At 33.2% G+C, this 258,967-nt stretch overlaps 4 protein-coding genes and 1 pseudogene across 13 annotated transcripts; 3 read left to right on the plus strand and 2 right to left on the minus strand.

The window, feature by feature from the left end:
* Positions 1-14,340: 14,340 nt before the first annotated feature.
* Exo84 (exocyst complex component Exo84) lies at positions 14,341-70,858 on the minus strand. Of its 3 annotated transcripts, XM_076499250.1 has the most exons (16): positions 70,607-70,839; positions 59,838-59,993; positions 57,277-57,372; positions 56,250-56,338; positions 49,608-49,750; positions 48,538-48,617; positions 44,777-44,850; positions 42,136-42,259; positions 38,507-38,650; positions 35,140-35,191; positions 33,726-33,870; positions 31,614-31,794; positions 28,139-28,269; positions 21,322-21,547; positions 20,458-20,648; positions 14,341-16,219 (listed from the first exon to the last, which is right to left on the minus strand). In XM_076499250.1, the coding sequence occupies exons 1-16, from the start codon at positions 70,668-70,670 to the stop codon at positions 16,013-16,015; spliced, it is 2,103 nt and encodes a 700-aa protein (XP_076355365.1). In that variant the 5' UTR covers positions 70,671-70,839; the 3' UTR covers positions 14,341-16,012. The 3 variants fall into 3 exon arrangements, with proteins under 3 accessions (XP_076355365.1, XP_076355367.1, XP_076355366.1); XM_076499252.1 differs by lacking the exon at positions 59,838-59,993 and having other exon boundaries at positions 57,277-57,398; positions 70,607-70,858; XM_076499251.1 differs by lacking the exon at positions 59,838-59,993 and having other exon boundaries at positions 70,607-70,816.
* A 14,189-nt stretch (positions 70,859-85,047) lies between these two features.
* On the minus strand, positions 85,048-91,635 carry LOC143249424 (immunoglobulin domain-containing protein oig-4-like). Of its 3 annotated transcripts, none has more exons than XM_076499253.1 (4): positions 91,501-91,635; positions 90,361-90,540; positions 87,903-88,052; positions 85,048-86,739 (listed from the first exon to the last, which is right to left on the minus strand). In XM_076499253.1, exons 2-4 carry the CDS (start codon positions 90,529-90,531, stop codon positions 86,596-86,598), a joined length of 465 nt encoding a protein of 154 aa, XP_076355368.1. In that variant the 5' UTR covers positions 90,532-90,540; positions 91,501-91,635; the 3' UTR covers positions 85,048-86,595. The 3 variants fall into 3 exon arrangements, with proteins under 3 accessions (XP_076355368.1, XP_076355370.1, XP_076355369.1); XM_076499255.1 differs by having other exon boundaries at positions 91,407-91,527; XM_076499254.1 differs by lacking the exon at positions 91,501-91,635 and adding an exon at positions 91,363-91,484.
* Positions 91,636-99,292: 7,657 nt separating this feature from the next.
* Positions 99,293-120,887, plus strand: LOC143249425 (retinal rod rhodopsin-sensitive cGMP 3',5'-cyclic phosphodiesterase subunit delta-like). 5 transcript variants are annotated; one of them, XM_076499258.1, is made up of 6 exons: positions 99,293-99,655; positions 102,054-102,116; positions 107,518-107,543; positions 108,204-108,329; positions 110,025-110,172; positions 118,582-120,887. In XM_076499258.1, the coding sequence occupies exons 1-5, from the start codon at positions 99,615-99,617 to the stop codon at positions 110,150-110,152; spliced, it is 384 nt and encodes a 127-aa protein (XP_076355373.1). In that variant the 5' UTR covers positions 99,293-99,614; the 3' UTR covers positions 110,153-110,172; positions 118,582-120,887. The 5 variants fall into 5 exon arrangements, with proteins under 5 accessions (XP_076355373.1, XP_076355371.1, XP_076355372.1 ...); XM_076499256.1 differs by having other exon boundaries at positions 110,025-110,130; XM_076499257.1 differs by having other exon boundaries at positions 99,293-99,520; positions 110,025-110,130.
* A 7,620-nt stretch (positions 120,888-128,507) lies between these two features.
* Positions 128,508-172,706, plus strand: LOC143249427 (sperm-associated antigen 7 homolog). Its single transcript, XM_076499262.1, has 7 exons — positions 128,508-128,871; positions 135,710-135,777; positions 138,458-138,546; positions 147,150-147,234; positions 150,942-151,031; positions 159,792-159,945; positions 168,936-172,706. The coding sequence occupies exons 1-7, from the start codon at positions 128,790-128,792 to the stop codon at positions 169,061-169,063; spliced, it is 696 nt and encodes a 231-aa protein (XP_076355377.1). The 5' UTR covers positions 128,508-128,789; the 3' UTR covers positions 169,064-172,706.
* Positions 172,707-184,500: 11,794 nt separating this feature from the next.
* LOC143249428 (alpha-mannosidase 2-like) lies at positions 184,501-212,772 on the plus strand (annotated as a pseudogene). Its single transcript, XR_013027778.1, has 3 exons — positions 184,501-185,606; positions 191,741-191,913; positions 200,566-212,772. The product of XR_013027778.1 is annotated as an alpha-mannosidase 2-like (transcript).
* The last annotated feature ends 46,195 nt before the right edge of the window (positions 212,773-258,967 follow it).

A 258,967-nucleotide genomic window follows, 5' to 3' on the forward strand; every position in this document is an offset into this window, starting at 1 on the left:
TACTGTGATTCTATCACAGTGTAGGGAAGTGTGGGTTGTTGGTTAACCATCGACTGGGATTGATCTTGGCATGTTAAAGATGCCTGAGTTAGATGGCCTGTCTGACGTATAGCCATTGCAGCTGCTGCTTCAGGGTTTTCCTCTTTTGTGACTAGTTTAAAGTTATCATTTTGTATCTCAGTATTACAAATACTTCCTTATTTAGAGTATGAAATTTTCTAACACCCAGGAAAAGCGAATCTCTACCACAAACTTTTGAATGAGGATATCCTCATAATTCAATGAATTAATTACAGAATGAGTTTTACTTTGCAAATGTAATGGATCATTTGTGTATGTGGTCAAATCCTGTGTGGTACCCTTTGCTTCAGTACAACACAGTAATAGCTATTTTGCAGTTACAATGTTGTGCCTTGCTCAAACGCTTGATGGAATGAAGGTACAGGTCATAGAGATTCAAAATCAAGCACTGTGGAACCTGCACTAGGAGAAGTTATTCCAAAAAAATTCGTAAAACATTCAGAGTCTTCCTTCCATATACTAAATTTTGGATTCAAGATATTTTTCATCATGAAATATTGGCTGTCACCTATCTGAAATATAATTGACATCTACTGTACAATGTGATAGGCATGCATAGGGACTTTGACCTTCCTGTGAATAGTTTATCCTTAGTTCAAGACTAAAGATCAATAAGAAATTAGTCTGTTGTTTCTGCACGACCCCAGGCTCCTACGAGGTCCATGTTTTTCCTGCCACTGTACAGCCCAGATCTGAGAGGATGACCATTTCCTCATGATTCGCCATTTGATGCTTGCCATTTCACCTAACAGTCAGAACACTCCTATTGGAAGATGTTCTTGAGTGGCTTTTACGAGAACTTAGATTGAGATCTGTGCCTGGCAAAAGTCTGGTAATTCCTTGTAAACCATCCCACTCCGTCTCAGACACACTAATTGACATACCACTATGATGATTTTCAGTAACTTGTGCTTCCCTGACATTGAAGTTGACCTTCCATATAAGAACCTTGTGGATACACGAGAAATTGGTGGTTTTCTTTCCTGAGTCATTGTCTGCTACAAAGTGAAACTCGTGAACATTTTCAACATGGGCAAAAGTTTGATAATTCGTTCAAACAATTACGTTTAATCAGAGACCAACTCTTTATCTTGCTTTACATCCATTGTGTTGCAAATAATACCTTTTTATTACTCTGAAGTTTTATTAAACTTAAACACAACAATATAAATAAAGAACAATACATATGTCAGCAGAAAATAGAAAATTCCATAGTAAGATATCCTGTGATCATATCACTAAAGCTTTCTACATTGTACAAGATATTCATGTATAATAGAGTAATTATCATTTTCTCTGTAACTGACTGCATTTGCAGAAATAAAGAAACTGGACAAAATCTAAGACACAAAATAATCATCATTATTTGTAATTAACGCACTTTGTGTGTTTATTTTGAATGTTTGATAATTGATTTTACTGGGTTGAAGCTTTCCTTTTTCCAAACTACACTTAATGATAATTTCTATTAGAATGACTCATCTGAAATGTGCACTCGGCTAAATGAGACCAAAATTTTTTAAATAATTCAAAATAACATCAGGCTTACCCAGGTCAACTTGTGTTACCCCCTCCCATTTGAGAGATTTTTAACTTCTAGGTATCACCTAATTTACCATGGAAAGATACTGCTACCTACATTCATGAACAAGGTACAGCTCACAACTGTACTAGTTACTGTCTCAGGAGAATGACAAATAACTAGGAAAAACAAAATGAAAAATGTTTAAGAATTTGTCACTACATGTTGTTTCAAAACTGCATACACAATATAACTGACAAATTATTAAGAAATAAGAAGGCAGAAAATGAAGAATGTGGTATATAACACACTTGTATGGCATCAGACCCATCTTTGAAAGTATGAAATATGCTTGATGACGAGAAACCCACTTGAAATAAAAATGTATCTCAGAACGACTGGTATTGGTATTAACACTTTTATTGATAAGGAGAGAACAACGTTCCAACCTTCCTAGATCATCTTCAGTTACTAACTCTTTCTTTGTTAACCTGAAGATGATCTAGGAAGGTCGAAACGTTGTTCTCTGCTTTAATAGTAAAAGTGTTAATACCAATACCAGCCTTTCTGAGATACAATATGAAATATGAATACATCCAGCTGGAGCTCAGTAACTTTCATCTCATTGGCATATACCAAACTCACAATATTTCCACGCTGGAAATGATGTTATTTGACTGTTTCTTGATAACATCAGTTTTGCCATACAGTGATCTTTCCAAATTGTTGTTGTGCAAATACATGCCTGGCTAGAACCTTTTACTAACGTTAATGAATATGAAATATAAATATCAGTATTAATTATTTCACGCTAAATTTATTCATACGCACCAAAATGGATTGTTCAATGCTCTTCCAACACATTAGCTCCAGAATGTATTAAAGTATCGAGCATGGAAAAGCCTCAGCCAACTTAGAGCCAAGCATGATCAAGACCTACTCTCTGTAGAGGGCATCCAACAATTCTGTGTTAGACTCTAACCTGTCTAGGCCAGTGTTGCCACTAAGCAACACACAGCACACTTGTATAGATCTGATATCCTTCCTATTTCAGTCCTTTAAGCATCAGTTCTATTAATTTCCCGAAAGTGGTATGAACATTACAAAGGCTGAATGATATGATTGAACTTATAAAAACTATCTTGAGTAACGATTACTTTTTGATTTTTATTTCATTATCCTGGTCGACATGTCAATAACCAGAGCTAGGCCTAAAGTGTTAAACTATTGAACAATTTCAAAACATATCAAAATATTTGCCTGTTCATAACAAAAAAAAATAATGCATTATGGCATTTACCTTTTGGAAATCAACATAGAACCTTGATGGTCAACTCTCTGAAGACCGTATGATTGCATTTTTAAATATCCATTGTACCTTAGTGCTGGTTATATCCGTAGGGCTCCAGAAGAACCTGTGTGGTGACTTTTTAACTGATCGTGTCTCAACTATATCCACATAATGGTGAGTGAGTTCTGTCATTTAGGGTCCGACAGGACCAGATTGTTAGGACAGTTGACTCCCAGTCTAAAGGTCACAGGACAAAATCCTTATCCCACCAAACATGCTCGTCCTTTCAGCCGTGGATACATTAAATGACACCAATACACTCAAATTCGTCCTTGGTAAACCATGAGGTACAACATGTGTACATGGAATACTGTGACTCGTTCTGTGACATAGTCATGCTGTCCGCTATTCTTAGTTGGTCCATTCTGACTAGCAGTGAATGATTTTCTTCCAGGCACACGGGCAAGACTGACCACCAACAACTTCCATGGTACATTCATTCCGAGATTTTCTATGCCAGAACGTAGGTCGATGATGGCTACCTTTAACCTCTGTCCTGTTATTCACATGACCTATTATCAGAGAAGAAGTGCTTCTTCATATCTAACCTATCGTTATTTGCCAACCAAATCAGTGTTGATCGAGTGAAGTGGTGGCTTCACTTAGAGTGCCTGATATACTCTAGTGTCTACCAGCATTCTGACCTCTCGTGTATCAAGCACGACATCCATTGCTTATCAGCGCAAATAGCCCTTGAGTAGCTTTGCGCGAAATTCCAAATAAACAAACAAACCGTTGCTTATCTTTATGCCACTCTTATTAGAGATTGGCTGAACACCACACCATTTGGCGCAAATTGGCAGCCAACCTTCACCATTAGCTTCCTGTGAACTACCATCATATATATATAGTCAAACATCGATATAAGGCGCTAGTTGGGGTCCAAAAAATTCGACCGCGTTGTATCTGATTGCGCCTTATACCGATTTGATTATATATTTTTTTGACCCTCGGGGTGAGCGATAATGCAAAATTTACGCGTTTTGTAGTGAAATAAAGAAAAACAAACAAAACTACTTACACCAATGATATAGCATTTTTTTTTTTTTTATTTATTAAACTCAATTTTAAGATAAAAGCAGAATTCTAAAGAAATTTATCGAATTCATTACTTTGATGGGGGCTGATATTCTAAAAGTAGTTCCGTCAGAGCAATCATGTGATCGTTTTGGGGCCTAAGACCCCATCGCGCCCAACTGATTATCGCGCTTTATCGATGCGTTTTATATCGATGTTTACCTGTATATATATACAGCTCGTTTCCATATGTCTTGTGTCTACTGTGTTGTTGGTCCAGTTTGATTCCTTTGTCTAGCTAGCTGTATGGAAAAATGTTGGCATGTTATTACGTATCAAGTAATCAAGATGTTTGTATTTGAGTATTTTTAAGAAATAAGGTCAGCTGCTTTTTAATACATAAACTGAAGTCACCAGACAACTGCTAAAAATATATCGGATTCATACAAACTTCTAATAAATTACAGATAAAAACAACAGTTGCAACGTCATAACTCCTTCATGTGAAAGCTAGTCTGAGACAAATCAAGCTTTCGAAAAGACTCTACAGATGCACTTGTGAATATTAAAGAATCAGCGGTAAAATAACTCGTGGATTCTAGTTGCATACGTTTATACAGATAAAGAGTATAGGTTTCCTTATGAAAATGAATACATACCCTTTTAGTTGTGTTTCATAGTGATTGAACTGGAAATATAAAGTAGTTATTTAGTTTTTGTAGGTCTGGAAACAAAACTTTTTTCAGCAACTATTAAAGCAGATATAAAATAACAACATTCATTTTATTACATTTTTCTCGATCATTGGTGATTCATTTCAATCAATGGAACTTTTTGAAACAAAATGGCTTTGTTTTATTTTCATATATCTAGTTTGTTTGGGCTTTGAAACTTCCCAGGCTTGCAGTTATCCATTCACAATCTGAGAGCCCAGCATGGCCAGGTGGTTAAGGCGTGCGACTCGTAATCTGAGGGTCACGAGTTCGCATCCCGGTCGCACCAAACATGCTCGCCCTTTCAGCCGTAGGGGCATTATAATATGACGGTCAGTACCACCATTCGTTGGTAAAAGAGCAGCCCAAGCGTTGGCGGTGGATGGTGATGACTAGCTGCCTTCCTTCTAGTCTTACATTACAAAATTAGGGACGACTAGCACAGATAGACCTCGTGTAGCTTTGCGCGAAATTCAAAAACAAATAAACAATCACAATCTGAGAGTCGCAGGCTCACATTTCCACCATCGAATATGCTCGCCCTTTCTGCCATGAAGAAGTTAAAATTCAGGGGTGGCCAAACCACGGGTCTCGAGCCACATGCAGCTCTTTGACATATAATTTGCGGCTCGCGGAAATATGTTGGCTGAGCTCCTTTTTTATCACAATTAATATAAAAGGTAAATAGAAACTTTCAAGCTTTATAATTATTTACAGGGTATAAACTGAGAGTCCACTGGTTTAAAACGTAAATTTTATGTTCATGGTGAGTAAATATATTTAAGAATTTAAATCCTAATTTTAATGTTAGATTTCAGTCAGGGATTAAAGAAATTTCGGATCAGCAAGGATTACAGAGGAATTGTGCTGGGGAATCAGTGATCCTACAAGCTTATGCTTACATTATTAGTTTTAGTGGGCGTGGCTTGCGATCGCGTTATTGTGGCGTGTGTGACTGTGTTATGGACAGTGAATTAGCGAAGTTTTAGTGTGATACTATGCGCTGTAAAGTTTGGTTGCGTTGCACATGTTGGAGCTTGTTGTTTCTTTTCACTTTAATTTTTTAGAAGTGCCTGTAAAAATTTTGTGAGGGAAGATGGCGTCATCAAATTGTAAGAAGCGAAAGTATGAAGACGAAAACAAAAATTTTAAGCCAGAGTTAAAGGAGGTAAACCTTTGTGTCTTATCTGCAATGTGTTACTCAGTCATTACAAAGCCAGTAGCTTGAAACGCCTATATGAAACAAATCACAAAAACCTTTCGTCTGATTATCCACCTAAATCAAAATTACAGAAAAACAAGTTAACTGTGCTAAAATCATCACTAAATAGCCAGCAGATATTGTTGACAACGTTCAGTAAGAAAGCTGATACAACGACTGAAGCTAGTTTTCTTATATCATGGAATATTATTCATGCTAAACGCCCATATTCTGATCGTAAATTTGTTAAGAAGATCATAGCTGAATTTGTTGCAGTGTCAGATCCAAGTAACACAAAACTTCAGCGAATAATAACACAAACACCAGCTTCACGCCGTACTACAGAGAAACGTATCTCCCAGATCAATACTTATGTTGCAGACAAAATTCAAAATGATTTAAAGAATTATCTTGCATTCAGCTTAGCCCTTGAAAAATCTACAGACATACAAAACACACAACTGGCGGTATTTGTTCGTTATGTTTCCTCTGATGTAGCTGTGAAAGAAGAGATGTTGAACTTAGTGGCACTAAAAGAAACAACTCGTGGTGTTGACACTAAAAATGCGCTTGACAGAGTCTTAACAAATGCTGATATCCTACTGGATAAACTCGTCAGTGTTGCAAAGGTGGAGAAAATGCAAGATCAATTGTACTTATGAAAGTGATCCCAGCTTTCCAGAGTTTCTCCCTGTCCATTGCATTATTCATCGTGAACACCTGGCAGCCAGACACTTCAAGTATGAAGATGTTATGAAATTTGTTCTTGAAATTATCAGTTTCATACGTTTAACTGAGAAGACTCACCAACAGTTCAAAAATGTTATTGAAGAACTGGAGCTTGAAGATAAACCCAGTGATGTCTCTTTCTACTGCATTGTGAGCTAGTTGCCAACCAGAAATGCCTTAAATAGGTTTGTGAATCTGTTGGAGCCTCTTATTACTTTTCTTGAAGAAAAGAAAAGATACTATCCTCAACTGGGAAATGATGAATGGATGCAAGATCTAATGTTCTTTACTGATATCATTAGTCATCTGCGAACTCTCAACTTGACACTCTAGGAGAAGGATAAGATTGTTTCTTATCTTACTCAGAAAATGTTCAGTTTTCAGAATAAAATATTCCCAGAGAGACATATTGTCAAGAAACTTCAGTTACTTTCCCAGTCTCAAAAGGAGAGTAAATACATTCCCTGATATTAAAATAGAATACCACAAACTGGAAGAATACAAAGATAAATTACAAGGACTGCTTGATAATTTCCTGGACATGTTTGAGGACTTGCAGAAGCTAAAGCCTTGCTTCACCTTTCTTGTAAATCCATTCATGGTTGATGTGATCAATGATGGTTATCCAATTCTCGACCCTCTGGTTACAGAATCATCTGCTGTGGAAATGGAACTAATAGAACTACAGGAGGACGTGGGTCTAAATATGATCCATAAATCCCATTTTACAATTGAGTACTGGAAGCAAGTTCTAGAAATAAAATATCTTTTCACTGAGGAGTAATGAAGTTAAATTTTCAACAGAAATATGTTTAACTGTACGATTCAACTCACTCAGCTTGATAACAGATTTTTGACCAACGCAGTACATAGCATATATTTACCGCTAACTTACACTTTTTAAGCTTTCGTGAGGCTTTGTTCACACAGCATTGTGACAAAACAAAAAACCGTGTTAAAACGTAACGATGGTTGCACTTGACTTGCAATGTTTCCAAAACGTGCTTCTAAATAATCAAGAAGTCAATATCTGCAAGTAAAAATGTGGGTGGGGGATAAAATTACACTATCTTCGTAACAATGTTTGACATAGTTGACAAAATACGTTACCTAAAACTTAATGATTCGTTATTATTTTTGAGCCCCCTATAACTTTACCACGTTTAAAAATTTCTTTTACTCTATAGTTTGTTAAATGACCGAGGTCTAAATTAAGACTATCAGAATAAGGTAGATCGATATATTTAGTTCCTGAATCAGATGCATGGGCTTCTAACTGCAATATACTGTATGAAGCAGTGTAAAGAAAAGTTTATTCTAAATCTGTTAATAAATACCAAAAACTAAGTTTTCAAGAAAAACAATTAAAACGTAGCCGAGCCATCGACAACTAAACGTTAATTATTCGTTAATAACGTAACACAATAGTGCAGTTTTTATAGTTACAGTAGTCACCCGTTAATAACGTAACACAATAGTGCAGTTTTTATAATTATAGTAGTCACCCGTTTATAACGTAAAATAACAATACAATATCCTCCAAGAATTTATACTCTTCAGACATTCTCGTCTCCGTGTTCACACTGTCATTTATCGACCTCACTACAATATAAACCAAATGATACCCACTCTTACCTCCGCTACAATTCTTCCCATCCGCGTCAATAATCCAGTTTCTTCCAAATTCCAAAACTGCACAAACTCGGCAGTGAACAAACTGATTAAGAATCGTGATCTGAAGATGTGAAAGATTTCTTTATTAGTCACTTCTACCTTAAGTTTTAATAGCAAAGCCGCCTAATCTGTAACCCAATAATATACCTTAAAGCCTCAACTTAAGCCTACAAACTCCCGAATACCATTTATCTTTATTTACCATCCTACATCTTTAAAGTCGTTCAACTTCAGTATCTTCACTGTCGATCCCATAACTTACAATTTTTAAAAAGCACCAACTTGCCAGTTACAGACACTATAAAAACATTTGTAAAAAATATTTTATTAATCCACAAAATCATCGATAAACTTATCCCCAGACAGAAATGAGTCACCTGTCAATATGTTAACCCCACAACATCCATATATGGTTCCAATGGAAAATTTAAAATACACTTGTTTTTCATTTATTTGCCTCTCAATACGCCTGATATACTGTTTGTGGTAAAACGTGCAACATGATACACGTTGGTAAACGAGTAGTCACTCATGTAATCGTTCTCGAAAACATCTCTCTTATGTAAGAAATAATGATGCTAAAAAACCCACAAGTAGACAGTTTAATGACCCTTCACACTGCATGTAGTGCAAAGAGAACCCCTGAAAAAAGTTTGATTTTTAGATTAGGCACCGTTAATCACTTTGGAATGAACGAAGCTCTCTTTCCTTTCCATTTTACCTCCCTACACTTTATTTCACTGAAAATATGTCTACAAGTTTTTGTCCAAAGTGCGCGCACTTTTTTCTCTCAAGGTCATTCCCTTTAGTCACACACGTTTGATACTTACCTGTTATTTTCTTTAACTGAGCAGTCGTTGTCCACACTGTCATTTATCGACCTCACAACAATATAAACCAACTGATACCCATTCTTACCTCCGCTACAATTCTTCCCATCCGCGTCAATAATCCAGTTTCTTCCAAATTCATATATCAACTAGAGAGCAGCACAGAACAGAAAAGTTTAATGAGGCCTATTTTACTTGTTTTGATGTTAAGCACCAAACTACACAATGGGCTATCTGTGTTCTGCCCACCACGGGTATCGAATTCTGGTTTCTAGAGCTGTAAGTCCGAAAATACAACGCTGTGCCACTGGGTGGAGGGGAAGCTGTTTGCAAAAGTGTTCGTACCTCATTCGTCTTCGACCTCGCAAGTCGAAATCGTAAATTTAGTAATGTTTTCAAAATATGTCACTTGACGAAATGATTTGGTTTGAATTTCGAGTGCCTTAACCACATGGCTCTGCTGGGCCCTAGAGAAACGGAGCATAAACCCACAACTATTGAATTTTATATATAAAAAAAAAATCTGGATACCCTTTTCCTTTCTACCTTTAAGTCTTTGTTAGCTATTACTACTGAATTATCTGTTTCTTTTTTGTCATGAAATTAAAATCGAGAATATTTGTTTGAAAACAAATGAAATCAGTAAATGTTAGTTTTATTGTCTCTGCAGAGAAACAGTTTTTCTTTTTCAATTTACCGGCATTCTTTCAATTCTCAACGGATTGATTTTAAACTTGATAGGGTTAAACCTTTTGTCCAATACGTGATATTTATTCAAACGCATTTGTTAACAGTAGATACTTGTTTGTTTGTTTTGGAATTTCGCACAAAGCTACTCGAGGGCTATCTGTGCTAGCCATCCCTAATTTAGCAGTGTAAGACTAGAGGGAAGGCAGCTAGTCATCACCACCCACCGCCAACTCTTGGGCTACTCTTTTACCAACGAAAAGTGGGATTGACCGTCACATTATAACGCCCCCACGGCTGGGAGGGCGAGCATGTTTGGCGCGACGCGGGCGCGAACCTGCGACCCTCGGATTACGAGTCGCACGCCTTACGCGCTTGGCCATGCTGGGCCGACAGTGGATACAAGAAGGCCCTAACAGTAAAATGTACCTGAATATTTTTTGTTTGTTTATTATTGAGAAAAAAGTATTTTGTCCTCTTTACACTATTCAAAAAGGCTTGGAATGTTTCGCTGCATTTAAAGCGTCCACCATTTAAGGCTTTTATTGCACTTTCCAAGTGCGATTTTATTGTTTGCACAAGACTTTCTATCACTGTTTGGCGATAGCTTTGGCTTTTGTACAATATTTCTACCTGGAAGATAAGAACTATTGTAAAAGATGAATAGGGCTTCAAAACCTGTGCAAAGCAATTCTATGAAAACTTTAAAATAATATTTATGTAATTTATAAGTAACGAAAATGTTTTAAAATTGAATAATTCTTTGGAATTAAAAACAAATCCACACAATCGGGGTCCGGCATGGCTAAGCGTGTTAAGGCGTGCGACTCGTAATCTGAGAGTCGCGGGTTCGCATCCAGGGCGCGCCAAATATGCTCGTCCTCTCAGCCGTGGGGGCGTTATAATGTGATCCCACTATTCGTTGGTAAAAGGAGTAGCCTAAGAGTTGGCGGTGGGTGGTGATGACTAGCTGCCTTCCCTCTAGTCTTACACTGCTAAATTAGGAACGGCTAGCACAGATAGCCCTCGAGTAGCTTTGTGCGAAATTCAAAAATCAAACAAACCACACAATCGGCTATCTGTGCTCTACCCACCATGGATTTAAAAATCTGGTTACTAAGAGTGCAAGTCCTCAGACATGCAGCTTGTGCCACTAGAGAAGGTGGTGAGGGGAACTCAAAGTAATTAACAGAAAGAAAAAAAAAACAGCTCCCTAACGCATGCTATATTTGATTGAATTCTATTAAAATATATTACTTTTCACTCTTTAAAAACAATTATCTGAAATTCCAGAACAGTTTATTTTTCCCTAAACCCCCTGTAATGACTTTCATAAAATCCGAGAAATATTTTGAAAGCATACCCTAAACCATTATATGTCATCTCGATCTCAATTTAAAAATTGAACAAGGTCCAAATGTTCATAATAATATCCATCCAGTAAAATGAGTTTTAATAGTAAACAAATACGTCAAACATGTAAGCAAATGAAATAAGTAAAGAAAAAATAAATCATTATGAACTAATGTTCAACGTAAATTCCTTGGCTTATTAATTTGCTTAACATACATTTTAATTTATCTGGAAAGTTTTCTTTTTTTTTATTATATTTGGATGTAAGCCAGAAAAATTGTATATACTACATTACTTTTTATGTAATACTAAAATCTCGCAAACCAGATCTAAAAAAAATTATCTCCAGAAAAAATGCATTTAAAACCATGAAATATTAGCTTATTTCTCAATATTATTAAATGCTTGCAAAAAATTAAAAAAATGATTAAATATTTATTAACACAAAGTTTTAGTTACGTCTGTCACATTACATTAATTTACAGAAATTTGCAGTGTATCAGCAGACCATTTTAACAACCCTCTTCATAATTAGTTTTATAGCAGGTGGAATAAAACTTTCTACATTTTTTAATATACATTATGTATTATCATGCAGTAATTGAATTCTACTTTCTAAAACTATAAGATAGAACTGTGAACCGAAACTTTATTACATATAAATTAACGTATTTTTAGCACTGTTCCCTGAACATCAATCTACATTTTCAATAAAAGAGAATCTTAACATGCAATGATGATTTCTGTTAATACCATTAAGGCTGTTTTTGAAGAAAACCTGCAATATAGCAAATCACACGTAATGTGAAAATTACTACATCTATTCTAGATATCCTGAAAATTTAATGGAAAACGTTACCTAACACACTGAAGAGAAACATGAATAGTAACAATTTTTAATTATGATATTAACCTTTCATACCAAGTGACATTTCTATGCCTTCTTTGAACAAACTCAGATATATGTTTGTCTTCACACTTTAAATATTATCACTCAAAAATATAGGAATGATCATTTAAAAAATGAGAGTTCTAATTTGGCTCGACCTCTTATGTTTGAGGTATGCCTTGAATACTGATATGAATCTTCCTTGCTACGAATGTGCCTACGATATAATTTTTAAGTACATTTTTCCGAGTCCAGCTGGGTTACAACTGAACAATACAGGATGGCCCGTAAGGCCCTATCCATCCATATGTTATTTTTTTATATTCAATTACGCATATATTATAAATTTCTTCTTTTTTTTTTCAGAGAAATATGGCCGATGTAAGCCCATTTACACTTGAAGAGCGTATTGTGCATAATATTATGCAGCGAGAATGAGGGACAGCACACATATACACTGGATACATAAGATATATGGATGGGTATGGACTTACGGGCCACCCTGTACGTGCATACGACAATCTCATATGGAATACGCACACGACTCTTTATATAGAAATCTACACTGTATTTGGATCAACTTGTTAAAAGTTTCATGTAAGATACTTGGGCATATATCTGTTGTGTACATTCAAATGTTTCTGCATTTGAAAAGGCTATAAATTATGATGAATAATTTATCTTATAATATCAGTCGCATAACTTAGAATTTCTCATTAGGCCTAACTAATTTATTTTCAGATTGTGGCTGAGACAGTCTGGGCATATTATTTTTTCAAATAAAATGTTGCAGTATAATTCTAATAATATCCAAAACTATTAAACTGTGTGTGTACAAATTAAAATGCTTTTCTGTGTATTATGCTGTTGAAATTTGAATTAAATGCTGAAGTACTAAAAGCTAATAATACTTTTACTTCGTACAACCTCCTACTAGCTTTTAGTATTGAAATGCGACATTAGAAATAACTATTTACATCAGTACTATAACTTTGATGTAGTCAATTACATTAGTTTTAAAACTAAACTAATAGTTTAGGCTACGAAATGTTCTAATGATATTTACTTATTGTCTCTTCTTTTAACAGAAATATTTTAGCTTATAAGTATGAATTTTGTTTAAAACTGCAACACAATTTCTGAAAAATTATACAATTAATTTTAATCTGTGGGACGAAAACTAACAACTTGAACAACAAAACTTTTTAACTGCAAGCATCCACTTAATAACTGGAAAGCAATCCCATTAAAGATGGTAAAATATTTTAAATGTTTAATAACAAACTAAGTCAATAATGTCAAATTTGGGGAGTGTCAGGAAACATGCAGTCTGAAGCAGCAACTACAATTCAAGCATTTATGACCCTTCTTTGTTTTACAGAAATAAGGATATATTGGGTAGTACTTTCATTGTATTGAATGTTATATTCTGGCTATACAATTTTCTCAATATGTGATAATGCTGGAATAAACTGAAACATACTTGAGAAATTATTGAGCAACCAACTTAAAGATAATGTCATTGTTGTAGTGGAGAGTAAAATTTTATCCCGTAGAATTCGGGTCATTTTGTGAAACCAGCAAGTGGCTAAACAAAAGATTAACTAGCCAGACTGTTGTTTTGTACCATCCCTGTCTGAAAGTAATATTTACAAAGCAAATGTTCTACAGTTGAAAAGTATTGCTTAAGAAAAAAAAAAGAGGGGAACATTTATCTATAAAGTTAGTTAATATTCTGTCAAGAAAAATTACTTTGTCTATCACATTTGTAATGACAAAAATCCATTATACATCAATGCAAGTGGAATGATTTAGAGGTTTCAGGACACAGGCAGTGTTATTAATGTATATATGTTAAATAGTTGACAGGATTATCAAGTTAACTTCTTTTAAATCACTGAAACATAAAACAAACATAAACATCTCTGGCTGAAGGTGTGTTAACTTGCGTTCTTTTTTGAACATTTCAAACAGACCATTTGGAAATGCAGACAAATTTGTGAAGGAAATTACAAAGTTTCTGTATACCAAATGATGGTGTTTAAGAAAAAGTTAAAGATAGTAAGTTTTATTAATATAAACTTCAAGATCTCAGATTTTATTTCTTATTTCAATAGTACTTTAGAAGACAGATCATATCTGAACATAAGTAGTAACAACAAAGATGTACTACAACAGTTTTAGTTTGTATTTCTGGATATGTTGTTTGAGGAAACAAAATTGGAATATGGTCAAATGATGGAGGTTATATGTAATGTTGATGATATAATTCAATATCTGAAACTTATAGAGGTAGTTTTAACATGACTAACCAAGTTTATTATTGATATATAAAGTATGACATTAAAAGTTTTCAAACATTTATTTTCAATGTCTGTAAAGACCTATTTTTGGCCTCAAAAATCAAGAATATTTATTCAGGTGGTAGTAAAAACAGAGAAACCTGTTGATAATATCGATCACTATGGTGGTGTGACTTCTCAGAAAAAAAGTGTTAAATTTAGGGCAAACATTCTATTAAAAACTACTCTAAAATTATGAACAATTATTTATGATAGAAAAAAAAAAAAAACTTATCACTGCTTCAGATACATAAGGTTTAGCTACATTCAAAAATCATGAATTTCCTATGTATTCTAATATACTTAACATAATTTTATACCCAGAAGATGTACATCACAATGTATCTGAATATACTTAGAATAATTTTATACCTAGAAGATGTACATCACAGAGTAAAAGTGATGAATTTAAAGAATAATAACATTTTATTTTAATGATGTTTGGAGTCTAAATCAAACTAAAGCTTGCCGTACTCTTCACATCTTACAAATTACCATAACTCAGTAAATTCCACCTGTTCTTGATTTTTTTTATATTTTTATCATTGTGTACATGGTAACTAAATAAATTGCACTAAGTTTTTATCTTTAACACTAAGTACTATTAAAAAAAGCAGACATCATATATAACAGTTTCTTGCTCTAAATATTCACAAAATATTTTTAAATACTGATAAACAAATAGTAACTGCACTTTCGATTGTACTGTACTGAACAGATAAATGCTGTGTTTAGTTGTGTTACAGATGTAATGTATGAAATATATATAGGGCAGTTTGCAATCTTAGTGGCCCCCAATATTTTAAATTATAACCTATTACAAGTTAGCTCCATCTGTTATTTCTTAACCTTTTGCTGTTCAGCATAAAGCTAAACTATTTTCTGTAATACATTCATTAGCAAAACTTCAATCATTGCACAATATCTTAAAATAACTTATAACTAATCCAGGCAAGTAAATTTAAAGTGAAGAAAATGTTAAAAATTACCAAATCTAAATTAACTTCAACTTCCCATCCACCATTATACTGTAAACATTCTGTACCTTTTAAAGTTTATCACATCTCACTGGCACTTCTCAAGTAACTAAATTAACCTTTAGGCTATGAGCTATGAATAAATACAAGTATCTTATATATTTTCAAACAAGTTATTTATTGAATGCATTTTTGCAGTTGTTCTTCTGTATGTATTCATGATATTTGTGCTAACAATTACTTTATCCTTTGTGAACATCTAGCTAACTGGTTAAAACAACACTCCACAACCACATAATCATATTATGGCATTTTGTAATGATAATGTATGAAGAACAACACTGCTCTTATATTGTAAATAAATCATGCTTTTTCTTTAAGATAAAAAATGACCCTTAGTACTTGAACTGCTTGGTATTAAAAGGTGTTTGGTAATTCAGCTTTCAATAATTATAAAACTGAAATTAGATGGTTAGATATAGTTTTAACAATTAAGCTTGTATTCATGTTATATTAAATAAATGAAAAATGCATGTATGAATTCCAATGATATAATGACTTCTGGACTTTATCAGAAGTGTTTCTTTTCTAGTAAATATAATATGGTATTTACACTATAACAGTTTAACAAAAACAGAGAACAAAGTTACAGATATGCTACAGATGAATATTTGGTTACAGAAGACTTTCCCAATGAACTGCTCTCAGAGGCCCCACCAATTAGCCGAGGAAGTTCAACATGAAGTTCTGAAAGTTGACGGGAACCAAATCCAAGTTTCTCTTCAAAACGGTGTTCTGCTAATGTCAATAGTGTTTCAAGTAGAAAAGTGGCATTCTTCTGAATAAACTTTACCTAAAAATATAATAATGACACAGATTATGAACGGTATTTGTAATTATGACAGCAAGCCAAAAATCTTGAAGATAATTTCCTGATGATTTTAGCCATGACACTATTTAGCCAGAAAGCCACTAGTGACATCAGTAAAGGAACAGTCTTTTCTCTTGTATGGCAGCTAAACTCTAGTGTTTTAAAAAATAGCAGTTGATCTCAAAGTCTGTGTGTAGTAAAAAAATTGCTTTTTGGTTTTGGTTAGGAAAATAATTCCTCATTATATTAAAGTGTCAATTTATCAAAAATTCCTACATGACTTCCCCCCCTCCATTTTCTCTCACACTTGTGTGTTTTCTGCTGTGCTGTAAATTTTTCACGTCAGTGTCATCATATACTTTGTAAACGTTTTACTAAATCCTGCAGATACAAAAACCTGTCTGCATTAATCACTCTGTGTTTTCCTTGTGCAATATTATCAGTTTATTCTAGCATCATCTCTTTATTTCTATGATTTTATAATTATTCATTAATTTCCAATAGGTACAAGTCTTTAAAAGTTCATATAATTTTGAAATTTCTCCCATAAAATACAATAAATGGATATGTGCTTACAATGTAAACTCTGTTCGATGCATCTTTAATAAAACGAACTATATATTTAAATTAGACTATCAAGAGCATACAAATGATATAATAATTAAGAATTTAAATAAGTGTTGCAGTATTGATATCAAATTTAATGAAATGTTTTAATAAGTATGTAATTTATTTTTCTAGCACATTCAACATTCTGCTGAATACCCATATGAATAACTCAACATTGAGTTAGACAATAATGGAAAATGTATTTAATAACTTTTATTGTTATATTTGCTAATCATCATTGGCTTCATAGCCTGGAACTCAACTTTAGAATGATGTATCTGCAGCTCATGAATCAAGGTTTTAAAGGCAAGGCAAAGCTACAAATAATCACATAATTATATATTAACTGTAAAAGTAATATTTAATTATCCAAATTAGTCAAAATTGGCATTGCACAGGAAATTCTCATCAACTCATGTAATTAATACAGAGGGACAATAATCAATCAATTACCTATAAGTATTGATTAATGTTATGTAAAATGATTAATGAATCAAAATTATGATTCAGTTGTTTAATACTACAAAAATAATTTAGTTTGATCAATAAGTGCCACAAGACTCATGAAAATAATCAATTAATTGAACTACTGCCTTCATGTTTGTTTATCAAACCCAGAACTACACGATGGACAATCTTTGCTCTGCCCACAACAGATACTGAAATCCAATTTTTACCATTATTAGACATCTCATTAAAATAATGGATTAGTTTTTTGTCATCTTTTGAGAATGATCTATTAATGAGATAGATAATTTATGAGTAAGCAAATTACACTAATCAGCTAGCTCTACCAACTGATAAAGTTGATTGTCATGTCACTTTAAGCTTCAACAAAAGTTATGGTTTCAGTAGTGTTAACTGTTTAGACATTAGTAAATTAAAAAATATAAAATAATTCTTAATGGAAAATGGTACAGCAGAAATCAAGTGGGAAGGATATAAGACTAAGAAAGATCTGTAAATATCATAGCTCTAATTTTGTTATATTTTGGTTTTCTCTCGTAGATCAGCAGTGGGCTTAAAATATGGGTTTTGATTTCTGCATTGGGTAAAACCCATTGCTTAAGCTTTGCATTCAAACAAATACACTAAATTAATAAAACAGTCACAGTCCAAGCTGGAAATGATCCAAATTTCAAATAAAACATTCAGTATTTTGAGTTTTATTTAAAAGCATGAAATTTTGCAGAATTATTTTGACTAAAGTATACAAGTGCAGTTTCCATTTCAGCTACATATTTACAAGGTAATTTATGCTAACCTGATCTTTATTAGATGATGGTGTGAGAAGTGCAGAAGTATTATGCTATGTGTATTTTACACCAGGTTCAGTAAAGCTACTTAAACACGTGGATGTATACTTCAAAACCCCTGTGTTAATTACCTTAAAATTATCATGCTTGTGTTATATCTGGACTTTGAAAAGTGTATTTTTGAGTTTCATTATACTAAGGTTTTCAAAGAAGGCTTTAAGTTCTCATAAGTTCTAGTAATTTAATATAAATATCTTATTGTGCCACTTCAGTAAGCTACAATGAGTATTTGTCCTTGGCTATTCCAGTTGAAAAGTATCCTATGAAAGTTAGCATAATAACATGTGTTTGCCATTGCTTGATATCTTTAATAAACTACATAATGTTAAACTATTCCCAAACATTCATAAATCATGGCTCAACCTGTTTCTTTAGTTAATTATTTGTTTGTTGTTTTTTTATTAAACTCACCTCAAAATGTAAATAAAGTAGAACAGTAAAATATATTTCTGTCAAACAAAGCTAATGTATATTTTCTTTACAATATGTTATAAGTGCATATTAGTAAAGAATGAATGAAATCATAATAGCAATAACTGATCAAATAATTAAGTTGGTAGAATCTTTTAATGTATAGTGTGTGTGTAAAACATTTTAATAAAATGTAAACAAATAGTCTTACATTCCAACAATGTTATAATTACTTACAACATGATTTCATAATTATATACTTTGAACAGCACTTTTATGTAAAGATATTACACTTTTGTTAAAAACATATGAAAAATTTTATACGAAAAATAACTTAAACTTGTCATTTGGAAAATAAATTCCCTAGACATTTTTGAGCCCTAGGAATCAGCAGGGAAATAAATTCTCTTCAACAAAAAGATCATTAGTTAGGGGGCACGATTAAAAAAAAAAGTGACAAAAAGTGAAAAGGGTGGATCTTCATGAAACATACTGAACAGTTCAAAAGAATAAATACACTTCACTTTAACAAGGGTTAAATAACTCCCAAGGATATAATTACAATGAAATGAAAATTTAAATGCAAGATTGCATATCCAGAAAAATATGTCAATTAGCTCTCTTCTAGGATTGAAAGGTTAACAATGATGCCAATATTATGTTTTTCTAGGAAAAAAGACAAAAAACATTGAGCCCTTAAAGATAGCTTGTATTTTTAAAAAATAACTACTGACAAGAACAATAATATTTTATTGCAGTGAGCCTGTTTGGTTTGGAAAAAACAGATAAGAGTGACAAGGGGTCAGAAGTAGAAATAGTGAATTGCTGAAAATACTAGAACAGTAACCAACTGTCTGATTTAAACACATTAGTGACTGAAGTCTTAAAGTTTGTAACAAGAAATATGCAAACAAAACACCTCGTAGCACCATTATCTGAAGAGTATTCATTAAGGTTAATATAAGTAGGTGTTTAATCTTTCAAATTACACACCGTTTTTTGTATGCCACTCAAACATCAGAGTGAATAACATTATGTTCGTGCTCTTTAAAACACTCAATGGCAGAAACTGACCAAATGAACTGGGTGAAATTACTCATTCTCAATGTAAAATACATAAAAAAAATGTCAGCATTAATTAGTGTGATAAAGCATGACACTAACGGTATTGTTTGTCTACACTTTTATGTGGCCTATTAGAGTTAATTAGAAAAATATGTTTAAAGAGCTAATAGAATCCCATCGGTTCAAGAAGACTTTAGTTACTGCAAAGAAAAGGACCTCAAAATCTTCTCAATTATTCAAGGTCAAAAGTTAATGAAATAAGTTACAAGTTGATGAAAGATAACAGTGTTTCAGTTAGTAGCTTGTAGTCAAACCAAGAATAACTGAAATGTATTTAAACCTATTTTCCAAAGAACATTTAGAAGCCTTTTAAAATAAATATTTTCTCACTATTTTCATCTCACTTACATAGTAATAGTTTGGAAAACTATGCACCTATAATGATTATAACTGATAAGAATCTTTGGTGTTTCTACAACACAGTTAACAAGTATCAATTTAGCAGAACCAATTTTCGGTGACAAACTACCAAAATGCATGACACTTCACCAATGCTCAAGGTTGTTTTCAGAAAAGTTTGATTTTTTAAAGTTCTTCTACTTTTAGACTTTGCAATGCAAAACAAATATCTTGAATACAAATTCAGTCAGAAGCAGTTATTAGCCACTATAACTGTTTTCACAATTTACAGGATGTCTTACTGCTTAGGCATACCAATTTAGTGAACAATGATAGTTAAAAGAAAATGTGAGTTACAGTAACGTTTGGAAAAAAAACACAGTAATAACTAAACAACAAATTAGGGAAAAAGTTACTTACTTCAGATTTAAAAATTTCACTGTTAAGTGAAGCTTCCACATGCCGTAGTTGTGCCCTGAAAGTGACCACTAAGGAATCCACAATCAGTTTATTTGAAGTAAGGGTATGTAACTTCAACAAATCATCAAGAAAATTTAAGTAGGATTTACTGAACATTGTTGTGTTGCTTGTCAATGCCACCCAGCATTCATCTAAACAAAAGTAATGAAATTTGTACCTCAATTGCCTATGTGAAATTTTCTCTGAATTACTGCCATGCCAGTTGATAACACAACAATCATCAACATAAATGCTTGATAATGTAAAAAAATGAACTTAATACTGATTCTATAGCTCCTTTCATTGGCAATACTAAATTTCACACTGATATTGTATAGTACAAAAAGTCTGAAGTCCTCAGTATAGAAACAGAAATGTCTGACTTGTCCATTAATATCAAAATTGTCTTTTTAATCAACTTGTGCCTTCACATAATTCTTTCCAGTTCACTGGGTAGTTTTAGGTTAATTTATAACACAAGATGTTAATTTACAATGTGACTGAAAAGTTCTAATTAAATCTAATTATTCTTCTAAATTCTAGAATCTAAACCTTGTATTTAATTTTAAAAGCACTTATTGATAATACCATATGGTAAAATAAGTTAATATTTTGTTTCTCAATTACTAAAGTGTGTTTAACACAGTTTGATAACAAATAAATTAGAAGTAAAAAAGTTTGTCTACTATAGCTATTAGTATACAACATTTATATGTAAAGTAGTAGCTGCTGGGGTCTTCACCAATTTGTGAAAGATCAAAAAGTGTCCTCTTAAGGAATTAATATATGTCAGTTATTTTATGGAAAAGAAAAAGTAAAAATTACCATAAACATATCTATGAATGCTTGCAATACCAATTTCTGTCATATCTTCAACAAACTTGGAAATTCCTGCCTTGTTTTGATGATTCTGTGGTCGCCACTTATCTTCTGCTGCTCTCAGCTTGATTGCTTCCAACATTTTATCCCGACTTTCTGTAATTACTCTTTCAACATCAGCCTGCAGAAGGTTGCTCAAAACAAATAGAATGTCCAGCCCAATCTCAACAAGCTAAAAGTTTAACATACATTAAAATAAAGAAAAAAAATAACTTCAGAGCCTAAAAGAAAACTTACTTTGGGAAATATCCACAAACACTGACAACACAAAAGAAAATACTGTTAGATATATATATATATTTATTTTAAAGACTTCAATGTACTTTATGACTCTTCTGACACAAACCACTAACAGCAGGACTTACAATTATGAAGTATTTGGTTTTACAGATTAATCCAAAATATATCACCATGTTAATGTTTGGGGTCTTATTTCTGTAATTTTTAAAATTTAAATTCAAGGATAAGTAGTAACATTACAATAAAGATACAAAAATCATGCATCATTTTTAATTTATGAAGATCAGTATTCAAAATCATGAACTGTTATAAGTTCCAGCTTTGTTAAAAAAATATATACATTGGGCATCAATATTACAAACAGTATAGTAGTTTAAAACATTTGTTTCATACATTTTTGAGAAATAAACACAAAGCTTTTCTTAGTCTCAATCCAATACAAACAAAAATTAATTTAAAATCACATAATAACAGCTTAATTTAAATTAAAACACATTCGATATGAACAAGTACACTAATATAAAATAATCCCTCTTCATTTCTACTTTATGAGACTAACTTTCACTCACTATGTGCATGATATTATTTACAAATAACTAATGTGATAAATTAGCTAAACATAATGTGTAAGAATTCACATGGTGATTATAAATGAAATCCCATTTTTAAAATGGTTATCTTAAAAACTACTTATCTTGGTTGATTTGGTGTTTTATGGCACAAAGCAGCTAGGCTATCTGCGCCAAAACATTCGGTAAAAAGTTAAAATTAAATTTAGTAAAATTCATAAAAGGAAATTAAGGTAAAACAAAATAAAGTTTAAAAAAAACATAAACAGTATAAAACCAATGTTTACATCTAGTGTACAACATTAATACAAGTTGTAAAGGGCTTTCTGTAGCATAACTGTAATTATCATAACTCGCCAAGAAGACTAACAGGTAAGTACAAAAACCACCATCAGTCACCTGAAGTTGGCCTTTCCAGTCCTGGTTCTGAGTTATTTGACATTATGATCAATTTCAAAAGTTATGAAACTTTTAAAAGACTTCTTGCAAAATTTTAATAATAACTCGCCAAGATGACTAGCAGGTAGTTCAAACAGCAGTGTTAGTCACCTAAGTTTGCCATTCCAGTCCTGGTTTTGAGTTATTTAACATTACGACCATTTTCTAATTTGAAACTGAACTAGATGGACTTAGATTCTTAAAAGGGAATCACATAAAAAAAGACAATGTATAAATTAAAAAACTTAAATTGCATCAAAAAGATTAATGGCCTTATAAAATTAAAACATTACCAAGGTGGACAGTGTCACCATCACCAATAACACTGTCTACCGTTAGGACAAACCTTGGGACAGAACATGTTTAAAATGGTGCCATTGTGAGTCATAACGATGGCAGGAAAGCAAAATGTGGCTTATTGTGACCTGAGTGTTACATAGACTATACACTGGTGCATCAGTTCCAGATAAAAGAAAACGATGAGTTAAGAAACTGTGACCAATGTGTAGTCCAGTTAGAACAAGTTCATCTTTCCGATTCTTACAGAAACAAGACGGCCAAAGTCCAATATAGGGTTTTATTTGAAAAACTTATTTTCACATTGCTCACTTCAAGTCGACTGCCAACTGGCATGGAGCTGAGCGTTGAATACAGGACCATAGTCCATGTATGGAACAGGCACAGCATTGATAGTGCCAGAGCAGACAGATTTAGCTGCGATGTCAGTGAGCTTGTTCCCGTGAATACCAACATGGGCTGGTATCCAGAAAAGCTGGATAGAAGTAGATGTTAAAGAGAAATGGGCCAGTCAGTTTTGAATATCAGCAAGAACAGGATGTAAACTAATGTGAAGCAATTCCAGGGGCAGTAGAAAACTAAGCAGGTCAGTATAAATAGTGCAGTTTGAGTATTGCTTAGCTTCTATGTGATCCAGGACAAGAGAAATGGTGTACAGGTCAACAATGAACATAGAAGCTGTAGAGGGGATTCTGCCCTCAACCACCAAACCACAACAAACCATGGTAGAGCCCACACAGTCACCTGATTTCAAATCATCTGTATAAATAGGAATGAAAAGATGGTTTGAAAGATGTTCAGCAAATAGCAAACAGTATTTCCTGTCAGAAGTGTCTGCTTTTTTCAGATGATTTAAGGATAGGTCACATTTGAGGACTGTAAGAAGCCATGGCAGGATCAGCTGACCAGTGGATACAGCAACATTATCCAAGGACAGACCCAATTCATCCAGCTGTGCCTGGATACAAAGGCCACAAGGAGAAATGGCACATCGTCTGTTCTTAAAATGCATTGCCCAATGACAAAGGAAAACACAACCCCAGGTGGGATGCTTTGGTAAGGAACAAAGTGTGGAAGCATATAGTAAAGACAGCTGCAAACAGCAGAAGTGCAAAGAAAGTTCATGAGACTCTATGAACTGGGGAAGTGCAGAAAGTCCCAGTGCAGAGCTGAAGTCCTTGATGATGAATGGAATTCAGCATCTTTAAGGCTGAGGATCTGGCAGAGCCATAGACCAGTGATCCATAGTCGAGTTTCGATCAAATAAAAGCACAATATATCTCTAGCATAGAACATAGATCTGCTCCCCAATTGGTGAAAGAGAGGACATAGAGGCTGTTCAGTGCTCTTGCACACTTGACTCGTAGCTGCTTGATGTGTGGTATGAAGGTCAGCTTACAGTCAAAGATAAGCCCCAAGAACTTTGTCTCAGGGACCACAGGCAGCACAAGTCACCAATACGGAGTTCAGGATCAGGATGAATACCTCCCTGGCAGCAAAAGTGTATGTGAACAGTTTTAGAGAGAGAGAAGTTAAAGCCATTTGCTGTGGTCCATTTCAGTAAACGATTGAGGGCAGTCTGTAGCTGCTACTCAATATACCTCATGTTTGACGACTGACATGAAATGTGAAAGTCATCGACATAAAGCCTGTTTGCAATAGCAAGAGGGAGTTGTTCAGTGATGACATTAATCTTTATACTGAAAAGTTCCTGTAGAAAAGAATGGGAAAATGTTGAGCCCACATGAACTTGGAATCTCCTGTCCATTAAAAAAAATTTTAAAAAATGGGCAAATGGACGTAACCCATATATATATATATATATATATATATATATATATGGAGCTCTTGCAAAATGCCATACCTCCATGTTGTATCATAAGCCTTCTCAATGTCAAAAAATATTGATCCAAGATGTTGTTTGAGAAAGGCTTCTTTGACTGACATTTCAAGTCAAATCAGGTGGTCCACGGTGGAGAGCTCTTGTCGGAAACCCCATTGGGAGGAGGTTGTTTGATTCGAGAAACCAAATGACAAGCATTAACCATCCTACCTAAGGTCTTACAGGGACAGCTCATCATAGCAATTGGACAGTAGCTTGAAGGAATCTTTGGATCCTTCCTAAGCCTTGCACCAGGCATCAGGAAAAACACTCTCCTGCCAGATCCTGTTAAAAACAATCAGAAGAATATCAAGAGAAGCAGGAGATAGATGGTACAGCATTTCATAGTGTACATCATTAGGTACTGCCAGACCAATGAAGGGCCAGTTTTTGTTCCACCAGTGTAAAGGGACAATTATAGTCATAGAGACAATCAGCTCAAAAGTAAAGAGATGATCGCTCTGCCTGAGTCTTGATGGCCAAGAAGGTAAAGGAAGAAGCAGAAGTGCTAGATACCTGGCAAAAGTTTTCACCTAGAGTATTGGTGATGCTCTGGGTATCAGCTACTTCCTGGCTATCAGAGAACAAGAATGAGAGGGGGACAGAAGTATACTGCCCACTGACTTTTCGAATCTTGTCCCACATTACTTTGGAATTGGTGGTAAATATGCTGGTTGTAAATTTAATCCAAGATTCCTTCTGGCTTTGACATCTTACCCACTGAGCATGTGCATGGACCTGCTGGAAAGCAATGCAGTTCGAGAGTGTGGGATATCTATGGAAAGTATTTCAGGTCTGTTTTTGAGCCTTCTGTGCTATGTGGCAGGCAGAAATCCACCACGGACAAGGATATAGTGAAAAACGTGTCGAGGTTTTAGGAATAAACTGAGAAGCTGATGTATAATACAGTCAGATACTGCTGCCACACAGCTGTCTATTGATGGCTTACAGACTGTGGCAGGATCAACTTCTGCAAGAGCAGTGAAAGAGTGCCAGTTTGCTTGATCCAGCATCCACGGGGGCACAAGGGTCGGGTGGCATTGACCATGCCCAGTCTCTTTCGAAATTACAGGAAAATAATCACTGCCTCATGGATTATTGTCAACCCTTCATGAAAAATGGGAGAATAATAAAGGGGAGCAAATTGAGAGATCAATAGCAGTAAAGAACTGACTAGGTACATGGAAATAAGTAGAAGAACCAGTATTAGAAAGAGAGAGCATATGCTCTACAGAGCAACCCCTCCTATCAATAACAGCACCTCCCCAGAGGGAATGATGTCCATTAAAGTCCCCCAGGATTAAAAAGGGGAGATGGCAACTGTTCAATGAAAGCATCAAGGCCTGATTGATTATATGTCTCTCCAGGTAACAGATAGAGAGAACAAACAGTGATGGTACAACCCAAGGAAACACAAATGGCTATGGCCTCCAAGGGTGTGTCGAGTAACAAAGGCAGGGTGGGCACGTGCTGATCAACCAACAGTGCTACCCCTCCATGCACTTGTCCATCACACAGCCTGTCACTTCTGTACAAAGAAAGCCGACGAAAGGTAACTGTATCGGCACATTTCAGAAATGTTTCCTGTAAGGAAAGACATACAGAATGGTAGGAAGCAATCAGTATTTTGATGTCATCCAGATTAGAAAGTAAACCTCGACAGTTCCATTGTATCAAGGTGGCCATTTTTATTTATGTTGCAGGCAAATTGGGTGGAAAACCCTTCTGTTTACAACCACGTCTTTTTCCTTACTGTCCTTATTTGAGAGACATCTATCAACCTCCATGGATCCTGCCCTGGGTCGATTGGGCAGATCATTGCTGTTGGAAGGGGATTCCAGTGACTGAGAGCGTGAACAAATGATTGTTTTGCACCTTGGGAGAAGATATATCCAAAGAAATGCCTGTACCTGGAACCAAAGGAAGTGGATCTTGGTATTTATTGGAATATATGCAAGGGACAGAGATGGGTGTTGAAGTTGATTCATCAACTTTTTTAACCATGGAGGTCAAAAGACTTTTCATTTGTTTTGAGAATGATTCTTTTGGAGGAACAGAGAGATCTGTCTGCACTCCCACTGTAGTTGTGGAATAAAGTGCAGCAGCATACATCTGAGATGAAGTGGTGGACAGCAACTGTCGAGCCTCAGGATAAACAATGTTATGAATCATTTTCAAATGCTGCACCTCTTTTTCTTCCAACTATTTAGGGCAAAAGAAAAGCAGAACAAGTGAGAACCATCGCAACTGATACAAATGAGGGTCCATTTCACACTTGTAGGCATCATGGTTCTTGCCACCACAACAAGCACAAGTTAAGGAACCATGACATGACATCTTTGAGTGACCAAACCGCTGACACTGGAAACATCGGAGAGGGTTTGGAATGTATGGCCGTACCCTGCAATTAAGATAACCTGCCTTGATGGTCACAGGTGGACATGGTGATCTAAATGTCAGAACAAGGATATTAGTCAGCATTATAATTCCATCTTTGCAAGTGGAGATAGGCCTCACTGCAGAAACTTCATGAATGGAGAAACCAGTGAGAATCTCTGACTCAGATATGTTCTTCAAATCCTTCTCAACAATAATTCCTCACAATGAATTCAAAGTAGCATGAGGTGTAACCTCAACAGGTTTATCTCCAATCGCCTTTGAATGCAAGAGGAGTTCACTGTATTGAGATGTGGATGTTTCCACTTATATGTCACCAGATCGAAGCTTCTTTACTGACTTTGGAGAACCAACAAGTCTCTCTAGTCCCTTCTGAATGAAAAAGGGAAACATTTACCCTAAAGGTTTGTCTGAAAGAGAATGTAGGATAAGAAAATGAGGTACAATGGGTGTTAATGATTTACTTAAAATAATTTATATAAACTTTTATTGGTGTGATATAAAGGTTGATGTTTACTCCACAATATCTACAATTTTTGCAATCTGCTTTTATAGTAATAAAATTATTTTCTAATTTACATATAACTCATCTTATATTTTTGCTCAACATATCTTATTTATTATCAAAAATAGGTTTGCTCTATTTTGTGTAACAGTTTGTACAATATTACCATTTCATTGGAAAACTGCAAATATTACACTGTTAGACATTAATTCCATGTAAAAGTGTCATCTATATATAGATGAATGTAAACAGAAATATTTACAGCCATGCTTGAGTTTCCACATTACTGTAAACCTTTTACTAAAGTGTAATTTGAAAAAAAGAAGTTCTCTCCATGGAGGAAGTAATTTATATTTAAATTAAAATATTGGTTCCTTTGAACATTTTTCTGACAATATTAATGACATACTACAAAAGTAAGTTACTGACATATACCTGGTCACAGTGTCCTTTCACTAATGCAACACATTCAGCAGCAGTTCGGAGGGAGACTTGAGTAGTGAACACATGTCGAGAAAATGTTTGTACAAATTGTTGAAGCTGTTTTCTTGACCACACTACATATGCTGTGGATAGACACGTATTTATATGTCATGAGTTTCTTTTACAGTTAGCTATCTTGCATTAGAAAAATACTTTCATCATGATAACTTGCAAATATACTGACTTCTAAACATAAGAAAAGCAAAACATTTCTGAATGTGTACATGAAGGATATCTATAAAAACAAATTACACCACATTTGACTATAAAAATTTAGCTTCACTTTTTTACAATTATTTTCTTGTAAATATCTAATTAGAAATTGTAAAAACCTTAAGAATAATATCCAAGGTGCTCAACTGGTATTCAAAATTATATTGCATTACTACGTTTAATAAGAAGTTTTTTTTTTCTACTTAGAAAAAAGAAAGAAAAAAATTGTAGGATTTCAATTTAAATTTGATTATCTTCACAAACATTTTTAAATTAATTGAAATATTTAAAACAAATTATTTTCATTTTATATTGTAGTTTCTTGGTAGAAGCTGATCAAATTTAAATGGAAATATTACAAAAAATTCTTTGAATGAAATAAAATCTTTATTTCAACCTTTTTATAACAATGCATTGTAAAAAGTCACATTATATTGCCTAGTGTACATTTTGTATTCACAGATGGCCAAACACTTGCCCATGGAGCTGAGGTTTTGTAATTTGTGCCTGTTACCAAATATATATACACACACACATCTGCCAACTCTCTCTGTTAATCTAAAGATGACCTAAGAAGATGAAAATGTTGTTCTGTACGTTATTTTAATTGAAGTTTAACACTCATATAAGCCATTTTTATTTCAAATGGGTTTCTTGTTATCATGAATTTTTTATATGTATAACTCTTGCTGTGGAATGGGCTATAAAAAATGCTGGTCATATTCCATTAGTCAGTTTAGCATTAGTAGCCCAAGAGTTGGCATTGAGTGGTGCTGATTAGCCACCTTTTCTTAAACGTTACCAATTTATAATTGGAGATAGCTCGTGTAGAAAGCTTTCACATTCCTTTGCACAAAATCCAGCAAGCAAACTAACATGCATTGGTATTTTTGTAAAATAAAATACTTGGATTTAATTTATACGCATGTTAGAAACAATGTGTTTTAAAGTAATACCTTTTAGACCCATTTACTGAGATGTTGTAAAGTTATTAACTTGTTTATGGTAACTCCAAGTTTATAAGCCTGGATCTCTAACAGTGTCAAAACCTATTTCAGTATAAGCTTCTTGTTCCAATTTTCGTGGATGTAAACTTTATTTTATTTAATACTACTCTACATGGTATTGTGTATTTACTTGATATCAAATTTTCTTTGTAAATTGAAATGTATTTAAGTGATTAAAGTGCTAACTATTGAGAAATATGAATTTCATGACATCAGAAAAGATAAACAAAATATCTAAACATGAAGTAATAACAATTTTGATGCTGAAAGCAGCAACAATAGCAAAAGTCATTAGAATATTAAGAAAGTAAAGATAATGGGGACAAAACACCAATTCTGCCATATGTTCAAGTCAATTGGGAAAAAAGAAAATAAAAAAAGATGAATGATGGGAAAGTAGAGGCTGAAACTGAAATTATCATCATCAACAATTTAGGGACCTAATGTTTGTTCTTTCATGTTCTCAACTTTTTGGGTCAATGAAGTAACTGGTTTGTTTTGAATTTTGCACAAAGCTACACAAGGGTTATCTATGCTAGCCATCCCTAATTTAGAAGTGTAAGACCAAAGGGGGAAGGCAGCTAGTCATCATCACTCACTGCCAACTCTTGGGCTACTCGTTTACCAACAAATGGTGCAATTTACCATCACTTTATAATACCCTCACAGCTGAAAGGGCAAGCATGTTTGATACAATGGGGATCCAAATCCATGATCCTCAGTTATGAGTCAAATGCTCTTATTACCTGGCCATACCAGGCCAAAGTATCTAGTATTGAAAATATATAAGGATAAAGATAGGCATCACCTGAGTAAAATTTTGTTACAATTTGAATTATTATAGTCAATATATGTAGAATGTAAAGTGATTATTTATTAACCTTATTTTTAAGAGCACATGAAAGTATAAAACAGTGATACCAATAACATATATTTGGTATATAAAAAAAATAAATACCCTATGCTAATGACAGAGCAACCACTAACTTCCTGCTTCTTTCAATACATGCAGCTATTTTGCATGTGCTTTCAAAATACCCATTTGCAGTCATGCAGTCTTTACACAAAACTTTATCAAGTTTTTAGCAAAAGTTATTTGTGTCTATATATTATTTTATGAAATAATTTAAAATAAAAAATAAAGACTGCATTTGAAGATATTATTTCCAAATTAACTTTTCCATTTTCATGTCCTTTTGAAAATATTATCAAATTCCTAATATCTTCTGGTTTAGGAATAGTATAAAGAACTAACAATATGGCTTGGTGTAGATGTTCATCGATAAACAACAGAGTCATTGACCATAATTTAAATTAGAATTTTTACAATAAGTATATAAAACAGCACAGTAGTTTCCACAGTTAATGATAGGTCAATGACTATCTGCTCAGTCAGTTAAAACATTTGGGGAAACATAAGATGTCACTTAAATGACATTATCTTACTGAATTGTTGTTGTACTACCTTTAAACATGTTTATATTGCCTACATGCCAACAAAAAATTGGAGAAAACTTATCAAATGAGACTCTTTGAAGCACTTTTGTCAATTAACATGCTTTATGGTTGGGGTGTAATGTTTATTATGCTTGTGTTTTAAAATTGTTGTTAATTTTTAAGTAGTAACTTACAATAACATGGGAGGTTCTCTTCAAGCAAAAATTGCTGAGCTTCATATCCTAATACTTTTTTCAACTGAGTGAATTATGTTTTTAAACTTTTTCTATGCCTCCCTACAAACAACGGCAAGTATGTTTGCCACAAGAAAGAACAACTTGAAATGACACTGAGCTTACTTGTTAAAAGCTGTATCCCATAATTCTAAGAACTTTTAACTGGTTGACTGTAAGTAATTACCAGGTAAAACTACAATCTTTTTCAACATTACATTTTATCATTATGACAAATTCTTCCACACTTTTTTATGGTGTATTTTTATTGCAGTAAATACTTTCATGATACAAGATATAAGAACAACAAAAACAGGACACAAAATGGCTGGATAAAGATTAATTTGTATTTATTTTATTCATAATGAAATATTAATTTATTTATTTCCCTCCTTAGTTAAGAACATTTTGATGTTGCTGCAATTTGTTTCTACAGCTTAGAATAAAACCTTAAGTGATGACAAATTAAAACAGTTTGACAAAAACACAAAACAATGTCATCATAGCCTGTTCTCTTTACTTAAATTTCACACATACCTGATGCACATCTGTTGCTGTTTGAAAAAGCTCTATTAAATTCTCGACCTGTTTCCATCATGTTGTTGAAAAAGACTGAGCTAAGCCTCTTAATAAAAGGAACAGTAGCACCTTCCATTTTTTTCTGTTTCACTGAATGTTTTAAGATAGCACTACGATGTTTCAAAAACAAGTTACAAGCCTGAAAAAAGGGTTATATCAATATGAATAAAAATATACCTGTAGTGAATTTTACTTCTGAATGTTTGTGTGAAATCATTCCAAAATATATTTCTTTCTGTAAATGAATATAAAGGGTGTCCCAGAGGTCTGGGTCTATATGGAAATCTACAGAATGTATTCTTCATTTATTTATTATTCAAACTGCATGTTATTAACAGACATATACATATCAATTCTTGGTATACTTTGTCATCAGGGTATTTTATTTCATGAAATATGTACAACCAACATTAGAAATGTGTTTAATTTTAAGAATAAAATGACTGTTTTTCCCTATGGATCCAGAATTCTGGGACATTCTGTATTGTAGAAGTTTACCATAGCTTTATTTTTTAACAAATTACTGGTGGTATTTACAATGATAAGAAAGGAGCCTTCAGATATTAAATTTAGCACTTCAGTGACAGTTATATACTTTTGATGAATTTCAGCAGGCATTTCTGATGTAAATACCTCAACATAAGGCATTACAATGATAAATATACAACTGTGGACATAGAAAGGTATGTTGGTAAAATAGTTTAATACTCTGATTAGCTACTTAAAAGATTACTAAGTAAACATAACAATAATGAACATATTACACCTCTTGTTGGGATCTACAGAAACTATATAAAAAAACAATAAAACCACAAATAAAAGTTTAAAAAACTATAATCAAACTATTTCTTGATACACTATGTAAGTGAACAGTTGAAACACAAATTTATAATATTTTGCCAGAACTTTATTATTTTCACAGTTTGGTTGTTAGTCTTCAGCATTAATATGGTTTGTTCAACTTGATTTTTTTACAATGCCACGCCAAAAATCATTATATTTTTATCATTTGTATACTTAATGACTGAATAGTCTCATCACAGCACAACACTAGAAATAATTGTAGCTACTTTAGGGCTAGGGTTATAAACTGATTTATTTAGTTCAAAGATATCCATTGCTTTTTTAAGTTTTTATTACATAGTAAGTTTCCTTATTATTTCCTTCAAATTCACTAGAGCAAAAAGTGGAGATTTTTATACATTATTATCATAAGTATATTTCGCTATCCATTCTGATATATCATGTTATAAGATAAAATGTTAATAGGTGTTAAAATGCTTGGCAGAGTTTTAATTATTCCTATTTATGTTTAAAAGCAATAATGATTACTCTAATAGGTATTAAAACTGTTTGGCAAAGTCTTCACTGCTCATTTGTTTAATGCATCAGTAAGTAGTTTAAAGATACAAAACAAAAACATTCTTCAATGAGAAACAAACAATTCCTTTGCTTTCTCAAATTAATCTCAAAGAGAATTTTGTTACTGCTTCTGTAATTCAGACAGTGGTAATAAAAAATACATGAACATCTTCCAGGAATGTCAGTTTTTTTGTACCAACTGTCCATACAACCTATTTAAAGAATATCTTCCCTTTGAACTTGAAATGTTTGTAACTTATTATTTTTTTTAATTGAACATAAGAAATGCATAATAAAAAGTGGATACCCCAAATAAGCTGAACAGGAAAACAAAGCAGCTAAAACTGATATGGTTAAAATCTTGTGTTTTTGCTCATTTAATATTTTTTTTAACAAACTACCATATCACATCTATGCTATCGTTTTAACAAGCTAGATTACCATTACTTCAATTACATGATTACCAAACACAAAAAACAGTGCTTCAAAATAACATTCTCCCAGAAAGAATAATTAACTTTATAAAGAAGTTTTTTACAATACACCAAAAGCTGCAAGATGAATTCTGATTTCTTTGGCATACATAATATAGTACAGTATTTGTAATCTGAAAGAATAAATGTAATGCATAACTTACTTGTCTCACATCTACATACTCATCTTAAAAAAACACAGATGAACCACAAAACTAGAAAACATATCAAATACCTGTGATGACTTTCCTAGTTTGATAAGTAAGCCAACAGCTCTTCTGGCAGCTCTAGGTCCACCCTGAAGAGACCTGTCTGGGCTCACCCGAAGTTCGTTCATAAGCACATCCACAAGGTTCTTTATCCTCCTGTCTATTCTTGTTCTGTTACAAAATTAAATGCTAATAAAAGTGGCTACATCATGCTATAATGGAACTTATATAATACTGGCAAAACTTTTTATTATGCAATTTGCAACTCCTAACTTCCTGAAATTTTAATCCAATGTACATGTAGGTTTGCAATAGGGGTCATGATTTTCCCATTTCTCTTGTGTTTCCCATCAAAAAGAAGTTTATTTTTCTCCATTCTCAGGGTGCAGGTATGATGTTATGAATACATCACATGTGGATCTAATGCACAAGTGTTATCTATATAAATATAATAGTACTGTCTCTTGTATGTTGGTATAAATACTTTGCAGGGTATGAATCAATTTTCATCAAAATTGGCATGGAATTTCATTAGGTCTATGAAGAAATGCATATTTGTATTTTTGCATCTTGTAGTTTTTATTAGTGATTTTGTGGATTTTTTTTACCACTACTTTACCGATATTGATGGATCTTCACCAAATTTGGCATGAAAATTTGTTGGGTCCATGAGGAGATACATGCAAATTTACAGTTTCATATTTTGTGTTTTGCTGTTTTTATGAGTGTTTTGAGGTTTTTTAAAATTATATATAAAGGAAATGACTTTTCATGTCCTAAAATAACCTTTCATTAACCACGAATTTACATAACTTCCATCCAGGGTACAGATACATCAGTTGGTATAATTTTTGTTGAAGAAAACAAAAAATACCTTAACAGTTCTGTAAGTCATATACAAAGATATTCAGAAAAAAAATAACAGATACAGCTTGAAAAGTATAAGTGTTTTACACCAATTAACTAAAACTATAAGCCAATTAAATAAAGTATAGTTACCTATATAAATATCAGGCACCTGGCTTAAGTAAAAAAACAGAAAAGTGTGGTTGGCACTTTGATAGTGTGTGTGTTTTCTTAAAGCAAAGCCACATCAGGCTATCTGCTGAGCCCATCGAGGGGAATCGAACCCCTGATTTTAGTGCTGTAAATCTGGAAACATACTGCTGTACTAGCAGGGGATGATACCCGATAGAAATTATTAATGTAACCAGTAGCAGAGAACTTGTTAAACAGAAATCTGTACTCAGAACGTTCTGACATCAATTTTTATTTCAAGTGGGTTTCTCGTCATCAAGGGTAAACAGAAATCTCTTCCTCTTTAGTAGCAATCTTTTATCATTGTCATCATCACACATAAATATAAAAATTGCATGTAAATATTAATATGATTATCATTAATATTTTATCGTGATTCACACAAGATTAATTTTTATTTACCTGATTTCTTTCACAACTGCATGTTTAGTTAGTTCCAAGAAATGTTCATTTCCTAAAAATAAAAAAGTTTAAATGAATAAGGAAAAATTGTCTTTTTTTTCTAGTACCCAGTTTGTAATCTCTTACTTCTTTTTCTGTTATGCTTTCATATTAAGATAGTCTTCTACATCAGTGAAAACAGAGCTTTGTTATTTTATTGTACTAAATATCAACATACGCTTTTTTTCATGATATTCATTGTTAAGTATCAACAGTATTTAGTAAATCAAAATTAAATTTTGAATATAACTCTGTACAAGGTTGTGACATGTGCACTCTGACTTACTAAAACCAAAAGGTTAAATACACCAAGGACAGGAGTAAAGCCATTGGGAATTAGTAAAAGACTCATATCATATGAGACAACTAGTTTATTACATTCTAATTTTTTCCAATGTTTACTAATCAAATTCTAAGAAATATTCCTGAACAGTCACTAGATAAAAACAAGGTTTAAAAATACGATGACATTAACTCTGAGCTTATTAAGAACCATTTGGAAAGTTTAAAGAATGATAAAGCTCCTGAGTTACATATATTTCCTCAAAGGTTTTGTAGGAAGATAAGAATTGGATATGTGAGCCACTTACTACATTTTTTGTTAGTCCTTGAATAGTGGTAGGAGCCAAATAATTTTATGTTGACTTAATTTTACTCTTTTTTCAAGGAAGATTATAGAATTGTTATGGTAATTACAGGCCTATTAATCTTACATCACTGTTGAGAAAAGTTTTTGAAAGTATGATAAAAGATGTGTTGCAAAATCATTCAACAAAATTTAACATTTCAAAGTTACTTCATTAGGGGAAAATATTGTTGTATTAATTTTCTGAAGAGGTTACAACTTATCTAGGTAAGATTTGATGTATTGAGATTTTGAGAAAGCATCTGACAAGGGAGCACACATAAGGCTTGTTAAAAAAAAAAGTCTCAAGTTTGAGGGATGTGGAGGCTCACGAAACAGAAAAGTGGCTGGCTGGAAAAAAAAGATTGTTATAGATGGAGTTCAGTGAAACTGGATTAATGTCATATATGGGGTGCATCAAGGCTCAGTGTTAGAACCTTTGCTCTTTTTGATTAACATCAATAACACAGATGAAAGGTTGAACAATAAATTACATAAATTTGCTGATGATATTAAGGTCATGGGTGTTGCTGGCTGTGAGGGGTATGTTTATTTACAAATGGATGTATTGGGTTGAGGAATAATTTGTGAGCATTTTTTCAAATTAACAAAATATATTCATAAATGAAATGCTTTTGCAAAATATTTCATGTCATTTGGTAGATAATTTTCTGCTCTAATAGATGGTGTGTTTGATTTTCATATGTCTTTAATTTTTGCTTTCATTTTCAGCTCATTAAATGGAATGTCAAGTGGACAAAATCGAGCATTTTCGACACCATCTGCTTTTCGCATTTAATTTCTTGCAATTTCGTTTAAAACAATGCATACTATATACCTAGGTATTACATGAAATAAAGTATCATAATAAATGTTTTGGGTGTAATGTGTTCATGCATTGAAGTATTGTATAGTCTTGCATATAATGCTTGAATGAAATTATTTAAAAATGCTCACGAATTATTCCTCAACCTAATAGATCATTTTGTGAAAGTTGGGCAAATAAATAGCAGATGGCTTTTAATTATAATAAATGAAAAGTAATGCTTGTCATGTGGGACTATCATAATGTGATTTATAAGCATAATTTTGATGGGAATATTCTACATAGTGTTACAGAAAGAAAGGATCCTAGTGTTCTGTGGATCATGTCTCTTAAGCCTGTCCAAATAATGTGCTATTGCTTTGAGGATGAATATACAGAAATGTTGAAAACAAGTATAAATATGTTATAATTTCATTATATAGGTCACTGATTAGGCTACATTTCAAAAAGTGTATTCAATTTTGGACTCCTTACCTTAGGAACATTGAACTGTTGGAAATGGTTTCCTTGTTGTCCTTAAATTTACTAAATGTTGACCTACATACTTTACTTCTACTTTACCAAGAGGGCTTTATTTTTCAAAATAAATAAATATGACAAAAGGTTAAGACTTCTAAAACTGTTTTATCTTGAGTTAGAGGAGATCTGATTGAACTGTTTAATATTGTTACGATAACTGATAGTGCTGATACATATTTTTTTTTTTTACTTAATTGTGAGAATGGTAGTACTTGAGGGGTGCAAATATAAATTTTGACAGGGCAGTAGTAATATTCAGTTTAAACAAATTTTTTTCTTCTAAGAATGTGGTTGGCCTTGGAATAAACTGCCCTCAGATGCAATAAGTTTAAGAGAAGAATTGATGAACTATTTTTTTTTAAAATTTAGTTTAGTGGATAGGATGGGCTTAGATGATCCAACAGTTTTCTTGTTGTCTGTAAATTTTTAGTTAAGTAAATGTTAACCTGTAAACTTTACTTGTTCTCTACTAAAAGAAGAATCATTTTGCAGAATAAATTAACATTAATCCAATGTTACTTGTTAATTTTTCTTTTTAAATGTTATTACTGTAATGACATAGTAATGGCCTTTTACTGAATCCACTTCCTCATCAGTTGTATTAAATGAGATTTTACTTTTTAACATGCAAGTTTATTTGCCCCAAGAAAAATCTTGCTAGAAAGGAAATAATCAAAAATCAAGATTAATTTACCTAACATTAGACTTATCATTATAGGAATTTGCAAGATAATTTCTTGCATTATTATTCCATTAATGTTGTTTGTTTGTTGGTAAGAACAAAGCTACACAATAAGCTCTCCATTTTCTGACCACCAAAAGTATCAAAATCTGAATTTTTATTGTTTTAATATCTTCAACTTTCTACTGAGCTAGCTGAGAAAGAGGAGGACAGTAAATATTCTTATAAACATAAAAAAAAAAATTTGTTGGTGTGTTTCTACGGTACTTTACAAAAAATATTTGGCAGATTTTGACCACATTTGACTGAAAAGTATGTAATGTTTTACTGGAAAAGGTAAAGATATGTTACTCTTTAAAAGTCTGTTATCAATAATTCTTCAACTTCCAAGATAATTTATGCTTTTTACACAATATTCCACTCATTGGAGCTTTAACTAGTTATCTATGTTGAAACTTCATGAGACATACTATAGTGTATTTTTTCTGTGTTAAGAAACTTTACAATACCTAAATTTTAATTTCCTAATCATCCAATGTAAATTATGAAAAACTAACTGGTATCAAAAGAGCTGCACAATAAAAGTTACTTCTAACAGCAGTATGTTGTCTTTTTGAATATATCAATGATATTCTTTTCTTGCTTTTTTTTGGATAAGACACTTTGACAATATTACCTTTCTTGACAAGATTAACAGCTTCTTCAAAGTCCCGCTGAGCAATACACACATCCAAATTTTCTGGAAGTTCAACTAACCAATCTGGAATTAAATCTTCCCTTTCTACCTGGTAACCTTCTTCAGACTGTTCATCTTCAAATGCTACACAAGAATAAAAAGCAATAAATACTTTAAGCTACATTTATCTCTTCTTTCTGGGTTGTTCATTTCTCAGTTTCAAAACATAAGACATCATCCAATGAAAGCTTTATATTACTAGAGGAAGAACTTTTCAGGTGTTCTCCAACACTGAATTGACAATGATGAGTTTCCACATTTTCCATAGTATGGTCAATCAGTAAGTTACTATGCCAAGATATCTTACAGGAAAATAAGCATTTTTAAAATAAATATGCATTAAGATACACTAGTGATTTATGGTTTTAAGTGTAAGTTACAAACAGTTGTTATAATACTGTAATTCATTAACTTCTATATGGAAATATTTTATCTATATTTAAAAACTTGACCTTAGCTTCACTCTCTCAATATGAGCTTGGTTAATTTTACTGAACACATTCATTCAAAGTCTTTATAAATTTGATACAACTAACTATTAATATAGTTTGTATATCTTAAGAAATTTGACAGTTTTTCATGTCAAAAATCTTATTTTTTAGTGAAGCATTTTTAATAAACTAAATGAATATTTGTTCAAGAATATATTGAGTATTTGTTTTGTATAGTCCATGTGTAAAGTAATTTTTATGTTAAGATTAAAAATACTTTTGTTCAACTCGAGAACCAAAAATCCAATTGATGTAATCTCTTTGTATCTTATCTATTATTTTCTCTACCCTAACCCTATAAAATATGGCCAATTTGCTGACCTGATAACCACCAAACAAACTCGAAAATACCATTTTTTTCTTTCTAGAATGGTCTCATACTGTAACATGAAACTACATTTCACTATCTTAAGTAGCTTTAAAATTGTAACAGTATATATATGTATTTATGAGTAAAATTTGTTGTTTTATTGCCCTTAGAACCATGTCTAACCACTACTTTTACAATTATAAGTTGTAAATCACTTGGAGAATGTGCAGCTTATATTACACCATCAACTTACATTACCCACAAGTTACTCTGAGCTGCTTCTGTGTACGCCTTGTAAAATATTATTATTATCTTACCTGATCTAGCCCTATTAACCTGAAGAGATCCTTATTTTTACATTTCAGTTACATTTATAATTATAAATAAAGTATAAACATGAAAAATAAGCAATAAAGTACTTTCCTGTGTCTTTTTCTTCTTGTTGTAAACTATCAATGACACTTAATCCTACTTTCTTATTCTAATGGTAGTAATGAGCAAAATATTTTTTATTTAATAAAATAATGCACCAAAGGACATTAAATGATAAACATGCAAATTACAGACAATCTCCTCTAACTATCATAATTTTTCTGGTTTTATAATTATGTAACAAAAGCCATTACAAATTCACCCAAACTAGTCATTATCTTTTCAGTGGGAACAAACTTTGTACTAAAAGAGAAACTGACAGTTCTCTGTTCAGAACACAATGCAATATACTTTGTCTGTTGATTATCTATAACAAATAGATTAGCTTTCTATTAGTTATAGATAATATAGAATTAAACATAACAGAGAACTACTAACAAATCCTGAAAGAAGGGATGTGATGGGTAATTGTGGCAAGAGGGATCTAATTTTCTATTTGATAAATCTGTAACTAAACAAAACTGACACCTGTAGAAATTATGGTTTGTCTGAGCAGTGATGATTTTTATAGTGAGTAATTTATGTTAAATTCCATACTTACTAGAGGGGTGGTGAAGATAGGATGTCTACAGAAAAAGTATCATCTTTCTCACACTAAGGAATATTCAGGATTTTTTCAAATATTTATTGTCTTATAAAATTAAGAACTTTAAACTTATGTATTATACTTTTAAAATAAGGATTATTAGCTACAATTTTATGCTGTACTAACTGGTAATACATAAGCAAAAAGTAGTTTAATAAAATGTTGAATGTAAGCCACTAAAACCTCATGGCATGCACAGTAAATGGTTAAATAACTCCCTAAATGCACTTGAAACCTGGCCTTGAGCTGAAGTTTCACTGGATAGTTACCAAAAAGTAAACCTGTACAACATTCCTATCACTATAATATTAATTACGTGCATTTTGGTAACTGGTGTGAAAATAAAGCTAGACATGAGCTCCAAGTTTTCTGTAAATTTAAACTGGGATCCAAAACTTGTAGGAAATATATATTTTCTATTATAACTCTTCTTTATGTAGTAGGTATAATCAGTGTGTTCTGGATCAGTGGATATTTGGTCCTGTGGAACATGTGAGTAGCCTGTGTTATTTTTAATGAGAGAGACAAGAGAATTCAGTACATCCTAAGAAGGCTTTCAGTAATACTGAGTGTACTGTTATATGTAAAACATCTTTCATTCACTTCTGGCAACACAAATCAATATTAAAAGCTTCATGATATAAATGTTTAATGAAAAACAATGTTTTCAGAACTAAAAATTCATCATTAACTTATATATAAAAACATAATTTAACGATACTTTAGAATTTCCTTAAAATAATAGCTTTTCTATTAATTAAGCTGTAATTTTTTTAAAATCATAAGCCAAATGAAGTAACTGAAAAACTTCAGCAGACTTCCTTTCAAGTTCAACTGACATATTCTTGTGTGATTCCCATAATCCAGAAGAATATGAAAAAGTAAAAGAACATTACAACTAATTTACATAAACATGGATCAACTTGCCCTCCAAATAACATCTCAAGATATTTGTTAGAAATATGTGTATGTAAAATATTTTCTGCATACCTATTTGTAAAACTTGTACTAGTTTCCATCTTAGCCACACACCTAAAAATTCTACTGCCAAAACATTTGTTATTTTGGCCATTTTACTAAATACCAAAGACAGTTTTCAAGAACATTTCAATGCCAACACAACCAAAGTATGTGCTACAGTGTCATATATTTTTGGTAGTTATAATGATATGAAAAAGAACTAAAAATATTCAAAATAATTTGAAAACACAGATTGAGAAATGTGTAAAATTTGATTAATTGGACAGATCATGCCATGATTCTGGTAATTCCTTTCAAATTTAACAAGACTTATTCAGAAATACTCCTCCCAATTAGGATAACAGCAGTTTTGATATTATATGGATACACCAGCTATGGATACTTACTGTCCAAATATTAAAAAGAAAGTTTTGATCTGATAACATTTAATTTCTTTCCAAATGCATCTACTCTAACAAATGTAAAAACATGTTGTAAAGAGCCTGCCAACTACTCAGATTAATATTACTTCCACTGTTTTCTGCACTGACACAAAACTAAACTATCACTTTTATAACATTTACATGTTATGCTCAGATATTACAATATTTAAAAAAGAAGAAAGTTAGAAATGCTTGATCTACAGGCTGAATAAATATAAAAACACCATTACCATTTTGGGTTACGAACAGACTTCTACTTATTTAAACTTCTTACTTGCTTTTGCTAACAATCTTTGTAACTACCCAATGAACAGTCTTTAGTAATTTGAAACAAACAAGAAACATACGGTTGTAGGATGACCTTTCATCAGAGTAAAATGGCAGTTTAGTTTCATTTATAATGGAATCTCTCTTGCAACTTGATGACATCTTTTGTTTTTTGGTTTCTTCTATTACTTCTAACCATTCCTTCTACATTGACAAGAAAAAAAAAAGACTATTAGATATAATTAAATACAATCATAGTTTGAAAATACAAGAGAAACAAACTTGAATTACAATCAACAGATATGAGAAAAATATTTTTTTCTGTTATATTGATTTTCATTCACACACCATTCAAAAGGCTTACCATGCCAGGAAATAAAACACATTCTATCTACTCAAACAGTCAAAATCATATGGTATATAGAACAATCTTCATTAAATGTACTAGTCCTACTATGTAAAACAACTGTTCTTAAATATGAACAAAAATACATTTATTTTTTTAACAGTAGCTCCTTGAAGAGCAGCTACTTACACTAAAAAGTCATAAAATTGAAAAACAAAATGTAAGTGCATGAACGATCTATATGTTCTGTATCAAAGTTGCATAATCCCAATGTTTCTTATGTTCTACAACACATTTTATGGTCTTTTTTTCGCTCTTTTCAACCAATGTTTTCTTAGTTCTGTGTAGCTCAGTTTCATACATTTTCATATTTATAAGCACATTTCAAAGACCCAAATTATTTTGCTAAACAAACTGCTTATTAACCCTTACACTATAGTCATGGGTCAAAGGACATGTCATTGTGTTTACTGACTTGATTTCAAAATTTTATTGAACTTCTATTTTATAAACTTATGTCAATAAGTTTGGAGTCAAATTGTATATTATAATCCAAATTTTAATACTATATATGAGTTAATTTTTAATTTAAAAGTAAATATTAAAAGAATGCATATATATATAGATTTTAGTGTCACATCATATGTTAAATGCAGCATTGTTTAAAATCAGATATATGTGATGTCAAAATACTAAGTCTATAGTTATGTACAAATTAGGAATTACAATTACTAATATTATCAAACTAGAATATAAAATAATAACCTCATATCTTTTTTTTTTCCAAAATATGAATTACATGCTGAACCAAACACAGTGGTCCCGCATTCACCTCTTTCCATTTTGAAAACAGTCCCTCATGTACACTTACTTCAATATATGGCATATGAATAACCAACCTACAGCTTAGCATGTCCCCAGACTGGTTTTCTCAGCCATTTTAATCTTTGAAAGGGCTACCACATTCTTTCAATCCACAATTTAAAGGAAGTAGATTGTGTTTTAGTCTGCTTGAAGTTTCATGTTTTACAATCTAAGTACATCTTTGCCATTAAGTTTAATAAATTATAGTAGAATTCTATGGTATCAGTATAGTTATTTATGATTTTTTTGGTTATTCAACTAGTTATACAAAACCTAAAAAAAGTGTTGTTTGATATCTTCCACATGCAAAATTTTAAAATGCAGCAACAAAGTATAAAGGACATAACAAGAAAAGATAACTGTTTGCTTTACTTCTTAATTTATTGTTCTATATTTTAAGAAAAACAAGTTTAACAATTTATTTCTAAATAGCAATAACTTGTATACATAAATATATAAAGTATAATAACTGAAATGTGACCATATATTATGAAATACTAGTCCATTAAAACACAACCAAGACAGAGAAGACTAAATGTCAGTTTTATATTACTGGATACATAACAAATGTACATGCACTGCATCAATGCAAGTTATGTATTGTTAGCTAGGCATGACTGGAAGGTAAATATAAAAAATATACATATAAATACATAGGGTTATGAGACATAAGCTACTTAGACTAAACATTTTTATTTTTGTGTTATAATATGTCGTCATTGTAGCTCAAAAAAATGCATAATTTAAATTTATTTCCTTTTTTTTTATAATGATTGTGATGTTGGTCAAGTGACAGACCCAACATAGTTAAAGAGTATAGAAAATAACAAAATATAAGGTCTTACTGAAAACAAACATTTGAAATGTATTTAGGAGGTTCTAGAAATTATTCAAATATTTGAGATTTTTGGGAAAAAGAATAGTTTTTTGATCATAACATGAAATCACTTTGCACTTAGATTAGTAAAGAGAAGACTATTTTGACAAGCAATTCTTTAGTAAAAATATTTCATTAAAAACCTGATTTGTTGTATACAAAATACTTGTAATCTTTACTAAAAGCCTATCAAATTTGTGAAGATACACTGTGTCAAAAATTATAGTCAAATGCTTAATGTGTGCAAATGTGTAGATTAACTCATGTATATTATACCAAGCCCATAGCAAAAGGGTTAATTGAAATTTGACATTAGGTACAACTATCAGAGTGCAGTTTAAATATTAATGTAAGCACAAGTCACACAATGGGAACATACAGGATTAATGAGACATTTGTTAGTATCAGATAAATTAGAGTGCATAATGGTACATTACGAAGGTACAAGTTATGGGTACAGGTAACAAGTGGTCAGTTAGTGAAAAGATCTATTGTAATTGGATTATTCTATATAATGAGAAACAATAATCATACAAGTGATGTTTGTTTGTAACAATTAATAAATAAATCCTTCATTTTCAATACCTGTTTTCTTTATCACTTTTTTTTCAGAGTTAAAAGACTGAACCCTTACCTTAGCTACAGCAGTGTCACATTGAAACAACCTTGTGTCTGGAAACATCAGTATCTTGAAGACATTCTTCAACACTATTAGAATTGATTTATAAGAACAACTGTATTGTAAATGAAGTTACACTTTAACATGAATATCTTGAAGAAACTTTTAAATATTATAAAGTAATAAGACAACAAAGTATACTACTACTATCAAACAACATACCTTTTAGATTTTTTTAAGCTTGGTTCAAATGCAAAAAGTGATAAATCAAAATTAGGATGCTGCAGTTTTAGAAGTTCAATATTTCTTCTATTCAAATTGTTGCTGTTGGTTGCAGTTAACATGTTAATTGCACTTTTCCTCTAGTTCCTTCATAATAGATAGCAAAGACAAAACCTGAACTTTCAATGTTTTTACTTGTATAAAATTATTTAACCAATACAAAACAGTTTTAGTGTCCATTTATATTAAACGTATGATATTACTATATTGATCTAATTATATGTGATGTTTATTTATTAACCCTTAAACAATAGTCATCATCAGTTGATGCTGCTACCTTCAATGTTCCAGCTGTTCAAGGGTTAATAATTAGGCTGTTAAATAAATAGTCACCCTATACTCACAGCCAACTACAGGCCTATTTCCCCTACTCTTGCCTGTCACACTCATGAATGTTCAGATACCACCTGTCTACATGAATGTGTGCCAGATGATCACTCAAGATCATCAGTAATTCTTACAACTAATCCATCCATGAGTGTTCAGTTACAGTATTGACTTTACTAGTGTGTTATTGCTTAGACTGTAGTAATTTTAAATATTATAATGATTGTTATCTGTTTATATTTTTCTACTTAAATTTCATCATTTTACCTCTCTTTGAACCATGCCTAATTACTAATTCCACCATATAAGTTACAACTCACATGACAAACATTTAGCTAATGTTACCCTACTGAATTACATAACACGTAAGCTACTCACAAGCATAACAAGAAAAATTTCTATTATTATTATTATTAATATTTTTATCTTATCTCATTTAACAATATTCTAATTTTTACATTTTAATTACTTTTATAATAATAAATAAAGTAAACAGAAGAAAAAAAAGAAACTAGAACTTACCTGAATCTTCTTTTGTTGTTGTTATCAGATACTGACTACACTTAGTCCTTTTTTAAGAATAATTATAATATTAAACTAAATGTTTTATTTAATTAAATAATACAGTTAAGTACAGTTAATTCTGTACTTCCTAGAGAAGTGGAGAATATGGTAGACCCAGACAGCAAATGTCACAATTCTCATACTAAGAGAGATAAATCAGTTTTTTTACATTTCTTTATAATAATTAAATTTAAAACTCATTTATTAACTACTTTTTGATGCCATGTGTATTTGTATATCTGATAATAAAGTAGCTTAATTAAAATCTGGATGTAACTCTTAAAACGAATGACATGCAAAACTTTGACCTGTCTGTAGCAAGAGGACTAAAGGTAACATTAACATCAGGCATGCTAATGACATTTATGAAAAAAAGAGGAAAAGGTATATAGCCTGGCACCAGAGGCGCCACAAGGCGGCGTAGCCGCACCTGACTGGGGGGTTCCAGGGGCATGCCCCCGGGAAATTTAAAAAAAAATGGATGCTATTTGGTGTGATTTGGTGCAATCTGGGACATAATTTCTTTGTTTTTTGACATTGCAATGTTGGAAAAGTACACAATATATATCATATAAAATAACAAAAGGAAATTAAAAGACTAAATCAAACTAATAAAAACTATAACTTTCATTTACAGTTTTTAGCAGATTGATTTATTCTTTTGATTTGCATTCAATTTTTAGAAGATATATCAAAATATCTAAAATTAACAAATAAAATAAAAAGTAAATAAATGAAATTTAGGATTGTTTATTTGCTATTTATTCAGTTTAATTTTTTTTCTAAATCAAAATATATTAGTAATATGAGTTAATAAAGCCAAAATAACTTGGTAAATATTTCAAATACAAATCATTTCATTATTATCCTCATCAACTACTGGTATGCTGCCAATTAAATGTTTTACAGTCATTGCCAATAACTACTTCTCTGCTGCATATATCCCATACAATTTTCAAATCACATAAAATTACTCTTTTGACTAATCATGACTACCTACAGTTCAAATTGTTCATCTATGCAATCTTGTCATTATACTACTGGTACCTTAATGTCAGTGAATTTTCCATTCTTTCACAAATTGACAATACAAACTAAAACAGCATATGAAGGAAAGCTATGACATTGCTTAAAAATTCAACTACTGATATGGTTCAATATTAAACTACTGATATCAGTGATATGCCTCAGAAATTAAATTTTGTACAGTCACTGACATCAACAACTACTGCTCTGCTGCATGTATTCCATTAAATTTTCAAATTACTTAAAATTACTCTACATGACTACCTGCAGTAAAACTTGTTCATCTATACAATCTTGTCAGTAAATTACTGGTACCTCAATATCAGTATATTTTTCATTCTTTCACAATACAAACTGAAACAGCAAATCAAGGAAAGCTTTGACATTGCTTCAAAATAAAATTAATGATATGCTTTAAAATAAACCACTGGTACTGTATGCTGCAGATAATAATAAAATGTTTTTCAGTCACTGATATCAACTTCTGCTCTGCTACATAAATTACAGTCAAATTTCAAATCACTTAATTTCCTTTAATCAATCTTGGCTAATTTCCTCTTTTTCGAGACAAGGGTTTCCAGTGCTCTCTTCCGAGCTTTTTTTCTCTCCTTCTCTGAATGGGCAGCTCTCTGTGCCTCTGCAGCTTTCTGGACTTTTTCTTTAGCCAAGGTGGCTGGGCCAGATTTCACAGAACCATAGGCCTCAAGCCTTTCTGCCCTTTTCTTCTGATTCTCCCTCAGCTTTGAGGTATACTTTGAAGCTGCTGATCTAATGTCCTTACACATTCTCTTGTCTACAGGATCAAAATGAACATCTTTCCTTTTAAACATTTCAATCGCTGTTGTTTCTTTGGAGCGTAGAGAATATTTTATCGTCTGGTATGCACACAATACCAGACCACGAGACCTGCGAGAGAAATGAGACTGCCTCCAAGATAGCGGTCAGATTTTGTTTTCTGCAATAAACATTGAAAAAATACGATTTCTCCTCAAAAACCACCTACCCGGCCCCCAAATCGCTCAAATTTTTTCCTCAAATTTACACGAATCTCATGGGTGATCGTTGGCCGTTTGAAAACCGAGGAAATCCGCGTTTCAGCGGAAAAATGGCACGCATGTAACATGTAAGCTAACTTAAAATGTGTGCATCACAACATGGATAATAAATAAAGTTCACTATCATATAGTTTTTATATTCCTATTCAACATGGTTTTCTTTCCGGTACAAACATTTTCATACAGTTCACATGAATCTAATATCATAGGCATGTGGAATAAGAGTCAGTATGATTTGGAAGTTGCTGACAAACTTGATAATTAGGTTAGTATTTTCTTAAAAACAAATATGATTTAATTTTATTGAATTAATTTATACTAAAATAGATCTAGTTCTCTCTTGATATACAATGGATATAAATATATGGCACTGATGTTTGAAGATTATTCACAATTGAAGATATTAGACAAATTCAGTACCAATAAATCTAATGGTTCCCATAAATGCAAAAAATATTTTAAACATTCATACAAAATTTGGCTAGATTTTAATACATACAGAAGAGATGTACATATACTCACTTGGATCTTCCTTCACATTAACTATGGCTAGATTGTCCAGTTCATAAAATACTTGAAACCTATATTGTGCTGGGCCTCTTCTGAAAAAAAAAAAACATTTTAAAATACATATAATATGAAGTCAAACATATGCAAAAGGATATTTTGGGGAATGCTAGGCTTCAAACCCACACCTCAAGCCAATTCAAAACAATATTCTCAACCTCAAAGGATATAGTTAAAATGTTCAGCCCTGTGACAATAGAAGACATTGCAATGAATATGTGCATACATTGCAGCACCAGTAACATGATAATAAAGCCTTGTATTGTCATTAATGGTTTATATTTTAGTAGAACATTCCCAAATATGCCATAAGGTGAGATATTGAACATCGAACTAAAGAAAAATAACAAATTTACTGTTATTTGTGGGATGTAAAAAATTATGTTTATATAATTATAACACAGGTGTTATTTAACATTTTCTACATAGTCAACAATCTTCTGATTAAGCATTAGCATTTGTTGGCTTGAAATAGCTGTAAACACATAATTGTTTAATAATATAATCTAACAGTTAATAACTACATGTTGATAGAATACTTTACTATGATAAAACATACATATTTATGCTAATTTAAACACAACTCCCCATGCATTGTTACAACAGAATGATAATTTGTTAATCTTTTATAGGATCTTTGTGGATTTTAAGTGAACAGCCATGCTGATGACAGGAAAGTTCCTAGAAACCTTGTTATCATTTACTGATCTGATTCAAACAAGATTTTTATATTTCAAATATTTAGAAAACTTTGAGAACACAAGAGTAAAAACTACAATTTAAGTTACAAGTTAAATCTTAAAACAGAAATCCATTTGCCAGACATTTCTTAAAATGATATTAGAGAAAGATAGAATTGGTTACACTTAATTAATATGTTTGTTTATGCTGTATATTAATGTGTGCATTACTAATAAGTTAACAATCTCGAACCTTTGATCTTTTTAATATATTTCCAAAGTCATTGTCACTTCAACATATCAACGTCTAAGTGTATTTCTAATTGCAAACACTGTGGTACAAACCTATTGGAAATCCATGTTGCTAGCATAAGACCATCATTCAGCAACACTGCATGAACACGTTGAACAACCTTATAATGTACATTGTCTAGTTCCATCAGATCTCCACTGTGAACCACATAGCGCCCTCTTACTTCTAGGAGATTCTAAAAGATTAAAATAAGTTTTTTGTTTGTAGCAAGTATTAGATCAGCAGCACAGATAGTTTTCAAAAATGAAACAGTTAAAACAAGTTAAATAACAGATGAAATTACTTAATGTTAGCATGTTTAGGCAGGTTCACCTGTGAATACCAACAACATTTGCTCTGTCTTTTCTTAATACATTTTCAATGTTAGTTGTTGTCAAAAATCCACAAACACTTTGTGGATAATAATAATACTTTCCCAAAACACCTTACAAGAGACCTTTATGCTACATTCAACCAACTTCATCATTTGGCCATGGCATCAACATCCTGGTTGTAGTACTCCTTTACAGAATATTCCTGAAGGCCAGCATGTTGCTTAATTCTAATGTGTCCTTAAAAACTTACTTACATTGTATTACCTTTTTCCAGAGCTCTATTATGCATGAGAATTATTTGGAGATATGATATAATAGAATTATTTGATTATATAAACAAATAAACATGATCTCCTTACACCATAAGATTGTATTTGAATGTATTTGTCCTATTAGGGCTCTTGCATGTTACATGCATCTTTTTTGCTACTGTCCAAAAAAAATCCATCCTCAGTGACAGTGCTCCATGAGAAGTTGCTGCTCTTTAAAAGTGGAAAGATGATGTCATATGGTGATTGAAGATGTCTCACTGAGTATCTTTTCCATCTCCTCAGGTATATCTTTGGGTAGCATTCAAGGCACAAAAAACAAGATGACCATTCTCCATATGTTGCCTCATAGCTCTAACCAGAATGGAAGAGCTGCTGTTGTTGTTTTGAATTAAGCACAAAGCTACACAATGGGCTATCTGTGCTCTGCCTGCCATGGGTATCGAAACCCAGATTTTAGCATTGTAAGTTCACAGACATACGGGTGAGCGACTGGGAGGCAAATAGGAGAGCACCTTACTCCTTTATTCTTATCTTCCTTAATAAATTTGATTTTGCAATATTCTTCAGTTGCAGAGCTCATCTTTTAGTCTGTCTGAGTTTTTAATATCCTCCTGTTTGAATAGGTCAGTTTCATGACTTGGCTGGCATTCTTCAACATTGATGTACAAGACTTAGTCTTAAGAGCACATCCAGTCATTAATAAATTCCTATGAGAATTTTCCACTACAATTATAGGATAATGCATTGCACTCTGACCTTGACTACCTTTTATGCCATCATCTGTGACTGCACCTGAGAATATGATAACTTCACAAAAACATACATATATTGACTAAAGCATGCTTAGAGCAATGAAGTAGCATACTGAAAAGGATGAATTTTTCAATGTCCTCATTTGGTCCAGTCTCTTACAAGGCTATTCTGTTCCACTCATTTTTCCAATGAATACATTTCGATTGACTTTACTCTGGTTCTTAATTTTACTCAAGCTCTGCTTGATCATGTCTTTGATTTGTTGCAATTAACATTGTAACCTTCCTGCCCAGCTTTTGATGATCCAATGGTCCTGTGCCTCTCTTTAGTTCCCTCTTCCACTTCAATGTTGGTATATTGTGAGGAATAACTTAGAAAATTGCACAGAATAATAGCTGGTTGTAAGAAAGTAAAGTGTAGTTACAAATGGAGTTCAGTCAAACTAGACTAATGTCACAAATGGGGGGGCTTAGTCTCAGAACTGTTGCTTCTTTTGATTTGTCCCAAAATCGTATGATATTTTGGCTTTTCATATTTCAGAGGAACATCCATCTGTTTTCAAACTAAAAATAGCCTAACATATCTCTGAAATACATTCCTACCAACCTCCTTACAACCAAGAAATATGTAGTTTTCTATTATGCTTCCAACTTACAAAATCTAGATCACAACATGATAGCCAACATTACATAATCCTCTTTACATGAGCGAAATAAGTCATGTTGCAGGTGAGAACATAAAGAATTCTGGCTACGTTGATGCATGTTTTGTATGGTATCAAGGACATTCAGAATTTCAGATATCTAGTTGTTGACAGCATGGCATCAACTCAGCAAGGAAAGACTTTGCATTTTACAGATTTGAAATATATTTTAATTTTGAAAATAAATAATATTTTCTTGTTTTTTCTATAAAGTATGGACAAAGATTATCATACCACATGCTATAATTCTATACTTCTAATATACCATGTAAACCTCCTAGTGCTAAACATGCAATAACAATTAATACTTGAGAACACCATGATAAAATAAACTGACAAAACAAAATCATCTATATGTAAGAAACTGGAATTTTCAATGTAAATAGCATCTTATCAGCATCAGTGTTGGTATTAAAAAAGTATCTTACTGAAATACATTGAAATCAGAAAAAATTGAATTTTATGACACAACTTTCAAATCAATGGGGTTAACAAAAACAAAATATGTGTTTGATTTTTCACAGGTTGAGCATATGCAAATATGGTTATAAAAAGTCATTTATTACATATAACCATCACACTAACCATATGGTAATTTTATGTAATTTTTTTATTGAATTATTTATGCAAAATACATATATTACTGGAAAAAATACCACCACCATAAACCATTATACAATTATAAAAAATAAAATACAACCATAAAATATCCCTAATTTATCTATTAAATCATATTCACGGTACCATATCATTAGCTTCATTATGCTCACCAAACTTTCTTCAATAATGACTCCTGTATTTCAACTTCTCCTTAAATATATAGATATTTGAATATCTGAAATATGTTCTTCTGCAGTAGATTTTTTCCAAAATAATAATAAAAAAAATGATATACTTGAACGTAATCACAATCTACATGAAATTTTCTTAGAATTAGTGATCAAAGATGGTAAAATAGTTTTCAATAATTATTTTTGCATATGGAAATTTTTTTTATATACACAACAGCAACTTCCCTGAACAAAATGTGATGATCTGCCATTTTGTTTCTGGTAACTCTGCTGACTTTAAAAGCTTCATTTTCCTTATGTATTTCAATGAAATACAACTTGAACACTAACTATGATAGTATTGGGCAATAACAAGAAATACTTTTCCATGCTACTGGACAAATTGTTTCTGAGTAATTATACAATGTCAATTCTAAACATTGTGGTGAAAATTACCGATCATCTCTAGTCTGAGTTACGATAGATTTATACAAAATATTATCATATATTGTGAAAATAACTTTTTCTTTAATAACTTTCTTCCTTGAAAATTGTATTTCAGAATGTTCAAAACAATATGCAATACAAATACAAGTTTAAAAATACAATGAATATAATCAGATCATATACTGCAAATACATTCAGGCTATATTCAAAACATTCATCATGGTATCATTTCTTTTCTACAAAATATCTGCTTAACATGTTGCACCTTTTGTGCATCTTCTCAGTTTCATGCTGTAAGAACAAACAATAATCTTTTATCATAACATGATTCCATCATTTTTATATTATTGTTCCATTGTAGAAATATCTTGGTGAAAGTGCTCATCATGCCCATCACTCACTGCACTTTGATTATTTGTAAAGGAGTCTAAGTGAGAGTGTATAAATTGTATGCTTTGTGACATCCTAGATCCCATTTTCCTGTAGTTCTTAAGCATATCATCATTCATACAACATAGTTTTAATCTCTGCAATCTTCAAAGAAACTTTTGGACAACCACTTTGAATTATTTCCAGGCGACAAGTTCTTTCTGACTGTGTAGTATTTCAAAATCACTACCCATCAGCATTTTCTGAAACTGTGGCCCAAAAACAGATATTTATTTCATTTTTGCTTCCCTGTTTTTTGGAAACTTGTCAGACAGATATCTGAAACCATTTCACCCTTTGCTTATTCTTTTTACAAAATTTTTGAGAGTTTCAGTTTAATATGAAATGGAGGCAAAAAAATATTCTAAGGATTCACTAGAGGTTGATACTTGATATTCTGTGTTCCTGGTATGTTGTTCTCTCTCAGTAGTCATGCATTCTTTCTGAAATTTTTATCATCTCAGCTATCCCAGAGACATAAAAGCAACAATGTTTGGTATACCCATTCTGCAGGCCTAGCAAGAGTGCAATAACTTTTAGATAATCACACATGTTCCACTTACGATGATCACATTTGATGGTCTCAGTAATAATCTGCATGTTATAAGTTTCTTTCATGATTACAGAATGGGAACACTAAGCCATCAGTTCCTGTTGTTCTAGACAAGTCAACAGATAGTCTCCATTATTGACAATGAGGTTCAATATCTCATTCTACCATCAGTGCAGCAACATTTGTACGAAAACACAACGTGTCTTACAGTTTAAACTGGAGTAATTTTTAAACCTCACTGCTATATGCAGTTTAGAGTTTTAACTTTGAACTACATGAAAAACCTAGTAAGCATGTTTTCAATGGTTTTGTTCAGATTTTTCATCAATAAGAATCTAACTAATTTGTAACTGTCATTTGTTGTGTGAATAAACTGTTTTTGTATTTTAAGTAAATGCTTTAGGCTTACTTAAAGGTTAATAAACATTATGCATTCTTATTTTCTTTTTTCTTGAGCTATAATTATCCATAATGCTTTCCTGAAATCACCATTTGTCACAACATAAGAAACAAAAACATAGAGGGACAGGTTAAACATTGTCATTGATGTTTTAATTTGATCAAAAACTTCTCTTTAAATTTAGCTGTGTGATATATTTCTGAATTCCTGATTTGTTGAATGGATCATCAGTATTCTTTACATAAAGACGTATGTAAAGTGTTTACATGAAGACATTAGTTTTCTTTCACTACTAATGAAAGAATGTCATCAACAAACTTAAGCAGTAAAGTGGTAGGTAAGGCCAGAAAGGACAATGTAGAGAAATGCAAAGTCTCTTGCATGCCATAGTGAGAAACAAAACTTTGATGGTAATTTTGGTAAACTGACTCTTGATACTGGAACTAATAAATTCTCTTGCTGTAAACAAGAGCCAAGAAGTTCTTCATGTTGCTTTGATAGAGACAAGTCACAAATCAGATCGTTTAGCTCTTCTCGTGTGATCAGATGAAGCAGTTTATGTTAAGGTGCCACAGGAATAGAATTACTAGAAGAAGTTGATTCATTATCTTCTTTGTAGGATAACTCTTCTGTTCCCCAATTGACTGGTGGATGTAGTACTGGAAGACCATCTCCATGAGGTATTGTTTTCATTGCAGATGCAATATCTGGATATTTAATATTATTTTTTTAGTTTTGCCTCACAATCCATAAACATCAGATATGTAAAAATAACAATCAATTACATAATCTTTTGGTTCATGCCATATTATGGGAACTGCAAATGGCTTACTTCTTCTCCTTTTATTCAGCCACTGTGTCAAGCAAAACATGTAAAATACACAAATAAACAAACAAAGTTATCTTCACCTTATGCGTAATGTGTTTCTTTTGTGAAATTGTAATACATTTTCCAGAAATGTAGCAGAAACTGTTTGGGTGATTTTTATGCTTTTGGACTTTATTTGAACTTGAGGCAGCCAGCATTTCAAATGATTTTTTAAAAAAATATAAAATAAATCACATCTATAGAACTTGAGCTTAAAAGATTTTAAAAAACAAAGTTTTGCAGAATCTAATTACATTATGTGTATGATGCCAGGAAGAAGACTAGACTTTGTTTTGACTTTGCAGAGAACAAAGCAATGTCACCATGTAAGAAGTAAATGAGACAGAAGAATCTAACTCTGCCCCTTTTATATTCAATTGAGGAACTTCTCGAATACTTTAGCAAACTGATTCCTTGGCAGAGCAGATAAGCTTTAGAATGAAGCAATTATGCCAAGAAGAAATAGCATACATGAGCAAAATCTTTGGAATTTTAGACCATTAGAGTGTTTGAAATTATCAAAAACATGTCTTTTACCTATTACACTAAGTTGTTTGCATGATATTTCACACAGTGCTGATAAAATATTGCAATATCACAATAATTCAAAAATTATGACAACATATTTTAAATCAGCACCATCAAATAATCTCAAATCACTTTAGGTTTCTCCAACATCAAATTAGTTTTTGTTTTATGGTGTAAGTACTTTTTGATCACTGATGTTTCCAGTTTTCATTTTAAATATAGTTTAAAATAATTATACATTTATTTATTTATTAATTATTCCATTAAAAATCTATTTTAATACCTTTTTTTAAATTTTGAAATGAACTCAATATTTAAAAGTAATACTTTTTCAATTACACCAAACAGCTTCAATAAACATAACAATTTACTATGATTACTTAGAAATTCTAGTGTCAAAGTTATTGTTTCAGGCATTGTTTAGATGAATAGTTGGTAGAAGTGCAGTGGGCAAGTATGTGGAAATCCCAGAACTCATTATAATACTTATAAAACTATCAAAAAATATTTATGTCCAAAATAAAACTATGATCACAAAGTTAAAAACCAAAACCTAAATATAAAAGTACTAATCAAACACTGAAGGCAAATACCAGTGATGATCAGATTGAACTAACTTAGACAAAATCCAACTTACAGCACAGCCTTCCACTTTTTCTAGAAGTGAAGACAAATTCTTTCTGCTTTCTTCCTCCTTCTTGTCTGACTGAACTTCAGATTTACTCCCTACTTAACCAAAATTTTAGTATGTATTAATTTTAAATAAAGGTTGCTCAAACCTTATCATTTAGGTGTGTTTATGAATTATTAAAGCTCACTACAATTTTTATCTACATCTAAAATAACAACAAAAAATCAAATTTAATACAGGATGGAAAAAAATGAAAAAATGACTATAAAGTTTAGGAAAACTATTCATGTAAGGCAATGTAAGTAATTGTAAGTAATGCCCCAAGATGCTATCTTACTATTTCATATACAGATTTAGACTACAGTACTTAATGTTACTCTATTTACTTCTATTTACAAATAGTTAAATAATTTGTGTGTGTGTGTGTGTGTGTGTGTGTGTGTGTGTGTGTGTGTGTGTGTGTGTGTGTGTGTGTGTGTGTGTGTGTGTAAGCATAAATATTTTGCTTCTCAGTTGAAATAAGTCTCTCATTATTTATACTGGTCATTCACTTCCAGCTAATAACCCACTTAATTAGCTAGGCACTTTTCTGAGACCCATGCTAAATTGGGGGAAGATGGGTTACTGTTCTAATGTGCTTCAATCAAATACAGTAGTGAACATACATTGTGGATTTTATTATTCATCAAATACAGTAGTGAACATACATTATGGATTTTACTATTCATCAAATACAGTAGTGAGCATACATTATAAATTTTACTATTCATCAAATACAGTAGTGAGCATACATTATGGATTTTACTATTGTTGTTCACATTTTATGACCATCGTCTTAAAAATATGTTTATGTGTTACTCCTTAGTTTTCTATACCACATACTTCAATACTTCTTGTGACCAATAGTTTAAAAGCAGCTGATCTATACAAATGAAATTGTTACCATTTTTTCATATTAGATATATAAATATACTTGCACACAGTACTACTTATGGAAATGTTTTAGAAGTAAGCTTTACTACAGTGACTTTACCTTTTTCTCCAGTGATGGAGATATCCATAAGAGTACTGAGAATTGCCTGCTGTTCTGTAAGCATATGACTCAGCTGGTACATCTCACTTTCAAGATCTGAACAACACATCAAAAATAAAACTCTGGAAGAATTATACTCAGATGATTAAATGTAACTTTTTTGACACCTAAAGAAATATTCAGATGACCCTAACTTTCCAATTATCTATTAATATTCAAAATCTTCAACAAAATAAGGTTTCATTTATAAAATTGATTGTATACCAGTCACCATATAATATCAAATCAACATGTGCATTTTCTTTTATATTAACATTTTTAGGCATACTTTATTTGCACTTATTCATTAGTAACATGAATATTAATTATTCCAAATGATACCAAGGAAACAAAATCTTGCTCATTACTTTCAGAACTTTCTCAATTAATATGATTTATTCTCTAAATTTTCTATTAATAATTTTCCATTTATTGATACTTAAAACATTTTACACTTACTGGAAGCTACAAGTACGTTCATACCAACAACATTCAACACAAAGTTTAATACCATAGATGCTAATATTTTCAGATTCCAGTGAGAAATAACTGGGGACGAGAACTGAAAGTTAAACTGAATATATAAGGGTTTTTTTTTTATCAAACAAAATGTTATTTAATGCTGCTATGTTTACTTTTAATTAAAAATGGTCAAATACAATTTACTCTCATTCAGAAGAAAAATATATTTATATATAAAATTACTGAATTTTTATAACAACGCCAGACACTCTACTACAGCTGTTCTCCATTTCCATCTTTTTCCTTTTACAGATCTATTTCAGATGTCTTGTTTATCATTATGTGTGCCATGGTTAACAATGAAATTACACTGACATGTCACTTCTGACATTCATCAATGCTAGCCTTTAAAAAAATAAAAATAACATAAATTATTTGGTATTCCCTTCTAAGCTTTTAGAAATTCCTAACATTTTGTACTTCTGATTTTAACACAGTGGAGCCTTTCGTAATCATTAAACTATAATGAACTATTTTAATATCACATTTCTGCACTTAATTTACTTACTGATAAATATGCACTTGCATAAGAGGTCATTTACTGATTTTTACCTAGAGTTGCTTTTAAGTGCAATTCTAACTGCAAGCTAGTGCTTGAAACAAAGCATTATCTTTATACCCTTGTAATGCTCATACAAAAAAAGCAAAGATTTGCTCACTTACTATAGATCACACCTATAGTAGAATTTTCAAGTATATAAGTAACATTCATGCTCCTTTCAATTAACATGAGCTGGTCTAACAATAGCTACATGTAGTTATGGGAATTACTTTTTGTGGGGATGTTTTCATAGTGTGTTTAGTGCAGCTGATGAGCAGTAAAGTATATTGCATTAGTTCTATTAATGGGTAACTCTTTTTTGCCATCAATTCTTGCATTTATTATCCCTTTCAGTTTTTTTCATGCACAAACAAACAATAGCATCTAACATGTTAATTCATGCACTACACTAAGAGTACTGCTATGGGCAGAACTGTTTTAAGGTGTGATATAACTACTAGTGCTTCAAGGTCCTCAGTTTGTTAATTGTTTTGGCTCATTACTGTAACTAGTATTTCGTGATCACAACATATGAAATAGTCCATTTCATTAGGCAAAATTCAATTAAAGATTTATCAGAGAGATTCTTCAGATAACAGAGTTGCTCAAGATACTGATTTCAAAGTGGTACTAAATCTTTTACTAAACCAGCATTAAAATGAAACAATGAGACTAGACAGAGAGTGTACAATGAAATGAATAACTTTATTCAACAGTAAACACAAATAGAGTACATGTACTTACTGCTACTTTTACAGGATAATAACCTTTTCTGTACCATAGGACTAACTACTGACAAAACATTCTAGGTAATGTTATTTAACTGACATTAAAAGAAACCTCAAATTTACCCAGAGTGACTGGTCATTTACATTACAATATAGTTGGGGCCATATCCTTTAGAAATTACCTGACCAACCACTGAAAAGTACTGTTTTCAACACCCTTATACAAAATACTGTATTAAGCAATACCCTCTCTGGACAGCAACACGTACTATTCATTTATGAGAACAACAAAGGAGTAAATGGAGCTTTAGAATGAAATCAGCTTAACTTGTTTGACCATGTTTTGTGAAATCTGCACATACATAGAACAAATATTTAAGTTAGAATAAATTCTATAATATTACAAGAGGATAGTAATATACACTACATTTAAATACCACAAATATAGATATTGGTCTGTAGTGCCATCATATGAAAAAATCCAACTGATTAAAAATCACCAAACTGAATGAAGTTGATTTTGATAAAATATTAACAACAGGCACCGCATTTTCCTTCCTTTTAGTATTACATTAACTTATAAGGAACATACAAATTTATTCTGACTTTTCTATGAACCTGCAATTTAGTCTAATAAAATTAGTAATAGAAAAATGTCTAAAATCGTAAATCAACTACACAAACTGCAGGACATTCATATATATAGTATAATCATATATGAAAAAGGATACAAGAGATTTCCTTTGCTGTTTCAATAAATTGTGTATAATTTTTATACACATTTTTCTTCAGTAAACCATTAGTTTCTTCAGCCAGGGATTGAACCAATTGTCTTTTAACTAATAAACCATCCACACCAAGGCTATTTAAAGTCAACTCTTGAACATCTGTAGTTAAGCCATCAAAAACCAAATGTTAATATACTCTTAAGCACACAATTTAGTCTGTATATAAACAAGCTAATTAATGTTTTTTGAACTAAATATTCATATGAAAATGAAATTCATGCAGTCTTCCAAAAATTAATTTAACAATAATAGAAATTGACATAATAATTTAGATGAGAAATAAACAAAAAGTGAAGTTATAAACACCAAGCTAAAGGCACAATATTAGTTCTACAGCATTTGCATACAAGTATTCATCTCTTACCTAGTTAGTCTCAGTACATTAATGTTGTAATATCACATCACATGTAAACCATCAAACAAAAATATGAAAGAAAAAAAAACTACACTCAAGGCAATTCTTTATACCCCTGGAGAAATCTTTGATGTATATGTGTTTTCAACTAAACTGTAAGCCATTCACAATAAAAAAAACAATGATCTAGGCCTTCTGAATAAAGAAATTAGCATTTGGATCTTTAAAAAAGAAGACAAGTAGGAATAGCAACAGGTATACTTGAAACATAAATAAAAATGGAATGAAACATTTGAAAGGTCTGTAAGTTATAATTAATTTCTCTCACACTTAAAATATCTTGAAAGCTGAGATATAAAGATGGTATGCATGTTATTTCATAAACAAAAACAACCAACAACAGATACCTAAAGTTCTAAATACTTAAAAAGTAAAACATATATGCTTCTTAGAGAAGAAATTAGGCTAAGACACAGAATAGAAATATTTCTTCAAATAAAAAATTTCAGAGTTACTAGTGGATAAAGCACTTTATAGTTAAAATAGCAAGATATCCCTGGATGATTAAAGAAAAGAAGTTAGAACCAATAAGATAATAATTAGGTATGGTTAAAGGTATCAACATTCTTGATGATGAGAAACCCACTTGAAATAAAAATGTATCTCAGAACAGCTGGTATGGGTATTAAGAGAACCTAGGAAGGTTGAAACGTTGTTCTCTCCTTATCAATAAAAGTGTTAATATCCATACCAGTCATTTTGAGATGCGTATCAACATTCTGTTTTAACATCAGTTCTCTGAACATTCCTGTATGTGTTTATGCTGAGAAATACTCAGAACAGATACTTGAACAAGAAATGTACTGTATGATTTATTACTAGTGTCTTACAAAAGAATCATAAAGATATATGTGTACATGCATGTTTGTGTTAGGGTAAGAAACAGATAAGCAAATTTCATTTAAAACAAGACTCTGGACACTTAAGTAACCCCAAAATATTCTATGAAGCAAAGAATTAAATTCTAATCCTTTCTACAAATGTAACAAGCCAATTTTCAGTTATTACAAGAAACAGATCAGAATGATTGAAAGACTGCATAAGTGAGATAATACAACTATAGCTGATTTAAATTAATTCAGGATGTAAAAAGAGGCTTACAGTTTGAACTAGTTTTGTCTTGGTTTGGTCTGTTTTAAATTTTGAGCAAAACTACACGAGGGCTATCTGCACTAGCCGTTCCTAATTTAGCAGTGTAAGACCAGACTGAAGACAGCTAATTATCACCAACCACCACCAGCTCTTGTGCTACTCTTTTACCAACAAACAGTGGTATTGACCATCACATTATAACACCCCCACAGCAGAAGAGACGAGCATGTATGGTATGAAGGGATTCAAACCCACAACTCTCAAATTACAAGATAAATGCTTTAACCACCTGGCCATGCTGGGCCCTTTTGTCTGGGACATAAGAGATACGAGCAACTTAACTTTCAATTTCAAATTTATTTGGGATTAAAATATCCTTTACACAGCTGACATATTATGTTTTGAGTGGTGAAATAAAAAGAATGGCCCAAGAATTTGAACCAAAGGGATGAGTTATACACATACATATTTTAAAAGAATACTTCAAGACACAGATTAAAGTATGACAACATTATTATTTTTTTTATTATTTATACAACTGTGAAATGTTTCTTCCAATGATATAGTTGTCAAATATTTTAATGCTTTGTTAAATATAGATGTGACTAGTGCAATGTATTTTCAATTTCATACTTTAGATGTTTTATTTGAAGAATAGATCAAATATGCTTTAGTCATCTTATTTAACTTAATAATAATATTACAAATTCTAAAACATAAAACTCCAGTTTGACAATCAGACCTCATTAATAAAAAAAATGTAAATATAACCTTCTTCCATCAGTCTTGGCTAAATGAAGATTTTAACAATGAAAAAAAGAGGTATAAACAATTTAAAAACTAATAACTGTCACCACATTGTCTTTTAACAGCTATAAATTTTATGCAAGTAAATCAACCTATCACTATTATTATTAATATTATTACATACAAGTAGAATACTGTTCAGAAAATTAGAAATAAATGCACAGGAAACCCCTTATCCCTTCAAGATTTACCCACTTTTTATTTTAGTAGAAATCACTTATTACTCTCTTATACTTTTTCTGAGGTTTTAGCAACTACTCTTGCCAATGGCTGTTCATTCTATAAAATAGTCACCCTTTTAGAAAAATAAAATTACCTCAAGGTAATTTGTCAAATATTTGCAAAATGCAAACTTATTCAGTCATACTTCAAAATTGTATGGATATATTCGCACACATCTGAAATGGATTTTTTTTTCAAGTGAACAGCGTGTGGTCAGAGGATGCTTTAAAAAATTATAACTCAAAAAGTAGGTTGAGCACCATTCTGATTTTTTTGTAGATCATATTCAGATATGTAAGAATATATGGTAAAAATCTGAAAAGGCTAAATAACTGGTGAGATGGTCAAACTGTGGCCTGAAGTAGGGCTATTTTAGCTAAATCATAAAAAGTTGCATGCAACTAAATTTTTTTACAGATCTACTAGACTCTTAATTACAACAATTGCTGATTTATCAACCGATATGTCATAGGAAATTTGAAAACAAAATTCAGTTTTGTATCATGTTAAGTCTTAGAGCTATGGCTTATTAAATAAACCAATGTTTTTTACAATTTTGGGTTTTCAGGTGATTTTACAGCCTCACTATGAAAATCTTAAGAGAGATAAACTTGGTTTGAGACCATTTTTGAATTTTGTGAGATTAATTCAGTCAATGTAGTAAATTTCAGCCTTCTACCACCATTACTCTTGCAGCTTTAAGCAGCCAAAGTTGCCCGAAAATGAATTTGCCAAAAATAACAAAAAAATTAATTAAATTTTACAGGGCTGTAAATCAGAAACTATTAGAGATATTGATCTAATCTTTGGCAATTGTTCATTATATGGGTAGATAAGCACATGAATTTTTTCAAGGCATTCTGAGGGGGTCACCTGGAAAATTTTCAAAAATCTGGATGATTTGACATGGAATGACCCATAAAAACATACACACCCTGAAATAGGGCAAAGTTGTTGGGTTTTTGTTTTGTAGATTTTTCACCTTAAACTTAAAAAGACATGAGTTCTTGCTCAGTTAAACAGGTCAATTATTACCGTGTACAAAGCAAAGTATTCAGTCAGCATTTAATGAGATCTTAGAGTCTTAAAAACAAAAGAAAGGAGAGAAGGGAAACATCATCTAATATTTTTCTTTATACATTTTTTACTTTCTTTATGGATACCCTCAGTTAGTATCAGAAAAGATGTGTTTAGTAACTTTTTTGTGTGCGATACCCCCTCCTCCTAGAATACAGTCCATGCCATCCCTGAAAGTACACCACCAATGAAGGATACTGATCCAAATGAAAAGTAAAACACTTAAAGTTAACAGATTAGTGAAGCAAGACTTTCCTTTGGTAAATTCATGTTAGCTTTTTCTTTTTATATCATATTTTACTAAATCATTTTGTAATTTTTTTATCAGATTCTATACAAATTTTCTCAATACAGAGGTAAGACTTAAACTGACCTATAATTTCCTGTATAACTATTATCAACCCCTTTATAAACAAGGAATAACATTAGTAACTATACAAATGTCAGATATCTGCCTCAATATCTACTGACCAGCCAAGGATAAGATAGAGACTTGTATATATTATTTTTGAATTTTAGAATCTTGGGAAAACTTTGTGTGGTCTCTGATTCTGTACCTATATCAAGTATATCAATATTTTTTACGATCAAAGAATAAACATTAATAAGATCCAGATCAATTCCAACATCTCCCATAGAATACTTTAGATTAAGAATAATGCTATCTTCTTTCATAAAACAGGAAAGCACATTTAAAACCTTAACCATTCTCATACACTTCAGTAAAATCTTTTTCATCAGCATTTTGATAACCTTTAATATGCTTACAAAACCCTTGATGTTAATTTGAACATCATTAGTCAAATGTTTCTCTTAAGCCTCTATTCTTTTTAATTAAATACATATTTTTCCTATAATTCTGTATATCGTCCCCATCTTGTGAGATGGCATTAAGTCATTTTTTGTAAATTATTGCATTAACATTTTATATCCCTTCTATTCTCTTATTCAGTTACAATATCTCTAAATTTTAAGCTGATACCAACTCACACCAATACATTTAGTTGTAACAATGTTCTCATGGTGACACAAAATAATTTAAACTGACTGATGCTGAGGCCTTTATCGTGGTAGATAATACAAAAAAGTGATTGCTATACACAGATGTGTTGTTCTGAATACAAGTAAACCAATTTATCAGTGTATATATATATATATATACATACATAAGTTTATTAGATGTTTTGTTAACAGCCAGTAATAATCTTGCACTAAGTTGTAATCTCATCTAACAGTAAGTAAAAATGTGTACAGAAGAAGAAAAGAACTGAAGAATGCACAGCTAGAATGTGGACACTTAGACTTACACTTTGGCTTAATATTACAAAATTTGTGAATTACAATTAACCAGTTTTTTCATATTATTAAGCAGATTTTGTGATTAATTATAAAGTTTTCCTTCTTGGTTCTTTTTTCTAACTTTTGTGTCTAGATTATGTTGCTGAATAAGAATTTTGGCATTCAGTTATGTTGTTCACAAAAGTTAGGGCTGAGCATTTCAAAATTACGAGTTTAATTCTGTTCAATGCATAAATGTTCTTATACTCCTTATATTAAAAGTTTTGTTTAAATTATTCTAGTGTAGAATAAAATATTTGTTACAATCTGCCACCTTAAACTTCTAAACACTCAGGGCACTTATCTCTGATTTTCTCCTTCGTGTGTTCAGGATGTATATTTATGCTTCATAGCTAATTATATTACTAAAACAAGCTCCTTACATACCAAGAAATCTAAATTATTACTGTGGAACAGCAATGTATCTTGATTCATCACACCTCACAATAGTTTAGTATTCATAAATTTACATCTAGTCATACCTCAAAATAGTTTAGTATTCATAAATTTACATCTAGTGTTTTTAGTAATAAATTAGAAAAACTCAGTACATTAGACCAACAGCCCTCACACATACTTTCAATAAAACATGAAATGTTGACACCAATGTTTCCACATGCATAATAAATTTATTCACACAATGTTTTTGTGAATAACATAATCTACCACCTTCACTAGACAAAAAAAAAAAAAAAAGAACAAGGTTTATGTACATCCATGATGATGAGAAAAATATATATATCAAAACAGCTGAAATTGGTAGAGAAAACTCTACGTAGAGGAGCGAACAACATTTCGACCTTCTTCGGACATCGTCAGGTTCACAAAGAAAGAAAGAGGTAACTAACCAATAGCTGACCACATGTTTGAAGGCTATTGTGTAATTGAGTGTAGGAATGTAGAGTGTGTGCTAAGATGTTGTGTGTGCTTCTTTAATTTTTCGTTTGTTTGTTTGTTTAAGGTTTATGTGTACAAGGAAATGTATGTACAGTTCACACACTATACAGTGACACCTAGACCTAAATCTTCATTCAAACTCATTTTGTTTTCTATCGAATTCTAAAGATTCTCTTACATTTAATTTGCTTTTAACTTTATCCATTTAAGTAATTTCACACTGTCCCAACCAATGACATGCAAAGAGTTTACCATGTTCTGCCATGGCCAGTCACTCATTTTTAATCTGTCAACTACATTTTTATGTTCTCTTATCCTAAATTTGAAATTTCTATTCATCTGCTTAATATAAACCAGAAGTACACAAGATATTAAATATTCCGTGTTTATCCTTAAGTTCAATTTTATAATATAACAATGTTCAGGACCTACAAGACTATCACATCCATTAAACTAAACTATTATAAAAATAAAAATAAAATAAAACCAGCCCTTATAATTTATATAGTTATCAAGCTTTCTCTTAAATATATTTAAAGTTACTACCCCTACAACAGCCAAAGGTAACCCACTCCAAAAGCCAAACACCCTGTTGAAAAAATAAAACTGTCTCAGCTGAAGATTACTCCTATTAATTCACTTTAAAATCTCATACTCCTCAATCAAATTCCATCTAACTCTTTGTTTTTCAAGAGAAAATAACTTCAGAGATCTTAATTTCTCCTCATGTGACATCCCCCCCACTTCAGGCACCATTCCTGTAGCCTTTCTCTGAGCCCTTTCCAAATATTCAATGTCCATTCTAAGATAAGGAACCCCATACTTTTGTACATACAACCTAAAATCCTATATGACTTACCACTACAAATGGCACACTGCTTGGATGGCTTAAGAAACTGAAAAACCATTATACCAAATGTACCTTTCTTTCATGACACTGATAAGGTTATTCCCATTCAAATTACTCACTCATACTTCAAATTATGATAATACTCATGGATTGTCTTGCATTTATTATAAATAAAATTCAACTGGCATTTATTTGCCCAACTCACTAAATAATCAAAATCCTTTTGTAAAGCAGCAGCATTCCCTTCACAGCTAGCAAAGCCAAAGATCTTAATATTATCAGCAAATTTAGGTAATTTATTGACCATTCCTTCATCTTTATCATTAATTAAAACTTCAAAGATCCTAGCACTGAGCCCTCAGATGCCCTACTCGTGACATTAATCCAGTTTTCCACTTATAATAACCCTCTGTTATCTTGAACCTAACCAATTTTCTAACCAATGAGCCAACAGATCCCCTACACCTATAGAGGAAATTTTTTCAACAAGCTTCTTATGTGGCACCTCCTCAAATAATGTCTGAAAATCAAAATACACCACATCCATACATGTACCCTCATTTACTTAAGCTGTAACCTCTTCAGAGAAAATCAAAATATTAGTTAGACAAGATTTCCCCTGATGAAGGTATACTGATTATCCAACAAAACTTTTAACTTGATACTTTCCCACACTGTTAAAGGACTTAGAAAAAATAATAACAAGTGACATTCATATCCAATCTTGAACCTCTTTCAAAACCCTTTGCTAAATATTACCTGACCCAGTGTTTTAGCAATCATTAACATTACTAATACTTTTTTAACAATCTGAAAATAAAAGCTGAAGAAAAAGTTGAATAACCCAACCATCATTAGTCATGAGCTTTCTACTGTCATCCCTTAAAGGCTTTACTCTCAACCTAACATTATGCTTGTCCTAATGTATTTGAAGAAATCCTTACTGTGTGTTTATATTTTCAGCCAACTACTTTTACAGTTCTTTTATATTTTATTTTCTAATTTCCCATTTGTACAGCCATCTTGATCTCCAATGGTCCTCTAAGTCTCCCATTATTGCAGAGAACTTAAACTTATAACACTTTCCTTTAATTTTGTCCATTATATTACTTATGAAACAGCCTCTTTTTTCTTTTTAATTGCACTCATCATTCTTGTCTGTGAGGAACATGCTTATTTTGAATACTTGGTATTTTTAGTTTTTTACCACTTCTAATTGGTATCTTTATTTAGTTCAGTTGCCTTATCCACAGCACATAATTCTTATCTCTTCTTACTTTTCTTTTTTAATTTGGAACCAAACCTCTCTGTATATGCAGAAAAACATCAAATCTATTCTATCCCTGCTACTGGTTGCATACATTTAGGCAAATACAATTTTCTATTTATTATTAGCAAACTGAATCATTTTAAAAACAACTGCCTCAATATTAATTAAATTAAATTTGAGATTTTTCTTATTAATATTCTATTTCTATTGACAGTTCAATATTATACAAAACCATGATGCACCTACTTTAACAAATAACTTGAAATTTGACAGTTTTGTTGATTCTGTAAGAGTTCATACAACCTTTTCCCTCTCTGTCTTTCACAGTGTAAATGAATGATGTGCATATTTAAATCCCTTTAATAAAATTATCATTTCACCATTCAAAGGTATACTGAGATATCATACTTGGTTTATAATAATTTTCTTTGCTATAATTTTTACAAATTTTTCAAACTGCATTCTACTATATATCATTATATTAATGTTACATTACTATAATGCTTACAAATAACTTACCAGATCATACCATATCTTCTCACACACTCATCAAAACTGTTTAAGGTTAAATTTCAATGGTTAGTTAACTGTAACTTAAGCACATCACAATTTAATTGTTAGACTAATCCATTATCTACAATTTAGGTAATGAAATTTCAAGCAGAAATTATCATTATAAACATATATTCACTCTTTGTGAAATGGGCACCAGAAACAAAAGTTTGTGCAAAAAGACTGGATGAAATCTCTTGCAGAAAATACTTTTGTTTATAAATTTACAGTATTTACAAAAAGCTATTAGATTTTAAAGGGGTAAAAAGTAGCTTATTTGACCATCAAGGATGCCCCTTACCACCTCCAAACTATAAGCATCTCTTAATACTTGTACATCTACCCAATCTTTTCATGAACTCGGTTAAATTTTCTGCCTCTACCACCCTTGAAGGAAGCTAATTCCAAAAGACAACTACCATGTTTGAAAAGTAATACTGCATAAACTGCACATAACTTTTACACTGCCAAAATATGGATATATAACCCCTTATTGTTTTTACTACAAACCACAAAAATATTTAATGGATCTATATTATCAATACCCTTTAAAATTTTAATTGCTTCAATCAAATCCCCTCTGATCCTTCTCCTCTTCACAGAAAACACATTTAAACATTTTACTCTCTCCTCCTAGGACAATCCCACTATCATCTAATGGCTTTTCTCTGAACCTTCTCTAACAATTTTATGTCCTTCTTGAGGAAGACAGCCCAAAACTGTACACAGTACTCTAAATAAGGCTTTACAAGTGACATATACAGTGAAACAATAATATCCCTTTTCTTGTATTCAATATCTACAAATATTACCCCAAATCCTATTAGCCTTATTGCTAACTACAATAAACTGTTTGGATGACTTGAATGGTTTTCACTAACAACACCAAGATCTTTTTCTTCAACCACAGTATTTAATGTATTCCCATTTAAATTATAAAAATAACAAACTTCAAAATTCTGTAGGTCATTCCAGCATCTGTTTATTTTGAATTTTGTACAAAGCTACATGAGAGCTATTTGCACTGGCCATCCCTAATTTAGCAGTGTAAGACTGGAGGGAAGGCAGCTAGTCATCACCACCCACTGCCAACTCCTTGGCTACTCTTTTACCAATAAATAATGGGATTAACCATTACATGACTGAAAGGGTGAGCATGTTTGGTGTGATGGGGAAATCAAACCCATTGCTTGATTATGAGTCAAGCACCCAAACCACCTGGTCATGCCAGATATTCCAGTGTCAATAACATTAATATAAATCACAAATAGTAGAGAATTCAGCAAAGAGGCATGCTGCTTGTCTATAATCCAGTCAGATCTACTGCCATTTAATACTACACTCTGCTTTCTACTCTCCAACCAATTTTCTATCAAATTTAAAAACTTTTTATACCCACCCACAAGTTTCATTTTTGTAATACATTTTTTGTGCAGCACTTATAAAAGTTCTTGCAGTACATCTGTAACACATCTGAAGCATATTGTGGTTAGTATAAAGAAGCATTTATATGCATAGTATCATACATGACTGCAATAAGCAGACAGAAAACTGAGCAAGCAATAAAGAGCAGATTCTACAAACTTGAAAAGATACATGTTATTCAGTACTAGTGTGCAGGAGGCACTAGTGCACTATTGTGCACACCAGATATTATAGTTTGGATAAACACATGGTAAGTGAAAAAATCTGTTACATTTACTACTTATTTATCCAAGATTAAATGTATTTATCAAATTTACTATTCATACTTATAGTTATGCATATTTATATTTGTAAAACAAATTTAGAAACTATTGCTTTATATCTCTAGAATAATTTAAATCAGAGTTGTGAAAGTTGAAATAAGAATATCAAATCACTTATCATTGGCATCAGTAACATTACAAATGCAATATAAAATATTATATTTATCTCCTTGGGTGTAAAGTACAAATACTTAAGGCAGGAATAACCAGTAACACACTGACAGCATAATAGAGATGTTTTATTTTGGTGTCATTTTCTGTAAAGTTTGAGAATTATTACTAATTTAATAAATATCGTTACTAGACTTCGAAAATATGCTACTGTCTTAGTTGTAATACATATATACTTATATTACAGTTGTCCTTAAACGTTATTTAAAATTAAGCATAAATTTCAAATTAAACTTCGTGACATAATTTAAGTCGATAACTGATTGGACTTACAGTTCTTAGAGTTGAAGTTTTGTTCATTTAGCTTTTTAATCAAAGTTTCATTTTCATAATCCATGACAAGACTTTATAGCATACATGTACAGTATTTCATACAGGTAAAATATATAATAACTTCAACACTTCTCTAGCACGGACTTACTGCTTTTGTGTTTCTAAAAACACATTACACCTACAAAACAATCTAATAACAGATAACACGGGGTGTATGATCTGTCCTATGCGTTCTGTTTATTATACATCAGTAATTCTGTTTCTGAAATCATAATACGTAAAATACAATATTATGAAACAGAGCAATCCCTTTAAAAATTATTTAAGATCTTTCTTTAGCTATAAAAATATTTTACAACTCTACAAGAAAAAATAAAATATTTTTTAGAAAAATTAAATAAATAATAATTTTATATCCCGCAAAATAAGTAAAACCTATTAATATTAAATTATATTTTGTTTTACAAATACTAAGATTGTTTGTTCATCAATCTTAGTTACGGTATGAATACACTTTGGAAACGTAATTTTCTTTCTAAAGTTATTTGCATAGTTCATGCATTGTGAGGAGTACAGAAAAAAATAGGATACATTGTTTCTAGTATGAAGATTGACTCAGTTATAGTGAAAACACAATAATTTTAGAGTGATTGTTGATTTATACTCCTGTTGATCTTCCTCAGACTTCAACTTTTTTCATATTGGCAGTTATCTTGGATCGTTTGAATTCATCAACACTGTTCCTTCCTCAGCATTGATCATTTAACCTCTGAATGAAAGCTCAATCTTCTATCCACCGTGTTGTTTAATACTGACAATAGCTCTTCTGCCTTATCTGGGCAAGAAATATATTCTAAAATGTTTCCTTTGATGATATTGTTGGCTAGGGTATAACTGAAGTAGTGATCTAATAGCAAGGTTAGACAACGTCTATTGTAGCCTTGCCAAAAGCGAAGAATTGTGCTTCCTTTACTTGCCAAAGAAATGTTGCAAATTTTCTACTCTTTCTTCTTCTACTTATTTATTGGCGTGGTTGGATGAGCATACAACTAACCGTCTTAATACTATTTCGCATGGTGGTATTGTGATTGAGTCTGGTACTACCGTGTACAAATTTTATAACGATAGAAAATGACCAGATAGTAGGTTGAATATGCCAGTAAAGGTGCACAATTTACCTAAGTTGTCCATATAAGCCCCGACTTAGTGGCGGCAATTGGTAGTTTTGATCTGTAAATATTTAGTTTTTGCCCCAAAGATAAATTCTACAATATATTCATTAAGTAAACTGCTAGTTGTAATGATCTAATTGTTGTTGTATCATCGCGATTCAAAAAACATTTGTGAATTAGCGTAATACCATATGTAGCGGTGTCATATAATTCGAATGGTAGCATAATTAACGAAAACTCACAGTTCATGGTACATAAACTATCAAATGTCTTAATATTATAAAAACTGGTTTTGATACTTGCATGTGTTCTTTTCAGTCTTAGATTATCATTTGGCAGGAAAACTGGTTAACAATGTCTAAGTGATTGAGGAACCTGAAATTCACTTAAGAACAAAGCAGCTGTTGAGGGTATTGAAAATAGGCAACATTTTCACTAATTAACTTGTGGGGGTGTATAATGTTAGGTCAATCCCACTATTCGTTGGTAAAAGAGTAGCCCAAGAGTTGGCGGTGGGTAGTGATGACTAGCTGCCTTCCCTCTAGTCTCACACTGCTAAATTGGGGACGGCTAGCACAGATAGCCCTCGAATAGCTTTGTGCGAAATTCCAAAACAAAATCAAACAAACTAATTAACTTTCGACAATACTTTTTGATAAGTTTTGTATAAAATTATCGTTCATTTCTTATTGATTTGATGGTCAAAATTTTCATTGGAAGCAAAAATGAATCATTTGTATTTCCATATTCAATGTCTTTTTTCCTGTATTCAGAAATTCTTGTATCAACACTTCTTCGTATTTCACCTTACATAATCTGTTTCATGGAATTGGTACGGTGTAATACAAAAGCCTTTTTTTATTTTCTCGTGTTTTTACATGTTAAGTTAGATGTTCGAATAATTGTCAATGTAAGACAGTGTAAGACTAGAAGGAAGGCAGTTAGTCACATTATAACGCCCCCACGGCTGAAAAGGCGAGCATATTTGGTGCGACAGAGATGCAAACCCGCGACCCTCAGATTACGAGTCGCGCGCCTTAACCCACCTGGCCATGCCGGGTCATTTGTGAACGTAATATTAAAGTTTGGTCTGTTTTAAATTTCGTGCAAAGCTAGATGAGAGTTACCTGCGCTAGCCGTCCCTAATTTAGAAGTAAAAGACTTTGGGAAAGGCAGGTAGTCATCACCACCCACCACAAACAACCCTTGGAATACTCTTTTACTAACAAACAGTGAGAGTGATCGTCACATGGAATGAGCCTGAGATCATCCTCAGATTGAATCAAGCACCCTAATCACTTGGTCATACCAGCACATAATATGAAAGGCTAACTTTTTTCCATTTGGATATGCTAATTCCATGTTTACGATAAAAATAATAAGGTATATTTTGAGTTATAAGTATATTAACCTATTTTAATTTATACATGCCTTGTTAATTTGTGTTATAGATGAAAAAATTAAAAGAACAATTCATTCTCTCCCACGTTATTAATAAGTTTGCATCTATGGTCGTCAGAGGATCCTTCGATAGGACTATAGATTCATTGGAATGATCCATAATTACAGATGTGTCATTATTCATATACTTTCTTTCATTTAACGTTAGGAAATCTTCCATTTCAAGAGAAAAACACAAATCAGTCTGAAACCCGGTGTAAAATCATGACATTTTACAATAAGTGACTTACGAAAAGTTAGTATTGAAAATTCCAAGTTTACTCAATCTTCATTAGGTCAGAACTTTGATTTTGTTAAATGTAAAAATAGATGCAAGGGTCAATTATATCATGGCCCAACTTTTTGTTGGAACTGTCGTCATTCTGGATGTAGCATACATGCTGCTCTTCGTAAAAGGGAAGTTGAATGCACTTACCACATTACTGCAATAATACATTGCCATAAGTAGCTCTGAATGTTTAACTCATAAGGCACTGCAGATCAACTTCTTTAGTCAGACTATCTTAACTGCTACATATCTACAACAACTATCTTACCAGTTGTGGGTTTCTTCCACAATTATTTGGTGTTTGAGGTAAATCTCTGAAACTAATGACTAGGAAAATTAAAACTGCAAATTTTTTCTCTAAATAATTTACCGATATTAAGTTAACTACTTTTCAAACAATGACAATATAATTATCATTTTTCTTAAAGGTTTCATAACTTTTTTCCACAACAACATCAAAATATTTTCTGATTCAACTTAAACGTAATTCAAATAAAGTCACGTTGATTTCTAAAATACCTCTGGAGTAATAACCATAAAGCTAATATAAAGTTAACTTCGAATTATAGATACATGTTGAATTCTGTGCAAAGCTCCACAAAGACTCTCTGCGTTGGCTCTCTTTAATTTAGCAGTGTAAGACCAGGGAGAAGGTAGCTAGTCGTCACCACACACTGCTCACTCTTAGGATACTATTTCACCAACAAATAGTGGAGTTTACCGTCACATTATAACGCCCCCCTGACTAAAAGAGGTGAATATGGTTGGTATGACAGTGATTCGAACCCACAACCCTCGATTACGAGTCGAACGCCCTAACCACCTGACCATGCTTGACCAATTGGAGAGAGAAAAAGACAAATTATTGAAACCAATGAACAACTTAGTCCATAGAGCTTCTGGAATACCTAATTATAATACTCCAGAGTATATTTTATTTTTGGGGATTAAATAAGTAAAATCTTGCAAAAATAATGATGCCAGTCTTGATAAACCTACCTTTCCTAATTTACAGTGCACTGATAGATTTATTTAAAAAACTATTTATGAATTACATAAAAAATATATTATTGTTGAAAAAAATTATACCATTTAATTTAATAAACTAATATATTAATTTGATCAGAACATGTAAGTATGCGTATGTTTTCTTACAGCAAAGTCACATTAAACTATCTGCTGAGTCCACCGAGGGAAATGAAACCCCTGATTTTAGCGTTGTAAATCTGTAGACTTACCGCTGTACCAGCCAAGGGACATTGATCAGAGCAAGCTACACACCTAGGATAAAATTATAATTAATCTACAAACAGCATAGCTAATTTAATACACCCTTCTAACATTTATACATAAAGATTACAATCCATTGTTTTGCTAGGTGTTCACCTACACTGTTAATGATACTTCCAGCTGTAATCTTAAAAATATCTTGCGAGGTTCGGTCAGCTTAGGTAATTTATATTAGAACTAAATAAATATATTAACACTCCTACGAAAAGTGGGGCCTAATAGGCCCCAGAGCAACTTGAAAGGTTATTAATATTAGGCTAATAATTTTGTATTTAAATGAAATTGCCATTTAAATCCATTAATGAATGGATTAACGAGATTCCCACTGTCCCTATCTACTATCTAGCGAAACCACAGCCAGGGGAACGGGCTTGGAGAAATCAGGACTAGAAACGTCTTTTCGTAGGAGTGTTAAGCTAACAATGCAAAACAATTTTCATAATAAAATTATACTAATGACAATAGATAAAATAAAAACTAATGATATTCTATATACTAAACTATATAACCAAATATTTTAATGATGGTGATAATAAATAAATAATATAATATAACTTATCTAGGGAACACAGAAATATTACCTTTTAGCTTGAACAGTTGTTGTAGAAGTTTGTTTGTTTGTTTGTTTTTGAATTTCGCGCAAAGCTACTCGAGGGCTATCTGCGCTAGCCGTCCCTAATTTAGCAATCTAAGACTAGAGGGAAGGCAGCTAGTCATCACCACCCACTGTCCCATTATAACGCCCCCACGGCTGAAAGGGCGAGCATGTTTGATGCCACCGGGATTGGAACCCGCAACCCTCAGATTACTAGTCTAACGCCTTAACCCACCGGGTCATGTCGGGCCTGTTGTAGAAGTAAATTTCTTTTAAAGCATAACATTAATACAACATACCTGTTATTTCTTCTGTTCTGTATAACACGTCTTCTAAGTGAAGAAAATTCATTAAGTCATTCCACCTGTTTAACGTTAGAGGCAAGTAAAATGTGTGACAAAATATCTAAATCCATAATTTGTAGCAAGAACGTACTTTACTTTCCCACAGAATTGATTAGTGTTTGTGTTTAAAATAAAGAATCAGAAAACTGGATTATGAAAAATAAGCGTGAATTTATGAGCTCTGTTCACAAACTCTTGTAATTATGAAAAGTTATATTTCACCTAATGAGCATACAGTAATAAATGTCGTAACATAACTTATTTGGAATGTGGCAATATAAAGTTCAAAATAAATGTGTTACTAAAAACTCGAAACATGAAAGTTTGATTACGATGCCGATATATTAATACAAATACTTTGCTCTAATTTTAGAGGAAGAGCTTTTTTCTAGAGCGAGATTCAGTGGATGAACTTGTTCGACTGCTTCTATAAAATGTTGTGATACTTCAGATCACAAAATGTATGTATAACAACTAACTGTCACAATTGACAGCTTATAGGATTGACTAACTGTATTTATTAATTAGTAACTTTTTAATTACATATACAGTAATTGCTTGTTAGTTCTGTTTTGTCTGCTAATCTGTTGCCATTTTCAGGAAAGTCACGAGAATGATGATTTCTCGCCAGGATTTGGTTGTATGTTTTCTTCATACAAAGTATGTTGCATTTTTCACTCAACTGAGGTTTCCCTTCCTCTTTTGAAATTCAATCAACTAACTACTTGAACGTTTTCAAGAGGGATATTCATACTCGAGTGACTTCTATGTTAGATTGACCGAATGTGTTCTTAGGTGAGTGTAGAAGTTTTTTTTTTATTTTTTTTTCTCGTGCTTGGTTCATATTATGTTATTTTCAAATTATTACATTTCTTTGTATCCTTTAGCATGATAGAATATTGCAAACTGATTGGTATTATTAATTCTTAGATATCTATTTTACTTTTATGTTGGGTTTTTTCTTCATTTTACTGAAATCCATCTTCACAGGGACTGTTTTAGATGGTGTTTACTGGTTCTTTAAGTGGTTTGCTGAGAGTTATGTGTGATAGTATCGTGTTGTGATACTGAAAACAAGCCTGTTTATCACACCTCCCTTTACAATGTTGGCTCGATATATTTAATTATACCCGTAGAGTTTTTCTTAACTCTTATAGTATTTAAGTTATTGGTCTTGACAATTCTCATATCAAAGAATGAGAGTCTGTTACACGTTTTCTAACATGCTAACTTCTATGCCATGCACAGCAAAAGACCACAAAAGAAAGAAAGGTAAAGCTTATATCAAACATTTTAATTACGTGAATATTTCAGAATTTTATGAAGTGTAATGTTTCAATATTACAACCAGATGAACAAGTAATATAAAAGAGGTCATCATGTATGATTAAGGTGTAAAATTCAACATATTTCGAATTAATCTAAAGCTAAACTTCAGAATATCCGTTCACCAAATTTATGCAGAGAGTGAAACTTAACATGTCCCAGTTACCAAGCAGATTTGCTCTTTCAAAGGGAAATTTTAATAACGTAAGGATTAAGTCGTTTGACAAATACATTCAGAAATCTTATATTATATGATGGAAATTATTCGTCTTATACTTAATAGCAATAATCTAACATTCATTATATGTAAAGGTTAAATTAAAAGCATTTATGTTTGTATATTTTATTTTGCCGTTATGATTTTTAACAGTTGTGTCTATGTGTGGTGTTTGTTATTAATAGTAATGTTACTATTTTCATACATCGTTAATTAATATGTGAATAGCAGGGTATGTCGTTTATGTTACAGTTACCAACACACTTTTTCTTGAAATGTAATGTTATGATTCATTTTAAGTCTAGGGCACTCCTTAGTTTGCTAAAAGATAACTTTTATCGCTAGAATAAGAAATATTTGCTGCACTTGACAGTGATGGTTTTCACTGAAACCTCTCATCAAATCAAAAATGCTAGTTATAATGTATTATCATGTTAATTCCAAGAAATGTAGTCCTTTAGAACAGAGATGCTTGAATAAGTCAAATACAGCTCAAGAGTGATTATTAACCCTACAATCTGAGCAACATACAAAATATTAATTATAATATTTGTAATGAAAATAAAATAATAGCAACTAACTTTTTTATTTAATGATCGACAAATATTTATGAGACAGCAGAAGTTGTTCATAAAAAATTATAAAATAAAATGTATTTGAAACGACTGAAATCTCTAATGTTTACCGTAGAATCGAATTTTTTTCTGGTTGTTTCAATATCGTGGAAATCTATCTGAATTACGCCTAATTGTTGTGATTTTAAGTCACGGTGATTACTTTTTATAATTTAACGCAAGACTTAAAATTTATAACACTAGCATAAAATATCTATTGCGCTTCTAAATTTTGGTATTGTAGTATGGATCAAAATTTTGAGAATAAACAGATTGTTAGATGAAATGCCATGATGGATGTTGAAATGCTTGATGAAATTTAGTTTAAATGATATGATTAGAACAATATTTTAAACAAATTTTTGAACCTATTATTTCATCTTACAACCACATAAAGAAATGTATCAACTTTGTCATTGTGATTTAAAAGGCAAGTGTTAAATGGTAAGTGTCACGCATACGAGATATTCTAATTAAAAACAATGAATTCGCATGTAACTAAAATCCATAGAAAAACAGGTAGGCCAAAGAATTTAGTTGGCAACAATAAGTTGAAAGGTACAAGAGCTTAATGAAGTACAATGCAAGCATTAAGTTGTTATCGTGTACATAACACAAATCTTAACCTGACGTGACCTAGGAAGGTCGAAACATTGTTCTCTCCTTATCAATAAAAGTGTTAATACCCATATCAGCTGTTCTGAGATACATTCTCATTTCAAGTGGGTTTCTTGTCATCAAGAAATGAAAATGCCGTTTCAATAATAATGGAAGATTTAAATTAAAATGAACTAAATAGATTTCAAATTCAAACAAAAGTGTTTGTTTTTTAATTTCGCGCAAAGCTACTCGAGGGCTATTTGCGCTAGCCGCCCCTAATTTAGCAGTGTAAGACTAGAGGGAAAGCAGCTAGTCATTACCACCCACCGCCAACTCTTGGGCTACTCTTTTACCAACAAATAGTGAGATTGACCGTCACATTATAACGCCCCAACGGCTGAAAGGGCACGCATGTTTGGTGTGACGTGGATTCGAATCCACGACCCTCAGATTACGAATCGAACGTCTAACACACTTGGACATTAAACGCCTTTATCGATTGAGAATTCAAACAATACTTCGTAAAATAAGGAAAATGTCAGTTGTCAAAGTTACATCTTTCGATAGTGTAACTGATAAAGCTTGAAAGATTTGATTATTTCCCTAAACACCTGTAGCAAGTGTATAGGAAGTATCTCATAAACAAAAGTGAACTGTCTCATAAAACTGTTTGAAAAGATGGCTAAGATAATAATAATCACTGATGTTATTAAAACATTTTGCATCTACAAAAAAACAAGCAGAGGTAGAATTAAGGGTTTATCCATATAAAGATATAAAAAAAGAGCCAAAATTATATGAAAGGGCAAAAATCAATAAAGATTTAACGTAAAACTTGGTTTGTTATACAAGAAAAATTTGAGGAATATTTGCCCTCCCCTCCTCTTCATTTAGCAACTGGCACAAGCAGCAACACGAAAACAAATTGCTATCGACTGTCTTACGATGGCCCGGTGGTTAAAGCGTTCGACTCGCAATATGAAGGTCGCTGTTTCGATTCCCTGTCACACCAAACGTACTCGTCCATTTAGCCAACTGGCCCGGCATGGCCAAGCGTGTTAAGGCGTGCGACTCGTAATCTGAGGGACGCGGGTTCGCATCCCCGTCGCGCCAAACATGCTCGCCCTTTCAGCCGTGGAGGCGTAATAAGTTACGGTCAATCCCACTATTCGTTGGTAAAAGAGTAGCCCAAGAGTTGGCGGTGGGTGGTGATGACTAGCTGCCTTCCCTCTAGTCTTACACTGCTAAATTAGGGATGGCTATCGCATATAGCCCTCAAATTCAAAACAACCCAAACCGAACCTTATTAGTGTTACTCTTCACTTTTCATGTTAAAGTTTTTTTTGCAAGCAAGTTATTCAGGTTCTCCCTTACTATGGACTTTATACTCACCTGTTGATTAAAGTTTCACCCGAGAATAACACAGAGCTTTCTCAGAAGTAACATTTTAAACAGTTTTATATGGAAATGAAATAACTGAATTCAACTAGAAAAATGTCAAACTGTATTGATCTTATTGATACTGATATGCTATCAATGCTCCAGTACCTCCCTCATATAAAAAATAACAACAGTTAAAAATTAAATAAGAGCAACGTATTCCTTAAAGAAAGCTAAACAACACCAAAGCTAAGAATCAAAACAATAAGTCTAACAACACAGACACTAAAAACTATGGACTCAGCAGAGAGCCAATGTGGCTTTGCTATAAGAAAGACACACATATTATAAACTAAACAAAAAAGCTTAAAACTATTAAAATACCCCCACTATTCGTTGGTAAAAAGAGTAGCCCAAGAGTTGATGGTGGGTGGTGATGACTATCTGCCTTCCCTCTAGTCTTACACTGCTAAATTAGGGACGGCTAGCACAGATAGCCCTCGAGTAGCTTTGTGCGAAATTCAAAAAAACAAACAAGCAATATATTGCGAGTAGATAGGTGTTTCTACAGTTCATAACTCATTTACTGCTTTCAGTGAAGAGTCAGTTTAAGCGGATGCAAATAAATATGATACTTTTTTTCGATTCCTTTCTTTTCTATCTTGAATTTTAGAAAAGGATGGGATGCAACGTATCGTCACTTTCTATGACGCTAAATAATAATTGCTGGGTTAGTTTCAAGATGTGTCACTTTCACTTTCTGAAGGTTATAGCACGATTATAATTTTGTAATCATAATTTACAGCCGTTTGTTTTTATCGTCACGAATTATTCTTTGCTTGTGAAACATAAGACTTTAATTATTACTTTATGGTTTGTTTTTGAAGTTAAGCACAAAGCTACACAATGGACTACCTGTGCTCTGTCCAGTACGGGTATCGAAATCAGGTTTCTAACGTTGTAGATCTACAGACATACTGCTGTGCCACTGGGTTTTCTTAAACAAGAGCACAGGTAGGAAACTAGAGGGGAGACACTTTTCATTCTGTCTTAGAGAAGATACATCAAAATCTGGAAAATTATTCTCAGAACAAACAGGAGAATGCATAAACTTTAACCCAGATTCCAAAAGCTTTCAGGACTCTAATAAGATGATTCCTGAGTTCTGGTCGTAATGCGTACGTTTGTGGCGCCCATTCCTTTACTTCTCTCAGTAGACCCCCACTTTTTTCTTGCCTTCCTGCACCTCTGTTCTCCCACCTTTAATAACTTGAACTCAGGTAAAAATATATTATTCTCAAATAATATAAAAGTAGGTCTAAAATAATAATAATTCCGAACTTTAGACACATATAGAGTACTGAACTTGTATATGACGTGCGTCATTACTATTCCAATTTAAACTGTTCAAAACCTACGCTATGGAAAAAGGAGGTTCTACATCACTAAAAAGGGTGCTCATGCTTGCATAATAGAACAAAATATTTTTTTTACATAAGTATCGTTACAATAATGTGTTATCGATTTTACTTAGTGAATGATATTTCTAACCAGTATATATGCGATCTGGAACAAATAAAACCAGGTCAAAGTCCAAACATAGCGATCCCCCCCACACACATCCTCTTATGCAGCTTTTTCCACGCCCATGGGTAATGTGTCTCAGTAAATCCGCAAAATTTTGTCGTTGTGACCTCGTTTATAAAACCTAGAAACAGGATCGAACTATAATGGAGTGAAGACAAATGGGTATAACTTCTTCGTACCCCAATTCGAAGAGAGTCCACAACTAGGAAGAAATTAAAACTGGATGTCTTATTTATTCCATATAAACCAATTATTTTGCTTTTTTGTCATTAACGTCTATTACTTATTATGATTTATTTCTGACGAGTCTTCGATTTATTATGTTACGTACCTTGCGTATTAATAATTCTAATAACCGGAAATTTTAATTTTAATTTAGAAGTTAATTAAATGTTAATATGTATCAAATTTATGATATTTCTCAACAAGACTGATTCACACAATTTTCTTTCTTAACACAAATATATTTTAATATACTAGCCACAACACAATTTATAATAATGGATATTACAAATAATGAATTATATAAAATTTTACAAACTTACCGACAATTATGTGTCTTATTTCCGGTCTAGAACTGAATATTTTATCAATGATCCAGAACCGCGAAGAACAAATTAATTCCAAATTGATTTTCTCACACCTCGCTTGAAGTAGATAGCTTGGTTGGCCTCACACCCTTGTAAGTTTGTTTTTTATCGGCAAGATATTTAATGTCTTCGTAGAAATGCAAACGCCCGAAGTTAATTCATTGAAGATAAACGGTTTGTAATGTTTGAAATCTATAACGTTCCTGGTTACATTCTGTAGTTTTCCAATTGTAACTTCCGAGGTTTATAGTCTACTGACTGTAGCTGACCAATAATATTCTAATACTGTCTCTCGGTTAGATTATTTTATATAAATCACGTGAGATTCTGGAACGTTCAACATTCTTCGAACACGCTAGCGTTTTCGTAAAACAAATATTGTTGATTCTTACTCTCAAGAATCTTCTACAAATTTAATATACATCCAACAGTATGCGTCACACGCATCAAACCGAAACAAAAGTAGGTATTAAGATAAACGTGCAAGAGTAAATCCATTACACATGTTCTTACAGCTAATGGTTAAATTATGGTTTTGAAAAAGGTGGAACTCACTTTCGTAGATCACGGAGTATACAAAAAGCACATTTTCTTCCAGTCAGAAGCAGTATGAATCATGGAGTGTACAACAGAGCACTTTTTCTTCCAGTCAGAAGCAGCATGAATCATGGAGTGTACAACAGAGCACTTTTTCTTCCAATAAGAAGTGGTATGAACCATAGAGTGTGCAACATAAAACGTTTTCTTCCAAAGAGAAGACCAGAAATCATGAGTGTCCGCAGACATTTTTCCAGAGCGGGGCAAAGTTTTCTGGCGGGAGGGTGGAAAGTAGTATGAAATTGTGAATTGAATAAAAATTTCACATACATATGTTGAATGAATAAAGAACAAATTACGTATCTCATTTCCAGGTAGAAGATAAGTGTCCTGTCTCCCCGCGGATACCATCGCCAGGAACGTTAACATATTGAATTTTGAAGAAGTAGAATCTTACCGAAACACGATTTCTTGCGTTGTTTGCGTTTGTGTGTGTTTTTTTATAGCAAAGCCACATCAGACTACCTGCTGAGTCCACCGAGGGGAATCGTACCCCTAACTTTAGCGTTGTAAAACCGTAGACTTATCGCTATACCAGCGGGGACTTCTAGTGTTGTGAGTCCGTAGACATGCCGCTAAGCCACTAGTGGACCAGTATCAAGATACTGGATGATACTCAAAATATGTGAACCAAAATATTAACGTAACTTGTTTTATGTTTTTTTTTAAATGTTTTCCTGTATAAAATTATTCAAGAAGTCTTTTTAGTATAGAAATATCCAGTTATAATATGAACATGCAATACGTGATTTTATTAGAATTTGATGATAAAATAATATTCCTTTTTTTAATTACAAGAATGTAACGGTTACACTGAACTTTGTTTCTCGTTTTGTTTTGCAGTTTTAGTAAATGATCAAAGTTAAAACATTCTGTAGGAATTTAACCGAATCCCGTACTCTGTCTTCATGAAAATCTTTCAAGAATTCCCTATGTTTTTTTTCGTACACATAACGTTTCACGGGGCATGTTGCATTGAAGATGAACGTGAAGTGCATTTCGTAGTTTTCTTAATAATTTTGTGGACAGTTTTGAGTGCGGTACCGTGATAGATGCAAATTTATTTCACAGCTTTTTTACGACAAAATAATTTCATATGAATGTATTGTATAACTTTATTGAAGTCGAGTTATCCCATAACAATCAGTGATGTCGAGAAACCCACTTGTGGAGAAATTTATATGCAAAAACGGCTCGTTTGGGTTGAGAAAATATTTTACATAGAAGAGCGAACAACGTTTCGACCTTCTTCGGTCATCGTCAGGTTCACAAAGAAGGTCGAAACGTTGTTCGCTCTTCTATGTAAAATATTTTCTCAACCCAAACGAGCCGTTTTTGCATATAAAAATTATCCCATAACACTTTCTTAAACTACTATATTTCACTATTAACTCTAGCGGTATTCTTCACGTTACTAAATGAAGGTCAACTCTAATCAAAGCTGTTGTGCAATTACTATTCGGCACTATATATATTTTGATAGTGAGTGTAACTTTTTGCTGTTGTTTTTTTTTTAAATTTAGCACAAAGCTACTCAGGGCTATCTGTGCTAGCCGTCCCTAATTTAGCAGTGTAAGACTAGAGGGAAAGCAGTTAGTCATCGCCACCCACCGCCAACTCTTGGGCTACTCTTTTACCAACGAATAGTGAGATTGATCGAAACTTTATAATGCCCCCACAGCTGAAAGGGCAAGCATGTTTGGTGCGACGGGGATTCGAACTCGTGACCTTCAGATTACGAATCGATCGTTTCAACCACCTGGCCATGCCGGGCACAGACCGCAATCTAGTGAGAAAGTTAACTACACAGGTCTGCGAATTTAAATTTCGTGAAAGTTCTTTTGATTTTGATATCGGAGTTTCTATAATTCAGCTTCGCAGATTTCGAAAATAATAAGGTAAGGATTTTTCCCAAATCGGAAAGAAAAAAGGAACTCTTACTTAGATCAAATTATTATTCCGTTTATCATAATGAATTTTTCTTTTTTTTTTTTTGATTCTAGAACGTCGATAAGGCTCACGTCGCGATTGGTCCAGAGAAATCTATAATCTGCGGTTGACAACATTTTAAGCATAACGAAATGTGACCCGATTTTAATGAAAATAATTCACTTATGTAAAAGTACATATGACGTTTTGTGACAAATATGTATATGGTAGAGAAAAATGAATACAATTATTTTATTCAGTGTATAGAAATTGCTATAGAACATTAACCTTTTTTCAAGACAATAAAACCATCGCAGACCTGTGTTATCACAGGGACACCAGCACGAGAGTGAAAGATACAGTTATGTTTGTTACCCCAGTACATACATCTGTACTTGTTATACGCTGTTTAATTACTTACGTTATTTTTATAATATTTAGAATCGCTTTGGAAGTAAGCAAATCGTAACATCTATAATTTTCTTTATTATCTTACCAGACAAGGAAGTACACATAAATTTGGAAACATAATAACTTACGACATTCAAAACGGCAATAGAGAAACTAACAACTTAGTGTTTCTTAAGATTTTATAGAAGAAGAAAATCTAGAAATGATTGCAGCCAACGTTGGAGAAAATTTACCAGAACCTGACAGTTTAACAGACAAAACTTTCAAGGTTGAAGAATGACAACACTCACAATACACCAGCAGATGAATACAGAGTTTCACTACATACTCAATAATATATGTGAAAAGTTTTCATGCTAACTTTAAACAACAACTACGATCAATAGTAACTTGGTTAGGTTTTCGAAGATAACTGTTACTGTTTTATGTTAAAATCAATTATAATGCGCTTTCGTTGAGATATAGGCCCCCACTGTGTTATAATAATATGGAGTACAATAAGCATGTATTGTTACGGTTGAAAAGCTTACAGTAATATAGAATGTAAAAGTGAAAAGGAACATTAACAACTGCATTGTCAAGGCTAAAAGAGACAAATAGAAAATGAGACATTTTAAATAAATTCAGTCATACTATTTGAATAAACAAATATTGATGAATACGTGAGAAACATTTACATTGCAATTAATAAAATTATTTAAATGTACTTGCTACCATTCTAACAATGAAATATTTACAATACAGTTATTAATACACTTTGACAATATTGAAATACTCTTGAACAAGGCCAGTAGTTTCACTTTTTCGGTCTCAAATACAAGTTAATAAAAAGGTGCACATTGGTAAAACAGACCATTGACTGAACTTCAACTGCGTTTTGTCAGCTAAAATGTTTATTCTTTTGTTTTTAATTTCCATATATATATATAGGATATTAGCGTTTTATTATTAAATCATTATTTCTTATTAATCATAACAATTGAAAAATATACAATTTATTATTGCGAAATCAAACTTCGATTAGAAGATGGAATTAACAGTCGATTGATACACAGCTTGAAAATATCATGTAACATAAATTTTATATGGATACATATGTGTATGTGTCATAAGTATAGGACATGCCAAGCCAAAGAGGCACGTTATAATAAAATAAATCCATAATTTTACAGTTGATAAGCAATTTATCAGATAGTGCATTATCGAAACACGTCTCTTAACCAACTACCACCACTAAAGCATAGTGCTAATAGGTAAGACGTCTTTCATCATTTGACAAATACAACTGAACAGGACCAGCTCTAAACTAACTGATATTATTCAAATCTTTCAGAGATGTTTTCTTGCTGACAGTTTTACATTAAATCAATATATTTATATAAATCATATATTTGTTAAGTTTTAAATCAAATGCTTTGGCTGTCTGTGATAGTTTAACTTTAACTGTTTGGTTTCGGTTATTGTCATTGTAAACGAAACAAACATTGTAAAATAAACAATATTAATTTCTATTGACTCACTCATTTTTCTTTGCGACTGTTTGTATACTGATAGTACATAAAAATCCAAGTAGGATTTGAACAAGGTTACTCAAATTATCTGCATTAATTAAAAGTCAGCCTTGAATGCTCGCCTGTCCACAGCATATTTATTGTTAGCTTGACATTCGTATGTTCCAGAATCCATCTGCGTCGCCGGTGTAATCTCCAATTTACTTTTCAGCTTATTTTTGCCGTGTAGCCTTTCAGTGATCTGTACAAAGAGATTAAATTTATCAATAGCATAAACCAATGTTAGTCAATTGTATATATCAGCGCTAAATACGTGATACAACAAAGAATACACAAAAATATTACCTGTAATGACAAATAAAACACGCACTCAAACGTAAAGTTGAGCATTTGTTTGTTTTGAATTTCGCGCAAAGCTACACAAGGACTATCTGCGCTGGTCGTCCATAATTTAGCAGTGTAATACTAGAAGAAAGGCAGCCAATCATTACTACTCACCGCCAATTCTTGGGCTGCTCTTTTATCAACGAATAGTGGGATTGACCATACATTATGACGCCCCCACAGCTGAAAGGGCGAGCATGTTTGGTGTGACGGGGATTCGAACCTGCGACTCTCAGATTACGACTCGAGTTCTTTAACCACCTGGCCATGACTGGCCTAAGCTTGAGCGAGGCTAATAGAGGAAAAAAGGATAGAATCCTGTATAACAGCAATGTAACAACTATACAACCATTAGGCTTATTAACAACACTTGAGATAAACAAGTTAAACATTCAAAGTTTTAAAAGTTCAAACGTATGAAATAAAATACTTTAAATATGACATGCTGAAAAATTTATTTTCATAAAATATATTCATAACAAGCACAACCAAAACTTCAAGTAGCTCTGGCTTGACCAGGTGGTTAGGACGCTCCACTCGTAATCTGAGGTTCGCGGGATTGCATTGCCGTCCCACCAGCACATTCGCCCTTTTAGCCACCGAGGTATTATCATGTGACGGCCAGCCCCATTATTTGTTGGTGAAAGAGTATCCCAAGAATTGGCGGTAGATGGTGATGACTAGTTGCCTTCCCTCTAGTCTTACGCTGCTAAATTAGGGACGATTAGTGCAGATAGCCCTCGTGAAGTTTTATCCGAAATTCATAACAAACATACTTCAAGTATTATTTTTTCAAATTATTGCTATTTTTATTAAATAAAAATTCATACTATTAAATCTACTATTGCGAGTTAATTTAGAGGTATTAGTTGATGTATTTTCAGTTGTTGTAACTAACGGGCAAGCTACAGAAGCTACATCAGCATTCAGTATAATTCTAGGTTATTTTCGTAATATCTGAAACGATTAGCAGTTTTATTATATTTATATGAGAATGTAGATTACTGATGAAAGCTTTACCTGAAAGTAGGGATGATAGAATAACTCCACTCCATTCTTAAACCAGGTAATTCGAGGTCGTGGATCTCCTATAGCGACACATAAGAAAACGATCTTGTGTCCCAGGTAAAATTCGTAGTCAAAATGAGAAGATTTCAATATCCGAGCACCCTGTATAAACATTAGAAAAAGAGCCTAAAATCTGTCGATTTAGTTGTTATACTTGTTTAAATTACGATCGTTTATGAATTTACATAATTACGTATTCGGCAGTCATCTTCCGTAGAATAAATGCTCTTGCTTTCCCTCTGTTTTCTACAACTCTCATTAATGAAACATCTGAACTAAAGTTTTCAACGATGTCAATTTTGATATTTCAACGAATTCTCAGTTTGTTATCTCCCCCTCTTCCTGTAATGGCATACCTGCATACTTACTGTAAGAAGGCTGTTCCTTTGTGACAATGTATCTTAATAAATTATTCTTTCATTTTCTTTATTGTTACGTGTTGTTGAACGAATCACGCTGGAGTTCAGTACTAAATCACTTATGAGTAAAATTATACATATAGTGGTTCGTTCTTCACCTCATTTGCTAAATTAAGCACAAAAATGTTCCCAACACTTTATGCTTACCCAATATGGATCGATCCACAGCTGTATTAATGTTACCTTTCTATTTCAACAGCGATTTTTTTTTTTTTTAGTTTAAGGTTTAAAACTTGTTCGTTTGAAGAGTGTAAGGCTGAATTCTGCAGTGTAAAATATGCATACTGGACTCAGGTTGAAATTAGGCTTGGGCCAATTATCAGTCGCAAATTCTCTCAGTATGAAAGTAGGCTTACTAGTTAGCAGTAGTCGTAGAGAAATAAAACGTTAATACATAAAAGAAACTTTGTGTTATATTTATCACATCTGCGTTAATAAGAAGCACAATTGTGTTAAGGTATTGATGTTAATATAAAAGATAGAGCATCAGTTTACAGTAATTAAATTACACTGAAGTTAATGTGTTTTTATGTAAGATACCGTTGTATCTCACTGCTATATCTCTGTGCTTATTTAAGCATTCCGTCATGGTAGTTCAGTTTACTACGCCATAAGTTTACATTTTCAATAGAATATTGAATTTTTTACATATACTTAGCAGGCATTTTAATACTGTCAGAGTTCATCGTGAAAGATGCAAGATATTTTCTGAAACACCTAAAAATGATGTATTGTGCCAGAGGCGTAAGAAGCAACTAATTATCGAAGGGGTTCTACTATGAAAGAAATTTTTTCAAACGTTTATTAAAAGTTGATAAATTCTAATAAAGCAAAATTACTTGGTTATTTCTCATCCCCAGTTTTAATAAATTTATTTACCAAACTCGCAATGTTAAGAGCATAATCCCTTCAACTGTTAAATTATATAGTGCTTCTAAAGTCTGCTGTATTTAGATAAACTGTTACTCAAAAGTGGCAGTAGTTACAGGAGAAGTAAGGCATAATGTATTAGTGTTACAGACGTGTGGAGCACCTTCTGCACAAATACTGGGTTTTTAAACTAAAGATTATGTCATTTAACAAGTTCTGTTTTGTTTATAATTTTACTCCAGATCACGCAGTATATTCCTCTCTCCAAGTATTTTATGGGAGGGCCCTGTTGTACATGATGCATTGATAATGATGAGCGGAAACTGAACGTAGATTTACAACAGTGTAAAATATATAACAAAAACAAAATGAAAACCTAAATTTGAGATAAAGTCACGTTAACTATGGATTTTCCCCAGATTTTTCTTAGTTTGTCCATTGCGGATTCAAAATAAAAAATGTACAAACATAACATTTAAGATGGGTTGGTTAACGAAAAATACTGAAATGCTATTTATATATACAGTATGATATTTCAAAAGTTAGGGTTTAAAAGCCTCCAGCTTTTGACATTTCAAACGTAATTTATGGTAGAGCGTTTAGGACGAACGACCTTCTTAAACTAAATATCTTACTATAAGAAGTCTCGTTGCATGTAATAATGTGCTTAAGTAAATTATTTTTTTATTTTCATCATTCTTGCATTTCGTTGAATGAACCACGCTTTAAAAATACCAAGAGATATGTAGAATAACATCCATACCTAACTGTTATGCAGTTGCCAATCTACTATTTGTAAATTAATTAGTTTTTTTTGTTGACAAATAATAACCCCACCCCCAGCGGGATATCAACAAGTTTAAGGATTTGCAAAACTAAAATCAGGGTTCGACTTCACGTAGCAGATAGAGCGTAAATAGCACATTGTGTAACTTTATACTAAAATAAGCAAACAAGCAGGTGAAATAATAAAATAAATGTTACAAATCGGCATTGTTATTAATAAAAATATGAAATATTTTGTACATCTAATGTTTATGACCCGTGAATCACTGGAAACCCACTCAGCAATAATTTTGTATTGTTTTTTGCAGAAAAAACTAGGGATATTTTATTCTCACATTAGGGTTGTCGTAGTATTCGCGGCGACTGGGTGAAGTGTAAAAAATGAATCTCGGGGAACCAACTCGACCTCTCCTTCTTCCACCCCGTCTTCGCCCTCCTCTCATCCTTGCGGAGTCAGCCGTTAGTAACAGCAGTAAGATCAGGAAACACATCAACCTAATATTCATTTTGATATGCTGTAGAGAAAAAGTACAAATTGTCTATACAAGGGAAAGGAAGTGTTTTCGGTGGCCAATTGTAATGACCCATCACTTACTTTTAACTCCTCACGTGAATAAACTTGAATTCCCTTAAATCTCTTAAACATTACATCAGTTCTAGAGCTAAGATAGGATGTAGATGATTTAACAGTTTTATAGTATTTAACTTTATTTACGTGAGAAGTACGTCCAAAGTAAAATATTTTCTTAAAGCTAAATCGTTCGTATGAAATGGCTATCTATATAACAAACACGATACTGGTCATAAATATATCAACCCATAAATAATTTAACCCATCATTTTCATTCAGTGACCTTAACTATTGTTGCTCTTACTCTTTTTTGGCCTCTGAATAGAATAGACAACTTTCAATAATGTTTTCAACGTAAAGTATTAACTATTCTACCGTTTTAAATATATTTTGAACATACAATAAGGCTTGCGTGGTCAAACACCAATGAAGTAAACGCAGCGATGAAGAAAACCTTTTTCACTTTCTGTGTTAAAGATAAAGAAACTGTAGACAATGTTCAGACAAAATAGTATTGATCGTCAAAATTGCTTCAGTGGTCCTAACAAAAGTGTTTTTCTCAAAGTATTCGAAAACTCCAAAGAAAGAGAAAAAAACATTACTTCTTCAATCTACGTGTTTAAATCACGATTTTCCTATAAGTTTATTAAACAGGTTTCTATAACAAAAAGTACGTCTATCTATGTTGTAGAAGTGAAAATAAAACCAATGTAGTGGTCCGACAACCTGGTGACGATTTAATCCAGCTCTGATGTACTCTACTCACCGGTTTATAAACTGTCTAAACAAATGAAAGTTGAAAACATTTACCAAACGTCTTCACGAGCGCTATGGTGGAAAAGGACACATACGTCAACATAAACACAAACACTTTCCAATGTCAGAAACTGAAGCGTGCACATACCTAGTTCCTTTGAATATTTAGTTCGAGCACCTACGTAACGTTATATTGATCCTTCAACCTTGTAGCATGCGCGCTTACATAAGTATATATCGAGTTTAGTAGATTAACATATTTTCTGTTTCGTCATCATCGTTCTTATGTCAAGCAGTAGCGTATGCAGATCTATAAGATGATAAAAGGAAAAAATAAAATAGAAATTGATCGAGTCTCTACCTGGGCTAAGATTATACAGATTAAACAATCTAATGTTATTCTGTTTCGTTTAAATAATTAAGGCTAGTGATAATGTTTTTCTTGTGTGTTTTTTTGGTATTCTAGGTTTTCAATTTTGAATTTACTGAAAAAAGGCTTAGGTAATGAATTCAACTTTCATAGTCGCATATGCTTCATATTGACAGGGAGAAAACCCGCAAATGTTTATAACTATAAAAGTTTCTGAATTAAATAAAACGTTTCCCTACAATTTTTATGACGTGAAACCCACTTGAAATAAAAATGTATCTCAGAACGGTTAGTATGGGTATTAACAATTTCACTGGTAAGCAGAGAACAATGTTTCGACCTTCCCACGTAATCTCCAGGTTAGGTGGAAACGTTGTTTTCCGCTCATAAATAAAAGTGTTAGTACCCATACCAGCCGTTCTGAGACACATTTCCCCACAATCGATCACTTTCCAACAGCAACTCTGAGAACACGTGTGTTTTCGATATTCATACAGTATCAATGAATCGTCTAGGTCCAAGGTATTAACACAGCTTTCATTATATGTCATCGATTAAAAATATTATTTTGATAAGAAATATGTTTTATAACAGAATAAAATGAATAATTCGTATTAGAATAGGTTCTTTTCTAGCCTTGATTATATCACGACGTCGATTAGCAATAACTGCTGCCATATTTGTAAGACTGTAATCTTCTATTTTTGTTGTATTTACTTCCAGAACACTGGTAGGCGAACTGACTTTTTATTTGCAAAACTATTATAATTGTTTAATTAGTTTTAAGAGCTTATGTTGACCATTTCATAACTTTTATATCACTTGCGCTTTCCATTTCATCCAAGCACTTTGTATTAATTGAGGCAATGTCTTTTGGGTCATTATTTCGCAGAAATTTAAATCCAAAATGGATTCAACGTCATTCACTGATACTACATGACAGGCAACTAAGTTGCGATGCTGTCCCTTCTTTATAATACAGCCAATTTTGGCAAAATTTCTATAACAAAAAAACATCTCTACACTGTTCTTACATGTTTGAACTTGGTGGCGTAAGTATGCCTTCACAACTGCGGGGAGCCCGAGCTAAAAAGACTCCCGAATCTACTTACAATTATGGATGGAATGTTGATACAGGGTCCCAATTACTTTTTATGCTGGAGGGATGGGGGAAATGTTTTGTATGTAAACCACTATTTGCACTATTACTTAATCTTCTGATGGTCACACCACACCTCAGAAGTCTCTCAAAAGTATAAAATTATACTAGAACAAAAACAAGAAAATAATTGAACTAGTTTCATTGATCACGTTAAAACTAAAATGAAACTTTAACCGAACCTTAAGTTTTATATTAACACAGTTACTTCGAACATTAGTTGTCGAGAAATTCTTTTAATGTAAACTTAATTTGACAGTTCAAATGTTAAAGTTCCAGATGTAATTTAGTTTGAGTAGTCCATCCCATCTACATGTAAGCACAAGTTCCAAGTTTCACATCAGTATGCACTGTCTATACCTGGTGGTTAAGACGCTCGACTCGCAATCTGAAGGTCGCAGGTTCGAATCCCCATCACCATTCACGTTCACCCCTTCATCCGTGGAAGCGTTATACTGTGATGGTAAATCCCATTATTTGTTGGTAAAAGAGTAGCCCTAGAGTTGACGGTGGGTGGTTTCGACTAGCTGCCTTCCCTCTAATCTATCACTGCTGAATTAAAGACACTTTGAATGAGTGGATAAGCTTAGAAATAAGTCTCCAAGTTGTATAGCTAGACTAGTCTATCTGCAACTCCAGTACAAACGACTATGCATCAGTGTGTGTGTAACACATTTAAACAGAGACCCAGCTTTAGTGAAACTCACTATTATTTTTTATTAGATTTTGATACATTTCCCATTAAATAGTGGGCCTATCTCATTGATTGTTCAGATAAATTGGTTTTAACTGAAAATGCTGCAAAGTAGATAGGAAGGAGAAAAGTTTTGGTACTATGACCACAGGATATTATTGCAGTTCTTTTTCTGTTAAAATGAATATCCCCTTGCTTGAACTCTTGTGATATCCTTTGTGTTTCTTACTCTAAAAATGGGATATTATGCTAGTAGATGTACCCTGACTAAGCGGTAGAGCTAGTTGCTGAAGAAAAATGTTGTATGGGAGAAGTTCTCTTCCAGATTTCGGACTTTTGCAATGTTGTGAAGATCCACAAGGTTGATCTACTTGCAGCCACAAACTCATGAAGGTTAGTTTGTATCTGGATCATCTAGAAAATAGAGTGAGTGTTACTCTGATGAACTGAACTCGGTAACATAGACAATTGAAGACCATCAAGAAGAAATGATATCTGGTGAATCTAAGACCATATGAAGAGATATGTAAAAGACTTCTAGGCTGTCACTGGTCAGAGTAACACAAAACAATATCCGATTAATCCTATCTAATACTGGCTAAGAAGGACTGGGGGCATTGCAGTTTTTAACGTAATAAGTATTGGGCATATCCCAAAATGGGCCCTCTTTCCTGCCCCACAACTGAAGGGAAAATTTGCCTTTTTGTCCCAGTAATCTAGGACCTTTTGAGCCATTAACACAAAATTCAAAACAACTCTGTTCCATTATAAGTTGTAAGAACGATGCTGTTTTATATAACTAGTGTATATTTACATACTAATATTTTCTTTGCAAATTATCTTTATTTGGGTTGGTAGATTTAAACGATGACTTTCGAAAAAATGGGCCCTTTTTGCCCCGCCACTGAAAATTCCTTTAAAATGCTCTGACTGCAAGTGATGCTGGTGGATAAAATCTGCCAGCCAAAGCTCTTTCCTTGGTAATTAAGAAGCAGACGCCAATTAGTGATACAAACCATGGGGCAGTAGAAAGCCTATTTGAGATTGGAGATATCCTGTCAAACAGCTTGAAATCGTGCAGAGCTGACTAACAAGCTGTTGGGAGCAACTCGCTGATCTATGATCTGCCTCCTTGGGTCAGAGAATGACTATTCATCTCAATATCAGGATCCTAGAGAACGTCTAATACACAGTACCCATGATGTTGGCAACACTCCAGCAAGGTGCTGAAATGAAAGCTTTGACTTATATTATAGGTCTCTGTAAGTAAAACAAAACATATTTTGTTCAAAGGTGTAGTAAAAGAAGATTTAGAATGTTTACTCTAATTCCTTCGACCATTGATTTCAAGTCCAATGTCTGATACTTAGCTTCAATGATCCAGACCTGGATCCTATCTAGCACCAAAGTAAGCCACAACTGAAAGACTGAAATACAACCGTGTCCGAGCTGCAGTAATCGTTCAGTCTGGTGGAAAATTGTCTGATCTTTTAGATTGAATTTGAGGTTTAAAAAAGAGTCACCACCAATCATTTTACGAATTACATGGTTAGATTGTGCCTTTTGCACAGTAAAGTTTACATTTTGTTAGTTTCTGCAAATTACGAAGATATCTTCTTGGATAATTTTATTGAGGGATTTACAAGCAAAAAAGTAATAACTTCAACTGTACAAAAAAGTTTCCATCACGATAATCTATGAACTAATAACTTAGAGCCCATCACAGGAAAGAGAAAAAGGCTTAAACTGACAGCTGCTGTAGTTATACCTTGGACGTTTTGTCCTACCCAGGTATTTCAGCCACATCAAGCTCATGTCATGCTGGGGGTTAACTAAACAAACACACTACCCAGTGCTTCAATGTACCTACATGGTTGCACAGTTATCCTGATCATTCCATGGGTTTCATACCACATCTTATGCTAATGACGCCATGCCTGAGCATGGAGAGAAAGAGGGAGAAGAGCATGAAGAGGGAGAGAAAGTTCATGCTTCACATATGGTATGTTGGATCACTTTTGAAAGAGCTTTCCATACTTTGACAAGCAGCAAGGTAAGAAAAGATGCTGATTTTTGAGTGAGGGTGCAGCAGAAGCAAGAGAACCAATAGTGCTAATGCTATACTGAACAACGTGGTAGCCAAGGCTACTGATTTTGAGCAATAGCTCAGGACGCTCAGGAGATCGAAGAGCGAGTGACCCAAACCCTTCCACTGCAGTTACAGAAATATAACGTGGTTCATCTTGAGGCTGGACACTTACTTAGAAGAGCATGATAAATACCTTGAGCCAGAAGATTTGGCAGTCAGCCCAGCTCTTTCGGGGATGGTGAAGTTTATTACATACGTATAAGTGTACAAGAGCAAATTAATGAGTTCCTGGCTGATACAAGAGTGGCCAGAACACTGGTAGATCTTATGGTATATCAGACCAATCAAGGAAGATCATCACCCTGACAGTTTTCTAGCTGTGTCTTGGTGATGCTACAGAGGGAGCAAAGGTAATGAACTCTGACTTTGTTTCTAACATTGGAATTCTCAGGATGGATCTACTGTGGAAATAACTAATTAGTTTTTGCTTGTAGAACCAGTAAACTGACGTTCCACTGGAAAGTTATCAAGTAAGATAAACAGAACCCAGGAACAGATTCCAGCAAAAATTTATATAATGGAGAAAATAACAGCACCTCCATATACAAGTGTTTTTCTGTAGTTTACTATGGACGAGGTCTTGTATGTCAATGTTAAGTGGTGGAAATATAAAGTCCGTGCATGAAATAATCTGTTTTCTCTTCAGACTGCAAACAAAGTTAGCTCAGGCCGCTACCTGTCCAAGAAGGTATATAATGCTGGTGTTGTTTGGAATTATGGATATTTTTCTATCCAGCTTCATACAAGAATAATCATTAGTATACTAATCTCAGTGAACATAATCAAAACTAGGGCTGCATTCATCGCATTGCATGCAAAAGTGAGTACATAGTAAGCAATACATCTAAAATCATTGGTTAAGAGTTATGTAAACAATCCAGAGTGGATACAGTAACTTGTAAATTGAATATGACAATATATTTCGGAAACCATAAGGTCATTGTGGTTTAACAACAGTAACTCACTATCATATGTGTGTGTATATATATATATATCCTGGCAATGCATCTTCAAACTAGCAATCATAGTACTCACTTTTTAGAAGTACTAGAGTCATAACTAGGACTGAGATGCAGTAGATGTTATAGTACGAGGTTAGACAATCTATAATTAATAATTGTTTGTTTCCGAGAATGATGGTCACATTGTTCTGTGTTAATTTTAGATGGGTAAACAAAATAACTTGCATTGACATCTTTCCCTTGTTGAACATGTATAAATTTGTGGACAGGTTAGAAGGTTTCAACTTGTTCAAAACTTTATATCTGGCATTCAGATGTTGGCAAGTCAATCTGTATGACGAGAGCAAACTAAAGAGGATTTTAGCATAAATGATGATTTGCATAGATTTTGCATCATACCATTTGGACTCTGTAATGCCATCACCACTTTTGAAAGACTAATAAATTATAACCTGAAGGGGCGTCGATGAGAAAAATTCCTGTCTTATGTCAATGATGTTATGATGTATGGTTGTGCATTTGATTCAGTGGCTGAGAACCTGAGAATTTTATTTCATCAGATAAAGAAACTGAAACTAGGAAATTATACTCTCATGTGAAAGAAAGTGAACTTTCTTGGTAATATTTTAGGTAAAAATGGAATATCTATGGGATCTGTTAAAATAATAATGAAAAGAGAGTGACCTTAACCTATGACCAAGTAAAAAGTCTGGTTTAGCACCATATTAATGACATTTTGTGGTCAACCTCTCCAAGACAGTAGTATCTTTAATTTTTCTCATTAAAATTGAATTGCACTTTGGGTGGAGCTTACTGGCATATCCAGGACAAGACAGTAAATTCCCGTTGAACACTGATACCAATGATAATGGAACTGAAGCAGTGTTGTTGCAATTGCAGGGCAAAATAGAATATGTAATCATGTATGCTAAATGTACACAAATGGTTCCCAAATGTTGATATTGTGCAGCAAAAAAGAAACTGCCTGTAATTGCAATCTTCATAAAAACACTCACGAATCTGCTTGTATACTAGAAAGTTAATGGTTTTGGTGGACCATGATTTGCTGAAATTATTAATAGGCTTTAAGACATTGAAAGAAATGATAGCATATTGGATAACATAGAAATATGAATCTTTTGTCCCACCATATAGTGAAATTCTGTCCAATCTTTGAATGTCCTGGTCCTGAACACAGTGTGGGAACTGAAACTATTTATTATATAGCAACATCAAACCATACAGTAGGATATTCCATGATTAATACTTTGGAAGTTCCAAGAAAAGCAACTGAAAGAATCAGAGTTAATATGTGCTCTTTTTATCATAAAGTAAAGTAAATCTCAGCCAATAAAAATATAGAAACATATCTTGGATGCACTTACTCTATGGTACTTGTATGTTGAGTTATGAAAACTAAAATTTAGTGTGCTTCAAAACTTTAAAGCAAGAGATTCTCCAGACTTTATCTAACACAACGATAAGAGGACACCAAGAAGATACTTGCACTTGTGCTAATATTAAATAGTGGTTCTACTGGTCACATGTGAATCAAATTGTTCAGTAATGTCATGAAAGCTGTACGTAGAATACGTTAGTCGAGACAGTGTAAACTTAACTAGTGAAATGTTGAACTTTCTCTAAAGAAGATAGTCCTAGATATTGTTGGTCTATTCCTGGAGACAGGATGTAATCACTGGCACACGATTATTGCCATTGCCTACTTCATGAATTGGGCGAAGGTTTAACCATTGGTTTATATTTCAGTACAATCTACAGTGTGCGGTAAGGGTGTGGGTTTGATGGTGTTCATGCTACCCAAATATGTCTTAATCTCTTCTGCAACTCCTGCGCCCAACAGATAATACTTACCCTTAAATACTGTTAAAGCTGATTCACATACTAAATATTACAATATATTTGCCTGCATATGTTGAGTGCAACTCCTCAAATTTTTATGTAGCTCACTTCATCTCCCTTACTAGGAAAAAGCCGGTACTGCTCCGATTCTCAACACAGTTGTTGCAAATAGAAGGCATATGAATGGCTAATTAGTCTGTCACTGTGATAATGTATGAACATAGATATTTATCAAACTGGTAAAAAATGCTAGGGCCAAAACTTGAAATACTCAAATTAGTGGACTCATTGAGGGTGCTGTTCATTTAGCGCAAACCTATACAACGGTACCCGCAACAGGCACCAATCCTCACATCCTTCCGCTGGGATGGCCTGGCATGACCAGGTGGTTATGGCGCTCGACTCATAATTCGAGGGTCGCGGGTTTGAATTCCCCTCATACCAAATATGCTCGCCCTTTCAGCCTTGAGGGTGTTATAATGTTTTGCGCAATCCCACTATTCGTTGGTAAAAGAGCAGCCTAAGAGCTGGCGGTGGGTGGTGATGACTAGATGCCTTCCCTCTAGTCTTATACTACTAAATTAGGACGGTTAGCGTAAATAGCCTTCATGTAACTTTGCGCGAAATTAAAAAAACAAACAAACCTTTCGCTGTGTGATCCTGGAGTTAAATGAGTGGGCAATTTATCTTGATGAGTTATAAATGTTTGTAGAGGGCGTTACCACATTTTATGACGTTTTCATATTTGGCACGATTACTGTGTGTGAGTAATCTTGTCGAACCGGTGAAAAGTAAACAAATCCCGATTGTTGTTTAACTTTGATTGCACTTAGCAGGTGCTTTAAAAATAAATAAAAGGAAAATAGTTTAACGTAACGTTTGGTTGTATAATCTTTAAAGGTATAAGTATAGTGAAATATTAAAGTAGATTTTGAGACTGCACAGTCACTGATTTCATTGATTGAAAAGAAAAAGTAGGTCGTGCTTTAGTTTGTTTCCTTTAGGCTTTACTGGGTATAAGTGTAGCGTAGAAGTTGAGAACAATTTATATTGCATATCAACATCATAATGCCAGGCAATGCCGAAAATATTCTTGATGGTTTCAAACTGTATCCTTTTGATTTTCCTTATTTTTATTACTTATATCACTACTATAGCAAAAGTTGTCTGCTGTAGTGTATATTTTCAATTTTACAGAATCATGCTGATTTAGTTTTAACTTTAAGTTTTACATCACTAAATACATTCAGTGATATATGGACAATATAAATAATGTTATTAAATGATTGAAAATATTTTGCTCATTAAGTCTTTTCACATATGTGCTAATGTACCATAGTAATCATAGATTGATGATGTAAATCACTAAATGCAAGAAACATGGCATTAATTTTATTCTACCTTGCAGTCTAATGAATTCTTCGAAGTGTACTATTCATCAGAATGTTTATTTCACCATTACTTATTATTGATAATGTTGTTACACTTATCTGGTATATAATGATAGAATTTATTAACATTCATTGCAATAATTATTCCAAGTTTTGTATATTTTCAGCATCTGACATAAAATAAATTAGTTATTTCTATTTGACATGAAATTGGTAATAGCAACATTATGGATGGACATGCCCATGCTTTTCTGTTGGAAATTAACATGGTTACAGAAATATAAATTGTAAGGGATTATTTAGATTGAGTTATAGTCATACATCCATGTAAGACTTCCACGGTGCAGTCTTCAAACTATGTGGACACCAATTATCATTAGATGTCTGAAGGAAAAAATCCTGGATTTGTTTTTTCATAAGTCATGTGGTACTTCTTTATACTTTCATTAATGTCTGCTTTAACTTTGAACCTTGTCTCTGGAATAAATGTTTTATCTAAAACTTACTATGTAGAGAATCTTAGTCTAATGAGTAGATGCAAAATCTTATCCTTTAGTAAGTTTAACAGAGGAAAAAGTAACTCAAATCTGATAACTCACCATAGTAAGAAACAATGAAATAAATATCCATAAATGTGTTCATAATGGGTATTTGGATGGCATAATGAGAAAGATGCTCCTTACATTGCACAAAGTTAGCAACGTGTTGAATCTTACCTTTCAAGGAGCAATTTGTTAAATGGAATAACTTGGCTGGAACGTGTTCAGATATTAAAAGTAGAAAAGTTTGGTTTAATATGTAGACAAATTGATATGGAAAAAAGAAGTATAGCTGTTTTCTCCAAATATCTGAGTTAATTTCTCTGTACAAAATTGGAAGACCCAAACACATTTTCCACAAATCTCTGTAAGCTACACTACTAGCCATTACATTTTGCCAGCCATAGTTCATAATATTTTGATCAGTATTCTTTTTGATTTTCATAATGCACATTGGATAAAGTCAAAATTTTTTCAAGTTGAAAGTTTATCATATAGAGAATGTGATATTTGGTAATTTTCTTAAGTGAGGAAAAGATTTATTGTTTAGCAAAACAGAAAGACCTTTATCATATATAACTGTTTTGTTTCAGAAAGTTCAAAAGAAAACAAAGTTTGTAGTGAAAGGATTAGAATTGAGTACTGATGCACTGGATTTTTTAGTTGTTTTCAACATAGCTTATGACAAAAGAAAGTTTATTTTGTGATTACAACTGGTCTGTATCTTACTTAATATGTACTTTACTAAAGCATATCATGATAATACACTTTACTGTAAATTCTGTGGACTAGCACTTTTAAAATATTGTATATAAATTTCAGCAACTCTGAAAATATTTATAATTTCAAATACTCAGCAGTAAATAAAATGGTATTTTGTAATACATTATTATATTACATGAAACATTGTTTATAAATCAGAATCATGCAAAATGCAGTTATATATAAAAATAAAGATTTTATAAGGAATGCCCACACACACCTCCCTAGCTGTGTTAAAGCCCTCTGAGGCTTTCTCAAGCACTTATCGATGCTATATATATTAATAAATTGCTTGACATCTGTTGTGGTGTAAATTGGATTAAATTGTAAAAATGAAGGTTTCCTCTTTAAGGTATTGATATGTATAAAAATATTTAATATTACTGTTCTACGTTTAATGATTTAATGTTATTAAAAGGCATACCACATTTTCACACCCTGGCAATAATAAACTGTTCCTGTAAATATAAAATAATATATTAGAGAGGTAGGTACAAAATGATCTAACTATTAGACTAAATAATATTTTACTCTGTGCTGAAGATATTAGACATTTTCAAGCCAGAAATTAATTTATAAAAGCTAATGGAGTTACTTAGCTATTTTCAAATCTTATAATTTTCTATAAGATTATGCTAATTTCAAATAAACTAATACTCAAGGATATATATTATCAACTCTTTCAGGGTTATGGTCATTTTAACTTTGCAAATGTTTTACATGACTTGCAGCTTTAGCATGGCAGAATAACAATTGAACTTTTTTAAAGATGATTTTTGTCAAGATAAAAGTTTTAATTTAACTGTTGACTTCAGAAACTGGATGAACCTTAGAGATGCAGATACTGGAAAAATTTTGTGGCAAGGAACAGAAGACTTGTGAGTTCTTAATATTCATATTAATTTATGTGCATGTATTCTTTTTACATAAAACAATAAAAGCATGTAATAAGATCATTTGTCCTTGAAAGATTCAATAAAATTAGTGTTAAGTATTACTATGATATGGAAATAAAAATAGGTGATATGTGGTTTACCTTTAGAAAGCAAAGATGTACCAGTACTGTATATAATTGTACAATTTAAAGTTTGTGTGCCATCTTCATGTTGCATAAATTTACATTTTTAAAATTAGTTTGTTGTACCAAATGTGAAATGAATAATACATGCATTGTAGGATGTTAGATCTGTTATAGAAGTATTTTAAATACCACAAAACTTCATAATTATTATTTCTTTCATGTTTTCTGTGAAAACTTAAAACTACCACTTTCCCTCTGTGTACTCTTTCCAATAGACCTGAAGATCATGTAGAGGAAGTGTGTAATGTAAAGTCAGTTGCCTTTGTATGTAATTATAAAATAAATTGTGCATCTTTATAGATATATTTAATATTTTGTTACAGTTTTTAAGCTGAAGAATTAAACTGTTTTATAACATGTAGTGATATGCAGACTACAAAATCTTTTGTTTTAACACACAAAATGATAGAGTAGGATGTATATATATGTATGTGTAGTTGTAAGTTATATCTTCATATATTTTAATTTGGCTGTTTGTTTGATAGAGAGTATATTATTCAGTATCTAGAAGTTTCATAGAAATTAAGACCTATTTAGGATATAGAAATTTCATGTAAATATGCAGAAGGAGCAAATGCTGTGTGGAACTGTTTAGATCTCGGAATTCTTCTGCTGTTAAAGGATAGAATAAAGGCCTTCTGTGCTGACTTTCTGGTAAACAAATAAAAACCTCCTAATGACCTTATATTTTTATTTATAAGTTCATGCAATATTTCTAAAATCCAGATCTTATAAACTTGTACATGTTTATTGTCTGATCTCCTGTTCTTTATGCCACAGGAAATATACTTTTAACAAATTATTTCATGAACTCTAAATTGTCTACTCTAACCTGCTATGAGGATGATTCATTGTATTATTGTACATCTTACTGATCATAGTTTTGACTGAAGAATTTCATTTCTTCTTAACTCAATAAACTTGTTGTTGCTTTTTTTTGTGCATTAATTATTAAAGTATTTTATTATTGTTCATGTTGAGTACTGTTTGTTTGAATGTTTTTTATTGAATTTGTGTCTTATATTTTTACTTTATGGATATAAAAATAGTCTGTGACAAGTTCCATAAACTCATTACTTCTATTGTTGCAATTCCTCAAAACTCAGCCTTCTGATTCAAATTTTATAGTGTGTGAAAACCATTTGAAGGTATATCATCACAGTTTCATGTATCCTTCTTTGTTAGAGTTTTAATTGCTTAGTTAATAAAGTAATAAAGTTCTTTTTTCATTATGTCTTGCCATAATCCTTACTTCTAAATTGCAGCCACACATAACATGCTCTTTTATACCTGTCTTCTCTCAGTAGTTTAGCATGTTCCTGTACATTAAAATATGAAGCCATCTAGTGGTTTATCCTATATATACCGAGCATCACAACTGGGACATGTAAAGTCATAAATAACATTATATTTTTTGTCTTGAATTATTATCTTCAAATTTAATGCACAGTCATAAAAGCCAGGAGGGATCTTTGTTGTTAATGAAAAATTGCTAATCTATTGCAACTTTTTTTTGCTATAACCTTTTAATAATTATCATTTACTGAAATGCAGTCATTTGACCTTTCTTTTACCTATTTGACAATTCAGTTGATGGCCAGCTCAAAAAAAATGCACCATTCAAGGAATGACTGGTCTCTGCTGGCGCTATCTTATCATGTGTCCAAACATCAAACGAAGATTCTATTTCAGAACAACCAAAGCAAGCTTCATTCTCACTACTGAGACATCTATTCCTACTCCAACTTAATTTGTCATCAGTCTAGTATTTTTTTTATTACTCAGCTGACTTCTATTTTGCTCTATGCTATAGAACAGGAAGCCTAACTCTTACTTCCTTTTTCTTCTCCCATGGCATGGATCATTTTTTTTTCTTTTTCAGGAATGTGGGCATCACTCAAATCCTTCATACTTTTGGGTCAAATGCACATGAGATCCTTTCAGTGTGCTTTATGCAACCAAGGGATCATTACCATCAATTCATTGGATACTCCAGTTTCCTTATTCAGGATCTTTTTTCAGTCTGAAGGAGTGGTTAAGTCATGAAGACACTGAGATATGAGTTCCTCTGTCACAGTATAATTCAGAAAGGAAGTGCATATCTTGTCAGTCAGGAATTTCATGGTCTATGCAGGAACAATTAGATTTACACAATGTTTTAGTCTTTCTTGTTTTTTACCAGTGATGCATTATGATCTGGGCTTATGAAAGAACATCTTCAGGCTTCAATCTAACAATTCTAAGCTAGTATCTTGCTTTTTTTATCAAAGGGCATGTGCATGTGGTTCAGGACTTCTTGTTTTTAAACCTGGTATTTCCTTTATCAGGACCACTCCTTCCATATCATCCTGTTAGCTTGTCATGTTCCACAGATGATGACAATACTACCAAATCAATTGTCTCAATCCACTCACATTCTCCCAACAAAATAGATGCAACATTTTAAAGTTTTTCTGTTTGATTGGCTTTTCTGTTGAAACACTGATGATTGGTGGGTGTATCATTCACTGGAACACCCAGCTACTGGCATTTTGGTCTTCAATACCTCACCCTCTGGCTTTAGCAATGATGCATTCTGTCAAGATGAGATGGGATTATCACTGTGGGAATTCTTTCCAATATGTTATCCAAGTTATTCCCTAAGATATGCTTCAATCCATTGTTGTATCCTTTTGATAGCATAGGATTGGCAGCTACACCCTAGATTCCCCTTCTGCAATACCTTAAGGAATGCCTCCCTTTTCCACTCCATCTTTGGCCATCTCTGTGGAGGCAGCCATGATCTGACATGGTACTCCCAACTATTCAGAAGCTCATGCTTTAGGCATGGAGGGTCTGCAAGCCTTTGTATGGCATTGGGGTTTAATATCAGGGGTTGCCAGGTATTTATTTTGAGCTTTGCTTTTATTCCATGATGGATACTTTTTTAAATGGAAATGACACACATTTCATTTGTGGTATATTGCATGGAGGTTGCACTTCCTTTGTTCATACAGGCCAACCAAATTTCATTGTTTGACATGGCTCTTTGGCAAGGATTTTGCATCTTCCACAGTTATCTTATATATGGTAGCCTTAGTGATTACCACATTTTGCTTGAAATAAAGCTTCTTTGGTTCCACAGTACTGTCCAGCTTTCTCAAGTCATTTTGAGTCTTTTGTCACAAATTACCATTCCAGTTAACTAACTGGTATAATAAAGTTACTGTACACAACCTTTTTCAACATTTATTTGTGACCATAACATCATATGTCATGCATCACCTTTACTTGAAGGTTTATTTTTATGGGCTGCTAACCTGTGAACATCGCTGGTCAGAATGGTTTGTGCTGGTTGTCCAAAGGATGTTTTGTCATTGTACCTCCTTCCTCAGACTGGTTCTCCTTCTCAGTGACACTGTCATCCATAGTATGGGATAAATCCTTTTCACCACTTCATCTGATCACTATTTCTCACTTCCATGACTAGTCAGGTTTCAGTCATTTGTTCTGTCCAGTGAGAGTCTTGAAGGTTTGCTGTCCACACTAATATAATGCTTTTAGAGTAGCTAGACAATGAAATTTTTTTCATTGGGATTATTTATTATTTCCCAGGATTTTTTCCCTCTTACATTGTCAAGGTGGGTCTAACATTATTCCATATTGTTTATCCTAGTCAAAAACATAGGATATAGGGAGTACAACCCTTTAATTCCAATTCTGAGTAGTTGAATCTCAATTATCTGGTTGGGGCTGGCTTATAGTGATAACCACTTATGTGCAGCTTTACCCATGATACTGGAACTAAGTTCAGGGTAAAGAGCATACCTGTTTTGGTTGTAATTTAATTTCACCACAAGGGTACCAATCTTTATTGCATACCCATGATCTATGCAGATGTTTTCTGTATGGGTATGCTCTCACAGGCTTCTCCATCTTCTCAATGTGGAATTTTTGCTATAAGTGTCAGTGGTGGCTTTGTTATAAGGAAAACATGAACAGTATCCTATAAATAAGGAAGTCATTTTTTAAGAAAGAGAATTTTCTGTATCCCACTTTTTTATGAAAATATTTATGAGTACTTGTGATTTTATAAGAAAATGGACTCATTAAAATTCAGTAAAAATAACAACACTCATCCATGTACTTTTGGACAATTCATCATTTATTGGTTCTTATGGTAGCCCAAAAGTAGGTTGTTAGCCAGAAGGAAACTCACTACAACTCTATTAGTTATATAGATATTGCCATCAAAATGCAGGGTGTTCAGAAAGTCACTGTGCAGTTTTGTAATCATATGTGTATTCAGTCCATTTCAAGCCAGCAACTGATAGCAATGTTTAGAAACAAAATAAGAAGGATCCAAGCCTGGATTGATGTCAACGGGGGTCACTTTTAACATTGTTTAAAATTGTCATTCATATTTACCTCCTGTATTCTATATTGAAACATGTCTGTTAATAAATATATAAGTGCACAGTGATTTTACGAACACCCTGTAGTTACTGATAAACTGTCTTCAAAAAACTCATCTTGTCATTTCCATTTTCATAAATCAAATATGTTGCTAATGCAATGTCTTTCTTGATGGAATATTTCTTTAAAGTTACTCAATGTCCATATTATCACAGTATGCATTTCTTTTGAATCTTGTGTCCTGCACTACATTGGAAAACATAAAACTGTTTTTTGTAGCTATATTCATTATGAGAAAACTGCTACGAACATTTCACTAAAAACCTTCCATTTCTTTATTATTAGCATCTCTATTTGGCATTATTGGTTTGGTCTAACAACCTTCATTATGAATCTTTAGATCACAGTATGCTACAGTGATATTTACTGATGCAAGATGAATGTCTTAAAAACCTTCTGTACGTCATCCTATGTGCTGTGTAGAAGTAAGATGATTGGTTCAGGATTATGGTAAAATGTAACAAAAGAAAAGATCTGTACAGCAAGAGGCCTTGTTGTTATTTAAATGACTCCAACACCAACTTAATGATGTAGGAACTTCCATGAAATGAAACATGTTTTGTTACTTGTCTTGAGCATTCTATTACAATTAAAGCCAACAATCAAAATATGTTCAAATTTGTACTATTATTGTGTTATGTAAGTAAACGAAGTATTTCTAAGTATGAGCCCAAAGTATGTACTGTATTAGTCGTTTAATGTTCTTTTGATATTGAGATCAATATTGTACCAATTTTTTTCAGGTCAAAACCAGATCATGAACATGAAGGTGAGCCAACAGTTAGTTACAGATAGTATGTTAATGCACATCTATATTTATCATAAAAAATTTTTGCTTTTCTCCAATTGACTTGGCCTGTACTTTAAAGGTTATTATCATGAGACCAGTGTATAATACATTTGTCTAAATTTGATACAAAAAAGGAATCTATGAATATTTAGAAAACAATTTTTGTTGCAAAAATATTTTGAATTTGTTGATAAAATGAGGATATTGAATTAAAAAAAGATTGAAAATATGAATCATTCCAATTTAAAGTAGAAAACAGATATGGCCATATTGTGTAAAATATCTGTGTGTTACCCACAAGTCTGTGTTTATTTGTAAACACTAGAACAAGTATCTTCATTATTTTTCTGCTTATTCTCAAGTTAGTTCACATTCATGTTGGTGTTTTATGATCTAACCATCATTACAATTATTAGGATACATTTATGACACTATAATACTTGTATATTAAATATTCACATTATATTGTAGATAATTTTGGAACTGAAAGTATAACAGCATATACCTGTAAGGTAAGGTGGTAAGTTGACTAATACCAATTGTAAATAGTGAGATTTAAAATTACTTTGATTTGTGGCTCATAAGCAAGTTGAGGTTTGGAAGAGTTGCTGTTGTTTTTATTATGTTTTCTTTTATTAGCACGGGTACCAAAGAAAATTTTAAAATGTCGAGCTGTGTCACGAGAAATAAATTTTTCATCCATTGAACCAATAGAGAAATTTCGTCTAGAGCAGAGAATCCTTTTTAAAGGTCGTTGTCTTGAAGGTAAGATTTTCTTTTTCTAATACTTTGCAGCTCGCAAGACAGAAATTTATTGTAACTACAGACATTAAATATGTTGTATTAATTTTAAGAGAAACGTTATCATAAGATTCCATCTTAGAAACTGGAGTAATGCATAAATTATAAAATGAATGAATTCATTTTTACCTACACCACCTAAGGTGAATGAAAGTTATGTTTTTGTCCATGTTTGTGTGTTTATCAGCAAAATTTCTTTAAAAATTCTCAATGGATTTAGATGAGAGTTGGTATACATTTGGCCTATGATGGAACTTAGAGGTAGTTAGTTTTTGAAGGATCACAGCAAGGTCACAAATATTTAAATAAAAAAATCCTTTTACATGCAGACCAACTTTTCACACTGTTTTTGTTCAAAATGAATGAATTTGGATGAAACTTGGTGGACTTATTCCTCATTTTTCTGCCAAAAATGGCCCATGTCCGTTGATAATGATTAAAATATAGACACATTTTCGTACTTTTTAAGAGCTGAAATTATTCAGTGCTGCATGGCATAGGTAGCATGCACCCTACTGAATGACCCTATAGTTTTTAATTGAGTTGGTATTTTTATTATTTATCACTGGTATGTATAAACTAAGGATTTAAAAGATAGAGAGCAGTCTTACTATTTTTTCTCAGTTTTCACAATATTTTGTAGAAATATGACAACTGTATAATCTGTATTTCTTGTCAAAGAATAATTGTTTAAGAGTTTGTAGTTTAACTTTATCTGGTTTAGTTGGCAGTTCTTAATTCACTAATTAAGCATTACATATTCGTATGAAACTATAAAAACTTTCTTTGACAAAATAGTTGCTTAGTTGTGTTTCATGAGGTTTTTTCAATTTAATGATACTATACTAGTCCAACCATATGAAATGACAGAATATTTTCCAGTATTGTAAGTTCCGCTTGATGTTATTACTTCTGTTTGTTTTAGCTACTCATAATTGGTTTTAAAGTAGTAAGCCTAACATAAGTATCTTTCCATATCTAAACAGATTTATTCTAGCTTTTATGCTTTCAAAATCATACATAGGGTATTCCTATTCAACATTTATATTCGAATGTAGTTCTAGCTTGATTATGTTGCATATTGTTGCCTGAGGCACATAGATGGCTTTAACTATTCACTTTTGTGCACCTGTATTTCACCTTCACATGATGCTATATTTATGTACCATTATGTGGTACAACTTATTATGAGTCTCTTTCTGGATGGTTCCCAATGTCATTAAGTACAAGAGATATCCTCATATTTGAAATTTTTGAGTTGAATATATATATAATCTGAGTGTATGAATATTTTGCTTAATAATGGCTGTTACATACCCTTTGAAAAAGTAATCCCATTTTCAGTGGTATCACACTATCTGCAAAATGTTAAACAATGCCAAATTATTGTTCTGATAATTCTGTTCAACCTTGACTTTACATCAACATTGGTTATCACGTGACTTGCTGGTTTGTGTATTTAAAACTGTTATTTGTAATGTACTTAACCTTGTACTATTATCATACATTTTTTAAATTTTAGATGAAGGTATCTAGTGGTGTAAAGATTTATGTGAAACATAACTTTATTTTGCACAAAAGAAAAATTGCATTTGATTTTATTTGTCATGACTAGGTGCACATCCACACAAATCAATTATTCTTGTTTTTCTTCATTAGAATGGTTTTTTGAGTTTGGTTTTGTGATTCCTAACTCCACAAACACCTGGCAGTCATTGATTGAAGCAGCTCCAGAGTCCCAGATGATGCCAGCTAGTGTGTTGAAGTATGTAGATAGTTTATACTGAAGGAATTTAACCAAATTCAAGTACATATATTTTCATTCACTGAGTAAATGAGTAGAAAAATGAAGTGATAAATTTAAGAAATAAGACTTTTAGAGTAAAATCACCTTTAAATACTATGGTTGTAATTTATTTACTTGGCAGCATTTTGAGCAAATGCTCTTTTTTAAATCTAGAAACAAGCCTTTTGGTTCATGATAATTACAGGAACATTTTAAAATGGAGCAATACATGATAACAGAATATAACAAGAAATAGAATCATTGTAATTAAACAATATAATAAATCTGGTGATTAGAATATAGTATTGGAAATTATGGGAAATTTATTAACTACTTTACATAACAAAGAAAGAAATAACACTCCTACGAAAAGTGGGGCCTAATAGGCCCCAGAGCAACTTGAAAGGTTATTAATATCAGGCTAATAAATTTGTATTTAAATGAAATTGCCATTTAGGTCTATTAGGCCCCACTTTTCGTAGGAGTGTTAAACATTTTAAGATAATAAAAGAAAGGTATTTAAAAAATTATAAAAAGCTGAACCATTCATTAACATGCAAAGGACTTAAACAGCCCAACTTAAAAATTATTTCTTTTTTGATTGTGGTTCTTTTATTAGTGATAGGAAGGCATTATGTAAGGCAAGTACTTTAACCCTATTTTGAAGGGTCACAGGTCAAAGGCCTTTTCATCTTGTTTCTTGACATGCATTCAAAATGTTATTGAAATACTATTTTATGAATTTCTGCTAATAAGTTTGGTATTAAATTGTAAATTATAATTCAAATTTTAGTGTTATACATTAGTTACATTCTTAATTTAGAAGTAAATATCAAAAGAACACATCTAAAAATCGATTTTCATTTGTCATGGTATGTTGAATGCAGCACTACTTGAAATTAGATGTTTGTGATCTTAAAGTATCAAGTTTATAGTTTTGTACAAATTAGGAACTCAAATTACCAGTATTGGCAAGCTAGAATATAAAATAAGAACCTCATATCTTTCCATTTTGCTGAGATATATATATGGCTTATGTACTGAATCAAAGACAGTGACCCTACTAACTTCCTTTTATTTTGGGAAACTTTCCTTTATTCACACTTACTTTAGTGTATGACTTGTGAATAACCAATCAAAAGCTTAGCAGACCTAGTGGTTTTCTCAGCCATTTTAATCTGTTAGAAGACCTTGTTCTTTTGAACAAAGATTTCAAGGAGGTAGGGTAGGTTGTGTCTTTAGTCTGCTTGAAATTTTGTATCGTTTTAGACCTAAATAGAGCTTATTTAGTATGCTTCATAAATTATAGTGTAATTCTAAAGTGTTGATATAGTTTATAGTAATTTATAATGTTTTGGTTATTCAACTGTATATATAAAAAAAATGTGAAAAAAATTTGTTTTATATACTCCACATGTGAAATTTTAAGACTTATTAATCAACATCCAGCAGCAACTGAGTTAAAAAATCATAGCCAGAAGAGGTAATTGTTGGCTTAACTTCTTTATTTACTCTTCTATATTTTAAGAAAAATAAGTGTAACAACTTATTTCTAAACAATAATAATCTATATAATGTGTAATAATAAAAATGTGACTGTATATTACAAAATACTAGTCTACTAAAACAGCCAAGAGAGAGTCACTTTGTAGAGACTAAACATTAGTTTTATATTATTGAATACAGTAACATGAGTACACATGCATTGCATCAGTGCAAGCTTTGTTATGTTAGCCAGACACAACTGGAAGGTCAGTATAAGAAAAATAATAAATATATATAATGTTATGAGACTTATGCTATTTAAACTAAACATCTGTATTTTATGTTATAATCTGTAGTCATTCTAGAACAAAAAATATAATTTATATTCCTAATTTTTTATGATGGTTACAATGTCTGTCAAATTGACACAGTTAGGTAGAGGAAATAACAGAAAAAATATGAAGTCTTACTGAAAACAAACAATTAAAATGTACTTAGGTTTTTGAGATTACACAAATAATATTTGAGATTTTGGGGATAAAAAATAGTTTTAATCGTAACATGAATTTCACTCCACACTTGTAACAAAAGAAACTCAATATTTTAAAAATAAATCTTTAGTAAAATTATTTCATTAAAAACTCTAATTTTTTTGTATAAAATACGTACAGTCTTTACTAAAAGTCTTCCAACGTTTTTGAAGATACACACACTGTATCACAAGTTATAGTATGAATACTTAAAATGTACATATGTGTATATTAATTAACATATTTTATACCAATCTCATTACAAAATGGCTAAAGTGTCAAGAAAATGATCAGCTGTGTTCAATTCCCAAGCTATAGGTTTATCTTTACTAAAGATTAAGATACTATGTAAGCATTTTCAGGTACATTCAGCTGCTGTCTCCTACATAGATTTAGTCACAGTTTGTACAAATAATGCAATAAACTAAACAGTTAAAAGACAGTTGAAATGGCTAATTACAAGTTGTTGGTTTGTTGCCTCCAACAGATTTTCTATGATCAATGTAAGGGCAAGTGTTACCTGCTCCAACATGACTGATCATAATGCTACATTGTTTTCATGTATTTCTTCATTTCAAAATGTTCCTGTAATTGTCATTAATTAACAGGCTTGTTTCTGGCTTGCAAAAGAACTAATGCTTGAAAAGTCACTAAGTAAATAAATTATTACTGCATTTTTAAAGGTGATTTTTCTCTTAGTCTAATTTGCAAATTTTGTATAGTATATTTTCATGTAATTTTAATATAGTAATGGTTTAGAGTATTGTGGTAAATTTGCTGTAGAATATTAGTTTTATTCTTAACTAGTTTTATTGTACAACATTTAAGTTGTTGTAAATTTTATGTCAAATACACATAGGAAGAATAATCAAAGCTGTTTCTGTGTGATAACAAATTTTATGATTCATTCCATGTCATTAAATTTCCTCTTTTTTCCTTTAATGCTCCCTAAGCCTTTGCATCATTTATTGACTCATTATTGTGAGATTCAGATTTTTTATTTAATACAGTTTATCTTACAGAATTTGCTCATTTCAGCTATTCAGTAAAATGTTCTTGATATTGAGAAAGTTTTCCTTTTTAGCAAAATCTTGCAGGAAACCAGTTCTCAGATACCAATTATTGCAGTAATATTTTGTTTCTTAGTTTGCTTATTACATCAAATGTTAACCTTCACTAAAGCCAAATAATGTCCCATTTGAAACATTAATATACATTGGTTTATACTCATAATCATACTATTAAAAATGTTATTCATATTTATCCTTGGGTATGGTAACAGCACTGTCATACAATATTAAGGTTTTACCATTCAAAACTTAGATTTGTTTAGAATATTATCCATAAATTTCGTTATCTAAAAATATCTTAATAAGTAATGAGAACTTAGAATTTAAAATATCTAAGTCAATCAAGTAATCATTTATCAATATTTTTTGAATATGTGGTTTAATAATACAGTTTTTGTATTAGTGCTTTAGACAGGAGGTATACCTTGCATAAGTACCCCCATACCATGTTATTATTGATTTTAGTAGGGGAGATAGTGTAGAATCAGAATGATACCCAACTACCAGCTTTGAGCATTTCAAGATATTTAAGATGGACAATTTATACATCTTTAGCATGATTTTCTTTTGAAATATCCTTTTTTCCAATGTTTTATAGCTATAAAATCTGTCTAGAGGGATAATATTACAATCCAGCTACATATTACAACTTAAGACCAATATAGCATTCAGCATGATATTATTGAAATAAAAATATGCTTACATTACACATGACACTGTACAGAAACTGTTTTTGTACATCATGCTTTATTTTACTAACCAGTCTAATCATAAAATCGTATCACATTATCTAAATTAATTAAACTTTGTTTAAGTTTGGAATGTTAACAGGTGTAACACAAAAGAACACAACTGTTATTGTCATTATCTATCACTGTTCAGAGAATGGTTTGATTTCCTATTCATTAATATTCCTGTCTTTGTTTTCCTCATTGTTGCTGTGGTATGCATATTAATTAGGTTCTCACAGTGTGCTGTACTAGTGATGTAGTACTTGCAAAATATGATGCATGCCATGCCAGATAAATGACATGATCACCTCTGACTTGGACAAGCACTGCATGAGCAACTCATTAGCTTCAAGACTGTAGCCAGTACAGGCAGGATATTAGCAGACAATCCAGGAGGGATGAGGGTTTTAGTAGAATTATCTGCCTTTCACCCATACTGTGTTGGACTTAGCTGAGGTGGCTCTGACACTAATGTTGATCTCCATAAATGTGCTTGGTAATGTAAGCTTCTCATGCAGCTCAGAGGCTTCTGACTTAGGTGGAAGCTATGGTAGTTTGAAGGACTTTGGTTGTGTCCTGTCTTATATTGCATGATATTGAATCTTGCATCAGAAATGGTTCCACTACATTTTCTTCTACAGCAGGCTGTGATGAACTTAGTAGCTCCTTTTATCATAATCTCCATATTTATCTGGTTATTCCAATTGGTGGTGACACAACATCTTTCAGCAGTAATTCACTGCTCTTACATTATCAACACCATAAATTGAGCTCACAGCATCACAGCTTCTTTACTGTGGCACCAATATTATTCACATTTCTCCTATAACTTGTTGGTACCATAATTATTTCAGTGACAGTGTTTATTGTGTGGTAGAAATGCAACAAAAGTATAAAGACATGTGTCATTATATACAACATGATGTTGTTGCCCTCTCAAGCTGCAGATATCACCTGACTGACAGTAATGATATTTGTATCCTTATGCTTAATAGCCATGCCACTTCTTTTGATATATACTCCCATGTGCAATTTGTCATGAATGATGTCAAGATCATAAATGACAAGTCAGTTGTTACAGGGTAACTCCTGAAACTGTATTGGTAATCTGATACAGATGATATCAATAATTTGAACACTGGTGTCAGTGATTGTAAGAGAGATGGATTGTGGTGAGAGAGCAGATTGTACAGTAAGATAACAGCAGTTGCCAGTGATGGATGCTCTTTGTCCATAAGTGCATTTTTTGGGTTGTAAACAAAGTATCTGTTGAAGACAAGATACACATCTCTGTTTTTTTAGTCCAGTAGATACATATGTTGCTACCATATTTACCATATCAAGAAGTGTGTCTGATATTAAACAGTGGATAGCTCAAAGTATTACAGAACCACCAAGTCAGGTCTTTTCCAAGTTCAAATATCTGCTGAACTTCAAGAAAGTTCTTGAGTTTTGAGTTCAAAGAGTCTGGTTGCATGTTGCCATCATGTCAAAACAAATGTATGAACTGGCAGTAGCTTATGTAATAAAAAATCATACAGGTCAGAATCCCCTCATTCTATTATCCCAACTGTTCTGTTGATTATGTCTTCTGTGTTCAACATTGTGGTCACTCCCAGTGTAACTTGCTTCCTGTTTGTAGTCATGGTTACCACAGGACTGCTTATTTTATTATGGAATCTCCAGGGTAATCTGCTCTCATAGGCTTCTCTACAGACCATGCCAATTTACACAGCATTCTGGACATTCACAAATACATCAGCCAATTTTTCAAGTACAATATTGAATAAAGTTGAGGTATGAACTGCTGAATCTAATGGATTGATGCACTGCTCTAGCTTTTCTTGTAACTTCTTTCTGTCAGAAAACTTTGATACATGCACTTGATTCCTCTTTGTGATGGGTTGAGTGCTCAGTTATATCATCTTGCATATGTGATACATCATGGATGACTTGGCTGCAGACATACAGACTCAGAGCCCATTGCTTCCTAGCATTATAATACCAATCAAGCCACCTAGACTATTTCCATAGCTCGTGAATGTTGCTTCTGTAAACATACCGGACCACGTGAAATTGAATATACCAGAAGCAAGTCTCATTGTGTACTCACCCTTCAGAAAAGAGGACTGCACTTCTACTGGGACTGATGTCATTTACCTTAAGTAGTACAGACTATAATATGCATAATTTACATGAGCTGGAGCAAAAAAATAGTATTGCAACATTTGACTCACAGCCATTAAATGAAGTGGCCAGTCAGATTCTCATTCTGCATAAATGAAGGACATCTTTATGAGAGTAGGACATACAAAGTAGTATGTACTCATAACTAGGCTGTGTCACTTCTGTTGAACACATCTGTCAGCATCATTTCCATCTCCTCATAAGTATTAACTTAAGCAATATATTTGTGGAGTAATTCTTCAGTGAGCAGCCTAAATGCTCTCACATTCTATGAATAATTCTTCCCAGTTAAAATCTTCTATGAACCACCAAAGGCATATTTAAGGATTTCACTGAGGCCACTGTCCATCACAAGTTTATCAACACATCTCCAGAAGCTCATTATAGTATGTGTACCTCTTAAATGTGTGTAAGTGTTGATGTTATCAACTTTGATTTTATAAGTCTGCTGATCTGCTGTTGTAACTACAAACTGCTGTCTGCAATTTGAACTTAGCTGCTGAGCACCAACTAGCATGGTTTTTCACTTTTGGTGAATTAGAGGACTCTAAATCTCATGGCAGTAGCTGGTCTTACTCTAATTTTGACCATGGGATGCCATCATGAGATAATCACCATATTCACATGCATTATTATTCCTCAAAACTGATGTGAAAAACTCCACATCCAACTCACTAGCTCTGCACAGGCTTACAGTCTGATGCCTGAACGTGTTACCATTTTCATTTACTTCTACATGGAGGAATTTAGGCATATCAGAATACTAAGCACCATTATATATTGTTGAATGGGTATTGATTCATCAATCAGCTAGCTTATTTTTTTGCTAATGTGAATTAGACGGTTAACCTAAGATATAGGGATTTTGAAACTAGTAGTAGCCTGGCATACTAGCATGGCCAATGCATGCATGGATTTTAAGTCATACACTGATGAAATATTGGCATCTTAATTGTCAATTACAATCTTAATCAATCCATTATTAGCAACAAAAAAGTCTGTGCCTAGAACTGTCTTTTATCAACATGTCAAACGGAGGACAATTTAAATCTCCATGCTTCATCATATGAACACATCACCAGGGAGTCATAAAGGATGTGGATGAGATATTTCTCTCTGAAAGTTACTCCTAATGCAGTTAATAGAGTGGTTGTTTTGTGTGTAATTACATTGGTAATCATGTTTTCAGTTGGATATGCAGGCAGAGTATCATCCAGCTTTGGACTAATGTGTGACAGTGAGTTTAAAAGTGTCTTATTGCACTGACCACAAACAATAACTTCATCACTTTTGATGCTGTAATTTGATGTATTCTACTTAACAGCATTAATTTATGGACTACCTGCTTGACTACTGTCTTTAATTGTACAATCAACTTCAGTTTCCTCCTTTAAACTGAAGAATTGGGCTGCCTGGTATCTGAACACCAGCATATTAGCTAAATCTTGACATGACAAAACTAAGATACAACTACCAAAAAAAATTGATAGTTTCTCAACTAGTGCATGTCTCTGTAAATTTACACCATTTTACCCTGTGTAGAACTTGTGTAGTTCTATTGAAGACCATAAACAGTCTTTGTTTCTGTCGTGCCAGTGATTTTATTAAATAGTATATCATTATTTTCTGGTTTTTTGTAAGTTGGTAAACTTTCAACTGCTTTTGTTATGATAAATGCCAGCTAGCAATCCTTGTAGTAATAGGCATTGGAAGCATTTGGTGGCCTCTCACTTAATAGAACAAGATTCAATAGCAGAGGCTCACTGGCTGATTGTTCTTTTAATTTAATGAATTGCTTGATTTTATATTTGGAACAGAATATTATTACACAGTCCCTATGACAGGAGATTTTATAATGTTCACCAGCAGCATGTGTGGTTTCAAAACTAGTTGACAGCTAATCACCATGCTTATGACGAGCCCTTATTACAGAGTTGATGGAGTTTGCCCTAGTAAATGACAGTTTATCATCAGCTGTCTTGGTGCACTTGTTAAAAAGCTTAAAATAACAGCCATTTTAATAACTTATTAGGTTACTTGGAATAGAAACACATCTAAAAAAAAGATGCTGTAAGTACATTTGCACTTAATGGACAACTACAGTATAAATTATCATAGCTCAAGGGTGCCACAACCTCCCCTACCAAAATCAATAATAACCTGGTCCTATGGAGGAGAGTTATATTATTTGCAAGGTTAAGCAAAATATATTCACTTGACTGCTGTACTTGTGTCTTCTGTGGATTTTATTTTAAGTTTTGTTTTCATTTGTAGTTCATGTCAGTTTGCTCTGATGTTTTATATATACCCTTATCATCAAATAAGCTAGCTATTATTATTATGTATTTGTGACGTTTTTATCTCAGAATTAGTTTTTATGTTCTGACTTGCTAGTCCTTGAACAAAGTATTTTTCTTTTAATTTCAGTGGCAATGTTGTAATAGAAACTAAGTTTTTTGATGATGACCTCCTTGTAAGCACCTCAAATGTAAGATTATTCTATGTATAACAGAAGGAATTCTCAAACTTTTTAACACCTTATGACAAATATTTAAGCAGAAGCTACTCCATCAAGTACTATGTTTCACACGTTATTGCTGTCAGTTTGTTATAATGGGCACATTTTTAGCTTATGGTATTTCACATATACAGGCTAGAACAAAAGTTGGCTTCTCCTAAGTGTTAGTAACAAATTACAGTATGTTTTATAATTTGAATAATTAAATTGCATTATATGTATTTTTTGTAGTACATATTGTTTTTTGTGCTAGAAGAATAACAGAAACAAGGAGACTTATTATTATAACAGTTTTATTGTTTGTTTTGTGTTCCCTTTAGCATGGTTTATTTAATAGATCTTAAACATTTGACAAGAAATTTACAATATACCTTTACAGAAAAGATTGTTTTTGTTTAAGAAAATTTGGAACATTCATAAAGTACATTTTGCTATTGCTGCTCATTTTCATTATCATATTTTATAGAACATGTCATAATATTACTTTTAGAAACTGAATTGTTTGTTTGATTGTCATAAATTTGTTTTACTTACACGTGACATATCGGGTACATTTTGTTAATAGTAATGCTGTTATATTTCATTTAATATACTGAATGCATAGTTTTAAGTTTAGATAGAATTATATAAAAAAATGTCATGTTTCTTTAAATTTACTTATACTGTTATCATACTTCAGAATTAACATTAAAACATTTTTACTTTCAATTCACAGTGTAAAACAGCTTAGGTATAAAGGAAAAGGTGTTATTAATATCAATACCATTCATATTGTATTGTACTTGTATTAAGGCAATACAGTACTTGTAGGTAATAGTGAATATTGTATGTACTTGTAATGATAGTGTTTTGCCTGTAAGAAGAAAAAAAATTGATTGGTTGTGGTTTAAAAATTATTAATTCCAAATTATGTACATTGTAAGTAAAAGTATAGTTGAGGAAAAAGCTCAATGTATTAATGTCAACAAAACATTTTTTTCTGTAAAAGCTGACATTTTATTTAGTTAAAAAATTAAATAATATATTGAAATAGAATACTTGTGAAATCTTAGCTTTAATGTACCGTAATATTACAGCATATAATTGTTATATTATCTATTCTGTAGTAGCAGCACACCACAATTTAATAGTGCAAATGTGTGAAGCAAGTTACTCTTACATTAGTATCTTAATTGTGATCAAACACCTATTTAGTTACAAATGAATTTGTAACTGTGCAATTAGATATCTTCAGTAATTTCTGGTGCATATTAACTGTCAGTAACATAAGTACTAAAGTGTAAACTACATTTAACTAAGTGTAATGATATGCAGAAGTAAAAACAATCATTTAATGAATAAATCGAGTTTAATGATTGAAGTTAAAATATATTTACTTGAGGAACTTATTTTATTTTACTAGTTTTACTAAATTAAATTTCAACTTGTCTGTATACAGGAATAAATTTGTTATAGTAAGTACAATTAACGAGTCCATTATTTGATTGTTTTATATGAGAAAATAAGCATCTGTGACAAATATTTTCATAAAAAAATCAGGATTTTGACAGAATTATTTTAATAATCACAGGTATAAATTATGAAATATCAAATATGTTCAAGTTTATATTGCTTATCCAATGCAGTGTTGGTTTTTATTCCTCAGGTAGAGATTTGTCAATTTTTTTTCATTACTATTTTGTGTCAGTTATTCTTGTGTGCAAAATTATTATTATGCAACTTATTATTTTGATGTACCAAAGAATCATGTAAAAGTGATATTTTTACAGTTCTTTTTATAATGTATTTTATTGTATTGTCGACCATAATGATATTTTTTAAACTTTACAAGAAAGATGGTGTGATTATTTAAAAGTAGTTGGAAATGATAAAAACTGATAGCTTTCATCACTCAAAATATTTTATAGTGTGATATTTGAATCTTAGACCATTTTGCACATAGATATCACCTTGCATTTATGCTCACTAGAATACTCTCAAGTAGATAAATTTACGTTTTCAAATCTTATGATTGCTTAATCATTTTTATGAACTGGTTAATTTATATCAGAACGTAAGGTTGATTTTCATGTTGATTTTTTTACAAAGATTTTTCAAAGAATTTCATGATTTATTGATTCAATGAGTTTGGAAAGCAATATAATTTTATTGTAGATGCTGATGTAATATGAAGTTCTGTAGAATTCTGTGATTTGAAATAAATATTATAAATATAGAGAAGACTAATTATTTTACTTAAGGAAGAGAAATCTCAAAAATTCCAACATAAAAAAAAACTGACTTCATGAATCTGTATAGATCTCTCACAGCTGTGTATGAAACATTAATAAAAATGTTCATGCAAATACATATAAATAATAACAAAAAAGATTTGAGAATTTACATTAAATAAGCAACTGTATTTATTTATTTCTTGTTTGTTTTGGAATTTCACACAAAGCTACCCTAGGACTATCTGCACTAGCCATCCCTAATTTAGCAGTGTAAGATTAGAGACTAAAGCAGTTAGTCATCACCACCCACTGCCAACTCTTGGGCTACTCTTTTACCAATGAATAGTGGGATTGACTGTAACATTAGAATGCCCTCATGGCTGAAAGGTCAAGCATGTTTGGTCCAACAGGGATTTGACCCCGCAACCCTCAGATTACAAGTTGAATGCCTTAACCCACCTGGCCATGCTGGGCTGCATTTATTTCATAATAAAAATCTACAATATAGTATTTTATATAAAAATATGTACTTTAAAAAATCTTGCAAATTTATAAACTTGATATAAGAACTTCATTATATAATTTTTTATGAATACTTTATTTCACATATTTTTCAAGTATTTAAGTAACCTCTGAATTATTTATATTTCAGTTAGCCTAAAAATTACAATAATCTGACAGTGGAATATCTTCCAGCATATAACCCAATACTGTTTAACATGTACAAAAGGTATAATTTAAGCTCTCTTATACAAAAGATAGAATAGAATTGCATTTAAAAAAGCTAGCACACGTCACAGAATCAGGACAAGGTGCCTTCAAATGAGCAAAACTACTGACTCTGGAAACACCTGAGAGGGTTAAGAATATATGGCTGTACCTTAAAATTCAGATAACCTGTCTTGAATGTGGCAGGTGGGTGTGGCAATGGAAGTATCAAAATAAGAACATTGGTAGGCATCATAATTCCTCCTTTACAAGTGGAGACACATTGCACTGCAGAAACTCCTTGGTTGGAGAAAACAGTGAGGTGTTCAAACTCACAGATATTCTCCAAATTCTTCTCAACAGTAACTCCTAATGAGGAATTCAAAGTAACATAGAGAGTAACCACAATAGTTTTTGAATTCAAGGAGAGTTCACTGTATTTTGGGGTAGATGTTTCCACTAAGATGCCACTAGAACATAACTTCTTGGCTGACTTTGGAGAGCCAGCAGGCCCCTCTAATCCCTTCTAAATTAAAAAAGGAAACATTTGCCCTAAAAGTTTATCTGACAAAGAATTCAGAATGAAAAAATTAGATAAAGGTGGTAGAGACTGCTATTCAGAGTCTTCAAAACATAGTTGTTTACCAATTGGCTGTTTTTTATGGTTTTATTTTTTAGAAAATTTGGGGTGCTCATAACGGAAAATAGAAGTTTCAGTGCCTGCAGACCCCACCCACTATGTAGTCCTGTGAGGTGTACAGTACAAGGATACTGCAGTAATGCCCAACACCAGCATCAGATATAATATTCACAACACCCTTTGTGAACGTTCAACATCGTACTCAGTAGACCCTAACCCAACACGACTAGTTGATTGACCCGGGAAAGAGGCACCCTTCTACAGGATTTCAAGGCTAAAGTGGTGGGTTGGAATAGGACTCCTTAACCACCAAGATCCTCTCCTCCCCTTCACGTGTCATCACACATGGTTAACATATGGGGGGACATCCAGATCTCAGAGGTAAACTGCAAAAAGGAACCTTCTCTTGGTAGCACCCTCACCACGTACAAATACACAATAGTAAAGCTCGACCTTTCAGCCGTGGAGGTGTGTTATAATGTGACTGTTAATTCCACTATTAATTGATAAAAGAGTAACCCAAGAGTAGGTGTTAATGACTAGCTACTTTCCCTCTAGTCTTACACTGCTAAATTAGGAATTGCTAGCGCAGATAGCCCTCGTGTAGCTTTGTGCTTAATTACAAATAAACTAAACAGCAATGTTACCCAAATAATGAAACAATGTACTTTAAATTTGTCCTCTCCCTAGTAACTCAACGGAAAATCTGACGGTTTACAATGCAAAAATGGGTTTCAATACTCTTGGTGATCAAAGCACAAATAACTTATTTTGTAGCTCTGTGCTTTACAATAAATGAACATATATGTTAATTTTTTTTAAGTAGTAAATTATCAATATTAAAGGCCAAGTACATTTTTAGCTTCTTTTCAGTGCGTAGTTTACTGCAATCAGAAGTTAATGTTATTAATTAAGCAAGACGTGTTTAATAGACTGCTCTTAACTAGTTAAATCTAGGTATTTTTGCATATTTATCAAATTACTTCTTATTTTATGACGACTTTAATAATGGAGGGAAATCCAGAAATGGTAAGTACTTGCGAAGATGTGGTGACTTTTATAGGGTTAGTGGGAGCGATAGCTTTGGAATCTTGACTTCTGGGCATCAGCTCTTCTAACGAAATGTCATTGAGAATACGCTACTTCAAAAATGCGTATGCCCTTTGTTCATAACTCTGGTTTGGTATGGTTTAATTTTATTTAAGCAATGACGTATCCACCATAAAGTTTGGCGAGCGCCCCCTCAGAGATTTAGAAAAATAAATAATGGCTAATTTCTGGCGAATGATCTTCTCTGTTTTACTGATAGAGTATATTCTGGCACGATGATGTAGATCTATGGGCTGAAATATTAAGGCATGGTGATCCGAATCTCTGTTTAGATTCATAATGCCAATATTATATGGTATCCAACTTTATCCACGGTGTAGCACAATAATATGGGGAGTCTCTAACTTGATTGTAAAATCCTGAATACGCTCCTGATTAAGCACAATGAACTGTCTATACTCTGCTCACCACGAGTATCAAAACCCAAATTTTAATATCGTAATCTTGTAGAATTATCGCTGAACTATTGTGAGGGGTGAACTCTGTAAAAAGTTAGAAAAATCTATTTCGAAGCTACAAGTACAAGGTCGCGTAGATGTGTTCATGAGGAACAATCTTGACCTAAAAAGTAAACAGAAATGAGGTCAAAAGAGTTTATTTTCAACAAAGGTGATGACGCAAGTAAATGTCCGAGCCGAAGAACAATCTCCACATACTGTCTATTATCAAAGAACTTTCAGGGGAGCTACCTAATAAGGAAAAGAGAAATTGAGGAAATATGACAACTGAGAAGCAGTGAACAATGTTGGTGACGATTTGATGTGGTTGAACTGATGACCGTCACTTAAAGTTACTCATTCTTTACAATATGTAACTCTCCCTTCGCACAGCCTTCAACATTTCAAACTCAGCAAAATTCTCGACAAATCACGCCCTACCTATTCCTGTAATTTTCTAATGCTTTTCCAGAATAGGTTGGGACTTTAACCCCTAGCAAACTGCTGTCATTTTTTCATGTTATGTCAAAAAGCACTTATAAAATATCTATTAATTCAGAACACTGGCTCTGTTTTTCTCAGCAAAACTTCTCATGCACAGAACAAAAGATGCAATTTCCATGACAACCTCACAAATGAAATGCTTTTTAAAATCAAACTAAAAAAATAGTTTAACGTGCAGTTGTTCACGGATTGAGAAACGGGAGATAATGTTATTATGAATTATTTTGTTATGGGCTAAGAAAGTTTATCATCTGATTGCTAGATTTCTAAAGTTGTTAGTCCGCTGAGCCGCTGGGGGGCTTTCCAAACGCGACAAGAGGTGCAGCTTTTGAAACAAACATCAGAGCTCAAACTGTAAAGTCATATTGAGACAGTGTCTGAATTCCCCCACGAAGCTGTACCTACAAACAAATCATCAGTGGTACAGGTATAAGTAAGGAAAAACTGTCATTATGGGAGATTACATAAAACTTTGTATTTATAAAATATTTTAAAATGTAAATCTTGCCTTAACATACCAAACCAAACTGAAACATAAGTAATTGATGCATGAGAAATTCAGTGATATTCAAGATACTGCTCACAAGCCTAACATTTTCCGCTGCGTGATGAAGCTTTGTATTTACATATTCCTTTACAGTGAGTTTTATAAGTGAAAGAATACAGTTTCCTTATGGCATTTCATCAAATCCTTGTTTATAAATCTTCTTTACTAAATTTCAAGGTGTCTTTTTTAGCACCCGGTACACAATCAAATATGCAACATTTCTTTTATTGAAAAGGTTCCCAGAATATTTAAGGCACTGTAATTTTGATTAAATTAAATTAAGTAGGCAAATAACAACTGTCGCATCCTTGATAAGCCCACCAGTTGAAAACTCAGAGTATGATTTCATAATTTGTCTTACACGTGAACCACAAAGCCTACTATGTAAGGAACAACATCTTCCGCACATAAAGATTCTCAAAATATAATGGCTTGCAGTAGTCGTGGTCAATATAGGTTTGTGTGTTTGTTTTTGAATTTCGCACAAAGCTACTCGAGGGCTATCTGTGCTAGCCGTCCCTAATTCAGTAGTGTAAGACTAGAGGGAAGGCAGCTAATCAGCACCACCCACTGCCACCTCTTGGGCTACTCTTTTACCAACGAATAGCGGGATTGACCGTAACATTATAACGCCCCCACGGCTGAAAGGGCGAGCATGTTTGGCGCGACGGGGATGCGAACCTGCGACCCTCAGATTACGAGTCGCACACCTTAACTCACCTGGCCATGCCAGGCCCATCAAAATAGGTTATGTCATCAGTAGTTCTTTCCTTATATTGCATTATCATTTTTGGTGTAACTTGGCTGGTATTAGATGCATAGAAGACAGAAGTCCGAGTTTTCTTCACACTGTTAGTATTGACTAGACCTCTCTTTTTTATTTCTTAGAAGCAGAAATTTACAAGTACTTCCAAAATGCTTATCAATGGGGTTGTTATTAAGTGCACAACGACTACTTAAAGAATTGAAGAACACTTCCACGTGGTCTCAACTTAACTTCTATATCAGAAGGTATTTAAGGAAAGGTGACACACCATCATAAAAACTTTCATATATATGACGAAATGTTTTCAGCGTCAATAAAAATCCACATAATCAAATGTTATCCTATGTTGAATCATCAGTTGTTCTCTTGTAAATTCTCAAAGAAAAGCTAAATAATTCTTGGCTTCTAAAATGTTACAAAACACAGCTTACTTATCAGTGGAGTTAATGCTTCCGTTAAGTTTTGTTGCTAACACATTTCGGCTGCTGGAATATCAAATGTATCACAGCGCATTCTGTACCCTGGAAGCCTATAAATGTTTCCCAATGTTCAGGATATTGTCTGAAAAATGACAAATGTTTTGTGATACTTCAACTCAATGCTTGGGTTGTCAAGTTAACTATCATTTTATTTCCTTCCTACTCTGTCACCCAATGGTACATCGTTACGTCTACGGATTTACAATGCTAAAATTAAGAGTTCGACTTACCTCGGTAGACACAAGAGATAGCCCGATGTGGCTTTGATAAAATAAAAACACACACCTTCCTACTCAATGTGGTATCGTATTCATTTATTAGAAGCGTGGAATCTAATCATATTGAAACTGAGATAGGAACTTGGTATGTTCCCAACTAATAAAATGAATCTCACTGTCGAAAATGGTTCAACGACTCGCAAATACATTTCAAATAAACTTTAGCGCATGGATAGGGTCGAAGAGGACGTGTACAAGCTATTGAGTAACAGAATGCTCAAACCACGTTTTAACAATGTCACAATGTGATGGTTATTCAGGAATAATGGATAATAAAATGTTTGAAACAAACCATGCCTCATCCAAGATAATATTTCTTTCCGGAAGATGAGAAACTAATGCTTAGAAATTATTGGCTTTACTCTGAAAGATGTAGACTTTTTTTTTCTGTCTCAAATTTCTAATTATTTAGGTTTTTATCCATAATGACAAAATAAGCATTCTGAAAGCAATTCACAGCATTCTGAGATGATATCGTGCCATGTGTTTCTAAGTCATCAAAATAAAGTTTCCGTTTTTGAAGTGGAAGGTTCATCATTTGAAGTATTCTCACAGGCAACAGGTTCTGCATAATGCTCCGAAGATACTGCTTCAGCCTGCTTAGATCTGTATATTAGAACGAAATCAAGTAGAATGATATGATTGTAATTTTACCACATTATCGCAGCTAAATCAAAAACTTTATATTATAGAGATGGTTAACTTTTACATTCTACAAAAGTTTTCGACCTCAACTCTTTATCTTGCTCTTCATCACCTGACTGCAGGAGAGAGTTCAGGATTTGCAAAAGGAGGGAATCCAAACGAATGGATATTGAAGAGTCTAAGAATGTGTTATTTCCTTCAGAGAATCTGAAAGTTTTTTAAACTTGGAATCTAAATCAAATTTCCTGACACTTTCTATTGATTTTTTTCAACTGGTAAATTTGCAGTAAAAATCAAAACGGCAAATTTTTTCTACTATCATTGAAAACACCTTTCTTCGCAGAACTGATTGTTAGGATTCTGAAGTGTTTTACAATTTCTTCACTTTTATTTTTTTCGCATCGGAAAGGACAGAATTTTCAATGTTGTTTAAAACGTAAAGTTTATCACATCATAATGGAATTTGTTCTATAAAATCATCACTATATATTCTAAATCATATATTGTGCCGTTCCTTACTCAATGTTACCGCTCACAATTTCTTAGCCAGTTGTTGAAATTATTGGTTGCCTTTTCTTGGGGGACATTCTTGACTTCACAACTTTTTGAAGATGAGCAAAGCAATCAGACATTCTTAACACAACAACCCTTTTAGCTATTGGAACTTGCGACATTTGAGTGCCTCCTAGAGGTCACGGTTGAAATTAGAGGTAAAATTCTAAAAACAAATATAGAGGTGAAATTTACCTGATTTCAAAAAAGAGAAAAACATGTTAACATAAAAAATGACAAGGCACCTTAAATAAGCTCCTGTAGTATAACCTTCAAAATAAGTTTCGATATTTAATGTCATTGAGTACCGTCGGGACTTCATTCCTGGTTGAAATGCTTCGTACAGAACTTGGTATATTTGCTTGGTGTGTAATTCTCTCGTTCAGTGCCTCAATCTACTTGCCATGCAATTCGATATAGTCTGCAAATCTAAATTTATACACGCGTTTTGAACAAAATCCTTATCTATGCATAAATCTCAGGTTGACATTCAATATGAATTGGGATGAATTGATTTAATGACAGTGACATTATCAACCGAAAATTCACTGTTTTTGTGCAGTTGTACGCTGTATCGCTATTCGCCATTTCAAAGAATTTCTTCATCGTATGTCAGCCATGTACTGGTCTTTAAACATTGAAAACAGAGCCTTATTTTTTAACAACTGCACATACCTACCCCATTGTCACATACTGGCTCGCCCGTATTTATAAAATCAAACAAACCATGGCAGATATTTAGTTTTGAGGAAAGGTATTTCTCTTTCTCAGCTTGGGTGTACAGGGATAGTAGTATCCCTCTTCATCTGTATTTATAGTTCAGTCCTTGTTCTAGATATTTTGCAAAATATCTTATTTATTGATATTCTAAAATATTCGTGGATAACTTGATTTTAACGTAGTTCGCCCTCTAGCTAACATACAAATTACCAGAATTTACAATAATAAAAAAATATGTATATGTGTGTGTGTTTAGCTTGTAATAGTATAAACGCTTGGACTTCTGTTGAGTTTGGAGTGTATCGTCTAGTATTGGAAGATTAATAAAAAAATTAGTAATTGGAAAAAAGTCCTTGAAACATTATAAAGATCTAAATCTTCAGAATAAATATTTATTTCAAATGGAATTGTATTTTTCATTATATCATGAAAACGTTCTACTGATAATATCATAATATTAGCGTTCATAAACTTAGCTACAACCTACTTAGTTGGAGGTTGGGAAGTTTTAAAAAAAAATGGCTGACCTTTTAGGTTCGATTTTAAGTTCCATGGATAAACCACCGCCAGTAAATGATACACAAAAGAAGCTTATTAAAAGTAAGTACTATATATTTATAGTATTATGTGGTGTTCAGTGTAACTTATTGAGGAAAATATAAATCCTTACCCACACTGTTCAGTACTAAATCAGTAAAGGCCTTTTTGTCGGCTCAGGTTACGTTACCTTAAGCCTTGACTTAGTTTATTGTATAGTGTATACATAAAAGTAAAACTAAAACTAGTTTAAAAGTGTCCAAAAGGACACAGTGCCTTTTGTTTCTTCTGCATATTATACCTCCTTTACCTATGCTCTAATAAAATGAAAAGTTTCGTCAGTATTTAATTGAGTAGCATCATGAAATAGCTATTTATCATAAGCCTTTCAAGGTTTCCCCATTTCCATTTTAATCACGTCTCTAGCCTTTTGCAGTCCTAAAAGTATTCCAACTTGTATGCCAGTTTAAACTTACTGCTTATGCCAGTTATGGTGTGATAAATATATCCTTGATTTGAGCTTTTGTTTTCTGTTCCTTTTTTTAGGAATATGTGTATCTTGTATTAAAGCCATTTTATTTTTTAAAAAAATCTCACCTGTCCTACATCAAGTTTTAAGTCATTGTCCTAATCTAGTAATGATGAATATCTTTCCATGAGCCCAAAATTAGCTTACCTGAAGGTGAGAAATAATATCCTATTTCTTTTAATCTCAACGTGTAGCAAGACATTGAACCTAATAATGTGAGTGCATCCTCTCAAATGTTCCAGTGCATTAACTCTTGTAATCTCATTCTTATTTGTCATTAGCAGTAACTATAAAACTGGACTTTCAAGAGTTTGTTTTCTGATCATTTGGTATAATCCAACTTCAATTATTTCAAGAAGTTTGCCTCCCATGTTATTTTGACTTCAAGCAATCCCAGTAAATGTGTTTAAAGCATACTGTTATTAGTAGTATCTCCAAAATTAGTAGAAAATATTTCAGTTACCCCTTCTGTTTGATCAGGCATGAGAAATGATGGATCCAAGACAATGTCCAATCTCTATGATTACTGACTCTTGCTTTGAAACAAACTAACTTTTGATGTTTTATTCCTATTCATAAATACATAATTTTGCAAAAATTTGGCATTATTCTGATAAAGCATGAGATGCATACTTGTGTGTTTATTTTGAATTTCGCGTAAAGCTATTTGAGTGCTATCTGCACTAGCCGTCCCTAATTTAGGGGTGTAAGACTAGAGGGAAGGCAGCTAGTCATCACCACACACTGCCAACTCTTGGGCTACTTCTTTACCAACGAATAGTGGGATCGACTGTTTCATTATAATGCCCCCGCAGCTAAAATAGTGAGCATGTTTGATGCGACCGAGATTTGAACCCACGACCCTCGGATGACGAATCGATCTCCTTAACACACTTGGCCATGCTGGGCCAGATGCATACTTTGTGAAAGTATGACTTCAATTGAATTTTGTAATAATGAAATTGACCATCAAAATTTCGTAATTTGTATAAATATTCAAGAAATTTTTTTTGAACCATGTTTCAATTGTGGGCAATTAATTTAAGTTCTTTGTGTGAATTGAATAGTCATATGTTTTTGTGTTCAGACAAAATTTCTTTTCTTTTGAAAAAGTATATTTTTTGTATTTTACAATCATTTTTTGAAAATGTTTAGTCTCTTGTATTTGACTCAAAAGTGTATTTCACAATTATTTTATTGAAATAGAAGTATTTCTTTCTAAAAAGAAACTAATTTTATGCAATAAAGTACCATATTTTTGCAACAATATGTAACTTCTCATCTTGAAAAATACAAGCTATAATTACCAAATTACCTTCCTTATTAGATTCTCACTTTGAAATAAACAAACCTGAAATTGCAAACAAACAAACTTTCAGGATGTCTTTTAAAAAAAGTAGAAAACAAATAAAAAGATATACTATATAAAAAATAAATAGAGGAGCCATTGTCCTTTTTTTCCAAAATCTCATAAGACTTCTGTATACCAAGAAATGCCAGTTAAAGACTGACTTTATTATAATCTATACAGTTTCAACATATTGACTATAATATTTTTTATTCCTTCAGTCCTAATAGGCTGCAGATTCTTTATACAAGGAAAAATTTTGTTTCCCTGTTAGAGTCTCACTGTGAAATAACTAATTATGAATATTCTTCAAATCTCTCCATGTTTTAGTAACTCGCAGTACACTATTGTCTTCCATTTCAATCAGAGCCCTGATTTTTTCTATTTCATTCTTAATACTCTTTAACATTAGTTTAAGAGCAAGTAAGTTTATTCTTGATTCTACTATTTTTCTTTTTAAAGTTAACAATCTTCTTAAAAATGAATTATGTAACTTTTTATAACCTGAAGCTTGTTTTCCAAATTCATTATTATTCCACAAGTTACCCTGTCAGTTTCTTTATTTTTTTAAGCCCCCCTCCAAACACATGTTAGTTCAGTTTAAACTATTTTAATGAATATACTTATAGATTGTCACACATCCTCCTACATAACATGTTTAAATGATGTTATTGTCCCCTCTCTATCTCAGACATGTGTTGCTGCACTGTGTTCTACTGCAACAGTGGGAGTGCAGATTAATCTTTTCCATGCCTCTGACAGAGTTGTTCCCTAACCATGTGAAGAGTCTTTTGCCCTCCATGGTTAAAAGAGTTGAGGAGTAAATGTCTGCTCCTATCTTTATTCCTGCCATTCCTTCCAGTGGGTCATTGGATCCACTTTCCGTGGTTCTGGGTTCTGGCATCTGCTCAGGTCCATCTTCATTGTACCCAAGATGCAGAACAATTATTTGTTTCACACTCTTAGTCCATCAACAGAAACCTGTTCATATGACCCAGAACAGGATCCATGGAGGTCAATAGACCTTCTTCTACTAAAAAAAAATGGCGTGATCAGAAACAGAAGGATTCTCTGCCCAGGTCTCTTCCACCTAAGTAAAAATGGACATTTTGATACAGTGTAACTGTAAAGATTTTTAATTCTTATGTGGATAAAATAAGGCTTTGATTGATTCTTATCATTCTTACAGGAAACATTCCCATAACCTGTTGAAACAGTCACCTTTTCACAGTTTTCTTTGTACTGGAATGGCAGGTTGTGTGATGGACAAGTGCACAGAGGAGTGGCACTGCTGGTCGACCAGTACATGCTAGCCCTGTCTTTGTCACTTGATACACCCTTGGAGGGATTAGCCATCCGTATTTCCTTGGGTCATACCATTGTTATTTGTTCTTTCCTCCTGTATCTTAAATAGACCTATGATCATTCAGACCTTGATGCTCTCATTGAACAGTTGTCATTTCCTTTTTTAATGGACATAATCCTTTCTTGAATGGTGCTGATATTGATGGGAGGGATTATTCTGTAGAATGTTTGCTTTCAGATCACAACCTTTCTATCTTTGATACTGGTTCTTACACTTATTTTCATTCACCAAGTTAGTCTTTTACTTCTACTGATCTCTCCAGCTGCTTCACTTTACTTTTCTCTCACTTTTCTTTGAGGGTTGACAGTGACTCGTGGGGCACTGATAATTTTCCCATCATTTTGAGGGAAACTGGCCATGGCTGATGCCACCTGATCCACATGCCTCAGTGGAAGTTGGACCAGGCCAACTGTCCATTTGTTATTGGTGTCATCGAACTTGATCTTGCTGTCATTTGTATGCTATTAATAGATGACAGCACTGTAGTAATGACTGACAATATTGTTCAGGTATTTGCACAGTCTGTTCCTAAAACCTTGACACATTTTTCACAGTATCCTTGTCTGTGGTGGAATCTTGTCTGAAATGCACAGAAGGCTTAAAAATGGGCGTGAGATACCTTTTGGTAGGTATCACATGCTTTCAAACTGCATTGCTTTTTAGTGGACCCATGCCCATGCTCAGTAGGTAAGATGTCAAAGCAAGAAGGAATCTTGTATTAAGTTCATAATTAGTCTCTTCTACCACCAGTTCCAAAAAAATTGTATGAAACAAAATTAAGGTCATTGAGCAGTATATTTTCCATCCCCTTTCAATCTTGCTCTTTGATGGTCAAGAATTTGCTGATACCTGGAGCATCATCAGTACTCTTGGCAAGAGTTTTTCTTGTGCATCTAGCGCTTCTGTTTCTCCCTCTGCCTTCTTGGGTAGAGTGACTTCCTCCTTTCTTTTGTGCTTGTTACCCCTATGACTATAATCCCCTATTTACACTGATAGAATTTGTACTTACTCTTTATGAGTATGGCAGGACATCAGTCAGACCTGATGATCTTCACTGTGAGATATTGCACCATCTCTCTTATACCTCTCTTCCTATTCTTCTGGTTGTTTTTAACCAGATTTGGCAAGATAGTATTTTTTCCTGATGCTTGGCACTGGGCTATTCTCCTCCCTTTCTTTAAGCATGGGAAAGAATCCTTCTAACTATCATCCAATTGCTTTTCTGAGCTGTCTCTGTAAAGTCATAGAGAGAATGATTAATGCTTGTCTTGTGTGATTCCTCAAATAAAACAACCTTCTTTTGCCAATCCAGTGTGGGTTTCAATGACAGCACGCCATTGTGGACTATCTGCTTTCACTTAAAACATCAACCAGGGAAGCCTCTGTAAAGTAACAATATTTTGTTTTGATGTTCTTTGACCTTGAGAAGGCTTATGATACTACATCAAAGTATAGAATTTTGTGAGACCTCTACTCATATGGCTGTTTACCTACTTTTTTTTTCTCCCATTCTGCCACCTATTCTCTTAGCCTTCTTGTTTTAGCACAACTGTCTGAATTGTGTCTGTTATTGAATGATGTTGCTGTCTCTATTGGTCAATCCATCCTATCATGGCATATTACTATCCCCACCAGTGACTTTTTTTTTTAACCATCTGACAAAGTGGTTACTCCTGATTTAAAGTATCATCTTTTATTTGCCAAACATCTTTCAAACCATTCTTCTGTTCCTGTTTATGTGGATGGTTCTAAATCAAGTGACTGTTGGGTCTACCAGGGTTTATTGTGACTCAGTAGTTGATCACAGGATCCCCTCTACAGTTTCTGTGTTCACTGCTGAGCTGTATGCAATTTCTCTTGCCCTGGATCATGTAGATACTATGCAGTACACAATTTGTGCTATTTATACCATCTCTTTGCTCTGGTGCTATCTTTGCCATGCCTGTCCCATATATGGAGTAAGGTCCTGGGATGTATTGAAGGCTCAGCTCTGCATCAGTTGACAATAAATTTTGAGTGAACAATGTGATCACAAGCTTTTCCAGATCAAACCTTCTGTTGCTCTTTAGCCATCTTTGTTTTGTAAGAAGAAAATTGTCGTGGCTGGGCCATGCATTACTCACAGTTTTTACCTTTTTTTTTTTATTCTGGGACTGATTCATAGCTCACAGTTTACTATCATGTTGTTTTTATGACTTTGAACAATGGCACCATTTTAAACATGTTTTTTTCCACAAATTCACCCGTGTCATTGGCGATAGTGATATTATTCAATTTACTTCTCTTTTTAACTTTTAAAAGGCCATTGGTCATTTTACTTCTATTTAAGTTTTTACCTTCTTTTTGAACTTTATTTGTTTTTTTTACCTCAATTCATGTTTACATTTTATAATGATTTTACTTTTATGCTTTTTTTTAACTGGTTATTTGGTACAGATAGCCTAGTTGCTTTGCATCAAAAAATGCCAATCAACCAACCAAAGCGTTAAGGTTTGACAACATGTCTTATCTTGTCCCCAGAGCCTTTATGCTAGACTAATAAATACATGATCCAGTAGGGGAGAATTTACTATTGATGTGCATACATCAGTAACGTAGTAAATGCAAGCCTGCTCATTGTATCTATCTCCAAAAAATATTGCAGTTTTCAGGATTTGGATAAAAACGAATAATTTGTGATTGGAAACTTATCAATGCCAAGAGAAGTAATTATAGATTTACTTGGCAGATGACATGAACTGAGAGAACAAACTGTAAAATTGTTGGCAACAGTTGGTTCAACTTCATTAATTGAGGTTGATACTAATTAGCAAGTGTGTGTTGGAAAAGATTTCATATTCTCTTAATTCTCTTCATAGAATACATTTTGGTGATAACTGTATTCATTGTTTACTACATTGTGTTTCAGGTAATAATGGAACCAGTAGTATTTCCAAAATATTATTTGCAAACCAATTTGAAAAAAAAATCATCTTCCTACATACTCACCCTTATTTTAAGTTAGTTGAGGATTATAGCAAAGAAAAATATTTTTAAGCTGGGCTTAAACATCTGTCCACGATATTAAGATAAAATTCACTTATCAGTTGTAATTATAATCAGAATGTTTACTACCAAGTCATTATAGATCTTGTGCATTTCAAGTCTTACAACAGATATGACGTATAATCAATGTAGTTGAGGTAAAGGTGTCAACATTGTATATTTAGTTTGTGAAAGGATGTGCATTTAATTCTGAAGCTATATTGGTCAGATTTTCAAAGCTTCTTTGTGTGATTAGGGAAATAGTATTGGATGCAAAATGTTGTTACCATATTTATATTTACTTTTTTAAGTTTATTGGTTTGTTGAATGACAGTGTAAACTGTGGATGTTTGTAACTTATTTTGGAAGTTTTTTTGAAATTTTTAAAAATAGTACTTAAACAGTTTGGATTCTTGAGTATTGAAACAGAAATAAAATATTTTTTAATTTTTTTGAAAAATAAAAAACTGGAAAAATTGTTACTGTTTTATGAAAGTATACACTTGCATTGTTTTACATTAAAGTATTTTTAGGGTACTGAAAATGATTGGAATGTTAGTTGTATTTAGGAATTTAGTGGCAAAAATAAGAAAACTGATAAGAAATAAGTTTAATGGATGTTGATATATTTCAGAACAAAAAGAACAGTATGAAAAGCATCAAGCAGCAGAAAAAGCAAAGTTGGCAAAATTCAGAAAAGATGTAAGTGTGACAGACTGTATTTATAATCTCAGTCTTTCATTGTACGAATGTTGTGTAATGAAGAGGGCAACAGATCATTTTTTGCTCAAGGGAATGATAGTGGCCAACATCTGCTTCAAAAGACTTGAAGACTTGTTTTAAGTTGTATGAAAATCTCAACTTGCAGGTCTATTCATCTGTACATGTCACTGCTGGTAACATGGTTATGTAGGGCATAGGCCCATTTTGTAGATGATTATAATATCTGTATGAAAAATAATTAATCAATCAAGGATTGGGCTACATTGATTCACTAAATTTATTACTGAATATCTGATTCCAAAAAAGGATTCTAACTTCACATGTATAAACATGTCTAACTTCTGTGAAATTTACCTGGAATGATGGTGAGATTTCTAACACTATCATTCAGTCACCCTCCATGCAGTGTAGTATTGTTTAAATACACTTATGTCTCCTTTTATAATGTATATAGTACTCTTATTGTCATTTTCTACAACCAAAGTCTCTACCTTTTCATATGGGAGTAACTGAGACTTTAAACTATTAGATATGTCTGCACATATTTTATTGATTTGAGCAAATTGTAATTTGTCCTGAATGAATTAGCATGTTTTCACTGTTCTGCTAAAAATTGTTATCTGCAAAGTTCTGTTGCAACATCATGCAAGCATGAAGATCACTTTGACAGCTAGGAAGTAGTCTGTGGATCTGTTCACAGGTTTATGAAGGAAGTATTGATAATGTGTCACACCATGTGATGTACTCTTGACAAATCACAGTGAAGAACTCATGCTAAGATTAGAATAATGTTTATTAAAACAATATTTATTTTTTCAGGAAATGTTTTCTTGGTATGGATATAAGAAAAGCTCTGTGATGATTTTTAATTATTTGTATATTTTCTTAGACAAAAATACTTCTGTTTATGAGTGATTTATTGATTAAGAAAAAAATGATCCTTCATTTGTATTATTCTATTGGGTTGAGGAATAATTCGTGAGCGTTTTTTCAAGTTAAAAAATATATTCATAAATGAAACGCTTTCGCAAAATATTTCATGTCATTTGGTAAATAATTTTTTGCTCTAATAGATGGTGTGTTTGATTTTCATATGTCTTTAATTTTTGCTTTCATTTTCAGCTCATTAAATGGAATGTCAAGTGGACAAAATTGAGCATTTTCGACACCATCTGCTTTTCGCATTTAATTTCTTGCAATTTCATTTAAAACAATGCATACTATATACCTAAGTATTACATGAAATAAAGTATCATAATAAATGTTTTGGGTGTAATGTGTCCATGCATTGAAGTATTGTATAGTCTTGCATGTAATGCTTGAATTAAATTATTTAAAAACGCTCACGAATTATTCCTCAACCTAATATATAGGTTTGGTCCACTTACTGCAGGAAGGTTATATATGTATTGGATAGAAAAATGGTTTGAAACCAGTTATACATAGGATGGCACTGCATTGGTCCATAGAAACACTTTGTAAAAAAATAAAAAAACAACTTGTAGGTGTTTTTCCTTCATAATTCATGGTAAAATAGATAAGCCTCATAATTTTCACTTCAAAGCTTCTTAAATAAACTACATTTGGAAACAACACTACTGGCTTAGTCTACTTTTTACAAAGGTTTTGCCAGTCTGTAAAGATATTGAAAAGCATTGAGTTGGATATATGAGTACAAAGAGCTACATTCAGCATGGTTTAGATATTTTTGTAGTTGAATTGTGAACTTGATGAGTGAAAATGTTTTGCTACTTTTTATTTTCTTGTGCTTTGAAGTATGGAATTAATGATTATCTATCATTTTGTGACACTTTATGTACATGTTTTATGTAAAATGTGTTTTTCAGCAATATAATTTCCATTGATACTTTTATTTACTTTCTGAGGTTATGAACTCTTTTCAGGCCAGTCATTCTAATTATAACTTAGAGAAAATTTGAAATATCAAGTTTGAAAACTTATTTGATATATCCCTACAAATTTCCTCCAAAACGAAATTATAACTAAAACGTTAAGGTTTAAAACCTTCTTTTTTAAAGATTTGTTTGGGATAAAGAAATTGAAATTGTAGCCCCACTCACTGATTTTTGTTATCATGTTGAAATTTTTATTAAGATGTTGGAAATCATTAAGTTTCTCATTTGTGCAGAGAACTTGTCAGTAGAAAAAATGAAGTCCAAAATGTGTAAATTAGAAAAAAGTTTGAAGCTTAATTTCTAGCCAAAATAGTTTGAAAACAGTGAATGTTTGAAACTGATGATATTCTTTTATCATCAAACTTGTAATGTTATTGTATATAATTATTCTAAATAATGGTTTTGTATTATATTGTAAATCATAAGTTTTTGTTTAAAAAGGTGTAAAAAATTTTATTACATCATATCATGTATTTGAAATCTGTGTTTAAAATTTAACATCTAGGAGTTATAAATCTTATGAAATACTAAAGACCTACAATAGAGAGTTAAGGAAGGATTACACCATATGTTTTCTAAGGAAGTTTACATTGGGTTTAACTCTCAACAAAAGCATATAGCTTAATTTTTAATAATGTAATGTATAAGTTTGTTATTTATAATATAAAATTTAACATACAGAGTTTGTTTATAACTTCACTTTGTATTTAACTTTTATCATATTTTTTGAAATATTTTAACAGATTGAAGAAAAAATCAACAAGTTCCTCCAAGATCCTAGTCAACATAAACACAAATTTTCATCTATGAGTAAAGTTCATCGAAGTGTTATGTAAGTTGTTATAAAAAATCTGAAATTATGTGTTTATGAAATTCAATATTTTTATCTACATCAACAAATCATTAAATAAAACCTGATCAAATTAAAATGTGTAGTAAGTAATTGAGATGAGGAACAAATGAAAGAAATTACTTATTCTTTATTTTATTGTTAGAACTGATTTCTTTTAAGTACATTGAAACTATACAGTTTTAATTAAAGAAGGAAGACTGTAACAATACTTTATCCCATATACGTAGTAATCAATATTAGATTAGCATTGAAGATCATGTAACTGGCTTTTAATTAGGAAAATATCCTTTATTATACAAAAAGTAAAAACTCATTCTATTCTCAGCATTTAACCAATGAGTATCCTTCCCCTTTTCCTCCCAAAGTTATGCTTTGGGTTAGATGTTATGTTATAAGATTGCATTTTCAACTTATAATATTCTAGTGTTAATTTGCATTATTTTAAGGTTAATACTCGATAAATTTCAGTTTATCCAGTAAATGGTTTGATTTCAGTCTATTTAACATTGCAGTACTGTTTCATATGGAGTTTTGAATGTGTTAGTATTCACCCAGTATCTTTTGTTTCTTCAAATTTATCAGTAGAATACTAAAAGCAAATACATTGATTTTTATAAATTTTTAATCAAGGAAATGGTTTGGATAAATCATTATTTTCAAATCATGTAGACTTACCCTTTAATAGCTTATCTTGTGGAGTTACTCCTGTGCTGTAAACAGATAATTAATATAGTGTAGAACATGCATCATTTTATTCAGAATTCTCCACTTTCCCACCTGCCACATGTGTTATTCCATATTTCAGGATGTAAATGAGCTCTGCAGTTAAAAAGGGTGACTTCTCCAGACAGCCATGAATCTCTTTTTGGGAGAATGAAACATACAAATAATTAGATGTAACTCATATTACCAAGTGATAGTAAAAAATCTGGTGAATTAACCCTTTCATCACAGGTATCCTCTACTGTGCATGACATAAAAGTTTTAGTGTCTTATATTCACAATTTTGTTGAATTACTTTTTGTTTATGTTATACCAGTTAATGTAGTATAAAATCTTATTTAATAATCCATATTTTAATAGTATATAAGTTTTAAGTTATTAATTTTATAAGGCAGTATAAAAAAAATACTGAATTTCCCTCTGGTGTGACACGTGACACATTTTCTCTGATCATATTCTTTTCTCTATTTTATCTGCCTACCCTTGAAAAAGTACAAAATTAAATGTAAGTTATTCATTATACAATCGTCATGGCTCAGACAAACCATAATTTGTATAACCTTAGATTTTGTTTGGTTACAGAGCTATAAATAGAAAATCAGACCCTTCCTGTTACGCTTATGTCACATCCTCTCTTTCAGGTATTATTAATGGTTCTCTTTTATATTTAATTATATATTATCTATAACCAATATAAATTGAAGGTTTCTATCTATTAAATGACATATTGTGTGATGTTGTGTTCTGAACAGAGTACAAGCTTCATTACCATGGGAAAGATTGAGACTAGTTTGGATGAATTTGTAACAGCTCTTGTTGCATAGTTAGAAAGCCAGAAACATTTTGAGAGTTAGGGGAAGATGTCTGCTTCTTGTGTGTTATTAGTCTATATGTTTTGGTACATTATTTAATTAAATAAATGTTGTTAAACCCTTTCAGCATGGACTCGGTCCCTGGAACTTGCCTCATAACCATTTTGTGCTTGTTATAGTTTTCATGCTATTACTTTTAAATCAGTAAGGATATGTTCATGAAATTTGGCATATTATTAATAAACATAATACTGCTTTAATAGGCAAAATATCAGATTTTTTTTTAAATTAGGTTTCAAGGTTTGTTAAGCAATGTTTTTCTCATGCTTTTTTATTTTTGTATATTTTCCTGTCCAACATGCAAAGTAATTTTCATTTTAAGATTGAAAATACTTTTATGCATCAGAAAATTTTCAAATTTCAGATGCAAAATCCTTACGTTCAGCTAGTTCTATCAACAGTTTCTTACATAAGAAAAAAAAATCTTATTATGGGTTCAGTCAGTTTGACTGACCTTATAACCACCATATGAAATTAGGAAATGAATATAAGTTATACCTTTTTCATTCTAGAATGACTACAAATTATAAAACATAAATGTTTAGACTAAATAGCTTTAATCTCATAACATATACATTAATATAGATTTATTATATTTACCTTTCAGCCATGCTTCACTAACAATAGAGAAGTTACAATGACAGGGTGCACTTGCACTCCATTATCGTATCCAGTAATATAAAAGTGACCTATCTTGTGTTTTAGGGACTAGTATATGGTAATATACAGTCACATTTCAATTATTATAAATTGTATTTGTACATAGACTATTACTATTTACAAACAAGTTCTTAAACTTATTTGTCTTTAAACAGAACAGTATACAAAGCAAACAATTGTCTCTTTTAGTTATGGCCTTTGTCCATGTTGCTGCAAGTCATATTTGCTATGTCTTAAGAAATTTCACACACATACACACACGCATTTGAATAACCAGAAACTCGTAAATTACTTCATTGATACCATAGAATTCCATAATAATTTATCAAGTTTTATGACTAAGCTGTATTTGTATCTAAAAAAAATATACAAAATTTCAAACAGACAAAAGGCTCAACTTACCAGTACAAAGGTTTGTCTCAAAAGAAAGAAAGAATGCTGTTATATTTGAAAATGGCTGAGGAAATCACTGAAGGGATATTCTGAGTGTATATATAAGGAAAGAGAAGAGTGAGGGACAACTGTGTTTGATTCACTAAATATAGTGAATAGAAAAGATGAAAGGTTTTCATTGTATATTCTAGCTTGTCAATATTGGTAATTTGAATTTCCAATTCATATGAAACTATCGACTTTGTAATTTGACAAACATCTAATTTGAACCAATGCTGCATTCAACGTACTAAATAACTCACAAAAAATGATGTTTACGTGTGTTTGTTTAATATTTGCTTTTAAATTAAATGATGTATAATACAAAATTCTGAATTATAATTTATAGTTTGATACCAAACTCAAGGAGATAAATTCATAAAATAGTAGTTCAATAAAATTGTGAATGCAAGTCAAAAAATGTGATGACATGGCCTTTGACCTGGGAGCTGTTATGATAGGGTTAATGCATCACTACCGTTAGTATAAGATTTATAGGCTTATGTATAATTGACAGTAAGAAAAAGAAGATTGGGTAAGTAAGTTATTTCTTGTTTATTCATTATTTATTATCATAAAAATAACTACAATGTAAAAAAGGGATATTTTTAGGTTAGATTAGATAAAATAAATATTAATAAAAATGATTCATGGGGCACACATAAGAGCAGCACATAGGCAATGCATTTCAATAGTGTAAGGTGAGCTGAACATGCCCTAAATGATTGACAACTTCATACGGCACAGACAGTAGTTAGACACAGTTCAAAGGGCAATATGTTTTAATTATAAGATTATACTGTTACGAGCTAAAAGCTACATAGGATAAAAAAATGTAGTTTCATATTACAATTTGAAGTCATTCTAGAAAGAAAAAACAACGGATAATTTAGATCTATTTTGATTTTTTTTCTTTTTTGTAGTTATGCATTAATCAAATTGAGGGATCCTGTTTGGAGTGAGGGTAGAAGAAATAACAAATGAAATATAAAGTGTTTTTTTTTTGAGATGATGAAAATATTTTAATTTTCAACATGAAAATTAATTTGCATATAGACTATTCAAAACAGATACTCAATATATTTGTCAACAAATATTTTTTTCTAGTTTATTAAAAATATTTCATTAAAAGACTTAGGTTTTTACATGTGAAAGACTTATAATGCTAACTGAAAGACTGACAAATTTTGTGAAGATATACACACTATTATTAAAAGCTAGAAGCATTAGATCTATAAAGACTTTAAATGAGAACAAAGAAGTCAAATGGTCAGTTAAACTGATCAAGCCAAACTTGCATTGAAAGAGTTTAACCATTTGGCAACATGGCATTTCTATAATGCCCAACACCCCTAATAACAGATATTGGAATCTGAGGTTAGCAAGTTTTTGCTTGATAAGAAGCTTAGGAAATTCTACATTTATATAGAGTAGTACTGCTAAGACATTTGCAGCTTGTTGCTTGTTTCTGATTTTTTATTTTTCACATATCAATAACACAGACCTGCAAATTTAAACTTTGTAAGATTTGTTTTGGTTTTAATAATGGATTTCCCATGATTCAGCTGTGCATATTTCAAAAATAATGTTGATTTTTTATGTCACATAAGGATTTTTTACAAATAAAGAAAACTGGCATAGATCAAATTATTTCATTTACCACATTGAACATTTTTTATTATAATGTTTATTAACAAAAATACAGACAAACTGAAGAAAACAAAGAATACTGATGTCAAATGAACATTTATCCCAATTTTTGTGTGTGTGTCTCAAAACTACATATTGTGGTCTCTTTTTATGTATTGCATCTGGAGTATCTCATTTCAATGACCAGTGGTAATCAGCCATCATCTTGATGTTCCACCTTCCCTGATACCTCCTCTTAATGTCCCTGATGTCTTGATGAAATCTTTCCACTTGTTCTTTTCTGACATTTTCAAGAATTTCAGGGAAATAGTCAATATGAGAGTGCAATAAATTAACTTTCAAGCTCATATTATAACCCAACACTTTGAATTTATAAAGGATGTTATTGATAATATTCTCATAATTTGGATCCTTATTGTGCCCTAAAATTTGTCAATAACATCTTCAAAGGAAATCCATGCTTCTTTTTCAATTTTCCTTATTTTCCTTTTGAACCATTCATCCAAAGTCAGTTTGCTAATCTGAAACCCAATAAAAATTCAATCTTTTATGTTTAACTTGTGAAAGAACTGGGAATTGTCCACATGGATACCTGAAATAGTTGCCATCTTTATCTAAGGCCTTTACAAAATGCTTCATCAAGCCCAGTTTTATGTTAAGTGGAAGTAATAGGATTTTCTTTATATTAACCAAACTCTCATGTTCAGTGTTTTTTTTACCCTGGTATCACACTGACTCTGTGTAGCCATTGCTTCTTTATTCAGTGCTGATTTTCATGCTCTGCTGTTCCAGTTATGCAAAAAACATGGAACTTCATACAACCAGATTGTTGACCCAACAACATACCAAGGACTTTTAAGTGTCCTCAGAGTAACCAACCATGTTCTTTGTATTTGACCTTATTCAGAAGTTCAAGGTTTCAATACATTTCCTTCAAGTGAACTGAATAAGCAGTAGTAACAAATGCATATATGTTATCATTGTGAAGGAGAACACTTGAAAGAATCAATGAACTATTGCCACTCACTTGTTTCATAGACTGCAGTATTGTAACAATAAGTTAGTGAACCTTCTTGTGTATGGTATAAATTCTTTTTCAAGATTTCTTCACTGGTAAAATGATTTCTTTGGAGAAAATAAGTTCTTAGCCCAAAGCCTGGACTTCAAAACCTATGAAGAAGCTTTTGAAAGGTCCAAATCTCTCACCATATGACCATCTTGAAAGGCAATCCATGCGTTTCTTTCAACTTTTTCATTACCCTTTCGAACTGTTCATTCAAAGACAACTTGCTAATACGAGTCCTAATTTTCCACACATATAACAGCATATGTTTGGGTCATTAACTAACCTCTTGTTGCCATAGCAACAACTAAATAATACAAAAACAATGTAAAAGTGTATGTATAAACAAACATTATCCAGAAATTACATATCATGTGACCTGTTAACTGTTTATATACTGGCGTTGTGTTTCTCATGAATTCTAGGATGATTGATAAGACTCACATCATGATTGGTCTAAAGAAATTTATAATCAGTAGTTGTCAGTACTTTAAGCATCACGAAATGTGGCCTAATTTCAATGAAAGTGATTCACTTATGTAAAGATACATGTGATCTTTTGTGAAAAATCTGTATGTGATGGAGAAAAAACAGATACCAATGATGTAGATGAAAGTTGCTAAGTCTTAGTAATATACTCACTTAGTTTTTGACTGATCTATTGTTCTTAGAACTATTCTTTACAGGTACAAAACATAGTTTCCTCATACCTCTTTATGCTACTGTTTGTGTTCTCACCGCTTTGGCTCCACAGATGAATACCCTAACTAACTAACTTTTTTGTATGAGCCAATGGACATCAAGAGTGAAGAGGCATTTTATTGAAGAGAATGTGTTTCTTCTTAGTGTTCTTAGGTCCAGGTTTTATATAAGACTGTTCTGCTTTACTCATTATTTCTTAATTGCAGTTATTTGCATATTTCTGGTTCCGGATTGTATTCAGATTCTGCTTGGCTACATCTTTGGTGTGATCCAGGTTAATACATTCCTGTTTTATAACCTACAATTTTGATTTAATATTAACTCTCTCCAGTTCTTGTCTCCTTTTCAGTTTGGGTATTCTGGTTATCAGATATTAGGAGGTGACTCTACCTTATTTGAATATTTCATTTTTGAAAGTAAAATGAATTTTGTATGGGTACTTATCTCTGAAATACATGCCTTCCCACAACAAGCAGAAATATGGTTTGCTGTCAGGCCTGCAGTTATGAAGTCTAGAATTAATACTGAAAAATAAAATGTAAGTAAGTTTTGATGTATGTCGAAAGACAAGTAGAGGATTAATTCTGTGTAAGTTGATGAATGTTCTGCATTGTTTTAAGGATATTAAGAACTTTAGTTACTTGATTACTGAAAGCAAAAGAACAAATCAACATGGAAAGCTGTGTTTCAGAGTAAGTACCTGTTTGAAATTATTTTAACCCTTTCAAAATAGGTTCAGTATAATATACCCAAAATAAGTATATATCCTGTAACTTTTGATGCAGTATGTGTACCTTCACAAAATTTGGTAGACATTTGGTAAAGATTGCAAGTTTTCCATGCGGAAAACAGTTTTTAATGGGGTATTTTTACTAAAGAATTTAGTTAAGTAAATAACAAGTCCATTTAATTACTAGTCTGAGTGTGATGTGATTTTCATTTTATGATTAAAAACTATTATTTGTTCCAAAAATCTCAAATATTATTTGAGTAATCTTTAAAACTTTCTGAAAACATTTCAAATGCTCATTTTTTGTGAAACTTTATACTTTGTCCATTATTTTCTCTACCATAACTGTATGAGATTTGTCAATTTTACTGACCATGTTAACCTACATACAGAAATAAGAAAAAATATAAATTATACTTTTTTTATTTTAGAATGACTATAGATTATAGCAAGAAAAGACAGGTGTTTAGTATAAATAGCTTAAATCTAATAACATTAAACATACATATATATATAATTTTATTATATTGGCCTTCTGATTATGCCTGGCTAACATTACACAACTTGCATTGATGTGGTGCATGTGCACTAATGTTACCATATCTACTAATACTATAAAACTGACCTCTAGTGACTTGTCTTGACTGTGCTTTAGTGGACCAGTATTTGGTAAAATACAATCCATTTTGAGTATTGTACATTATATACATATATAGATTGACTATTTACAAATAAGTTATTAAACTTATTTTGCTTAAAACCAAGAACAGTAAATAAGTATAGCAAACAGTTATTTTCTAGTTACAACAGTTGCTGTACTCATTCATTGCTTGCTGTAGGTTTGCTAAGCCTTTTGAAATTTCATGTGGAGGATGTGAAATTAAATAATTTTTTTAGGTTTTTATATGTACATTTGAATGCCCAAAAATCATAAAAAAACTATATTGATACAATAGGATCCCACTAATTTATCAAGCTTGGTAACTAAACTGTATTTTATATAAAAATGTATATAATTTTGAGCAGTCTAAAGATATAACCTATATGCTTGAAATCTTGGTTTGAAATCTTCCAAGCATTTCAAAATTGCTGAGAAAGCAACTAGAGGTGATGTTCTGAGCTTGTAACTGGTTATTCACATTTCATATATTGATGTAAGTGTGTATAAGGTACCATTTCCAGAAGTGGAAAAAGGTGAGAGGGGCCACTGTGTTGATTCAGTATATAAGTCATATCTCAACAAATAGAAAAGATGCAAGGTTATTATTTCATATTGTAGCTTGTTAATATCAGTAATTTGACTTTCTAATTTGTATTTTCACATCACAGACATCTAATTTAAACTAATGCTGCATTCAACATACCATGTGATAAAGAAAAATCAACATGTGGGTGTGTTTTGTTAATATTTACTTTTAAATTAAGAAATTAACCAATATGTATAACTAAAATTTGAATTATAACCTACAGTTTGATTCCAAACTTACAGACATAAATTCATAAAATAGTAGTCCAATAAAATATTCAATGCAAATCAACAGATGTTATGACATAACCTTTGACAAGTGAACCAGTCGTGATAGGGTTAATCCAACAAATGTAAAATATTACTCACTTTTTTTTCATTTCAAGCTTTGTTGTCTGATAACTGCATAAATTGTGAAATTTCTGGTTTTAGTTTTAACTTTTTTTTCTTGATTTATTAATTTTGTCTTTATAGTGCTTATGTATTTTTCATCATATTTTACAGTCATGATGTTGCTGACATTGCTGGACTTACTGCATTTTCCTTTGGAGAAGAGGAGGTTGACAGATATGTTATGTTGTTCAAAAAGGTATACTTAAGTTTATATATTTACTATTGTATAACCCATTGAGAAGGATGGAGCAAATACTACCACCCCTACTCTGTAATAAACTCTAAACTCACGTTTCATAACAAACTAAAATAAATACATTTTGAAGAATTAAGTTTAACAAACAAAGAGAAGTAAAGTGTAGTTAAGGCATCAAACATTGGTAAATTTCCTTCTGAACTAATCAAAATTAAGATTATTCATTAAACTGGTTTTTGACATATTCATAGAATAATTAATTATTGGTAAAAATCAGTTAGATTAACAATTTATAATATATATGAAAGCCAGTACATTTTGGTAACACTGCTCTCCAGTAATGGCTTTTATGTCCTGTTGCTTAGCAACAAAAATGTAACCTATTATTGGTGTTAGTCTGTGTACTGAAAATATAAAATGAAATGTATAGACAAAAAACCTGGAAAAATATTTGTTGATTTTTTAATTTAAAGTCTCCTCTGATTAAAAAGTCTTCTATTAACAGTGTTAGTGATATGATAGAAAATAATTCAGAAATGATACAAGCATAAACTTGAATCAGTATTTTTGCTTTCATTTTCAATTTTATGCACTTGACTCTAGGCTAGGTAATCTCACACTGTCTTTATTTTAGGCATATTATATCAACACTCACTACACCCATCATGGCACCCATCAGTAAACTTATAATGGGCAATCATTAGTCAAACTATTGTATCTGAATAAATGCATTTTGGTTTTTATTTACTCCTATTTACACACACACACACACACACACACACGTATGCATGTGCAATATATATACTAATTTACAAATGCCAGGATTATTGTGTGCTATCCAGAACAAGTAATAGTATTCAGTGATGTCGAGAAACCCACTTGTTGAGAAATTTATATGCAAAAATGGCTCGTTTGGGTTGAGAAAATATTTTACATAGAAGAGCGAACATAGTGAACCTGACGATGACCGAAGAAGGTCGAAACGTTGTTCGCTCTTCTATGTAAAATATTTTCTCAACCCAAACGAGCCGTTTTTGCATATAAAGTAATAGTATCACATGTAGTCATATGAAAGATGTCTTGAAAAGCATGATGACTATTAAGCAAGTGAATCAACATGATTATTTATAGGTATCAGATCAAACCACTTAGCTTTCAGTCCCATTTTGAGGGACAAAAAAAACAGAACTCTATTCATAAATACATTTTCACACTTGTACTAAAAAATTTAGTGGTGTAAACCTCCAGTTTTATTTTTGTCATTAGGAGGTCAGAGTGCACGTGGTTGGGTTAAAAGCACTATTTTAGTTTATTTACTGTGTTTGGTTCCCATTAGCTTGCAAAGTAGTTAGCTCTGAGGGTTGAACTTTGAAATAATAAATAAGTAGGCTAACCACAAATACTGTAATTTTCAAATCAATGGACCCACAAATTATAATTTAATAAAAACATAAACTGTGGTTTTTCTAAAGCATCTGAATTTTTCAGTATTTTAGACTTGCATAACTCAGTTAATATTAAAACTACTGGGCACCTGGAAACTGCATTGTAAATGCTCTACATGGAAGATATTTGGTATCTACGACTTTTCTGATGACTGAAAGAGGCATCACTGAAAACTGTCTCAGAAGTCAGGTGGATTACATTTTTATTAGCTTTCAGGGATGTCTCTATGTAAGTAAATGGAGTTTGAGTCATAAATATTCATACCTTGTACTTTAATTCAGTTAATTCACCAGACTTTTTACTATCATTTGGTAAGATGAGTTACAACAACTAATTTAATAAGGTAATCTGGAGACATATAATTGTTTTAATATTTCATTTTCCCAATAAGGGGTTGATGGTTGCTTGGAGGAGTCACCTTTTTAACTGCTCACAATATTATACAGTAGTGTATTGTCTGTCTATCAGTCATTCAGTAGACACTAGAATGACATCATGTTAGGGACTTTTAAAATTGCAATTTGTACTGTTGTAACATCAGTAAAACTTGTGCATCCATGAATCATGAGAAGATATGTGCACTCTGTAGGCTACTACACAGCATAAGACAAAAGCTTCAGGAATATAAAATAAAAATATTTATTCTTAATTTTGATTTTATTTACCATTGAAAAACAACAATTTTGAAATTAAATATTTTCTCTCAATATAACTGTTTATTAAAATATTTCTGTGAACAAATAAGTAACAAAAAATTGAAATTACTTTTTTCTTTATTTTTTCTCAGCATCAGGTGTAAGTGGTAATTGGTGAAAGGTTAACAAAAGCAGTAACTCTTTGGATTTTTAATGCTAAGTCAGAAGTTTAATTCCTCTAGGTGGATGTAACAGATAGCCAAATGTAACCTTGCTTGTAGAAAACACGCATGCACAATTTTTTAAAACGTGATCTTTTGTGTGCAGAAAATTGGATATTTTAGTTAAGTATTTCTACTAAAGATTTGTCTGTGAATTTATGAAGTCAAAGTATATTATGGTTGTGATTATATCTCATAATTCAATTTATGTAATTAATGCCAATGAGCTCTGTAAATAATGTTATAATTATTAATGAATTGCTGATATTACAGACAGCCAATAGAGTTATGTATTCCCTTATTTTTTTAACAAACAAATGTAGATAGTAGAACTTGCTGATATCATGAGACAGTTTTTAGTGGTGTCCTTTTCAGTTTTCAGAAAAGTGTTTAGGTATCAAATATCTTCCACACAGTTGTCAGTATATTTACTATTTAAGTTAAAGATTTAATCACTGATTGATTATCAGGTTTGTATAATTTACTGATACTTCTTAGTTTGAAATATTAAATTAGTTACTATTTTTTGTAAATACTTAGAAACAAATTATACATTTTTACTAGCTTAATTTAGGATGTTTTAAAAATTATGAAAATTTCCAAATTGGGCAAAATTTTTGAATTTTGATAAACATTACAAGCAGAATACACTACTGAAGTATATAAAAAATTCTAGATCTTTATGTACTATCAGGTTATAAACATGGTGGGAAATCTGTGTTTCATTTTCTTTTATTGGCAATTTGGAACCAGTGTACATGATTCTATAAGGTATATGTTAGCTTAAGTACTGAAATAATAGCATGTGTGTATTTATTTATTTCAATAAAAATCTTTTGTTGTCATTTATTTATTATAGTAAAAATGTATTTTATTACTTCTGGGATAGAATTAAATAAGGGTAGTTGTTAAACTTTCATAATGTATTGGGTGGCTGCTTAAGGATCTAGCTCAAGAATTTGAGTTGAATAGTGCTTTGTTAACATTTTGTTAAGAAGGATTTAAAGTTCTCAATTCTCAAAAAAACATGAAAGTTATTTTCTATGTAAAGATCCATGATATCTCATTAATGTTCATTTTGTATTAAATTCATGTACTGTCATCTTATGAGTTTTAATAGAATTATTCAAAATCTAACAAGTATTGTTAGAGGTAACTTTTAATTAAAATCCTGAGGTTGTTACTTTCAAATATTTTTCTATTTCACAGATCATCTTTATGTATAAATAAAATCTTTCATATGTTCAGGTTTGTTTGGTATAAAGTATTTATTGAAAGATCATGTAGAATGATATTTGATTTTTGTACTAAGTCTGTAGCAATATGGTGCAAAACTAATGCCATAAATAAAACCACGATTTATATAAGAAATCTAATTTTAATGGTAATGAATCCATGTTTATAGGAGTTTGCTCCTTCAGAAGATGAGCTTCAAGCATATCGTAGAGGTGAAGATTGGAATCCAGAGAAAGCTAAAGAAGTAGCAAGACAAAAAGTTAGTTTTATTATATCTTTTTATATCTGTTATTAAATCTTGGAAATATAAGTACAGTACATTCATTGTGGGGTTCAGAAAGTGAAGTTCCAGTTTTCTCTGTTTTAACTGGAACATGTCAGTAAATTGTATATGTGTAATAAGTATAATTACCTATCCACTGCATATGTATGTACATATCTGTTGAATTTAAATACTGGTTAACCTCTATTTTTGCAAAACTCCAACCAGGGTTTGGACAGGCCCTGAAAAGTTCTGGATAATTTTTAATTGAATTTTTAGGCCTGGACAGCCCTGGAAAAAGGATAATACATAAGAGACCTGTAAACCTAGAATGCCTTTATCATAATGTTCTTACCTTGAAATTCTTATATGTCTGTAAGGAAAAACCTTTCTTCTTTAGCCATGTATTTTAAGTTCTGTATTTCACATTTATCAACTTCTCTTGCCATAGTTACATATTGAAACATCAGCTTTATAATGATTTACAGGATTTCATGAATCAAAATATTTAATTTGCCTTAAACATTTTGATTCTTCAGGTAAAATGTAGATATAGATAATTAGGTGTTTAAATGATTGGATGTGGGAAGCAATATTGTTGTATTCTTCATATGAGTCAAACTAAAGTTTCATCATGAATACTTTGCCTAAACAACCTATCAAAGATTTTTCAGGTTAATAACTTGTGCATTTAGATCTTGATGTTACTTTGAGCATTCACAAGTGTAACAGAATTGTTGCCATGCCTTAATGTTTCAGCAACAGATTCTTAGTTTAACCATTACTGTTGTTCAGATACCATTGAAGTAATACTAGTCAACAGAAGTTAAAAAGAAAAAGTAGATTATCACATATTTTAATGTATAAAATATTTAAATAGTTAGTCAGTGTCACTGCAGAAGCCAAGAAAGTTCTTTATTCCAAATTACAACAATCAGTGAGCTTCATGTATTTTAGTATTGTGAAATTGGGAGTTGTATATGTAATATTTTTCATTGTACCTTTTGTTCTTTTTATCAAATGTATTATTACACAAGGGTTTTGAAGGATGTAAAGTATTGGATATGAGAGCCAGTTCCTGCTATTTTTTTTGTAAGTCCTTGAATGGTGGAAAGGTGCCAAAGGATTGAAAGTTAACCAATGTCACTCCTCTTTTCAGGGAAGGGAATAAAAATTGTTCCCCATTAATTACAGGTGTCTTAATTGTACACCAGTTGTAGGAAATGTTTTGGAAAGTCTGATAAAAAGTAGTTTGCAAAATCATTTAACAAAATTTAGAATTCTGTTGGATAATCAATATGGTTTCACTAAGGGAAAATCTTGCCTTGCAGATCTTTTGATATTTTTTGAAAACACTACTTCTTATGTAGATAACGGTAAGGGTGTAGATTTGGTGTATCTAGATTTGCAGAAAGCATTTGACAAGGTGCCACACAAAAGGCTTGTAAAGAATTGTGTATTTGTGGGCGATAAGTTAGCTGGTTGGATAGAAGAGTAACTGGGTGGAAAAAGCAGAGAGTTGTTTTGAACAGAGTTCAGTCAAACTGGATTAATGTTACAAGTGTGGTATCACAGGATTCAGTCTTTGCTAATTTTGGTTCAGATTAATAATATAGATGAAAGGATGGTCAATAAGTTTTTAAATTTGCTAATAATATTTAAGTTTTTGTGGTTGCTAGATATGAAGAGAATACAATTTATTTGCAATAGTATTCAGATCATTTAGTGAGTTAGGTAAATAAATGGAAAGATGAATGCAAAATAATTGCTGTTGGTTACCATAATTTGAATTATGTGCATTATTTGGATGGGAATAACCTCTACAGTGTCATGAAAGAAAAGCATCTTGGTGTAATGGTTGATCAGCTATCCAAATGGTGTGCTTGTTGCTAGTGGTAGAACAAAATGTAAAGAGGTTATAACTTCATTGTATAGGTCACTGGTGAGACCACACCTGGAGTATTGTGTGTTCAGTTTTAAGCTGCTTGCCTTAGGAAAGATGTTGAGTTGTTGGAAAGGGTTTAGAGAAGATCTACTAAAATAGTGCTTGGGATGAATGGGTTATCATATGAGGAGAAATTAAGAACTCCAAAATTTTTTATTGAAAAACAAAAGTTAGAGGGTATCTGATTAAAATGTTTAAACTTGTAAAGGAAATTGATAGTGTTAATTTGTCATCTTTTTTCACACTTAACAACAAGAGCAGTAGAATTAGGGGAACACACAAAAAAATTTTGTCAAGGTGAGAGCCCTCTTCAGCTAAGACAGTTTTATTTTTCTAACAAATGGTTGACCTTTGGAATAGATTGCCTTCAACTGTTGTGGAGGCAGTAGGTTTAAGTGGGTAAAGAGAAGGTTTGATAACTATATGAATGACAAATGCTAGATTTAAGATTTCCTTTCTTATTTATTTAACTCATTCAATCCAGCAGGCTTAAATCATAATTTAAGTGCAGTTTAAAACAAAAAGTAATATTCATTTTTTTTCTTCATACCATGTAAGAGAGTGTGTTTTTGTGATTCTAAAAATATACATCAGCACCTTCTGAAATGCTTTTCAGGTTACAAATACTGGATTGTTTTATTGCCAGACGTATGACCAACTCAATCTGCTTAAACAGTAGATACATACCCTTCATTGCTTTTTACCTTATTATTTATCATTTGTATGTTTATTGTATAAGGACACCCTTATATTTATACAATGAAATCTAGAATTTAACATTTCGTGCACAAGAAATCTAATATTTACTCAAAACAAATGTATTTTCTGTAATCTTACCTTTTGCAGTTGACATACACAGTTTCTTTTTGTTTACAATAATTTTATCATTGCTATGTCTTGTATTTGGGAGAATGTGTTACAATTACTAATTCATCTTCATAATTTCTTAAAATATTTGTAAAAAATAATAACTAAGGTGTTCATATATATTTATGTATTGTATGTACAGTATTTTGTGTAATCTCATTCTTCTCATGCAACAGGTAAACATTTTATTTTCAAGGAAACATTTGGTAATTGAAAGACATTGTTTTAATTACTCATTATATCCAAAATTTGAACCTGTAAGAAATTAGATACTTGTACATTATGTACATCTGGTAATCATACTCTCCTTGATGCAGTATTCACAGAATATATTTTACTATGTATCATGTTTGATGTATGAAAGATTAATAATTCTTCATTTTTTATAATGTCAGAATCTGTTTTCAAGAAATTGGTTGTTACTGCACATTTTCATGAAACTAACTTGTTCAGTAAACTCTCAAGAGTGTGATACTTCTTAAAACATGGGACTAAAAACAAAGGCACATCATCTCAACATCTATAAGGAGTCCTTTGTTCATTTCTGTGTCTTCTTGTAGTATGAGAGCAAACATGACACCACTGATGGACTTTGGGACACCTTCCTTTGCTGGAATTAGGTCCATGATATGTTTTTCAACTAATATAGATTCTTGCTGACATTCAACATGTCTCAGATGTAGTATTGGTCGTGTAATATCTGGTAGTCATTTGATGTAGAGTTGCCATATTAAACTCGAGCAAAGCTGGTTCATTACCAGTTTTTACTGAGTATATGTTGAATGAATTCAGTACTGACATGTTTAGGATATAACAAAAATGTTTGATGTCCCACTTTGAAATTTTTTTAACCACACAGTAAGCAAGTCACACTTATCAAAAATTCTCCTTATTGTCATTGTATTCTAACATGTGAGCAGGCTTCTTAACTTTTTAACCAGATTGGATTGACCTCTCACTTTCAATCATATTATCTTAGTGAATGGTAGAAACCATATGCATAGCTCTGTTGTCATGCTGTTTCATACATGAAATGCTATTACAGTTCCAAGACACTACTTTATCATTTTATGTTCAGTAGTCCTGACCCTGACATGAAGTTACAGTTTGTTTGCACTGTTCCTCATGCACCTGTATTTTGTTCTTGGATATAATGAAACAATTTTCAGGCTACTTTACCAATTATTACAGTATGTGTCCTTTACTAAGACAACCCTAAAACATTGTCTTTACTATGGAACCATAGGTGGCTAGTTCTTCATCTCACTATATTTTAGTGTGTTTTCCAGTATAAATACTAAAACTAAGAATATACTCACTTTCTACATAATACAGAACAAAGATTTACATATTAAAACAAGGTCAATCAAAAGGAATATATATTGCTTGAAATATTTCTTTCCTTTCCATGCCATCAGGCTCTCATCAATACATGAATTTTGGAATCCTTTAGAAGTTCCTACAAATATCATCAAACATGGCCTTACTTTCTGCAATTTATCATTGCCTGAAGGTTGGGTATTGTTGGAAAAATTTATGTCTAGACAAGTTCAATTCAAGCATTTCACTTGTGGTCCAGCAATCATTTATTCTATGTTTCTTACTGTGAGACATTATTATAATAATAATGTATAAAAATTCTCTACATTTCATATTTTGTAATATCATGGAATTGTCCTATCTGACTCTTGGGAGAAGTTCCTAGTTTTGTCTTCAAATAATAATGATAGCAATTTGTTTTATTTGTAATCATATTCACCAATTCATTATCAAGGAATGGAAATAATCCAGTTCCTTGTGATCTATCACTTGTCAAACCAGTTTGTTCTATCAAATGAAAAGTTTGTTGGCTTGACATTGCTGGCAAGCTACTCCCACATCTCTGACTGAGATAAGCCATGTCATTGCTGTATACCCCTTCATATGCTGGGTCTGGGCTCATCACTTTGACTACCATCACTAGATGGAAAGCTATCATCCTCTTCTGTGATTGCCTTTTCATCACCACACACTTGAATATCACTTGATTCACTGTTGCTCTCTGACTCCAGTGCATCAAGCATATTTATATATTAATTATTGTTACTTACTCACTGTTTTAGCAGTGCAGACATGTTCGTCATGTAGTTATTGTACATTGAACTTAAGCATCTTGTTGGTTACTGAAGGGCTGAGTGGAAAACATTGAAGAAAACCAAATCTCAACATCAAGTGGGATGCCAATAAATACTTTCCAACTCATTTTACTTCCATATACAGCATACATGGCAATTTTGAATGATAATGGGAAACATTTCCTCCAATCATAGTGTGGGAAGGCTGGAGCACTGGGAGATATATGTTTCTACTGCACTGCTTTTTGTAGATCAGGTGTCTTTATGTTCTGGAAATTGGATAATTTCATTCTAGAAAGTCCTTCAAAAGTCCTGGAATTTTGCTGTTATTCAAGTGTATCAATACTATTCTAACATAACTGTTCAATCAGTTAATGTACTTCAATACATTTAAACAAATTCTGTAATAGGATTTAATAAATCCATCTGTATTTTTGGCAAAAGAAAAGGTTTTTATTGTGAAATACTTCACATTCTGTTCACTCAGTTATACATATTTTTAGGTGTATAGAATATATTTATTAAGAAAAAAAAAAGTTAAGGTACGATCTTGAGGAACTAACAACTTGTTGGTTGTACAGTTCTGATATTTGTATGTGTATGGTTTTTATTAACATGGATGTTTAATTTTATTTGACTTCACAAATATAAACAGTCAATTTATTATAAATCTCTTTGGGTGAAGACCACAAAAGATTATTTTGCACTCTATTCATTTTCCTGTCTCATCTGTTATACTCTAGGTGAAAGTTTTTGCCAGGTATCTATCACTTCTGCTGCTTCTTCCACCTTCTTAGCCATCAAAACTCAAGCAGAGTCACCTCTATCCTTTCGAGCTGATTGTCTCTATGACTATAATCATCCCTTTACATTGGTGGAACTCAAACTGGCCCTTCGTCTGTCTGGCAGTACGTTGGTTGGACCTGATGATATACACTATGAGATGCTTTGCCATCTATCTCCTGCCTTTCTTGCTATCCTTCTGATTGTTTTTAACTGGATCTGGCAGGGGTATGTTTTTCCTGATGCCTGGTGCCAGGCTATTGTCCTACCTTTCTCCAAGCCTGGGAAAGATCCCAAGATTCCTTCAAACTATCGTCTAATTGCTTTGAGCTGTCTCTGTAAGACCTTAAAGAGGATGGTCAATGCTCATCTTGTTTGGTTCCTCAAATCAAACAACCTCCTCTTGCCCACCCAGTGTGGGTTCCAAAGACAGCACTTTACCATGGACCACCAGATTCGACTTGAAATGTCAATCAGAGAAGCCTTTCTCAAATGACAACATCATTTATCAATATTCTTTGACATTGAGAAGGCTTATGATACAACATGGAGGTATGGCATTTAGTGAGACCTTCATATATATGGGTTACGTGGCCATTTGCCCATTTTTATTAAAAATTTTTTAATGGACAGGAGATTCTGAGTTTGTGTGGGTTCAACACATTCCTGTTCTTTTCTACAGGAACTTGGAGTCCCTCAGGGCTGTGTTCTGAATGTCACACTTTTTTGTATAAAAATTAATGCCATCACTGAACAACTCCCTCTCACTGTTGCAAATGGGCTATATATCGATGACTTTCACATCTCATGTCAGTCATCGAACATGAAGTATATTGAGTGGCAGCTTCAGACTGCCGTCAGTTGTTTACTGAAGTGAATCACATCAAATGGCTTTACCTTCTCTCCCACTAAAACTGTTTGTATGCACTTTTGCTGCCAACGGGGTATTCACCCTGATCCTGAACTCCATATCAGTGAAGTTGTGCCACCTGTGGTCTCTGAGACTAAGTTCTTGGGGCTTATTTTTGACTGTAAGCTGACCTTTATACCACACATTAAGCAGCTACAGGTCAAATGTACAAGAGCACTGAACATCCTCTGTGTCCTCTCTTCCACCACTTGGGGAGCAGATTGACATTCTATGCTAAAGATATATTGTGCTCTTATTCAATTGAACTTGACTATGGATCACTGGTCTATGGCTCTGCCAGACCCTCAGGCCTTAAATATGCTTGACCCTATTCATCATCAAGGACTTTGGCTCTGAACTGGGGCTTTCCGCACTTCCCCTGTTCAGAGCTTATACATAGAGTCTCATGAACCTTTGCACCTCTGGCGTTTGCAACTGTCTTTACTATATGCTTCGAAACTTCATTCCTTACCAAAGCATCCCACCTGAGGTTGTGTTTTCATTCCTTGATGGGCCATGCTTTTACAGACCAGACGGTCTGCCATTGCTCCTTTTGGCCTTTGTATCCAACCAAAGTTGAATGAATTGAGTCTGTCCTTGGATAGCTTTGCTGTATCCACTGGTCAGTCCATCCCACCATGGCTTCTTACAGTCCTCAGTTGTGACCTGTCTTTAAGTTATCTGAGAAAAGTAGACTCTGCTATTTGCTGAACATCTTTCAAAGCATCCTTCCATTTCTATTTATACAGATGGTTCGAAATCAGGTGACTGTGTGGGCTCTGCCATGGTTTGTTGTGGTTCGGTGGTTGTGTGCAGAATCCCCTCTACAGCTTCTGTGTTCACTGCTGAACTGTATGCTAATTCTCTTGCCCTGGATCACATGGAAGCTTATCAGTACTCAAACTGCACGATCTATACTGACTCGCTTAGTTCTCTGCTGGCCCTGGAATCGCTTCACGTTGGTTCACACCCTGTTCTCACTGATATTCAAAACCGACTGGCCCATTTCTCTTTAACATCTACTTCTATCCAGTTTTTCTGGATACCAGGCCATGTTGGTATTCCCGGGAATGAGTTTGCTTACACTGCTGCTAAGTGTATCTGCTCTGGCACTGTCACTGCTGTGCCTGTCCCATACATGGACTATGGTCCTGTATTCAAAGCTCGGCTCCGTGCCAGTTGGCAGTCGACTTGGAGTGAGCAAGGTGAAAACAAGCTTTTCCAAATAAAACCCTGTATTAGACTTTGGCTGTCTTGCTTCCATAAGGATCAGAAAGAGGAAGTTGTTCTAACTAGATTATGCATTGGTCACAATTTTTTAAGTCATCGTTTTCTTTTATCTGGAACTGATGCACCAGTGTGTAGTTTGTGTAACACTTATCACAATGAGCCATTTTGCTTTCTTGTCATTGTTACGATTCACAATGACGGCACCATTTTAAGCATGTTCTGTCCCAAAGTTTGTCCATAACGTTAGAAAGTATTATTGGTGATGGTGACATTGTCCACTTTGGTAATGTTTTTAGTTTTTTTAAAGGCCATTAATATTTTTAATGCTATTTGAGTTTTTTAACTTATACATTACACCTTTTTAATGTGGCTCCCTTTTAAAAATCACAGTTCATCTAGTTCAATTTGAAATTAGAAACTGACAGTAACATTAAGTAACTCAAAACCAGAACTGGAAAGGCTAACTTCAGGTGGCTGATGGTGGTTTTTGTACTTATCTGTTAGTTTTCCTGGCTAGTTATGATTATTACAGTTACGCTACAGAAAGTCCTTTACAATTTGAATTACTGTAGTTTTTCTCTTGACGTTGTAGACTAGATGTAAACATTGGTTTTGTGCTATTTATTTATTTTTTAACTGTTTTGTTTTACCTTAATTTCCTTTTATGAATTTTACTAAATTTACTTTTAACTTTTTACCAGAAATTTGGTGCAGATAGCCTAGCTGCTTTGTGCCATAAAACATTAAATCAACCAAAACCAACCAACCAACTTGTCATCAACTGAAATATACTAGTAGTTTATATGAGAAACTGGAATGGAACGTGAAGTGTCAGCTTGGTGTTTTATGAGGAATTAATGTTCCATGTTTTATTTTTAACTGATTGTGGGTGCTTCTATGTTTTTTAGGAACTTGCAAAAAAAGAAGCAGAAGAAAATGAAAAACGTTCCAAGGAACAAGCTGTGTGTTCAAGGTATCAAAAGAGAAATGAAAAACGACTAGGTAAAGAAGCTGCCAAAGATGCTGAAAAAATTATTTTTACAAATAGGCAGTTTGGTTTTGGTAAGTTAATTTTTTTCAGTTTATTCTTAAAACTGTATTACTTCTTGAAAGAGGTCAAATTTAATTCAAGAACCTAAAAATAACATTTGAGATAAATAATAAGCATTACAATATTTCTTGTTATTTAGAGGTTTTTAATTTTTTGCTTGTTATTCAGTCAGGTGTTATTCCTGTTTTATCTTGTTACTTCCCAAAAACCTTGGTTTAAAAATTGTTTAATGTGTATCCTATATTGTGACACAAAGTTAGTGTCTTACGTTCAAAATTTTATTGAACTACTTTTTGTTTACATTATACCAATTAGTATAGCATAAACTTTTAGCTAATAATCCATATTTTAATGGTATATAGGTTTAAAGTTCTTAATTCTATAAGGAAATATGAAAAAAAGTTCTGTTTTACCCTAGTGTGACATGTGACACGTTTGCTTTAGGCACCTTGTCTTTTGTTTTTTTTCACCACTGTTTTGAAAGAGTAAGAACTTAAATGTAAATTACACAATGTAGAATTATTATTGCTCAGACAAATCATAATTTTTGTAGCCTTCAGTTTGGTTACAGAGCTATCAATAGAAAATCATACCCTTCCTGGTAACATCCTTTCTTTCAGGTTGTGTTAATAGTTTTTTTTCTACATTCAGTTATATATTACTTATAACTGATGTATTGTATAACATTGTGTTTTGAATAGGTAATAGTCAATTTCACTCACCATCCAAGCAATCTTCTAGTGAGAAATCTAATAACTGGTTGGGAGCACTGCTGGTTGCCTGTGCCACTCACTGACTGGGAGATTAGCCATGGTCAGTGCCACCCAACCCAAGTGCCCTGGTGTAAATTGGACCAACCATCTGGCTCTGTTTCACCCCTTTTTTGAAACTCTATCTTACTGTCCTTAGTTCACTATTTTTTAATTACTGCATGGAAGCAGTAACTGCTTGCATTGTTCAAGCAGCTGTTCATTCTACACCTAGAACCTTGACATATTTCCCTTGACATATTTCCCATAATATCCTCATTTATTGTGGTCTCCAACCTGCTAGCAGGATCACTAGGCTCAAAAATGGGCCTAGGATAAATTTAGTAGGTATCCCCCTTTTTCAAACTTTATTTCTTTCCAGCAAGCTCATGCTCATGCATGGCAAGTTGGATGGCAGAGCCAAAAGGAATCTTGGATTAAGTTTACAATTAGCATATATTCTACCACCAGTTCCAAAGTCATATGAAACAAGATTTGGAAGGTCAGTGCAAAGTATTCTTCCCATCCCCTGTCCATCTTGATCGTCAATGGCCAGGAAGTTGTTGATGTATAGGGCATTGCTGATACTCTTGGCAAGAACTTTTATTTTTCCAGCAGTTCTGTCCCTTTCTTGCTTTCTTTGCCATCAAGTTTCTGGCACAGTGATTGCCTCTTTTCTTTGCAGCAGATTGTCTCTGTGACTATAATTGCTCCTTTATACTGGTAAAACTCAAGCTCACTCTTCTTCAATTTAGCAGTAAATTGGTTAGACCTGATGTTGTTTACTATGAGAGGCTCCACCATCTCTGACCTACCTCTTTTACTATCCTTTTGGTTGTTTTAAACCAGATCTGGCAGGAGAATGTTTTTCCTGATGTTTGGTGCCAGGATATTGTTCTCCCTTTCTCTAACCCTGGGAATTTCCCAAGAGTTCTTCTAATTGTTGTCCAATTGCATTGATTAGCTGTCTCTGTATGGCTTTTGAGAGGATGGTTAATGCTGATCTGCTTTGGTTCCTTGAACCAAACAACATCCTCTTTCTCACCTAATGTGAGTTCCATTGTGGTCCACCTGAATATATTCAGCCTTAATCGGGGAAGTCTTTCTCAAGAGTGACTATCTTGTTTGTTACTTTGTTCTTTGACTTTGAGATGGCTTATGACACTATATGAAGGCATTTTGTGGGATCTCCACTCATGGGTTGCATGGCTTTTTACCCATTTTTATTTAGAACTGTTTACTGGGCAAGCAATTCTAAGCCTATATGAGTTTTACCCTTTTGCATACTTTTACACAGGAACATGGAGTCCCTCAGGGCCATATCTTGAGTGCAGAACATTTTAGCATTATGATTAATGCTTGAGATTGCCCTTAATCACTTGTTGAAGTGGACAAACAGCAAACAGTTTTACCTTTTTTTTCTCCCAAGCTGTTTGCATGCAATTTTGCAACCAATGGGGTATACACCTGATCTCAAGCTCCATCTTGGTTGTTGATGTTCTTCGCATAGTCCATGAGGTAATGTTCTTGAGACTTCTCTTTGACTGTAAGCTGACTTTCATTCCTCACATCAAGCAGCTGTGTGTCAAGTTTATGATGGCCCTAAACATTCTGTGTATCCTCTATTACACCTTTTGGGGAGCAGATTGATATTCTGTGCTCAGGTTCTATTGAACCTTCATTTGCTCCAAACTTGTCTATGAGTCTCTGGTCTGTGGTTCTGCAAAAACCTTGATCTTGAAGATGCTGAGCCCATTCACCATTTGGAGCTTTGGCTGTGACAGGAGCTTTCCATGTTTCTGCAACATAGTCTCTGTACATTGAGCCTCATTAAGCACCTTTTCACATATGCCATTTGCAACTTTCTTCGCAGTATTCCATTAAACTTCAGTTATTACCACAGCATTCTGACTGAGATTGTCTTTCTTCCTCAGTTGGCTATGCTCTTTCAAAATTGACAGTCTGTCATTCTTCATTTTAGCCTTTGTATACAGGTATAGCTGGCTGAATTAGGTGTGTCATTAGATGATGATAATGTTTCCATTGATCAGCCCATCCTCCCATGTCTCATTACCATCCCCATCTGTGATTTTTCTTTGAGTCATCTGAGGAAGGCAGATACTCCCAATTGGACATACTGTCTTCTCTTTCCCAAACATTTTTTTGATCTGTTCTTCCATTCCCATTTTTACAGATGGTTTGAAATTGGGTGACTCTGTGTAACCTGCTATGATTTGTTGTAGCTCAGTAGTTGCTCACCAGGTCCCCTCTACAGTTTGTGTTCACTGCTGAGTTGTGTGCCATTTCTCTTGCCCTAGATCATGTAGAAGCTATGCAATACACATATTTTACTATTTACACTGACTGTCTCAGCTCTTGACTGGCCCTGGAATCTCTTAGTGTTAGTTCTAACCCTGTTCTTACCTATATTCAACAATGGCTGGCCCATTTTTCTCTGTTTTCTATTCATATCCAGTTTTCTGGACAACTAGCAAAGTCAGTATTTGTGAGAACAAGCTTGCCAACACTGTGACTAAGTCCTTCTGCTCTGGTGCTGTCACAGCTGTACCTATCCCTTATATAGACTATGGTCTAATATTGAAAGCTTGCCTTCACACCAATTGGTAGTCAATTTGAAGTGAGCAACATCATAAAACAAATTATTTCAGATCAAGCCTTTCATTGTGCTTTGACTCTCTTGTTTTCATAAGGATTGGAAGGAGGAAGTTATGCTAACTAGGCTATGCATTGGTCACAGTTTTTTTAACTCATTCTTTTTCTTTTATCTGGGACTGATCCATCAGCGTATGGCTTTTGTAACAGTCAAGTCATAATAGCTCATATTTGACTTTCATGCTGTTGCTATAACCATAAGCAAAAGTACCTTATTAGAAATGTCTTTTCTACTTGTTTACAGTGTCATTGGTGATGAGGACACTGTTCAACTTCCTTGTGTTTTTAACTTTTTACAAGCCATTGGCCTTTTTAATTCTATTTAAATATTTTATCCAGTTTTGAACATTGTTTCATTTCAACTCAATTTATTTTAACATTTTATAATAATTTTTCTTTAATATTTTTACCAGTTTTTTGGTGCAGATAGCCCAGTTGCTTTGTGCCAATAAATGCCAACCAACCAACAAAAGTGGTAGCCTTACCAATCTTATTACACAGCAAGATATGAGCAGTTCTTTTTAAAGTGGTCCAATTGCCTACACTCAAAGTAGATTTTCTCTTCCTCCATTAGAGAGCAATGTTTAGGTAGTGACATTATCAGCACTGACTGTAGGATAAACATCATAGGAGGTCAGAGAAGCTCTGGCTATTCACTGGAAACTAGTGGATTTTATTTTTGCACCTGCCAGTTTGCCTTTGTTAAAGCTTAAGCTTGGCAGTCACTTCAGGATGGTGATCTCTCTGAGATATAGTCATTGTATCTGCTGTTGGTCTCTACTTTCTTTTATAATTTAATTGAAGCTATAGCTGTGAACCTTGTTGCTGCAGAAACTGCTTTTGAGGGTGAGAATGTCTCTGACAATTAAATGATGTCTCACTTCCTTAACAGATAGCCTCTCAATAAACTTGCAAAGTATGCACTCTTTGTAAATGGTGTAGATTATATGTGTAAGCAACTAAGTTCTTAACAGGACCCTTCTTTCAAGTTTTACATGTAGACATAGCTTTGTTCTTGTCCCAAAGTTGCTTCTTGCTTATAGGCAAAAGGGCCATTCAAACTCAAAGTTATGCACTACACTACCAATTCCTTAGTTCTGCCATTCCAAATGGTGACCTGTTTGAAATGTTTCATGAATTGGTCTAGTTCCAATTTGGCTGCATTCATAAACAATGTGGAAGAGATTTGTTAAGCTTTACTAACAGTGACATGAGGTGGTGGCATTCATGAACTCTTGATTAACAACAGGCAGAGATGTTATTAATGTCATGGGGGAGAAATAATTTATTTATTAGGTACAATAGACAGAGTGCATAGGGCCTGTGAAAACTGTGAAAATTTTCCTTAAAAATTAATCTTAGAGGGCCAAAAAATAAGCATAAAAACATGAAATACACATTTTACTGTAAAAACTTCATTATATCTTTAAGTTATACAATATATTTTTGTATATATACATTAGTTTGTGTATTCACATTGACATAAATATATTTCATTAAAAAAGGGTTTTGTATTCCATAATTTTTTTCATACTAAAACATTTGTAATATAATTCAATGTATGACAGGGTATTAGTTTTTTATTGATAAAGATATATTAATTCATACAGCATTTGCACAGCTATAGCAATGTATACTTAAAAATCTATAATTTATCTAACTTTTGGTTTAATTTGTATGGCTGCTAGGACATTAGAACAGAAGGTGCTTAGGCCCTACGATCATCTTGAGTTTGCACTACAGGGGGGTACAGCACAATGAGTACATAAGGACCCATATCATCTTATGAGCATTAGATCAATGCTTTTGGTAGGAAGAGTGGTGAGTTACTATTAGTAACTTGTTCATTGACTCTTTGTGATTCCTGGTATCTTTGTGGCTCATGGCTGACCTAGCAGTATACTTGCCCTTACAGGGAAGCAAGCCCATTTTCACAGAACACCAATGTTACTGGTCAGTACTCACTGTGATGGACATTGCTTCCAGCAGCACCTCCAGTCTGTATAAGCTAGTATCAGTTGGCCTTGACTGTAGGTTGGAATATTCCAGTAAGAAAAGCTTGGGAATCCTAAAGAACCACCTAATTTAGCCTCAGACTTAGCAGACCACATTATAACCCTCAGTTGTTCCTGTCTTTGCAAACTGAGATAAATCCTCTTTGTGGTTCTTCCTCAGACTGTAGTTGCAAGAATAAAGAAATTTGCCTCCACAGCAAAAATGTGGTATTTGGCAAGTTCTTTTCCTAGACCAAAATACTTTCTCAGACAACCTTTTTGGATGAATAACTCATCCTCTGGTTACAAGTATTCCAGCTCATTGAAAATGTCATTTCCTCAGGAATGAATCCTTTCTAAACGTAATAGCCTATGAATTACATTTGTCAGGAGAAAAAAATAAAACCCTACAAAAGGAAATCCTGTGGTCACAATCCCAACTTTTCTTCTCTCCTACTCTGCAGTATTCTCAGATTTAAGAGAAGGAGGATAGGATCCTCATAATAAGAGGTTTGACAAAAACTGTTTCGTGGAATAAACGTGAATTTTGTTTTCAAAGAATCTCTGAGAATGGACAATATATGAAACAAAGTGTGGGTATTTTTATTCACAAAGCAAAACATAATCAAAGTTTAATAAGTACTTATTTGTGCACTGTAGAAGACACTTTATTGTAGATCTGCAGTATTGATGTACCTGTTGAAGAACTGTCACAGACTGAGTAAATATAGCATTACATACACAAAAAAATAATGCCATTGATTTCAGAGCCCATGTATTACTTATACTACTGTTAATCATTCCCATTGCAGAGTAAGATAAGTTCCATCTTCAAGATACCACATTGCCCACCAGTGGAAAAAAATTACTATGTACTTGTACATAGTATGTTCAACTTGACTGAAATGCTTCCCTTGAGAAATTACATTTGACACCACAAGTGAATAACTTAAAACAATTGGTAGCTGGGGTGAGAAGAACTACTTTCTTGATCAATACTCTATTGTAAAAATTACTCACACTTGTATGATGAAAATATTTTACATTAAACAACAGGGTAAAAACAAGTATTTCTTATTGGATACATTAAGATGAAAAATAAACTGCTAGTAATAGCTGACCTCAGATGGACACTTTTCATTAAAAAGCATTATACTCAGTGTTAATCTTGCCCCCTCTCTAATTTGTAGTTAACTAGAAACAAAACAAGTGTTGGTGGCTGAGAGCAACCTCAAATTAATCATTTCTGCCATCTTTTGGTAGAAATTTAACTTATCAACAGATTAAAAAAATGTTTAGATTACAGGTGAACCTTAACATTAAGGGCATCCTTCTAAGTTGGTCCAAATGGCCCTCTACAGCAAATTGCTGTTAATATCAAAAATGAGCCATGATTATAAAATCCTATTTCTCTTTCAGCAAACTTATTCATTAACAAATAAATATTCTTTATTCCCATATGCTTACATTTTAGTTATTTTTATTAAAACGTCAAAAAATAAATAAAAGAAATTACTTTTTGGAAAACAAAGATTTTAAGTATTTGCAACTTTCTAAACAGTTGTGATGTGTCTTTTAATTTGTGCACAGTGAAAGGGTTGACTGTCAATTTTATCGAGTGCTTGCATAGAGAATGAAAATAAAGATGCTGCTCTTAACCTGGAATATCAAGGTGCCTTTTATTGAAAGATTTATTCCAGTTGCAAATCATAGAAGAAGGAAAAAAAAGAAGAATGGAAAAGTCTGTCTTTAATGGTGTGATGCCCATTAACCGTTTTGCTACTGGTCATGGCACAAAACCCATGTCATCACATTTGTTAACTAGCATTCAAAATTTCATTGAACTTCTATTTTATTAATTTATATCAATAAGTTTGGGATCAAATTGTAGATTATAATTCAAACTTTAATATTATGTGTGAGTTTATTTCTTAATTTAAAAATAAATATTAAAATAACATGCCTAAATATAGATTTCATTGAGTCACGTGGTATGTTGAATGTAGCAATGTTTAAAATAGATAGATGTTTGTGATGTTAGAATACTAAGTTTATAGTATAGCACAAATTAGGAGCTCAAATTACCAATATTAACAAGCTAGAATATAAAATAAGAACCTCATATCTTTTTTTGCTGAGATGAGGCTTATGTACTGAATAAAACATGGTGGCTCTGTTCACCTCTTTCCATTTTTTTAAAATTGTCCCTCATATACACTAACTTTAACATATGGCATGTGAATAACGAATCAACAGTTTAGAATGCCCTCAGAGTGGTTTTTCTCAGCCATTTGAACCTGTGAAAATGCTACCACGTTCTCAAGGATGTAGGTTGTGTCTTTAGTCTGCTAAAAGTTTCATATTTTTTAAAATCTAAATACATCTTGTTGCTAAGCTTAATAAATTATAGTGTAATTCTGTGATATCAGTATAGTTATGTATAAATTTTTGGTTTTCCAACTGTATATATAAAACCTAAAAAAAGATTTGATATACTCCATGTGCAAATCTTTAAAAAGCTTAGCAACCAATGTCTATCAGTAACTGACTTCAGAGGTTGCAAATTGAAGAGATAATTGTTTGCTTTACTTCTTTAGGTATTGTTCTATATTTTAAGAAAAAAAAGTTTAATAATTTATTTCTAAATAGTAGTAACCTATATCAAAATGTAAAGAAAAAGAATTTAATGTGACTATATTACAAAATACTAGTCCACTAAAACACAACCCCAAAAGGAAAAAGTAATGGTCAGTTTCATATTATTGGAATTTTAACATGAGTACATTTGCACCACATCAATGTATGTTATGTAATGTCAGCTAAGCATGACAGGAAGATCAATACATACTTTATAGCATTATGAGATTTGAGCTATTGAGACTAAACATTTGTATTTTCATGTTATAATATGTAGTCATTGTAGCACAACAAAGTATAATTTATATTTATTTCCTAACTTTTTTTATGATGGTTAGTCAAGTGACAGACCCCACATAGTATAGAAAATAAAATATAAAGTCTCACTGAAAACAAATATTTGAAATGTATTTAGGAGGTTTTAGAGATTACACAAATAATATTTGATAATTTTAGCAAGAAGAATAGTTCTTTTTAATCATAACATGAAATCACTTTGCACTCAGACTAGTAACAAAATAGACTCAATATTTTCACAAACAAATTTTTAGTAAAAATATTTCATTAAAAGTGATTTTGTTGTGTACAAAAAACTTTTAATCTTTACTAAAGGTCTACCAAATTTTGTAAAGGTCATATGCTGTATTAAACATTGTGCAAATACTAAATGTGAGCATATCTGTAGATGAACTTGTGTATATTATACTGAACCCATTACAAAAGGGCTAACTGAGGTTCTACCATGTTAGTTTTATTGTGATGTTCACTATATATTTTGCTTTTTGAATATGGTATTTAAACAAATTCTTAATGACATTGTAATAATAATATAAAGTCCTTATTTACTACATTTATTTAAGAAAGTTTGTTTTCACATAAATCAAATGAAATGAAAGATACTTGTAACTGATGTTCTTAATTATTCTACTTCTCATTTCTGTTCTTCAGTGCCAAGTGAAAATAAAAGAGACCAGCGTTCAATTGAACAGACTTTGGCTGATCTTAAAGCAAGGAAAAAACAGAAGGTTGAACATAATGGCCAGTCTGACTCCTCTTCAACTGAAATTGGAAATTAATGAACTTGAAATGTTAGTGACACATCTTTATAATGTCCATCCAGATAGAACCTGTGTTTGTCTTAATTTTTTTTTTAATAAGTTGGTTAGTGTTGGAAATTTAACAGTGTATAGATGAATTAATGATGTAATACACATTGGTTCATGTATGTATTTATGTAAATCTTGTGGATTGTTCCAATACCCAGAATAGATTTACAGAAAATTATTTTGTGATATAAAACCCACAAACAGGTGTACTCAAATAGTTTAATATTGATCAATTGATGTACAGAAAAAGACTTGTAAGCTAGTTGAAAAACCCTGAAGTATTCTTAAACACATACTACAGAGTAGTATTCAGAAAATATAGTGAGTGATCCTTTACAAAGAGACAACTAATTTAATATGTAACTAACTTTATTTTTGTGTTTGTAAGCAATATTACAATAAATTATCTCAAAGTTCAGTTTCTTTTATTATTGTGAAAATAAACTTTTATTTTATTATTGAATGTAAGCTGAACTATTTTTTGGTGCAGACATATGTAACTCCTAGAACAATGAGGGTTGCCTGAAAGTGTTTGTAAAGCCACCTTAATTCTGTATGTTGTTTTAGCTGCTATGAAGACAGAAGTTATTTTTCTGTTATTCAAGACTCTTGGTTACGAGAAACTGGCCCCTCTAGGCATTGCATCAAAGTTTAAAATATTATGTCTCGGAAGGCGATGATTGGTAGAAATAAACTACTTGACTTTACTGTTCATAATCGTTTTTAAGATTTGAAATTCACAAAGTATGAAAAAAAGATACAGCTGTATGTTGCAGTTATAATTTTAAAGGCTTCATCATTCCCATCTTCTCCAGAATCAATATCATACACCTTGCTTTATTCTAATCTAATTCAATTTTGACCTATCACAGCACTTGTCCCTCTTATTATTTTTCTTTTTCCACTTTCAGCATCATTTCTTTGCTTCCAATTAATATGATTTGCTTTATTCAGTCATGAATCCAAAGGAAAGCAGCATCTACAAATGCCACAGGCAAAGCAATCCCATTTGTATGTTTATATTCTTGGCAAGGCATTTTATAGATTTTACATATGAGTATATTTTTTCAGTCAGAAGTAGTAGTTTTTTAGATTGTCTTCTTAGATTATGGTTGTGTTGCCTGGCACTTCCAAACTGATTTTCTGCTTTGTAATTTTTTTCCTAGATTTGGGTTGGTTTTTCATGACAAGGTGTCTTAATATTTTACTGTAAAAGTTAGACCTTGTACATTATAAATTAAAGTACTTGTAGCAATTATATATAATGTTTGTCTTCATCAGTTAGTTTTGTTTGTATTCTCTTTTTACTGTGTTTTGATGTAATTATTATTTCTTTTCATCATGCTTCCAGATTTTTATGTGTATGTTATAGTTAGGGTTAGAATTGTAATTAAGTTATTCTGTCTAGCTGTTAAGATGTTATGTAATGACTCATGCCTGTCACTCGTGGTTTGAAGTGTAAAGTCTGTGAAGACTCAGGGAATTTCCAGGGGCTTTTCAAACAGATTTTGACATTTCAAAATATCGTATTTTGAAATGGCATTGAATTTAAATTGAAAAGAGTTTTTCATCAATATTTATTGATTTAAATTTTTTTTATAATGTTCTTATGGAAGCATGGTACTGTGCCTCAATTAATGTTAAAAAAATCCACAGTCTAGTTTGGTGTATAGTAGTTAGTGTATGTTTAGTCTTTCCCTTGTGTTTGATATGACACGAATCCAAATCAATTATAGGTATATGTTCTTTTCTTCTGATGATATTATGTGAAAATAGCTATATTGATGTTACAAGTTTTTAGTGGTTTTTTTTGTTGTTGTTGATGAAAAACAGTGAAATATTTGTATCAGTTGAAGTTTATTTCTAAAGTATATTTCCATTTAAATTTTTTAATTCACCCAGCATTTAGTCTAAAAAGTTTTAACATCAAAACAAGATAAAAATGGATTGTTGAATGCTGGTTTGATTTTCATGCAAATGTTCCTTGCTTCTTTTTTTTTTAGTTAACTTAACAATTAGTATAGAAAATACCCCTTATCATTGAGATGAGACTTGTAACACATTTTCTTAATTGTGTTTTTTATTGTAAATGTAATTCGCATTTTTATACACACACACACATACATACAATTAACATTAACTGATTATCTTTCTTAAAGTTGTGGACTTAACAAGAGAGCTTTAGTAACAGCACTGAATAAGGGTAATGAATTATTCATGGGTATGAATGAATACATATTAGTTAACTTGAGGTTATAATGTGTTTTGATGAGAGATAATGCAAGATCAGTAATATTGGTATTAAGTTAACAAAGATTTTGTAAGCACATTGATGTTTAAAGTAGTAAACATTTTTGTGATCAGTCTTCTCCAGATATGGCATCAAACTATTCATACAAGGTATAAGCATAATGTGCTTCCCTACAAAAGTATGAATTACATTGTTGAATATAGTGACTTCAGCTCAGTTTATATCCCCTGTGCATCAGAAAATTTGTCAATCCATGGGATCGTCAACATTGCCATAATAATGTGGCAATAAACAGTGTTATATAATCATGTACAATGGCTTTGAGTGAGTTTTCTGCATATATTACCTCAATTTTTTTATAACGTTTTAAAATTTTTGTGGCTTATGAATGCTTGAAACTCATGGTAATATTTTCTTTCTCTTTTACCCTTTGTACACGAATGCATTACACTATAACACACTATAACGGCAAGTTGTGTAATATAAGAGCCTTAATTAGTGCACAGTTGAATTGGTGGCTACTCTTTACTTCTTGTTGAATTTATGAACTAAGACTTTCAAAAATACATGTACAGCTGTGAACATCTGCCCATAAAGATTCAAAACTTGTGAAACTAAGCTTATCTTGTATGTTTTGATTCCTTAAACTACCAGTCCTCATAATCCTGAGAGAAAAAAGTTAAATGTCATTCCAGTCTTTAGTAATAATATTTCTCAATTTTGGTATTTGTATTTGGTACATTTTAATGTTATTTCATTGGCTGGACTATATAAAACAATCAAGAGCAATTTATGTCCAGCTTTAAAGCTGTCCAAAGGTACGATCATCATCAGCAAGAGACAACGACAAAGATATAACGTCAATAATTCAGTTAGTTTTTATATGACATAAGTAAAAAACAAGAACCATAGATCTTATTAAGAGATTTGGTTGCATACATAGAACTTGATTTTTTATCAGTTTAAAATTTAGGTTAATTAAAAAAAAATGCATTTGAGTTTTATTTAATATCTAATTGGATTTTGTATCAAGATAAATGATCTATTCTTCTTTTATTATGTAACGTGTTTTTATCATTGCTGTTTATTTTCTAAATTTTTGGACTTTTTTAGTGTGTGGAAATAAAATGATACGATTGTTTAGGTGGTGCAAAATAATAGCTACAACATCTGTTATAGCTGGATCAAAGTAGTTGAGTAAAACGCCAAATTTCGTTGAAACGAGTTAATCACCAAAAAATATATACTTAATAAGAGGTTTGTTTGTTTAACCTTAAATATCCAGCTACAGTATACTGCATATGTTGTACCCAGTATTCTGTATTTCTAGAAGCAAATAAAATTATTTTCATTATAAGTCATCCTTCACTCTGTTTGTTATCATTTATTTTTCTCACATAGTAAGTAAGTAAATAAATCGAGAATATAACTGTAATAAAATCTTTTTCAAATTTTCATTCCAGTAAAGTGTTAATACTTATAACGGTGACCAGTAACTAACTCATCAGTACTTGTAATCACTTTTGTTTAGTTTAATTTAAGAAGTGACTGAATGAATTTATATATCAGAAAACAAAAAAACAGATGCAGAGTTTGTTTTTAAATAAAGTATTTTTCACTGTGTGAAGACCTTTCTTAATACTAAGTACATTTCTTTTAGTTTTGTTTTTGATATAACAATGATACAACCTTCCATTTCTGTCTGAAATTTAAAATAATAAAACAGCACTGAATTTAAACCAAACGTCAACAGAATTATTGTAATATTTTGTGTTTTGGACACACATGATCATTATAAAATCATTGCTAAATTATTGTTAGCTCCTTTTCAAAATCTCCTGTTAATTTGCGTCAACAGTACTATAGATACGTATTTTATTGAACGATAAAAATAGTTGCAAATATATGTACGTGCGGAACATCCAGCACATAGATTTCGTTGGTTTTTGAATGCTTTCAATACAAGTTATCAATTGTGAATTTTTCATACAAAGGTAAAAAAATATACTGTATCTACTTTCATACTGATTAGTCACTTAATTAGGACCTTCCACATACACATTTGTAGAATATTTGAATATGCAAAATGGAATGATATTGTAGTGTGTTTATTGATTACTTGAAACAACTATGGTACCAAAAGAGGACTGTAAATTGTCCCTCGCAGAAGAAGTGAGGTCTTTAGTTTCTTTGCTACCTCCAAAAAACCAGCCATTACATCTTCAGAGGACACAGAGATCAACACCTATCTCGATAGCCCTTGTATTTCTGAAGAAACCAACTTTATAAATTATTGAAAATCCATGAAAAACAACTTTCCTACCTTATCTCTTACCTCTACCCTGTTAAACGTGAACGCTGCCACCACTCTGAAGAGACATTCGAGACTGGTGCTCATAAAGAACAATTACGAGGTATAATATTTGTAAGTTTCCTTTTAAAATATATTTTTGTTTTAAAACTCTCTTAACTGCATTTTGAAAAAGAAGTTTTGTGATGCTATTATTTGTTCAAATTTTGTTTCAGTTTGTACAAAACTTGTTTCATAAAATATAAATATTGAAATCTTACTGTTTTTTTGTTTTATCATTATTGTATGTTATCTGACAAAGCACTCATGAATATATCTCTATGTATTTGTATTCATAAAAATACAAAGTACTTGTGTTCAAGTACTGATTCCCAATATTCGCCCAATCCATCGTTCTGTCAAGACACTTGGGGAAATTTCAGGGCTCATCACAATGGCTAGTTTAGGACAGACACAGTAATGATTGAGAAATTATTTATACTGTCAAATTCCATGAACAATAATTGCTATTTGTAAACTAGATGAAGTCTATATGTATTAGGTTATTCGAAAAATAATGGCGGATTTTAAATTTTAACTTTAATAAGAAACAAAGAATTCCAAAGCAACTTTATTAATCAAAATAGGAACCTAGTGAACCTGCACACTTTTGCCAACAGGAAACAAGATTATTTATGCCATGATGACAGAACTCAAATATTCTTCAAAACCATTCTCTGCTGCTACTTTGTTGTTGAATCTTTTGTCCTATGAAAAGTTGTCCAAATGCTTGAAAAGGTCTGAAGAATAAGGAGGATGAAGCAGTGTTTCATAGCCCAATTCATTGAGTTTCCAGAACGTCATTTGAGCAACGTGTGGTGGAACATTATCGTGAAGCAAGATTGGTTTTCTTCGATTGACCAGTGCTGGCATTTTTTCATGCAACTTTCTATGCATTAGTTCCAATTCTTGACAGTAGACGTCCTCAGTCACATTCTGGCCCTGGTTGAGCAAGCTGTAATGGATAATACCGACCGCAAACCACTATACAGTGACCATAATCTTCTGTTGGTGCAACTTTGGCTTTAGTGTTTTTAAGCTTCCTCACTATTGAGCCACTGTGCAAATCGCTTTCTGTTATCGAAAAGGATCCATTTTTCATCACAGTTGACAATTCAATCAATAAATGGGTTATTTCTATTGCACATAATCATCATAGAGCACAGTTCAAAACAGCGATTTTTCTGATTTTCATTGAGTTCATGTGAAACTCGCTTTTCGAGGTTTTCCAGTTTTTGCAATTTGCTCGAGATGGTCCTAAATTGTGGAAATGACAACATTCAATTCTTGTACCATTTCTCGAACAGTTTGGCGCTGGTTTATTTCCACTAATGTTTTCAGTTGGCCAATCACAACAGCAAAAGGACGTCCTCTGCCCTCCTTATCTTAAAGACTCACATCTCCATTACGAAACTTTTGGAACCAATGTTGTACTGTACGTTCGGGCGCAGACAGCCCTCGTGTAGCTTTCCGCGAAATTAAACAAACAAACTGTACGTTCGGAGATGGTTCCTTCGCCCCATATTTGTTGATTGATATGTGGAGCTGTTTTCGATGCAGTTTGAATTCATGTAAGAAAATATTATACAACCTTTTTCTTTCATCATTAATAACAAAGGTGTGAAATACTGGAGATAAAGTTTTAGAAAAGAATAAAAGCACCAATTAAAAGAAAAAAGATTTAGTTTTTCAGCGGTATATATGAAGTCGAAATAAAAGTGTGATATCTCTATAAATGACTAAACCTTTGGTATAAAAATCTGCCAGTATTTTTTGAACAATCTAATCATTTTTATCAATTTTATATCAGTCATTTACAAATCACCCCCAGTGGCACAACGGTATGTCTGCGGACTCACCCTGCTGAAACGGGATTTCAATATCTGTGGTGGGCAGAGCACAGATAGCCCATTTTGTAGCTTTGTGCTTAATTCCAAACAAACAAAATTTACAAATCAGGATTGGTTTTATTGTCTTGAGTTTTTTTTTTATGTTTTGTAGTAATTCTTGTATGCTGAATCCAATATTAATATCCCTTTTTATCCATGAGGTTAATATTTTTTCTTAAAACGTCATATCTAATTTTAAATGAGTGAATAATTTTCATTTGTATCGAATCACATTTTGTTATGCTTAAAATGATGCCAATCATGACTATAGATTTCTCTTGATCATTTGCGACGTGAGAGTCTTATCGATCGTTCTAGAACTCACTGGAAACACACCGCTATTGTATAAACGGTTAACTGCTGCACGAAGTGCAATTTTTGGATAGCGTTTTTGCGTACACTTTGACATTATTTTTTCTTTTCACTATTAGTTATTCGTCGCTATGGCAACAAGAGATTGTGTAAATGACCCCAACATATTCTGTTATATTAATGGTAAATATCTTTTGGGACTCGGACTGTTTTCATAAAAAATTCAGTGTTGTCAACGAAGAACAAGGGAAAAAATCATCAATCCATCGGTGAAATGAGAGAGAGGTATCAGGGAAAGTGAAACGTCAGAATGATGGCTGATTACTGCTGGTCATGGGAATGAGATTCTTCAGACGCAGTACATGAAATAAAAATCTAAGACGTCGATTTCACACAAAAATCAGGAAGAATGAAAGTGCATATTCATTTGACATCAGTGTTCTTCCACTTTCTTCAATTTCTTTGTTTTTGTTAGTTTTTGTTCATTTCGGAAATCCCCACTTCCAGTGACACAGCAGTATGTCTACGAACTTACAACACTAGAATCTGAATTTCGATATCCGTAATGAGCAGAGCACAGATAGCACATTGAGTAGTAGCTGTGCGCTTAACAACAAACAAAATCGAAATAATAATTTGATCTAAGTAAGAGTTTTTCTTCCCGATTTGTAAAAAAATCCTTATCTGAGAGAAAAATATAATATATTACTTTTGAAATCTGCATAGCTGAATTATGGAAAATCCGTTATTAAAACCAAAATAACTTTTATGAGGTTTGAATTCATAGGCCTGTATCGCTTATTATTATTTATTTTTCTTTGAACTAACGTTACTCACAATTCAGAACTGGCGAACCACCTAGCTAGTTTAATAGGTACTTCACCATTTAAATAGATCACACGACACTGAAACAGCTAATGAATTTATAAAATCTGAAAGATAAAGACAACCGCATGTTGGTTAACAACACTGCAACAGTACAACTTCATTTAACAATATTGTTCGGGGCGCAGCAAAGAAATGTCAATACATTATCTCATCAAGCTCTGAGATCATGTCCATTCAGTGAATGTTCGCTTCTTCTTTGTGGGTATTTGGTATGTTGAATTTTAGATACCCAGAAGTGTCAGGTTTACAAGATCTCTTCCTCCTCAGTGAATGTTCAGGTTTTGTTTGTTTGTATTTGAATTTCGCGCAAAGCTACTCGAGGGCTATCTGCGCTAGCCGTCCCTAATTTAGCAGTGTAAGACTAGATGGAAGGCAGCTAGTCATCACCACCCACCGCCAACTCTTGGGCTACTCTTTTACCAACGAATAGTGGAATTGACCGTCACATTATAACGCCCCCACGGCTGAAAGGGCAAGCATGTTTGGTGCGACCGGGATTCGAACCTGCGACCCTCAAATTACGAGTCGAACACCTTAACTCACCTGGCCATGCTGGACCGAACCTTCAGGTATTGAACATTGTGCAGCAGTTAAAGTCACTGAAACAGCAGTGATGACAAACTGTACAAGTAGTGACACTTTACTATAAATGAACATCACAAATGATCAATCAAGATATACACGAACACCTGCCGAGTAGTAAGGAAGTCCATGTCCATCAAATGCTTGCAGATATTGAACTGGTGTGTACAATAGCTGGCGCTTGTGTGATCAATTATGAGCGCAGAATGGCGTATTATACCATCGTTGTGAACCACCGAAATATGGTAACAAACTTGTGATATAACTAATAGTCCACAGAGCTATTAAGACTTTACTCAATGTAATAACTGGAAAACACCAGGAAATATCATGTGAATGTCTTAAGTTGGTTTGTTGTCCAGAGGAAATACCGTACAAGGTAAATTCCAACAAAAATTGTAAGCTCTCCTCTATAGGGAATTGCCCTGAATATAGATATACGTTTTTGTGAAACAAGCACAAAAAGTGAATGATGTATGCAGGTTGTTATCAGTTACCCCACTAAATGGGTTGAAGTTTTTTCTCTGGCTGACACATCAGTACAGGTTGTTATAGATGTAGTGACTAAATAATTTAATACTTAGGTGCGACTGAAGAGATCCGTGTGGATTAGGAAGCTAGCATCACTATCCAGTTGTTTCCAAAGTCATTTTGAGTGGCGGAAAAAATGAAGATGCATACTCCATCATATCATCTTCAATGTGCTGGTTTTATTAAAAGAACAGGCCATACTTTCAAGCGTTGTTTGCTAATATTATGAACTCTAATCAAAGCGATTGGGATGCATATTTGTTATATATTATAATAACAATTGACCAACATAGGTTGAGTGGTCATCATCCAAATCTTCTTATCTTTGAAATTGGGTGCACTCTTCAATAGACGGTGTACATAATTTTGTATTTCAGCAAAAGTTTGAAGTAGTCATGAATTACAAGAAACATTATTACTATACAGTCATGGAAAGAAAGTTTAAACTTGATGACTGGGTATCGTTTTTGTATGGAAGTACTTTGGCCATTATTTTCATGCATTACAAAGAACTGCATGCCGTAGTCACTTCTTTATATAAGTTTATATTTTGGCTTAGATATATAGATTACGTTTTTTTTTTTCAGCTTTAGTTGTCATGATAGACAAACAAAATTTCTTCACCACATGAAAAACTACATAAAGACATACATTTCATAGTGAAAATGAAGAAAAGTACACGATAAATTTTTAAAAGTTAACATCACACGAACACACACACCAAGCAGAACCAAACATAAAATGGTTTTCTAACCACGTAATCCACCAGGAGATAGGCACTCTTAAAAAGCCTAAATTTAGCATACATTATACACCACAGAAAACATCGATAAAAGACTGTACACTTACTGCTAAAGTAACTACAGCAAATAAGAATTTAAAATATCACAAACAAAAGACACTTAACAAACGCACAAACTCGAAAATCACTCCACAAAACAAAGAGAACCTAACCACTTACACTTTCCCACGTATTAAAAATATTAACATAACTTTATAAGAAATTTCGAAAAGACTAGTAGATAAATAAAACCTTCACTCGCCATCTAGATTCATTTTTTAATCCTGGAATGAAAAGTAAACACAAGTTAAGAAAATTACATAACAAATCCACCCTACCAGAAAACATTTGTAAAATAAAGTGTAAAAAATTGTCCAACTTCTTAGATCAGGTTAAAAGAACACCAAAATCCCAAGTCAACGAACTCATGAACAAAAACAAACAGTTTTTTTTTCTGAAAAACAAACAGTTTTTTTTTCTGAAAAAAAACAGTACTGAAACACGTGTCTGTTATTAACAGAAGAGTCAGAGAAGCTTTATTAATAAACTCGGACAATCCCACAATTTAACAAATACCCAAGCGCATCTCTATATCTCTTCAATCGTTATTTCATCAGACATTTCTAAATGTATGGATATCTCACATAACATATTTCATATATATTTTTATTCACTTTTTGGTTACGGTTTTTCTATTAAACCATAAATACATAATCTGTAAATTCACATGAAATGATAGGCACCTCAGACCCTTAAACTAAATGTTTAAAAGAAGGGTTCTAACTTATGAAATCTAAAGCCAACACATACAGTGTGAAGCACAATCATGAAAACTATACTAAAGTTACGGAGGAATGGGGACATGATCTTCCAGAAAATCTGCAACACAATATGTGCCATGACATTAAGTCGGGAAACAGTTTTGCGTTAAATATACCTTAAACAATTGCATGGCTGTTAACATTAAATCCACATCACATCGGAAACGTTAAATACTATAAGCATCTGCTCTTAAGAATATAAACATAATATTTTTACATCACAATAATAGGGAGTTTGGCCGACCATCTTGAATTCCACTGTGTACCTGCGTGCAGATGCATAAGTAATCACTGTTAATTCTAAATTTAAATACTTTGTTATATTGTTGATTTAAATACTAAAACCTTCTTTATTGTTAAAAATTGTGTACTTTAAAATAATCACACCAGTGATCGAAACGTCGTACGTGTTCTAAAACAAATAGTTTTTTTTACTGTAAAAGCTGTAATTTATGATAAATTAATTACTTCTTTAACACTTGGGTACTCTAGCGCACCACACAATCTTACATTTAAAAAAATATAATGTAATATTAGGAGAATAGAGAAATAATAATAAATACCCCAGTGGCACAACAAAATGTCTGCGAACTTACAATGCTAGAAACCTAGTTTCGATACTCGTGGTAAGTAAAGTACAGATGTCCCATTGTGTAGCTTTGTGCTTAACTTTAATCCAAAAAACAAATTCCCCAACGGGGATCACCTTTTTCAGTCTCTAGCATCACTATACAGTAGTGTGTTGTCTGTCACTCAGTCAATAGACACTATAATGACGTCATATAAGGAATGCCTAACATTGCACTTTGTAATGTCGTGACATCAGTAAAATGTGCGCATACCACGAATCAGAAAAAGAATTATGCACTCTGTAGACTAAAACACAGTATGACATATGCACTTCAAAAACAAGAAATAAAAACATTTATTACTCTTAATTTTGTTTCTATTTACCATTTAAACAGATCACTTTCGGGGACCCTGCGCAAGTACATCTAGCATTCTACATATGTCCAAATGGTTAAGGCACTCGAGTCGTAGGTTCGAATCCCTGTCACACCAAACGTGCTCGCCCTTTCAACCGTGAGAGGGCATTATAATGTTACGATAAATGCCACTATTCATTGGGATAAGAGTAATCCAAGAGTTAGTGGTGGGTGGTGATGACTAGCTGCCTTCCCTCTAGTTTTACACTGCAAAATTAGGGACGGCTAGCGCAGATAGTTCTCGTGTAGCGTTGCGCGAAATTCACAACAAACCAAACCAATCTACACATTGTTAGAAGCTCGTTACGGCAGACTCGAGAAACAGAATATCAGAAATAGTTTCATAATTTAACGAATATACAAATATCAAAAAGTTTTAACTTCTAGTTCTTAAATGGCCGCAAAGGCAAAATGTCGTTTAAAAACAGAGTTATCTCATAATTGTGTGCAGTGTAAAGGTTGTTTTCTTTCAAATTTCATTGTCAAAAATTGTGAAAGGTTTTTTGACAATAAAATTTTATTGCTGTGGTCCCTTCATGCAGTTTTCCGGTGAGACAGCGGTAAGTCTTAGGATTTACAACGCTGAAATCAACGCTTCGATTCTCTCCATGAATCAGCAGATAACTCGATGTGGTTTTGCTATAAGAAAACGCACATTCACGTGATTAGGTTTTATTTTATTACCACGTCTACATGGTTGCTGTTTGTAACTAGTCAATAATGTTATTGGTCTATTTTGCTGTTGTTCTTTCTACGAGCGATTGTAACATTCTTTTGAATTTGCGTTTTCTGTTGTACTCAGTTACTGTTATCACAAATATATGATTTGAAAATGAAATATTTAACAATTATGAATATAAAAACGTGTTTCTTTTTGTTCAAAATAACATGTATTTATGAACATCTCACCAATATAAGTGTGTCTGTCTGGAAAATATGTACGAAGGATGTGTATATAAACTGTAAATCTAATTAGCACCACTAGGCGCTACCGCTGTTGAACTGAGTTATGAGATTTGATTTTTTTTTTGGAATTTCGCGCAAAGCTACTCGAGGGCTATCTGTGCTAGCCGTCCCTAATTTAGTAGTGTAAGACTAGAGGGAAGACAGCTAGTCATCACCACCCACCGCCAACTCTTGGGCTATTCTTTTACCAACGAATAGTGGGATTGACCGTCACATAATAACGCCTCCACGGCTGAAAGGGCGAGCATGTTTGGCGCGATGGGGATGCGAACCCGCGACCCTCAGATTACGAGTCGCACGCCTTAAGACGCTTGGCCATGCCGAGCCGAGTTATGAGAACTATGCATTTAAATAAAAAAAAAATAACTTTATTAACACTTATTGTATCATTAATAGTTGATTAAATCGTTTGATCAAAAATGTGTTTAAAACGGGTTTCCTACATTCTAAGTCTGTTCTTATTATATGTTGAAGCGAAATTATTTCTTCAGGAACGCTTTTCTAATTAATGAAGTAATGGGAGTCTATTAGAAAACGGGCTTCCCTGTTTTGACAACTTTTCCAAAGCATATCTATTTCGTACATCGAGGGCTGACTAGAAACATTCTAGCTTTTATTAGAATCCTCTATTCTGACAAAAAACTCGCTGATTCTCTCGTTTCTGCCGTGATATGCTTCCAGATTATTTGTTTGCTCTTGAATTTTGAGCAAAGCTACACGAGGGCTATCTGCGCTAGCCGTCCCTAATTTAGCAGTGTAAGACTAGAGGGACGGCAGCTAGTCATCACCACCCAACGCCAGCTCTTGGGCTACTCTTTTACTAACGAATAGTGGGATTGACTATAACATTATAACGTCCCCACGGCTGAAATAGCGAACATGTTTGGTGTGACGGGGATTCGAATACGCGACCTTCTGATTTCGGGTCGAATGCTTTAATCACTTGGCCATAACGGGCCTTCTGCCAGATTAAAGCTCGCACAAAATACAAGTCAAGGTAATTATGTAGCCGTCAACACGAAAGTAGCGAATAGCCAACTAGCGCTAACTGTGAAACCACATAACACATTGTTATATGCATGCATACTCACGAAACACGTCATAATTATTTGAGAATATGATCGTGAATAATTATACGAGGACTCTACATTGAGGTATTGTAATACAAATTGCATAACAGATGCAGTATTAAATAGAAAAAAATATATAAACTATAAATTCCAATGCTTATACTGTAGCGAAGCAAAACTACTAAGATAGACTTTTGTAGAATAATTTTACTTTTTTTATCACCAAGTCAGGCTGCAGGACCGTAAGATGTGGCTCTGTCTTGTTGTTTGTAAATACAAGTACGTACTACCATGATTGTTATATAAACGTTTTTAAACCGACTTCTACAACACAAATAATTAACAAATTATGTTTTATTTAAAGTTTGCGCTCTGAATAAATGTAGAACAATTTGGAGGGGGGAGGGTGTGAAAACTGGTCTTAAGCCATAATACTTGTTATGATGTCTTTCACGTGTTGGAGAGTCGAAAATGTTTTATCAAAGATACTTTATAAAGGTTTCAGTGGTTGCACGAGTTCTTTCAACATTATTAAATAAAAGAATGAAAGCAAAGTCCTATTCACTAAACAGTAACTAAAGCGTTTTATTTATTCAGCTTAAAGTTCTATAAATACAACTTCCACGCAATTGAAGATAATACCAATTTCAAAACAAAGTAACAAGTCAATAATATTCCATTATAAATTATTATTAATTTTCTCATATGTTCGGCACTTGTCATATTTATTATACATTTCTGAAGACACGAACTCAAAATTTGCAAAGCTAAACTAGATTTCTAATTCAATAACGAATCAATAATGTACATTAATTTACTGTCATTAAATTCGCATTTTTATACTCTTTAAATAATTTTTTAAAATTTATAAAAATATTTAGACTTAAACTTTTAAGTTAGTTTTAAGCGATACTTTCTTCATCAACTTACCTTCAGCTTGGAAAAGCTAGGTGATAAGGGTATTCGATTTGCTCTTTAAGGGCACGTGTACAAATGCCTGACACACCTTGTATGTTTGCCCTTTCAACCATGGGGCACTGTAATTTACGGTCAATTTCACTATTCGTTGGTAAATGAGTGGCCTAAGAGCGGTGTTGATTAGCTGCTTTTCTCTAGTCTGTCATTACAAACTTGGAGATGGATAACACAGATAATCTCGCTACAGCTTTGCACAAAATTCCAAACAAAACCATAAACAATATTACCTGTAGCGAAACAATAAAAACGGGGTTATAATCAGGTTGCTAAAATAAGTGTTAAGCCCTTATTTGTTGGGGAAAGTCAAACCTGTGGAAAATCTTGGAAAAGAATAAGTCAAATAAGAAGCTAATGCTGAATTAAGGGAGAAGATTTCATTTCTGCTTTAGTACACTCTTTTAACTTTTTTCATAGTGTTCTAACGACTTTTTAAAAATATTAACCCTGCCTTTTAACAGTAATGGACTTTATCACTAGTCAATGTTACTTGCCATTAAGCTGCGCTTTTCACTCTACTTTTCCATCTTCTAAGTGTAAACATAATTGTAGTATAATAAATATAACAGCGATTACGTAATATTAAGATTTTGCATGGTTTTCGATTTACAAAAACTATTTCATTAAATATCTGTACTACTTTATGTATTATTAAAAACAACAATGCCCCCCGCTAGTACAGCGGTATGTCTTCGGATTTACAACGCTAAAATCAGGGGTTCGATTCCCCTCGGTGGGCTGAGCAGATAGCCCGATGTGGCTTTGCTATAAGTAAAACACACACTAAAACAATAATAATTATCAATTTAAACTGAAACAACAAAGGAACAAACATACTCCTAGAGCAAATGTATAATTAGTAAGAAATATTTTTATTATAGTTACTCTAGTTAATATTTATATCTCATCAATTTAATATGAATTTATTGGGAATTTAAGAATCGATCAAAAGCAAAGCAACTGTCCTGTTCTAGTATGAGTATTTTGTAAATAGGGGAACTGGCTCACCACTAGGGATTTCTAGTGTCGTATCTAGCAACCTTGGATATAACAATATCCAGGGAAGCGAGATATAGTAAGAAGTGTACGATATAATATATTGTAATTTAAATATTACTGCTGTTATTGGTTTCGATCTTAATAAGCGTCTATCAAGTTAGTCTTGATTTAACATAATACAAAATTTATAAAATTAGGGTACTGCTAATTGAATTATTATGATGACGAATTGTTGTTTAATAAATATAACGGTAACTTCAACTTTAAATTCTACTTCTACTACTTTGTATTAATTAACGTAGAAACAGTACACTAGCTCAACAGCATGCAGTAAGGTAGCAGTAGTAGTGTTAGTAGCCATATGGTGCCTGTATTAGTATTATGTTATTGTGAATAGTTTGTTATCGGATTGGGAAATATTTCATAAGATTCTGGTTCAGCTTAATTATAGTGTTATAAGTTTTTTTAAAAAACTTGTTTTTAACCAGAAATTAGAATTGTTCAATGTATTTCATTGACTTAAGTTGATCCATTGGCTTTAGTGTTTAGAGATTTAAAAAACAGACTAAAAATTATATATGCGTTCGGAAAAGCATTTTCTTTTGCTCACATTAGTCGATTTTTCTTTACTTTGTGAGTTTTATTTATGATTTGGTTAAAGCCTTTTTAATAATTTTTGCATACAATTTTTCAAAATGTGGTGTTTTCCAAGGAAAAGCCGTCTGCGTTTGTTGATAGTTTTGGTTGTTTTGGTTGGCTTGTGTTTATTGGTAGTTTATTATACCTCACATGCACCAAGATTTTCTGGTTATTCTATGAGTGATGTAAATACAGCGCCTGTGTTTCGCTTACATCGACATAAGGGTTGTACACAGCATAACTGTATGCAGAATATAAATGGTCATGCAACTTCTTTGTGGCCAGTGCATCCAGTTGTTTCAGAAGACGATAATAAGTGCACACTAGTCCCTGCAATATCAAAAGTAGACATTAATGCCACAAATGTCTATCCAACATTGAACTTCTACCCTTCAGAAAGAAGCTACTGGAATAAGACTTTTGAAAATCGTTATATGAGAAGAAGAAAAGAATGGCCAAAACTACCCCTGAAGGTAAAGTGTTGTCAACTTCCTGTGGTGTAAGTGAAATCTTACTTGAATAAGGCATTAAATTTCATGAAATCAGTCCATATCTCTGTAAATCTTTATATGAAATGGTGATTCTGTTTTAGCATTACAAAAGTAAATGTGAAAAGTGAACATGTACTTGTAAGTTTTAATTTATGTTTGGGTAAAAAGTTTTAAACTACATTTAATCTGTTGGTTTTATATATTAGTTTATGGTGGTGTAGGAATATAGATAATTTATAAATAATAATCACTTCCACTGCTACAGTGTATTCAGTAACATGCTGCTAGATATTTTCATTGAACCTGATGTAGTACAGAGTGAATTTGCAACTTATTTTTATTTCTTGAGTTTTTCAGACCTCAATATGTTATTTACTTTTATTTTTAATTTACAAAGACAACTTGCTTCTTACGTTTTTGTTGGTCATTTGCTACTGTTTTTTTTTTTAAATATGTAGACAATTGTCAGCATCAGAATTACAGTTAGGTAAAACAATAAAAACATGCCACATTAAATATGGTTGTTCATATTCAGCAATGATTCCTGATATTTTAGCAACCATATAATTCACAATGAATTATTCACTAGTTATTCTAAAATCTCGTAACTGAAAGTGAAGAATATGTTAGATAAAATAATGACAACCAGTTGGCAGTTTTATTAAAAAATAGGGAGGTAACAGTAAGTCAGTACATGTTGATGTTTTATGAAATAGTATGATACACAGTACTGTAGAACAATAATAGGCAGCAAAAGTAAGTTTTATTTTGTAATCTCCTACAATTTTTCATCTGCAAATTGTTAAAGGCTTAGTAACATGCTACTGTGGTTGTATGTAAATTGCAAGTGGTGTGTGTGTACTGTACAGCATTCAATGGCAGTCAGTGAACAGCAGTTACACTGAGTGAAAATCAAAAACTGAATTATAGATCAGATGTGTGGAAATATTTTTAGTTCATTGTCATCACAGAAAACTGCTTGATAAAACTTGACAAACATGTCTGTATGAAAGCTGTTCAAAACAAATGTGAAATAATTTGGAGGAAAACGACTACGGCAAACATATTGATTCATAAGCTGGAATTATGTGATGTTGATTTGCAGGAAGGGTACAAAGAAAAAGCAGCAAAAGGAACTGTTATATTTTGTATTCGCTTAACTGAAATTAACATTTGTTAATGTTATTTTTGGGAGGGGGTATGTAACTGTTCAAGCAGTTATGTATGCATGTTAATATAAAAATTATAACTTTTAAGTCATTTTAAACAGAGTTCTGGGGATACGTTTTGTGCTGTAACATGTATTTTGTTATGGCTTGTTTATCACAATACATACCATGAACCTAGTACTGTTTTAACCTTGTAGAAGTGTATATCTCGGTATACTAAGAAATGGTGAAATAAATATTTTCTTTTTTGAGCATGTGATAGATGTTTAAGAAAATTATTATTGCATTTATACATTTTGCTGTCAGTTCCCTTGCTATAAAAAAGATTTTGCTATTCTTAAAAAAGATCAGAAATGGGCTACCCAAAATATTCCTGTCTCCACTTGCTCTGCAGTATGTGTGCAGGCTGGCAATTCTAAGAACTGGATTTAGATACGGTGGTCTCAGCACAGATAGCACATTGTGTAGGTTTGTGCTTTACTATAAACAAAGAATATTCCTGGTTCTAATCATTTAAAGTAGGAAGACTGAACTTTTTGGACATTTAAAAAATTTTTTTAAATTTAGAAGAGCTAAAGGAGAACTAGCTCAAGTGTTTAAAATTATCAGGGATTTTGATAAAGTACTCATGGGAAGTTTACTGATGTAATGAAAATACAAGGTGGGAAATGAAATTCTAAATATTATGGAAAATAATTATATGCTATAGAAGTTTAGGTACATGCTAGTTGATAACTTGTTAGCAAGAAAAATTCTTTTTTATTTTGAACATGTAGTATGATTTTTCCAGGTGGCTTGATATACTTTTGTTTTTTTGAATTCCTGAAAGTTTCTGTGAATACTTTTAAGGATATGAGAGGTGTGCTTATTTACAAGGGATATTAACTGAATTCTAAAGGATGCTTTAAGGTAGGACTAGATAGTGGTGTGCATGAGGGTAAGCAAAATGAAGAAAAATAGGATGTGGGTAACAATCTAGTGTCAGAACAATGTACAGAAGAAGGTTCGTTACTGTTGTGATATGAGAGGTGTAAGATATAAAACAGATGACTTCGGAGCACTGGTAGGAATTGAGGAGTTTGATATAATGGGAAGAACTGAAACATAGTTAAATGTAGACAATTTTGATCAAAGAAATTTCTTTGAAATACAGAAGTATAGGTTATTTAGTAAGGATTATAGCTGTGTGATTGATAAGTGCTAATAGAGTAATTGATGGACTTATCTGCTAGACTCATGAAGAATGGTACTCACAATCTGAAGTGATGATACAATGATGAGTGCTTAGGCTTTACAAATCCTTCTAACACAGATTATTGTCTCTGAGTTTTTCCTGGTTATGGATTATGGCCCTGCAGCATAGTGTTTACTACAGAAGGCTTTTGTGTAATACACCAAGGTCATTGTTGTCCCACTCTCCTCTTTACATACTTTTCAAAAGTCATCAACCATGAAAGTATGTTGACTTCTGAAGCCTTTTCTTTACAGTCTAAAGGCTCTAATGGAAATGTCTGTGAATGGTATAACAGGAAATCATATTTGTACTTGCATCTCTTTGAAGAACTGGCATATTGACTTGGACATTTGGTTACTTTGTCTTGATGGAGCATCCAGTCAGTACAAAATTTTTTCTCACACTGTAGTGATGACAGTTTTTTAGCCTAACTGTTTACAGAATTCACCCTGGAATGTTTTTGTATTCTTGATTTTAACTCACAATTTTAGCCAGAACTTGCAATCAACGTAAATTCCTTGGAGGAACTTTGGCAAATTGCTCTGTACAATTTTTGAAATGTTTTATCATTGAAAGACAAATAATAAATTGCTCTAATTTGTTGGAAGAACTTCAGTAGGCATTTTTCTTCATCCAATATAATGCCATACTTCCATATGTCATATGACAGTGCTTAAACAGCTTTTGAAAATTGGACTTATTCAGCTTTGTGTTTGGGAAGAAACATGTAAACACATTTCCTGCATCATGTTTTTAAAGTAAATCCATCTGAATGATCCTTTCTTACAGTTTTAAGGGAGTTTTCTACTTTAGGCATGGTGAACTGTTTTTTTTTTTTTTATTTTGAGAGAGGGTGTAATTTATATACTACTCTCACTGTGTTAATGTTAGCAATTCATACAACAGTATGTTTGTTTCCTCTTACTTTACCATGATTAAGTACCAAGTATAATCTTCTCTTCAAAATACTAAAATTACATTCCTTGTATAATTTTATAATAGAATAAATTTGTGCTGGAAAGTTGGATAATGTAATGTTTTTCAGAAGTCTCACTTTTAGGCACCATCCATCTGTACTAGCAGATCAACAAGAAACAAGGGAGTGCATTAACCCATGTAGGTATGCCCAGTGACAGGTGAATGAATAGGCAGTTTGTTCCCTTAGATCATAAATAATCCTCTGTATTTACAATGTAAGATCTAAAGTTGCAAATGCATGTTTACTTTCTCAATGATATGGAATATCCTATCATTCAGGATGGCAGGGTAAATTTTGATTTTTAATTTATCAGTAGTTGCTTGTTTCACTTATCTATAAAATCAAATATAAAATATTTATTGTTTTAAAATAATTATTGCATTTGTAATTTAGATGCTAATAAATATTTCTTAAAATATAAACTAGGCATGTGTAAGGATGTATCTATTTGTGTATGTATATCAGGATTTGCATATCCTTAAAGAAAGTGAGCCGTAAAAATGTTAGTACTGGAAGACCTGAAAAAATTAAATTTTAAGAAAAGCTCTGAATTGTCAGGTTTGACATAAAAATCTCTCATGACATGATTGCCTTCATTAAATATAAACAAACAAAAAATAGTTTGTTTATCAAAATCAGGCTTATTTATGTATTATGCCAGTCATTGTGAATCTTGTGCTTTGCAAGACCCAATTGTCATTGTAGATTTTACCTTCATTGATAGTTTACGATTGCAATCAAATACTTTAATGAACAAATAATTACATACCATGATGGAGACTCAAGGTGCATAGACGTATTATATTTTAGTCTTGCTTCTTATCACTTCTTAATCACTTGTTATGTTACACTCAGTCCTCTTTTGGCTGCACATTTTTCATTCCTGAGGTGTTTTGGATTAGATATAATGATTCTTTTGTCAATGCACACCAACAAACCACAGCAAGTAAGAAAATGATGCTCAAAAGTAACTCAGTAATTTTGGGATTGCAACCCTATTGTTTGGAAAATACCTTTACTTTACAGAACCAACCAAGTTCTTTAAAATATATGGTGATAGGCTCTCCTTTCTAAAACAGTGTTAATAGTGTCTCTTCTCATATTGCTTGGAATTTAGATTCACACTTTTTTATGTCATCATCCTCAAGCAATTGGTACAGCTGTACCAAGCATTATTATTTATACCAATTGCTTAAGCTAATATTACATGATGCAAAATGTTCTTTAATTAAGGTAATTTCCCAAGATTCAGTAAATTTGTGCTTCAGAGTTGAAACTGAATAATTAATAACAACCATCCACTCATGTTTCTTTTGAAAACTTGAAATAGAAATTTTTAATCAAATTTGCTTGGCTGAACAAATACATGTATCTACACATCCTTTCACCTCATAGTTTTGCTGTTATAAATCAGCTGTCTTTAATCTGAATAACAAAATATTAAGGCCTAACTTTTTCTCTTAAGTAAAGGTGATGTAAAAATGTTATATCAATAGCTCACATCCATTTTGTTTGGTTTGCACAAAATATTTTGTCAAATTTTAGTTTTTTTGTGGTTGAGTAACTGCAGATGTGATTTGTATTTATATTTGAAAATAATCCTTAAAAGTATGCTTTTCTATCAAGTAGTTCCTATACTTTTGGTGCAAAGAAGAAGAAAAGAAACTCAAAATTGAAGATGTATCTTGGGTATTTCTTAATGGTCTGCATTGGTATTTAATATGTGAAGTAAGAGTCTGGTAGATCACATCTACTAAAAGTATGTAATAGTTTGCGTTACTACAGTTGGAAATACAGAGGGTAGAAAATTGCTAAACTATCTCTCTTGTTTAAACATAGTGAGTCCTGCAGGAAGTTATGTTTACTGTAGAACACTCTATTGTATGTCTTGATCAATGTGTTTATTGTAGTTGAGCTTCTAGTGGAAGAGCTAAATGTTTGCTATTTAGTTGTGTTCTCCTTTATGTTGTCACATCTTTCACATTAGATATATGATTTATCTATCTTTTTTGGGGCAAGAATTCATGATGTGCAATGTGCAGCTCAGTGTTGTAAAAGTAGTAAGCCAGAGATTTATTGGCACTGTTGTATATCATATTCTTCATCTGCTTTATGTAAACCTAAATTTCTAAATCATTATGCAATTGTCAGTATGAGCTCTGTTTATATGGTAATTCTTTCTCAGTTTAAAAAGTGCTTTAACTGAAAGGCTTCTGAGCCTGTACTGACTAAACTACTAGAAGTTATGCCACTGGAAGAGAGGTAATTAGCAACATTTAAAAGGTGTATTAATATATTGTTTGTTTCATTGACTGTAAGTACATATAGCTGATTTGTTACATCAAGATTGGTGCAAAACTTCTAAGCTTTTACTGAAGAAAGTAATCAGTAATTGAAATTAATTTTCTGCTTTGTTTATCTGTCAATGTAAAGATTTGTACTTTCAAGTCAACATGCACATGAAACATAAGGATTCAAGTGGCTGAAAATGTAGTGCATGTATTAAAAACTTAGTATCAGTATTCACTAGTTAACATTTTCAATTCAGATGCAGTGAATGGGTTAATGCTAGAATGCTTTCAGTGTACATGTTCATAGTAGATATATTTGCAGTTGTATGGAGAAAAGAAAAGTTGGGATAATTAAGTGTGAATTAATTATGTATTGATAATTAATTATTATTAATTGAATGAAGTTAAATTCATTGATTAATTATTTTTATTTTTTACTCTAGGTAATTGTTATGCCTCATACCCATCCTGACCCTGGCTGGCTGAAGACCTATGATGAATATTATGTTACATCAGTGTCACATATTTTGAACAGCATGGTTAACAAACTACAAAAGTACAAAGACATGACTTTTATATGGGCAGAAATTTCTTATTTGTCATACTGGTGGGACAGGTAAGACTATTTGATAAGTCACTTTTATGGATATTTGTACATTTTTCCATAAGTTACAATTAATATATGCCTAATGAAACAGAGTAAAAATTATATTCTCTGTTGATTAATAGAGCTGAAGAAAAACTGTACTGAATTCCTTTTTTCCAAAGGGTAAATGTCAGTAAGGGCCCAACATGGCTCATATTAGATCTATATAGAATTGTGCACAAATATAGTACCAGTTTGATTACAGAATGTCATATCCCTTACTATGCCATACTATCTATGTACGTGTAGGTCTGAAGGATAGAGTTTATTTTCTATGACAATTATTCCTGAAATAGTTACAGGAAAGGGATACATATACTAGCAAACACCCCTCAGTGACTTGGGTGTAAGCCTGAAAGCTTATAATGCTAAAACTGGGTTTGTTACTCTTGGTTGATAGAGATAACCCATTGTGTAGCTTTGTGCTTAACTGAACAAACAGACAAGAGCTATCAAATATATTTCTTAACTTTTTAATAAGCATAGTGGGATTACTACCATGTCTACAACTACCAGTGGATGGTAAATGGCAAGTAGCTTGTAATGTTCTGAGTTTAAATAGCCAGATATTATTATTATTATTAGTTGCTTTTGTAAGAGGTTTTTGAGTTGTAAGTTTGTTGAAGACATGCAATATTTTTGCTGCCTTTTGGGTTCCATTTCACAGTTTTATTTTGCCAAGTGTATACCTTTTAACTTTTGAGGTTATTTAGCAACTGCTATAAATTTGTTTTTGCCTTTGTCTTACTAAGTTTCATTGTATTAATGATTATATGCACGCACGCGCACACACGCACGCACACGCACACACGCACGTGTGTGTGTGTATGCAGCTCACAGTATTAAAGGTAATAACTAAAAGCATTTCTGTGCCCCATATTTAATTATGGTTGCTCATACAACAAAAGTGACAGATAAAATATCGGTATGTGTTTAGTTTTTTTTTCTCCTCACCATTCTATACCTGATTGTTATATTATTGCAGATTCTTTCAGTCTATGTTGACTCTTGGCTGCCTTGAGGAATTTTTTCTTTTTCTTGTACTTTGGCGTTTTTCTATTTTCAACCAGCTTGTGTTCGTTTTTTACTTATTTAGCTTTCTATTTTCTTTTAGCTTTTCCTTTTAGGGCTGTTCCATTTTTTCTTTCCTTTATGAAGATCTTTTTTGGAGTGTTACTTGTCTTGTGGATATGGTGCACCCCTGAGAAGTCAACCACCAAGGAGTCCAGTGATGAGTTATGTCTGAAACCACCCCTCAGTTTTGGACCTGTGGGGCATTAGCTGTTACACTTGTTCACCTCTGGACTCATTTTGCAAAGAATCTTTGGGCTTGCAGGTTTTCTTTCAGAAGGTTTTTTTGTGATTAAGGATTAAAACCCTTTTCTTCCTCACTATGAGTGTTGAGGGCATTCATATAAAGAATGCACTTATTGGATCTGTATTTCCACTACTATATGAGAATTTGGCACCTCATAGCCTTATCCTACGAAGCATTTTTCCCTTGTTCTTCCCCTCGGTGTGGAATCCTGTATGTGGTGAGGGGACCTCCCAGGGAAGGTTCTGTTCTATCTGGTTACCTTCTCTGGGATCGAAACATCCACCCACGTGTTTGCTGTGCGTGGCGACCCGTGAAGTGGAGGAGAGGATCCTGGTGGTTGAGGGGTCCAACCCTAACACACCACTTTGGCCTCGAATTCCTGTAGACGGGCGGCCTTTGGGTGGCCCCCCTTGGGTCAGTCGGCTGGTCCACTTGGGCTAGAGTCAACCAAGTACCAGTGTTGGAAGTTCTCAACGGGTGTTGTGGACATTGTGCCTGATGCTGGTGTTTGGGTATAGTGCTCACGAAACCCTGGCGTTGCTGCATTGTCCTTGCGTGACTTTGTAGTGCGTCCCCTTGTAGGGCTCCATGGTGGGTGGGGTCAGTGGGTACCGAAATTTTTTCTTTTTCCTATGGATCCTCTAAAAAATTTAAATAAAATTGTAAAAAAAACAGTCAATGGGTAGCGACCACGTCTTGAATACTCAGAACAGCAATCTTCAATATCAGTAACACACGTACCTCATTTTCTTATAGTACATTCTCTTTCAGAAAAACCTCTAGGGCAAATGTCCCCTTTTTTTATTCAAAAGGGACTAGAGGGACTTGCTGGCTCTCCAAAGTCAGTAAAGAAACTTCGATCTGGTGACATATTGGTTGAAACATCCACATCCCAACACAGTGAACTCCTCTTGAATTCAAAGGCAATTGGGGATATACCTATTGAGGTTACACCCCATGCTACCTTGAATTCTTCACGAGGAGTTATTGTTGAAAGGGATTTGAAGAACGTTCCCGAGTCAGAGATTCTCGCTGGTCTCTCCACTCAAGGAGTTTATGCAGTGAGGCGCATCTCCACTTGCAAAGATGGAGTTTCACTGCCAACAAATACCCTCGTTTTAACATTTACTTCACCACGTGCACCTGCCACCATCAAGGCAGGTTATCTCACTTGCAGGGTTCGGCCATACATACCAAACCCTCTTCGATGTTTCCAATGTCAGAGATTCGGCCACTCAAAGATATCTTGTCGTGGTTCCCTGACATGTGCTCGTTGTGGAGGCAAGGACCACGATGCCTATGACTGTGACATGAACCCACATTGCGTAAACTGCAATGGTTCTCACCCCTCTTACTTTCATTTTTGCCCAAAATGGTTGGAGGAAAAAGAGGTGCAGCATTTGAAAACGACACATAACATTAGCTATCCTGAGGCTCGGAAATTGCTGTCCACAACTCCATCTCAGACATATGCTGCTGCACTTCATTCCACAACTACAGTGGGAGTGCAGACAGATCTCTCTGTGCCTCCAAGAGAATCGTTTTCAAAACAAATGAAAAACCTTTTGACCTCCGTGGTTAAAAAGGTTGATGAATCGATTTCCACACCCATCTCTGTTCCTCCCATACCTTCCAACAAACCTCAAGATCCACGTCCTTCAGTTTCAAATGCAGGCATTTCTTCTGATACATCTTTTTCTCCCACCACAAGAGACAAAACAATCATTCGTTCGCGTCCTCAGTCACTGGATTCCCCTTTCAATAACAAACACCTGCCCACCCGACCCAGAGCAGGATCCATGGAGGTTGATAGACCTCCTCCGACTAAAGACAGTAAAGAAAAAAGACGTGGTCGTAAACCGAAGGGTTCTCCAGCCACTTCACCTACCCATTCTTAAAAATGGCCATCTTGATACAATGGAACTGTCGAGGTTTTAGTTCTAATCTGGATGATATCAAAACGCTGATTGCTTCCTACCATCCTGTTTGTCTTTCTTTACGAGAAACATTTCTCAAAACTGCTGATACTGTCTCCATTCGGCAGTTTTCTCTGTACAGAAATGACAGGTTGTGTGATGGTCGAGTACATGGAGGGGTGGCACTGTTGGTTGATCAACACGTGCCCACCCTGTCTTTGTCACTCAACACACCCTTGGAGGCTGTAGTCATCCGTGTCTCCTTGGGTCATACCATTACTGTTTGTTCTCTGTACCTGTCCCCTGGAGAGACATATGATCAATCAGATCTTGATGATCTCGTTGAACAATTGCCATCTCCATTTCTAATCCTAGGGGATTTTAATGGACATCATCCCCTCTGGAGAAGTGCTATTATTGATGGGAGGGGCCGATCTGTAGAGCGGATGCTCTCTGATCACAATCTTTCTCTTTTCAATACTGGTTCTTCCACTTACTTTCATGCACTTAGTCAGTCCTTTACCGCTATTGATCTCTCAGTTTGCTCCCCTTCATTATTCTCCCATTTTTCATGGAGGGTTGACAGTAATCCACTAGGCAGTGATCATTTTCCGATCCTTTTGAGAGAGACTGGCCGTGGTCGATGCCACCCTACCCGCGTGCCCCGGTGGAAGCTGGATCAGGCAGACTGGTCCACTTTCACTGCTTTCGCAGAACTTGATCCTGCCATCGTAAATCAGCCATCAATAGACGACTGTGTAGCAGCGGTAACTGACTGTATTACACATGCAGCTGCTCAGTGTATTCCTAAAACCTCGACACGTTTTCCACGATATCCTCGTCCGTGGTGGAATCCTGCTTGCCACTTAGCACAGAAGGCTCAAAAGTGGGCCTGGGATACTTTTCGTAGATATCCCACACTTTCAAACTGGGTTGCTTTCCAACGGGCCCGTGCACATGCTAGGTGGGTAAGACGTCAAAGCCAGAAGGAATCTTGGATTAAGTTCACAACCAGCATATCTTCTACCACCAGTTCCAAGATCATATGGGACAGGATTCGAAAGATTAATGGGCACTACAATTCTGTCCCCCTCTCGATCTTACTCTCTGATGGTCAGGAGGTGACTGATGTTCGGAACATCGCTAACACTCTAGGTGAAAGCTCTTGCCGGGTATCTAGCACTTCTGCTTGTTCCTCCACCTTCCTGGCCATCAAAACTCGGGTAGAGCGATCACCTCTTTCCTTTTGAACTGACTGTTTCTTTGACTATAATTGTTCCTTTACCCTGGTGGAACTAAAAATGGCCCTTCATCGGTCTGCCAGTACATCTGTTGGACCTTATGATATTCATTATGACATGCTGCACCATCTATCTCCTGCTTCTCTTGATGTCCTTCTGATTGTTTTCAACCGGATCTGGCAGGAGAATGTTTTTCCTGATGCCTGGCACCAGGCTATTATTTTACCTTTCTCTAAGCCAGGGAAAGATCCCAAGATTCCTTCAAACTACCGTCCAATTGCTTTGACGAGCTGTCTCTGTAAGACATTAGAAAGGATGGTTAATGCTCATCTTGTTTGGTTCCTTGAATCAAACAACCTCCTCTCGCCCACCCAGTGTGGGTTCCGTCGACAGCACTCCACCACAGACCACCTAATTTGTCTTGAAACATCTATCAGAGAAGCCTTTCTCAACCGCCAACATCTTGTATCAATATTCTTTGATATAGAGAAGGCTTACGACACAACATGGAGGTATGGCGTTTATGAGACCTCCATACATATGGGTTACGTGGCCATCTACCCATGTTTATTAAAAAATTTTAATGGACAGGAGATTCCAAGTTCGTGTGGGTTCGACACTTTCCGTTCTTTTGTACCGGAACTTGGAGTCCCTCAACGCTGTGTATTGAGTGTTACACTCTTCAGTATAAAGATAAATGCCATCACTGAACAACTCCCTCTCACTGTTGCGAATGGGCTGTATGTCGACGACTTTCACATCTCATGTCAGTCTTCAAACATGAGATATATTGAGCAGCAACTACAAACCGCCCTCAATTGTGTACGGAAGTGGACTCTGGCGAACGGCTTTAATTTCTCTCTCTCCAAAACTGTATGCATGCACTTTTGCCGTTGACGGGGTATTCACTCTGATCCTGAACTTCATATCGGTGAAGTTTTGCTGCCAGTGGTCCCGGAGACCAAGTTCTTGGGGCTTATCTTTGATTGTAAACTGACCTTTATACCACACTTAAAAGCAGCTTCAGGTCAAATGCACAAGAGCACTGAACATCCTCCGTGTACTCTCTTTTACCAGTTGGGGGGCAGATTGCTGTTCACTGTTAAAGGTATATCGTGCTCTTATTAGATCGAAACTCGATTATGGATCAATGGTCTATGGCTCTGCCAGACCCTCGGCCTTAAAGATGCTGGACCCTATTCATCACCAACGACTTTGACTCTGCATTGGGGCTTTCCGTACCTCTCCAGTTCAAAGTATATACATTGAATCTCATGAACCTTCTCTACACCTTCGCCGTTTACAACTATCTTTACAATATACTTCGAAACTTCATTCCTTACCAAAACATCCCACCTGGAAATGTGTTTTCCTTCCTTGGTGGGCAGTACTTTTTCAGAACAGACGATCTGTCATTGCTCCGTTTGGCCTTCGCATCCGGGTGCAATTGGATGAATTGGGTCTGTCCTTGGATAACATTGCAGATTCCACAGGTTGGCCCATCCCACCATGGCTTATTACAGCCTCCAAATGTGACCTTTCTTTCAGTCACCTAAAAAAGGCAGATACTCCAGATTGGAAGTATCGCCTTTTATTAAATGAATATCTTTCAAACAATCATTCAGTTCCCATTTATACAGATGGTTCCAAATCAGGTCATTCAGTGAACTCTGCTATGGTTTGCTATGGGTCAGTAGTTGCGTGCAGAATCCCTTCTACAGCTTCTGTGTTCACTGCTGAACTGTATGCCATATCTCTTGCCCTGGATCATATTGCAGCTGAGCAGTACTCCAACTGCACTATTTATACTGATTCGCTTAGTTCTATATTTGCCTTGGAATCGCTACACGTTAGCTCCCATCCTATTCTCGCTGATATTTGAAACCGACTGGCCCATTTCTCATCAGCAGCTTCTTCAATCCAGTTTTTCTGGATACCAGGCCATGTTGGTATTCGCGGGAACAAGCTTGCAGACTTGGCAGCTTAATATGTCTGCTCCAGCACCATCACTCCTATGCCTATTCCGTACATGGACTATGGTGTTGTCTTCAAGGCTCGGCTCCGTGCCAGCTGGTAGTCCACTTGGAGTGAGCAACGTGACAACAAACTTTTTCAAATCAAACCCAAAATTGGACTTTGGCCATCTAGCTTCCGTAAAGTTCGGAAGGAGGAAGTTGTTTTCACTGGGCTATGCATTGATCACAGTTTTTTAACTCATCATTTTCTTTTATCTGGAGCTGATGCACCAATGTGTAGTTTGTGTAACACTCAAATCACTATCAGCCATGTTTTACTTTCTTGCCATCATTACAATTCTCAACGATGGCAATATTTTAAACATAGTTTTCCCAGGGTCAGTCTGTAACATTGGACAGAGTTATTGGTGATGATGACTCTGTCCACCTTGATAATGTTTTTAATTTTTTAATGGCCATTAATCTTTTTAATCTCATTTAATGTTGCATATTTATTCATTACACCTTTTTAATTGTGGTTCCTTTTTTTACAGTTTTAATCTCTCTCCTTCAATTTGACATTGGACAATGGCCAGAACATTAAATAACTCGACACCAGGACTGGAAAGGCCAACTTCAGGTGACTAACGCTACTGTTTGAACTATCCGTTTGAACTACTCGTTAGTCGTCCTGGCGAGTTGTTATTATACTTTTGCTGCATATCATTTCACACTTTTACTACTTAACTTTTTAGTACTGGCCATATTGACTCATAACCAGGAACCAGGATTGGAAAGGCCAACTTCAGGTGACTAACGCTATTGTTTGAACTACTCGTTAGTCGTCCTGGCGAGTTGTTATTATACTTTTGCTGCATATCATTTCACACTTTTACTACTTAACTTTTTAGTACTGGCCATATTGACTCATAACCCGGACCCAGGACTGGAAAGACCAACTTCAGGTGACTGACGGTGGTTTTTATACTTACCTGTTAGTCTTCCTGGCAGATTATGATCATTACCATTCTGCAACAGGCAGTTCTTTACAACTTTGTTGACTGGATGTCACCATTGGTTTTTACACCATTTTCTGTTTTAATTGCTGTTTTGTTTTTACCTTCATTTACTTTTACAAATTTTACTCCATTTACTTGACTTTATCTTTTTACTGGACATTTGGCTACTCATTGTTACAATTTTGCTATGTATCTTTTAAAACTTCTATTCTTTTGCATTTTGATACTGGTTGCTATGACACATAACCCGGAACCAGGACTGGAAAGACCAACTTCAGGTGACTGACGGTGGTTCTTGAACTTATCTGTTAGTCTTCCTGGCGGGTTATGGTCATTACCTTTTTGCTAGAGTAAATACCTTACAACTTCTTATACTCTGCCTTCTATCTTAACATTGTAGACTAGGTGTCAACATTGGTTTTATACTTTTTTGTTTTACCTTCATTTCCATTTATGTCTATTACTACATTTATTTTTATTTTTTTTTTTTACATTTTTACCGAGTGTCTGGCGCAGATAGCCTCGCTGCTTTGTGCCATAAAACACTAAATCGATCAATCAATCCCTTGTTCTTTGGAAGTTGCTTATTTTGGCTGGCTGGTCAGGTTTCTTCACCAGTATTATCTCAAATTCAGTGTATGATTTATTTTTGAATTGTTTTTTATATCACGATGTTTGTTGGCTTTACTTTCACTAACTTTGTGTGGAAACCGTTGATTCACAGCACTTCATACCAGGTTTATTTTTGGTCAGTACAGTTGTGATTACCTCTTTCTTACTGTTATCATGTATAGTGGTGAGAGTTTTGTTCAAAGGCTTAGTGCATACACATAAACATTTTAGTAGTGGAAAGAGAACCACTTATGAAACACGTTTTCATGTAAGGAAAATTTTGATATTATTGTCAGATATTTAAGTTATTCATTGTCAATGAATAAAGAAGAATTAGAAGTTTATGGTGATCTTTTGGTATAGCATAATTAAAAGTTAATGCACTGAATAGCCAAATGTGGACATGTATTACAGACATAAGGAAGAGGTTGATGTGTGAATGTGGGCAAGCTTATTACATGTGTGTTTTGCATATCTGTGTGTGTGTGTGTATACACACACACACACACACACACACACATAAAGGAGATATATTTAAATATTTATATCTGTCTTTCTTAGCTTAATCAACAGACCTCAGTTACAACAAGCAGTCAAAGATCTTATTAATAGTGGCCAATTGGAGATTGTGACAGGAGGTTGGATAATGACAGATGAAGCCACTGCACACTACCATTCCATGATTGATCAACTCATTGAGGGTCATCAGTGGTTACGAACTACTTTTGGGGTTGTGCCATCTAGCGGCTGGTCTATTGATCCATTTGGCCATTCAGCTACAGTTCCTTATTTATTGAGGTCAGCTGGTATAAAAAATATGTTTATTCAGAGGACACATTTTGCTTGGAAGCAATACTTAGCTGAAAAACAACAACTGGAGTTTTGGTGGAAACAAAATTTTGATATACTTTCTCAAAATCATTCTTTGGGGGAAGATATTCTCTGTCACATGTCACCCTTTGACTTGTACAGTATTAAGCACACGTGTGGGCCAGATCAAGGAGTTTGTTTGATGTTTGACTTTAGAAGACTTCCTGGTGAAGTTTCTGAAACCAGGGCAGAAGAAATAACTAAAGAAAACATACAAGAAAAAGCAGAGCTCCTTATAGGACAATATGGTCGTCTTGGATCTCTCTTTCCTCATAATGTAGCACTTGTATTGCTGGGAGATGACTTTCGTTTCAATAGTGAAGTGGAATGGGACCAACAGTACAAGAATTATAAGAATCTTTTTGAGTTCATCAATGCTAATAAAGATTACAATGTAGATATAAAATTTGGAACACTTGGAGAATACTTTCAAGAAGTTCATCGACGTATGAAAACAGTAAACAATGATAAAGTCCCAAGTCTGTTAGGAGACTTTTTTCCATATGGCGATGTGTACTCTGATGGTAGACCATCCTATTGGACTGGATACTTCACAACTCGACCAGTTTGGAAAATGTTTTGCAGAGAGCTCGAAAGTTGGCTTCGCAGTGCAGAAATTTTGTATGGTCTAGCTCGAGCTGTTGTCATGCAGAAAGGGAGTAATCAGATTTTTGAACTCTTGGATCAAAGTTACAAGCATCTAAGCATTGCTCGTCAAGCATTAGGACTTTTTCAACATCATGATGCAATCACAGGGACATCGAAACATAGGGTTATGAATGACTATGGGCAGATATTGTTCAAGGGTTTTCGTGGAACAAAAGATATTATTAGTACTAGTGCAAAGATTTTACTTCTTCAAAATTTAACAAGTAGTCAAGATCCAAGTGCTCAGTTGATGTCTGAAACACCTAATTTAATCCTTGATGACAAACGCTTAAATTATGATAGTCTCCCTGAGAAAGTTGTTCTTCCAATTTCTGGTCCTGAAGGAAGAAAAGTTGTGATTTTTAACTCTCTTTCTGTTTACAGACAGGAAGTTGTTCGTATTTTAGTAAAAAACCCTCATGTTCGTGTAGTAGATTATTCAAACATTGAAGTTCCTTCTCAAGTGAATCCCATTTGGAATAGCTCAGCAGAAATTACAGACAAAGTTTTTCAGTTGATTTTTCTTGCTGATCTTCTTCCTTTGTCACTGTCAACATTCATAATTTTCCCCAAAGAAAAAACTGAAAACAAGCATACTGAGCCATCAGTGTCTGTATTTGTTAATGATGCTTTTGGCTCTTCTTTGCATAATACTTTGTTTAACTTTCAGCCATCTCAGAAAGATAACATTACACTGAAGTCTCCATATTTATCAGCTACTTTCTCCAAGTATACAGGACTTCTCAAGTCATTATATCTTCCATCTCAGGACATTGTGAGATCTGTTAAACTTAATTTTCTGTATTATAATTCTGAGGAGTTCCGTAGTGGAGCATATTTATTTCAGCCAAATCCAGTAAACCCAATTCTGAATATGTCTGATCGATTTCCTGTCATCCGGTTAGTCCAAGGCCATCTTGTATCTGAACTTACTACTACCTATCCAAACACAGTGAGGTTTACTTTTAGAGTCTACCATGTGAAAGGACCTTTAGGTGCAGGGGTAGAGATTGAAACTAATTTTGATCTTAGCAAGTTGAAACTGTATAATTTAGAGTTGTTTATGAGATTAGAAAGTGATCTTGCTAGTGGTAATATTTTTTATACCGACTCTAATGGTTTTCAGATGATCAAACGTATTAGACATGATCATATTCCATTAGAAGCTAACTTTTACCCTATAAGCACTGCTACTTATATAGAAGATTCAAGAGTTCGTTTGTCCTTGCTCACATCCAGTGCCCATGGTTGTACAAGCTCACAAAATGGATGGTTGGAAATAGTTCTTGATCGTCGACTAGGATATGACGATAGCCGTGGGCTAGGAGAGGGAGTGCTGGACAACAAACCAACTAATGCTAATTTTTTGGTTACTGCTTGAAGAGTGCAAGAAGGCCAAACATGAAGGGGAAGTACCAAATCTCAGTCACTTGGGTCATGTCTTATCATCTACTTTAAATTTTCCTCCTATCATAATGGCCTCTGGGGGCAGTGAAAAACAGTCTTTGAAGAAATTTTTGACTTTTGTTCAGAACCCATTTCCTTGTGATATTCATTTAGTCAATCTGCGTACTTTGCCAACTGCTGTCAACTTTGGCCAACCGTCCAACAGCAGCCTTCTGATTTTACATCGCCAAGGGTGCACATGTCATGTGCGGACTCTCATACCTGGTCTTTGCACACATGACCATTCTGAGAAAAGATTAAGTGAACTAAATTATTTACGGGTGGAATCTATCTATCGAACTTCTCTTACAGGAACTCGAATGATTGAGAAAATTTATCGGGCTCACGGATATACAAATTCAACCAATGGAGGTCCACACGTACAACATTACTTTTACTCAGTAGCACAGTGTATTTCAAAATGGTCCACTGTTTATTGGATGTTAGTCTAGGAAACCATATGAAGTGAATTGAAAATAGAGTTAGGTTTGTTGAACAGTTCAAGAAACATACTAATCTTAATTGTTTAAAGTTCAATAGATCTACTTAATGTGAATCTTGGTTTTTATTTGATGTAGTTATTCTGAAGAAATTTAAAAAATAAATGTATAATAGTCACTTTATTGTTACCAAAGTATACAACTGTATATAGATGTTTATATACGTTATTGGCCATTTTCTTGCCTTGCTTCACATAGATTGTGCAGAATATATTGACCAAAGCTACCTTCTTGTTCCTATAAGAATTTAAAAGTTTTATGGTTCAACACATTGTTGTACTGGGTTAGGAAAAAATATTCAATTAGGAGTGTTCTCTTACTGCAGTAGATAATTTGGACACATTTCAAATTATTGTTATTGAAGTTACCATTATTTTGTTTTGTTTAAAATACTAAAATGCTGTATATGAATTGGTGAATATGTGGTTGTTTCAAGTATTTTACAAGTTCAGAAATCACACTCATCTCTGCACCACGAAGCTGTTATCTTGAACATACTGCTGTCTAATTTCCTATACATGCTGCTCCAAGATTTGAACAAGGCTGCAACTTGTAAATGTGTATTGGGCCAGCCTGTGATGTAATCATCATTAAACTATAGACTTTCATCAGTAGATGAATGATACATTTTCCATGGACAGTAATCCTCATGAGCACTGTGTTTAACACAATTCCTCAATTTTTCTTGGCACTGTTAGTGTTCTGCTGGGTTTTTATTTTCTTGTGCTTCTTTCAAATTTTGCAGGATTGACATTTGGTTTGTTAACTTGTGCTCCTTTATCTTGGTGATTTTTTTTATTTTAGAGTAGTGTTTTCTTTTTGATTGAGTACCTTTTCCTATTTAACCACCTTGTAAAACAAAATTAAATTCTATTTTTAAAGATTTTACAGAAAAGGATCTACACAACATCAGTTTTGTGGGTTAACTGGGTTTCCTGACATCACTTAAAGCTTTTAATATTTTACAGTAATTGTGCACCACATGGTTGGTTCTATGCTGATGTTAGATCCAGGATTCCTTACCTCCTCCTCTTGTTATTTCAGTTTAATTTCTTTCATCTTGTGTTTTACAACTGTTGTTTCTGTGTCTGCTTATGTTTTTTTTTTCTCCCTCTTCCCATCATGGATCAAGTAGTCTCACTTTTATCTTTCATTTCTTATATTCTCTTGATATGTGTTTTGTTTTCTTTTTATCCAGTAATTTTCTATTGAATCTTTGGTGCTGTATTTGCATGAGTCCCATTCTCCTGAATTTTTATTTTCAGTTCAGGGATCTCTCTTTCTTTCTGCCTGTTCAAAATTTTTGTTCATTCTTATGCTTAATATTCATTTGGATGTTTTCCATCATGACATTATCAGCATTATTGGGTCAATTTGCACATACCTGTTTTCCATCTTATTCTCTGGTTTCTTTCATTTTGTCCCAGTTACTTGTTTTTTGTTTCTCAGTTTTCTGTCAGATTACTTTACTTTCTGAATTTCACCTCCTTTAGTCTCCTCCAAGACTTCTCTTTTGCATGTTTTTTATGTGATTTTTTAGTACTTTTTATACTTTAGGATCTTGAGTTATTATGACTGTCCAGCAGTTATGTTTTCTCACTTTCATTTCTTGCCCTTGGAACCAGGGATCACCCAAAGAAAAGTTCTGTTTCTTGTCCTTGTGTTATTACACACAGGCCTTTTCCTTTGAGGGCTGGCCACTATGGGTGTTGGAAATGATTTGTTTCTGGATCAAACCCTCAACTCTGGTTCTGTGTGACTCTACTTTTCCACTTTATCCACTGGTGTATTCTCTTTGCTAAAGTTTATTGAGTTCCATAGGTGATTTCTAGGGATTTTTCCCCCTTTATCTGTATCCTCTTCCTCACCTATTTTACATGCAATGGGACAATTCCTCATTTTGCAGTTTTACTTCTGTCATTTTACTATTCCCATTGTGGTTAGAGGTTAATGACCAAAAAAACAGTGTCTCACTTGACTTAGAATTCTCCTCATTTTCCTATGAGCAGTTTACTCACTCTCTGAACACTTTCCTTGATTATGGATGGGCTAATTTTAGATCACAATTTGTCTGCCAAACTTTTGTCTCCTTGGATTTGTCCATAGTGATTGAAAATTAAATTCTCAATTCTCCTCTTTTACTTGACTACAATACTATTTTTTCACATTGGATCCTTTGGATTTTTACATTCTTGAAGCCTGTTGTTGAACTATTCTATTGAAATTTGGTCCCTTCCTGCCTCTTGCAGTTTCATTTCTTCTGACCTCCATTTTTCTTAAAATATATAATTCAGAGTGGCTGGTTAGGCTTTCCATTTCAGTCTCAACCCACTGTATTTCATGTATTTGAGAATCTCTCTTAATGTTCTTGTGGGGCATGTTCAGTCTACCTCTTTGTGGCATGGAGTTTTTGATACCAGAGTTATCAAGTCTCCTTCATTTCATGCATATTTCTTTTTAGGGGGCCTTTTTTTTAAAAAGTCTTTTATTGTTCTTGGATGTGCTTAAACCTGTCACCTTCAATAATTTCTTGCCTGTCAATGCAAGTTTCTCCAGAGACCTCTTTTTTTTTTTCCACTTATCTAGTTTGTGGTGGTTTATTAAACCTCACATTGCTGGAAATCCTCCTTCTTCCACCTTTACACACTTTCATTTGTTTGGAGCCTTCCAAGGCTGAGAAGTCAGTATGTGAGCTCTTTCTGCTTACATATATAAGTTTTCATATTCATGATGAGCATTGGTGGTACTTTATGTTGGCTTTATACTTAATGACCACTAATTATGTGACCATACTTCTCCAATGCTTATTTTGGTATGGCACAGTGCTGGATGGGTATTCTAATTCTGGCATCTAATCTTCAGGTGCAAAGTTCTTCTGGCTCTGTCTTTGAACTGGTGGCTACTCTGTAGACTTGTCATCATATTTGTCTTGTCTCTCTAGTCTTTTTTATTATGACCCATTCAGACACCTCTTGTGTTGTTCCTTCCTTCACTCATCTGGGAGGCAGTTGGGACTGAGACCTTTGTTTACTTGGCTCAGGACTTTCTTTTTTAAGCCCATAACCACTATGTTCAGTTGTTGATCTTTCATAAATCAAAAGCTTAGGCCCTGGTTGTGGATTAACTCTTTTGCTTAGACCCTTTCAACAGACTGGTTTATCCATCTTTTAGTGTTTTCAGCAGATTTTCTCCTACCATGGATATCCTATCATTACTGTTTTTCTAGCTCTTTCCACTCCTCACTTCCACTCATTTATTACATAATTCCAGACTAAAGGCCACTGAAGTTTTTACAGTTGCTCTAATGATGAGTTTATTTTTCTCCTTTTTTCAGGTTTTACAACCACCTTATTTCAACCAATATTGATGTTTTTATGTTATGGAGATGATGGAACCCACCTGATGGCCAGTGTCTCCTCACAAGGAATACTTACCCCAAATCTACATCAGGTAGTAGAGTTGGAAAGTGTTAAGCCCTTGCACTTGATATGAATCTGAAGTCTTATTGCTGTGATAATTCAGTCTGTTGTCTCCCAAGTGATTGTACCTAATGACAATAGTTCAAACATCTCTCTGGTGTTCTCCTATGCAAATACTAATCCCATTTGTTCTAGTGAAATACAGAGAAGCTCATGCTTTCCCAGTCATTTGCTGATATGAAAAGTTCTCATTGAGTGGTGCAATATCTCTGGTATGAGACTGAGTGAATGCACCCCTCCTTTGGGAAGTGGGGCTGGAATGTTACCTGATGATGTAGTACAGGACACCCCCACTACATGAAGAACCAGGCCATTCCCAGTGGTTAAGTATAGTTAGATGGATTTTAGGTTTACCTCAGGACACAAATCTGGGGCTCTAATCCTTGTGTCTGATATTTGTAATGAGTATCTCGCATATTTCTTCAATAATGAATGGCCTTACTTGTATTCCTAACCACACTGTACTCATCTTATTAACACATTAGCCACCCAGCAAGAGTGTTTAATGACCATTTCTTTTGTTCTGTCACCTTTGTTGGACAAAGGGTAGTCACTGCTTGAGATGGATGTGGTCTTTCACTGAATGCTGTTACTCATTTTGTGAATATCACATTCCATGGGCTTGCCATGACTGTTGCTGTTTTCAGAAAAGAGCTCATTTTTATTTCTTTGCATCAGTCCTTTCACTATCAGTGTGAAATTCTAGCTCTTTGTGGCATAGTTAACAGTTTCCCTACCTGAAAATGTATTTCAAGTAGGTACTCATTTCTTTGCACTACCACTCACCATTCTTCACATTTTTCATCACTTCCAGTACATTTTGTGTTTCATCAATAATGAGTAGTGTTTGTGCTAGTGCTTAAGAGGAATTTATGCATAGAAGATGCATTACTATCATATAGTCCAATGATGATTATATTATAGGCTTGCATGGTACAATGTTGACCATTGTAGGGGTGGGAGCTTTGCTCAAGGCTTGTAATACATAGGAACTTACCACCACAGTGCACAAGTAACAGAACTTTGTGGTTTAGAGAGGTGAGTATCTATCGAAACACATTATCAGGTGATGAAAATATTAACTGTAGGTTTCTTATAGTTATATACAGATATTTATTGCTTGAAATACAGATTACTAAGCACTAATGACAGAATTCTTGTGTAAAAATTTACTGATAAACAGGTCAAGAGAATTTAGTGTTGTCTCATCATACATCAGATACACATAATCCTGAATGACGTGGAACATAGGTTATTTGTTAATTTATTCTGATGAAATGGTGGATTGAAGTAGCTTTTTAATACTTTACTTTATTTTGCATGTTAATCTGGTGAAGAAAATAAATCACTTCATGTATTTTATGATGATTTTATTTAGTGTTGGAAAAGAGTTTACAAGACCAAACTAATGATAATTGTTTTTTGCACAAATTTATTGTTGTTGTTAACTTTGCTGTACAAGATAAAGATGTAACACATATAAAAAAAAAAAAAGTGGGGGTTATGCTACACATGAAACTGGGTTATTTCCTCTTATCAAATGCATCATGGAAGACTATTTAATTAGTGGTATATATTGTCCTTAATGAATATAATATTATTTTAAATAATTATCCATGATTTTCAAATGTTACCATTATTGTACATGTTGGTGTTAATGTGTTGACATATTAAACAATGTTCTTTTTGCTGTCAATCATAAGTTCTTAAATTAACATACACAATGCTCACATGGTGGCAGATATAGTGTATACAAGCTGTATACTATTGTCAAAACGCTTTAATGCTAAACTCGCAGATATATAAGACTGAAGAAAATTTATTCTTTTGAGGCTTATGAAGACATTTCACGAGATGTTCCCTTGTTGTTTGACATTTTTGTCTGAGGCCTCTGACCATTATACAGATAAGTATTGTGCACTGCAGAACAAGGGAATACCAAGAATTTCTTGAGTCAGTCATTCAGTCACTATTAGTCATTTACTTTTGTTTCTAAGATAATTTTGATAGAATGCATGTTGACCAAAAAATAATTTATAGATATGTTGGTTAACAAATGCAGCAAGATATTGTAAAAAGCTAGGAAATTACAATGTAAGCTGGTGCATGGTAATTTGTGTTTAACTGGAGCAGTGTTATACCTTCTGATTAATGCCCAGTTTTAGACTTTGTTTAAAAGGCAACTTTTTTGTTGTTGTTTGCTTTAAGTACCTTCCTTTAAAATAAGCAAGTAAAACATGTTCTGAGAAACCCATTTATTTTTAATACTTAAGAATTTATTGTGTTCTTTATTAGAACTAACCCGCAAAAGATATTCAAGTTGATAAATATGAAATCCAATGGGGTTGATTACTTTTGTAGTTATATTTAACAATGACTCAGGATGTTAAGATGAAGTTGAGTTGATTTATTGGCTTACAGTGTTTAGATGTATATATTACAATGGTTTTGTAGAAAATATTTATAACTAACCATATCCATATGAAAATCAGAAATTCTGATAAAATTTCAGTATCATAATTAAATACCTATTTTTAAGGACTAAAAAAAAACTGAAGTATTAAATGTATTCTATTGTAGGAGGGAGCAACCACTTAACTGACAAGTGCTTGGTTTTTGTGAATGTAAATTTTAGGGTTATCATAGAATTAAATACATTTGAAGTAAAATTTGAGTACTAAAATAAGAAACCACTGGAGAGTAATACTAAAATGGTCCATAAAAGAGCATGAGCAGTGTAATATTGCCATACATTTGTACAATAGAATACACCCCACTTGAAATTAGAAAAAAATATATTTCTTCATCATTGTAAGAACATTAAATACTTGATTGTGAAAGTTTGCAGAGAAAGAGAAGATAATTTTGAAAATGTTCAAATTAGGATATACTTTAAATATATTGTATGTCACTGAAGTTGTGAATGTGAGAAGTTGTACATGTACTTTGACAAAGACATCAAATAAAGCTTAAATGAGAATCATTTACTACAAAATAATGATTTTACTGAAGAATAATCATTACTGTATTTGTCTAATTCTTTAAACTTGTGAAGCCAGAATGAAAGTTTCTTGGTTTGTTATTGGAAATTTTAGTTAAAACTAGTAATTTGTGATCTGGTCCAACTGCAAAAAATAAGTGATATTTATAATTGTTATATATGCAGTTAAAATAATGTTCTCTTATCCCAAAATCTTGCAAATCTTTGACTGAGAATGTATTATTAATGTATAGGTTTTGATTCCAAAGAAGATATAACTTTAAATTTTAAGGTATATAAAAGAAAAAGCTACTTGTGTCAATTTTAAGGAACAAAAAGTTTTAAGTGGATTAATTTAAAAGAATTGTAAATATAAATATATGGATAAAAGGATACATGTTTTATAAAATTCACTGTGAAAATAACATACTGTATTAACTATTAAATTATACTCTGTTTAGTTCTAAACTACATAAATTTTGTGTGGATTTATGTCTGAAGGAGAAAACATATTGTAGGAGCAAAAAATTTTAGCTATTTTTATTTACTGTAATTATGTATATATTTACTGTACAATGTGTATCTTGCTTTCTGTGAGAATTGTACTAAGATCTAGTTTATCAAAATAGAAATCAATTTCCTATGATTTAACTACTTAATTATTCCAAGTATATAAAAATATTTGTGGTGGTTTTAATGTTTTATAGCCTTACCCCACTGTAGGTTCTCAAGCAGAGATGTAGATAACAGACTGAAATTTTAGACTCATTTCATGTCATCCTAGCTATTATGTTAATTTCTTTGAGTTTGATATACCAGTTTTAAGTCTGTAAGGCTTATAATTTTTTTTTTCCCTCTTGCAATGCTACTGAAAGATAACAAGCATTTCATTTTTCTCCCAAGCCTTGTATTGAGTTTCATGTACATAACCCTTCCTAATAGGTTAGCAGTAAGTTTACAGACTTACAGTGCTAAAAGTTTGGGTTAGATTTCTCACAGCGGACAGAGTGCATTTAGCTCATTATGTAAGTTTGCACTAAAAGAATAACAAACAAATTATGTAAATAAAGGCATCAAGTTAATGATTAATCTTACAATAAATTGAGGTTAGTTTACCTTTTTTAATCTCTAGTGTATAATTCCATTTATAAAAATTAAATTCTTCAGAATTTTGTATGAAGATGGGTGTTTCCATTTAGTTTTTGTTTGCATAACATTTTAAAGTTATTTTTGATCTTCATATGGGGAGATACCACAAATTTAGGATTGCAACAGAAATCTATATAATGTGTATATATTCTAAGTAAATGCTGTCGGTATTTCTCATGATATTTCATTAAAATCACAAACAACAAAAAAGAGCTGGAGCTGTTGTATTCGTGCATAACTTCATAATGTTAATACCATTGAATCCATGCAGTTAGTGTAAGCATGCGTATAGCATGTGTTTGAGGATAATTTGTAGGTATGTGATCAACTTCTCATTAAAATGAAATTGGTTGTTTTACCAAGTTAAGATGATAACAATAACAAATGTCCACTCAGCTTTACAGACAGGTTTAGCACTGCTGTTATGGTACTTTAACACTTCCAGATAGTCTGTATTATATTTTCATTTGGTGGAACTCTCTCTTTAGTGGGTGGTTTCATTTTATAACTACATGTTAATACACTTTATTTCCTGATTAGTTCTACTGGTTATTATGTTTCTGAAACTTTCCATTCCCAAACTGTGTGTGACCTATACCCATTTTTCCCATATCACTAAAATTTCAAATTTTTGCAAATATAAGTGTTTTTGAAATTTTTAGTTCTCACCAATCTTTAAGAAAAACACTGCCAAGCAAGAAAAGTTGTACTTCTTATAACTACAGTTATTTATTCTAAATGTAAATTGGTTGTACTTTCATTACAAAGCATCTTAAGATAGTTTGTTATGATGATGAAAGTGTAGGTATTAGACAAGTTTTGTCTCTTCACATACTGTAAAAATTCTTTAAAAAGTTGATCTTAAATAAAAATAATGTAGTATTTTATATTAATCCAATCCTTGCTTTAAAATATTCTATGGAACTTTTTAATTATTTTTCTCACAACTTTTATGAGATGTTTTGCTGAATTTTATCAATGGATATGGTGTTTTGGTGAAAGCTGATATTTAGTTATATAACTTATGTTGATTATCTTGCATCTCTCCTTGAAAGAAATCAAATGGAAAATTAGGAAAATATATTTTTTTTATAATTATCACTGCAATAACATTTCTTAAATAGGTCAGGAAGTGGTTATTAGGTCAAACCTCATTAAAAATTTAGATTATATAGAGAAGAGAGTTTACAGTAAAAGTGGTAATACTGGTTGTTTCTCGTGAGTGTGTATTATAAATAATGTTGAATGTCTTGTATGCTGGATTTAACAATTGAATTACCTGACTTTTTGGGTAAGTAATGTAGTAAATTGGCATGCTCTGCATTTAAGAAATGAGAAGACTCCTCTTATAGTTATTAATATATTTTCAGAAATAATTAAAACATTTCCATTTACTCATATAGTGTAGTAATAATGGTGGCTTCATATTTAAGAAATGAAGTGATATGATGAAAGTAAAGGCATTAGTGCTTGTAATTATTTATATCAATACCTGTGAAAACTTTCTTTTCACAGCAAAAAGAAAGCTAAAACCCTTACAAATAATTGTGTTAACTATTGGATATACTAAAAATTCAGGTATGGATCACGTGGAATTCTGTTAAATGGAAAGTTGTTTTTTGTAACATTTTTAGAGTTTGAACTTGTTTGCTTGCTCCAGAATAAAGTAAGCTTATTGAGACTTACTGTTTGAGCTTTGATATGAATTTTGACTCAATTGATTTTAAGGGAAAAAGGTTGAAAGTGAACTAATGATGTTAAACCATTCAATGAGAAGCTGAAAGTGTTTTACTTGCAGTGATTTTTATATTTAACATCCTCGTACATAACAATCAGTAAATACAAGAAATAGTTGCAGCTTATGCTATACTAAAACTGGTAGCTTGAAGCATGCTGAAAAAAGACATGAATATTAACTATAACAGAATTTGAAGAAAACTGAACCATCACCATTAAAAATATATGTAGAAACTGCTCGTTTGGGTTGAGAAAATGTTTTACGTAATGGAGTGAACATTTCGACCTTCTTCGGTCATTATCAAACCTGTGAACCTGACGATGGCCAAAGAAGGTCGAAACGTTGTTCGTCCTTTACGTAAAAAAAAAAAAAATTCTCAACCCAAACGAGCCATTTCTACATGTATATTTTTCTCTACAAATGGGTTTTCTTGACATCACTGATTATTCGTCACCATTAAAGATGCCTTTGTGATGACCAATGATGCGTTGTAGTTATCGGTTTAAGTTCATATATTTTGTTTAATTAAACTTTACACTTATATCAGTAAAGGTATTTGATAGTGACTGTATTAAAATATAAATAAAATTAGTGAAAGGTTTACATTTATTCAACTTTGCACCATCAGAAATACAAAATGTCAAGATTTTAAAACAGGATAAAATAATTTTTAAAAAATATCTTATGGTACCTTTTCAAAAAGATCAATATTTTTTTATGTATATGGATGTATTTTATCTTTTGCTGAATTCCGTTAATTTGCTTCAGGTTTCAGTTCAATAATTATACAAAAACCATATAAATACGTAATTGCTACTTATTTGATTTACTACAGTAAAATTGTCACTTGTGATAGTTTTGTTACATTTTAAATATATTTAATGTCTGTAACTACTGAAAAGTTTGGTAATTACTGATCTGAAAGTGAAAATTGATCAAGATAATTTATCAGTATTGCTCATTTTGAAAGTATAAGTTATTAAGAGAATATGATTTTAGATTGTAGCAGATAAAACAAATCCATGTTTTTATAATTGCTGTTGTAATTAAATATGAATAGATCAGCTGGGTTAGTTTTAAGTACAAGTTTCTAAAACCAAGTGTGTTGATTGATTGGTTTAAAAATAATAAAACTATGTACAATCTTTTAACAGAATTCACAGTTTGCTAACAGATATTTTAAAATTACATAGTATTCTCTGGAAATGGATAGGGGTTACAAATGTGTTTTACTTTTGATATAAAATATCTTAATTTACAAATTTTTTGTGTATTTATTAAAATCAGCATTTTAAATTTCGTATCATTGGGTACAGGTGTGGTAGTTTTGAGTAAAACTGGTTTCCCTTAAGAGTTACAATTCTCCTAAATAATGGGAGATTCATCTGAATATCTATTGCAAAATAATTGTTTTATAACCAACCAAATTCATGATCAATAAAGAGAAACCAAATGCAAGTGTACAATAAAAAAAAAATATTTTTCAAACCAAGCATGATAGATCTATGTATTTTATCTATCACAACAGACAGTTGCTTATATTGGAGAGTTAGGTTTATATACGTTTCAGGTCAGATCATAGAAAAGACTAACTTGGTTGACTCTCCTGTTCCCAGCTGAATAGATCTTCCATTACTTACATAAATTATTAATGTCAGACTCACCCATGCTACTTGTGTGGCTGGTTGTTCAAATGAAATACAAGAAAGGCCATTACCTCAAGAGGTGAGCCACCTAACTGCTACTAGAAAAGAAAACTAACTTTGCACACTACAAGTGATATTACAGCAATCTATCCCATAAGAAAACACAAATGCTATTCTAGATGAATAACATAAAATGGTAGATAGTTACAGCAAAAGAAACTTGTGAACTTGACCAGTGTGTCATGTGAAAATTTTTCATACTGTCACAAACAACAAATTTTGATGAACTCACAATGAACTCTTTGACATCCCTTTATGAAACAAACCTGGATTGCATATTTGGATACAACAGATTCCCAACTTTCCAACTGTGTATGCAACAACTCTAAGAAATAATTACTGGAATTTCTTTGACTAGGCATCTGAAACATTGCTATGCTTTTGTTTGATGGAGAGACCCTTTGTTTAAAAAAATAGACCATACGCTATTTACTCATTACGTAATTGAGATTAATGAATATTTTACAATTATAAATAAGTTCGTTTCTAATAACTGTTTTGTATAATATAAGAAAGATATACAGTCATCTAAATCTTTTAGTTTTCAGCACCATATAGAGCTGGCTAGGTGTATTTAGATGAGAACAAAGAATCACAGCTTTATCTAGCTATTTAATCCCTCCAACGGAAATTGAAACGTGAAGGATTTCTTCTGGCCAAGATGTTATTTTACGCTATGGTATTTATGGTATTAACTACACTGTAGAATTGCATGGTGCTTGTCTGTTTACATTTTACTCAGAAACCGGGACCTCATGCTGTTTAACATGGTTGTGCTAAAGACATTGGTTTTGTCATCTCCAAGTGGATAAAACATTTTGTAGAATTATTCTTTGTTTTGTCCAAAATAGGGTTTGTTTGCACTTCTACCACCCAGTGATAACATAATAAAGTGCACATATTTTTCTTTTTGATGAAGTGTATTTTACTATCAGTCAAAATACTCTGGAAAATGAACCAAAATTTTCTGGAAACAAATCGGGAAATGGCAATATACAATTGTATTAGCTTTTGTACTCATTCACCGCACGATGAAAACATAGGGGCCACGGGGAGTGACATGGGGATTCAGTTCCTAACGCTACTTCTCCCACATGTCACTCCATAATGAGTCCAAAGACTACATCCAAGGGGTTTTAGGGGCAGAACTGTACACCTGCGCTCTATGTTACACCGTGAGAAACCCTAAAGTTACTTATCAGATTTGGTGACAGTTGGTCGAATCGTTCACCAGTTACAACTGAACACACATGCATATATATATCTTTGTCAAACAATAACTTAAATTACAGTATGATCATATCATATTCTGCCTATTCTATAAATCAACAAAGAACAATTATGTATCCAATTTTCAATGCCAACTATCAAGAATGTCTTTTGATAACAAAAACTGTATCTTTGTTCAAAGGCACCTGACATTCAGAAAATCAAAAGTGACCGTCGGGAAGAACGTATATATCATTATCGCACACTGTTCGTTAACCGAGTGAAAACTGATGTAGTTGATTGAATCCTTCTGGATTTGTTTTACAGGAAATGACATAATATACTTGAACGTTAACTGTTGTACTTTTCCATCCTGATGGATATGAGCTTTTTCAAGAAAATAATGAAGCAATCCACCATGCTTATACTTTATGAAAGTGGTTTGAAAATCATGTCTGTGACTTCACTTGGAATAAACCCCAACTTAAATATTGGGGTTCCAAAGAAATGAACACTGGGATAAAGTTTTAATCCTTTAGAGTATAAGGTGTAGATGGACAAATGATAATATTAGTCACGTCTATCTTTATTTATAATTAGTTTAACATTTTTACTTGTATTTGTTTTACTTTTGTGTATATACATACTAGATGTCATTTTACGGGTTTATTATACTTGTTAAAATATCTTTTGTTTCCTCCTCTTTGATGCTATTTCTCTTCATTTGCTTAATTTTTCTTAAATTCTTGATTTCTTAAATACTGTGTTGGGTCGCCAATTTTGATGTTGAGTCTAAATATAAATAACGTCCATTTTTATGTAAGAATATCATTCGGGCTTTTGCGTTTTACTGAGTAAAACCACACTTAAATAATTCAGCGCTTTCTATTTCAGTACGATCGAGCGAGGTATGTGTGACGATAGGTAGAATAATATGACTGAAATATTTGGATTAAAATAGATGCAGTTATAAACCACACTTAGACTTCTTACAATTACATGAATCAAATATCAGACTCAAAGCTCAATATAACTAGGCGACTAACAATAAGATCATGGAAGTTGAAATTGAAAGACCGAAGTTAAAGCTACTCTAAGTCTAATCAATGGTATCTTTGGATTAAAACATATATGTAAACAAGATTGACTTCACCATAGCAAATAAACAATATTTGATTGTTATAATAATAATATATATTTACATATAATATCTTGCTAAACACGAATAATCTAAAAGAATAATATGACACGAAGGACATCTGTAGGTTTATAACACCTAGAATGGGGTTTCGATACCCGTAGTGGGCGTTCTACATATAATCCAATGTGTAGCTTTGTGCTTAACAACAAACAAATACTTAAGAGACCAACATCATGTATATAATGGTCACATCACTGAAAGTCATGAAGTCAATATTTTATGCATCGTTTATATTTTCAGTTTAAAAATATAGGTGAATCGAATTAATTAATAAAATAATTTAAGACAAAGGTTACAAACTCGATATTTTTATATATATCGTTCACATTTTAAATTTTAAAAAATTTGTGATTCGAATTAATTAAAATAATTTAAAACGAAGGTAACAAACTCAATATACTTATATATATCGTTTATATTTCCAGTTTCAGAAAAAGAGGTGATTCAAATTAATTAATAAAATAATTTAAAACAAAGGTTACAAGCTCGATATTTATATATATATATATATCGTTCACATTTTAAATTTTTAAAAAATGGTAATTCGAATTAATTAACAAAATAATTTAAAACAAAGGTTACAAACTCGATATTTTTATATATATATCGTTCACATTTTAAATTTAAAAAAATAGGTGAATCGAATTAATTAATACAATAATTTAAAACAAAGGTCACAAACTCGATATTTTTATATATATCGTTCACATTTTAAATTTTAAAAAATTGGTGATTGGAATTAATAAAATAATATAAAACAGGCCACAAACTCGATATTTTTATATATATCGTTCACATTTTAAAAAATTGGTGATTCGAATTAATAAAATAATTTAAAACAAAGGTTACAAACTCGATATTTTTATATATATCGTTCACATTTTAAATTTTAAAAAATTTGTGATTCGAATTAAGTAAAATAATTTAAAACGAAGGTAACAAACTCAATATACTTATATATATCGTTTATATTTCCAGTTTCAGAAAAAGAGGTGATTCAAATTAATTAATAAAATAATTTAAAACAAAGGTTACAAACTCGATATTTTTATATATATATCGTTCACATTTTAAATTTTTAAAAAATAGGTGAATCGAATTAATACAATAATTTAAAACAAAGGTCACAAACTCAATATTTTTATATATATCGTTCACATGTTAAATTTAAAAAAAATGGTGATTCGAATTAATTAATAAAATAATTTAAAACAAAGAAATATGATATAATTTAAAATAAATACTATGAGACCGTGTAAAATATAATGAAGCATCTGACGAAACATAACTAACGTAGTTTGCTTAAGTGCAAATAATTTACATATCAACGGAAGAAACGAAAATTATTTACAGGTAACTTTCGATAAGTGTGATATTCTACAACTGGGCTGTTTTGAAATTTATGTTCCTATAGAAATATCAAAATATACAAATTAGTATTTAAATATTAGATAGTATTAATAGTTCCTAAAACTAACACACAACGATAGGCCCGCAAAGACTAATCGTGTCAATAGAATATTGCTTTTTTTTTTAGTTAATATATGACTACTTTTTTTATCTTGTTCATTATGCGAATTCTCCACAACAGCGATAGAATTTCCTTAGTAGAGATTGGCATAAAGTGTTTCAAATATGGTATCACATTTTGAAAAGAAGAACAATCAAGACTCGGTTAGTACTGACATAGGCATTTTGTTGACCAAACAATAGTAAAAATGTTTGAAAATTATACTTATTGCCGTGTAAAGATACAAAATACCGTCATTCAGAACACTGACGATTATGAACAAAGGCATAATTAACTTATAATTTAAACGAATTATGACATAATTGCGATGAAAATAGTTTCAAGGAAAACTCATACACCACAAAACTGATCAAAATTTGATTTTATAACTTATTGTTGTACCAAGAGATGGCAGGGCATATCTATAAGTTTTGTTGTTTATTGTCGTGATTAGGAAAATTTAGATTGAAAATATATTGAAATTCTAGTAAATTTATTTATTTATTTTCTATTTTTTCTTAGTCTGTATGTATTGTTTAAAGGAATGCATTAACTAAGATGAAACCCATCAATATAAAATATCAGTTCCAACTTAGAGAACTGAAAGTACTAGTGTCGATGTTGAAAATTTATCAGGTACATTGGAGAAATAAATAAAAAATAATTACTGGTGTAGAAACACTTAATTCAGATCTTGCTAACCCTTAACAGAATACAAGGCAGTCGTATACGTTGAAGTTGTTAAGAGTTAATCGCAATAAATATGTAAATTAAATTATTCACGAATTTAAACTCTGTCTTTCATAAGGAACAATCGGTCTGTAAGTGTGTAAACCGCCACCTTTGAACATCATACAATTTCAAATTCTGATTAAGCTTTATTTTCGTATAACTGTTTGTTTCCTGTGTTTGCATAAGAGTGAGAGTGAATCCTACTATTCGGTTAGACAGGAGTTGGCACTGGATACTATTTACAAACGGCCTTCCCCTTAGCTTATCAGTTTAAAGTTAGGGATATTTAGCACTTGCTGCTTTTCGTTTTGATGGTTTTGAATTTCGAACAAAGCTACACGAGGGCTATCTACGCTAGCTGTCTATAAGTTAGCTTTGTAAAACTAGAGGGAAGGCAGCTAGTCATCACCACCCACCGCCAATGGGATTGATCTTCATTTATAACGCTCCCATGGAAATTTGGAATTGTAAGAAGGATAATTTACATTGATTTAGGCCGACCAAAGTGAATCAATATCTGTATGTTCACAAGCTGGTGATGCGTCATTTTCTGTGGCATTGAACAAATATACGAAAACAAACAGTATTGATTTTCTATGTGTATGCATGCAACCTGGCCTATTATTTTTCGGTATTTGACTATTCTTTAGTATAAATGTTTACAAGGAAGTGTATATGGCAGTGAGTAACTTACCAACACTAACTAAATAAAAATTATTAGTACCACTGTCTGAGACCATCTCAATTGATGGGATGGTGAAGAAGTACAGAATCTGGAAAGTTCTGATTAAGTTAATTTAACAAACTGTAATTTGGAGATAATATTCTAATTCTATCGTTGTACATTATCTTATACACATATATCACACTTCTGGAGCATCGATATACACTAAGCTTTACATAGATGTAAGTGAATGACACTCTGCCAGAAATTTAACATTTTACTGTAATCAATCAGAATAATATAAATCTTAATAGATTCATATATGTGGACATGTCATTATTTACAATCTAGCAAAGAGCAAAACATAAATAACAGCATCTGAGAAGTTAATATGATTTATTAACATTAATATCCGAAGTAGCTCAGCTTATGACGCTAAAAACAGGGTTTTTATACCCATGGTAGGCGTAAATAAATCTTATTTACAAACAAACGAAATATATTGACATAAAAAACTGCTATGTAAACATTATATAACAATATTCAATGTATTTTTTCTGGGATAAAACGTTTTAATGTTTCTTTTATAATAATATTGTGGCTTTAACAGAGGACTGTTCATGATTTATGTCAACGATTTGCATGTTCAACCATCTTGTCTCTGGCTGTTTTCATGACTTCTATGCGGCCCGGCGTGGCCAGGTGGTTAAGACGCTCAGCTCTTAATGTGAGAGTAGCGGGTTCGAATCCCCGTCATGCTCACCCTTATAACCATGGGGCGTTATGATGTGACAGTGAATCCTACTATTTGTTGGTAAAAGAATAGTCCAAGAGTTGGCGGTGGGTGGTGATAACTAGTTGCTTTCCCTCTAGTCATACTAATAACTTAGGGACGCCTAACGCAGATAGCCTTCGTGTTGCTTTACGCAAAATTCCAAAAAGAAACCATAACTTGTGACTGCGTATGGTCGACAACCCTGACTTTATAACGAATCAGTTGTTGTGTAGTAATGTTCAAATACTAATAACGCCTAAAATTACACCTTTCTCGAGGGTTACATTACAGGACTTTCCAGTGCAAAGTATCCTTATTTCCTAACTACAAAAGCATGCATGACTTACAATTTTCGCGTTCAGAATAGTGAGAACTGTAGTGTTGAATCGCGGGGGTGAGATAACTGAAAACGCGATTTAAACAGTGGAGGTATAGGCTACTCCATAAACAGCTATCAATTACACACTGAAGGTAGTAAAGAAGGTTTAGGCAGTTCTAGAACTAATTTAACAAAGAATTTCATACAGTTACTAAAGTAGAAACTTGGAATTGTAAGATAATTCACATAGATTTAGGTCTGCCAAAGCGAATAAACCTGTGTGTTCACAAGCTCCTCTTAAAACACATATTCGAATGTATTATCAACTGTTGAAAGTGTACGAATGGCATCTAGTAAGCGACAAATAGAAACAGTCGACACACCGAACGAAGCATATATCTACTTAAGTGTCTGGACAAATGTGGGTAATTTATTATCATCCTGCTGTTGAAAATTGAAACATCCTGGACCTTCCCCCTTTTTAAATAAGACACTCGGATGAGTTCAACACATTAATTTACATGGGATAGACGTAAATTCTTCGTCAAAAGTGAGAGTTGTGTAACACTACGCTGTCATTAAACAGTCCCTTATGATATTTAATTTTTTTATCATAAAACTTAATATTTAACATAAAAATAGTTTTCTGCTATATATCAAGTCTTATAATAAAAAAATTAAAACACACACTAGTAACTTATCATCACAGATTATACCTGTGATAGAACAATTCAAAACGGTTACAACATGTGTTGCAAGAACAATTTTTTCCAAATAATTTGTGTGGATTTTAACTGTTACAATTATAGTAGTAAGAGTAACGTCCGGAGAGTAAAAAGTAAAAGAATTTCCAAGGTGAACCGTATATACTATTAGGCTAACGTGCTGATAACACTTTATAACGTGGAAACATCTTTTTATAATCTGGATTCCAATAAGGAATGGCTTCTTCAACATCTGGCTATATGTTGGTTCTTCCACAAGGTGCAAAGGCAAACAAGTGTATGCAATATATATTTGCAGGCATCTCATAAGGACAAGGAAAAGAGGTGAGGAATGATATTTTCTTCAGTGGAATTTGGGTTGCAGAGCAATATTCAATAACCAGCGCCATCATACAGAACATCGTTCGTAGTTCAAAGGAGGACTGCAAGTCCCAGGCACTCGCTCTTATAGCGTTATCATAGTTCTCCAACTACACGTATACTTTATGTATCAAACTTAAAGGTCGGGGAGCGACCAGAAAATAAATTATAAATTTTTTTATGACTAAGTTCAATCCAACGTTATGTTGGAACTGAAAATTTATCAACTAAAGCCAATAAAGACACAGTTTAGTCAAAACTATGTTTCATACTGTATTAGTAATTAATGCTTTTCATTTTGTAATTGACAGTTTATGGTAAGGCAATTACAATTATAAATCATTTTATAAAGTAGATTACCATCCAAAAGTATTTTTATGTTTAGAAACTTCTTTTAAAATCTAAAATAAATTGTGGTTAAATAGGTTGTCATGCCAGATTTCTCCGATAATGAGAAACTCCAAACCTGATCCTGACTTGTTGAATAGTGTCTTATTGACTAAGCCAGACTTAAACTTCACTACATTAGATGTTATATATTTTTATTTTTAGTCATTACGTGTTGCACAATTTCTATCCCGGGTGTTGTAGTTTTAACTCGAAGATACACAATGGACCATATGCGCTCTGTCTACAGCGGGCAATCGAACCCCAGATTTTAACATTGTAATACTGTAAAATTACCACTTACCCACTAGGAGATTTGGTTAAGTCGCTTGTGATGGTTATGGGTTTGAATCCTTATTCTATCAAGCATGCCCTTCTTTTCAGCTCTGGGTATGTTATAATGTGACGGTCAATCCCACTATTCTTTGGTAAATGATAAGCCCAAGAGTCGGTAGTTGGTGATGATTGGCTACCTTCTTTCTGGTCTTTCTCTGCTAAATTATAAACTGCTAGCGCAGGTAGCCCTAATGGAGGTTCGTGCGACATTCAAAACAACCAGATAAACTATGGACTTTCACTTGAGGGGCACAACTAAAAATAAGGTAGAATTCAAAGCAGCTTATTTCTAAGTACGATACATGATCATAAAACGCTGTGAAAAAAACAAAAATTGATGTTTAGCCAAAATGTTATATTTTCATACCCCTATTGTTTTATATTCTGATTACACTGAAAAGTATGTACATTTTAAATATACATTTAAATAAATGTTTTATTTACTATTCTTTTTAACAGGAATGTGATACCCTTGTAGAAAATAAATGTAACTAGGGGTTTAACTCATAGATCATGAATTTTGGTGTGTGTGACTCAAAAAGTAATAATAATAATAATAATAATAATAAATTTATTAAGCAATAAATTAGACACAAAAAATCAAATATCAATATAAAACCATCAACAAAGAGTTAACTCGTCCTGTGATGGTTAAACACATAATAATGTAAAATCAAAACTTACAAAATCAATATAAAGTTCCCAGAATATTATCATCAGTATTTAAGATCCATTGTTTTAAGTATTTCTTTTGATTAACACGATTAATAGAAGATCTTATACTATAAGGAATAAAATTATGAATACGAGGTGCCAAATAAAGATATTGATGGAGTGTAACTGTTTTACGTGGTGTGGGTACATTAATTGGAAAAAAAGATTGAAGTCGTGTAAAATATGAAGTGACTTTAAAAGGCCTATTAAAAGAAACATGCAATGTAGATAAAGCTAAAAAATATAAATAAAGTTTATCATATGAAAGAGGGAGTTAAATTTACTGAAATCGGTATCAAGCCTATGAGTAAAATAAGAGAGAAAACACTTTTGCAACTTGTGAATAGGAATTAAAAAAGTCTTATATGTGCCACCCCAAATTGAAATACAATATTGTAAGAAAGATTGAAAGAGAGTGTAGGTTTAATTGTTAAGAAGTTTAAATTAATGTGTGTGGTTTAAACTTTTATGTGCTAACAGTTTGAAAACACAAATACACCAAGTAAGCACTTTTTTAGGGTCGAAGTTTAGGAAGGCACTTTGAAGCATTCTTTCACGGTTCGAGCTATTCAGTGCCCGCCAAAGTTAAATGTAAAATATCTTATAACTTTTATAAATATTCTATCTGCTTTATTTGTGATATCATGCTGATATAATTACTAATGCAATCTGAATCAGCAACATGAGTAGAACTGGATTGACTTATAACCCCTGCCCTCTCTCTCATTTCTAGTAATCATTTGAGAACTGAGCGCTTAGTTGAAAGCCTACACTAGCAACAAATTTAAAGCTGTGATACGTGAAAATTGTCACGTTAGCCACAGTTGAACTACTGTTTTATACTCAGGAATGATTTGTGTACGAACCCGGAAACGTGTAATGTCCATTCTTCCTCTCTTAACCTCTAGATAAACACATAAATAAGCATGCTATCTGGTGACTTCTAGAATATTTTGGCAATGAAATGTATAGTGTTAGGTTTAAACCCTGCTGCACAACATCCAAGTTATCACGTAAAACGTTCAACTCTTACATCCTGAAAGAGGTTTACGCTTTCAATTTCCATTATTATTATAATTTTACACAAACACTTGAAATTTATTTAGGCGTGTATACCTATAATAGTCACATAAAAAATTAGAGAGAAGACAAGAAATAAAATATGACTACACAATATCCCCATGAGTTTATCATATTGCTAACAATTTAAGGTTTACTTAATGCTAAACACTTGAAAATTCTGTACCTTCTCAACAAATCCACTGTTGAGTAGTAAACCATCTCGTGACAAGATTGAATCGCGAACATCGAGCATGCTCGCTCTGTTAACCATTCGGGGCGTTACAACGTAACTATCAATCTCACTATTTGTAAAAGAACAGTCCAAGCTAACTCAGGTGTTCATTTCTTTCATATTTACATACCTAAGGGCTGAATGACCGAAATATGAATTCAAAACAATTCATTGTTCGAGTTCTGTTGTTACAAAAACACGCTCTGCATTTTGGGTCAAATAAGAGTGGCCAAAAACTTGATTTTGGGTGCTGTTGACTAGTTAATTACCATCTTTGCAGGATAAGTTCCAAAATTAGGAACGACTGTGCATATAGCCCTTTTTGAGCTATATGTGAAAATTTTAAGCAAACTTCAATTACGTAAAAGTGCTAGAGACTGTAAAAAAAAAGAGAGACTGAATTTCGCACTAAACTAATCGTGAGATCTCTTCGCTAGACGTCCCTAATTTAGAATTGACAGACCAGACAGAAAACAACTAATCCTTGGTGTACTCTTTACCAACTAATACTAAAATTGACTGTAGCATTATAACACCCCGATGGTTCAAAGGGCGAGCATGTTTGGGGTGGTTATTCGAACTTGCTCTTCATACGTTGCACGCCGAGTACCCTGACCACCAGACCACATAAGTCCTCCACTAGGCATGCAAAGAAGATTATATTTGAAATCTTCGATACTCTACAAGCACTTCACAAAGATTTTTTTTATAAAACCAACTAAAACCTCATTTAGTTGTGGGCATACTTGGTACAGCGAAATGTCTACGGACTCACAATGCGAAAAAAAACGGGTTTCAATATCTGTGGAGGCCGGAACACATATAGTCTATTGTGCTTAACTAGCTAACAACAATAACGTTGACAGACGACAAAACATTTATTTACTTAGAATTTTTTTCTAAATGTGTATATAAAGCATCTAACGCAAACGTTTTACATGTGCTTACTAATTTATATTTAGTTCATTATCTGTGGTGGGTAGAATACAGATAGCCCATTGTGTAGCATTATTCTTAACTACAAACTAACAGTTATTCGTTACAGGAGATATTCCTATCCGTCTCACACAGTAAATCTGTTATTACTAGGCCTTTTGCTTGTTTCACAAAGTAAATTTATTACAGGAGACCCTCCTATCTGCCCCACAGTGGCACAGTGGTATGTCTGCTAGAAACCGAGCTTAGGTACCCGTGGTGGATAAAGGACAGATAGTCCTTTTTCTGGCTTTGTACTTAATAACAAACAAACAGTCTTATCTATCTCGCACAATATATTTGTTACTGCTAAACCCCAATTCTGTCTCATGCAATATGTCTGCTAATTTTTGACTACCTGTCTGTTTTAATCAGTAAAGTCATCACTGGAGATCCTTTTATGTGTCTCACACAATATGTCTGCTACTGCTAGCTTTCATATCTAACACAAAATCTTTGTTATCGCTGTTGCACACAATATGACCGCCATTTCTAGATCTCCCATCTGTCACACACAATATACCCGCTATTGCTAGACCTCACACTGTAAACTCGTTATTGCTTGACCTCCTGTCTGTCACACATAATATACCTGCTCTTGCTAGACCTCACATCTGTCTCATACTGTAAACTCGCTATTGCTAGACCTCCCATCTGTTTAATTTAATAAAGTCAGTACCAGAAACCTTTCTGTCTGTTTCACAGTAGCGAACCTGTTACCGCTAACCCTCACATTTAGTACACCTGTTACCACCGGCAGAACGTGGGATTAAATAGTAGATACTTGAAACTGTAATTTCTGCGTTATTCATCTAACCTCTCGACTTTTGTTCAGTGATTTAACACCAGCATTATCACGTAGTGTGGAACCCACACATTTTCACCTCATCAATCATCCTCAGAATTCTGAAATGCTTGTTAAAACACATTAAAATCTTATTATTCACTGTATTCCCACTGCTCAGACAACTTCTATTGTTGACTCCCATATGTGACTCATTTTCTTACTTTATTATTATTATTATTATTCCCATTATTTCTTTGTTAGGACGTATCGCCTCTCCTAGCGACTTTAGGCTTATACAAATAGGTTTAATAATTTATTATTAGCTACATCCTAATTCAACTTCATTACTTAACGTTGTATAGTAGTTACTCTTCTTACCGAAGGTTCACATCATCGTATGGAAACTAAACGTGCTTACGTGACCAAACAGGTGTCTTAGTGGCACATTACAGCGTTTCTGTTAACACCCTCCCACGTGTTCTTCGGTTGTAGAATGCAATAAATAAATGAATAAAAATTATTAGACGAATATTTGTCATCGCAGTTTTTATTGAAATTGATAACTATACATGCTGTCTTTCAATAACAAATCTATATATTTTTCACGCAGAATTTTGTAATATATATATAATTATATATACCTGCTGTAAAGATTAGTAAGAGTGTGATTTTTGCACAAATTCCGATGAAGTTAGAGCCGAGTGTGGCTTATTGGTTACCGTGTCCGCATTGTAAATCTAAGAAATTTGTGTTTGCGTCCTTTTATCATGAAAAACGCCCTCTGCATTTTGAGGCTGTGGGTGCATTATAAGAGTGACGGTGAAGTCCAGCTATTATTTTGACAATATTAACTTAAGAGTTGGTGATGGTGCTGTTCTTTAGTTGGCTTCCGTTTGATCTGTCAGCCGTAAATTAATGATAACTTTAGATATTTCTGGTAGGCATCTTTTTGTACAATATTAAAACGGTATTATCCAATATTGATTTGTTTGTTTGTTTGTTTTGGAATTTCGCACAAAGCTACTCGAGGGCTATCTGTGCTAGCCGTCCCTAATTTAGCAGTGTAAGACTAGAGGGAAGGCAGCTAGTCATCACCACCCACCGCCAACTCTTGGGCTACTCTTTTACCAACGAAAAGTGGGATTGACCGTCACATTATAACGCCTCCACGGCTGGGAGGGCGAGCATGTTTGGCGCGACTCGCGCGCGAACCCGCGACCCTCAGATTACGAAGCACACGCCTTAACGCGCTAGGCCATGCCAGTCCCTCCAATATTGAAATACTCTCTCTTCCCCCAGAGGTTTAGCGGTAAGTCTAAAAGCTTATAATGCTAAAAATTGGGTGCTTCGATACCCCTTCGATAGCACAGATAGCCCATTGTGTAACGTTGTGCTTCTTAACAACAAACACTTTTAAAGTGGACGCGTAATTGGTAATTGGCAAAGCCGATGAAACTGGGCCGCCTGTAACTACGAAATATGTCTTACCATGTTTGGCTAGTAATATTAATCAGGAAGACAATTTTTAATTGTGAGTTGTTATTCAGTCTGAGGTAATTCAGAAAAGTTTCAAGCGTAACTTATTTTGTTTTATTGCATGTTTCCCTAGTTGTTGTTATCTTTATTTTGAATAGTCCCCTGGGGACAACAGTAAATTTACAGATTCATAACGCAAAAATTCATGGTTCGACTCTCCGCGGGGAAAAACGTGTAGATAGCACTAAAACACTAACAACAATCGAGTAATTAATTGTGTTTATGAACTCTTCACATTACAGCAGTTATTATAATGTAAGGAATTTTAAATAGTGAATAATGCATTTGTAACGTCTGTATTTTCATTCTGGACTGATAACATTTTATGCAAATTTGCTCCATGAAAGTGATAAATAATATTTAAACGAACAGACGGCCCAGTAAGGCCAAGTGGTTAGGGCGCTTGAGATCGAATCCCCGACCCATCAAGCATGCTCGTACTTTCAGCCATGGGGGCGTTATAATGTGACGGTCAATCCCGCTATTCGTAGTTAAAAGAGTAGCCCAAGAGTTGGCGATAGCTGGTGAGAACTATCTCCCTTCTCTCTAGTTTTTTCCTCCTAAAATAATGGAGACTAGCGCAGATAGCTGTAGTGTAGCTTTGCACGAAATTCAAAAGACACACATAAAAAATAGAGTTACTATGTTTGAAGGAGATTATTGTCCTGGTCACGCGCCTGTGGTAAAACAAATTAAAAGAGATCGAGTAGAATCCTAACTTTTTTTCACACAATGTGCACTGAATAATAATGAATATTTGATTCAAACTGCTCGGTGCAATTTTTAAGGCGCACATATTTAGGAGCGTATCGTGCTGTGGAACTAAAGTACGCAGTCTGAGATATGTTACCACTACAATGGAACTATGGTCTACGCTGTAGGGCAGAGGTGCATTATAAGAGTGACAGTACTTTATGATGAAACAAACAACAACAACAAAAAGCACCACGAGATAGTGAGTGCCCTTGACTAACTGTTTTCCTTCTAGCCTACAGTAGTAGCAAATAACCTTTGTATAGGTTTGCGTGAAATAAAAATAAAACAACAGCAAGACACAAATGATTATTATTTCATCCAGTTTATTATGTCAGTACAAAAGGATCGATACTGACTTCTTGACTGGAATGACTCGACAAAAATAGTAAAGCACACGAGTTCATTATTTTACACAGCAAACAGAATAAGTTTCGTGTTTTTATCCTCGCTTCCGGATGTGGAGCGAGAGAATTGCAATCCGGCCCGAGTGTCTGTGACTATAAGATCGATATACACGGAAATTCTACCCAAGATGGAAAGCAACTATGGGCTAATCCTCCCAAATTTGGTCCGAAGCCGTTTCCGGATTCTGATTACTTTGTCGCTCTTTTATAATGGGAGGTAAGATCCCCCCACTCCTCTCTGGTTTTGGGCTAATAACTGTGTAAAGTGTGATCGAATTTATACAAAAATTCTTGGCAAATTAAGGTTGAGACTCCTTATCACACTACAAAGAATGGTCTGAGAAGAAACTTCTCAGTTTTGAAAGGTAAAACTTGACATCCAATATAAACACACGCAATATCGAAAAGGGCGAGAGTATACATTTTATCTGATTGTATATATTTTATCTATCATTATTTAATATTTCATACAATTTTTAAGGCATACTGGTGCATTGTTTTACACAATGTACACATTGTAATATCGATCTTTTAACTGTAGCTATTTGATAAAGCTTTGAAAGAACACTTGTGACGGGTTTACTATTCTTTTTTCAGGACTTGTGCTAATATTCATAAACATACATGAACGAATAATTGAAAGGGCCTGAGATAACTGGTACTTTTATCCTTAAACCTGTTCAGAATAGTTCTTGATTAGGTATAATGAGCAAATAAAGTTTCGAAGGCTCTCAGTAACGATGTAATCGGTGGTAATTTGAGATATTTTATAAATGGTCAATTCTTAGTTAAAATGGACTCCTAACCTCGTGGTTAATATGTTTTCGAGAGATGAGCTGAATCATCACTCTTTGAATCTTATGACGAAATTCTAATATGGCGACCTTTACTAAAGTTCACATCAGCATGTTTACTTAAGACCGGAGTTACATTTTACACACTGAAGGAACAGAAAATAGAAACCCTAAAACTTAGTCATTGATCCATTTTGAAAAACAATTATATAGTAGGCATTCAATTTAAATATCGTTTTCCCTCCTAGCAAGTCGGGTCCTTATTTTCCTAAGAACCATTAGTACACTTATTGATATTATTTTCACCTGTAAATATATCAATATTTTTTCTTTCATTCGTTATGACAATGAATTATTTTATTTTATTTCATAGCATTCAATAAATATTCATACTTCATTGAGCTTATGATAAGAAGTAAATAAATAAAAAATCGGTATTTTAGGGAATTAAAACGCATGCGTGTGTTAATTCCGAAACAAAATTTAAGAAACAACACAGACAGTAACCACCAGTTAGTAAAATACGTCCCCGTCACACCATACGTTCGCCCTTTCAGCCGTCACCAGTTAGTAAAATATGTCACATTATAACGCCCTCACGGCTGAAAGGGCGAACATGTTTGGTAAATCCCACTATTCCTTGGTAAAAGAGTAGCTCAACAGTTGGCGGTGGGTGGTGATGACTAGTTGCCTTCCCTCTAGACTTACACTGCTAAATTAGGGACGGCTAGCGCAGATAGCCCTGGTGTAGCTTTGCGCAAAATTCAAAACAAACCAAACCAATCAGTAAAATATGTAAACTTGAACACTTGTCTGGCTATAGATATCAGTGTGCACGAGCTGCACGTTACTTGTCTATAATAAACGCCTTTCGTCCTATAAATAGAAGGATGCTTTTAACTTTCTTTGGTGACCCGAGGGAGTTTATCTTCATATTCAACACGGAATATGGAAGCAGCAATAACAGGCGTGGTCCCTGGACCATAGCCAGTGTTTGTTTGTTGTTGTTTTAATACTCAGTTCCCTCTGAATCGTTTGCCCTCGTGTTTACTGTTCTTCTGAGAAATATGTTAGAACACGGTTCGCAGCAGAATTTAAAGGTCAGCTCTGTCTTTGGAGGACCTAGACTTTCTGAATGTCGGGCGTCGCTATTATATAATGGATTAGAAAAAAACAAAACCACCATGCATCTGCTATTATAGTACTATCGAAAATACTTTATTTAAACACAAACTTTAACTCTCCTTCTTTTTCCACACATAGAAAACATGAAATATTATACACTGTATAGAAAGTAGTAAAATGCGCTTCCAGGAAAGGCGATTCATCAAAGTGTCAGTTTCAACTTGTTTTCACATTCAGCTAACGTGTTACTATAGAACATTACTTGAACTAAAAGGATCTACATCAAGGAAGTTACGTCATCAAACAAGAAGTGAAACATAAATAAAAAAGCGTTTTGTTTAAATATTTGCGCATATACTTGCTAACGTTTAATAGCGCATGCAACAGTGTTTGATCAAAGTCTTGATTATACGGTTTGCTACTTTTGTTTCGTACAAAGTGGGCAAAGGCCATAAGGACTGTATGAGTATTATTATGCACTAAAGACAGTGACTAATTTTAACGAGTGTATTCTCGCCCACTATAAAAATTCATTCTTATTTATAGGGTAAAACACAATTTTAAAATCAGGAGCTGGGAAACAGGCGGATGTATTTCATATGACCTCTTCGAACGTATTTAGATTTTCGCTGTTTGTTTGTTTGTTTTGAATTAAGCACAAAGCTACACAATGGGCTATTTGTGCTCTGCCCACCACAGGTATCGAAACCTAGTTTATAGCAGTGTGAGTCCGCAGACATGTCGCTGTGCCATTGGGGGTGGTGGCAAAATTCTTTGTAGTTTATTTATGTACATTACTTGTTTTCGAGAATATATCAAAGTACAATTATCGTACAAGTTGACAAGAAAAGAGAGAACAGTTAATAGAATATTATTAGCACACTGGGTCTGCAAATTTTATAGTCAACATTTCTGATTATAATTATTTTGGGCACTGTGAACCTCATTCTGTTGTTTGACTACTTTTCGTATAGAATATTACAACTTTCTCATCATTAGTTTTCGAGTTACAAAATTTAGAACAGACCAACTAACTTTATAACAAACCTAGTAATCTCCTAGTTCATATATGTTATTTTACATGAATACATCGAGTTGAGTCACCAGATGTAGAACCTATAGATTTCTGTGCGATGTGACTATTGAGGCCCGGCATTGCCAAGCGTGTTAAGGCGTGCGACTCGTAATCTGAGGGTCGCGGGTTCGCATCCCGATCGTGCCAAGCATGCTCGCCCTTTCAGCCATGGGGGCGTTATAATGTGATGGCTAATCCCACTATTCGTTGGTAAAAGAGTAGCCCAAGAGTTGGCGGTGGGTGGTGATGACTAGCTGCCTTCCCTCTAGTCTTACACTGCTAAATTAGGGACGGCTAGCACAGATAGCCCTCGAGTAGCTTTGTGCGAAATTCCAAAACAAACAAACTATTGAAATGCGCGCTGGGAAGCCGTTGTCCTCATATACTACATGGTTAAAGGAAAGCATGCAGTGTGGCATGGTGTACGTTCTACATAACAGCCGTTTGACTGAATCTTTTGTAATGGAAACTACATTATATGATGTGATGAGTCTCCCAAATCGTTTTACTAAAACATATTTAACGTCTGAGGCATAACCTGTAACAGTATTCAAATACCTAAATTATTTTAGGTTACTTTATTGATCATTGAAAAGGACTTGCTTACTTATTTAACCACTGTAACTTCATTTTAGTTGTTTGTTTGAAAATTTTGAAAATAAAGTTTCAGAGAATGAGGGTTTGTGTTCTCTTAGAGCAAAGCCATATTGGACTATCTGGTGAGCCTACCGAGGGAATCGAATCCCTGATTTTAGCGCCGTAAATCCGGAGACATACCGCTGTACTAGCGGGGGACTTCAGAGAATGAGTTTACAAAACAGACTATAATACAATTGAATTTGTAGCTTCCATGAGACATTGATTAATCATATTAGTCACCTTCACAATCAGCCTTAGCTTCCTACAGATAACAGCAAATGGATTATATTGGGTTATCCAAGGTGGAGATAAAATAGCAAAATTAAAAGCTTTCCAAAACTACTACTAAGGACGAATAACTGCAAATAGGTGAATGAAAACCTAATGGGTGGTCGGCGTTCACTCCCTCCCGCTCTTAAACTTGATACAGGTTACAATAACAAGACTTATGTTACCTTATTTATCTCAACTCACTATATCAGAAGGTAATCGAACTTGAAATATTATATTATATTATAAGAATTAATTAATAAATATGATTATATCTTGAATTATTTAAAATATGACAGTTGTTTGGTTATCTCATTTGTTTTCAGTAACCTATATTTGTGACTAAGATATAGTTAGCGTACGTAGAGTGTGAATCTGAGAACTCATGGTTCCAGACCCATTGCCACAAAAATGCGCCTCGCATTTGGTGAGGTGGGTGAGCTGTAGTTCACCGTACTCATTAATAAAAAAGACTAAAGTCTGAATTCCACTATTCGATGAGACAAGAGTATCTTAATAATTAGTGGTAGATACTGTCGACTAGCTACATTCCCTCTGATCTGTCAACTGAAAATTAAGGATTGCTGTGTACATACAGCTTTTGTGTAAATTTGTATGATATTCTGCACCAAACAAAGGCTCTAAAGCAAATAAATTTTAGCTCCCTTAAACACGGTAAAATATAGAAAATTACATTTTAATCGTCAGACGGAAAATGTGTTGGTTTGTTTGTTTTGAATTTCGCACAAAGCTACTCGAGGGCGATCTGTGCTAGCCGTCCCTAATTTAGCAGTGTAAGACTAGAGGGAAGGCAGCTATTCATCACCATCCACCACCAACTCTTGGGCTACTCTTTTACCAACGAATAGTGGGATTGACCGTCACATTATAACACACCCACGGCTGAAAGGGCGAGCATGTTTGGTGCGACCGGGATTCGAACCCGCGACCCTCGGTTTACGAGTCGAACGCTTTAATACACTTGGCCATGCCGGGCCCTGACGGAAAAGAAATGACTCATAATTAACAAATATAGTAAATATGTGGACTTTTATATGACTTTTTATTATTTGTTCTGCTGCAGTGAATTACATTAGCGTGACAACCTTCCAGTAACAACTGTCATAGCCGTGTTAGGCACGGTATGTCCGGGTGGTTAAGGCTCTCGACTCGTAATCCGAGAGTCGTGGATTCGAATTTCCGTCACACCAAATATGCTCGCCCTTTCAGCTGCGAGGGCGTTATAATGTGACGGTCAATCCCACTATTCTTTGGTAAAAGAGTAGCCCAAGAGTTGGCGGTGGGTGGTGATGACTAGCTGCCTTTCCTCTAGTCTTACACTGCTAAATTAGGGCCGGCTAGCGCAGATAGATCTCGTGTAGCTTTGCGCGAAATTAAAAAACAAACAAACAAAGCCGTGTTATATTTTTATTGAAATGAGCAGAGAAGCATGTTCATACAGATCTTCAGCTGGACTACTAATTAAAACGCTAATAGGCATTCAGTAATGTATTTGGTCAAACATATCAAATAATACTTGCAACAAGAAATATGGGTGACTGACTAGAAAGTAAACTTAGCGTCAGTGAGACTTCCACACGTATATACTGGTCTCAGAGTTAAAACGTGAGGCCCCCTCCCTGCAATTATCAGAACGTATGATATCTTTGGTAATTCACTATTGCTTTAAATGTTGAAGCTGTCAAATTCTGATTGGTCCTTCCTGACAAAAATTTAAGTAACTTATCGTGCGCTGATGATCTTCAGGTGTAATCACCATTAAAGTTTTCCTTTTTTAATGTAAATATTATTACTCTGACTTTAACATTACTGTTTCTCATTTGTCACCCATAATGGTTTTTATTTCTTAATTATTTGGTTTGATTGTTTGTTTGTTTGTTTTGAATTTCGCGCAAAGTTACACGAGGGCTATTTGCGCAAGCCATCCCTAATTCACCAGTGTAAGACTAGAGGGAAAGGCAGCTAGTCATCACTACCCACCGCCAAACTCTTGGGCTACTCTTTTACCAACGAATAGTGGGATTGACCATCACGTTATAACACCCCCACGACTGAAAGAGCAAGCATGTTTGGTGTAACAGGGATTCGAACCCGCGACCCTCAGATTACGAGTCGAACGTCTTTACCCACCTGGCCATGCTGGTCCTATTTGGTTAAAATTAACATCATTGTAAATAAAATGTGTTCAGTCAGTTGAAGTTTTATAAGTGTATAACACTGCACAACAGAGTTTTTGCTTCTTGAACACTGTTGGGTGTTCCTTGTAAATGTTTGGCTGCTAATCACGAAAATCACATCAAAATTTGTCCATCACGTATCGTTTCATCGAAATCTTCAGTTTTGTCATGTTTTTTTCTTATATTTGTATCCAAAAATTTTCGTTTCTGTAAGAGACCTATGAACAATGTTTTGTGCAGTCTTGGCATGTCCATGCATGATATCAGGCCAGGTTGGAAGCTGTTCTGTGGAAGTATGCAGGCCGGGGAGGCCGGAGCCAGCTTGACACTGTCTCAGCAGGCTACAAAAGTGGCTTGCATACACAGATGCTGCTCATTGGAATAATATAGACCTTACAGTGTGTACGTATTGTTTCAGAATATAGCATTGCCTCAGTAGCACTCTAACAAGTAAGTTAGATGTTATAGACGTTTTACAGGACGATTGGTGTCGGTCAATATGTCTCGTCAATGTTGTAACAGTCGCGATACATTCTGCTATATTTGTGGCGGTTATACGCTTGTTCATCAGAGACGTTCAATGACTGTTCATGCGAAGAAAGCATATCATCTGTACTTCGGCTGTAAAATTGGTGATCACGACCAGGAATGGGCGCCTCACATTGCGCAAATAGCCCTCGTGTAACTTTGCGCGAAATTCAAAACAAACAAACAAACAATCTAACCAAATAATTAAGAAATAAAAACCATTATGGGTGACAAATGAGAAACAGTAATGTTAAAGTCAGAGTAATAAAATTTACATTAAAAAAGGAAAACTTTAATGGTGATTACACCTGAAGATCATCAGCGCACGATAAGTTACTTAAATTTTTGTCAGGAAGGACCAATCAGAATTTGACAGCTTCAACATTTAAAGCAATAGTGAATTACCAAAGATATCATACGTTCTGATAATTGCAGGGAGGGGGCCTCACGTTTTAACTCTGAGACCAGTATATACGTGTGGAAGTCTCACTGACGCTAAGTTTACTTTCTAGAGTGCTACTGAGGCAATGCTATATTCTGAAACAATACGTACACACTGTAAGGTCTATATTATTCCAATGAGCAGCATCTGTGTATGCAAGCCACTTTTGTAGCCTGCTGAGACAGTGTCAAGCTGGCTCCGGCCTCCCCGGCCTGCATACTTCCACAGAACAGCTTCCAACCTGGCCTGATATCATGCATGGACATGCCAAGACTGCACAAAACATTTTTCATAGGTCTCTTACAGAAACGAAAATTTTTGGATACAAATATAAGAAAAAAACATGACAAAACTGAAGATTTCGATGAAACGATACGTGATGGACAAATTTTGATGTGATTTTCGTGATTAGCAGCCAAACATTTACAAGGAACACCCAACAGTGTTCAAGAAGCAAAAACTCTGTTGTGCAGTGTTATACACTTATAAAACTTCAACTGACTGAACACATTTTATTTACAATGATGTTAATTTTAACCAAATAGGACCAGCATGGCCAGGTGGGTAAAGACGTTCGACTCGTAATCCGAGGGTCGCGGATTCGAATCCCCGTCACACCAAACATGTTCACTCTTTCACCCGTGGAGGCGTTATAATATGACGGTTAATCTCACTATTTGTTGGAAAAAAAGAGTAGCCCAAGAGTTGGCGGTGGGTGGTTATGACTAACTGCCCTCCCTTTAGTCTTACACTGCTAAATTAGGGACGGCTAGCGCAGATAGCTCTCGTGTAGCTTAGAGCGAATTTCAAAACAACCAAACCTAAAACCTCTTAGAATAACATATTAGGATAGTGACACTGAAAGAAGAATTCTTTTTTTGGTTCTAATAATCTTTTTGTTCTTGTTTCTTCATTGAAAATCAAACGATATAATGTATTTGCAAAAATATTTAATTTTATATGTTTGGGATGATTACTAAAGAATATACATATTAATGGTGGGTTTGTGAATTTATAAAAATGTCTGTTACAATTTTCTTTTTTGATGAAACACTCACCAACACAGTCAAAAGACAAGGCTTTATTGTAAGTATGAGAAGTCAACGCAATTCGCATTATTTGTTTTGTGTTTGAGAATAAAGGCGTCTTTCAATTGTCCCTAAAACTGAGGTTTGTAAGAACAAGTCGTACTCAAATATAACATTTAGTTTTATTTTATAAAACATTCTAAACGTCATCAGAATAGCGCCTTGATTAGTGATGGCGTTGATGTTAACGTTTCATAAGAGCTTCTCGACTGTATACTTATTTAACTTTAGTGAATAGTTATGTTGCTAACCCTTACTTTGACATATAATTTTCCAAAATATTGCTACTAATATTTTGTCAAAATTACCTAAAGTATTAAAAAACTGTATTTTTATGCCTGTTTTATTTTTTCGTTTCTTTTAAGTGCATGGTTGCACAGTGGGCTATCTACACTGCACCCACTGTGAGAATTGAACCCCAAATTTAAATGTTTCAAGCTTTTAACGTTATTGGTGAGCCTCCGGTATGAGGGGAGGGGTGTCTGTTTTGTGCCACAGTTATGATGCCATTTATTTGTAAATAAAATACATAATTGCTTTATTTTTTGTTTAATCTTTACTTGTCATTTTTGTACTTAGAAATTATTACTCTGTACAGATATTTAAAGGCCAATGATGTGGTGTTACGTAATTTTAACAGTTTATTTTAAGATGCATGGAATACATTTTCGTGTGTGAATTTAGCTGAAGTTGGCTGTGGTCTATTCAGCCTGAGTACTTATTACTGAAAGACTTGGGTGTTACATAATTTCTCTCAGGTAATTCATGAAACCAACTATTCCCCTAGACTTTTCAAAAGCTGGCGCAGAGCCTAAAGTTCTGGAAAAAGTGAATATGAAATAATATATTCTTCCCTCTGTTAAGCAACGAATACGCTCATTTCAGTGCAGAAAAACTCAATACGAAAAGAGGAAAAAACGAAAGTTTTATTTTATGAGAACTTCTTTAATTTTGTAGATACATTAACCATCAGTATTAAAGCTTTTTACTAAACACGACTTAAGTGCTTTTGTTTTTTTTTAATTTCGCGCAAAGCTACTCGGGGGCTATCTGCGCTCGCCGTCCCTAATTTAGCAGTGTAAGACTAGAGGGAAGGCAGCTAGCTATCACCACCCACCGCCAACACTTGGACTACTCTTTTTGAATTTCGCGCAAAGCTACACGAGGGCTATCTGCGCTAGCCGTCCCTAATTTAGCAGTGTAAGACTAGAGGGAAGGCAGCTAGTTATCACCACCCACCGCCAACAATTGTACTACTCTTTTTACCAACGAATAGGGGGATTGACTGAAACATTATAACGCCCCCACGGCTGAGAGGGCGAGCATGTTTGGTGCGACCGGGATTCGCTTAAGTGCTTCACCAAAGGTTTACATCATCATTTGAAAAAATTATTTCAATCTAATCTAATTATAATGATATTATCAAATAATAACTGGACTGATACTTTAAATAAATAGGTCAAGTATTCATTGAATAAAACGAAAAGACCTATGCGTATAAACAGTTGGAAATTTGACACTGCACTCCCTATTTCGCTTTCATTAAAGGCTATTTTCCAATAGTCACCACAAGCCTTGCTCATTTCCTGTGTTATTGTTCGCAGTTCTCGGATTAGTTGAACGAAGTTTGTCTTGTCGAGAAATGTAACCACATCCGTTGAATGTCACAGTTCAATAGCTTGTTTAACAACTCAACTTCAGCTGGTTTGTCTTAAAGCTCATAAATGCGCACACCGTTCGAGCTCTACGTTATTTGAACTGAAAAAAACCCAACAAAAACATGCGGTTACAATACTACTAATTAAAATTTTGGACAATTATGTCGAAACTATGTGAGCGCCACCTTACTTGACCGCACAAGCGATTAGACGTCATAAAATCGGATAATATTATTATGAAAAGTGATTCTCATAAGACTCTCGACCAGTAAGTGAATGGAATACAAAGCACTTCCAGTTTTATTCTGTTAACACTAAATCAACTTTTCGTGGAAGAAAAAAGTTAAACCTTCACATTTTTGTTTTAAATATTACAATATCAATGTTAACCTAAGCCTCGTGAACAAAGGTAATGAAACTGTATGCTTGTAGTTTGCGATACTGATACTATCTCGAATCAGCTACTTCGGAATATAAGATGTATTGGATTATTGTATACTTAATTTTAAGGCTTATTACTTAAACCACTGAAGTTTTAGCTATAGTTTGATAATTAATAGTATATATGTTTAACTTTTGTTATTTTGATCATGATGTAGGAACTTTCATAGTTAATATATTTTCAGCTTTTGTTGTAAATGATGTCTTATTTTTTATCTGCCAGTTCTTGTTTTTTGTTTGTTTATTTGATGTAAGCACAAAACTATTCAAGGGGCTATCTGCTCTGCATCCAGAGCTGAGATCAAACCCTAAAACCCTTTTCCCCAGCGGTTTAACACTAAACCACTGGGTGAAAGAGGTTAGCGGATTGAACTAATTTTAAAATGTTCAAGTGTAGTTAAATCAATTATAATTAAGCCTAGTGATGCCAGTTAAACTTATACATTTGTAAAGAGCATTTCCAAATAAATTTTAAAACAAAACATTGAGTATATTTAACATTTGTTTCCTGAAGTTTTGTTGTCGTGTTTATACGAGTTTGGGGATAAATTGCTTTTATTATTTAATATATTGAATTTTTATATATATTTCTTGTACGCAATTATTACCTAAATATTTGACTTTATTTTGTTTGTTTGTTTTGGAATTTCGCGCAAAGCTACATGAGGGCTATCTGCGCTAGCCGTTCCTAATTTAGCAGTGTAAGACTAGAGGGAATGCAGCTAGTCATTACCACCCACTGACAACTCTTGGGCTACTCTTTTACCAATGAATAGCGGGATTGACCGTCACATTATAACGTCCTCACGACTGAAAGGGCGAGCATGTTTGGTGTGACGAGGATTCGAACCCGAGACCCTCGGATTACGAGTCGAGTGCCTTAACCACCTGGCCATGTTGGGCCAACTTTATTTTGTAAATATAAGTGAAAAGTTAAATTAAAGATTTATGTGTTTTTATTTTTAAACGCAAAGCTACATAATTGGTCACCTTCGCTATATCCACCAAAAGGAATCGAATCTCGAATATCTAAATTATATGCTTTTAAGTTTGCTGATAAGCCAGTTACCTCTTGTTCATTTGTAGTTAAGCGCAAAGCTCCAACAATAGTGCTATTCCCACTGTGGGTATTAAAATTCGATTCTTAGCGTATAGGTCCACAGACTTACAGCCGAACCTCCAATGAGAATAGGGTTAATACATCAATATTTAAGGTAATATTATAATATCATCACTTTCTAGGCTAGTGCTTCACAACATCTGCTTTCTCGCAATAAAGTGCGAAATTTAGCACCAAGTGATTTGGTGATCAAACAGCAAAAGCTGTTACGCTGAAAATAGTTTCAACCAAGATGAATTTTCAATTAATGCATAATAAGCGTCCATCTAGGTTAACGGTAGAAAAAAGTAATATTTTCTCAATATCTGTCTAAGTACGTTACATATGATAAGTTATTGCACAACTTAATTTGTTTTAAACAGGGCCTCTTCAACTCGTTCTTATTTTTCTTGACAGTAATGATACGTAGTAGTCATCAAGTTTACGGTCAAAAGTCAATATAGCTTTCTCCTATTATTACTGTTTAAGTTAAGGAGTACAATTGTCGTGGTTAAGTAAAGTATGCTTGTCCAACATTACCTACCATTTAGATAGAGTATAGATAAAGCACTTAACCATTTAATGAGTAATGTTTGTATAGGTATTAATCATTGCTCATGCAATTAGTGGTTTAAATAGAATGTTCGTTAAACATTGCGCATTTCGCTAATAAATTAAAATTGTATTTTTGTATTTCGTTGCCCATTCAAATAATGTTTTAGAATAGTGCACACACACACACACACATATATATATAGTGTACATATATATGTGTGTATGTGCTTACTATGCAGCTAATTGAGTGTAGTTAATATGCATAGCCTTTCTGGGAATAATTTAATATTGGATTTAGTTACTACACAGTCTGGAAATACAGAGTGCGTAGTTAATATATATATATATACAGTTCATACAGAAATAGATAGAGAGGGTTTAGTAAATACACACACTCTGTGATTAGAAAAGAAAACTGTTAACAGAAATGAATGCTTTAACACAAGAATGACTCTTGATTTGTTTTAGTTCTATTAATGAGGAGAAAAAAAGCCTGATATTTACTTTGTCATTCTCACTAATATAAAAAATCACGATGTTATGTATTTCTCATGTGAGTAAAGGTTAAGAAATGCAACATATTTCATTATTTCTTTCAAAAGCAGATACCTATGTCTTTGATTAAGAAAGCCTAGATGATTCTTAGAGGTCCTAGTAATTCAATGGTAAGTCTGAAAGCTTATAGCTCCAAAAATAGTTTTAATACCCTTTATTGGTGTAGCACAGACAGCTTATCATGTAGCTTTGTGATTAACAAAAAGCACAAAAATATTTCTAGAGTTTCTCATATAGTGTTAACACATACAAATAACTTAAGCCAGAATTTGTCTAAAACAATATTTTGGAAACATTGTATGGAAGAACATGTTCTGATTTCTATCTGTTCACCTGCCCGCCATGATCAGGTTGTTAAGGTGCTCGACTCGTAAGCTGAGGGTCGTGGCTTTGAATCCCCGTCACACCAAACATGCCGTGAAGATATTATAATGTGACGATCAATGCCACTATTCGTTGGGATAAGAGTAACCCAAAAGTTGGCGGTTGGTGGTGATGGCTAGCTGCCTTCCCTCTAGTCTTACACTGCTAAATTAGAGGCGGCTAGCACAGATAGCCCTCGTATAGCTTTGCGCGAAATTCAGAAACAAACAAACTATCTATTTAAGTTTAGATATATGAGTTCTCTGATTTTTTTAAAGTTTCACTTGTATAAGAATTCGACACACATGTACTTGATGTGCGGATAACTAGAATATAGTGTTCAACCTGTTTTATTGTTAATAACACATTTCTAAAGATTATTTCTCTTTGTTGGTACTGAACATTCCATAGAACGTGTCATTGGAGAATCTTGTAGTCTTCTACTACAGCGGTTATAGCAACACCAATTGCAGAGATGTTTAATAGTATCCAGAGCCTGTTCTCCCTATTTTTACTTATGTGATGGTCAAGTGGCGTGGGTGGCAAGTGCACACTGGGAGAAATGACCCTATATTAAGAAGAGTGTAGCGGTTAGTTCATTCAGTCGTATGAGAGCTTTCCCGATATAATCGTTTCTAGATATTAGAAAATGGTGTGTAATACATGACTTGTTTGATAAATGAAGGTAGATTTTCATTATTACGCTGTTCAAATTTCTTTTCTACAACTCTGTCAGATCATAAATTTAGTTATGATTCTGCTTACAATGTTACGCTGTTTCTCCGACTAATGTTACTGTTTTTATCTGCATGCTTATCAGTACATTTGAGAATATCACAGATAGATAGAAACAAAGAGAAATTAAACAGTATAATACGTTTGTGGAACAGTCATGCTAATTTCCTTTTTTTCAGTCCAGGATCCATTTTCCAAAAGAGTCCAACCTAGAAAATCTCTGATTGTGCCATGATGATGATTGCTACAGAAGGACTATTGTTGGAGTCTTTATTGGCGCAATTTTTTTTATGTATCTTCTTCTTAATGCGTTTATGAAATTGTCAGAATTGTAATTTCGGTCTGTAAATGCTTTTCATAATGGTTATCTGTAAGTTAGATCTAAGATGGGGCCTTTTATTAAATAAAACAATAATTTAAATATTGCTTACTGAATTTGAAATAGAGTACGTTACCTTAAACGCAATTCTAGAGTTTGAACGAACGTAACGTTGCAAGTCGTATAATATTTTCCCTTAAATAGCGAAGTTATGCACATATCAAGATTTTCTTGGAAAAGGGAGTTTTCTGTTTTAAAGAATTTTCTAAGTAATATTCCTTCATTTACAAATAATTTAGGTGGCGTAAAAAAAGCATTAGATTTATTTATTTGTGAAAGTAATAAGTGCCAGAATGAAAACAACTGACCTTTGCAGATAAAATGCAAAAATGCAACTGAAATGTATCACCGCGGTTAACATTCACTTTGATCATCTTGCATGTATTCTACAGGTTTGATTAAGTCTTTTTTAAACAGATAAGACTTTTATTTTAGAGGTCTTGTTTAAATTCATGGAACTTGATATTTCAAGAAATAAACTGCTAATATTCAGGAAATTATGCTCAGTATGACCCATTAAATAATGAAAAGGAAAGGTTCCCATGTATATAACAACCTGCCATCCAAAATATTTTGAATTACAACTTGTTTTGACATTACAGGCTGCAAACTTGTATCTTCATTGATACAGAATTGTGTTATGAATTAAAATAAATATTTTATAACGAAAAGAAGAAGTTATATTTTGTTGTACAAGGTTAATAAAAAAGATAATACTTTGATCATTGTATGAACTTTCAACTTTTGTGATACATTGGAGAAATGTCTGCATTAGAAACATTATGAAGAGATGAGATGCAGAGTAGTCGATTTTAGAGTGGCTCTGGAAACAAGAGACTACAGGACTTGACATAGCAAAAGGTGTGAACAAATTCCAATCCATATCCAAACATCTAGTCAAACACTTATGGAAGAGGTTTTTTGACAGTTGAGAAAAGGAGCCGCATTAGACATAAATTTTTAACGTGAGATGTCAAAACATTTTTAACAATCACATGTCAAAGAAGCAGCAGCAGGAAAGTAGTCACGTCACACATTTAAAAACTGAGTTTCAGTTTCTTAAATTAACTACTTGTTTCACACAAGCTCAGCCAAACCTAATCTGATATTCAGCAAAAACATTGAACTTCATTGTGCTGTCAACATAGTTGCAAGACTGTGCCAAACACTTGATGATACAAAGTTTGGTTTGTTGTTAATTTCGCGCAAAGTTACACTAAAGTTATCTGAGTTAGCCGCCCCTTCTTTAGCAGTGAACTTCTAGAGGGAAAGCAGAAAATCATCACCATTCACCGCCAACTCTTGAACTATTCTTTTACCTACAAATAGTGGGATTTACCGTTGCATGCTGACGCCCCAACAACTGAAAGGGCGAGCATATTTGGTGGAACGTGGATTCAAACCAGCGACTCTTAGATTACGAGTAAAGTACCTTAAACGCTTGGCCATGTCGGTTCTGATATAAAGAAAAACAAGACATATCCTTTGAGAGTGGTGAAGAGTGTTCATTTTCTACATGGATATTGTGCCATGCTGCACTTATGCTTCGCTAATCTCTGCAAGACTATGCAGGCTCTCCCTAAAAGTAGCAGTTCAGCTTTGCATAGGTACGTCCTACCCAACGTTCAAGATCTTGCTGTTCTGTTATGAAGAGATAAATGTAAAAATCCCAAACATGCTGGTCTTCGTGTGACTATTCATGATACCTCAGTCAAAGGAAACAATACGAATCTTCCATAAACAGGACATTGCAGTAGTTATGATGAAACAAAAGGAGTCGATAAATACTGGTCTGAAAGTCAGTTAACAGAGGATTCTGTCCTCCTCATCCTCAATATCATCACAAGAAGGATTACAAGAGGAAAAAGAGACAATTTCAACGGAACAGCAGAAAGATTAAATGGGAATCATCATAATGTTGTGAACATGGTTCACTATCAAGAGAAAAATGAAGGTGTCACATATTTTACGTCAAGATCTTAAGCGAAGTTACACTGTACCAGAAATATTGGAAAGACAATGCCAAAAGACAAAGCTCTGCTTCTTTGTCCCAACCTTGGAAGAAAGCATCCCAAGACTGTAAATAATTCTTAAAAGAGCAAAGTAATATTAGATGATACTGTACAATCATGTACAAACTTCTCTTGTCTTGTATATGGCAGTAATCAACACACAGACTTTAATATTTTGTGATATACACTGTTCTGTAAGAAAAAGAACAACTAACCAGTAGTAAAGTTTCTCCAACTCCAACATTTTATCAACATCTGAAAAGAATGAACTATCACAAATTCATCTGTTTACACGTTCGAGTACAGTTCTAGCAAATGCCACCACTTCAAGAAAATTGACCAACGCACCTGTTCCAGGTGTTACATCGAATTTTTGGAACGCAAATGCAAAGGCCTCCAACATTCTAGCTATTTCTTTTGCACACTGCATTTGTTATGGACATTTAGGGACAAATTTTGTTTGGCTTGAAGATTCCACACACGAGAATGATAGAGTCAGTTAAAAAGAATATTACTATAAACATCGTTTATAATGAACCTCCGCTTTGGTATGAATCACGCAGGATATTCAGGAACAAAAAAAGCCTTGGACTGAAGATAACGTAAAGAATAGTTATTGAAATGTCAAATACATTACTTGTACATACAAAGAATTATTGCTTACCACAAGTATTGATATTTTTTTTATTTAAGCAATACTGTGTGTGTGTGTGTGCAGTCTAAAACAATTTGCATTATGTGAAATATTGGATACATTATGTAAATTACGTTTATGACTGACTAAAATAATTATCATAAGGCTTACAACATTATTTATTATCGAAATTTGCAACAAAGTAATCATTTATTAAACTTTCATTGAGTAATAACCAATCTATGTCAGAGAATCATACTAAAATAGCGATTGTGGTAATTTGACGCGCGCATTACGAAAAAAGGATATAATAAAAAACTACACTATTTCCGACTTCTACAACAGATCTTTGTAGGACCTCAATATACAACTTATCTCATGGTACAATCGGAATTTTTCTAACTTTAGAGGTTGACAAAATTTAATTTTTGGCCCCTAGGTTCCTAGATTATTTAAATGTAAAACGGAATCAATGATCTCTTATGTTGCCATATATTATAGTATTAACTATCTATCTGACTGTCTTTTTCTGTCTAAAAATGTTCGAAGAGTGCAACAACTAATTAATAATTTTTTCATGCCATTTTATCTATTTTTAAAATTATGAAGATTGGATCTCAAACTTGTTCCTCTTAGCGGTATGTTTTTCGCAATATTTATACAATTGTGTGATTTTATTTGTTTTGTGTTGCTTATTTTATTACGATTTGTTTTTAGTTAGTTTGTTTGTAACTAAACACAAAGCTACACAATGGGCTATCTGTGCTCCGCTCACTAAACGGGTATCGAAATTCAGTTTCTGACGTTGTAAGTCCGTAGATATGCCGCTGTGCCACTAGTGAGTATTTTATTATAGAACACTGAGGTATTTATGTTTGCATATTACATTATGCTGAATCGTGAAAAATTAACTATGTGAATCGAGGTGTATGCAACCTTAGAATTATTAATGTTGTCCCCGGTAAAATCAAATGTTTGATTCCCCCAGTGTGGTTTTGTTATGAAAGAGCACAAAATCATACTTTATTATTTTGAAATATGGCAGAAGTTATTTATGGGAAATAACGTCATAATAAGACACAAAATATTATCAAATTTTTTTACTCTAAACAACCAATCAGTAGATCGTGTATCTATGGCGTAAGATTTTTTTGTTCTTTTTTTTTTTTAATTTCGCGCAAAGCTAATTTAGCAATGTAAGACTAGAGGGAAGACAGCTAACTAGTCATCCCCATTCACCGTCAACTCTTGGGCTACTTTTGTCATATTATAACGCCTCCACGGCTGAAAGGACAAACATGTTTGGTGCGACGGACATTCGAACCTTCGAGCCTCAGATTACTATGGCGTAAGAGGATTATGTATCATGACAAATAGGGCAGAGTTATACAAGAGATATTTTAATGAAACATGGTGTCTGAAGGTGGCAAAAGATAATGATAGGCTATAAGTTATATTTTACTGAGTTTTAAACATATTATGAAAAGTGTAAAGCAGTCTCTATGTGCTACCACACCTTTAAAACAAATGTGGTTCTCTAAACCCATCTGTCTGTTCCACTCATCCACTGCTTAACAGACAGTTACATTAATCATAATTTGTTGAACTATTTCAAAGAAAAGGCCAACTCTTCACACCTGCTTGAAAGCGAACATCATCCATTCACTGGAAGTTGTTTTGTATCTGAATAACACCTTATGCACATACTGGGTTGAACGACTAAGTCAGTGACTTCTGTGGTTCAACCATAGCTGCCTCTTTAGATGACGCTTGACATTAGCATTCCATCTTCTTGACATAAACACTTCATTTGTTTTTGTTCCAAATTCAAATGTTGTCTTTTCAAGCTTTCTTGTGTTACCTTTCTACATAGATCTCAGAAATTTACAAATATATATTCAACCATCCCAAAATGGGTATGTTTCTGTATTTACTTCAGCACAACACCACTACGTTTAACCAATTATTAAATTAAATATTTAATAAATACTTCAATAATAAATACATATTTTACGATTAACATAACAATGCATATTTATGTAAGTGCTTGTATGTTATTTAAAAAGTGTTGTAAGCATCATTTTTAGAAACTCAGTAATGATAATAATATAGTAATCCTAGCAAAATTGGCAAAATACAAATAGTCTATCCATCTACTAATCTTTTATTTTCAACTATATATCACCCTTACTCAAGAAATCACAAATCATTTAACTTTACTTCCTAAAAGTTTGGTTTCCATGGAGCCAGACAGACGGCACGTTGCGTCAGTAGTTTCCCAACTGAACGTTTTGTTTATCCCTAAACGTGAGGCACGTGAAGACATATCCTCACACCCGGACTCTTTCCTGTCCACTTTCTCATCGTGTCTTCTGTTACTAAATTCTGCGAGATAGAGGTTAATGCACGGGCAAGAAGAGAGAGAACTTTCTTGAAACGAAGAAAATTAGTCGAATTCTTTTTTTTTTTTCTTCTCATCTTGTAAGAAACATATTATGGAGGATGTAGGCAGTTGCAGTTTAGCTCTGTAGCATTTATTTTCACCAAAGTTAAACATTCTCCCTGCACCCAACTCACACTCGTCAAATATTTATAACATCCGAACTGTTTTTTTCAACATTCAACTCCTGTCTACCTCTGAGTTGTGTATAGCTATATATTAATTGTTATTATTATGAACGATTTGCAGCACCACTCGCTCGTCATAAGCTCTGAGAAGCAGAAGTACAAGATTTTAACACAAATGCTACAACGTGTTTGGTGTATTACGTCAGATAGGACACAGGGTGACATCGCTACATGTATTTGCAAGTCTTACAATAACCACACTGTGTCTTTCTTTATAATAAAAGCAATTTTCTACATCGTCGGAGTTAGTCGACATCATTTATTTGTTAAAACAATAAAACAGCTATAACGAAGAAACACTATTCTTTGTTTATTGGTTGGGCTAGTCTGATGGTTAAAGTCCCTGCTTGTAGGTCGGAAAATTCAAGGTTCAAGCCATGATATGAAGCTGAACATTCTGTATATTTTCATTTGCGACCGTGTTAAAACTGTAACAGTCAATCATTCGTTTACCAGAAGCAGCATAATATACGAAAACAAAACTGGTAGCTATTTCCCATACTTTTGGTAGGCAGTTCTATATTAGGATTGGTTATGTTTGAGCCATGAATTGCATAAAGTTCCGTTCAAATTGAAAATATTAATTTTTAAGCGAAAGTGCGTCCTAAAAAAAATAAGTTGCACAAACCAGTAGTCGTTTCGTAGCTTTAAAACACTTGGCTCAGGTATACTTATTACCAAGTTTGTCCTGGAGGACGTCTCCGTCTTCTGAAGTTACCAAAAATCCGAAAGAGTAATTATAAACCTTTCAAATGCTCAGTTGTCAAAGGAACTACCCAGCTTGTTGAACACCTATGAAAACATTTTATTTAAGACTTGTTTCTGATTACTTTTCATCCGTCTGTTTATAAGATCGAAAATAGGTTGTTTTTACTTCTTGGCTGTTATTTACAGTAGTTGCTACTTGACTGTACTCGTCTGTACAACTTGGCTGACCCTAAAGTGATGAAACAAGTGCCAGAGGAAAGAATATCAAGTCCCTATTTTCAACAGTGTGAGAAAGACTTTTACACCAAGTTCTATAGCTGTATTTTATCCAGTATTCGCTTTTATATTTAAAAATAGCCTGTGGTGGTGGAACTCATTACGAGTTTTGGATCTCAGTCATCTCACAAGATCTTACTGAAGGTTCATTTTTAACACACTTATAAAGTCTTCCATATAACACATACAACCTCGAAAAGGTTAAAAAGTAATAAAATTTACAGATCTTTTGAAAATCCAATGAATTATTATTTTTTACCTTTAAGGGTTTGAATTTTTTATTTGAATAGAACTTTATGTGCATACGGATTAAACGATTATACCAAAGACCTCTGGCCCGGGCGTAGCCTATTAGCTAGTGTGTTGCGCTGTGGATTTGCAGATTTATAGTTTGCTTCCCATTGCTGCACAATAAATAATCGCAATATGCACTTTGAGGCAGTGGTGCTTTATGAATAACGACCTTACCCCTCTTTTCGATTAAAGTGGCCTAAATATTGGCGGTTGGTGCTATGGGCTAGCTTCCTTCCATCTAGTCTATAAGTTAAAAATTAGGAATAGCTGGTGCTGATAGCGATTTGTACAATTCTGTAAATATTTGAAACAAACAACCATGGTTTTCTTAAATCCAGTTGTCGTCATTTCTCATTTTAAACTATTGATAAGAGAGAAGACAGACAGTTAGTAACACCCACCGTCATAAGGTCTTTGATCGCTGTTTAAGTCGAATATGAGGGCTGGCTGCCACTTTTATAAAGAGCCCACACATAAAACTGTTGATCGTGTTTACCTTCATCTCGTCTCGAACCTTAGACCCCTCGATTCGCAATGCAACACTATGCTGTGCCACTTTATTTGTCTGTAAATGAATAACATCTAATCTGGGAAATATGATATCCCTTTTAAATCATTGAATTGAGGCAGTTAATAATATTTTATTTGCTTTATTTATTGGTTCGATTAGAAGAATAATAAAAAAGAATAGCATTTCAATCGCTTTGTTAGTTGTATGAGCCTCTGCCTAGACTATATTTCATCACTCTTTATACACTACAAGGCTATCAAGCTCCACAAACAATTAACGAATACTTTTCAGTGCAGGATTTAAGAATGTTATGAGCTAGTTCGCCTACTGATATGGCTTGATAGTTTATTAGATTATATACCCAGACCGCTGTTGTATGTTTTATTACTAGATGACTCGTAAAATAGGCTCGGCATGGCAAGGCGGGTTAAGGTGTTCGACTCGTCATCTGAGGGTCGCGGGTTCGAATCCCCGTCGCACCAAACACTCGCTCTTTCAGCTGTGGGGGCATTATAACGTGACGGTCAATCCTACTATTCGTTGGTAAAAGAGTAGCCCGGGAGTTGGCGGTGGGTGGTAACGACTAGCTGCCTTTCCTTTAGTCTTACACTACTAAATTAGGGACGACTAGCGCAAATAGCACGAAATTAAAACAAAAATAAACAGGCTCGTTTATTAACAATGCTTAATTTATTCATAATGTCAGAAAACACCTAGGTCCAAGAAGGCTTGATAGAAATGATTAAAAACCTTATAACCAGAGCACTTTCGAAAGGTGGACCTTTCTTCTTCAAGGGTACATCGGGAAAATACCTAATCTATGTTATTGTGCATGTGCATTATTGAATTTCCAAACTTAAAAAACTTCTTATGAGCGACTGGTCCCGGCTTTAACCTTTTACACTGCACAAAACAAATGGGTGTTAATTGAAATTTTAACATTTTTAATTACAACAGGACAAAACCATTGTTTTATTATGTCTTTCAGCTCCTCCAATTAATTTTCATTTACGTCATGAGCTGAAGATCCATTGGATCATTTAAAATGCAGATAATTGGGCATCCAGCCCCTGTTTGTAAATTGATGTTTGATTGAGATGGCTTTACAGCTTAATATCTCAATTTAGTACGAACCCTAGTTGCTACGATTAGCAAGGACGACCTTGTATCAGTGTTGCATGCTTAAAATTAAAATGTTGATAAGCCTTTAGGCATTCTAAACCACTCCTCCGAAAGGGATCTTTAGTACTTGGTCACGTATCCCAAGAGCATACCATCTGATAAGCGTGTAAGATACTTCATTAGAGCAATTTCTTCTTCTAAAAACAATGTGCAGACCCGTTCAAGACGGTGGTTGCGATCATTAGATTTAAATCAGAAACATTTGCACCATTGTAGAATAGTATAAAGGACTGTAAGGCGCGAACCTGACAAAATACAGCATTAATGGTATCAATCCATACGATATATTATTAAAAGTACCATTGTGTAAGGCATAGATATGTCATCCAATGCTTATCCCTGTCCATGCGGTATGCCCATCAGTTCCACACGTGTCTGTTCTTCTATGTAAATAGGGTTGAATCTTGTTTCAGCAGTTGTTTTTTTCCATATTAGTATACGTTTGTCATTTGCCTGTAGGGTGAAGCGCTATTAATCTATGAAAAAATTAAAACTGCCTCGTATTTTGTTAGCCCTCTGAACATATTCTTGATACCACTGCAGGTGAGCTGTTTTGTATGTTGCTATGAGAGAAATATACCTCAATTGGCGTATAATATATAAATAAGCCTTATGAAATTTGAACACTGATGTGTCTGTCATCCAGCTGCGAACTCTCGATTCAGTCTTCGAGCACGTATCCTATACGATTGTGCTAGCAGAAAAAACGACAGTTCTATGATCAACTATTTCGAGCGCTTTAAAACCCATTATTCACTTGACTGTTTGCTTATTTGTAGTGAAGCCCAATGCTACACAAGGGACTATCTGTGTTCTGCCCACTACGCGAGTATCGAGACCTGATTTCTATGGTAGGAGGGCTATTCACTTGAAAGCGACGGCTTGCAAATGATTGCACGAGAGGACTAAGCGTACATAGGTTGAATGACCAATAATTTGCATTTCATACCACGTGCAAACTTTTAATTATTATAACCCCTCTAATTTATTTTACCGTCTGTTCTAATCCATCTATCTATCATTAAATATGAGACAATCGTTTGTATTGAAGGCATCAGGAACATGACATAAGACCAGAGGTTTGGGGTATCCTTAGTTAATTAAGTTAAGCCCCTATTTAGTGTTTCATTGGTATATTCTTAATGTACTTTCATATTGGCAGTTGGCTGAGGGTGGTCTGATAGTTAGAGTGTCCAGACTGTGAATTTGTAGATTTATTGTTCATATTTCGTTTCTGAAAAAAAAAAAAAAAGTTTTACATTTAGTACGGGCGTGGTCTACTTGTTAGCATGCTCGGACTGTGAATTAATGGTTTGCGGCCTGTTACCACAAAAACACTCTTCGCGGTTTCAGCTGTGGGCGCTATTTAACGGACATAGTCTAATCGCACACTTCGGCCAAACAATACCCCAAGAACTACCGGTGAGTGGTGCGTTCCCTCTAGTCTCTCAGCCCAAATTCAAAGACGGCTTAGCACAGATAGTTTATTGTGCAGTTTTGGGCGAAAATCAGGGTTAGGAAACAAACAAACCTAATGACGTGTTTGTGTACCCTGTGATACTTCCTGTTTCGGCCCGGCATGGCCAAGCGTGTTAAAGCGTGCGACTCGTAATCTGTCCCGCCAAACATGCTCGCCCTTGTAGCCGTGGGGGCGTTATAATGTGACGGTCAATCCCACTATTCGTTGGTAAAAGAGTAGCCCAAGAGTTGGCGGTGGGTGGTGATGACTAGCTGCCTTCCCTCTAGTCTTACACTGCTAAATTAGGGACGGCTAGCACAGATAGCTCTCGAGTAGCTTTGTGCGAAATTCAAAAACAAAACAAACTTCCTGTTTCACTTTTATAGTATTAATTTAGTTTTTATATACTACCTGATATATTTAAAACCGAACAATTGAACAATTATTTAAATGTGTATTGCAATATTACTGTATAAACAAAATAAATTTCTATAATAATATTTATACTAGATATTTTTCGAACATACGTTTATTTATTTTCATTCCTAAAAGTTAATCTTCCATGGGCTATATTTTAGTAACATTATTCATTGATAGGAAATTGGATAAGTATATTCGTATTATACATACAATGAACGAGTGCTTGGTTTGTGGAGAACAAGATACTAGGTTCCTATTGATAGGAGAGGAGGTTAGTGTAAGCCATATTGAGGATACTGTTTGGAAAGGGGCTGGAAAATCCTGCAGGAACTGCTGTCATTAAGTCATTTACGATCAATGATAGAGGAAGTAATTTCAAGGACAGAGTCCGGCTTAAAATATCACTACTATTAAATAGAGTAAATCTAAGTAAATTAAAATGAGTGATAACTGGTTTCACATTTATGTGTCGTGTTTGAATTGTTTTTAGTCACTACAGACAAGCGAAAACTTAATATTATCTGAGTTTTGTTTTTCTGAACATTAAATTGCAAATTTTTACCAGAAAGAAGTGTGACGCCAAGCTTTTTCTTGAAATCGACAGACAGGTGGACAAACGAATAAAAAGTAAAGTAACGCTGTAATCGCCTTTGGTAACTGAATCCTCTGTATATCATCGGTTATGAGGTGCTGCCATCTAGAGCGTATTATATGTAACTATAGTCTACATGACCCATGCATAAACATACTGTCGGACGGGTGAGAATTTGAATGATCAAAGCTCGAATTCAGTTTTTTTTTATTTTCAAAAACTGTATTCGAAGTCTAGATGGTTGTCTTATATCCTGCTCTTACATGCATATTTCTTTTCACAATGTAGAGTCTAAACAAAAACATCACGGTTTTCATTAAAATGGTTTTTACTTGCTGGATAGCTTGCTGACAATGAGATAGAAGACATTGTAGAATTTCATATCGTAGTATGCCCTGTTCTCGTAGTATTGAGAACCTTATCAAATTATCACTCGTGTCTTAGAGTGGCAATACTACATTTCTCCTACATGGAGATCTGGAATCTTTGAAAGTTTCCTTGGTGGTATCACGAGTAAATTCCTAAGTTCGTCTGTGGACCTAAATGTGGGTTAAAAGTGACAACAACGACATAGTTTGGGGTTCCTTTCCCATTGTCTGACTCTAGTGTTGTTGTTTTTTATCTTGGAAGTTGGTTCTTCTGGTGATGCACCAGGAATATGTCCTTTTTGACTTGAAGACCCTTTAAGACCACATATTGATAACGATTCCATCGATTAACAGCCTTTCTAACTTTACAGATGACTCAACTGAAGTTGTTACACATGTATAAGTGTTGGGATCTTTACAGGTCATTTCTGTCCTGTTACTTGAACTGTTGAAGTGGTTATAGTAGATTCCTTGATAAGGACAACTACTGAAGAATCCGGCACTTTATTTGATACTCTTGAAACTGATACTTCCATCTACTTACAGGTCAGATTGTGATGTTGTCAACCTAATGATCTAAAGTCAAGTTTAATGCATTCTCTTTATATACTCGTAAAAACAAAAAGACACAGAAAGAGTATGAATGGCTATGAATACCAGTAAAGGAAATGAAAACAATTAGTAAGTAGTAGAGTTTTAATATAAACTCAGACAATGTAAGTGAGGAAAAAACACGGTGTGTGTGCTAACACTTAATAGAAACCTAACATAGAGCACTGGTGAAATAAAATAACATTTGAAGCGACAGAATCACAATTGATACTGACACTGCAGCGTTAAATGATGTATCTCACTGCTCATCCATTATGTGAGACAAGAAAACTGTGCTCTAACTTGGGGATTCCTGGAATGTATGTATGATCGAAGTTATGTACTGAGAGAAGGGACAACGTCACATGCCTTTCTGACCCATCAGGCATACCTCTCATCAACACCAATCAGTTATGTACTGAGAGAAGGGACAACGTCACATGCCTTTCTGACCCATCAGGCATACCTCTCATCAACACCAATCAGTTATGTACTGAGAGAAGGGACAACGTCACATGCCTTTCTGACCCATCAGGCATACCTCTCATCAACACCAATCAGTTATGTACTGAGAGAAGGGACAACGTCACGTGCCTTTCTGACCCATCAGGCATACCTCTCATCAACACCAATCAGTTATGTACTGAGAGAAGGGACAACGTCACGTGCCTTTCTGACCCATCAGGCATACCTCTCATCAACACCAATCAGTTATGTACTGAGAGAAGGGACAACGTCACGTGCCTTTCTGACCCATCAGGCATACCTCTCATCAACACCAATCAGTTATGTGCTGAGAGAAGGGACAACGTCACGTGCCTTTCTGACCCATCAGGCATACCTCTCATCAACACCAATCAGTTATGTACTGAGAGAAGGGACAACGTCACATGCCTTTCTGACCCATCAGGCATACCTCTCATCAACACCAATCAGTTATGTACTGAGAGAAGGGACAACGTCACATGCCTTTCTGACCCATCAGGCATACCTCTCATCAACACCAATCAGTTATGTACTGAGAGAAGGGACAACGTCACGTGCCTTTCTGACCCATCAGGCATACCTCTCATCAACACCAATCAGTTATGTACTGAGAGAAGGGACAACGTCACGTGCCTTTCTGACCCATCAGGCATACCTCTCATCAACACCAATCAGTTATGTACTGAGAGAAGGGACAACGTCACATGCCTTTCTGACCCATCAGGCATACCTCTCATCAACACCAATCAGTTATGTACTGAGAGAAGGGACAACGTCACGTGCCTTTCTGACCCATCAGGCATACCTCTCATCAACACCAATCAGTTATGTACTGAGAGAAGGGACAACGTCACGTGCCTTTCTGACCCATCAGGCATACCTCTCATCAACACCAATCAGTTATGTACTGAGAGAAGGGACAACGTCACGTGCCTTTCTGACCCATCAGGCATACCTCTCATCAACACCAATCAGTTATGTACTGAGAGAAGGGACAACGTCACGTGCCTTTCTGACCCATCAGGCATACCTCTCATCAACACCAATCTCCACCCACTTCCTAGTGCGAGCACTTCTCTGAACTAGCGACTGTGGTAAATAATAACATAGTAAGAGTATGGTATTTGAAGTAACAGAAAGTAACATAAACTAACAGTTGTGAAAAGTACATCTTACCACCTGCTGAGCAAGTCCTGTTTGTCATATGTTATATCACCATGTTAACTAGTAATAAAAAAGATGAAATATTTTTTTGTATCCAAATGAAACACTAATGAATACAAATTTTTATAATTCATGGCTGATGTGTATAATAATTATAAATATAAACAAAGAAAGCTTCAAGCTAAAGTTATAGAACACTATTAGGTAAGAACCAGTCAAGGCAACCATAAATGTCAGAGGATTAAACGTTAAGCATTACGACGTACTAAATTAGTTTAGATTTAACAGTCTCATATTTAATATAAATGGCGGAAAACTCTGAAAGCATCACTTCCCTCATCGATCATGTGACTCATGACGTCACTGCAACAAGCATCACGGTGTCATTTATAGTGTTTACAACAATGTAAAATTGCATTTTACATTAATCTTGGTTATATATTTCGTCTCTAGTTACCAAACTAACATTGAAAAGATAGAATACTAGTTTTCTTGAGAAACTTAAACTTTTGATAATCTCAATATTCTACCGAGTTTATTTGCAACAGTAGATTACTTTGTTTTTGTTTATTAAACTTTAACCGATTCCATTCTTACCAAGAACCAAGACAATCCCGGTTTGGACCTCTGTCTCGATGTCAGAAAATTATATTTTTGGACGTAACAAATGTTCCGATTTTAATTTTTATCTTTCACTATTATGTTCCTTATTTTTGCTGGATGATTACATATTTGTCTAAAAGTTTAAGTCTTACAAGTCTTTGTTTCAAAACATATTTCAACGTCAAATAACGGTTAAAACAAAGACTTGTAAGAAATAGATCTTAGTTAGATCCCGAAAGCAAATGCTGTAAGCTGATAGTTTTTTAGATAATCATATAGATTTCAGTTTGTTTTTTCTTATATCTCATAGGGTAATGTGGAGCTGTTATTGAGGTTCTTTGAAAATTATGTTTTACCTTGTTTAGAAATCTGGCCTTACTGCAATGCTTATTAATAACTATAAGGACTATTACTGTAATGCTGTGTGTGTTTTCTTATAGCAAAGCCACAAAGAGCTATCTGCTCAGCCCATCGAGGGGAATCGAACCCCTGATTTTAGCGTTGTAAATCCGGAGACATACCGCTGTACTAGCGAGGGGCTACTGTAGTGTTAATTGTCCATGTTTGTTTTTAAAACAAATTCCACATGATCAAATTTTACATACACAAGTTAATATTTTCAAACAAATGATATGCCAGTTATGTTTTATTATTTTAGTAAAAATATTATTTGTAATTTTCTGTGTAGGAAAACAAGTTGTGGCGATTAATATTTATAAGTACGTAAGAATATGTGCAATTTTTATTAGAGAGTTTTTTACGTGGATTACGTATCGTGTATTTAACCACAAAACACAGTTTTGTACGTGTAAATCTTTGGAGTCCTGAATCTGAAGGGTATTGTTTAAAGTCGTCTGGAACTGTTTTCTTTTCGAACTATATTTTTAAGAACTGATATAATTATTCTCCTTACCTTTACGTTGTTCATTTAAATATACTTCAAAACAACATAATCTTCTGATCAATTGTTTATAAGTTGCTGGGAGTTGAATAGTTCAAATTGACCCATGAGTTTATAGAAAAGTGAAATGTCACAAAACCGATTCCATATCGTTTCCAAATGTATCAGGACAAAATACGAGAAATAAAAAATGTAATTGGCTGCTTTATACAAGATCCGTACGTACTAAAGTGTACAGCATCAATAATGATATACGTAGCACAGCGCGGATACAGTAAGATAAGGATTCAGAAAAGATATTAGAACATTGCAATAACATTTATTTAGGGTTAGAACTAATGATACACTATGGTATTCCTACGGTACCAGTTAAACACGTTGTCAACTGAAGACCCACTCTAAATACTTTGAAAGTACAATCTCTTTTTGTAGCACAGAACCATAACGTGACGAAAGTTTTTGGATTTTTGTTTGCGATCCTGTCGTGTAGCTCAGAAAATGTCAAGCCAGTAGACGAGTTATGACAACACGTCTACCATGCACGAAAAGACTAAGTGATATTGTTATTGTCAACGAGGGACATGAGTACTGAAACTCTGTGCCAACATTTCAATCATATTGTGGTTTCTGGTATACTTCCGTTGCAGTTCAACCACCCTGTTTCTCTCACATCACATAAGTTACGTATGAGTAATCTGTTACTGTGTAGCAGATCAAGGTCCTCTGCCTGTGGCTGTGATGAAGGGGAGCGTAGTGTTAACATACATAGTTAACAAGTGTAATTTTAAGTATGGATCAGACATTCATGTCTGTATTTTTTCCACCTCTGAGGTATTTATTTTATTTACCATAATTAAAAGAAAAAGAAAATCACCGGTGACCAAGTTTTATAAAAAAAACTGTTAAAAATAAATGTCCAACGGTCGTGAAAACGCTTTATCAGTTCTGTTTTTTTTTTCGATTATAACAACATGCACAGGGAAACAGGCG

Source organism: Tachypleus tridentatus, chromosome 4 (genome assembly GCF_004210375.1).
Source record: "Tachypleus tridentatus isolate NWPU-2018 chromosome 4, ASM421037v1, whole genome shotgun sequence".
In the NCBI taxonomy this organism is placed as follows: domain Eukaryota; kingdom Metazoa; phylum Arthropoda; class Merostomata; order Xiphosura; family Limulidae; genus Tachypleus; species Tachypleus tridentatus.

Excerpts from the sequence above, each read along its gene's own strand:
- Exo84 (XM_076499250.1), bottom strand. The coding sequence starts at position 70,670 with ATGGATTATGAAAATGAAACTTTGATTAAAAAGCTAAATGAACAAAAC. Across the intron at positions 57,373-59,837 it reads AACAGCAAAGGAAATCTCTT|ATCTTGAAAGTGAGATGTAC; the intron begins GTATCCTTTTTC and ends TGTGTTGTTCAG. Across the intron at positions 21,548-28,138 it reads TGAAAGGACACTGTGACCAG|CTTGTTGAGATTGGGCTGGA; the intron begins GTATATGTCAGT and ends TTAAACTTTTAG.
- LOC143249424 (XM_076499253.1), bottom strand. The coding sequence starts at position 90,531 with ATGAATATTAGGTTGATGTGTTTCCTGATCTTACTGCTGTTACTAACG. Across the intron at positions 88,053-90,360 it reads AATACTACGACAACCCTAAT|GGTGCTCGGATATTGAAATC; the intron begins GTGAGAATAAAA and ends ATGTTTATACAG. Across the intron at positions 86,740-87,902 it reads TCTATCATCCCTACTTTCAG|ATCACTGAAAGGCTACACGG; the intron begins GTAAAGCTTTCA and ends CTCTTTGTACAG.
- LOC143249425 (XM_076499256.1), top strand. The coding sequence starts at position 99,615 with ATGCCAGGCAATGCCGAAAATATTCTTGATGGTTTCAAACT. Across the intron at positions 102,117-107,517 it reads TGGCAAGGAACAGAAGACTT|GTCAAAACCAGATCATGAAC; the intron begins GTGAGTTCTTAA and ends AATTTTTTTCAG. Across the intron at positions 108,330-110,024 it reads TAAAGGTCGTTGTCTTGAAG|AATGGTTTTTTGAGTTTGGT; the intron begins GTAAGATTTTCT and ends TTTCTTCATTAG.
- LOC143249427 (XM_076499262.1), top strand. The coding sequence starts at position 128,790 with ATGGCTGACCTTTTAGGTTCGATTTTAAGTTCCATGGATAAACCACCG. Across the intron at positions 147,235-150,941 it reads ATGTTATGTTGTTCAAAAAG|GAGTTTGCTCCTTCAGAAGA; the intron begins GTATACTTAAGT and ends CCATGTTTATAG. Across the intron at positions 159,946-168,935 it reads AAATAGGCAGTTTGGTTTTG|TGCCAAGTGAAAATAAAAGA; the intron begins GTAAGTTAATTT and ends TCTGTTCTTCAG.